Here is a 264,711-nt window from a genome sequence, read left to right as displayed (position 1 = left end):
CGCTTACTAAATGCAGTAAATCAGGTTACACATAGGTTCTTAATTGCTTCTATTATTATACTATTTATCTCCATAAATATAACGAAGTAGAAGTGAACTACTCTAGACCATGAAAATGTATGACTGAATCAAAATTTTTTTCTAATTTAACTTTGCTTGTTCTTTCATTTTCATAATCAGGATGAAATTTTTGCATTACTTCATGTCTGCATATTTTTAAAGAACTGATAAAAATTATTGGTTTATTTCCATATAGTTTGAGCAGCCTGTTTGCAAAAAAATTTCCTGAGAACTATATAAGGGGAAAGAAGTAAAAGTTAAGGGTAGACTTTGCTTCAGACCAGTAATTGGGGCAGATATTAGACAAACATAATCTGAAATTAAACATAAAATATTGGGATATTGGGTTTAGCATGAAGTGAATAACCTAATAACCTAGCCATTAAAAAGGAAGGAAGGAAGAAAAGAAGGAAGGAGGGGAGGGGGGAAGGAAGGAAGGAAGGAAAAAAGGAAGGGAGAAAGGAAGGAAGGAAGGAAGGAAGGAAGGAAGGAAGGAAGGAAGGAAGGAAGGAAAGATAAAATATTCTTGTGTACTAAAGAACTTCAAGTCAGTTACAGAGGTGAACCCAAGTCAATGTTGTCAAATAATTCCTAAATAGTTTCCAAATTGGTTCAATCCATTTAGTATCAAATAGGATAATCAACATTGTGTATCAATAATTTACTTTTAAATTATCAAAATGTAGGTGTGATCATCAAAGTGTTTGACAACCAGGATGACATGGACATGGGTACTTCTCTACACCTTAAAATGTGCTTTTCTATCTGTGCTCTGGTGGCTCACACCTGAAATCCTACTCAGAAAGCTGAAATGTGAGGATCATGGTTCAAATCTGTGAGACACCTATCTTCAATTAATCATCAAAAAGCTAGAAGTGGATCTGTGGCTCAAGTTGTAGAACGCTAGCAGTGAGTAAAAGTAGCTCAAAGATATGGCCTGGGCCCTGAGTTCAAGCCCCAGGACCAGCACAATAAATAAATAAGTGAATGAATGAATGAAGGGGTGTGCTTTGCTGATCCATTGAAAATGAAGCTTTGGAGGAAAGTGCATGGTCAACTGCATCCTTGAGTGACATAGATGATGTGTTATCTTCCAGAGAAGGAGCCATCCTCTCAAACTCATTCTCCACTTTTGAAAGACTCCTCAGAATTTTTAAAGTTATATGTTGATATTCTGGTTGTCAAAGCTATTCTTGAAAAAAGAGACAGAGAGAGATGTCATGGCATGGCCTGAAACAAATGTCTGTTTGTTTAGTCCCCACTGAGCTATCCCTGGTCTGATGAGACACCTAGAGGAGAGCAGAGGGCGGCCTGGTAAGTGCTGGCTTCCCAGACATGAGAACCTCACTGAACTTTTAGACTTCATTTCTTCCTGGAAACATTTAGGAAGTAGGACTGCTGTCCTTCCATGACAGGCCCCAGGGCATCTCTTGTTCCCCTACTGTTTGCAGGAAAAGAATAAGCCAGCATTGTGGCCATGAAGGGAACATAGAAAGCATGGTTCAGATGTGATCCAAGGATGAAGGAATTCAAAATGGGCCATAGAGGAGTGTTGAATGTGATGAATGGCCTTCTGAGATCAACTGCAGGAGTGGAAATGGTACTTCATTCCACTAACTTTTTTCTTGCATGTTTCCTAGGAAAAGAGACCAACCTGAGGCAGGTTGGACCCAGACAGATAAATGAATGAATGAATAAATAAATAAATAAATATCAATGAATGCATTATAGGGGTGGGCAGTGGTGGAGACTGAGAGGTCCTATCTAAATGCACACTCTTTAGGACTAACACCCTGATTTCCTCAGCTTCCAGAACTATCACCTGGCTGACGGCTCATAGAAAACCATTTCTCTCAAAAACTGCCCTAAGATTAAAGAAATTTCTTCTCCAGGTGATGCCAACTCCCCAGGAGAAACCCACACCCAGTGACTGGTCGATGTGCAGGGGTGCACAAATTATGTGTTCTTGTCATCATTTGGGACCACTCAGTCTCTCTATGCAATTAGTTGAGTCTGTTTTTACAGTTTAGTCACAGGTCAATTTTTCTTTTATTCCTTTTAGTCTTTTTTAATTTCCTTCTTTTTATTCTTATCATTCCACATAAGCCCTCAATATACAATTAAATTCCAGTTTTGGAATCTTTTTCCTAGGAAATATGCCCTACATTTCCTACCATTTCAAAATTGTATATAAAGGTACATGTGACATAAAATATGCATTCCTGGAATAAATGGTATATAATAGTGGTCATGGTACATAATGCTATATTTTTGAGTTGCCTACTTTTGCTTCCAATTCTTTCAGTATCTCCATGGTTTGTTTGGAATTTATTTGGGGGGGGCTCTTCATTGTTAGTTACACATTTGTTTAGAATCTAATCTCTTCCTGATTAACCCTGTTATTATTTCCAGTATCTTTTAAATGGCCTGAGCAATGAATCAACTGGTAACAGATCCCGCAGCAAACCTTTGAAAGACTGCATGTGCTGAGCCAGATTTTCCAGGAATTTTATTAAAATTGTAATCTGACCAACAGATGGAGCACAAAAAAGAAGCCTGTTTGCAAAAGTACGTAGGCCTCTCTATCAGTTAGAACCCTTTTAGCTCTGCAAAAAGTAGATATCTTGATTCAAACAAGCTTCTAGCTAGAAAGTCAAAGTGCACTTACAAGTAGAGTTTCTTTTTTTAAAATTTTTATTATCAAACTGATGTACAGAGAGGTTACAGTTTCATATATTAGGCATTGGATGCATTACTTGTACTGTTTGTTACCTCGTCCCTCATACCCCCTCCCCCCACCCCCTTTCCCTTTCCCCCCATGAGGTGTTCCATTCACTTAGACCAAACAGTTTTGCAAGTATTGCTTTTGTAGTTGTTTTTCTTTTTTTACCCCAAGTCTCTCAATTTTGGTATTCCCTTTCAATTTCCTAGTTCTAATACCAGTATACATGGTTTCCAATATACTCAATGTTACAGAGAAAGTGTAGGTACAACCACAGGAAGGTGATACAAGAACATCATCTATAATAGATGCTACAGATACACATGGTACGTTGAAAGTAATTACAACTGTGATATAACAATCATTTCCATAACATGGAGTTCATTTCACTTAGCATCATCTTATGTGTTCATAAGGGTATAACAAGCAGAGTTTCTTATCTTAACCACAGGGCATAGAAAGTGGCTTGAGTGACTATTTCCCCTGTTTTCAAGGACAATCCATAGTACATTCTAGATGAATAAGAAAGAATGTAGTTTGTTACATGCAGTGTGTATCTTGGGGCAATTGGGAATTAATTCTTCTATAGAATTTCGGGTGAGAAAGACTAATAATACCAAGATAATGTGAATTTCAGATCATTTTATAAAGGACACTATTGTGTGTGTGTGTGTGTGATTATTTTGAAGTGTTACTTTTCTCTATGTATAGCTTATCTCCGTACTGCTTTCCTCTTGATTGACAGATATGCACAAAAGCATCCAGAGACAGTTGATAGTTTTTCTCCTGACCACCATTTAACAAATGTCCTAAATTCTTTGATGCTCATTTTAAAACCATATGTCCTTCCTAGTTAACCTATGTAGCAAATAGATTTTCGCCAATCTGTGGGTACCCTGGAGCTGGGAGTAAAGTCAGCCTCATCTAATACTAAGCTGCACAAATGGGAAGGGAGAAAATTAGATTGAAGAAACACTCTGCAATGTGTTCTACATTCTTCTCTAGAATTAAGGTAAAACATTTCAGAAGTTAATCAGTTTCATGAGAGTGACAAATCCTAGGAGTTGCCCAAGTAGCATTCGATATCAATGAGCATAAGAAAATAAACACATTTCATGTTATGTAGAAACAAGATTATTTCCAGCATATGAATCCCCACCAAGTTAATTATTTTAATAATTAGTGCTTAATAACACTCCTTTCTGGGAAGCCCTTTTGTACCACCAAGAACTTCTCACAGTTGAACACAGAAGCAGCTTCATGAAATGGGAAAAAATACAATCTAAAGGTAGACCAAAGAGTGCCTCTATTGCATCTGAAAGATCTGGAGGCCTCAGACCCCACAAGCCTTCTCTCCTCACTCCACCAATGAGAAGATAACCAGGTCACTGTGAAACAGGGAGTCTTGCTCATTCTAGTCATTTTTCATTTAAGTTTCTTTTTTGTTTTTGTTTTTTGTTGGTTGTGGGTTTTGAACTCATGGCCTAGACATTGTCTCTGAGCTCTTTTGCTTAATGTTAGCGCTCTACCACTTTGAGCCACAGCTCCACTTCCAGTTTTCTGGTGATTAATCAGAGATAAGAGTCTCACAGACTTTCCTACTTGGGCTGGTTTTGAAACTCAGTCCCCAGATCTCAGCCTCCTGAGTAGCTAGGATTATAGGCATGATCCACCAGTGCCCGGCTTCATTTAAGTTTCTAAATCCAGATTAATTTTTATCAAGGGCTGAGGAACAAATATGGAGATTCTTTCAGGCCTACTTTAATCTTCAAAATATTGGTGCACCGTATATGTTAGGATATGATGTCTGTGTTTGCTTGTGTTAGTAAATAGAGATTTTTTTTCAAAAGGGTAGATCTCATAAAATGATATAAGAAAATGCAAGACCTCATTTCCAAACAAATGGTGGCTGAATATTTAGAAATGAAGGTATCACTAAGAGTCAGAAAAGCAATGACAAGCCGAATCATCCTTATTATAAATTTGTTACATGTCATATATGTAATTCACTATGACTGGTGCCTGGGCAGTCTCCCATGGCAGCTTTTTGAAGAAAGTGGAAAAACAATAGCTCTTTATTAGACTGTTGGGTAGAGTCACAGCTGATTAACCCAACACAATGCCTTAAGTGGCTACCTCCAAGGATGTCTGCTTCACTGGATCACAGGGTGCTCCTCTGATTCATTCATTCTGTGCAACATTTTCAATGAATGGCTTGTAGAAAGACACTCAACAGTTTTGTTTTCAATTGTTTCTCTCAAGGTAATGAGATCTTTTATCTATACCATGTGAATAAAAACACATTAGCTTCACAAGCATTGACATAACTTGTGACCAGGTACCATCTAGAATATTTATTTGTTCTATTTTGAAAGGTCCCCTTTTTAAATATATATATATATATATATATATATATATATATATTATAAACTGAATTACAGAGAGGTTACAGTTTCATACATTAGGCATTGGATACATTTCTTGTACTGTTTGTTACCTCGTCCCTCATTCCCCCCTCCCTCCTCCCCCTTTCCCTCCCCCACCAAGAGTTGTTCAGTTCATTTACATCAAACAGTTTTGCAAGTATTGCTTTTGTAGTTGTTTGTCTTTTTTTACCCTGTGTCTCTCGATTTTGGTATTCCCTTCCAATTTCCTAGTTCTAATACCAGTATACCCAGTTTCCAATATACTCAGATAAGATACAGAGATAGTGTAAGTACAACCACAGGAAGGTGATACAAGAAGATCATCAATAATAGAGGCTACAGTTACATATGGCACATTGGAAGTAGTTACAACTGTGATATAACAATCATTTCCATAACATGGAGTTCATTTCACTTAGCATTATCTTATGTGTTCATAGGTTATAGCTATTGGGCTCCTGTGATCCTCTGCTGTGACTTGCCTAAGTCTGTGCTAATTATTCCCTATAAGGGAGACCATAGAGTCCATGTTTCTTTGGGTCTGGCTCACTTCACTTAGTATAACTTTTTCCAAGTCCTTCCATTTCCTTACAAATGGGGCAATGCCATTCGTTCTGATAGAGGCATAAAATTCCATTGTGTATATGTACCACATTTTCCTGATCCATTTGTCCACTGAGGGGCATCTGGGTTGGTTCCAGATTCTAGCTATGACAAATTGTGCTGCGATGAACATTGTTGTGCTGGTGGCATTACTGTGATTTTGTTTGTGGTCTTTTGGATAGATACCCAAAAGTGGGGCTGCTGGGTCATAGGGGAGTTCTATGTTTAGCCTTCTGAGGAATCTCCATGCTGCTTGTCAGAGTGGCTGAACCAGTTTACATTCCCACCAACAATGAAGTAGGGTTCCCTTTTTGGCCACATCCCCTCCAACAGTTGTTATTGTTAGTTTTCTTGATATAGGACATTCTTACTGGGGTGAAATGGAATCTCAATGCTGTTTTGATTTGCATTTCTTTTATGGCCAGTGATGTAGAGCACTTTTTCATATGTCTCTTGGCCATTCTCATTTCCTCATCAGAAAAGTCTCTTTTTAAGTCTCTAGCTCACTTGATGAGGGGGCTATTGGTTCTTTGCGGTTTTGTTTTGGAGGAAGGTAATTTTTTTAGTTCTGCATGTATTTTAGATATGAGGCCTTTGTCCGTTGAATGGCCAGTAAAGGTCTTCTCCCAATCTGTGGGCTTTCTGTTTATCTTGCGAGCTATGTCCTTTGCCTTGCAGAAGCTCTGCAGTTTGATGCAGTCCCATTTGTCCAACCTTTCTTTGATTTGTAGCCTTTCTGAGTCTTTGTTAAGGAAGTTCCATCCTGTGCCAAGGAGCCCAAGTGTTTTAAAAAGTGGCTTAGAAAAACTTCAGCAAGAAAAGTGTGGATAGAATGATCTGGAAAATTGTCCTATGAAGGAGAGAAAAGGGGGAAAATGGTATTTAACTTGAGGGAAAAAGGAAGGATCAGGGAAGCTGTTTTCAGGTATTAGGAGAGGATGAGATTTTTCTTTATTTACAGGTGAGCAAAGGGTTGATGTTAAATGGAAGGTATAATGAACAGACTGAATGAGGCAGGAGGTTCCTAGTCACTAAGGAAGCTGGTGTTCTGGGAGTTTGTTGGATCGGCCCAGATGACTTCAAAGAGATACTCTTAGGTACCATGGCTTGAGAAACTTAATATAAACTTTAAAAGTATATCGCAATTATTTTTAAGTCAGACATTTGTAAACTTGACAAGGAGATTGTTTCTAATCAAAGTATTCACATATTAGAAGATACTCTCTAAAAATAGACTTATAGCTAGGCACCAGTGTCTCATACCTATAATCTTAGCTACTTAGGAGGTTGAAATCTGAGGATTGCAGTTCAAAGCTAACCTGGGCAAGAAAGTGAGAGTCTTATCTCAAATTAACCATCAAAAAAATCCAGAAGAGGAGTTATGCCTCAAGTGGTAGAACACTACTCTTGACCTTTCGAAAGCTCAGAGACAGCACCCAGGCCCTGAGTTCAAGCCCCAAGATGGGCACCAAAAAAAAAATAGATTTATGTCAGCCTGAGCTCATGGAGTATAGAGTAGGTTGGCACAAAGAGAACTTTCGAAGCGCCTAGACCAGGTGAATGCCTATCACATTTCATTATCAGTCACCAGGAAAACACTTTGCAGATGCCTGAAGATCACAAACCTTTTGTTTTTGGCGATTCAGTTATATCACTATTAATAGTTAAAATGAAGCAATTCCAGGACATGTAAACATAATACCAGCATCAGTATTCAGTCATAATACTTTATCATTTTATAATTCTTATCATTTATCATGAATTTTGATTGAAGTTCTCCTGAATCACAAATCATCATCCATATTCTTAAAATCCATTAATATGAACAAATAAATTCAAACATGGAGAGCAAAATGAATTTTGTAAGCTCATCAGGTCTGAAAATGTTTTCAAACTACCATTTAATAATGTCCTAAAAGATATTTCTAGGAATATATACATATATAGGTATGTATGTATATGTATATATATGCATATATATATATTCTTGGATTCATTGTTTTGAAAATCATAATCTTTACTGTTCTTATACAGTTATTATTGTAATAACCTGGGGGGGGGGGCGAGAAGCCCCACCCCATGTTGTCATCATTGCCACACCCAACTGTGGAGTGTAAGAGGGGATCCTGCTCCATGTTGATGGGACTGGACCCTCCCCCTCCCCCCCCCAGACTGCAGGCAGCTGGAAGGATATAAGAGGGCAGGATTTCCGGAAAAAGGAGAAGAGGCATGGAGAAAGCAAGGCACCAGGAGGTGCTTGTAGAGCTGAGCAGTGCCCTGGTTCCCCTCAGGCCTGAGAGGAGCCCGGGCCTGCGGACAGGAGAGCCGGAGCCCCGGGCCTCCAGGACTGAGGAGGCCTGAACTCCGGGCCTGCAGAGAATGGAGGCCTGAGTGGCCTAGCTCTGGGCTGGAAGAGAGCCAAGCCAAGGCCTTCAGAGCCAAGGCCTGCTGAGAACTAGAGGCCAGCGGAGAGCAGACAGAGGAGTAGAGCCAGGCGGGGAAGAGCCTGAGGCTTGTGGGAAAATCTGAAGCCTGGTGCCTGTCAGAGCCAGAGCAGACTCGGAGAGCAGAGCAGAAGCATAGAGCCCAGATGCCTGTGGAGAGCGGAGGCTTGAGGAGAGGGGGAGGTCTATGAAGAACAGAGGCCTGTGGAGAACAAGAGGCCTGCAGAGGCCTCTGGAAAGAAAGAAAGAAAAGAAACACGCCCCCTGAAGGCTGCAACTGCTCCTAGCTCTGGGGTAACCCCAGGCAAGGCAGTTGCAAACTGACTAATAAAACTCATTTGTCACCGTTAGTGCTAGGTGGATTTTCTCTCTCCCCAGGATACAACAATTATTAGTAAAAGAATTCATTTCATTCTGATTTCATGTATGTATGTGCACACATAAATATTTATTATTCATATATACATATTTCAATAATTGGCTGTTAATTAAATGAACCATGATGACTTAACAATAAGGGAAGCAATGCCAGGAAGAGATAATCAAAATATGACATACAGAAATACTTGTAGAGGCTACAGGGGGCCCAGCGGGGGTCCTTCCCTGAGAGTGAGCTCTCTGTCTGCTCCCTTTCGGCTGACTGGCTCACCTGTCAGGTCCAGTGCTGGTTAGGGATTCTGGCTCGGGAGCCATGCCAGGCAATGAGCATAACAGTCTGCACAGCTTCCCTTTGAGCTGTGCATCAGCCTGATATCTGGGGCCAGAATGGTGGCCGCCTCCTCCGGGCTTGGCTCTGTTCTCTCCTGGGTGCTTGCAGGTGGCTCTGGCTGGGAACCCTTGATGAAATGAGATCCCTGTTTCTGGGCCTGTAAAAGCCCAGTCCTGACCTTGAAGTGCTGCACTTTGGAGTTTTACAAGCCTTAATTATTTTTGTTGTTGTTGTTGTTATTGTTATTATCATCTGCCAATCCTTTTTTTCTCCTTGTACTTTCTTAAATTGGTTTTTAAATGTTTTTAAAAGTTGAATTAGGGGGCTGGGGATATGGCCTAATGGCAACAGTGCCTGCCTCCTATACATGAGGCCCTGGGTTCGATTCCCCAGCACCACATATACAGAAAACGGCCAGAAGTGGCACTGTGGCGCAAGTGGCAGAGTGCTAGCCTTGAGCAAAAGGAAGCCAGGGACAGTGCTCAGGCCCTGAGTCCAAGCCCCAGGACTGGCCAAAAAAAAAAAAAAAAGTTGAATTAGTTCCCCCCGCCCCCCTTGACTCCTCATGGAGGTCTCATTTGAGAAACATCTTAGCGCAACATCATGTGGCTATGATGAGGGTAGGACTTCCAACCCCAACAAAACAAGTTTCAAGAAGGATGTAGCAGTCCATCCCTGGTGGCTCACACCTGTCATCCTAGCTACTCAAGCTGAGATCTAAGGATTGTGGTTTGAAACCAGCCCAGGTATACAAATCTGCTTATTTCCAATTAGCCAGAAAAAGCCCAAAGTGGAGGTGTGGCTGAAGTGGTAGAGTGCCAGCCTTGAGTGAAAAAGCCAAGTGAGAGTGAGAGCCCTGAGCTCCAGTACCAGAATACACACACACACACACACACACACACAGAGCCGCTCTCACACACACACACTATCTCGCACACACACACAGAGGGAGAAAGATTTAAGGACATTATTAGATCTAAGGTACTTTGCCTATTTCGATGGATGGATAGATAGATAGATAGATAGATAGATAGATAGATAGATAGATAGAGATTTTAAGTTTCCTTTGTGTAATCTAGTGTAATCATGCTAATAAGGTGGCTTAGGGATCATAAAGTGGGATGCTGCTAGCTCATGCCTGCGATCTTAGTTGCTCAGGAGGCTGAGATTTGAGGATTGAGGTTCAAAGCCAGCCCATGAAGCAAAGAAATGCTTGTAGAGTTCTCAATAATTGTATTGGAATTTATTTGAATCTTGATTTCCCAAAATGGAAATAAAGAACAGGGAGAATGCTCAGCTCAAGTTTTATAAGAATTGGTGGGGGCTAGGGGAAGAGGCTTGAGTGTGTGGATTGCTAAACTTTTCCAGTATACAGTCTGGATATAGTTTATAAGAAATCTTATTTTCAAGTTAATATTTCAATAAAATTAAAGAGAACGAGAAGCCAGCTGTTGCTTCATCTTCTCTCTTTTTATCTCCTTTAATAGCTTCATGGTACATTTATTAGTTTCCTATTGCTGCTATAACAAATTACCACAGACTTAAGACAAAACATACACATATTCTTTTCTTGCAGTTCTGGAGGTCAGAGAATCTTTAAAAAAAACATTTTTCTATAAATTTTGTTTTGCTGTGTACATATTTTTAATGTAACTGAAATATTTTACCTCGGTGAGTATCTTCATCATCCTACTTCTAGGGCAATAGTAAAAATAAATCAAGCCTGGCAGTGGTGGCTCTTGCCTATAATCCTAGCTACTCAGGAGGCTGAGATCTGAGGATCACTGTTTGAAGACAGCCATGCAGGAATGAACATGAGGGAATTATCTCCAAGAAACTCCTCAGAAAACCTTCTAGAATTCCTAGAATCCTGGCTCCTCAAGAAGTCTGAGAGCTGAAGATTACAGTTCAAACCCAAACAGGGCCAAAAATCTGTGCGACTTTGGAGGATCCAGAAATTAGTGCTGTGACTCAAGTGGTAGAGCACTACCCTTGAATAAAAAACAGCCCAGGTACAAAACCCAGGCAGCCCCATGTCCAATCCCAGTTCAGCTCAAATTAAAAAGGGAAGGAAGGAATGAAAGAAGGCAGCTAGGAAGGAAAGGAGGGATGAAGCAAGAGAGGGAGAGGGCGGGAGCAAAGAAGGAAGGCAAGGGAGGGAAAGAAATACAAAGATAGAATTTCCAGAGGTCTTTGTGGGTGCTATAAAGTTAGGCTAGGAGTACTTATTAGATACTTTTCATGCTCAAGGCAGTGGAACATAGGTTAGAGAATCTTACAGGACTAAAACCAAAGCATAAGTAGGACTGATTTATTTGGAAAGCTGCAGATGCAAATCCATTTCTTACCTTTCCAAATTCCTAAGGTATGAACATTTAAAGCCAAATCATTTTTTAATTTGTTTTTATCAAACTGCTTTCTCCTTTTGTCTGACCTCCTCCCTTTCTTTTGTAAGAACTCTTGTGATTACATCAGGCCCACCTGGCTAATTCAGGATACTCTTCCTTGTCTCAAGATTCTGACCTCAATCACATGTGTGAAGCTCCTTTGAACACTCAGATCCTGGCAATTAAAATGCAGACTGGTTTGGGGAAAGGCCACATAGTTTAGTGTGCCACATTCACTAATGCATATTTTATTTTATTTATTTTGTAATTCTATGTTTGCTTTATTGGTGCTAATCTTGAGGCTGAACTCAGAGCCTAGACACTCCCCCTGAACCTTTGAGCTCAAGTCTAGCACTGTACCATTTGAGCCCCAGCTCCACTTCTGGCTTTTTTTTGTGGCTAACTGCAGATAGGAGTCTTACAAACTTTCCTGCCTGGGACTGGCTTCAAATTTCAATCCTCAGATCAGCCTCCTGAGCAGCTAAGATTACAAGTGTGAGCCATTGGTGACCAGTGATAATACACACTTAAAAACATACAACTCTAGATCATTTTGGGGGAGTAGGGAAGAACATGCTACTAATCAAACCATTCAGTCATTGCTTGTCAATATTAACTCTTGATTACTTTCTCTGTCTTGTCACTTAAATATCTATGCAATCTAGAGAAAGCATGGACTTAAAAAAGAAAAAAGAAGACAACAACAACAGCAGGTTCATTTCTATAACTGACCCTGTGTGGATTCATGCTGTCAAGTCAAAATGGGTTTGGGACTGTGTTAAAAGGAAGAATGTGGAATTTAATCTGGAGCCCAGCATTGGTCAGAAAGAGCACTTAGGCTATCTCCCCAATGATGTGTTCCTCCGGAGTGACAGGGTAAAGCCGCCTGTGAAAAGTGACACTGCAGTCATAGTTCTATGGCGTCCTCAGAGTCAGAGATAAGATCGAGAGAGATTATTATTTAAATATTTAAATTTCTTACTATATACTTTCCTTGTAAGAAAATTACAGGTTTCCATATAGTTTGCAGAAACCATTTCCATGTGCTTTTTACTCTGTTTTCACAAGAGTGCTTCTTGCAAAACTATAAGGCAACATTACATCCAGGATACGGATGGTGATACAGATAAGGACATTTTCATCACCAACAGAGTCCCCGGGTTGCTCTCTTGCAGCCATATCTGCTTCCCTCCCACATTCTTCACCCCTGGTGAACAGAGATCTTTTCTCCCATTTCCATAATTTTCCCATTTCAAGAGTGTAATATAAATGTTATAATATAGTCAATAATCTTCTGGTATTGGATTCATTCATACAACCTACTTATATTGGTCACCAGGTTGTTATACATATTCCTTGTTAGTTCTTTCTTTTAAATTGAGGAGTAGTATTCTATTACATGGATATGTCACTGTTTGTTTAATCACTTCTCTGTTGACAGATATATAGATTGTTTTTTTCTGTGGGCTATTCTAAATATTGCTCATATATTTCTGTGCAGGCTTCTGTGTGAACAGGTAAATATTCAGGAGTTCAATCTTTGGGTTTCATAGCAGCTACAGGTTTAGTGATTTAAGAAGTTATTTCCAAAGTATTTCCCAGTTGGAGGCCTCATTTCACATTCCTACCAGCGGAGCATGAGTAGTCTGGTTTCTCACAATTCTTATCAAAATGTGGTGTTTTCATTCATCTTTTGCCTTAGTTACTCTGATTGGTGAGCAATTTGCTAGTAACTCATTTGGGCCAGTAAGGCCATGTGAGGTGACAGCCTGCAGCGCGATGTGAGCCAATGTGAGAGACCAACCTCCCAGAGACAGGAGTCACTTCATCTCAGCTCCCAGGGGGCATCAAGACCCTCCTACTGGCTTCATGAGGCAAGCGGGACTCTGGATTGCTCTGGTACATGCGTACACACAGCTCTCTAGAGGCCAGTGGCCCCAATGGAACATTTTTCTCCCATGTTATCCTCCACCCCAATTCTTCTGCTGGGAAATCTGTGAGAAGTCAAGGATAGGTCTGGTGTAAAGAAAATCAAAACAAAATATCTATCTCCTTCATCCTGCACATGGACTTTCCCGCCTTATTACTTTCTCCCAGCTACACTGGAGAGCTTCCTGTGCAATGGTCAGAAGATTCTGGAGAAATCTCATGGTTTTCTTTCATTCCATATGTGGTAGCAGGAATGAAGGGGGAGCCGGGATCCCAGCAAAACTGAAGAACAAAACAGTGTGATTCCGGACAAACAGAATTAGTCCTGGCTGATTCCATTTTTCCCAAGTAAAAGTTAATGGTATCCTCACTAAGTGAAACTGTAAAGACCCAAAGAAACATGGACTATATGGTCTCCCTTATAGAGAATAATTAGCACAGGCTTAGGCAAGTCACAGCAGAGGATCACAGGAGCCCAATAGTTATACCCTTATGAACACATAAGATAATGTTAAGTGAAATGAACTCCATGTTATGGAAATGCTTGTTATATCACAGTTGTAACTACTTTCAATGTGCCATATGTAACTGTAGCCTCTATTATTGATGATCTTCTTGTATCACCTTCCTGTGGTTGTACCTACACTATCTCTGTATCTTATCTGAGTATATTGGAAACCAGGTATACTGGTATTAGAACTAGGAAATTGGAAGGGAATACCAAAATCGAGAGACACAGGGTAAAAAAAGGCAAACAACTACAAAAGCAATACTTACAAACTGTTTGGTGAAAATGAACTGAGCAACTGAACAACTCATGGGGGGGAGGGGGAAGGGAAAGGGGGAGGGGAGAGAGGGGAATGACGGATGGACGAGGTAACAAACAGTACAAGAAATGTATCCAATGCCTAATGTATGAAACTGTAACCTCTCTGTAATTCAGTTTGATAATAAAAAAATATATATAAATAAAAGAAATGAAGAATAAATAGATAAATAAATAAAATATATGTAGAACTCAAAAAAAGAAACATGGCAGAGAGTTTTAGCAGAAGAGCAGTGTTGCTCTAGAGCAGTGCAATATCAACTTGTGCTTGTTTTTAGCATAATTGATGTGAACCAAAGGCCAGAGAAGTGAGGTACTTTGAAAAGAATGATTAAAACTTGGATTGTGTTTTGTGTATGTATGTTTTTCCATTTTCATAGGAATTTATCAAGAAGCTCCTATTATGTGATCCAGTTTACATATGTGAAAACTGAGGTGTTATGTGGGTGAGTAACTTCCCAATAGAGAGACAGCAGGAGAAAGTTCTCAGAATTGAACATACAGTTTGGTTCTGGATCTCTCATTCTTAACCACCAGGAAATCTACCCTGAGTGGCTCTGGGCTCTCAGGAGACAAAGAAGCCTCCTAAGTGTAAAAATACACACACACGTGCACATACATGTTTATGTGTATGTGTGCATGCATGCGTGTGTGTGTGTGTGTGTGTGTGTGTGTGTGTGTGTACTGGAACTTGAACTCAGGGTTTCAATCTCTCTTGCTCAGCTTTCTTGTTCATAGTTGGCTATCAGTTGAGCTACATCTCCGGTTTTGTATGTCAAAACATTTGCTCAATCAGATGTTAGAAAGAGGAAAGTCAGAGGTAGGAAATGGGAAGACTGAACAAGCAATAAGATGTGCTAATGTCCAAGGCAAAAGGTGACTATGGCAAGACTGAGGTCTGGAAAGTAAAGTGGTACAGTTCACTTGGAGTACTGAATTGGGAGTATGCTGAGAGAGTAGAGCAAAAGTAGAGATAAGAAATAAGACCAGAGAACTTTCTAAACTTGGCCAAAGAAAATGTCATTTTGGAGATTAAGAGAAGCCAAAAATGAACCACAAAGCAAGGAGTGAGCTGTGAAGTTTTGCACTCTAGAAAAATTGCCTTGTTTGGAATCACTAGCAGAAAACCAGAGCCCAGGCTAATGAAAGGAGATAGAAGATGGAAAAGCAGCTAGGAGGTGGGCCTTCATTCAGTCAGAAACCATGAGGGTATAGATTAAGAGTTCAATGGAAGGGAGAGAAGGAACTTGACAAGAGATATTCAAGTGATAAAAAGGCTCTAATGAGTGGAGAGTGATGGGCCAGGGGTGTGGTGATGTAATGACATACATCAGTGCGTTTCATTCACACATAATGGTGCCACAAATTCATTTGGTAAAAGCAGGATAGGGCTAGGAGCTTGGGCTGGGATGGAGGAAAAATAGCATGAGAAGAATTCGGGATATAGTAAGTTCAATGTAACTACAGGACATCCAAAGAAACAATCCATTCAAAGACTGGCTAAGTGAGTCTGGGGGCTCAAGCGAGATGGGTGGGCTAGGTAAATAAAGTTTTAGTTCTTCAGTGGTATTTCAGTGTAAGGGGGGAGTGGTATATGCTAATTTTTACCATTTTCTTTAAATTCATTATCTCTGATAATGTTGCCAGTTGGCATCTTAATTTGGTTTGTTAATAGAGAGAGGCTAGGAGAGGGTTACAGTCTGCCCTCAGCCTAACTTTTCACTCTGCATTGCAGCTCATTCCAGGAGTAGCGGGCTGAGTCTATGGTTAGGAAAAAACAAACAACAACAACAAAAACCACTTGTAGAACCAGCTTCCTCTCATCCCTCTTGGTGGCAACCCCCTTGGTGTCCAGCTCAGGACCCTCCCTCAAGTCTGACTCTGGCCTGAGGGATCTTCTCTAAGTTGTAATTTTAATAATTGCAGCCTCTTCCTGTGTCATTTCAGCTCTGGTGGGAGAGTTCTTCCCTTGGAATGGGAGGAAAGGGATGAAGGTGAATGAAGAAGTTGTTAAGCTTGTGAATGGGGAAGTCCACTGAGACTTTGGGATGTGGAGGAGAAGGAGGATGAAGGCGAGGAGGGGGCTTGTAATCATCTCCAAAGATGATGAGAGTGAGGCAGGCCAAGGGAAGCCTAGGGGACAACACTTTGGGACAGGGGAGGGAAACTTGAATGTGAATTGGAGTGGCTCTGCCCACCCAGGTGACTGTGGCTGTCATTGGTGAGGGAGTAGCAGTTCTTGGTGGGGAATTAAAATCAGACAGTAGGATTAACCGAGACAAGGCATTGGCTAGATGCTCAAAGACACAGGGATTAGCAAGATCAACACAGGATTAACACAGCAGCTCATGGGACTACGTCAGACAAGAATGAAGGGACACCACAAGTGAAGAAACGAAAATCACACCAACTCAGGAACTTTTGAAATGTGCTTCTTCCACAGAGACTAGATCCAAGTTGGACTTTTATGAATAAAATCATCATAGCTCATTCTAATTTATAAATTACTTATGTCAAGAAGCTTATTGGTGTGTCTCAACTTCTTATTTATTCTAGGTAAAGAACTTTATTTGAAAAGCAGTACAATAAACAGCTTAGAAAATTCCAGAGCTCTTCAGATGTGAAGAAATCAGGGACATTATAATGATGTAAGATATTTGGAATATTAACTACTTTCACTTTTCTTAAGACTGACATCGAGTCTATAAGCACCTTAACTTAGACAAATAATGATGGTAATAAAACAGTGTGCCACTGGGAAAAATATGCTATATACCCTGGCTTTACACAATTTTCAATCATTTTCTTGTAAATGTATTTGGATAATGTTTTTCCTTCAGATACAACATAATTTCTAAAACTTGTACTCACTACACATCTATAAATCACTGTTTTCCTTTAATGCTGGCCTGCAGTGATTTATTTTTAGCAAATGTGCAGAACTCAGTTGGCATGCTTAACTGTGTTTTTACTTCCCTTGCACTAATGAGGCTTTGTCTAGGCAACAATGCATAAAAGACATTAAATTTGTAAATTAATTTATATATGTTCTTAGTTTATTTTACTTTACCATATGCTTAGTACATGGGCTGCTATTTTTGCATTATCCACAAGCAATTAAACATACATTGTTAATCTAGTTTCTACCTTTCCATAAGTACATTTCTAAGTACTTTCACATTTGTCTCTTCTACTTTGGCAATCTTGATTGTGAAATGTCCTTTATATCGTAAGTCATATAAGTCATATTTCAAAGGTCTTATGTAGACCCATCTTGTCACGGATGTGGAATTCATTCAAACCCTTCTTCCATCACAGGTATGTCTAAAAAGTGCCATGAAAAAAAAATGAGTTAAACGGAATGAGGTGGAGTTTGCTTTAATTCAGTGAGAGAATCACTTGAATCATAGGCAGAAAAACATGTGATGGGGAAATGGAGCCTAAATGATAAAATGCTAGAGGGTAAGTTAGGGGCAGTGGGATGGGGTGGGGGTAGGTGAAACTGTGTTCTGCCATGAGTCACAGCTTCTCCATCATGGTGAGTCTGCTCCCTCAGCAGGGACATGTTGCTAAACATCACTGAAAAGCTTCACAATCCACAGTCCAAAGAACCGACATAGTAGAAATGCACTACTGCCAGACTCATACAGGCTCAGCTTCTCAGCTACATACTAGTTTTGAACTCATCAGCTTAACTTTTCTTTGTTTCCTTGTCTAAAAATTAAAACATTTACCTTTGAGGCCCTCTGTGAGACACAAATGAGATTAGAGCTGTGAAGTGACACTAGAAAAGTTTGATGTATCCTGGCCTTCATCTGGCCTCACATTCAGGCCCACTCTCAAGTGACTATCAGGGGAGACATCAAATAAGATTTTTCTAGACCCTAAAGGGCAAGTGTCACAAACAGGCCATCTTCCTTCGAAGATTATAAACTTTATAAAGTTATATGTATATTATATTATAAACTTCCTTTGATTCTAAACTTTAAGATGCAGAACAATCACTGCTTTAAAGACTTGAGGCAAAACATATAAAGGAGAAAAAAATATATTGCCAAAGTTGCTTCCATCAAAGCAGAGCACAGCAGATGGCACCTTCAATTCCTATACCAAATGCCTTCTAGAGAAGTCCTGTCTGATCACACTGAATTTGGATGGAAAACAAAAAGGCTGAAAATGCAGACTCAGAATGAGGTTGGAATGATGAAGACAGTGTGAATGAATTTTGAAGAGCAATTTTTTTATTATGACAAAAGCTTGATTTTGATTCCTCTCCAAGCTCTAGCTTTGTGTGTCCATTTATCAGAACTCTCATAAACTTGTGGCTGTCCTGTTGGTTTAGAAGGCCCCATGGTCTCCTCCAAGCTGCTACTCTTTTCCTATGGTCTCAGCAGTATATGACAGATGATGACATTTTCCTACTGGGAACCAAGTTAGACTTGCAGGATGGTCTTACTGACTTCTCAGTCCATGTTTCTTTTCTTCTTTATAATCATCTCAAATCTCCTGTGAAGATCTTTGTTTCCCAGTAATTCTTGGCAGGTGATTTAGCATCTTTAGCCTGGACCTCTCTCCCTGCCATTGTCATTTCTGTCCCCTGGACAGCTTCACAGACTTAGACTCCTCAGAGTCCAAAAGTGTGGCCTTTGGTGTGGCTCATACTCCTCAGAGTCCAAAGGTTAGCTTTGTCTTTCCTCTTAACTCATTCTTCCAGGCTAATGGCATTACTACTCAGCTACATAGACTCAAAAGCTTAGCAGGGTTGTTTTTTTTTTTCCTCCGAAATGTAAGTAGTTGCTATATATTCTTAGTAGTCCATCTTTATAAAAACCTTCAAATCAACTCATTTAAATGTCCCCTTTGTGCCTTACCTCAGGTACTCATTGTCTTTCAATAGAACTGCTTCAACGACCTCTTAAAGATGGCCAGTTCCATCTCATCTTACACACTCTGCCAAAGTGCAGTTCTGATAAGCTTTCAACTCTTCATTGCATACTGAAGTTCCAACCAACCCCCATCCCATATCAAAGTTTTCAGGAATGAGTCCAATCTCCACTTGCTCCCTTGTAGCTCCTTTTATTACAATCCAAACCATTGGGGTTTTTTTTGAGGCTTGCTTGCTAGTCTGGCACTCTAGCACTTTTTTTTTTGTTTTTTTTTGTTTTTTGTTTTGTTTTGGCCAGTCCTGGGCCTTGGACTCAGGGCCTGAGCACTGTCCCTGGCTTCCCTTTTGCTCAAGGCTAGCACTCTGCCACTTGAGCCACAGCGCCACTTCTGGCCATTTTCTGTATATGTGGTGCTGGGGAATCGAACCCAGGGCCTCATGTATACGAGGCAAGCTCTCTCGCCACTAGGCCATATCCCCAGCCCATCACTCTAGCACTTATGCCACACTTCTTGTTTACTCTAGAGAGGGAGGGTCATGAACTTTTTTTTTTTTTTTTTTTTGCCTAACCTGGCCTTGAACAATGATTCTCCAGATCTCAGACTCCTAAATTGCTAGCATTATAATCATGAGCCAGTGATCTCCAGTGAAACTAACATTTTATTGAGCACTTATTAGGTTTTTAGGCACTTTGCAAACATTTGCATAGTATTCATTAATCCTCAGAAAATAAGCTGAGAAATGAGGAAGTTGTCTTACACAATGCAGATTAAATTGCCCAAGTATTATGGCTAATCAGTAGCACTGAAGGAATTTCAATCTGTACTCTTCAAGTAGACTCTGTGTTCTTGATTTTGTCTTCTGAAATTTTTTTCATGTGTAATTCTGTGATATCTTCCCATTTGATTTACATGCCAAACTCTTACTCATCTGCCACCTTTTCTTTGGGATTCTTTCATGATGTCCCCCAAATGATGATGTTTGTTCTTCTCCTGAATAGCCACTTGCTTGACATTTGGGACGAGCAGCTTTGTTACTGGATTTGAGGAGTGATTATCTTTGTCATATTTTTATTCCCTGTGTGAGTTCCAAATCTGGGTTCTTCTAGAGGCTCAATGTTAGAATGAGTTGTCTTTCAAAAAAACAGAGAAAATAATGCATGTCCCCTAAACAACAGCACAGATCCCTGTGTTAAACTACCTAAAATTTGCAGTGGTCTATCCTGCTACTGAAAAATTAAGTAGGACACAAACAAAGAAAAGGTGTCTTCCTAAACATCATCTTTGGATGTTTTATTCCTTGTCTAGATTGTATTTGAATCAGATAGTAGAGGCTTCATTAGATCACAAGCAGACAGTTACTGACCACTTGATTTATTTATCAATAATGATAGTAAGGGTATTGTTATACAACAGTGGAGAATTTAAATGGAACCAATAGGACCTAGCAATTCTATCCCCTGTGAAATACACACAAGCATATATATCCACACAAAAATTTGTGCAGCATTACTCAAAATAGTCAAGCCATGGAAGTAATGCAGATGTCCATTAACTGACAATAGATGAACCAAAGTAATACCGAATAGACATACAATGGAGTATTATTTGGCAATAAAAAGGAATTAAGTACTGACACATACTGATGCATACTGCATCAGGGATCAGCTGTGAAAATATTATGCTAAGTGAGGGGTGGAGGCGTGACTTAGCAGTAAAGTGCCTTCCTAGCAAGCTTGGGGCCCTAAATTCAAACTTCAGTACTGACAAAATATATACTAAGTGAAAGAAGCCACACACTAGAGTTCATATTGTATGATTCCACAATATCCAAAGCAGGCAAATGTATAAACACAGAAAGCAGATTAGTGATGGCCTAGGCCTTCAGGAGATGAGGGATAGGAAAAATGGAGAGTGACTGCTAATGGATATGAAAATATTCTAAAATTAATTGTGATGATACTTGCTCAATTTCAAGGGCATACTGAAAGCTACTGAACTGTACACTGTAAAAGATTGAACTCTGTGATGAAGAGGTGATTCTGGTCAAGAAGGATTATACACATAAAATGATATGCTGAACAGAACCTCCCTTGTACAACCCTTTGTATATATATATATATATATATATATATATTTTTTTTTTTTTTTTGGCCAGTCCTAGGCCGTGAACTCAGGGCCTGTGCACTATCCCTGGCTTCATTTTTTGCTCAAAGCTAGCACTCTGCCACTTGAGCCACAGCGCCACTTCTGGCCATTTTCTGTATATGTGGTGCTGAGGAATCGAACCCAGGGCCTCATGTATACGAGGCAAGCACTCTTGCCACTAGGCCATATTCCCAGCCCCTGTAGATAATTTTTAAAAAGTGAACTTGATTGTATGTGCACTATATCTCAATAAAGCTATTTAATGAATGCATTTATTATCTGTCATGGGGCTTGAACTCAGGACGTGGGCAATGTTACTGAGCTCTTTTGCTAGTGCTTAGGCTAGCACTCTACCGGTTTGAGCCACAAAGCCACTTCTGGTTTTCTGGTGCTTAATTGGAGAAAAGAGTCTCCTGGACGTTACTTTTGGGGCTGGCTTTGAACTACAATCCTTAGATCTCAGTCTCCTGAGGAGCTAGGATTACAGGTGTAAGCCACCAGTGCCTGGCTCAATAAAGTTATTTCAAAATGCAATCAGAATGGCTATCCAAAGATTATTATGGGATGGAGTCATGCTTGTCAAGGTCACACACGTTGTGAAAAGTTCTGTTTGAAGGAGGAAATACACTTGAATGGTCATCTACCAAATGTTCTCCTTCATGAATCAGGTGATCAAGAAACATAAAAGATAAATTGGAAAAGGCCTTACCCACTTTGCTCAGTCCCTGGGAAATAATACTTTTATCAGTTTAGATCAGTCAGGAAATACTTTTTCCAAAATATTTCTATCTCTTGAAAAGATAAAAATGAGTATGTTTATCCTTTGGCTAATGGGAAAGTTTTATTTTTAGCTTTGATATTAATTTTGAAAGGCACTTAATACAAATGAGCATTTTTCTCCCTGCTAGATATATGTGTTTTTTTAACACAAACAATTAAGGACTTATTTAAGTGCATTTAACAACTGGGCTGTACATGTAGGCTATAAAAAAGCAGTTGTGATGTTCATGACTGCTCTTCTCTGTGACCTGAGAGCTGGACCACAGCAACTCTGAGAGTGAATAACACGGGAAATAAATAAATAGGAAGAAAAGCGCTTATCTGCCAAAACACACAAAGTCTGGGGTGACCACACAGAAAGGAGTAGGAGCACACCCCCTTAGGATTTCTGACAAGTGGAATGAACCCTGGACACAAAGACAGCAATAAAGATAGTACATTCTCTTGAGCAGATGTGAACAATGAATTAAACCTCAACTCTCCATTTGGTTACTTTCCAGCTCTCCAGAGGGAAAAGCTAGGCCTGGGAAAGTGGGAGGTGTGTGTGGGCTTTGGCACTTGGACTGTTCTTCCTTGTGCCTCTTTAATCCTGTACACAGGAATAGGGCTTGTGCGCAGAAACCATCTTCTGACTTCAGAGATGCTGCAATAGTCTCTGCAAACAAGAGGGCTCTGCTTGGCCAACGTGCATCAAGAAGGAGAATTTTCTCACTCTTTAGTCATTTGTTTCTAACCATGGTTGAGCATCTCCTTCACTGAAGTTCTTTTTCATTACTTACAAACTTCATTTGATACTCCTGTATTTTGGGACACACTAGTCTTTTTAGACAGAATTTCCCTCTTTTTTTGTCCCGCGAAACTTCTACTTATCCTTTCAAACTCACCTTTTCTCCCCAGCCTCCTTCAGGAAAAATCAGTCCTTTCCACCTTGGTACTCCAAAAGTTAAACCAGTTTTAGCCCTTAAATGGCCCATGATTTACTCTCCCCAGGGAATGAGTGTCTCTAACACAAGGATTATATCTGATACTTTAAAATCTCCATCACTTAGCATAATAAGTGCTCTATAATAAGTACTTAATAAATGTGTGTTGAATTCCACTAGATGAGATCCTGAGATATGAGCTGAGAATATGAAGTTGAGCCAGCCAGGTTCTTGGTCTAGAAAGATCAACAAGAATGTGTGTGTGTGTGTGTGTGTGTGTGTGTGTGTATGTGCATGATGTGTCTTAGTAAAAATGATTAACCTGAATAGCTATAGCTGAATTACCAGCAGTCTCTAATGGGAATATTTTGGGCACAGAGCTGGAAGGTGGTATAAAAGCAAGTATGTTTTCATAAGTATGTGAGTGCATATGTTTATGTACGCACGTGTAAACCACATGCAACTGTGGATATGAGTGCATGTCTGTTTGTGTTCCTCTGCGTGAGTGCAAGTTCACATCTGTGTATAAGTGCATTGTATGTGTAGGTGTGTTTATGTCTTTGTGAGAGTGCATGTACAGGGGTTCATATATGTGTGCACATATACGTGTGAGTACATGTGTCCATGCATGTGCTCTGTGTGCATGCATGTGAGTGCCTTGTGTGCCTGTGTATTTGTGTCTATATGTGAATGCATTGTTACACATGTGTTCATGTGCTGTGTAAGCACATGTGAGCGAGTTCATATATGTGTGCATATGTGTGTGAGTACATATGTGGGCAATTGCCAGCCACCCTGGAGTGGATGAATTAGCATGCTAAGGCCCTCATAACAAAACACCACAGACAATTGGCTGGCTTAAACAACAGAAATGCATTGACCTTGATCTTCAGATCTAAGCAATGTTGACAGGGCCTCTTTAAACACAGTTAGATGGTGATTGGAACTGGCAAATGTGAAACCTGAATGCTAACACAGACTGTAGCACTTCTCAGCATTGCACTTGATGGAGAGACATGGCTTTGGGGCCATCTCACAGAATGACAAAGAAACATGTCTCCATCTATAATTCCTACACTGTTTTGTAGCACAGAGAAGGCTGTTGGAAACGCTCTTCTAGCCTTTGGTATAGCTATATTCTGGTTAGCAACACAGAACAGCAAACTAGGTTAGAACCCATGCATGAGGGTGAAGAGGGAGAAAGAGGCAACTCTGTACCTTCCTCACAAATATGGGAAGCCAAAGATGTCCATTCCTGGGATGACTGAAAGTTAGGGTGCTTGTAGCAGCCTAGAACTTGAGAAGTTCCATTTCAGAGAACAAAGACTCATCATACACTTCCCCATCTCTTGAAACCAGCAACATGGGAGTCATTTCCCCCAACAAACTATGTTTGAAGTTTAGTGATGTTCCTCTTTCATTTCTGAAGTCCTGGGGCTCCTATGCAAGATTGAATTTGGAATTTATAATCAGAAGGTTCAATCAAATGCCCTACTTTGGGACAGTTGAGTCAGAATCTCTGGGTGAGCCAAGAATTCTTTGATGTGGGTATGCCACTGACTTAGTGATTTCTTGGAAATGTAAGAGAGGCACCTCCAGTTCTACAGGTGTGTGGCTTTGCAGTTTCCTCAGCTGTACCTTGGGTGTGGCAAGACTCAGGGACCAAGCCACCAGGCCCAGTGTGGGAGTGTCAGGTTCCATCCACACAGCTCTGATTCACCCTCCAGGGATCTTACCATAATTCCATTCTAACTCTCTATTCTTTTGTTCTCTGAAGTCACAGCTTGAATCATTCCTCATTTTTTAAGTGCCAAAAAGTTTTAAATCTTGATATTTCTCAACATTGATGGTAGCCAGATTAGAAAAGAACTCTTGCTACCAGCTGCTGGGGTATAAATTGGCATGATTCTTTCCAGACAGCTCTGTACTAAGAAAATTCTATTTCCAGAAATGAACCCAAAGGAAAAATGAGCATTTCTGTCAAAGATTTGTACTTAGAATATTTATTACAGTCTTGTTTATGATTTGAGGCACAAGTTGTCAAATTCATGAAGTTTAAATGTTAGGCAGTCATTTAAGATTCTATTGTCACAAAAATGCCGAGTGGGCTAGAGAATGCACTAAATGTGCTAGCTTAAGTATGTCAGGTCCAGAGAGACAAAGGATGCATACATAGTTACCTTTATATGTGGAAGATAAATTTATCTTATAAACTTAGAAGTAAATATATTGGGTATGCAAGTGGATAGAAATGTGTTCACAGGAATACAGTAGATTCAAGGAAGAACTCAAATGATATAATTCCCTAGAAAGGCAAAGTCATAGTTCAGCAAAATAAAAACACCAGAAGAGGGTACTGGGAAGGAGTGAGCTGGGGTCAAAGGAAAAAGGGTAAGCAAATGACCAGGAGAAGAGAGCACGAATACAGTCAAGAATCTAATGTATAGCCTACAGAATTAAGAAGACAAGGAAAAGAGTAGTTAGGGGAGAGGTGGGTATATTCGTTAACTGCTTTGCTAATTGACAGCTCCTTTGTACAACTACTTAAAGATAATTTAAAATATTTATATGTAATGATGACTATGAATGGATTGAAAGAACAAGCTAGTAAGACTTAAAGCTTTCACAAGAAACAAAGAAAAACTCTTTCTATATGTATGTCAATTTTCAAAACATTCTATCCGAAGAGAAATATACTTGGTTGTCAGGGGCAGGGGTGAGGGGGAGGGCACAAACACTGAGCTGCTATCACCAAGATCTTCAGAAAAGTTTCATTATGTCACGTTTCTATTTTTTTTGAGCTGAGGACAGCTGGCTTGGGTAGTTCTAGAAGTACAATTTGGGCAAAGCTAGAAGGAGAGAGTTAGCAACCAAAAATTCAGCAGTTCTCATCAGCCTTGTTAAATTTTATTGGTAGTTAATTGGAGATAAGAGTCTTAAGAGCTTTCCTGCTCAGGCTTGTTTTAACCTCAATCTTCAGATCTCTGCCTACTGAGTAGCTAGAATTATAGATCTGAGCCACCGGCCCCCATCTTGTTTGATTTTGATTGGTCTCTTAGTCTCTTACAAAATAATAAACCTTTTTTGGTAGGCATAGAGTAGAAAATAATAAGAATTGCTAATAATAAATATGTCTATAAACAAATGAGACATTTTTCATTTAACTGGGTGATACTAGTAAGTTGTTTAAAGCTCAGATGTGATTCTTCAAAGCCAAGCTTTTAAAAAGTTGTCAACAGGATGTGAATCAGGCTGGCAGTGAACTTCCAAGTCTGTCTCTTAATTGTTAATTGGCTCTAAATTGTCATGCAATTAAAGGGAGTCCTGAGGTGCCACCTTCTCTTTACATTTTAATTTTCAGAATAAATTGGCATGAAAATCAGAGGCTCTAAGACCTGGGCTAGATTATCACAATTTAGAGACCTTACACTAGGTTAAATGATGCTTTAATATTTTTCTTTAATAACAACACCCTTGTTTTAAACAGAGCCTTGTGTACTTAACCAAAAACAGAAGCCTAGTATTCATTTGTCTCTATAGAGCCATCAGGTCAGAGATTCACATCAAAGGGCACTCTTCATGGGCTGGGAGTGAGGCCTAATAGTAGAGTGCTTGCCTAGCATCCATGAAGCCCTGGGTTTGATTCCTCAGCACCACATACACAGCAAAAGCTGGAAGTGGTGTTGTGGCTCAACTGGTAGAGCGTAAACCTTGAGCAAAAAGAAGTCAGGGACAGTGCTTAGGCCCTGAGTTCAAGCCCCAGGACTGGCTAAAAAGACAAAATCAAAGGGCACTTTTCACTTGAAATTTATACAATCTGACTTCTGGTTTTCAGAAGATGAAAAAACAAAACAAGGACCCTAGGTTTTGGGCAGCACAGCTAAGAGAACATTCTTTTCAAGCATTGTCCTGCGGACCACATTTGGTGTCCTCTACTCTGTTGGCTTTTCTTTGGTCACATGTCTATTTTTGATCTGGAGGATAGCGATTGAGGTTTTGAGGAAAGCTAACAGGCAAAGAGAAGTGGATGTCAAGAGCCCCAAATTGTTAACTTCCATGTCTAAGATCACCTGTGGCCGGGGAGTTCTAGGACCATCCCATTTTTGGACAATTCTTATAGAACTAGTCACACCCTTGGGCCTAATTTCCAGACTGGCTTTGCTGAAAGGGAACAGCATAACATGGAAGGCAAAACAAAACAAAACAAAAGAAATTAGGATAATAACAGTATCTTTGTGGATTCTTATTCATTAAAAGACCGGTTTTTAAAGTTATCTTTAAGTGTTGGGGATTCAGCTTGGCCTTGAAGGGGGAAGGGCGATGAGAGCGATCCCAAGATGCTGCCCTTCCCCCAGCCCTGGGGCAGTGTGGAAGTGAGCCACACCTATCTCCTTCTGGGTCCAGAACCAGAAGGGGTAGCTTTGAGACCATCCCCCACCTTGCACCAGCGAGCACTTATGCTCCCCTTTTGAGGGCTTTGCCCAGAGGGCAGTACTATGGGAAGTGACGTTAGCCCATGAGGGAGGTCCTTGGGAGCTGCTCTTGGATGGACAAGCTCACCAGCCTATCGCCAGCTCCTGCTCAATCCTCGTCATCATCACTATATTACTGTGCCCCTCCTTAATAAACCAGATTGCTCTCTGAAGCGTCTCCGAGATCCGTGTGTGCCTGGCTTCCTTGGTGGGTAAGAAGGGAGGAAAGAGGGATCTCGTTCTGCCACGTGCACCTTAGGCTTGCCCGTGTCCCTTCACTCCACCTTGACCACCCGCAGGTTGGGCGCCCAGGGGAGAGGGTGAAAAGGGGAGCACTGATAAGGGAGTAAGCTTAGCATCCCCACACCAGGGGAGGTAAATCTAGCCCGACATTTAAGTACTTGTACAAAGGAGTTTCAGTTCAACATATTAATTTATGCCTATCTTGATCAATATCACCCCTTTCATCCTTCTCCCTCATCAATCCCAACCCATTTGGTCTCATTTTTACATAAATATATTGAATATTTGGACTGTATTTGCCCACTAATCCTCTCTCCAAAGCCTGGTTTCAGTCAAATCTTGAATGAATCTGTGTGATCTTGATTGTGTTTCTAATTTACCTGAGGCTCAGTTTTCTCATCTGTAAAATATAACCAAAAGTATTTCATTGGGTTTTTGTTGAATTATTTTGTAGGGGGTGCTTATTATAGTGCCTGGCCTTAAGAAATGGTGGTTGGGACACACCATGCCTTGATGCCTTGTGTCTTGTGTTTCCCGGTTCTCCTCAGGTCACCATGGCATCCCACTTCAGCTCTCCAATCGAGTTGATCTGGTTTGTTGGTATTGTTTTTCTGCTTTGACTTTGCTACTGACATGGCTCAGTTTTCTAACAGTGTTAAGTATATTTGAGAGGCTGCAGGTCTTTGAGGCAGGAATCCACTTACAGATGCCAGCTCTCCAAGAAAGACTCCCAATTCTACCTCTCGAAATGTGGCTTCTCTGTTTCTCACCATACAACAATAGTAGAGGCTAAGAGTTTGGGATAAATATATCTTCGGAACTGGTTTGATCAGGGGGTGATCTTAACAACAAAAGACATATCATCTTTCAAAAACAAATGACTCATTGTGCTGCCTTTATAATTCCAAAATGAATTTCACAGAGAATATAATCTACCAGCCACACAGTTTAATGGGGGGGAAAAAGAAATGGTGGTTGAAATTATCATTTTAAAAGCAAATATAAAGCAAATATTCTCTCAAATGCTAATCATGGAAACTTATAAGGTCATATTTTATTAAAGTATAAAGACACAGGAAACACACACACACACACACACACACAAACACACACTTGGGTTCTAAACAACCAAATGCAAGAAACCAACAAGGTAAGTGATAAAAATTTCCTGGAGCTATCTGAGTCCACAGGTGAGCCATGGGGGTCTCATCCATGCAGGTAGCTAGGGTTTATGTTTGATAGCAGCTAGGCAACATGGCAGAAACATTACACATACTCATGATGAAGATTTACTCTGGCTTTTCTCTTTTTTTTAATTAAATTTTTATTGTCAAACTGAGGTACAGAGAGGTTACAGTTTCATACGTTAGGCATTGGATACATTTCTTGTACTGTTTGTTACCTCTTCCCCCTCTTCCCCCTTCCCCCTCCGCCTTTCCTTCCCCCCCCATGAGTTGTTCAGTTCATTTACACCAAACAGTTTTGTAAGTATTGCTTTTGTAGTCATTTGTCTTTTTTACCCTGTGTCTCTCGATTTTGGTATTCCCTTTCTATTTCCTAGTTCTAATACCCATATACACGGTTTCCAATGTACTCAGATAACATACAGAGATAGCAGGAAAATGTGGTACATATACACAATGGAATTTTATGCCTCTATCAAAAAGAATGACATTGCCCCCTTTGTAAGAAAATGGAAGGACTTGGAAATAATTATACTAAGTGAAGTGAGGTGACCCTAAGAAACATGGACTCTGTGGTCTCCCTCATAGGGAATAATTAGCACAGTTTTAGGCTAGTCACAGCAGAGGATCACAACAGCCCAATAGCCCTTATGAACACATAAGATGATGCTAAGTGAAATGAACTCCATGTTATGGAAACGACTGTTATATCACTGTTGTAATTACTTTCAACAAGCAATGTGAAACTGTAGCTTCTATTATTGATGATCCTCTTGTATCCCCCTCCTATAGCTGTATCTGCACTATCTGCACTCTGGCTTTTCTTTTTAACAGAAAAATTTTCTCCCTGGGGACTTGAACACAATAACACCACATTTCTGCAGAATTTACAATTATATTCTGTCTACCTTTGTATCTTTTAACAAGCTGGGGCAGTTGGTATGACTCAGGGGTACATGCTTGTGATGATGTAAATCCAAATGAGTTTCAGGCCAACATTGTGCACTGAAAATGATGAAATCAAGTGCTGTGGGCAGCAACTCTCTAAAGAAGAATTTTTATCAAAGAATGACTGAAGTCTGGGGAGAGAATTCCACTCACTTACTTCATCATGAGCACTTAATTAGGGATGGGAAATGGGGGAAGGAACTGTTTCTAATTCAGATTTACAAATTATCCTGGTGTGACCAGAGTTCTAGCCGAGGGAGGAAGGGAGCAGTTTCTGTGGGCTTCAGAACACTTCCTTCCTGTGGAAATTGCCAGTTGCAATGTTTCTCCTTACTTAACTACCAGCAACAAATGCCAGCTTCCAAAAAACTCAGCGTCAACCCTCCAGAAAACTCTCTCTCGTCTTAGAATTTCTAAAAATGACGCAACCAGGAGCATTTGGTGATCCCTGACCTAATTTTTTTTTCATTACCTTGCAGAGCCTTCTTGAGTTCCAGGATGAAACGGGTAATTCCATCCCTCAGAGATTGTACATTTGATGTTGGAAGATAAGACTTAAACACATGAAATCCTAAATCCAAGAAGAAAATCAGTTTGAAATGAAAGCTCATTCCTGTGGGTCATGGGCTTGGTGGGGTGAGAGAGCTGCTGGTAGTTTAAAAAAAAAAAGAGTACCTACTCTGCTCAGCTGGAGATTTCAATCAATGAGTTGATCCTCACTTAAAGGAACAGTGCTGGGCTCGGGTCACCTCCCCTGGCGCAGGGATTCAGGCTCTGCTATCCGCTAACAGCTCCCTTTCTCACCCTCTCCCCTGGTCACCCGACCCGCAGGTAAGGCCAGAGTGGAATGGGGGCTCAGGAAAGACCTCAGGTGCACACGGCCATACAAGATCGCTTTACCCGCCTCCTTACCTGTGATGAAGGCCAGGCGTACGCAGACCTTGGAGACGCTTCGAGAGCAAATCTGATTTAATAGGGAGGGGCTAAGGCTGATATAGTAGAAGGTGACAAGAGAAGGGGTCATCGACCAGAGAGCTGACGATAGGCTGGGAGCTTGTCATAGGACCCCCTCATGAGTTAACATCACTTGGATAGTGACACCCCAGGGGTGAAAAGCCTGCGGGAATGGGGGGCACATGGGCTGGTAAGAAAGTTGGGGGCTGGTTGCAAAGCCAGTTCTTCTGGTTCTGGACCCAGAGAATTGTGGCCTGCTTCCGCATTCCCCAGGGCTGGGGGAAGGGCGGCGTCTCGGGTGCGCTCTCCAATGCCCTTCCCCCTCAAGGCCAAGGCTGAACCCTAACATCTGCCCCTTTTACTTTTATTTTTTATCTTTTCTTTGATCAGCAGGAGGTGCCCTACTCGAGAGTGTGCCGTGTCTTAGGTTGCCCCCCCATAGGGAGTTGTATTCATCTTGGGCCACGCCCTAGCTCTTCAGGCTGACCTTCCTGCCGGGCTGGCAGGCCCGATGAGAGGACTCAGGGAGAGTGGGATTGGCACTTGAAAGAAAGCCCTGATGAATTTTCTCTCATGCCAGCAGACCTCAGTGAGCAGCAGGTCCTAATGGTCGAGTGACAAGCCTCATGGGGTTCCTAGGTGGCTCAAAGGCCAAAGGCCACTTGTTATCTAGACAGCTCTGGCCTATTGCTTACAATATAAGAGATCCATGTGTCTAGCACAGGGCAATGTAAACATAATGTAAATGGGAGCATAAAGCAGACATGAGCACAAGCAATTGTAATACAAGGCAAATGCAAATGAGTAACTGTAACACATAAGCAATTACAACACAGGCACAAAGCAATGGAGGGTCTCTTATCTGGCTTAGTCCATAGAAAATAGAGGAATCCTGGTCCATTCTGTTGTCACTCAAGGTAGTGCAGATGGCTCTCCCATCCCTCAATGGTGAGGTAGAGGCAGGTTCAGGTCCTGGCGATTTGGCAGCCAGGGTGCTGGTAACTTAACAATTGAGGTTAGTAAACACTTTATAGTAAACATTGCAGCAAAGTGCCAATCCCTTGCTTATTGGAAACATTTATCATAAAACATTAAGGTGTCCAAATCCTTTAGCTCCTATTTCCCTCCAATGGGGGCCCCTAAGATAAGCAGCAAAGGGGGGAGCAAAGGAAGGAACAACAGTGTGCAAAATTTCCCTTTGGTCCTTGTGCAAGGCTGTGGGCCACGCTGCCACAGCAAACATTACTCCAAAGGGTGCCAGGCAAGGTCCAGGGAAGAAACAGGGCCGACATTGGGTCCATCGCTGGTACAGGCAGGCTTTCCCGTTCCTCCATAGAAAATTCCACCATGGTCTTTGCTTTCCTGAGAGGAAACAAGGAGAGACATCCCTCAAGGGCAAGTGCCCTTGGGTGGTCATTCTGATGAACAATATTTTAAGTCTCTAGCTGGTATCCAGATTGGATTTGGTTCCCCAGTTGGGAAAATGCATGCGAAGCCCCTTTCCACACTGATAAGTGGGTCTGGGCCTCACCATGCCCCTATAAGGGGGTCCTTCCAATGGACTTCCACCTTTAAGTAGGGTGTTTGGCTTGACCAGTGTCTCTGGAAAGCCGACAGAGGTTGGTCCTTAGAGAAATTTAAAATATTTAATGTAAACATCGCTGTCCTCAGCTGGTCATGGGGGCTTCCCCCCCTTTTTGTTTTAATAATTGATCCTTCAGGGTCTTATTATGCCTCTCAATTATGGCCTGACCCTTTGGGTTGTATGGTATTCCAGTGGTATGTTTAATATTCCACATTTGGAAAAAGGCCTGTAAAGGCTTACTGGTGAAGCAAGGTCCATTATCTATTTTCACCTGTAAAGGGAGCCCTAGGATAGCAAAACATTGTAAGAAGTGGCTTTCAGCATGCTGTGCTCATTCCCCCGCATGCAGGGAGGCTCACACGCTCCAGAGCATGTGTCAATAGGCATAAATATATATTTTAGCCTTCCAAAAGGAGTGTAGTGGGGTTCATCAGTCTGCCAGATCACATTGGGCTTTAAGCCTCTTGGATTGACCCCAGGAGATTGCAGGGGAGGGACCTGCACGAAAGGCATACATGATTTGCAAGTCCTTATAATCTTTTTTAAGTCTTTTACAGGAATTGAAGGAAATCTCTGATGTAACCCTCTCCAATTTAAGTGAGTACACTCATGGAGTCCTTGGGCCATTTGAAGGTTTTGAGGTTGTACAATGGCCAGAGCTATAATGGTTCCATTAGTGGCCAGCTGGTCAGCCATACGATTACCATGTGCCAGGTCCCCAGGCAATCCTTGGTGTCCACGAAGGTGCTGTAAAAATATAGGCTCACCCCGCTCTTTTAACAGAGACCTGACTTGGATCATTAGAGGGGTGATTGGGTTTTCATCTAATTTAATGTATGAAAATACCAGGTTGGGTAGCAAATTAACCACATACAGACAATCAGAAAACAAGTTCATTGGCTGTTTGACATGGATCAGTGCCAGGGCGACTGCCTACAGTTCCTTAAACTGCGCAGATCCAGTGACTACTTCAAAGTAATGGGTGTTTTCTTTCCCACCGGCAGGGGGTGAGGCGGCGCATAGTACTACGGCAGCGCCGGTTCGTCCCCCATCTGTAAACACATTGGCAGCCTTGACAAGAGGCCTGGTAGAAAAAAGTACAGGAGGTGTCCATTGTAGCCTGGAAAATGAGGTCACCCACCTCGAGGTGCCATAGTGGCAATCTACCTTTCCCATAAAGCCCTCCAGGGCACTGGACACACATACATTATTCCTTCTGACCCATTCAAAATCTGACAACCGGTAGGGAATAGTTAGCACATCAGGATCTCGCCCATAATGTCTCAGGGAAGTATCCCTGCCCTTAATTACCAAGTCAGCTAGCTGATCTAGCTGGGAATAAACTCTGGGAGCTCCTCCCACTGAGGCGTGCACCCACTGAAGAGGCTCGCCTGACTGGGTAATAGCGGCTGAGGAAAGCTCAGACAGGGGAGGATCCAATGGCAAAGTGGGCACTCAGGCTTGTAGCGTGCCAGCTGTGCCATAGTTAGGGCCAATTGGATTTTGTGGAAGGCTGTTTGAAGTGATGGAGTTATTGTAATAACATCAGTGGGCGCTTTGCCCTTCAAAGAGTCATGGAGCGGAAGTAGCTCCTCTGTAGGCAGGTGAAGCCAGGGTCTTAGCCAATTAATCTCCCCAAACAGTCTTTGCATCTCTGCCAGAGTATAAGATGACTGGAAGGATAAGTGGGGCTTAAGGGGGCACACAGAGTCTAGTTTAAGCTCTGCCCCCAAGATCTTAAAGGGGTATACTTTCTGAACCTTGTCACTGGCTATACGCAGTCCTCCTCTTTGTAGGAGTGTTTGTACCTTGCTATAGGCCAAGTCTAGCACTTGAACATCTGCTGATCCAATAATAATGTCATCCATGTAAATGTATAAAATAATATCTGACTGGTTCTGAAGAGGTTGAAGAACTTGTGACACATAATGTTGGCAGAAGGCAGGACTATTAACCATGCCCTGAGGTAATACTAGCCACTCATACCTCTGGTCTGGCCCCTGGTAGTTAACCAAGGGCACAGAGAAAGCAAACTTCTCACAATCCTGGGGGTCAAGGGGAATGGAAAAGAAACAGTCCTTGATGTCAATTATAATAAAATTAAAATCCCGAGGAATAGAGGGGATCCATGGCAGCCCCCTTAAGGGGGTGCCTACGGGAACTATCCGCTCATTAATTTTCCTTAGGTCCTGTACCATCCTCCATTTACCTGAGGCCTTTTGTACAACAAATACAGGGCTGTTCCAAGGGCTCAGCGATGGTCTAATATGCCCAAGAGATAGTTGTTCTGATACTATTTCCTTTAACTTTTCTAATTTGTTTGAGGGAATAGGCCACTGTTCCACCCAAATCGGGGCGCCTGGGTGCCATTGAATGGCAGGGACAGTAGGAACAGTGGCCCTTAGGATTGGGGGTGAGGTCCTGTAGAAGAAACACAGCCTCCTGCCCCGAGGCCTCAGAGGGAGGCACTTTTTAGTAGCCACTAGGGCCACCTGACAGGTCCTGGCCTGTGATGACTGCAGCCTTAATCTTTCCCAAGATATCTCATCCCAACAGGTTATCTGGTGATTTTGTTATTATTAAGGGACGTACTATTCCCTTGCCACCATTCATATCATCCCAAGGAAGCCAGTCCCTGGTTGTTTCACTCTCAGCTGGGCCTCCCACCCCCGACATCTGGGGGCCGGGGATTAGGTCCCACCACGGAGGCACTAGTTCCTTCTTTAATATAGTCTGGTCTGCTCCGGTATCAGTTAAGACTTGGAACTTCTTCCCAGCTATGATAATTTCAGTGTTTGGCCTCATCTCCGGGACGATGGGGACTGCCCAGAGGGCCTTGGCCTCAGGCTGTTTATTGGGCCTGTCCCGGGATTGATCACCTCCTTTGGGTGACGGGGCTGGAGGGTGCCCCATTAGTCATTTAAAGGCCTTCCCTTAGCATCAAATCTGGACCTACACTCTCTTCGCCAATGAAATCCCTTTTGGCAGCGGGGGCAAAGTCTTTTGGGCACCTCCCTAGCCCTCCAGCTTGGGGACCATCCCCTCAGGGCGCCAGATCTTACAGGGCTAGATCTTACGGGGTTAGAGGGGCAGACCCTCTTAGTATGACCCCAACTGCTGCATATGTAACAGCGCTCCCTGCTTACCTCACCGGTGGGGGCAGGGGCAGGCTACTCAGTAAGCAGCGTGGTCAGCGGCTGCGCCTGGCAGGCTCGCGCGCTGATGCCCCGACAAGCATAGATCCAGCTGTCCACTGATCTCTCCTTTACTCCCGCACAAGCCAATCTGCATTCTGATGTCATCCCTTCCCACACCAGGGTCCTTAGAAATTGATTTGCCTGGGACCCATGAAACTGTCGGTGGAGACTGTCCCTCACTCAGCCAATGAAGGCAGCAAGGCTCTCATTGGTTTCTTGGATAGCTTTTATTGCTGGGGACTCTAGGGACCCTTCTCTCAAGCTGCGCCATGCGGCCAGTCCCACAGCCTGTACCTGCTCCCAGTAGGGGGCAGGGAAACATCCCGTTGGGGGCGGGTGGATCCAAACAGCATGCCAAAGGTTATGGGGATTGGCAGATCGGTGGCCTGATTTCTCTCTGCCTGAGCATAGCACTCATATCTGAAAAGGGAACACCACTCCTCATACATTGTTCTATCAAGCAGTGACCGGGCCAGGCTTCTCCACTCCTGAGTGGTAGAAAACCGGTGGGCCATGCCCTCGAGTAGGCTCTTCCCCCAACGGGTGTTTGGTCCCCCTCCCTCGAGAACTATTCTCCTGAATTCTCTGAAATCTTGTATCTCCTGGGGTCGCCACGAGGCTGAGATGGCTACCAGGTTGAGGTTTGCTGAGTTGTCTGAGTTAGGTGAATGCGTGCAGCCACTGGGCTGCTGCTGCCCCTCAGCTGGGCTCCTTGAATTTGCATATGTATGGAGCTGGGCCGGGCCTCCAGTGGGGGAGGGGCAGCGAGCCAGCAGCATTGCGAGTCTCTCGGGAGCCGCATCTGCATTGGGGTGCCGGGGATCAAGCTCGCGCTCGCCCCTGGGCCTCTCGGAGCGGGGTGTCGGGGCCCCCTCCGGACCAAAATTCCCTCCGGCCGTCCTCTCCTGAGTCCAGGGATTCTCCCCTGGGTCCGAGGAGAAGCAAGCCTTGAGGGTTTTAATAGCCTGTAGGGCCACGAGTGGGAGTTCTTCTCCCCATTCTGCCTCTTGTAACTCCCGCTCTAGTCAGTCCCAAGTTTCCCACGAGAGTGGGTTGGCCTCAGCGAATCACGGAACCCTGTGGGTCAATTCCTCCCAAATTCATATAGCACAGGGCTCCGAAATATTCATCCCCGCATTTTGGAGGATGAACTTTAGGATTTTAAGGGGCGAATTACTTCGCTTACTTTGAACTTGTCCCATCCTCTTTGTTGACCTGGGTGGGAGGACCGCGCGTCCCAGAGTTTCCACTCCAATTCCCTGAGGGTCTATTGGGAGCCGGACTTCCTCGCATGGGTTCTGCCAACCCACGTTGGGCGCCAAGTGCCGGGCTCGGGTTGCCTCCCCTGGCGCGGGGATTCAGGCTCTGCTATCCGCTAACAACTCCCTTTCTCACCCTCTCCCCTGGTCACCCGACCCGCAGGTAAGGCCAGAGTGGAATGGGGGGCTCAGGAAAGACCTCAGGTGCACGCGGCCATACAAGATCGCTTTACCCCCCTCCTTACCCGTGAAGAAAGCCAGGTGTATGCGGACCTCAGAGACCCTTCGAGAGCAAATCTGATTTAATAGGGAGGGGCTAAGGCTGATATGGTAGAAGGTGACGAGAGAAGGGGTCATCGTCCAGAGAGCTGACAATAGGCTGGGAGCTTGTCATAGGACTCCCTCATGAGCTAACATCACTTGGATAGCGACACCCCAGGGGTGAAAAGCCTGTGAGAATGGGGGGCACATGGGCTGGTAAGACATTTGGGGGCTGGTTGCAAAGCCAGTTCTTCTGGTTCTGGACCCAGAGAATTGTGGCCTGCTTCCACATTCCCCAGGGCTGGGGGGAAGGGCGGCATCTCAGGCACGCTCTCCAATGCCCTTCCCCCTCAAGGCCAAGGCTGAACCCCAACAGAACAGGGTCCAATTAGTCACCAGGCCATGTTTGAAAGGACACACACAATTTGTTGAAGTCATTTCAGATGCAGGAAATCCTGTGTTTATTACTCTAGGAAATACTATATGATATTGTGGATTTTTCCTCCCCTCTTGGAATGCCCTTTTGAATTGCAACTTGGCAAGAGAGTCACTGCTGATAAGAAGGATGTTGCTTAGGAAATGACAGTGATAGAGCTCTTACAACACAGACTGTCCCTCTTTTCTCTTCTCTTGGGTTCTCCAAGTTAGAGGAGAGAACTACTTCCCACAGGCAGCCCAGGCAGACCCAGGTCCATTCTGAGTCCTTGTCCCTGTGCTAATGCCTTTAGACAAGTGTTTTCATCTTACTAGGAACATCTTAAAGCAACAGGAGATGCATGCTTTGATACTGACTCCAGCCATGTGTTAACACCCAGAATGTCAATACCCCATTGCTGTATATAGCGTGCTGTTGATGTCTCCAGTCAAGTAAATGAGTGGGAAATAGGCATGCCTAAATCACTAGACTAAGTAAGCAACAATGCCTGAGGTGGTGATTAGGCTGCTCTCTCTAGTCAAAAGGTCAGGGGTTGAACATTGGGCTGGCCTTAACACAGCATGAACAAAGGTATGCAAGAGTATGTTTAATGGAGTGCCATCTCAACAGAAGATGGTGACGGGTACTTGAAGGTGAGTGGATGCTGAGCTTTCTAGAAACACCTCCAGCACTGTCCAACCACCAGAAGACTTGGAGTGTGATTGTCCTATCGGCTAGTACTAGACAGAGTAAGATTCCTCTTTCAAATCATGTTTGTTGGGAGATTGTGTTTGTTTTTGTTTTTGAATTTTTAAGTTAATCATTCATTCCCTTTTAGTCATTTCCCTTCCTCCTCCCTTCTCCCCCTCCTCTTCCTCCTCCCTTCTCCCCCCCTCTTCCTCCTCCTTCTTCTTCTCCTTCTCCTCCTTCCTTTCTCTTCCTTTCCCTCCCTTCCACCCTCCCTTCCTCCCTCTTTCCCTCCCTTCCTTCTTTCCTTTCTTTTCCTTCTCTCTTTCTGGTACTGGGGCTTCAACTCAAGGACCAGGCACTATCCCTTAATTTTCTTTAAAGCGGACACTATCATTTGAGCCATACTTCCAGACATAAACTTTCTGAGATTCTTAGAGCTCAGCCTCCTGAGTAGCTAGGATTATAGATGTGAACCACTGGCTCCTGGCTCATTTCTCTTTTAAAGAAATGAAGTCAATCAGGACACATGCTTGAAGTCAGATTGTTCTATATAGTGAGTTCTAGGCCAGCCTGAGCTATATGGCAATATACTGTTCTGCCTCAAAAGAAAAGAAAGTGATAAAAAAAAATACCTTTAGCTAGGAGCTTGTGTCTAGTGCCTGTAATCCCACCAACTCAGGAGGCTAAGATCTGAGGATGGATGCTCAAAGCCAGTCCAGGCAGGAAAGTCTGTGAGACTCTTATCTCCAATTAACCAGCAGAAAACTGGAAGTGGGGCTGTGGCTTAAAGTGGTAGAGCGTTAGCCTTGAGTTGAAGAGCTCAAGGACAGCACCCAGACCCTGAGTTCAAGTCCCACAACCAACCACCACCAACAAACCTTTGGTCTATGTTTTCTATGTGTACAATTGACTGTGTTCTATGTGTAATGGCTCTCTTTTTACATGCTATAAACATATCCATTGTTTTATAAGTTAAAATAGCCAAATTTAGGTTATAAAATAGAAGATCTTCAGTGAAATTACAATTTGAGGTAGATAAGAAATAATTTTTTAGCTTCAGTATGGTTCAAATATTTCATTGGGCATACTTAGACTAAAGAAATATTATTTTCTTTTTATCTGAAATTCAAATGTAACTAGGATCTTCAACTGACAACCTCATAAATGTGGACACAAAATTATTTTGGATTAACTTTCAGCCTAAAACATTTTTGGAGAATGGTACTCTCAATTGATTATAGTTTTTTTTTTTGTTGTTTAAACTCTTTTTTTAATTTTTTTTTTTTTTTTTTTTTTTTTTTTTTTTTTACTAAATCTTCTTCTTTCCTTTCTTTTTGGTGGTCATGGAGTTTGAACCCAGGGCCTGGGTACTGTCCCTGAGCTCTTTTGTTCAAGGCTAGCACTTTACCACTTGAGCCACAATGCCACTTCCTGTTTTTTGATAGTTAATTGGAGCTAAGAGTCACATAAACTTCCTTGCCCAGGATGGCTTTGAAGTGCGATCCCCAGATCTTAGCCTCCCAAGTAGCTAGGATTATAGGAGTGAGATTCTAGTGCCCAGCTAACTGTTACTCTTCCTGTGTATGTGTTGTTTTCCTTGAGGAAGAACCACACTTGAATGGTCTCAGATGGGGTGATTTTGCTGCTTGGTTGTCACAAGTTGGGCAAGGGGATGTTGATCTGACATCTAAGTGGCAGAGCCCAATTAGGCTACTAAAAACCTAGCCTTCACAATGAAGACTTATTCCACACGAAATGCTGTCCTTTGCTGCTAAGAATTCCTCCTATAAACATTTGAAGAATGGGGCTGGGGATATAGCCTAGTGGCAAGAGTGCCTGCCTCGGATACACGAGGCCCTAGGTTCGATTCCCCAGCACCACATATACAGAAAACGGCCAGAAGCGGCGCTGTGGCTCAAGTGGCAGAGTGCTAGCCTTGAGCGGGAAGAAGCCAGGGACCGTGCTCAGGCCCTGAGTCCAAGGCCCAGGACTGGCCAAAAAAAAAAATTTGAAGAATGAAATCCCTCTTTTAAATTCTACCTTTGTTTAAGTAAACATATTAAACCAACATCATCAATTATATTAGTCACATGTTTTCTTTCTTTCCATATTCAACCTATGATAGAAAGAGACTCACAGGTTGAGATCATTTAATTCTAAGTCAACAAATATTAACTGAGATTCTCTAGTATGTCAGATACTGTTCCAAATGCTGGGAAGGAATACTCAGGGAACAAAGAAAACATTTTGTACTTCATGTATCTTAAATGGAGTAGGATGAATGGGGTATGATCAGGAGACTAACAAATTGTATACAAAATATGTGGTAAATGTTATATGAAAATACTATCAGACAGAGACTAGAGTTTGATTCTGAGATGGACAGGAGTCGTGGTTATGAATTGGGTGATAGAAAGTTGTTACTGAGCATAGCCCATTAGAACTAAGACATGGAGGAGAAAGACAGAAAGTTTTATGATATCTAAGGGAATTATTTCAGGCAAAGGACATAGAGGTGCAACTCCAGAATGGGTCCATGCTTGGTAGAAGAGGTAAATAGTACCATGGGAGCCAAGGGAGATAGAGGGCAAGCGATGATCCCTCCCACCCCCACCCCCCCAAAAAAAAAGAAAGAAAAAAGAAAAGAAAAGAGAGAGCCAATGGTGCTGGGCCAGTGTCCAAATCATTAGGGTGGAGGATGTCACTGGGAGAACTGGGACATTCCTAAGTGAACTCAGAAGGCTCTGGAGAATTTAGGCAGAGGAACATGAATTCACGCATATTTAAAAAGCATTATGTTGCTGTTAGAGTAAGAATCAAGAGTCAGGTCCAAGATTAAAGAGGTCAGTTACAAGGCCACAGCAAATAGTCCAGAAAAGAGATGATGATACTTTGTCCAGGGTGGAGATATGAGAAAAGACCACCTTACTACAAATTCTGAAGGCAAGAATTCCTATAGGAGTGGATGTGGCTTATGTGAGAGGGGAAGGAGGGGGACTGGCTATTATTTTTGCTATAGTAAATCACAGAGTTTTAGGCAGTGGATCAGTTCAGTTCAGGATCAGTTCAGATCAGGATCAGTTCAGATCTACTAGACTTCCAAGAGGAGAGCTTGAGTAGGATGCTGGACACAAGATTCAGGAAGTCTAGAATTCAGATATCCAAGCTTATGAGCTATGTATCTGGATATCTATATCTATATCTATATCTGTATCTATCTATCTGTCTATCTATCTATCTATCTATCTATCTATCTATCTATCTATCTATCTATCTATCTATCCGGCACCTAACATCTATTTATCTGTCAATCATATGTCTATCATATCTATCTATCTATCTATCTATCTATCTATCTATCTATCATCACCATCTATCATCTATCAATCATCTATCATCTACCATCTATCATCTTTCTATCTATCATCTATTTACCATCTATCTGTCACCTATCTACACATACATATCTATTATTGAAAACCTCATATGTGTAATTTTAACTCTACTAAAACAAATTGGCAAATTAGAAACAAATCTTAGAATCTCTAATTTTTTAATTTAAAATTAGTCATGAATGGATATTATCCACTTATGTCCCATGAAAGGCGGGTTTGGAAACCAGGAGCTGAAAAATATTGTCTCTATAACAAGGGTGTGATGTCTGAGCTCTTGGGATGGGTAACAGGCAGAGTCAAAGCTACTTTTGGCCCCTTCCCCCTGGTTGGACTCCAGCTTCCTTTTCTTCTCACAGGAAGAAGGGAGAAGGCTTAGAGGGTTATTTTAAATTGCCTTAGGGTGTAATGGTTTAGATAGCTTGTTTTTACAAAGGGCATTTGTTTGAATAGTGACTAAGGGTTAGGTATTAATACATAAAGGCCATGAGAGGACACTTGCTTATATCTGTTGACATTTATTTGTCACTTATATTAGCTTCTTTCTCATCACTGTAACAACATGCCTGGGACACACAACTCAGGATTAAAGTGAGGCCAATGTGGCCTTATTGTTCTAAATGTTCAAATCCAAGGTGAGACAGATACACTGGTTTAGGCCTCTGGTGGCACACTGTGGCAGAAGAATGTGGTGGGGCAAACCCCTTATATGTCTAGCCAGGAAGGGAAGCAGGTGGGGGAGGCAAAGTCTAAAAATCCTTACAGGTAGGGTTCCTCAGTGGCCTAAGGACTTCCCACATGGCTCCCCCTCCTTTCCTCTTTCCATTAATGTATTATTTGGACTTTGAAAATTCTACTTGCTAGTGAGTATTAATTATACATATAATTTGGTTTCACTGTGACATTTTCATATATGATTATATTGTAATTTAGTCATATCTGCTCTCCTAACTGTATTCTCTACTTTCCCATTTCTCCAAACTCATGGCCCTCTTAGCTTTCTCATACAGTCTCTCTACTACGATTATGTCTTTTTTAAAAATTATAGTTTCCATACATGAGGGAAATTATGCAATAGTTGTCTTTCTGTGTCTTCTTCCTCCCCCTCCTCCTCTCTTCTTTTAGGAGTATTGTTGGTGGAACTTGGGGCTTCCTGCTTGCTAAGCAAGTCAGCCACATTCCCAGTCCTTTCTGCTCCATTTACTTTTTAGATAGGCTAAAATTTCCAGGGCTGGCCTTAAATGTAACCCCTTTATCTCTCTTTCTCTCTCTCTCTGAGTAGCTGGGATTACGGACATGCACCTACTAAAATCGATATTCTGATTGAGGAGAGAGGGAATCTCAATGAAGTATTTTACATTTGTATTTCCCTGATGGTCAAAGTGGTTGAACATTTTTCACTTTTTTGGCTATTTGTGTTGTGTAGAAGCATTATGATCATTTGCTTGCTTATTGATTGGGTTCTTTGCTCTCTGGCTGATTTTTTATTTATGGATTTATTTATTTATGGCTTTTTATTTTCTTTAGTTGTACAAAGGAGTTGTCATTCAACAAAGCAGTTTATGAATACAATGCATATTGATCAGTGCCATTCTTCCAACAATCTCCCTTCTTTTACTTTTTTACTTTTTGGTATATACAATGAATTCTTGACTGCATTTTCCCCTCTTCTCTCTTTTATCTGATTACCCCATTCCCCTTGACCCTCTTGCAAGTAACAGTTTCCTGGTGATTATTTTGTTGGGCTTTGACTTTGTTTAAGGAATTACATTTGAGTTCTTCCTAGAGTCTACCATATTTTAGTTAATACATTAACCACTTGCATACCGTACAATGTGTTTACTTAAAGATTTATAGGCAAATTCTAATTACAACATCTCTTTTTACTCTGTGGACATTTATTTTTTGTCAAATGGCTGGCAATTTTTTTCTTTTTTCCTCATTAAATATGTAAATTCATTAAGACATCTCTGCTTAAAAGCACATCAAACTCCAGGAGATGGTAAAATGGTCATACCTGTGTATGCTGGGATGTTTTGGTTACCAAAAGCATACTATGATATTTGCTGATATATTTGAACCTTTAAAACCAAGAAGGCTCACCAAAATAGGTAGGCATTTTAGTTTTTACCACTATACCTTTAATAAATAAATGCCTCACTTCTACTTGATTTTGATTTTCTTCAATGATACTAATTACTACCATGATAGATATTCATTTTGTGCCATTCATCCCTATATGCACACTAACACTGACACACACCAACACCCACACCCACACCCACACCCACACACTCCTTTCATGTTTACCTATTCATATTTCCCTAAATATTTTGTTTAGTTTTGTTCCTTACCACTTGTAAAGAGGAGTTTAATTCCTTTTTTAGATTATTAGGTGCATATGTATATATGCATGTGATACATACCCATTTTTCTGTAGAAATGGTTGGAAGCAAAGATTGTCTAAGTTTCTACATTTCTTACTAAACTGAGTAAGTTCCTTGAAGCAGCAACAGCTGACTTCATAGTTGAGTCAGGATGAATAGAAGATAAATCTGGTAACTTTTGTTGTGTCAAAAAGTTGCAAATTATTATTTTTTAATGGAGCATCTTATAACAACACAGAAGCATGCCCTCTTTACTGAAGCACTGCTCAGTATCCTCTCTGGGTATCCCCTCTTATCCTGAAAAAACAAATGAACAAAAAAACCCAACAGAAAATAGCATCCAAACTGATCAGACTTAGAACAAACTGTTACAGATGAAGAAGGATGAGACATTTACCACAAGAGGGATTGTAGGTTCCTGTTCCACACAGAAAGTCTCTACATGCCATAAGTGGGTGTAAATGAGACAAGAAGATAGTACTGAATATTAGTATTATAGAATTATTGCCTTTCATCCTTTCCTTAGAACAACAGATAGGGAAGCAGAGAGAAGAAATGCTTTATCCAAATGTCATGAAGAAATCATACTTAGGCATTCCTAAGGCATTCCTTCCTCTGAAAAACCAAAACATATTAAGGCTAAACAATAAAGGTATCCTTTGCTCAGGAGATCGAGGCAGGAAAAATTCTGGTTTGAGATCAGTCTGGTTACATAGTGGAGTCCAGCTTCCTGAGCTACATGGTGAGATGCTGTCTCAAAAACAACCATAGTGGGCTCGGAATGTAGCTTAGTGGTAGAGTGCTTGCCTAGCATGCATGAAGCCCTGGGTTCAATTCCTTAGCACCACATAAACAGAAAAAGCCAGAAGTGGTGCTGTGGCTCAAGAGGTAGAGTGCTAGCCTTGAGCAAAAAGAAGCCAGGAACAGTGCTCAGGCCCTAAGTTCAAGCCCTAGGACTGGCAAAACAAAGCAAAACAAAAACCAACCACAGCGAAACAAAACAAAACCATTGTGTCTGAAATTTCTGTGTGCGATTCTGAGTTCATGTTGTAAATGTAGTTGATTGCAGGAGATACTCATCAGGAAAGAGACCAAATAGATCTGATATTTCCTCACAAGGCAGATACAAAATTATTCTGACTGACAGGTACAATAGAAATTAAACTCTCATAAACAACTCTTTTCTCTAAGGGTTCCACACTTTCCCCAAGATGAAGAATTCATAGATTATAAAGTCATAGATTTTAATTACAAACTTAACAGGTTTGTGGACTTGAGTTCACATTATCAAGGCAGAATAGGGAACACAAACAAAAAACAATGTACAGACCACATGGAAAAACAAATTCTCAATAATGTGATAGTCCAGAAATGACCTGATGCAGGATGCCCTTGCCCCCTGATTTTAAATCTCTCTGCACAAAGTGCACTGATTCTCAAAGCTAGTGGTTATGGAACTAAATGATACCAGGAGGTTGTTAAGCCTTGGGAGTTCATAGTTTTGTGGTTTCTAACTTGATAGGAAACAGCTGATGTTATTTTTTTTTTAACTCTCAGGAAGTTTTCCCTTCTAGAACTTTGACTTTTTGAATAAGTGTCCAAACTTGTTAAATAAAGGTTATCAGTTCACCTCATATAAACTCACTGCAGGTTAAAGAATAGTGGACAAATTCTGGATGGGTTGCATACCTTTGCTGATAGAAGTGCATTTTCTTCACTGATGCCATACGGGGGTAACTGAAGACACGAAACTTAAGTGCAATAATCTGCAAGTTTCATACTTTTCCATATTTCTATCAATATATTAAGGTTAGTGGAGGATCTACATGGTTCTGTACATGGCTTTGCATTTAAATCTACAGACAATGGTGCATTCAGTTTATAGAATGGAATAAATATCTGTCTGACATGTATAAGAGTGTCTTCTCTGAATGTCAGCTGCAGAGAATAATTTTAGATGCTATGCAGTTATCAAGTGACTTGATGAAAACCAAGATGGTTAGTAATTTTAACAACATTCTAATTCCTGAGTCCATGACAAAGATGGAAAGGATTGGTATGTTTGGCTGTTTGGACAGTTTGTTTATAACTTGACCTCAAACTGGGTTGAGGGTTGTTAGGTAGCCAAAGTGTAGAACCAATGGGAAGCCCCTAAATTTCAGAGTGTCTATAAAACATAGATCTTGATCTGCCCATACTAATCTGTATCAAAATTATTTATTTTCTGATTGTCCTGGGGATTGATTGATCCATTGTTCTTCTTTTTTTTTTTGGCCAGTCCTGGGCCTTGGACTCAGGGCCTGAGCACTGTCCCTGGTTTCTTCCCGCTCAAGGCTAGCACTCTGCCACCTGAGCCACAGCGCCCCTTCTGGCCGTTTTCCATATATGTGGTGCTGGGGAATCGAACCGAGAGCTTCATGTGTAGGAGGCAAGCACTCTTGCCACTAGGCCATATTCCCAGCCCTGATCCATTGTTCTTACCCACAATGGGAAAGCATCCTTAACACCGACTTACAGTCCTAGGACTAAAACTTTATTTATTTATTCATTCATTTATTTATTTATTTTGTGCTGTGCCTGGAGCTTGAACTTGGGGCCTAGGCATTGTCCCTTAGCTCTTTTTGTTCAAGACTAGCACTGTAGTACTAATTGAGCCATGGCTCCACTTTGAGCTTTTTGGTAGTTAACAGGATTTAAGAGTCTAATGGGCTTTCCTGCCCTGGCTGGCTTTGAACCGTGATCACCAGACATCAGCCAACTGAGTAGCTAGTGTTACAAATGTGAGCTACTATTGCCTGGCTTTAAAACTTAATTTTAAGAAATAAAATGCTTCAAAATGAAAAAGATTCTTTTCTATACTCCCAGCTGAATACTTTTAGCAGTACCTCTACCATACATAACACAGAATTATAACAATTCAAACATAAACCAAAGTACAGAAAGAGGTGGTTTATCTTGGCTTGGACATAGTAAATGCTGAAAACAAAACCCTTCTAGATGTGTTTTGTACAAAGTATGTATTTAGTGATTTAGTGAACAATTTGCAATATTTAAATTCAATAATGGAATGAACAAACAAGTTTAATGATGCTATTTTAATAATTCATAGAAAGCACATATGTATACCCAATGAAGTCATCTTTATTGTATATTGCTATTTTCTTTTTTAAAAATGTACAGTCTCATAACACATCTGACTTTTTTTTTCTTGGTACTATACCAATAGTCTTGCACCTAAAGACTAAGTGGTTCTAATTATTAAGCTAAGAAGATACAAGACATATTACAAATTATAATGCATTTTCTTTTTGGCATTAATTTAAAACAAACAAACAAACAAAAACTTTAAAATACACACCCAAGAGAGAAAAGTAGCTACTTACACTAGCACCAGTCTAAAAAGTAGTTTATAATTTTTTTCCTCCAACAATGGCACATGGAATTACCTGCACACAGTTTTTACGAAAAGAAAGCAAAAGTGGAAATGGCAAAAGAGGCCTGCCAGGATGGCCATATCAAAATGAGGGTGATTTAAAAAGGGCAAGAGGGACATATGACACAAACTTGCTCCTTATGTGACTCTCTTTCCACTGCCCCATTCCTTACTCTGTAAGATAAAGTCATTTTCAAAATACAGTTCCAAAATGGAGCCATACCAAATTTCTCCTGCTATAAATAGAAAAGAATATACATAGAGGCACTTCAGTTCAGGAACAGAGAAAACCATCATTCTATCCCAGTCTTTCTCCTCTCCAAGTTTGTTTTTGAACCAAGTCTCCATCTGCACCTTGAGCAAGGTGAATTTGCAGACTCTGGTTAACTCAGGGTTTGAAGAGTAACACCTCTGCTTTGTATGTATAACTGCTTTATTTGCAAGAGTCCTTTACTTCTGTATAATGAATAGAAAGTCGCTAAGTTTGCAATGAGGGGAAACAAATGTAAAAATCACAGCTCTTGACAACTCTTAGAGCACGATTTCACAGCTTTCACACAGCGCAGATACTCTGCCATCTGCACCATGAATTAGAGTTTATACAAATGACTTCTAAATATGAAGATGCCTGTACAGCGCACACATGGATATTATCCTATTCATTCCTGAAAACCCCCATCAGAATGAAAGCTCCTTGGGTGCTAGGAACTCTTGTCTTGCTTACTACCGTAGCTCTACTGTACCTGGTACACAGTAGATTCTTAATAAATATGAGTTGACTGAGAAACTCAATTTAGTGAGTAACAATGTTCGAGTGCAACAGGAAAAACTATTGTCTCCACAGGAAACCCAACCACAACAGGATAGACGGAAAGAGAAGAGAAAAATGATAGCCCCATCCCCCAACTACAAATAAATAAAGCCAAAGGAAAAAAAAGTAACAGTCCTCTTTATATATCATATAATTTAAGGATAGTAGGAGTTGGTAGGTTAATGATAAGTATCTATATCTTTATTTTCTAATGTTCATTGTTTTCATTCATTTTTCCCTGAGAGCTTTATTTTATTTTTTTTGGACTGAAAATTTACAGGTAGCTTTATTGACACACAATTTAAAATGACAACATATAACAGCAAGCAAACCACTTCAATATTCTTTGAGATAAATAGATGTAGGCATCTCTGAGGACATGGTTGACACTTTGTGTACAATCTTGAGTGTCTTTCAGTCCAGCCCTGTATTTACAAAAGACGCAGCTGAAAATAGAAAATACAGAAAAACAAAAAACCAACCAAAAAGGCACCCCGTAAAAAAATCTTAATTAAAAAAAAATAATGTTTATCCCTTCAAGGAAACTTTCCTCTAAGTCTTGGGTGGGGAATTTTATTTTTAAGATCCGCATATCCATATTGTTAGAGCCAACAAACATATTATGGAAATCTTGTCCTATAACAAGGGTATGGATTACATTTAGAAAGTGTTTCTTTTTTAAAAAAATTATTTTTCCTTCCAAAAGCAATATAAAGAAATCATCAAGAGCACTTGGCAGAAAACTTGAAATTAGGGGGAACAAACTGATGTTCAAATTTTAAATATATAAAATAATTTTGATTGACATTCTACATAATACAAATCGTGTGCAAGATGTTCTCAATAAACACTGACAGACTATCCCCACATCTATGTCAGGAATTCTCAGCTTGTCCTGTTAATTTAATTAATATGATGCACCAAGCATCACACTGTCAGCCATTAAAAACCATTTTAAATCTATAATTTTCCAACTCCATTTCCATTGATAAAAGTAATTTCAAATTATACCAAGCTTGGGAAATCATAAAATATTTCACAAGCCTTTTTTTTTGTTGTTGCTGTTTTCTCCCTCTACCCCCATTTTTGTAAGGTAGGGAATGTCTGTTTATCTCTTTTACGAGATAGTATTGTGCTTCTGAACAAATTTAGTGTTCAGGGAAAGAAAATAAGCCATACTCAATATGAATGAATACATGAAAGATTTGTGAGAACATACATTAACATAAAAATTTTAACCATACATATAGGTCTCCAGACGACACTCAGACGTCTATATACATTTTAATATATATATATGTACACATACATTTACATCCACATCCACACACATTCACACGTTCACTCACAGGTGAGGGAAGAAATTGCCATGGTTTGGATTGCAAGGCAGTGTAATGAAACAGTCTAGTCACTTCAAAGGGTTGCTACTGAGCTTTCAAGAAAAGTATTTCAAGGAAAATTAAAAATTAAGTTTTGTGACTGGTCTTTCTCGGCTGCTGTCGGTCACCTGGTTGGAAATGCGTTTTCGGTTCCGTTTCAGTTTAGAAAGGTCTTTGTCAAACACTTCTCCAGAGCGTAAAGCTGAAACAAGGTCATCAAACTCCCCGCTTTCTTCACTGTTCTCTCTTGCTTTTCTCATTCTCCTTTCCCGTTCCCGTTGCTCTTTGAGCTGTGTATAGAAAAGGACCCTCTGAGAAAAGGATTAAAAGGCTGTGCTGGTCTTCCATGGAAATGACTTGTGAGAGTTACAATAATGATTAATTCATGCTAAACTATGTTCACTGGAGTTGCTAACCTCTTGCGATGACAGCAAAAAGGGGTAACTGGGCAGTGACCCCCACTGTCACTAGGTCAATCTGGTTATATTTTCATAGGGGGAAAAAAAATTGAGGCAATTCATGTTTAAGAGACAGAAGAAAGCTCTGGCCATTAAATAAACATGGTTTCTTCATGGTATAGAGAGATTAAAATGGTCATTAGGCTATGCTCCTCATACCAAAGGCTTAGCTTGTACCTATCATCCATGCCTGAAAATGCACATACATTTGAGAAAACTGTGACAATTCAGATGGGGGTGGGAGGGGAATTCTTAATTCTAGTGTCAGGAGATGACCATTTTGAAACTTTGCTGATTTATCCACTATTATTTATTTTCTCATTAATGTTTATTTTTTTGAACAAACTTTCACACAGAAATCAGTTTTATAAACTTTGATGAATAACTAAATATTCTAAGACATGTCTTTTAACAACCAAATAAGTCTCCTATTGTGAAGCTTTTCTATTAATTAGAACTTTTAGGTTGTTTTCAGATTGGTTATTATAAGAAGTTGCTGCTGACTTTGTGCAACTGTGGAATATTACTGTGGAATAATTTCTAAGATATGGAACTCTAGATTGAAGGTTGTGGGTATATCTTTCACGTCTTCAGAGATACACTGTCAAATTACCTAAGAGAAACATGATACTAATTTAAACTCACAGCAACATTCTAGAAAGCATGGCCATACCCTCCTTTTGTCAGCCCATCAGAGTACTGCCACTGGGGCTGGGGCTTTAGCTTAGTGGTCGGACATTTTGTCTATCATGCTAAGGCCTTTGGTTTAATTCCCAGAATTACCAAAAAAGAAAAACAAAAGCAGAACCAAAATCTTGGGGCCCAATCCAGAGGTAGAATTCCTCAGGTAACCTCTCTTACCTGTGCTTCCATGCGAGCTCGGCGCTCTTCTTCTTCCTTCTTCTTTCTCATGTTTTCATTCTCTTGTTTGGCTTCGGACACAGCTTGAAGAAACTGATCAAAAATGCCAAAGAACTCATCTGGCTGTATTTTGCCAGCCTCCTCCCCAAAGTGCTTCACTGCTTTAGTAAACTAGAAAAAAAAAAGATTTTAAGAAGTTCAATGTTCTATGAGAATTTGAACAGAAATCTTTATAGGACTAAAGCTCAAATAGAGTCAAATATAACTTGATGGATTTTACTGAGCCTATATTTATCTTCAGCTGCTGAAAACATGTATTAATCATTTCTAAAGTAAGAATTTTAATACTCTTCCATTTTTAAGACCATTTATTCCTGTCTACTTCATTTCCGCTTAACATCTATGATTACCTCCTATGGCTTTTTATTAACTAAACAATAATAAAAACAAGAAAGCAAAGTATCATACAGCAGAATACCCAACACACAAAAACTAATAGTGAACTCAGCAGGGATAGGAAACCTTGCACTTTTAACTTTTCTTTGAAGTAGGTTGACATCGTTTATTGGTGCCATATGGTAAATATCAAAAGCAAATGAGATTTAGTACTTCTTAGCTTCTTTTTTTTTTTTTTTTTTTGCCAGTCCTGGGCCTTGGACTCAGGGCCTGAGCACTGTCCCTGGCTTCTTTTTGCTCAAGGCTAGCACTCTGCCACTTGAGCCACAGCGCCACTTCTGGCCATTTTCTGTATATGTGGTGCTGGGGAATCGAACCCAGGGCCTCGTGTATATGAGGCAGGCACTCTTGCCACTAGGCCATATCCCCAGCCCCACTTCTTAGCTTCTTAACCATAAGGATTGTTCTATTTCTCAGGTCTACTTAGAAAACATTAAGTAGTTATGGAATCATTAGTGCAACCCCCAATATTTTTAAAAAAATTTTTTTTCAAATTTTTATTATCAAACGGATGTACAGAGAGGTTACAGTTTCATGCGTTAGGCATTGGATATATTACTTGTACTGTTTGTTACCTTGTCCCTCATACCCCCCTCCCCCCTCCCCCTTTCCATTTCCCCCCCTGAGGTGTTCAGTTCACTTACACCAAACAGTTTTGCAAGTATTGCTTTTGTAGTTGTTTGTCTTTTTTTACCCTGTGTCTCTCAATTTTGGTATTCCCTTCCAATTTCCTAGTTCCAATACCAGTATACACGGTTTCCAATATAGTCAGATAACATTACAGAGATAGTGTAGGTACAACCACAGGAAGGTGATACAAGAAGATCATCAATAATAGAAGCTACAGATACACATGGGATGTTGAAAGTAGTTACAACTGTGATATAACAATTGTCTCCATAACATGGAGTTCATTTCACTTAGCATCATTGTATGTGTTCATAAGGGTATAGCTATTGGGCCTTGTGGTGCTCTGCTATGACTTGCCTAAACCTGTACTAATTATTCCTAATAAGGGAGACCATAGAGTCCATGTTTCTTTGGGTCTGGCTCACTTCACTTAGTATAATTTTTTCCAAGTCTTTCCATTTCCTTACAAATGGGACAATGTCATTCTTTGTGATAGAGGCATAAAATTCCATTGTGTATATGTACCACATTTTCCTGATCCATTCATCTACTGAGGGGCATCTGGGTTGGTTCCAGATTCTCGCTATGACATATTGTGCTGCGATGAACATTGTTGTGCTGGTGGCATTACTGTGATTTTGTTTGTGGTCTTTTGGATAGATACCCAAAATTTTGACTGATTTTGTTTCTATGTCTCAGAAACCCTTTCAATGCTTACCTTCTTAAAACTGCCAAATGTAAAATATGAAGGTAGAATTTAAAAAAATATAAATGAAAACATAGTTAAGTATATAGCATATCTAATCGTGTGTGTGTGTGTGTGTGTGTGTGTGTGTGTGTGTGTGATGTATGTTAACCCTGGGGCTTGAACTCAGGACCTACATGATGTCTTTGAACTTCTTTGTTCAAGGCTGGTTCTCTACCACTTGAGCCACAGCTCCACTTTTCAGTAGTTAATTGGAGATAAGAATCTCATGGTCTTTCCTGCTCAGGCTGGCTTCTAACTGTGATGCTCAGTTTTCAGCCTCTTGAGTGGCTAGGATTACAGATGTGAGCCATGGTTGGCTCTCCCTCCCTGTCTCTGTCTCTGTCTCTCTGTCTCTCTCTGTCTCTCTCTGTTCTGTTTCTCCTGGGAAAATTGAAGGGAGGAGCTGGTTTGGGAGGGATGGAAAAAATTGTGAAAGAGGTGATGTCAATCAAGATACACTATACTAATATAATTAACAATAAAGTTCCCTTTCTGTTTTTAGTTTTCCTAGTAGTTATCAAGTCAAGATAGCATGCTTTCAACTGTACGTGACGACTACCTAAACAATGGTCAGTGTTGGTCAGGTAGTAGTCAGCATTAAGCTTCCTTCCTAATGCTGTTACTCCTCAACTATGCATCACTAGCATCAGCATCAACTACGTAACATTTTCCAGACTTATTTCCTTCATATTTAGACCATGACAAAGTCTTGCATTCCACTTCAACCCCATAACTTTGAATAGATTTTTATCTTTCTTACATTGCTTACATTTACTATGTGGTTAAGTTTTTCTGATAGTTCATTAGTACAACATACCTGAAAGAGTGTTTTCTATATTCATTAATAAAACAATTGTGAGCTAGTTGCCAGTGGCTCATATTTGTAATCCTAACTACTTGGAAGAATGAGAGAAAGGGGAGATTAAGGTTCAAGGCCAGCCTGGGAAGAAAAGTTTGTGAGCCTCTTCCTTAACCAATAGCTAGACAGAGGGGCACATGCTTGTCATTCTAGTTACTGTGGTAAGCTGAAATAGGTAGAACATAGCCCCTATCTCAAAAATAACCAGTGCAAGGCAGAGCTGGAGGTATTATTAGTTACAGAGCACCTGCCTACAAAATTAAGACCCTGAGCTCAGCTCTAGTTCCACCAAAAGAGAAAAAAAAAACTTTAGTTGTGTGTGTGTGTGTGTGTGTGTGTGCGTGTGAAGGATATTTTATAATTGCTATTTCATATTTTAAAGATTATGGTAAAAATTTACTGGTATTTTTCTCTTAATGTGGAGTTGTTCTCAATGCTGTACTTATTTGGAAATAGTCTTTTACCAAAGAGTTCTTTAAGGAAAAACAGAACATTTTTCACACACCACATTATAGTCTTGTAGCCTGCTGCATACTTTTATGAGCTAATTTCTAAAAGTTCTGGTATGAACAAAATAGCAATAAACAGTCTACAATTGAATTTCTAAAATATCCAAGTTCATGCACTTCATCCCAAATGATCTTTTTATCTAGGAATCCTAGTGATGATGAAGTCATGTATATTTTAGTCTTAGCAATCTGTTGAAAACTAGTGCCAGATTAAAGTTCCCATACGAAATATACAAAAAATAGGTTTTATACATGTCCATTTAAATGACAAGTAATGACTCAATGGAATCTTGTAACCATTGTTGAGTTACATAGTGAGGTAGTTATTGGGGGCGGGGTACTGGAGGCAAGGGAGACCTCTTCTTTGAAGGATGAGGGGGCCTACAAAAGACATGGATGGGAATTCAGGGTAAATGTGTGGACCATGGCTGTTGAAATCACTTGACTAGTGTTTCTTGTAGGATGTGAGAGGCTGGACCTCTAATGGCAGTCATTTGGACATATATTATCCTCTCATTTGTTTAGAAAGGCTGCAGAGGGAGTTTACTATTGAGATTAGCTAATGTTAACACAGTCTAAGTCTGACTTTAAACTGGTATGTACGCATAGTCTTACATGACTAACTCTGAACTATATCTGTAACTATAACTGAACAGGTGACACAGACAAAAATGATATCCATTACTCAGTTTTGGAAAAAGAGACAAGAAAAAGAACAGTGTGGTGGTAACTGAGAGATGGACATTGTGAAAGAATTCAGTGGGGTGGGGTACAGGCTTCATATTATTTATAAACAGAAGGGAAGAGAAGGAGAGAGAATGCTTGCAAATATGTGTGTGTGTATGTGTGTGTGTGTATATATATGAAAGAAGATGTAACAAAAGAAGAGGGTGTTTTAAAGTCTTAGTCATTAGACAACAAAAACTTTCCTCCACAGGAGAATGAAATTTTAAATAGCAAGATTTGCAAAAAAGAAATCTCTTATTAAAAAACAGGCTTATTAAAGAGGCTATGCATTAAAATGTAAGTCATTTTAAAACTCTTGCTGGAGATTCACAGAGCGCCTATTCTGACCCTAAGGCTTCTGTCTCAGTCAAGCATATTCCATATATGTTCTTATCACACTTTCTCCTGGCTTTCTAAACTACTAAAATCCCTCAAGAAGAACACTTCAGTCCAAAGTAATCAAAGGGAAACTTCATGATCTTGTTAACAGGTCAGTTAGATAGCAAGAGTGTTTTGATTAATCAGAGTCCTTTCATGTGTGAATATACAACTATGCTATAGAATAGAATATAGACTAGAATATAGAATAGCAATAGAATCTAGTAAACAATTATATGCAACTTTATTTCCTGACTAAGATATTTGGATTCCATTCCTGCCATTTCCCAAAGAGTATACCATTGGTTCCAAATGAAAAAAGACCACATAAAAGCCCAGCCTAGTCAAACAACACTACTGTCAGGGGCAAGTTACCAAGTCTTTAGCTTCTGCTAGAAGATCCTCAACATCAGAGAAGCTGAAGCTGGCAACGGTGATGAACTGGCTCACAACAGACACAAACTTATCTCCAGGCTGTGGGGGCTGAGTCTTCTGATACTCCAACTCCTGAAACACAATGGTTAATGGCAGCATAGGCTTCAAGTACAGACATACCTCGTCTCCTATTCCATATGCCTTGAATTGAATGCCCTCTCCATGCCAGAGCCATGCTCACATGTACAATATCTGAACATAGCAAGTCAACTAATTAGCTGAGTAAATATGATTTCTCATTCCAGCTTCTGAAGGTGAGTAAACTGGATTCAAAGTGTTTGTGAGTGAAAGACTTGGATGGTATATATTCTGATCTCAGAATTTTGGTGTCTTGATGCCCCTCCCACCAAGTTTATGTACATCCCAAGTCATGGCCTAGGCAGCAGGATTTTGACTACATTTGTGCAGCAGAGTCAACTATTCTTTTTCTTCTTGTCCATGCCAGTAGGTTTTTGTGATTAGTTAGGTGTTAGAATTTGTTTCTTATTGGTTTCTCATATTTTCCATTATGATTACACACAAATAATTCAAGTCAAAATTCAATCATTAGTTTCAACCATTGCCAATGTATTTTCTGACTTAACATTTAACAATGCCTCTCTGAGTGAAGCATTGCTATCTCCATGGTGCAGACATATATGAGGGCTAGAGGGATTGAGTTTCTTCACCTAAGACTTCTAGAAGCTAGTCAATGATAGAGGCAGAATTTGAACTCATGTCTTCCTGTCTCCATAATATCAGTAAAAACTACATAGTTGACCAACAGACTTCAACAGATCACCTCATTTTCTTCAGCACCTGCTTTAGCAGACATAACTAATGAGCAGAAGTATAGCAGTCACAGGCTATGGCTTCTGACCCAGGTCTGCTGATGACTTGTTTTTAAATCCATGGCAAATAAATCTGGCTTTCACGTCCTCACATTTGTAAAGGATATCAATATTCATATCACCATGAGAATCAAATGAAATAACACAAATGAAAACTCCTATTAATGATGTTGGCTCTGATGAGAAGAAATTGCTCCAGTTCTAACATTTATAAAATGAGTATTCGTGTGGTTTGGATGTAGGGATAGGAAAGTTATTGTGTAGGGATTCTTGAAAGTATCATTCCACAGTGTCACTTCTGGCTTTTTCTGAGAAGTTTACTGGAGTCAGGAGTCTTGTGTACCTTCCTGCCTGAGCTGGCTTCAAACTGTGATTTTCAGGTTTCAGCCTCCTGAGTAGCTAGGATTATAGGCATTAGTCACTGGTGCCAACCTTGCTTTTGTTTTTTTAAAGCTAGTACTAGGAATTGCACACATGGTTTGCATGCTCATGGCTAGTACTCTACCTTTTCACTAATTGATTGGAGATGGAATCTTTTGACTGTCTTATCTAGGCTGGCTTCGAACTGTGGACTTCTGGTTCTCAGACTCCTGAGTAGCTAGATTATAACCATGAGCCACTGACACCCAGCTTACAGTGATATATCTTGACATGCTAGCTGCTGGGGAACAGGGAGGGGGAACAAATATTTTTGTAGGCCTTTTCTGATGAAGAGCATGCATGATGCAGGAGCACTTTTTATGACCCAGCAAAACTATTCTTTAATAAACCAAAAATACAAGGTGTCCTAGAGGACGCCTAGAGGACTGAGGCTCCCAAGCCTCAGTCTGAGCTGACTCAGATGAGGGGGGTCAGAAAGTCCACTACTGGGCTTAGAGATGTCACAACCCCCATGCTAGTATGAAGAAAGCCATCTTTGGACAACAGGAGGTAACTGAGGTTACCAATCAAGCCTTGCCCAAAGTGCCCTGGTCCAGCCTGGCTTCAATGAGAGCTGTGGAAGAGCATTACAGGTGTTCTAGGTCTCTGGGTCCACTAAAGCCAGGAGAAAGAGAATTTATATAGTGACTTTCTCTCCTATCAGCCCAGTGTTCCAGGGGAAAAATAACCTTCATATGCTCCTAAATGTATAGCAAAAGACACTGGTATTTAAATTTCATTAGGAATATGTCTTTTAAGAATTCAACATGCTATATGGTATAGTTTTGTGATTAAAAAAGAAAAAAGAAGGGAGGGTCCCATGGTACTACTGATAGATGTTCTGTGGGGACAAGCTGCTTGAGAATCAGGCTCCTCCACCAAGCTCTCCTCTGTGCCTGCTAGATGCTTTTCATCCCTGGCCCTCCTCTCCCTGGGAGCAGCATTCCTGAAGTTCCCACAGGATACTGCATGGCACAGTTGTGTTTCATTACTCTGACTCCTCTCTGTGTCCTGATCAGGGGCCACCTCTTCCCCATGCATCTATGTTTACCCCAAGTTCTTCCCTCCAAGTTCTTCTCCAGAAGAGGTGTTGCCTCTAGTTCATGCTCGTCATTCCAAAACCTCCAGATAACCCCGAATCTTGCCTTTCCTCATGGCATCTCTGTAATCACTGTGCTTATTTTCACGTGGCCATGCTAAAGATCTGGATACTCTTGATTATTTCAAAATGGGAGGACAAGGATTCTGAATTATTGTGACCCACTCATCTTGAGCCTGTGTAGCCCAGTGCCTGCTAGTAAACTGTCCTCAAAAGACTGACTCAAAGGCAGCATAGAAATTCTAGTGCTGTAGTGAAAATAAAGCCATCATTAGTAGGTTCTAGACAGTGAGGAGGTTCTTGAGAACTAGGAAGCACCTCCTACTCACTGCAACAAGGCCTGACTCCCAGGGAAACTGGTGGCACTCCAGACCTAGCTCCCACTCTGGATGCAGTGACCCACCCATGATATTTGGCTGCCTGCAACTGAGTTGCCAGGCTAAACACAACATGCCTTTGCATGTTGGTTGTTGGGTTTTTGAATCAATAGATGTTTGACCACATGCCAAAATGATGAGTGACTCATGGGCTGGAAGTCACCAGCACTAGAGATAGTGAAAAGACTAGAAATTAGAATAGGAAGGCAATACTCACTGTCTCTACTGCTTTCAAGCCACTTCTCAAGGTATTTATTTCTTTGTCCAGCTCAGTCATGCTGTTGTAAATAGCAACATGTTAGTACATCAGCATATGACTTACAAGAATTAAATATATGATGGCTTTAAATAGTTCATGCTTGGAAATCTATATAGGTGCGTGTGTGCGTGTGTGTGTGTGTGTGTGTGTGTGTGTGTGTGTGTGTGTGTGTATGTGAGTCCCTGGGACTTAAACTTGGGGCCAAACTTTTTTGCTCAAGGCTACTGCTCTACCACTTCAGCTAAAGTTCTTCTTCCAGCTTTTTGGTTGTTAAAGAGGTAATCGGAGTCTCATGGACTTTCTTGTACAAGCTGGCTTCAAATGGCAATCCTCAGATCTCAGTCTCCTGAGTAGCTAGGAGTACAGGTGTGATCTACTGGCACCTGGCTGCCAGTTAGTTTCAAATGGTTAAAAAAAAAAAATGTCTCCCATGCTTAAAAACTGTGGCATTTTAAAGTCATGGAATTTAGGTTTAGAATTAGGTTTTTGTTTTCTGCAGTCAGGAGGCATATTTCCAGCTTAAAAAATAGAAGAGAAATGTCTCCCATATGTACAAGTATTTTATGTTTTAATCTCACACAAACTTCACTTCAGCAAATTACTATATATAGAAATAGATTTTGGAAGTGGAGTTGTGGTAGAGCACTAGCTTTGAGCATAAATAGGCTCAAGGACAGTGTGCAGGCCCTGAGTTCAAGCACCACAACTGACAAAAAACCCAAAAAACCAAAAGAAAAAATAGAAATAGATTTTGTATCCAACTTGGCTCTCTCTGATAGCATAAAAAAATGAGCTGATCTATAGTCACATTCACATTACAGACTAAAACTTAGTTCTCACAGATAGATCATAACATATAAGAAAGCTGGGTGCTAGTGGCCTATAATCCTAGCTACTCAGGATGCTGAGATTTGAGGATCACAGTTTGAAACCAGTCCTGCCAAGAAAGCCTGTGAGACTCTTATCTCCAATAAATCACTCAAAACCTGGAAGTGAAAGCTGTGGCTCAAAGTTGTAGAGCACTAGCCTTGAGTGAAAAAGCTCAGGGACAGTGCCCATGCCCAGGCCCTGAATTTAAGCCCCATGACTGATCGAGAGAGAGAGAGAAAGAAAAGGTAGGAAAGATAAGAGGGAGGGGGGGGAGGGAGGGAAGGAAGGAAGGAAGGAAGGAAGGAAGGAAAGAAGGAAGGAAGGAAGGAAGGAAGGAAGGCAGGCAGGAAGAAAAATAACAAAGAAACTCACCAGTACTTCAGTTACTTCATTCATTCATCTATCTATCTATCTATCTATCTATCTATCTATCTATCTATCTATCTATCTATCTATTATTAATGCTGGCACTGGCCTTGATCTCAAAGCCTGCGAACTGTCCCTTAGCCTTTTCACTCAAGTCTGGCACTGTACCAATGAAGCCACAGCTCCTCTTTTGGCTTTTTGATGTATAAATGGAAATATGAGTTTGATGGACTTTCCGGCCTGGCCTGGCTTTTCATTGTGATCCTCAGGTCTCAGCTGCCTGAATAGCTAAGACTAATTATAGGCATAAGCCACCTGTGCGTGGATACTTTAATTTCACATTTTTCATTGTAGACTTCTACCAAATTTGACAGAGGGAAACATTAGCTGCTCATCATACTTCTCACATTCTGCAATTCAATTACTGCAAAAAAGCTTACATACATATTCATAATACATTCATATACATAATATAAAGACATTGTCAAAAGGGGAGGAGAGGTGCAGCAAGGAAAAATGCTTGCTTCCTAGTCCTGAAATATAGTGTTAAGTCTGTGGTAAAAGTTTGGCAAGTTTCCATTTTATTTTTAGTTTCTTAATTTGCATAAGGACTGCTTTTCATTAAAGGGTTGCCTTGGTTTCAGGGAGAATGTGCACATGTGGTAATTATAAGCAACATCTTATATTTAAACCTTGTATTTATTTTCTTAACCATGTATCTTCACTTAACTCAGGGTGCTCCTTTCTACCTGTGTTTGATAGAATCACTTTTCAAAAGCATTAATAAGACCACTTTCCTTTCCTACTCTTAATAACTCAGTACACAATAGGTTTTACTAAAAGTTGTACATGGTAGCAAGAATTCTAAAGGAATACAAATACATTAAAAACCTTGTAACACATTTAAATGATTGAGATGTAATTTGCACTTTGTTTCATGTAACACCCAGAGGAAAACAAACCAAAAGACTCACTTTATGCACTGCACTTCATAAAATGCCAGCCAACCACCTCAATGGCTAACCTCTTGTTCAAGTGACCTGAAAAGCTCAAATGATTCACTGTGAGTACTTACTTTACTTTCGCTGCTTGGGGAATATCCCTCAATTCTTCATTTAGGTTGAGAACCTTGGGGTATTTATTTTCCACAATAGTGATAAGATAGTGCAAAAGGGTAATGTTCCTATAAATTAGAAGGGAAAAATATTCCACGTGAGTAATCTGAAAGCTCCTGACAAGCAGAACCAGGTGGAAGAGGAAAGGAGTGAGAGATGCTTAATCCCTTAAAGGAGAAGCTATTTTCAAATCTAAAAGTAGTTGCAATGCTTTTCAAATGTAAATTGCTTAAAATACTTTTCAATTTGAAGAAGCAACTTGCTGATGACAAGTATTGATAGTTCTTAAAAGTTTAATCCCAAGGGTGGGCAGAAAGCACAAGGTCCCATATTTCAGGTCTGGCCCTGGAATGGAGCCATAACTGTGCCAGTATGTATATGATGTGCTTGCAGCTGTGAATAAACTTCTAATTTTAGGAACACTTGAGCTCGTAACTTCATGACACTTTGCAGTTACAACAGTTGGCTATGCCAATCCCTCTCTGGTGGTGACAGTGCTGAACCCTGACTAACCTGGCTTGAAAAGTGGGGGTGTCTGATAATGCCATCAGGCAATGCTGTGTTAGTCTAGTCTTGTCACCATCTCAGCTGCAAAGTGTAATCACCTGGCCTCCAGATGCTTGCATTGCCCCTGAGATTCACTTAAGAGGAATGAGGTAGGGCAGGGGTGCTTGTTAAGACTTCCTGGTGACTCTGACATTCAGCCACAGGTTAACAACTACGAATCTAGTAAAGTTACCCAAATCAGAAGACATTTCCATAATTTAGAAAGTATGCTAATCTACAAGGTTAATACAAGACAAAAAAATTTCCTTTTTCTTCTTCTCATTAGAACATGATAGCCTAGCAAAGAAAAACCAGTGGGGAACAATTCTATGTATGTTCCTGTATTCAGCTCTATCCTTCCATTTTAAATTTTGCTATTCACAGAACCTATCTGTCCTGTCCATGTCTGACCTTAAAGGTAGAGAGAAGGAACAAAACACCAGCTATCATCATAAGAAATTGCTTCAAAGTGCCATTTTCTTCATTATTTTAGAGAAATGCTTTGTTGTTTAAAGAGAATTCCACTAACTTAACTATATGTGCCTTTCTTACTGTACAAAGGCTTAAAACCAGGTCAGCCACTACACATTTGTTTGCTATCCAAATAATACCTCATTTGGCTAAACACAAATTCTTGAAGAATGAACCAACTGAATGACACATAGTTGACTGGTCCTGTCCCTGGTGGTTACCAGGAACTTGCATCTTCCATGCTGAGTGAATGTCCCTTTGTGCCGACTGAGCCACCATTTATGCAGTTGGATTGAATGAGGGTTGAGTGAGTGATGAGTTATTGGCAAGGGACTTGGCTAGGCACTGCATTTATGCACATTTGAGGATTCGATATTCTCAGGCAGAAATAAAGACGGAAAAGAAAGCCATCAGAAATCAGATCAGATCTTTTTGGAAAAGCGTTAAAGGTCTGCAGTGAGCTCAATAAGTAGATAATCATGTGAATACCAGATTAACAGTACAGGGGGCAGGGCTGAAGATAAAGCTAAAGAGGATATCTTTTCTTTAAAATGGGGCTATTCTTTATATGCAAATAAGAGGCTGAAGTCCCCATTACAACCTCTAAATAAAATCCACTGTTGGCGAGTACAGCTATGAACTGACAAACAGAACAGGCATTATCTAACCTATGAGGCCAAATACTCTGCTTGTGACCTTAGAGGAGCTAACTGAGCTAGTTACTTGTCAGTGCCTCAGTTTCCTTCTGTGACATAGGTGATAAGAGATTTGGCTTGTGTCTTTCAGCTGCCGTGACAATCACATGTAGAGGTGCTCTATAAAAGTTCAAGGGCTTGTGTTAAAAGTATGATGGCAAACCTATGACACAGCTGCTGTGCATTGCTCTGCCACGGAGCAAAACTAACAGCTCAGCACACCGCTCATTTCTGCTAACCCTGCAGAAAATACAGGGTACACAGCCTGATTAGCTAGGAATAATTACAGTGAACTTCCAAAAGGAATTTAGGTGCAGAGACATTTGCCTTAGAAACAACTGTACAAGTTCCTTTGAAGCCTGAGGAAACATAGTTCTCAGGAAAACCAGGGTCAGCAAGCCTCATGATCTTACCTGTTAATGACATGGAGCCTAGCTCCATGTTGTATGCTTTCTAGGAATCATTTTAATGAGTCTTTGAGTGAATAGCTGAATACTAACTGCTAAATACAAGTATCTAGGTGTTAGTTCCAATGTGTGAAGAAAAAAGGAAACCTAAATACCCAGCGAGCTTAACACTGTGGCATCAGCTATCTGTTTTTCCTTGTCTTTAGAGCACAGTTCTCCACAGAAAGGAAGTGACTAGGAAGTTGTGAGGAGACGTCCAGAGAGCTGGTAGTGCACTAGTTTCTGACTTTGTTTATACAAGAGGGAGTTTAATTCGTCAAAATTTCTCAATCTGTACATTTATGGTTAATGCCTTCATTTTGGGATATTTTACTATAACAGCTTACTTTCTCTCTTCCTCCCACTCCCCAAAGAAAACTCCACAAAGGCAGGACCAATAAAAGAATACTTGAAGCAGATGGTATCCTTATGCATTTATAATGGGACTTTGTGGATAACTTCTGGTGATGGAGGAAAGAAGCGTCAATGTAGGAGAGTATTGAGACCAAGACATAAGTTCAAACTGGAGACTGCAATGTCATGGAGGCCGAGGAGGACCATGGGGGTGGTGGTGGTGGTGGAAATTCAAGCTCATATGAGCACTCAGATGCTTTAGATGTTGGAAGATCCCACACTTACTTGTCAATACTAGATTTTGTGTCTGCAATCTTGTTGAGGCTGGATATCTTGAATCCGTAGGCATTGCCTCTTTGGCCTTTATTCATGTAATTTCCAAATGCCAAAACCACCTCTAACAACTGTTTGAGAGCACCACTTCTAAATATTTCCTCTGAGCTGGAACGAATTGCTTAAAAGCAAAACACACAAAAACACTACTGTTATAACCAAAAATTTCAGTGAAACCCATCCTAAATCCAAGTATCTTACAGATACTGGAGATGTAAGAGTGGGTCATTAGACTTTCAAGGAGCACTTTCAAAACAGCAGAAGTAGATGCCTCTAGTTTAGGTATTTGTAGTGAAGATTTCATAGATGTTGGCAGATTCTTTTCCCTTCTCAGCCCTTTTCCAAGCTGACTCACGAACAGTAAGCATTTATGAATACACAGAATGGCAATTTCATTTCCAACATTCCTTTGCAAACACTCCCTTGCCTGGTGTATGTCAGATCAACAGGATTACTGATAGAGAGTCGGTCAAATTTATTACACGTTAGAGCTTGAAGGTCTATCAGGGATCAGAGATCAAGCACTCTGATTCTAGCCAACCTTCAGATCAGAGATCAAGCACTCTGATTGCAGTCAACATTCAATAGCTGTGTCCTTTGCTGGTTTCACCTACATCTCAAACATTCAAAAAATTAACAGCCTTAAGTTTATTCCTTGAAATATCTAGTCAGGCCTTGTTGTAAGAAAGCTAATTATAGGTTAAATGCTAGTAGCAGCCAAATCCATTCCTTAGCTACACCCATATGGTCAAAAGGCCAGCCTTGAAGAGTCCAGCCCAGGCCCGTGTCAGGTGCTGACCTTAAGTAAACATTCATCGGCATTTCAAAAAGATTTCAAGTAAAAACATCACCAAAGGGATCCTGTTTAGTCTGTGTACTTAGAACAAATTCCTACCCCAGCAATTAAGACAAACACCATTTCTAAGCTAGGCAGCTTGACTTTACCTTCTACTTTGGGCTTCACTTCTGCTACACGCTCTGCAAACTTCTTTTTGAAGTACAGTGATTGCAATCTTTGCTGATAATGATTAATTCTGTAAAAAGCAAGCATGGACTGATGAACATTCACTTACTATGGAAGCCCATTTTGGTCTGGCCTGCATGGGGTATTTTGGCATTTGCCCCAGAGCCCCTAGCAACCCCTAAATCATACAACTGCTGAAGAGAGAGCCAGTTTCTGTTGACTAAATCCCTCTTCCTTTCTTTCATGGGCCAGCAGATCTTGTGAACAGAGAGTTGAAAATGAATAAAGATGTAAACTCTGGCATCTGGCAAAACTGCAAAGATTTGTATCCAGCACCTTCTACGCACGTCATCCCCTCTTCCTTTCTGTCCCCAAATCTTCCTTTATCTGCAGTCAGCTCTCTGATTATTCCCTTCAGGGCTGGCGATCACTGCCTTCCTGACTGATTATAGAGAAAGTGGATACACGCTGGTCTTGTTGCTGGGGATTACAGTGGACATTCCCACCCAAGCTTCTGAAATCAATGCTTAAGCTGCATCTTGTGGCAAATGTCAGTTCAGCAGGACTCTAAAACTATCCCATGTAATCCAAATGACCTGAGTTTGCAGCCCAGGTGCTCCCCTGTGTCACATGGAAGATAATAACTGCCTCCCTAACATTCTTCCAGGCAGGGCTGACTGGTGGTTATGTGGGGAGGCACATATAAAGATTGAGACACTTAGGAAGTGACAGTTACTTCAGATGGCCATTTTCTGGTCTACATGGAAGACTACTGGGTATTCCTGTGAAAATTTCAAAGCCATTCTTTGTTCAACAGTAGTATACAGAATGTCAAGTTGTGAGGGGATGACAAAAAGTTAGTCTAGACACTGAGAGTGGAGAGGTAGAGACCTGTCCTTGGCTGCACTAGCAGGTCTTTGGCACCGAGGAAGGGAAAGCTCAGCCCTGAGGGTCATTTAGTTTGGGGACCACTGGTCCTTCTCTAATGAGAATCAATTCACTAGGCCTGGAATGACAAACAGGCTCAGCTCACATGCCAAATTCAATTAAGGAGCAGTGGCTGCCTCAGGGCTTTCTAGAGAAAGGTTGAAAAAGCCAGCCGAGCCTCTGTGAGACAGGTGCCACAATTGATTAATGATGTCTGTAGGTGTCACAATTTGACATGCAGACCCTGTCTGTTCAGTTATGAGGGCTCAAGGTTCACACTAACAGAGTCTGACTTTCACAAATATTTTTTCTTTTCTTTTTTTTTTCACTTTGTAGTACTGGGGTTTGAACTCAGGGCCTTAAGCTTACTAGGTTGGCACTCTACCACTTGAGCCATATCACCAGCCATATTTTATGCTAGTTATTTTTGAGATAAGAGTTTTGTGAACTTTTTCTACCTGAGCTGAACTTGAACCACGATTCTTCTGCTTCCAGCCAGCCAAATAGCTAGAATTACAGGCCGTGAGCCACCAGCGCCCACATGTCTTTCCTTCTATTTTACTAGCAACATGGGTGAAATCCTATCTCAAGAAATAAGAAATCAAAGTTGTGAGGAGAATGACAATGACTGGAACTAAAAAATGCTAAGACTTGACAAGGACAAAGCACATGAGACACAGAAGACAGCTGTGAAAAGGCCCTGACCTGGCTTACTGGTGACAGGAACTCACACAAAAAATGTAAGTTCGCAGTGCCTGGGCTTGTTCAGATTCTAGAATCTAGTGATACTTTAGGTTAAGATAAGTTAATTGGCTCAGCAATTTAACATGGACTTAAAGTTTAACTTCTTCTGTAAGTAAAGGGCATTTTGTATTTCTTTCTTTTCTTTCTTTGTTTTTTTTTTAGCATTTTTTAGTATTTTCAACTTACCGGCTCATTTCAAAGAGGAATCGATCTGCTTTGGCCATCCGATCCAATTCATGCTTGTGCTCCTCCAACAGGTCAATATCACTTTTTTCAGGAACAAATTTCAAAAGCTACCAGGTACACACAAATATAAAAAGTGAGGTTTTTAACTTACATCTTACAGTTTTTTGCTTTCCAGTTAGTTGTATAAGAATAAAATTTAACTTTAGTTTGTAAGATCAGCTTACAGATGACTAAGACAAAACAGAAATGATGAAATATTTATATTTTAACTAAAAAGTAGCTGTCCTATAGAACATTATTAGATGGACTCCAGAGATTCGAGCCTCTCAGTAGATGATAGTATGACTGAAGTTCAGAAAGATTAAGTAATTCACCCAGATTGCAAAGTGCATGTAATCAATCATCAGAAATAGAACCTAGGTATCTTTGATTCTTATCTCTATGCTCTTTGTCTATTACATCATGATGGAATAAAACAATTATTCTATTTATAGTTCATATTCAATTTGCTTTGCTTGCCTGTCCTTCCTCCTTCCCTCCCTCCCTCCCTCCCTCCTTCCCTCCCTCCCTTTCTTCCTACCATTCTTTCCCTCCTTCTTTTATTTCTTTCTTCCTTTCCTTTTACTTTTTTGGTTATCTTAATTATATCTCCTTACTGCTTCATATAATGTCAAATGAGAGGAATACAATGAGATATGATATTTTTTTATTCCACATCTTATTTCAGAGGAAGAAATTAGTCTGGGTCACAGAATATAAATATTTAAAGTTGAGAAAATACTTTTGTACTTTTGCATGTGTCTTCTTTCAAGATATATATATATATATATATTATGCACACACAGGGTTGTGTATGAATGCTATTTCTGGATTAAGTAACCTTGGATTTTTTCTAGACTATACTAACTCTTTGAACTCTGACAGCCTCTTTATAACTTGGTATATTGATGACACAAGCAGAGAAAGAGAATTGGAATTATAGGAAAGGAACTCTGAGAAATTATTGGGAAGTGTCATAGGTTGACAATATATTCTAGGCAGACTGTGCACAATGTGCCAGGTCAGAAACAGACCATACATTTATGCAGATGAAAGTCTGAATGTAATGTCAATCAGTGGGAGAGGGTAGGGTAGATAACAGCAGGGAGTGGCAATAGTTTTATAAGAAATTCAATGTTTATTTTGAGAACATTGGGATATGCCTTCCAATCTTATGTAGAGGAGTATGAGTTTGAATTTTAAATGATCATGTGTTTATGGACTATAGAGTCAGAAGGTATCAAAACTGATCAGGGGGTCATAAATTAAGACAGTTAGAATAGTGATCCAAGTGGGACAAAGGATGGTGGCTTGGGTTAAGTTGGAAGAGGGATGGGGCAGAAGTAGAATGAGTTTACTATTTGAAATAGTTGCAAGAGAACCAAGTAGAAATTCTAGTAGGCAGTTGAACAAATCTAGAGATTTATTTGGAAGGCAAAGTACTGGACATGGGTGTGAGTGAGATAAGCAGAATTGCTGAGAGAAAAAAGAAGCAGGGCTAGAGAGAACCGATATTCTAGGAACAAGGCCAAGAAGATGAGGGACCTTCAAAGGATGAAATGGAAGTACAGCCAAAGATTCCCATGCATCACAGGACCAAGGGAAGAATGTTTCAACATGGAGCATGTGGCCATTGGTGCCAAACACCACCAAGAAATCAAGAAAGATAAGGACTGCAAAGTGTCCCCTGGCTTTGGCAACAGGGAAGGTATATGTGTCTTCAGTGAGAACAGCTTTAGGGAGATGAGAGACTACAATGGACTGATAAAGAGTGGGCCAAGAAAGACAGTTCTAGTGTCAAGGATCCTTTTGCCATTTGCACAGCCACCATCTCCAACTAGTCTGTGTTAAAGCAAACACAATCATCTTTTAAAAAAAATTTATGTGCACTTGGTGAGGCTCAAGTACCTCTAAAAGGCAGTTGAGTAACAATGAGTGTGAATGGTTTCTAAAAAGGACAGGTCAACCCCTGGGAATAGGAGAAAGATATGCATCCCAAAGATGAGGAGTGTATGGATCTCATCTCAGATCTGAGCCCAGCAGCCAAAAGCAGCAGGACAGGAAGGAGGGAAGGAAAGTAGCCCACAGGCAAATCACACACAGGAGTAAAGAGAGTCTGGCGTCACACTTGCCTGGGAAGAGCGGTGCACAGAAGAGGAAAAACAGTGCAACAAGGAGGAAAAGAAAGAGAGTGGGAGCTGACTGTAGAGCGAGATGCTCACAGAATTATCAGGAGAGATCAGGTCAAAAATATCCTTCCTGGCCAGATTCTGCATCAGTAGACAAATTTTCTTACTTGTGTTTATTTGAAGTACATTCTATTTGCACTGCAAGCCCTTTTTGGCAAGATTTTGGAATCCTTTCCCTCAAGGAAGAATTTTGCTGGATGTGATTTCACAGTAAACAGATCTTGTGGAATGTTAAACATAGGACCTTGTCAACAGGGGCTAAAGACAAAAGGACTAAAGCAGCGTTACATAAAGCTCTCCACTTAGGGTTAGTGAAGAACTGGAAGGCAGGGTCACCTGGGAGTTGAGGAGGGCTGAGGGAGCTAGTGCCCCTCTCCTAGTATTATTCTACTTTCCTAGAATGCACTCTAGTTTTGGCTGGCTTATGCTGTGTCCTTTTTTTTTTTTTTTTGGCCTTTCCTGGGGCTTGGACTCGGCCTGAGCACCTTCCCTGGCTTCCTTTTGCTCAAGGCTAGCACTCTGCCACTTGAGCCACAGTGCCCCTTCTGGCCATTTTCTACATATGTGGTGCTGGGGAATTGAACCCAATGCTTCATGTATATGAGGCAAGCACTCTTGCCACTAGGCCATATCCTCAGCCCTTGGCTGGCTTATGGTGAGGAAGGGAAAAGCATATGGATAGTTTGAAACACTCTAAAAAAGATCTTAAAGTATTCATACACAGAGCATCCTGAGAGACTTGAAGACAGTGTCATGAACTATTTTGATAATTAAATCAAGCCTTTCAGGGACAGCAGGGAGAACTTTTCTACTAGTAAGTATGCAAGTCCTCACCCAGGACAACTCCAACCATAGGTCCACTTAGGGGGTGATGCTGCCCACCACTTAATTCCTCCCTACCCCAATGTTTGAGACCTACAGGGACATCAATGGGAAGCCTGGAAAATGGGCACATAGACAGAAAAGCACTATGCAGAGAAGCTTCACCACCCAGACCCATAAATACCCCCACATCTATGGTTTTGAAGCTAAGCATACATACAATGATGAAACCTGAGTCTAGCCTGGAATCATGGTTAATTGTGATCAATATCAACCTCAGTTGGACCTAGCTCTGATGGACCTCTTGACCTGAGTCACTAAAGTCTGACTCTGTCTCAAGGATGTGAGACAAAAAGATGGGATGACAGAGCATTCTGAGACTATTACCATAGTGTTCAGAAAAATTTAGGTCCCAAGCCAAGGGGGAGGAGAAAAGACAGGTGGCAAGCTCTGGAATATGTGCTAGTTCAACAACACTATTTTGGGGGACAACTGGAAAAAGTTGCTAAATAATTGGCATGGATGCAGTGCCTAAGCAGAAAGGTATAGAAATATTGCATGAATAGCAGTGGTGCTCAGTAGGCATTATGTTGAAAATGAGCACTGGTGGCTTGCTCCTTTAATCCCAGCTACTCAGGAAGCTGAGATCTGAGGATCACGGTTTGAAGCAAGCCTGGGTAGAAAAGTCCACAAGAATCTTATCGCCAATAAACGACTCAGAAAAAGCTGGAAGTGACACTTAGGATCAAGTGGTAGAGCATTAGTCTTGAACACAAAGAGGCTCAGGGACAGTATGTAGGCTGAGTTCAAGCCCCAGGACCACCCACCCAAACAAACAAAAAGAAAATGAACTATATAGCTTGTGCGTCAGGACAAGAAAAATAGAGAGAACAAAGGAAGAGGTGACATTGCCTCCACCCATGTACTCATTATCTGACCATCACCTTAATAATAACAATTAAAATAAAAACGAAATACTGCATGAAGACAGACCAGGTTATTAGATTAGACTGGCTGCTTGTCTATAGTACATAAATTATGTGTAGATACCACTTAGTAGCCCTGGAATTGAAATACTGCCATTTATGAAGAAGATGGTACCATACACAAACAGGGATCAGACTTGCCTTCCTCCCCCCAAATTGAGCAATCACCTAAGGACACATACAACTATTGATAAATTTGATGATTCTGGGGTTTCACAGTGTCTTTTGGGGACCAAAGACAGAAATTGTACTAAGAATTTAGCAATGAGTCAATTTATGCAATACAGTTTATAATCACCTAGTGTTGGTGAGATTCTCAACATTCCTGCAAAATGTAGATATTTCTAGTAACTCCAGCATATATACATATGTATATATATGTATATATATACATTATATATACATATATATGTATATATATTGTATATATATATGAGACATAGTCATTTAACTGCAGCTAGAGGAACAGAATCTGGCACTGTGGGTTCCCAGAATTTGGCTAATTTGTGGCCTGTCATCTTACTTAACATTTTGCGAAACAATGAGAGAATAAAATCATTGTTTCCTAAGGAGCAGCATGGAGCCTTGGCTCAATCTTTTCAATTCAGACATGTAGAAATTATTTATTAGCAACAACCAGATTTTCTTAATATCCTTCTCTTGTGAAATGTCAGCTGTCACTTGGGCTTTAAGAAACGTCTGGCAGCTCACCTGTTCCAACATATCTTTGGGCAGATCTTCCTGTTCGTCCATTGTTAGAATTGCCCGCTTGATTTCATCATTAGACAATTTCAACCTGGAGAAAGGATTTTTTTCGTCATTAACAATATTGGCATGAACATTAAAATTTTACATAACTCATTTTACTACTCTAGCTGCTGACTTTCAGGTATGGTCCTACTCAAAACTTTCAGTGAAAGCTTATTTCCTGACAATATAGGATTTGGGGCCTAAAAATAGGATTTTGAAAGTGCTTTAATATTCCTTTATGACTTTGTAATGCACTGCTAATGCAGAGAACAAGGCTGCTATGTTCTTTATTTTTTTTGCCAGTCCTGGGGCTTGAGCTCAGGGCCTGAGCACTGTCCTTGGCTTCTTTTTGCTCAAGGCTAGCACTCTGCCACTTGAGCCACAGCACCATTTCCAGCCTTTTCTATATATGTGGTGCTGAAGAATCGAACCCAGGGCTTCATGTATATGAGGCAAGCACTCTTGCCACTAGGCCATATTCCCAGCCCCAAGGCTGCTATGTTCTATCACTTAATTTCCTAAAGCAAGGGACTGGAAGATTAAAAATAAGATGTACGTAATTGTTTTCTTTTACACACAGTATCCATCAATTGCAAATTAGATGAGAAACATTAAATTCCTGGCCTGATTATTATTTAACGTTTGCTGTCAGGCTAAAATGCCCTTGGGAAGGTTAGAAACCACAAGTTACTGTTAAACAGTTTAACAATAGTTAATATACAAAATAAAATTCAGCTGCAGGCTCTCTCTTGTGATTGTCCATCCAATTTTTTTCCCCCCTCTCCAGTATCAGAGTTTGAACTTAGGGATTCACACTTGGTGTCATTCATATCACTCGAGCTAGACTTCCAACTTGTTTTTTGTTTTTTTGTTTTTGTTGTTGTTGTTGTTGCTTTGGTTTTTTTCTCATTACTGTTGTTACTCTAGAGATGGGACCTCATGGCCTTTTCTGTGTAGACTGCCTTTGAACAACAGTCTTCTGGATCTCAGCCTCCTGAGTAGCTAGGATTCTAGAAAGGAGCCATTGGTGACTGGCTCCAAAGGGTTTTTTAAACACAAACATTGCTTATCTAGTTAATATCTTAAAGGGTAGAATTTGTTAACAAATAAAAATACGTTTTGTTTGCCATAAATTTAAATGATTTATTCATTTAATTAAGGCCTGTTTAAGGTCAGAACAAGATAGTATTGACTGTAAAATATAAAGGTCATAAAATGAAAATGGACTTGTAAAATGTATTTTTATTAGTTACAACAATAATGGTAAAGGAAATGCTCTGAATCACATTTTCAGCTGTGACAACGAAATCTCTCTTTTATCTGTAAGTTATGCACACTTACTTTTTTTTTTTTTAATCTTTCTTCCTTACAACCTACCACCTTAATAATATGGCATATTAACATTACCCAGCCTGTTCTTCAGTCTATGCTCTTCAAGAAGAATCACACTTAGGACTTGGCATAAACACACAAATATAGAGCAAGAGGTCCACAAGTTGCATGCAGTGTTTGAAGGTAGGAACATTAATATCAGACAGGCTAGCCCTTAGATAATGGTAAGATTTTGACATTTATTGAACTTCAGTTTCCTTATGTGTAAAACAGGGACAATAATAACTATATAAAATACTGTGTGCATGTCTCCATCAGAAAGAATGACATTGCCCCATTCATAAGGAAATGGAAAGACCTTGAAAAAATTATATTAAGTGAAGTAAGTCAAACCCAAAGAAAAATAGGTTGCATGGTTTCCCTCATTTGTAAGAGCTAGAACATGGGGCTGGGGATATAGCCTAGTGGGAAGAGTGCCTGCCTCGGATACACGAGGCCCTAGGTTCGATTCCCCAGCACCACATATACAGAAAACGGCCAGAAGCGGCGCTGTGGCTCAAGTGACAGAGTGCTAGCCTTGAGCGGGAAGAAGCCAGGGACAGTGCTCAGGCCCTGAGTCCAAGGCCCAGGACTGGCAAAAAAAAAAACACAAAAAAACAAAACAAAACAAAAAAAACTAAACCAAGAGCTAGAACATGTCTATGATATTCTTAACAGGAGATCTCAACAACTCAATTGTTTAATACATAGGACCATATATAATGAAGTATATCAACATGAACTCCAAGATATGGAAACAAGAGGTTCTTATGTCCTGTACGTATTTTATTTTTTTCTTTCATTTCTCTTAATTTTCTCTACCTTATGTCTTGTATAAAAGATTATTCGATCAGGTGAAGCGAAAGGGAATCACAGAAACAGCAGGTCAAAGAATGGACTAATGGAACAATGACACTCACTTGACACTAGGTTGGATAGCAACCTTACAACTGGTGGGGAGGGAAGTAAGGAAGGCTAAATAGAAGAAAATGAAGGATCAAGTAACAGTGTTCAAAAACAAGTGTAATCATTACCTTACTTATATGTAACTTTAACCCCTCCATCACCTTTACAATAAAGATTAAAGAAAATATTGTGTGTATGTGTGTGTGCAGAGATTAAGTGAAAGATTCCACGTAAAGTGCTTAACAGAATTCCTGGCCATCAAGAGGGCCCAATAAACTGAACATAAAGAAAAGCAGTACTTTCATAACCTCAGTATTCATGTGCTGCTAACAAGTAATTATAAACACTGCTTAATATGGTTATGAACTCTTGGCAAGGTACTCAGACCCATCATCACACCAGACTCTTTCCCAGGTAGGACATTAGGACTGGGAGAATTAGAAGAAGCATCCTTATTTTCAAAGGTTGCATCTTTTCAAAGCACAGTTTCCACAAATCTTTGGGAGAATTGGGTGATCAGCAACATTCAGGACCTGGACTAGTGTTCTCTCATCTCAGCTGTGGTGTCATGATAACTCTAGGCTAGGTAGAGAGACTCTGGCCCTGGAAAATTATGATAGAGAATCTTCATAATTAAATGGAACAATTTAGCTAAGTTGGCCTGAGTAATATATACAACAGAAGGATAATGGTGTCCCAGCTTCTGAGATCAACTGTCCAGGCCCTAGGTATCCCTGGTCCAGGCTCTTGAGTCAATTTAAGTGCAATCACCTTGATGTAGTCACACAAGTCCAAGAAAGAAAAACACCTAGAATGATGGAAACTGCCACTAATGAAAACCAAACAGCTGTAGAGACACCTATGATCAACACAAGAAGAGTTCTGTTTATAAGAAAAAAAGTTGTTTTGTGTCCTTTTCACACCAAGGTGAAGAAACCAATTTATGGTGTATTTCTGCTGAGTTTTTCTGTTCTACAATTAAAAGAAAGGGAGTTGAAAATCAGAGAGACAACAATATCCCAAGTATCAGATTTGCCTTTCACTAGCTTCCCATATGGAATGTAGAACTCCTTGCTTTTGAAATTGTATATATTTATGTTCCTTAGTCCCCAGCGGCTGTCTGGACAAAACACCAGCTCTAATTCTTAACAGTTCTGGTTTCTCTTAATGTGACCCACAAAGAGACCAGAGACTTTAATGGATAGTACTTAAGAAAATCTACCTGTCAGCATAACGCCATGCACATGCCTGTTGGATTAGAAAAGAAACTCTACCTCAGAGGAAAGGACAAGGGTAACTCTCCCTACAGGGCCATTCTATAGGTTGCACAGTTCTTAGTATCATCTGTCATTCACAGAATGAACTTCTAATCTTTGTAATTTAAGGACCCTACCAATTTTAACCATGTAATTGCTTTTAAAGGTTGGCAGCACTATGGTGGTGTGCAGAAGGGTGACAACTTTTGAGACATCTACTTCAACTTTCTTTACAAAGCAGGAAGCAAACAGCCATCTTTTTAGCTCTATCATGCTCCACTCAAGCATTTAAAATATTTGCCAACGGAATTACAACATCCAGGTATTAATTAAAATAAGCTAAAGGTAGATGGTTAGACTAGCCTTAGCTCTGCCTCAATGGATTTAAGCCAAATCCCCTATTTTAACTTTTAGTTTATAACACCCAAGCTGCCATGTCAAGTAAGTATCTAAAAAAAAGGAAGGCAGAATGGATTTTAGATGGGCTCATCTTGCAATATAACCTGCTTCCAAGTTCCTTCTTTTCTTGTTTATTCCTTCCCTCCTCTCCTCCATCCCTTCTTTTTCTTTGGAAGGGAGAACTTTCAAAAGTTTGGTATATCTTCTGGGGAACAAAAATTCTGCATTTTAGATTGCTATATTCCACCTATATACAAACAGTAGAAAATGTTACTTGCTCTGTGAAAGGCCTGGTTCAAGAACTCATATTTATTAGGCAGAACTTCAAAAGATAACAAATAAAAGGCAAGTTCTTAATGGCTCCTGGAGCTCACTGTGTCCAAGTTTACAATAGGCATGGTCTTACTGCCATCAAGTTTCCCATTCAAACTCATGTCTTATATTCTGTCTGAGAGCTTAAAGTGAACTTGACTGTGCAAGCTATAAACATCCACTCACCAAGCATGAGGAAAGCTGACCGTTTGGCTTCCGATGAGGCCAAGACAGGCTCCCCTAACCAAAGAGTCCCATAACTTCTATAGTATGTGAGGAACAGCTTTAAAGGATACCAAACACTGTGGACTTACAAGGTTCATGAAAATACGGCCATATATTATTCATATTATTCATAAGTGGAATATACCACAGGCTTTCATCATGGTAGACTTTGGCATAATAAATGATTTCTGGTTAATAAGTCCCCCTACTCATCAAATAAGAAAGAAATTAACCTCTGAGAATGAAATAAGAGGAAAGAAGGAAGATAAAATTTGGAAAGGTCAAAAGTCTTAATATCACCTTTAGAACATTTATTCTTTGTCTCCAAGCACAAACTCAGATGCTAAATTCAATCAAGGTTTCTTCATTCCTGTCAGTTCTGTCCCTCATCAGGTCTCACTTCAACCAGAGAAAGATACTCCTATCTGATGGCGGTCCCTTTACTCAGTTCTTCACCCCTTCCATCTTATTCTGAAAACCCCAAACTAAACTTAGAACTAATTAAAAAAAACACATCTGAACAAACTGTACAGTTCCCTGATACATATCTCAGGATACACACATGTAAATAGCCAATAATCTGAGAAGCTACTGGGGATAGGTACCATGCCAGGGGTTTTGTATGAACAAGGCTAATTCCTCACAAGCCCCTACAGAACCTGTACTTTCATGGCCTTGTAAAAACCTAAAACATGCTAAGTTTCCCTCATTGCAACTGAAAAATGGAGAGATGCTACAACAGCAGGCATTGTGCAGCAGGCTTTATCAGTTGCTCCAAGCCTCCTTGGAGATGCCTTCCCTGTTACCTCTGGATTTGTCGTGGGGCTTGCTTGCCCTTGAAGGCCCACTTTCTCCAGCAAGCCCTATTGAAGCAGGTTTGCTCCAGAATGAGCTCACATGACTGAGGAACCCAATTAGCAGAGCACCCTGTCCTTCCAGTAAGACTACTGTAGTCCCTGAATTCTTCATGTGTCTTTGCATACACTATACTGCTCATTCTTTTTCAATTAGCCTTGAGCTTTTAGAGGTAGCAACACTGTGTTAGTTAGCTTTGCTTCCTTGTGACAAAGTACCTGACATAAAAAAAGCACCTTAAGAAAGGGTTGATTTATTTTTGGTTCATGGTTTCAGTTCTTGGTCAGTCACTTGATCCCATTGCCATGGTGAGGCACAACATCATGGTTCAGAGGACTAGCGGGCCAGACTGTTCACCTTACGGCAGCCAGGAAACAGAGAGACAGGAAGCAGCCAGAGACAAGGTATAATCTTTTTTTTTTTCCCCAGTTAAATATATTTCTTTAATATATTTATCTATTTTAAATTCTCTTGTTATTTTTTTTCCAGATTGATAAGTATCTTTATTACAATAAATGCTTCCCAAAACAGTGAAACATTTAACAACCAAACAACAGTTACAAGGTATAATCTTGAAAGGCACATCCTCCAATGACCTGCTTCCTCACCCATGCCCACCTTCTAATTCCCACCATCTATCAACAGTCCATTCAACTATGAATCCATCACTTCTAATCTATTGATTAGATAAAAGATTTCATGATTCAATCAGTTTCTAAAAGCCTCCTCTTTAAGCACTGTATTGGGACCAAGTCTTCAATACAGGAGCCTTTGAAGGACATTGCCTATCCAAATGACAAATTTTGGTATATCCTATGGCACCTAGTACAGTGAGAGGCAAAAAATAGTCCAAAATGATGACTAAGAAAAAAGCATTAAAACTTTCATATATCTTTTCCCTTTTGTATGTAGTAATTGTCTATGAAAACAGGAGAATGAAAGAACACTAATTAGCTAAAAAATTAATTAAAACACTAATTAAAATTAAGTCAGGTTGGATGTGCTGGTGTACGCCTATGAGTCTAGTTACCCCAGAGGTGGAGGTAGAAGGATTCTATTTTAGGACTAGCCCGGGAAAAGGTCCTTCCAAGACCTTACATGAAAACATAAGCTAAAAGGAAGTAGAAAGATGAAGGTTTTGGCTTAAGTGGTAGATCGCTTATCTAGCAAGCATGAAACTTTGAGTTCAATCTCTAGTAATGAAGATGAAATAAAATACATAAATCAACTTTCACATTTTCTACAGCACATTTAATTTGTTAGTATTTACTGTCCTAATGGAAATGTGGAACAACTGATCAACAAACAGAAAACTATGTGATACTGAATCTTCTGTGGGAGAGAGGGTTTAAACTCTCACATTTGGTCAACTGGAATTCAAAAGTTTTTTGTTATTTACCATACACCTTCCAATTGTGATTACTGCAGTCATACCTATTGATTAAATTGTATTTTAATAGACAATCTATCTGATGTCAACCAAGTCTTCAAAATTATCTCCCTGACAGTTTAGACAAATATAAATTTGATGACACTTTTGAGGCAACAAGGCAATTTACATACCACAAATATGAAATGTTTCCTTCTATGGTGGAATGCTAAATTTTCCATAAAAGAGTTTTAGCTGTATCTATAACTACTTTAATTACCCTGGCTGGCACTTAACATTGAGAAAAATCTGTCTATAAGGAACTAGGTCACAGTTTTAACTACATATAGATTTTAACACTATAGAAATTCAAATACTTCATTTCACCAAATTGTTTTAATGGCTCTCATCTAGACTTCAAAAGCACACAATACAGGAATTCTGAAATGTAAAAATTCCCCTAACCTTCATTATTTTTGAAATTAAGAATGTTATTTGTGGGGAATGGTGGTTGAGATCTGGGAATTGTGTTTGGAAGCCAGCTTGGACAGGAAAACTGAGTGGCCATTCAAGTTATTTGCAGTGGTGTCTTCTCAAGGCAGATAGATATTTTATCTAACCTATGCATGGTTCATGAAGCAAACCATGACAAGAAACAGTCAGGTGCAGGTGGTTCACACCTATAATCCAAGTTACTCAGGAGGCTGAGATCAGTGAATCGCAGTTTGAAGCCAGCTCAGGCACAAAAGTCCATGAAAATTTTATCTGCAATTAACCAGCAAAAAGCAGAAGTGGAGCTGTGGATGAAGCAGTAGAGTCCCAGCCTTGAGCAAGAAAAGCTAAGGGACAGTGCCCCATGCCCTAAAGTTTAAACCCTAGTACCAGCAATGGAATAAAAAAACCACACAAACAAAAACCCATCCCGCCCTCCCCCACCTCAAAAAAAGGAAAAAGAAATGCAAACTCTGTCCATTTACATAATAGTCTGTCCATTTACATAATTTCTAGCTAGAACAAAAATAAAATGTTAACAGAATAATATGTGTTGCTTTTTAAAATGCATTAAAACACAGGGATTTCACTATAGTTGCAGTATCTCTTTCATGAAAAGAAACATCTGTTCCTCAAAGTAAGAGCTATCTGGCCAAAAATCAGGCTTCCATGTTGAAAACAAAGTAGCAGCTTTGTGTTAAACAAAGCATAAGCCCTAGTAAGTAATGAGGACCACTATTTTTCATCTTTTCTGTCCCCAAAGGAGAGTCACATTATACCAACCTCAAAGCACATATAGCATTCCTTCTAGAACACTGAAGCTCATCTTTAAAGCTCCAATCTCAGCATTCTTTGCATCTTTACATACCTCATAAACCTTAGGTGGAAGTCCCTTTTAGAGAAAAGAAACTAGATATAGAAAAGCTACTTGAAAGGCCCAGAATGACCTGACAGCATTCTTGGAGCTACAATTAGATCCCTGGCTCTTTTCTTTTCAGGTTCCAAGTCTATGATGGCACACTAATTATGAGAAAGATTGAGAAAGAAACATGTCACTGAGGTTTGAGATTTGCATCAAAACCCCCCACAAAATTATATAAATTTGAAATATAAAAAATGACATTAGAGAGCAGAAAAAAAGAAGCATCAGGGCCAGGCACTGGTAGCTCACATGTATAATCCTAGCTATTCAGGAGGCTGAGATCTGAGGATCATGATTCAAAGCCAGATCAGGTAGGAAAGTCTGTCAGACTCTTACCTCCAATCAATTAATCACCAGAAAACTGAAAGTAAAGCTATGGCTCAAAGTGGTAGAACACTAGCCCTTAGCAAAAGAGCTCAGGAGCAGCATGCAGGCCCTGAGTTGAAGCCCTACAACCACCACCACCACCACCAAAGAAAAAGGCTAAAATATATCTGCAGCTAAGAAATGCAAAAGTAAAATCAAGTCTATTTTACAAGTTTGAGGAAGAAAACATCAACTTAATATACTCTACTTTGAAGATTATGGAAATGAAATTCCACAAGATTTGGCATCAAGCTCTGATACATTTCTAGAGGAAAATGACATCCAAAGTTGTACCTCAGCAGGCTAAAATTTAAATGAAATAACAAGCATGTGGTTTGGAGTCACATAAGAGAAAAATTGATCCGTTAGAAATGTTTATTCAGCATCAACAGTACCTTGACAGAAGGATGTTGCAATTCTGAGCTCTCCGGCCATCAATCACTGACAGCTCTTTGACTTTAAGTTTGGAACTCAGTGTGTCATCAATGGCATCTGCTTCTTTCTGTAAAGAGCACAAAAGAAATCCATCAAAGTCAAACAGGGACCCTCAGACTTGAGACATTTTCCTTCACTCACCCCCACACAGCACACACAATGTGCACATGCACACATACACATACACACACACACACACACACACACACACACACACACACACACACACAGATATAATAAGGAAAGCTGACCACCCACATTTGAGAAAACGATATTTGGAAGAACGAACTACTTCCAAGTGAAAATGCTAAGCATGAATAAATGATCAATAGTGATGCCATTCTTTTGTCCTTCTTTTGTCCCTGAAATCCCTATGGACAGCAGACAGAAGGACTGTCACCATGAATCAAGCTCAGTAGAAGTTTGCCATTACTGGTCTATTTTCAGGGCCTGTTCACCTCAGAACCATTTACATCACTGGCACTCAAGAAAGCTGAACAATAAAACCTCTCTGGTGACTTTTGTGCAAGCAGAAGTTCCCAAGGCTGATGCTACCTTTCATTACTCTGGAGTCTGACAATTCAATGCATTATTTCAGTTACTCTAACTGCATATTCTATTTGCATATTCAATCATGATGGCCAGCCATAATTATGAAACAGGCATAAAACAATCACAGACAAAATAGACTTTGAGTAACTTGTACAGCAGAGGTTCTGAAAGTTCAAGATAAAAACAGAAAAACTTCAATTTCATGAGTTTTCAGGTGACCTTTACAAAAATATGAGGAGATTAAAGAGGTCTGGAACTGTATAGTGGTTTAGAAAACAAAGGCAATATGGAATGTATACTATTAATTCCATGAGATCAAAGCCAAATAATTCTTGTGTTGAGATGGTAGACATTCCTGTAGATACTCCATTAAGAATCAAAACCCAAGGGGGAATTAGGCTTTTCATTGTACTATCTAAATACCAGTAACAGCATAATCAAGAAATTAGGCAAGAAGTTGTATTAAGCAAAGTTCAGGTAGTTTACTTACCTGCTTGGAGTTACTGTTCACAAAGAAATCCTACAGCCATGGCAGAGGCATGGGAAAGGCAAATCAGATACATGCAGTTCAGAAATCATAGCAACAAGTGAGAGAAAATCAAAGTAGCTAAGGAAGTCAGTGGCGCAGGTTGAGACATGATTTACGCCCTTCAGTCACCATGATGCTGGTGAGACTGGCTGAGCACAGATTGAAAAGCATCACACAAAACATTTTGGATAGAGAAAGGCAATGACATTTGTTGCACACAAGTTTTAAATGGTAGTGAGTAAAATTCAGAGACAAAAAGAGGTTAGAACTACCCAAGCTTGGAAAAGGAACAAAATCTCGTTGAAATAAGCACTGGGCTCCTATTTATTCAACCTGTTGATTAGTTATTTTTTTTTTTCCTTACCTACCTTGTCTTCCCACATTCCACTTACTGGGCCTTGCCTTCTCTGCTAACTCCTTCTACATTCTAGAGGTATACATCCAGTCAACATGTGGACTTACTTGATGTTGGAGTATGCCAATCACATTCATAAACATATGGAGACTACTATCATTGTCATGCACTTGGTAGAAATAAATTTCCTGTCTTCTTGTATTGTAAGGAAGGTTTTTAAAAAGTCAAGTGGAAGAAACTACATGAGTAGGTATAATGGGTAGGAATGAGGGAAAGGCAGACCGTGAATCAGGAGGCAGACTGTAGCTCACAGGCTGCACAACCATCAGTGGGTGGCCTTATCCTAACAACCTTGGATCTGTTCAAGAATATAAGGTCAATTGTGTTTTAGTGAAATAGCAGTTTTCAAGAAGGCTTGGAATGAAGAAGGGACAGAAAAAAAAACGTTGACACTTTGGACCTGAGGATTGTGGTTCAAAGCCAGCCCTAACAGGAAAGTCCATGAGACTCTTATCTCTAATTAACTACCAGAAAACCAGAAGTGATGCTGTGGCTCAAAGTGGTAGAGCACTAGCCTTGAGCAAAAAAGTTCAGAGATGGCACCCAGGTCCTGAGTTCAATGAACCCACTATCATCACCACTACCAAAGACTCCCCCGACCCCCCCGCACTAAAAAAAAAAAAGTGATAGCTTTCCTTGGATATTTTTGGCAAATGCTACAATGAGCTGCTTTGGTGTGCAAAACACTCCAGCAAAGTGTACAACTAGAATTTGCTCAGCACATTCCTTAAGATCTAACTGGTTTCTACGGCACCGTCAAGGGCAATTTTATGCAGATGAGCTGTTTTACATAATTCTTTGCTCTCTTTTCAAGACTGACACTTAAAAATAAGTTGATAACTACAATAAATTTTTCTTCCTCTCTGATACCAAATTTTCTTTTGTCCTTGTTAGAACTGTCAACTTTTTTACTCTGAAGATCCTAAGTCTCCTCCAAAAACCTGTTTCAAGCACAGAAAGGGCTTTGTGAAATGAACTCCATGAAGTAATCATAATCTATTTTTATCATTATGGTTTTGTTTCACAGAGAAAACTGTTACTTAAGTTTAGCTCCTGCTTATGACTTCCTCTGGCAACTCATTCTACATCTTACGTTCTATTGTCAGGAAATTTATTTCTAACACAGTAGTGAATGGAATCGAGCAGCTGCCATTTACTGGCTATGTACCTTGTGGCTCAGGTTCTCTATTTGTACAATGGGTTTAACAAATGGGTGATGATGGGATGGTTCATAGAAAACACGTTATACAGCACCTGACATATATTTGTGAGATCAATATTGGATGCTATCACAACTGTTTTATTTTTCAAATTGACAGTGAAATTCACTTATTCCCTTTTTGTTCTTTTCTCTGCTGAACTATAGACCCACTAGCTCATCAGGATCTTCCACACAAAATCATCAGGAGCAATAATAGCTAAATTAATAGCTAAGTAGTATATCTTTCCAAAGGTGAGGATGAGAAATGCTATGGGAAAGTATTGCACTGTTAATCTCAAGGTGCCACTTCTTTAAAGATCCAGTAATTAGCACATTACAAATAAAATTAAAAAAACCTATGAGAGGTGGTATGCTAGTAATGAACAAACTCTAAGCCTATTTCAAAGAAGATTCTTTCTTTCTTTTTATATATATATATATTTTATTATCAAACTGAATTACAGAGAGGTTACAGTTTCATACATTAGGCATTGGATACATTTCTTGTACTGTTTGTTACCTCGTCCCTCATTCCCCCCTCCCCCTCCCCCTTTCTGAAATCTAGAATTATTCACTCAAAGAATGGAGGGAAGGGCTGGCTAAGGTGATAAAGGCTGTGATTATAATTACATGGAGAAGCACAGGGGTAAGGAGGGCCCCAGGCAAAACCATGAGAGATTAGCTGACAACTGAAGCAAAAATGGCCAGGAAGCATGGTACAAGTGATAGAATGCCTGCCTAGGGATTGTGAGACCCTTTAAACCTCAGTACTGAAAAATAAAAATCAGGGGGAACTCAAATATAATACGAGTCAAGCACTCTTGCCACTAGGCCATATTCCCAGCCCCAACCAAATATAATAGAATTGCCTGTATTTGGCTCCACTTAACTAAATGTCTGATTTTCCAGATAATTTCTAGTGTAGGGCTTAGGACTTGGAACACAAAGTTGGTATTTTCAGTCTATTGAACCAGTACTAATAAACTGCTATAGAGTTTGACACACAAAAACTATGACTCAGCACTTCAAATATATGATCATCTTTACAGAAATGAGATCCTTCCATAAAGATGCACACACCAATATTTACACAAAGGCCTGCATTTTGTTAACTCTTACCATGAAACCCAGTTATACTTCAGCTCAAAGAGAATCACTCACTAGTCATACTTTTTCCTCCTGCTGTCATGTGCTTAGGCAAAGGACTAGGATTAGTGAATAAATTCTCCAATTTATACAAAATTTCAAGGTACTATTAGATATATAGAACAATGACAACTGTGAGAAGAAAAAGAAAAGAAAATTTGTTGACCACTTGTACAAAGTCAAAAGATACTGTAATTACTTTCAACATGCCATGTGAAAACATAGCTTCTATTGTTGGTGATCCTCTTGTATCCCCTTCCTATGGTTGTACCCACACTACCACTGTATCTTACCTGAGTACATTGGAAACTGTATATACTGGTATTAGAACTAGGAAAGTGAAAGGGAATATCAAAATCGAGAGACAAAGGATAAAAAAAAACAAATGACTACAAAAGCAATACTTGCAAAACTGTTTGGTGTAAACCAACTGAACAACTTATGGGGGAAAAGGGAAAGGGGAAGGGGGAGGGGAGAATGAGGGAGGAGGTAACAAACAGTACAAGAAATGTACCCAAAGTCTAACATATGAAACTGTAACATCTCTGTACATCACTTTGACAATAAATAAGAAAGAGAAAAAAACCCCCACAAAAACAAATGAAGTCTTAAAGACAAAAAAAAAAAATACTACTGAATGTTTTGAATGAACCCCAGAAATAACTCTCATACTACATATTAATAGTAGGGGTCAGATTCTAGAGCCCGAGACAGGAGTTTGCCTTGTTATAGGATCCTAAAAGAAGGGCTGTCCTCAGCAAAGGGCAAAAAGGAGGAAGGGACAGTGAGCTGTAAGATCCTGCTATAAAGGTGTGACTCCTTTTAGGTACATGTAGTATCACAAGCTCATTTTTATTTTTTTGCCAGTCCTGGGGCTCGAACTCAGGGCCTGAGCACTGTCCCTGGCTTCTTTTTGCTCAAGGCTAGCACTCTACCATTTGAGCCACAGTGCCACTTCTGGCTTTTTCTGTTTATGTGGTGCTGAGGAATCGAACCCAGGGCTTCATGTATACGAGGCAAGCACTTTACCAATAGGCCATATTCCCAGCCCTCACAAGCTCATTTCTCCTGTTCAATTTCATGGATAGGGAAAATGACTATAGCATGTCAGGATGGAATTTCTCATAAAACAGACATGAATATTTAAAAATTATATCTGGAATAATTCTGATATGGCAGGTGCTATATATTATGTATTAAAGTAAATCTTTGTGGCTGACCTAGAAATTATGTCTAATGTAGTTTCCATGAGGAAAAGGTCCTAAGATTCAAGAAACTGACTTTCAAGTAAGCTCTTGGAATATGAACAGGGGTATAACTACATGCTATTAAATTCTACTTCATGTAGTACATAATCTGCTAAGCACACTTTTGATATATGCAGTGAACAAAATTCAAATAGGAGTGGTTTTGTTTATACAACTGGAGTTAAAGAAAATCCTCTACAAAGTCCGGTGATGAAAAAAATGAATAAAACCAGGGATTAGGAACAACAACAACAACAAACCCGTAAGAATTATTCTGCTTCGTAGTCCTTATTGTGCTACCTGTTGGGCTAACAAATTCACACTATGCTGTATTTTAAAAAAATTATCTGCAATACAGGAATGATATCTTCTCACAGGATTAGGGTGACTATTAAGTAAGAAATTAGAGCTGTATGTTGGGGTTTACATTTATACTAATTGTAGTTACTTAGGAGACTGAGATCCAGAGGATGGCAATTTGAAGACAGCCTGTATAGAAAAGTCTAAGACTGCCTTAAAAACAAAAAGAAACAAAAAAAATCAGGGCTTGAAACATAGTTCTAGTGGTAGAGAGCCAGCCAAATAAGCAAGCAAAGTGACCATGAGGCCCGCCTATATAGAAAAATCTGAGACTGTCTTAAAAAAAAAGAAACAAAAAATAGTCAGGACTTAAAACATAGTTCTAGTGGTAGAGAGCCAGCCAAATAAGCAAGCAAAGTGACCATGAGGCCCTGAATTAAATCTTCAGTACTCCCCCCGCCACCCGCTTTAAAAAAAAAAAGTACAAAAGCTTTGTAAGAATGATAAGATTAGAAACTGAGTATATCACACTCAACAACAGAAATGTAATGAGTACTCAATCCTGATTCCTTGTAGTTCGTATTATAGTTATTTACAGATTTTTCGTTCCTGCTTTTTTGTGAGCATATGTAAAAATGGAATGCATTCAAATCTTTTGAAATACTTCATACACAAAGCATACAATATCTGATGGTTTTTATAGCCTAAACTGGCCTCAAATAGTGTAATCTGGTCTTGAACTTGCAATCCTCCTGCCTCAGCCTCCTGAGTGCTAGGATTATATAAGTGTGTGCTACCACACCTAACTAAATACTTGATTTTAATCAAGTATAAAATGTCAATTAATTTTAAAAATATAAAATCAGTGTTTATATATATGTATGTATATATATATATACGTGTATGTATGTATTGCCTAAGTGCCACTTTATTCATCTAAATTTACTTATTAGATATTTCTAAGCTATCTCAAAAATCTTAATCTGTGTAAGGTTCCCATTATATGCAAGTAACGCTATTCATGTTTTCCTTTGCCTCTGAAAAATTTATCTAGCCAAACAATCTGGAGGGAGGACAAGAAGAGACACCATGGGGGAAGAAAAGGCTCCCAGTATGCTTTTGGGATAAAGAAGAGGGAAGTTAAAATGTGGTGAAAATTATACAACACATTGCCAAGACAAATGGAAATGCAAAGGTCTCTCTGATGTTGCCACTAAGACATGAGGATCATTCGATGACAGGCATTCATTTCCTTCACTCTGTCCTACATGTTCCAATTAGAATGTCTCCATCTTTTGATTTTTCTGGCTCTCACCATTCAGTAAATTCAATAAAATGGCGCAGACTGCCTTCATTTGGAAAATATGCTAATGGTTTAAAACTTCTCATCTTCAATTCTTATACCAAAAGGGGAAACATGTTCGAATTACTCAAGCTGAGCAGGTGTGTTGAAACTTTTCTTCAGGAAATATTGCTGAAAATAGGGTCACAACATATTCTACTTACCCATTTACTTAGGGTTAAGTAAAATCAAAATGTTCTGGTCTAGCCTGCCTGGAATGACTACTGATTACTTAAACAGTGTTGGTTGCTAGGAGACATTTGCCCAATTGCTGGGCTTTCTGCAATCCTGTCTCCCACAGCTCTTGAGAACTGTCCACATATTCGTCCTAGAGCATTTTGGCAGCATCCTTCAGCACCTTCTGCTGAAAGCCAGTTAATTATGAGTCTTGTGAACTTGGGTCTTTCCAACCACCTGCCTTCACAATAAATGCAACCCACATGCCCAGGCTTGAATAGCATCAATTGCTGTTTTCTCTTTATTTAATATACTTCTCCAAGTTCCCAAAGCTTCATCTCAGACAATCAGCAATAGCAACTAAAACTGAAGTGGGAAGCAATGAGACATGGAATCAACTCAGAAGATGACTTGAATTACTAGATTTGCTTTAATGGCCTATGACTTTGTGTCAAAGTTCAGAAGATACTTTCTTGGCACAGCAGAGAGAAAAGACATGATGTAGCTAATAATGAGAACCTACAGGGTGAGGCTCTAAACACACCCTTTGTCCCCTTGAAGGTAAGGTATCTTTCCATAGGACAATGCCTTACCCTTTTCTTAATTTTTGTTGATTTGGTATGTATAACATTATACAATTTGCCTTTTTACTAATGCAGGGGTGTATATGTGGGCTTATGTGACCACAGCAGGCAATTATTGTTATTTTTGTATTTTCTTTCCCCCTTTTACAGCAAAATATTCCCTACAGCTGGGCACTGGTGGCTCACATTTGTAAATACTAGCTACTCAGGAGGCTGAATATTACAATTCAAAGTCAGCCCTGGCAGACAAATTTGTGTGTCTCTTATATCCAACTAGCAAAAGTCAAGTGGAGGTGTGGCTCAAGTGTTAGAGTGCCTGGAACAAAAAAGGTGAGCAAGAACACAAGGACCCGAGTTCAAGCCTTAGTTACCAGCATGCACACAAATTATTCCACAACTATTTTGGCTAAATAACACTACTCCCATTTCAGATACATCACTGACTAGCTTGAAAAAAAATCTTTCACTCTTGTTTCTACCAGCCTCAGTCCATCTTCTCCTACAGTGCTTAGCTTTTCTATTCTGAGATATTCTTTCTCAGGAAAACAAGCCAAGGAAACTCACTAGGAAGTTAGCTGCTTGTTAGGATACTCCACCCTGAACATGATTCATGCAGAAGGTTAAGAACCTTCCAAGACAGTCCAAGGGAAGCCCCCTGTACAGATGCCAGCGCTCGTGTTCTCCCATTTAAGATACAATACACTCACTTCAACATTTCTCTCCATTAATCAGGTTTAACAATCTTATTTCCCATACTCATAGACTATTTTTCCATTCCTAGGGCTCTAAGAGATTGGGCTTCACCCTTTCTTTGTTCTTTTGGACTCTGTACATATGGCCACCTTCCTGTGGCTTTTGGTCTATCCCTATTAACAAGTGCACACAGATGTGGCCACGCCTCACACAGTGATGTTGCCTATTTGGCCTCATCAGTGTAAATAGGTAGCAAGTACCCAATCACATATTCAGACCACCATTATGAAAGCTTTGTTCACTTCAGTAGTTTCTGTAGTTCTATTTGCTTCATTGTCATCTTCATTTTCAGTGAAGAGCCTATCATATTTATCACAAATGGTAGAATCTTCTCTTTAGATTCCGGTTATCTGCCAAATTATAGACATTCACCATCTTCATGCCTTTAAAAACTTTATTGACAGGTGCTAGAGGCTCATGCCTATAATCCTAGCTACTAAGGAGGGTGAGGTTGGAAGATCATGGTTTAAAGACAGCCTGGGCACAAAAATCCATGACTCTTATCTCCAATTAACTAGCAAAAAGCAAAAAGTAGAGTTGAGGCTAAGGGGTAGAGTACTAGCCTTGAACACAAAAGCTCAGGGATAAGCCTCGCAACCAACATAAAAAGAAAGGAAACAAACGTTTATCTATTCCAAAAGGCTTGCTTCTGATAGTAACTGCTTGATACGTATTTTTTCCAACTCAGATAAACCTAATGGCAGTATATATATGAGTTTTATATATAAATATATAATATCTATCTATCTGAGTTGTTTTATATAACTCACCTATTTTTTTCTTACTGATCTATATCCATTTGACTAGGGCAGTGATAAGAAGACAGAGCTCTTTACACCAATGGAGACATGGTAGGATGCTTTCTAATGAAGAGCTCCTATAGTTTCAACACATGGAGACATGGTAGGATGCTTCCTAACAAAGAGCTCCTACCGTTTCAACACATATACACTGACAGGAACATACCATGGATTACCAAAGAGCCAAGTATTAAAATGCCTGTCATGGGCTGGGAATATGGCCTAGTGGTAGAGTGCTTGCCTCATATACACAAAGCCCTAGGTGTGATTCCTCAGTATCACATATATAGAAAAAGCCGAAAGTGGTGCTGTGGCTCAAGTGGTAGAGTGCTAACCTTGAGCAAAAAGAAGCCGGGACAGTGCTTAGGTCTTCGTTCAAGCCCCAGAACTGCCCACCCTCCCCCCAAAAATGAGAGGGCAGATGGCCCAGGGATCATGCACAAAGATATGATTTATTTACTATTTTGATGTCTTGAGGACACATGTTGTTACCTGCTGTCTTTGGTAGGCAGAGAAAGTTCTTTCCAGGTCTTCAAGATCTAGAACTTTGAAGACTTTCGCATCATCAATTTCGGTCCATACTGTTCCTTCCAGTTTGCTCTAGAAACATCAAGTTAACAAGTCCTGTGGTTTATAGTTATACATAAAAAGAACAAGCATTTTTTTTAAAGTGCTGCTATTCTAAATTTTTCATTCTACAAGGCCCTCAAAGTGAGCTGGTCTCAAGCTATGCATCATTATTTCACAAGTCTTATCACTTAATATAAGAACTGGTGAGAATACTGAATCTACATGGCAATATGACATCATTTCCCCTTATGTAACTATACAATGAGCGGCTGCTGCTATCCATTGATCCATTAGTGAGCACAAAGGTCTTACCTCAGGCAGCTTAGACCAGTTGAAGGATTTCAGGGCATTTGTGGGCTGAGGAATGTTTTTCTTCTTGAGTGCCAGACCCACTGGAGCACCAGGAGGTGGCATGATCCCTCCTAAGGGAGGAGGTCCTGGGGGAGGAGGAGGACCACCAGGAGGAAGGGGTGGGGCTGGGGGAGGAAGCATTCCACTTGGCAGGGGAGGAGGGGGTGGAGGAAGAAGTGACCCAAGCCCAGAGGAAGGAAAGGGACCCCCTGGGGCTCCAGGTGATGGACCTCCTGGGATGGAAGCACAGACAGCTCTCTGAAAAGAGAAAAACAGGAAAAGAGAAGATTGATGGAAGAAAATTAATTGGATGCTTCTGAGAATCTGGGATTATTTTACTTAAAGTATAGGTTATAGAGAAATCCACACTTTAGAGAATGTAGATTTGTGAGGCAGGCATGCCAAATGGTCTTTTCAGGGCCGTTATGGATATGGTTTAGTCATCCCTCTGTATGTGACACTTAGAATGCTTGTGTGCCAAGCATTTACAGTTCTCACTTCTTCCACTATCATATAGTTTGGTTTCCATGAAGACATTTTCATGTTAACAGGTGAATGTAATTTGCTTTGCTCTTAGCACAAACAAGGTTGGTGTTAAATATCCCCTGGTCCACTTCCAGCCCAACCATTTCTGCTGTCAAACCTATATGATGGCAGACACAGTAGGTCATAAATACTGTTATCAATTGTGACATCTTGGATTTGTGTCTCACATCAGAAATTGTTTACTTAGGGGTGAGGGAGTGAGGCCTTGACAGCAGACAGTGGACAGAAGACCCAACAAATGGCTCTCACTCTGTTGAGCTCGTGGAGTTGTGCTGTGAGATCTGCCACTTGCTGTTTGACTTGCTTATGCTCAGTAGTCTCCTTTTCAAGTTTCTCTTTCATTTTATTTAAGGTCTGCATCATTTCTTCCTTCTCTTGAGTCTTGGCATCACATTCTCGCTCTTTCTTCTCCAATTTCTGTTGTAGCTCATTGTGCTCTACACAAGGAAACAAGTAGACATGGAAACAGGAGATGCCTCAAGGTTGAAATAGTTTTCTCTATAAAGTAAATCAAGGGCTAGGAATTTGGCTTAGTGGTAGAGTGCTTGCCTAGCATGCATGAAGCCCTGAGTTTGATTCCTTGGCACTACATACACAGAAAAAGCTGGAAGTGGCGCTGTGGCTCAAGAGGTAGAGTGCTAGACTTGAGCAAAAAGAAGCCAGGGACAGTGCTCAGGCCCTGAGTCCCAAGCCCCGGGACTGGCTAAATAAATAAATAAATAAATAAATAAATAAATAAATAAAGTAAATCAACTGAAGATGATGACAGATTGAAATTCTTCATTAGGAGTAAGAATCATGCATTCATGATCTCCACTAAAGGGCTAAACAGTGCTCATGCAGGGAAGGGACTTCAGATGAACAACTTCATTAATTATATTTTCTAAGGACCAAAGAGGGCACCCTCTAAGCCCTAAGTTCAAAAAATGAACAAAATCTTGAGCAACTACTCATGTAGGAAAATGGTGCCTATTTGGCAAAGTAATTCAGAACATTTTCTTAGAAATGGACAGTTTGTTCCACTAAGGAAAATGAACATTAACAGAACTTTTTCTCATACATTAGAAATGGGATGGAGAAAAGTCCAGTTTGGATGAGTTTGCTGACTTGTGTCCACAATCAGAAGGGCTGAAAGAGGAGGTCTCATGCTGTGAGGAAGCGCTGCTGGTAGGCCCAACATCCATCCCAATACTGAGTCATGTTTCTCAGTTACCCTTAGAAAGCTATCTTAAGTATTTTGTGCTTCCAGTGAGCAATTATTAACATTTGTGGAAGCAAATCTCAGTATTAAATATCTTAAGAGCAGTAGTGTGGATGAGCATGAGAATCAGAGTAATATGGGAGAAAAATATTTGCTCTCAACTGTGTTTTTAATGACTTCTCCAGTCCCACTATAGGGAATAGAGCATCAAATTTAGCAATTTATTCACTGTCAACAAATATAAGCTTGCTAACAGGAGTGATGAGCTTTGGAAACAGAAACAATGAAGTTTAGTCTGCAGATTTTTAATTTAAATATTTGACCCTAATTCCTATTCTTTTTATATTAATAAATCCACTAGGGATATAATCCACTGGGTCTGAGCTATACTGAGCTGGTCTCCATTTCTGAATTTGTTAACATACTTAAATTCTGCTTGTTTCTGACCTTTCTTCTTTGTTCACCCTATCATCACCCCAAATTAAGATTTATAGGGAGGAGTGATTAACCTTTTTTTTTTTTTAACCAGGCTTGGAGTTCAGGTAACTTCTAACTCATTCCTCTGACTCTACACTCCTCTGCCTCTCTGACTTCTACAGATCTATATTGAATTATTCCATTGCATTCCATTTTGCTTTTTTTGGTCTAGGACTCAAACATGATATCTGATGCTTTTGCTGGTGTTCTGCCACCTGAGCTATGCCTCTAACTCCCAAATTTGCTGCTTCTGTATCCATTCAATTCCTTATCCAACATTAAAAGCTGAGGAATGGGGGAGAATGAAAGGGGCTAAGGGAATAACAGAAAGGGTGAACTTGTTCAAAACACTCTATATGCATCTATGGAATTATCACAATAAAACTCCCTGTACTATTAAGATATGTTAATAATAATAACTATTTTAAAAATATGAGGAATATGCCTTCCTCTCCCAGGTCATTCAGCTTTACACATATCTAGTTGTGCCTCAGAATCATGTAAGAAGTCTTAACCAGCTCCCTTCAGAAATATACTCCAACGAATCTATTCTACAGGTCTGAGCAGGGCTTAGGAGCTGGTTTGCAAGCATTCCTTATGCAATCCAGATGTAATGCCAGGTTTGGAAAGCTCCAGCCTAAACACTCTCCATACAGGATGTCCATTCACTACCAGTCATTTACTACATATTTCACAAATACTTCCCAGGAGCAATGTACACCAAAGAGAATTATCCCATAAATAGTCTCCTGTTTTCATGCCCACAAAAGCTGTTTCCTTACAGCATCCACCTGTTGACTATTTGGCCAAAATGTGCCCTCTTGAATGTAAGTGCTAACTGAAATGTCCAAAAAAGAATTCATTTTATCTATAGTCTCTCTTTCCAATGTACTCATGACTTTACTTTAAACTACTCTGTCTCTCCCACCAGCCTAGAGATTTTCTGCTATAACACCTCACTCACCAGAATCCTGTAATGGTTACTATCAATAAATGTCTAACTAATCCATGCTGGTGTCATGGTAATATTCTTCTACTTGTCTTTGACTTAGAAGCTGATGTCCCACATATTCTCCTCAATATGCACACTCAAATCTCCATGCTGTAGAATGTGGTGCTAAAACATTGACCGTGTTCTCCTTAATCTCTTTTCCCTAAGTTTTAGTGAGGGTTTCTGTTCTTTCCATTGTGATTTCTGGAATTCATTTATCAAAATACACATTTAGCCTCACTTATATCAAAGGAATTAAGATACATATGAGAGAGACTTGTAATGGAATAATAGTTCACATTGGTTATTTTCCTATATCAGGCCCCTCTTTTCTGCTCCATGGCAAAGGACAAATCTGAGAGAAAAGGAAATGATTACGCATTTCTTGGATATTCTTTTCAGTGTTTAAATACCAAGATGAGGATGAGTGCTACTATATTTCAGTTAACCAGTGTGGTAAGAAAGTGTTGGCAGGGAATATGATTGGCTCACAGAATAGGCAAATTAAGGTGCTAATATTCTGAAGGAGGAAGAAGGCTATACATTTCTGTGACTGGCTGGTACTACAGGAACATAAATGTCACTGATATTGAGTATAATATCAAAGACACATTCAAATATTGACGAATTGCTGGCATGTTAATGTTTTACAACACACATCTCTGCAGTGGTCATTGACTTTCTGCATGCTTTCTCTTTTTTGACTGGTGCTAAATTAAGATCATGGAGAAAACTGGACTGCATAAATCAAACAGCCTGTTCTGCTCTTAAAATGTTGGAAAGCCCTAGAATCCTTTGTTCTATTTCTTAAGACCTGATGTTATTTACTGTTTTTTTTTTTGTTTTTTTTTTTTTGCCAGTCCTGGGCCTTGAACTCAGGGCCTGAGCATTGTCCCTGGCTTCTTTTTGCTCAAGGTTAGCACTCTACCACTTGAGCCACAGTGCCACTTCTGGCCATTTTCTATATTTGTGGTGCTGAGGAATCGAACCTAGGGCTTCATGTATACGAGGCAAGCATTCTTGCCACTAGGCCATATTCCCAGCCCCTTGATGTGATTTAAAGAGAAGTTATGGGGCAGAAGAACAGTTCAGCTGCTTGGTAATGTAGAAAATTGGAATTAACGAATACTGAACAGCAAATGTTACAAGTGTTTTTTCTTTTTTTTTCCACAATGATTATAATAAAAGGATAAAATAATTGGGACTCTGAATGACAAACTAAAATAGCTTAATTTTTTAAAGGCCAGTGAAAAAATGTCCACAACTCATCCAAAAAGAACGGCTGCTTGATGTTCATAAGTCAACAAGAAAAACTAGTGCAAATTTCTGAGAGGTACAAAGAGCAGGGCCATTCAATAACCAATCACAAAGAGTCTTGTCAGCGTGCCTGGTCGTTTACCTTTTCTCATTTTTTCTGCTTGTTCTTTCCACTGCTTAACTTCATTTTCGTTAACTAACCTAAAAAAATAGTTAAAGGAGATCTCATTACCCAAAACAAAAAAACAAAAACAACCATGAAAAAAATCCATGCTAGCTGCATGCTTGAGGCCCATTTAAACACAGATGCTACTTAGACATATTGCACATGCTTTTACAGAAACCCACATATGTGCAGTAGAACATGTCAGTTCTCCCAGATGTTATTTTGAAGTGGTATAAAGTATCTTGCATTATCATTATTATTTCATAAGCAATGAAAAAAGAGACTTACATTCGTACAACATTCTTAATGTTAAAGTTCTCCAAGGGTGTGGAATCAGGGTCTTGTCCTTTGTCATTCTGGATAACTATTTGCTGTATGATTCTATCTAGCAGTAGCCAGTACTGAACAGTGTTTCCACTCCTCTTGTCTAAAAAGGAAAAGCATGATAGAAAAAAGAATCTTCAAGTTGTTTGTAAACCAGGATGAATGTTTTTTCAACAATGGTCACCCTTTATAGTCACAGAACCTGAGAGATGTTTGTCATCTTGTACCAATACTTTCCAAAGTCACTTGCATTTTGACACATGATGATCACTTATTTGGTTTAGAGGCACTTTCTTCCTCTTTCTAAGTGCAATGTAAGGCATGTATTTATTTTTCAAATAAAAGTGAATTAGTTAACACTTGGGATCCATGATGTGTATCCAATCTACTCATGCCATTCCAAAGACAGAGCCCTTTGGAACAACGTTCCAACACTCAACCACACCTGTGTAGGGCACACTCACAAGGCATCTGGAGGCAGTGGTGCAGGATGGACATAAAGTGAGGGTAAGCTTCACTGTGCGTCAGCCTCTTCCTGGTCAGCTCAAACATCTGAGTTGCACTTTTTGTGTCTATGTGAACCTATTTTACAGAAAACACAAACCTAAGTCCAACATCCAAGTTCCTAAATTCCCCAATGTAAGGAGGGGAAATCCAAGGCAAACAGAAACTAATCCTGCCACTTAGGTAACTAAACAGAACTTTGACTTCACTCATGGGTTACATTGGTCCATGTCAACTCTACAACACACATTACTAGGGGAAAATTTATGAGCTAATGCAGCAAGTCAGCATAATTGTGAGAGTACATACCAGTTCAAATCTTTTGGCAAATTCTAGTTCATCTTCATTTCGGAGCATTTCAAAAAAATCTAAATGTCTAAAAGATAATTGAAAAAGAGTTACTAAAAGCAAAACATCCTAAAAACAAAACATATAAGATTCCAGACATTAATATGGACTTGCCTGAATATTTAGAGATAGCTCTAAAAGAAACAAATAATAGAATCGAATGTTGTTCTTTCTAAAGAAAAAAATGTACCATCTGAGTTAAATAAGATTGAAATAAGATGAAATTTTAAAACCTAAGGAGCTCAGCATATAGCATATAATTATTAAATGGCTAAATGATTTTCAAATCTAAAAGTAACCAAGTCTAGATTCTACTCATTGACTTCTATATAGAAAAACAAGCCCATATAACCACACTTGACTTGCGGCTCCATTCAAGATCATTTATCATTCAAATGTTTATTAACCACCCACTATATATTCTACAGTCTAGGGGTGATACAGTGATACTATAAAGTCAAGGATAACAGGGTAAAGGGAAGGGGAGTGAATCTACATAGGAATTAGAACAGCCTCTCTGCAGGGAACAAGGATATAAATAATCAGGACATCTGTGAAAGATCTTTTTTTTTTTTTTTTTTAACCAGTCCTGGGGCTTGAACTCAGGGCCTGAGCACTGACCATGGCTTCTTTTTGCTAAAGGATAGCACTCAACCTTTTGAACCACAGTGCCATTTCTGGCTTTCTGTATATATATGGTGTTAAGAAATCAAACCCAGTGCTTCATGTATGCAAGGCAAGCAGTCTAGCACTAGGCCATATTCCTAGCCCTGTGAAAGATCTTTTTGATGCTGAGGAAATACTAAGTGCCTAGGCTTGTAGGCCAGAGAACAGAAGACCATGCTGGGTACATGAATGAGGGAAAGGGATGGTAGGAGGATACAGATAGGCCTAATGCTAAACCCATGTTAAGTTCTCTATACAACACTTTGTTCCCTTCATCAACAAAATTCATGCAATAAGAACATAATTAGCTCAAGGAACATGCTGATATCAGCTCTTTAGGTTATAGCTATGTTACAAGCTGATATGTGATATGGCATGCCCCATACAAATGAAAAAAAATAACAGATTATCTCAAATTGATAACAATCTTACTTACCTATCTAATGTTGAATTTTCATGTTCCCGTAATTTGTCTATAACAGGTTGGATTCCTAACATAAGAAATTCATAGCGAAGATGAAGTCTAAAGTCCAAACTCTCCTAAAAGTAAAAGGATAATAAAAGATATGTTCACATTAAAAAAAATTACTTTCTCCCTTTTGTGGTGGTGGGAACTGAACCCAGGGCTTCATGAATGCTAACCTTGCTAGCCACATCCCTAACTCTTGTTTTTGAGATAGAATTTCACTAACTTTGACCATGCTAGCCTTGAACTCACTATCCTTCTTGGTTCTACCTCTCAAGTAGCTGGATTATAAACAGGGGCCACGAGGCCTAGCTTAAAGTATGGCTTAATGACACATTTTTAAAACTACAGTTTTCTTACCACTCCTGCGCCTTGGCTTAGCACTGCATTGATAAAGGACATGATGGCAGTCTTGAGACTCACTTCATCTCGATACCGTCCAGTGCTTTTGTCCAAGTCATTAATTAATGTCTGTCAGAGATATAAATACAAAAACAAAGGACAAATCATTACTAATCCTATCTACATCTTACATTTTTTATACTCAGAAATTAACTTTTAAAATCTTGTAATTAGTCAAAAATTATATTGATCCATGGAAGGTCACCTTTTTTCTTCTTATGGTTAGTACTAAAAAAAACTACTTTCAAGATTATTACATCATTTTATTTTTTTATTTTTATTTTTTGCCAGTCCTGGGCCTTGGACTCCGGGCCTGAGCACTGTCCCTGGCTTCTTTTTGTTTAAGGCTAGTACTCTACCACTTGAGCCACAGTGCCACTTCTGGCCATTTTCTATATATGTGGCGCTGGGGAATCAAGCCCAGGGCTTCATGTATATGAGGCAAGCACTCTTGCCACTAGGCCATATTCCCAGCCCTATTACATCATTTTATATACATGTTTATATATACATGTACACAAAACATAAAAGATTTTTGCTTTGTTTCTTCTGCTTACTTGTTACATTTGAGTAAAGATATAGTGGCATCAGCTCAGTATTCATATTTATCCTAAATCAAGGATGACAACCTGTAAAATGTTCAGGGAACACTGCATTTAGTGAATTCCATAGACATTTTATATAACATACAAGATGCAAGACTACATTTTTGAGCTTGTAAATCAAAGAGCCTGCATTGACCAATTGTAGAAAACATATTCTATTTTTGTTATTTATTTTTCCTGTGCCAGTTCTGGGGCTTGAATTGAGAGATTTGGTACTCTACTGTTGGAGATAAGGATCTCATGGACTTTCTGCCAAGGCTAGCCTTGAACTGCAGTCTTCAGATCTCAGCCTCAAGGGAATGTTGGAAATCACAGTGTGGGTTAATCACTACAGGAAGAAATCTCAAGTGACATGCTGAAAAAATGGCACCTCCTTATCTAGTGCTAAGGGTGGGGCATGTGAAGAAGGTGAAGAAGCACCCACCTGGAAGCGAGTTCTCTCACTGGCATACTTCTGGTAGTGCAGCATGGCCTGTAGAACTTTCTTGTGGCCCCCAGGAACCAGGCACACAGCGCCCAAGATTTCTAGCACAGCCACCTTTGTCTTAATGTTTTCTGTGCTTAGACTCTGAGCAATTACATTAATGCTTTCAGAATGAGCCAGGACGTGAGCCCGGCCTTGAGAGTTATTCATTAGTGCCTTTATACAGCCAATAAGAGAGGTATGTATTCGAGACTCAGAGGTCTCATAGTCCATGGTCTTCAGAAAGTTAAGAATACATGACAGGCCATCCAAGTCAATGAATCTGGTTACAAACCTGTCAAAAAGAGAAATGCATCCAATTTAAGTCCCTTTGTGGTTTTGCAGTAGCTCTTCAGGGCAGGAGAAGGGAAGACTTAGTTCCTGAAGTACTGAAAGGCTTACATTGATGAGGTATTTATGGTCCTGACTCGTCTATGACACAGTCAGTACTAAAAAGAACACTCCACTTGATCTCAACTGGTACAGGCAACTGATATAAACAGATCATATAATTATAATGGTCAGAACAAGAAATACCTATCTTGTCCTAGGTCAAAGTCATCTGCCGAGGTTGAGTTACAGTAGCCTCCAGTTCCTATGTACTTCTGCATTAGTCACTGACCCTTACCTCTATGAAGAGAAGTCAAAGAACATTCCTCAATTTGAAGATTTGTTCAGCAAATAATTATCTAAGGTTTCACAGTGAAACCCTTCTTTTTGGTATGGTGTATTAATGGACTTCCAACATATGAAACAGATAAAAGCAATACTTTATTACTCTAAATAGTTTCTGATAATATTTATAATGCTTACTATAAAGTCAGTGAGAATCATGCACAATGCACATGTGCATGTCAAAACCTTTGAAAAGAGATGACATGAGCTGTCTATTTGACTATACCATTAGCATTTTGAGTGCAGAACACACTGGAAAACACAGATCTAGTCAACATAAGCTAAAAGTACTTTTTCAACTGTAGTGTAGTTTTGATAAATCAATAGATTTTCCTTAATTAATTAAATAATAATTATTTTTTGCCAGTTGTGGGGCTTGAACTCAGGGCCTGGGCACTGTCCTTGAGCTCTTTTGCTCAAAGGCTAGTGCTCTATCACTTTAAGGTACAGCTTCACTTCTGGTTTTTGAATGGTTAGTTGGAGGTAAGAGTCTCATAGGGACTTTTCTGGCTGGCTTTGAACCATGATCTTCAGAACTCAGCCTTCTGAGTAACTAGGATTAGAGGGTGTAAGCCATCAGCTTGGCAACTTTTAATCAAAGAAAAGCAATCATTATTATTGAGTCACTCTACCTTATCATATGACTCAGATTTAGCCAAGCTCATAGAACCATTTGGCATAATTCATAGCACCTACACCAATGAACTCTGCCTGTGAGAACCTGAACATCTCACCAAATACTGGAGGCCCTAAAGAAAACTGAACTGGAGGAGACAATACTGTGGAAGTTGGTAACCAGAGAGGAGTCACTGCTGCCTGAAAAACACTGTCCTTTCATTAATTTTCTTGTCCTTTTATTTTTAATGAATCTTATTAACATACAATCCAACTGTGATAGAATTCATCCTTTTAATGGATATTCAAACACTGGTCAAAACTATTCAATTATCTTACTTATGTTAGATAGGCAAGTAAGATTGTTATCAATTTGAGATAGTCTGTGATTTTTTTTTTCCATTTGTATGGTACATGCCATATCTCACATGTCAGCTTGTAATATAGCTATAACCTGAAGAGCTGACATCAACATGTTCCTTTAGCTAATTATGTTCTTATTGTAAGAATACTATTCAATAATCTGATTATAGGTAATTTTTACTTTTTTGGCTGTTTTAGAACAATGCTGAGATGAACACAAGTCTCTTTGAGTATCATGTAATCAATATAATATCTTTGGATATGTGTAACCTTGGCTATATACCTAGGAGTAAATTGTTGGTAGACCACAGGACAAGACTATGTTTAACATTCTGAGAAGCTGAACATTCTGAGAAGCTGCCCAAATATTTTTCAAAATGGTCACACCATTTACCATTCCTAAGAGCAATGCACAAGGATTTCAACTTTTCCATAGTCTTTCTGTCACTTCCATTTCTCTTGTTTTGGTTATCCTAGTGGCTGCCAGCATGTATTTTAGTTGAAGACAATTAATATATTAGATGTCTAATGACCAAAAGTAGTTTATTCGTGGCTCAGCTGTGTGTTTTAAACTGAAAACTTCTGGGAAAGGTTTGATGATGTCAGAAAGAAAAAAAGGAGGAAAGAAAAGTATAGAAGAAAGAGAAAGATGCTACCCAGGGAGAAATTACCTCATTGGTTTTGTTCTTAATGCTGTTTTTAGACTCTCTATAGTTTTACTTCTTTCTTCTTCTTCTTCCTTCTCTAGAGCCAGCAGAGACTTTCTCTAAACAAAGAAAACAGATGTTTTATGTATGCAAATTCTTATTCTAGCCGTGCTAAGATTTGAACTCAGGCAGGATTGAGGTAGGAGCCAGCTCTTTAGCCCCTTTATGCATTAGTTATTTTCCAGATGGGGTTTCACATTTTTGTCCAGGGTTGTCTTCAATCATGAGCCTTCAATCACGGTATGTACCAACATGCCTGACCTTTACTTTCAAGTTCTATGTTTAAATTATTGAATAGGCATCCCACAGATTGGATGCTACTTTAACTTTTAATAGAAATAATCAATAAACCTATAGGATCAAGATTTGTTAAAAGTAAAAACAAAGAAATATCATCAAGAAATCTATAAAATTATTTGTCTTTACTGTAAGTCAGGCCTTTCAAATTTTAAATAATAGGAAGTGTCTAGAAATTTTAGTATAGATTAAGCTGCTCAAATTTTCACATAACTATTCTATTTCTAGACCTTAATGTAGATAGTACTATTTACATTTGATATGAGTTGAGAAAAACATTTTGACAATTAAAATGAACACTATCACACTATCAAAGGAAAAGGGCAGCAGTTTTCCCATGCTATTTCTCTCATTTCTCAGTTGAAAAGTATAATTGTGATCAAAGGGATTATATGACATCAAATTATGTTTTAAGAGGGACAATTAAATTGAACCTGACACTAAGATGGATACTTCTTTCAGAAGTGATGCAACATCATTTAGAAAACATGGAACATGGTGTGTGTGTGTGTGTGTGTGTGTGTGTGTGTGTGTGTGTGTGTATGTGTGTGTTCTGTGTGATTTTTCTTACCTAGGAAGAAGCTAAAGCTGTGCTTCTCAAAACTATAATGGTATATGAGAAACATGTCTGAAGCAAAGTCTTCCTCATATAATTAGTCTTCAAAATAGAAAGCTAAAGGGTAAAGTATGTAAATATTCTCCATTTTGTTTTTGCATTATGTATTGTTCTATGGGATAAAATTAAGTCACATTGTAGAATCTCATGGGTTCACTTGACCATTAAGAGTTTCAACTAAATTTTGATTTACTGTTCTCTTTTCATTTTATTTATTTTATGCTGAAATAAATTATTTCCCATTCATTGAAATATTAGGACTGCTCAGTAAATCATGAGTTCATAATTTACAAATTTAAGTAGCATTTAAAAATATTTCTGAACAGAACTTTAAGTTCTCAGTGTTATTTGCTGATATTTATATTTTAAATATGATATTGTATATTGCATTATTATCTTCATAAAAGTTGTATAAGAAAATGATTTATTTTTCATGATAGGTGTGGGAAAAAAAAAGAAAAAGAAAGACCTGAGGATCTTGTTGAAATGCAGGCTCTGAGGTGGTAGGTATGAGATGAGGCTAGAGAGGCTGCATTTCTGAAATTTCCTACATAATACTGATGCTGTGGGAACAAGGCTCTACATAAGCAGATCTCCACAGATATTATGAATGCAATAAGGTTTACAGTCTTTCACCCATCTCGCTCCATGATCATCTAGTTGTACTAAAGTATCCCCAGTCTTATGTCAGGAGCTTGTACCCTTGGAGCTCCTGGCCCTTTCTTTTATCATATTCCAAGCCATGCTTGTCTATTCATTCTGGTAAGGCTTGGTTGGAAAACAGAAAGAGGTTTAGAAAAAGGAATAGAAAAAAGAAAAGCTAAATTCTTAACTATCAGCTTCAATAATCAATTTCTCCATTGTTTCAAAACCACAAATAAGGGGCTGGGAATATGGCCTAGTGGCAAGAGTACTTGCCTCGTATACATGAAGCCCTGGGTTCGATTTCTCAGCACCACATATATAGAAAAAGCCGAAAGTGGTGCTGTGGCTCAAGTGGTAGAGTGCTAACCTTGAGCAAAAAAGAAGCCAGGGACAGTGCTCAGGCCCTGAGTCCAAGCCACAGGACTGGCCAAAACAAAACAAAACAAACAAACAAAACAAAACCACAAATCATCAAAAGGAAGTTTATTTTTTATGATCAATAATATCAGCATGAAGTAACTAAATGTTAATTAAAACTTATATTTGACCTCAAAATTCAAGGTAAGGCCCAAAGCAAATGAACGCTCCATTGGACCATGTAGAGCAAGCAACCAAAATAAAAACCTGTGGAGTCTTTTTTCCCCCCAAGCTTGTTTTTGTTTCTGCTAAAGGTGTCTTTCTTGTTGGTTATGTGTCTAGACAGCTGTCAGCCGAGGGCAGTATGGGAAGAAGCTGTGTGTGGAAATAGCTAATGAATTCCTCTGTAATGCTGAGATCCATCCCCTGTAAAATCCAGCACAAATCCAGCCAGGGATCTTAATCTCCATTGGCACAGTTGAACTCATAGGAGTTTTTACCAATCACTTTGAATCTGTAGCACAGTATCAGGCCTTTTATAAATATCACTCTTTGTTCCTAATCTTAATCTTATAAAATAATTCCCAAATTAAAATTAAAGACTACATTTTGTTTTTTACTGTGAGTCTCTAATACTAGACAAAGGTGTATTTATCCCTGTAGCAATTCTAGAGAAGACAGAACACCTGAATAATGGCAGAGTACACTAAGTTAGGAGATTCAGGAAATGCCACAAAAAATTAAATCTGAACTTCCTTATCTAATATAAAGACCATTACCTTTGCACTCTTTGTCTGTATGTGATATGATTAGATTAGAGCTAAAATTGTGTTTGTTGCTTGCAGAAAACAGAATATGTATGTAGATGAACCTAATGTTCTAATACATTTCAAAATCAAGTAATTTATATGAACTCTCAAGTTCCAAACCTAAAAAGAAGGTTTAACTTGAAACTTTTAGTAGCTAAGGGAGATATACCTACATTTATGAAGATAATCTCTATGCTAAGCAAAGAGTATGTAACTTGGCATATATAGGATAGACCTTTTGAGGACATGAGAAGTGGGTAAAAGACGAAGCACACACTGACAGAGGGCCTTCCAGTCAAAGCCACTAAAGGTACACACTGGAATGTGTTGGGAGGCACATGAATGTGGCTCAGAAATCACTCCTGGCTAGGAGTCAGAACTAAACAGCGTTTGAAAAATTTCCTTGGTGTGAAATGGATAAGCCAGGCCATTAGATGCACTGAGTAAACTTCACCTCACACCCTCCTGGAAAAAGCACAGAAATGCTGTGATGCTGAAGCTGTTTGACTGCCCCCCATCATTATAGTGTCTTTCACTCTTTAAAGCCATCAGGGTCCTTTAAGGAACAAAGCATTCTTGTTATGAGGCTTACATGAAGTAACTATGTTTGCTCCGAAAATGACTGGCTCCAAAGACTAGTAAGTGCAATGGTTCTCGAACTGGCCTGTTTATCAGACTCTTGAGACATTAAAGAAAATGGATGGCTGCCTTCCTTCAGGAAAATCCATCATGTCAGCTTGTGGGGAGAGAAGAATAGGGTCACTGGGCTTCTTTCATGTGCCAACAACTTTTAAAAACCAAGTGAGTGAGAGGCAAATTGGAAGTGGTCTTTGGCTCAGATGGACAGGTTTTAATTTTGTAATCAGATGACCACTTTCTAACTAGAAGGCCTTGAGCAAGGCAACCTTTTTAAAATAAATAAATAGCACCTTCTCTATTGATGTTGGTAAGGATTTGAAACAACATGTAAACTTCCCTTTGCACTACCTGTCACATGAGGCACATTCAATAAGCAGTGACTTCCAGTAACAGAGCAGGGACAACCTACCTCTTCAAACATTTCTTAAGGAGAGTCCAAGAGCCTAGCTGCTGGGCCAGGGAAGGATCTTAAAGAACTGAGCACCTTTCCCTTCCCCAGGGACAAAGTGTTAGGGGTTTCTGCTATGTGCTTCAGGGAATCCTCTTCAGTATAGATGTCAGTGAGATTAGCCAGAAATGTGTGAGAAGGTGAGAAAAACAGAAAACCTGGGGGTTTCTGGTGGTTTCAGGTATCCTCGGTTTCTTTACAAGTAAACAGGAGTTTTGAGGCCTGGCTGATTCAAAGTTAATGCTTTTTATCTTTGACCCTGAAAGATACAGACTCAGTCTTCAAAAAGAGTATTAGGAAGTTTGGTTAGGTGTTTGACACATAAAGGACAGCAAAATCACACAATTTAACAGCACTGGATGGTCTGGAGAAGGATTTTAGATTAGGAGCCAAAGACAATTAAAGTGTAGAACGTTCAAGAATGTAACAGAGTTGTCTAAGTAGCTAGCAGAAGGGAGGATCTTGAAGAAGGACCACAATGGCATATTACAGACCATGTATGTCAGGGACGAGCCAAGTCTATTCCAGATAAGGTGGCAAATAAGACACTGAAAGGCAAATTAATATAAGTATCTTAATATTTAACATTGGACTTCTCCATTTATAGCAGGGAATTTATTAACAGAGCTCATTAGACATCAGATAAGGTTGACTTAATTACCAAGAAAGGCAATCTGCCTGACAATTCTTTTTTTTTATTAATAGTCAAGAGTAAAAATTTACAGAACAGCTCTGACTGCAAGAAATGTTAAATGGCTCCAAATTATTATTATATGGGTAGATACACAGAAAATCTTTGGTGGTCCTCACAAATCTCACATTAACATAAATGCTGAGATCACTCTTTTTTTCATCCTTGGCATTGTGTATACTACATTGAATAAGTAAAGTTTGGTGATTGTTTTCTTTCCTTTTGACTAAAAATCCTTGAGGCAAAAGCTCACAGAATTTCTGCTCTAATGTATATAGCCCTGTTCATGTGTGACTAGCTGCATAACAGAAGAAGAGGCATCTTCAAGGAAAATTATAGAAGTCACTAAAAGCCAAGGCCTCTCAGTGTTTAGCAAAAGTGTGATGAATTACATGGTCTAGCAATTTTTAAAATTTCAGTACTAGCAAAATACTAGACAATTTAAAATGTTTGTTTAAGTGGTAAGAAATTTAACTTTCCCTAAGGATTCTGGAGAAGGCTTAAGAGAGAGGTAGAAAGAGGTGCTATGGAAGCATCAATTTGAATAGAACAGATTGGTTTTACAATATAAGTCTATCTGCTGAAGCACAGCTTTGGTAATTTCCGTCCTTCTTCTTTTTTTTTTTTTTTCTCTTCAAATCAATAGTAACAGGATTTAAGCTACCAGGTTTCAAAGAGGGTAACTTTATTGTTGTTCTTATTATTATAGCTGCGAGTTTCAATTGTGATCAATAGAGGTCCTGCTAGCTGCTTGGAATGGTAACATCACAGAGGTATCATGTGATCAGGATTCACAGTTTAGTGAATATACTTGAAATGTTAACTGAACCAAAGAGCTATGTACCAAAGTTTTCCCAGGGATATGTTGGCACTATTCTTGTTATGCCTTTTCATTAAACCACTTACTTCCTCCATGGAACCATTACCTATTTTAAGAAGAAGGAGCATTTTGGTCTCTTATTTAAAAAAAAAAAAATCAACAAGCCAGCAAGAATCCAAGTTTCCGGTAATAGAATGAATAGGATAAGTATAATAAAAGAATAATTTAAATGTTAAAAATAGTTTAAACTATTTTTAAATGATACTGACTTTTAGGATAGTGTTGCAAAACTCCAAATGACCAGTTATAGCAAGTTGATTACAAACCAGATTTCAGATTATGTTTCTTCTTACAACACTAAAGCCAATTATATTTTAGTGTATGTCAAGTTTATTTTAAACATAGTTTAAAAATCATTTTCCCTCTTATTTGTTCTTCCCTCAACACAAGGAGTGTAAAGGTAATGATGTTTGGTAGGTGTTCTTTATTGTGCAACTGTGTTCTTTGTACTGGATTTTAAACTATGTGTCATAGAACATAAATTATACCTACAGCAGCCATGGAATTTAGCTGATCAATGTAGAACTCAGGCCAGCTTGTTGCTCCCTTGTTTTCTTCCTGGTCCTAAAAAAGAAAGAAAAGGAAAAAATGACATATTGCCAAATGACCAGATGCAGCAGAACACCTGACCTCTGGAGCCACCAGACAGTGGCCTGCATAAACTACTAGGAGACATTAAAATAGGAGTTACTTATTTTTAAATGTTGGCTTTAAAATATTGGACCTTCCACTAAGCTAGGATGGTCTCCCCAATCCAATTTCCATATAAAGTGCTGAAGTCTCTGTTGTGAACTACCTCATAGTGTTGTTTTGTTTAGTTTTGTTTTTCCTGTAGGGACATAATGTAGAAAAGGAAACAATGCTGTGTCACATTGTGGATAGTTGCTGTAGTACAAATCCAGATGGAACTCATGAGAGAGGGAAACTTGCCTTAAAACTAACATAAGATTCAGACTGTTAACCAAACCTTTTCAGTTTATTCGGACTCCAGAAGACAATAAAAAATTTGACATAGTAGTTCACTTGATATGGCCAAAATTAAGTTACTGCTTCAGATGAGGAAGTAGTATAAAGCCACTCTGCTGTTTTGCTCAGTGTTGGAAGAAAATGTAGTGTATCTGAGCTGAGGAACTGACACCTAAGAAATTCAGAAAAACATTCCTGAGCCTATCTTGCATTCTATAAACCAGGGTTTCTGTGGATGGAGATTTGTGTGGACCTAAATTGAAACACAAGAAGGAAGAGAGGGAGGGAGGGAGGGAAGGAGAGAAGGAGGGTGGAAGGAAGGGAAGGAGGGAATGGAAATAGAAGGAAAACGAGAGAAGGGCTGGGATGTAGCTCAGTGGGTTTGATCCCCAGTACAAAAAAAGAAAAGAGAGAGAGACAGACAGACAGAGAGAGAGACAGAGACAGAGACAGAGAGAAAGAGAGAGAGGAGGGGGAGAGAGAGAAAACGGAAGGAAGAAGAGAAAAATCAGTTGGCTGCAGTTCCTAATGCACCAAAGCTTATCAAAAGATGTCTGCTGTGGTCAGGGATTTCTCTTGGTTTTTCACACCTATGTGGCTATCAGTCATTTGTGTGATCAAACAGGGCCCCATAGGAAAGTTTCAGCTGTTGTTTGATGATGGAGGAGTTACTACTTCAACTTTTTCCAATAGTTCATAGGTGAGCTCTCTTCATTGATGTGAAGTTAGCGCTTTCAGTTTTATTTGTATGTATCGACCAAATACTCTAAGCATGTCTAAGGATGTCTGTCCCAATACTATAAGAGAACTATTTTTTAACTAGTCACAACAAGAGGGCAAAATAACTATCACTTATGAGGCCTTCAACGTTGGCAGCAACTGATATGTGAACTCCGGTAATTGTGTGAATTTCATCTTGAGATGGTACCCGCCAGATGATGGGGACAAAGGTTACATCCCAGTAGCTTTGAAGTTGGACTGAATTACACTTCCACCATGCTAAAAAGTTTAGGAAATCTGATGAGGTCTTAGAACGGCCTTTGATTATAATTTAGCATGTTAATAAAATAGCTATGGTTGTAGTAGAAATGCTGAACTCTGCTTTCTTCTTAAAAGGGAACATTAAAATTAGCAAAATCCTGCTGTTACCAATGTATTTAACAAGCCAAAACCCACAGTGATATTCAATGGTATTTGAACCTATAAAATGAAATAGAAGGTGCCAGATCTTTCTATTCTCCCCAAGCTAGGGCAAAATTCCAAAACAAACAAAATGAGTCCCATGACAAGGTCCCACAAGAGCCTGTCTGTTGAAAGAGTAATAGTCCTGGTGACTGAACAGAGATCATTTGAGAAACTGAAGACTAGTATACAGAGAGCAAACTTTACACTTTGGAAAAGTTTGATTAATACAGATCAGGAATAGATACTTTCTAGTCAAAATGAGAAAAAGAAAACAAATTAGTTTTTTCCCCACATGCCTGTGCTGCGAAAAATCAAACACATTAATGTATGTGAAAGCTTCTTGCTGTCCTAGTTGCTATCACTTCGCTACTAGGAGGTATGAGATCCTCACAGTTCTTCATTTTGGCAATGGCATCTCTAACAGATCCTGTGTAGTCCTGAATCTTCCATACAGATGTGTGCTGTGCCAGCCAAGTCAAACTCACATCTTTGAGCCAACTCTTGCTTTTGTGTGGATGATAGAGTCTGCAGTTCTGCAGAGGCACAGGCCAGAAAGAAATATGAACCACCGAGTGTGAGTGAATGGGAGTGTGTGTGTGTGTGTGTGTGTGTGTGTGTGTGGTGGGTGGCATAAAGAGCACGGGACACTGAAACATGCCAAAGGAGAGACACTTTCTTAAGATGCATAATCTTGTAGAGGGTAACTGGGTCTCGTGTAACAGAAGCCTCTGTATTAGTTTTTGAGCCATGTACTTCAAGCAAGTGAGAAAAAAGAATATCCAAGATTGTGCAAATATCTGAATTGTAATGGAAGCACCCAGGTTGTATATAGCTTACTATGGGTCAAATACCATGTTAAATATCACACTCTTCCTTTAGTTTACCCTATGAGATAGGTATTGCTATTACACTATTTTTTTTTTTTGAAGAGCAAATCAACCATGAAAGGTTTGGCAAATTGCTGAAGATTAGACTGTTGAAAATTCAGAGCTGGTGGGACAGAATCAAGGCAATCTCTGTGCTAAGATTAAACCGCCACCATAATCACAAGCAGTATGTATTAAGTGTGAAGCTGGATTCTATTCTGAACCACTTCAATATAAGAGAACTCAAACATGGCAAGTGGCCAAACATGAGTTTACCTTTTCTAAACCCATTTTGCTATTTTTGCTACATTAAACACTTTACCCCAGGTTACCTCGAATCTCCCTTCTACAGATTCTTTCTTTGGAAGCCTCTTTGCCTCTGTCTTTATATAGCTGCACACAGGCAGCAGTTAAAAAAGCTGTTGTTCTTGTTACACACTTCAATCTAAAGGCTATCCATGTGGGGGTTTCTCAAGAATACTTGAAAGTTAGCTGTTAGCATTGAGTGGTTCTGGACGCTGGAATTGCAAACATATACCCCTTTAAATCATACACATCTAGTCCTATTTTTAGTTGCCTCTTTCGAATTCTATTAGAACTTTTCTCTAAGCAAGAACATTGACTTTATTCTATTCTTAAAGAAAGATTTATTTTTCCCTCCTTAAGATAGATTATTAACAGCACTGGGGATACAGCTTAAAAGGTAGAATGCTTCCCTAGTAAGCACAAGGCCTCGAGTTCAATCTTCAGTACAGGAAAAGGAAAAACAAAAAGGATTACCAGCAGCTATTGATGACACCTAGAAGAATATGTCTAATGAAAGTGGAGATTATTAGCAGCATTGAATGACATTTAGAACAGAGTGTCTCTAATAGCAATACAGATTATGAGCAATAGTTAAAGATCTTACAGAAAAGTTTAGCCTTTGTATTAAATGTTCTTTTTAGTTTACCTATAGAATGAATATTCTATATTCATATTTACATTAAAATCTAGTTTTGCTTCCTCTGGAAAAATGTTATAAATATTTATGAGTTTATCTTCTCCAGATCTATCAGATCATTAGAACTAAAATAAATATTTCACTAATTAAATTCTCCACTGACTTTTGACTGTTGAGAAGGTTTTCATATACCATTTCTTTTCAAAGAGCTGGCATGGTGAAAAGATTACTTATTAGAGAATTCCAGAATATATAATTCCAGTGTTTACTTTTTGATCAACTCTGCTGATATATATATCTTTGGGATCATTTTTCCTTCCCCCCCCCAACAAAGGGTTAGATTAGACAATTAGAAGATTCTATGTAACTCCAACAAGGAGATGTCAAGGGAAGCACTCTGTCTACTGTACTTAGATTGAGGACTTAGTTCCTAAAACCATTAGTTTTTATCAACTTATGTTGTTCAGTGATTCAGTTACAATATTAGTCAGTTTCAACAATCATTCCAAAAAGTCTTTCAATTGTCATCCCAATATTCATTATCCTATTATTTCCCTAATCCAATTTTTCTTGTTCCTTTGGAGGTTCACAGATATCTATAATGGACAAAATTTTCTGCTGGGTGAAATTTACCTCTGACACTTTGTCTTTGCTTTCCATTTTAAGGTCTCTCCCTATTTCCCAAAGTTGATCGAAGGGCCTTTACTTAAAAAAAAAAAAGGAATTTGTACAGTACATGAACTCTGTTTTTAATTTTTGTGGTATATTTTTATTCATCTATAATAATTTAGAAGGTAGAGAAAGTCTTTTGAACCTCTCTTCACTTCTAAATGACAACTTCTCATTTTAAACCTCTGGTCAATGATTAGTAAAAATTTCTAAGAGACCCTCCATCTTTTGAAGAAATGCACAAAGGTGTATTTGCTTTTCTCAGCATCACTTCACCCAGAAGGATCAATTCTGTTCGTTTTTCTTACTTCATATTCATTCTGACTGAGGCAAACATCACAATTCTATTGTGTATTTTTAAAATTTTTGGCCAGTCCCTGGGTCTTGAACTCAGGGCCTGAACACTATCCCTGGCTTCTTTTTGCTCAAGGCTAGCACTCTACCACCTGAGCCACAGCACCACTGCTGGCTTTTTCTATATATGTGGTGCTGAGGAATCAAACCTATGGCTTCATGTATGCGACACAAGCACTAGAACTCTACCACTTTGAGCCACAGTGCCACTTCTGGCTTTTTCTATATATATGGTGCTGAGGAATCAAACTCAGGGCTTAATGTATACGAGGCAAGCGCTCTTGCCACTAGGCCACATTTCCAGCCCCTCGATCCTGTATTTTAATCTCTTGCTTTACTGTAATCTCTACTACCTCAAATTGACCATTCCTCTTCTCTCACCATTAACATTCACTGCAATAACTAGTTACTAGGTATGTCACTTTTAGGAAGGTAAATTACATAACTACTTTGTGACTCAATTTTAGTTTCCTCATCTGTGACTCCTCCATGTACCACACCAAATAACTAAATATATTTCTCTACTAATTGAATTCTGTCAGTGGATTTTCTATTGGTAAAATATGCTCTAACTCCAGTATCAGGTATTTATACACACAAACTGTTATTTAGGACAAGATTCATCTATCCAAACCGTGGTAAAATTTTCTAAATTTCCATTTTAGCATATTTGGAAATTTGTATGATATATAATTTTGGGTAGCAGCTGAAGTCTTTCTTTCACATTAGGAGAACTCAAAGTGCAGTTATAAAATAAAAGTTTTAAAGAAAAAATAATTTCTTTAAAAAATTACTATAGAATCCTTTCTTTTTTTTTCAAATTTTTATTCTCAAACTGATGTACAGAGAGGTTACAGTTTCATACGTTAGGCATTGGATACATTTCTTGTACTGTTTGTTACCTTGTCCCTCATACTCCCCCTCCCCCCTCCCCCTTACCCTTTCCCCCCCTGAGGTGTTCAGTTCACTTACACCAAACAGTTTTGCAAGTATTGCTTTTGTAGTTGTTTGTCTTTTTTTTTTACGCTGTGTCTCTCAATTTTGGTATTCCCTTTCAATTTCCTAGTTCTAATACCAGTATACATGGTTTCCAATATAGTCAGACAAGATTACAGAGATAGTGTAGGTACAACCACAGGAAGGTGATACAAGAACATCATCAATAATAGAAGCTACAGATACACATGGGAGGTTGAAAGTAGTTACAACTCGGATATAACAATTGTTTCCATAACATGGAGTTCATTTCACTTAGCATCATCTTAGGTGCTCATAAGGGTATAGCTATTGGGCCTTGTGATGCTCTGCTATGAGTTGCCTAAACCTGTACTAATTATTCCCAATAAGGGAGACCATAGAGTCCATGTTTCTTTGGGTCTGCCTCACTTCACTTAGTATAATTTTTTCCAAGTCCTTCCATTTCCTTACAAATGGGACAATGTCATTCTTTCTTACAGAGGCAATTAGAGCTCAACTCAATCAGCCACCTCAGAAAATACTACAATTCATGGAGACTAAACAACACACTGCTGAACCATCAGAGGGTCATTGAAGAAATTAAAACAGAAATTCAAATGTTTATGGAATTCAACCAAGTTAAGGACACAAAGTACCATCTCCTTTGAGACACAGCAAAGGCAGTACTCAGAGGAAAATTTATATCTCTGAGTGCATACTTCAACAAACTGGAGAAACAGCAACTCAGTAATTTAAGGAAGCACCTTAATTTCCTTGAGAGAGAACAACAAGCCAAACCCCATGTCAATAGACGGAAGCAAATAATTAAAATCAAATCAGAATTAAATCAATTAGAGATGAAAAAACCATCGAAAGAATCAACAAAACAAAGAGTTGGTTCTTTGAAAAAATCAACAAGATAGACAGACCCCTGGCAAACCTGACCAAGAAACAAAGGCAGCAGACTGAAATAAACAAGATAAGAAATAAAACAGGTAACATCACCACAGAAATAACCGAAATTCAGAAAATAATAAGGGACTACTTTGCAAACCTTTATGCCAACAAATTCAAGAACTGGGAAGAAATGGATGATTTCCTAGAAAAAATTCATATCCCCAAACTCAAACATGAAGATTTAAACCTTCTAAACAGACTCATATCCAGTATTGAAATAGAAACGGCAATAAATGGTCTCCCATCCAAGAAAAGCCCAGGTCCAGACGGATTCACTGCAGAATTCTACAAGGCCTTCAAGACAGAACTCAAACCAATATTTCTCAAACTCTTCAATGAAATTGAAGGAGAATGTTCACTACCAGACTCATTCTATGAAGCCAGTATAACCCTCATCCCAAAACCAGGCAGAGACTCATCACGGAAAGAGGACTACAGACCGATTTCCCTGATCAACATAGACGCAAAAATTCTCAACAAAATTCTGGCCAATCGACTTCAACAGGTTATCAAAAAAATCATACACCACGATCAAACTGGTTTCATTCCAGGGATGCAAAGTTGGTTTAATATACGCAAGTCAATTAATGTAATCCACCACATCAACCCGAGCAAGGTAAAGAACCACATGGTTTTATCTCTGGATGTGGAAAGAGCGTTCGATAAAATCCAGCACCCATTTATGCTTAAAGCCCTGGAAAAACTGGGATTCCAGGGAACATTCCTGAATATAATCAAGGCAGTTTATGACAAACCAACAGCAAGCATAACTCTAAATGGTGAAAAACTAAAGCCATTCCCTTTAAAATGAGGAACAAGGCAGGGATGTCCACTCTCTCCCCTGCTCTTCAACATAGTACTAGAATTCCTAGCCAGAACAATTAGGCAAGAAGAAAATATAAAGGGGATCCAAATAGGAAAAGATGAAGTTAAACTTTCTCTCTTCGCAGATGACATGATCCTATACCAAAAGAATCCCATAGACTCTACCCCCAAACTACTAGCGCTGATCCAAAACTTTGGCAAAGTTGCAGGATATAAAATAAACCTTCAAAAATCAACGGCCTTTCTCTATGCTAACGACCCGAAGACCAAGGCTGAAATCAGGAAAGCAACTCCTTTTGCAATAGCCCCCCAAAACATAAAATACCTAGGAATAACCTTAACCAAAGAAGTGAAAGACCTCTTTGATGAGAACTTTAAAAGCTTGAAAAACGAAATTAAGTCAGAACTAAGGAAATGGAAAAACCCCCCATGCTCCTGGATTGGGAGGGTTAATATTATCAAAATGGCAATATTGCCAAAGGCTATCTACAAATTCAATGCAATACTCATTAATATCCCAACACCATTTTTTAATGAAATAGAGGAAGCAATCCAGAAATTCATATGGAACAATAAAAGACCTAGAATAGCAAAAACAATCCTAAGCAGAAAGAACAGTGCTGGAGGAATTACAATACCCAACTTCAAGCTGTATCATAAAGCTGTAGTAATAAAAACAGCTTGGTATTGGCACCGGAACAGGCCTGAAGACCAATGGAACAGAATTGAAGACCCAGAAATGAACCTACAGAACTATGCCTAGTTAATCTTTGATAAAGGAGCTAAAACAATAGTATGGAAGAAAGATAGCCTCTTTAACAAATGGTGCTGGCAAAACTGGCTCAACACATGCAACAAACTAAAACTAGATCCTCATATATCACCCTGCACCAAAATCAATTCCAAATGGATTAAAGACCTCGAAATCAAAACACACACCCTGAAAACACTAAAGGAAGGAGTAGGAGAAACACTTGGGCTCCTTGGCGCAGGACGGAACTTCCTTAACAAAGACCCAGAAAGGCTACAAATCAAAGAAAGGTTGGAAAATGGGACTGCATCAAACTGCAGAGCTTCTGCACGGCAAAGGACATAGCTCGCAAGATAAACAGAAAGCCCACACACTGGGAGAAGATCTTTACCAGCCATTCAACGGACAAAGGCCTCATATTTAAAATATATGCAGAACTAAAAAAATTACCCTCTTCCAAAACAAAACCGCAAAGAACCAATAGCCCCCTCATCAAGTGGGCTAAAGACTTACAAAGAGACTTCTCTGATGAGGAAATGAGAATGGCCAGGAGACATATGAAAAAATGCTCTACATCACAGGACATAAAAGAAATGCAAATCAAAACAACATTGAGATCCCATCTCACCCCAGTAAGAATGTCCTATATCAAGAAAACTAACAATAACAATTGTTGGAGGGGATGTGGCCAAAAGGGAACCCTACTTCATTGTTGGTGGGAATGTAAACTGGTTCAGCCACTCTGGCAAGCAGTATGGAGTTTCCTCAGAAGTCTAAATATAGAACTCCCCTATGACCCAGCAGCCCCACTTTTGGGGATCTATCCAAAAGACCACAAACAAAATCACAGTAATGCCACCAGCACAACAATGTTCATCGCAGCGCAATTTGTCATAGCGAGAATCTGGAACCAACCCAGATGCCCCTAAGTAGACGAATGGATCAGGAAAATGTGGTACATATACACAATTGAATTTTATGCCTCTATCAGATAGAATCCTTTCTTAAAGCATCATTTCCCAGTAATAATATGGAAGCACTCAGGCTTTGCAAAAGGTCAATCAATTGAAAGTAAATGTTCTGTCACAGGTTAAAGCAACATTTACTTAGTCAACAAAAACCCATAAATCTCCACGTATGCTGTAACATAGTACATGAATTCTTAGATAATACTTGTTAGGAATGAAAGGCACACTCTTTCACTGTCCCGATTAGCCAAAAAACAATCTTTCTGCAATGCATATAGCATTGTAATTTCAAAAACAGTAGAAATATGTTGGTTTCATGAAATGAATTTCATCGGCAGAAGGGTATGAGCCAAAGAAAATTTTATGCTGATACTTCCATTACAGGGAAAACACTAATGAATAACTAGTGAAAACTTGGCAAGTTTGCAAAAATGTTACTAGAAAATTTATGTTAGCTGAGTGCTGGTGGCTCACACCTATAATCCTAGCTACATAGGAGGCTGGGACCTGGACAATCGTGGTTTGAAGTCAGCCCAGTCAGAAAAGTCTATGAGACTTCATCTCTAATTAACCAAAAAATGCTGGAGTAGAGGTGTATCTCAAGTGGTAAAGCACCAGCTGTGAGAAAGAAAGCTAAACCAGATCATGAGGACCTGAGTTTAAATCCCAATACCAACACAAAAGAAAGAAAAAAAACAAAGAAAATTCACCTTAACTGTAACTATATAAGGAATCAAGAAATTCTATCCCTTGTTAATGAACAAAATGTCACCTATTGCGTTATAATTACTATCATTAAGTCTGGATTCTGTGGGTCCAGCCCCATACATTAATGAGTATAACAGAGGTTAAATAAATCTATTATACCCATAGCATTTTGTTTAGGTAGGTCTCCAAGTGTGGTTTCTAAAAAACAAAACAAAACAGCAACAAAAAATACCTCAAATGAATGAGGGGGAACAGATGGCAATGGCAGGACAGGATGAAAAGATATGGTATGGGAGGCTTTGCCAATAACTTCTGTTAATTCTGCCATACTGAAAATACTGCCAACAGCAACTTCTTAGAACATGACCTGGGGCCAGCACACCCTTTCTTTAAAGGACCAGACAGGTAATATTTTAGACTCTGCAGACCACACAGGCTGTTATCTAAATTCAGCTCTTTTGCATAATGTGAACACAGGCAGAATGACACTTAAGTGAATGGGTGTTACCATGTTTCAATACATTATCAAAACAGGTGACTGGCCAGATATAGCCTTTTGGCAGTAGTGTGTTAACCTGTGCACTAATGTGAGCTTGGCTTTCAAGACGATTAGAATACACAATCCTTGTGTGGTCACAAACTACATTCATGCTTTTTCCTCTTTCTAAAGCTACTCTACCTCTTGCAATCCTGGCCATAAATTAGAATTGGCATCAGTGTTTAGAATATGCCTGATCTTGGCTTTCTTTTTTCCCCTAGAGAAATAGTTCACTGCTTCCTGGATATAGTCTAAAACAACTGTTAAAAAACAGTACAGCACCAGTATGAATCCTTATATTGAAATGCATATATTTACTCCCAATTCTTTCTATCTTGCTTGCTCTTTCACAAAGAAGATTGTTTCCTTCATTTCTTTCAACACTTGCATTTCACCCTGAGCACTAGGCAAGAATTCTATCTTAAATCTGAAGCTTGCCCAAAGGCAGGCAATTGGCTTCAGGAAAGAATTTCTTTTTTTGTTTTGTTTTGTTTCAACTGATACCTGTGTTAGTTATCTTCTTTTTTTTTTTTTTTTTTCAAAATTTTATTATCAAACTGATGTACAGAGAGGTTACAGTTTCATATGTTAGGCATTGGATACATTTCTTGTACTGTTTGTTCCCTTGTTCCTCATACCCCCCTTCCTCCTCCCCCTTTCCCTTTCCCCCCATGAGGTGTTCAGTTCACTTACACCAAACAGTTTTGCAAGTATTGCTTTTGTAGTTGTTTGTCTTTTTTTACCCTGTGTCTCTCAATTTTGGTATTCCCTTTCAATTTCCTAGTTCTAATACCAGTATACATGGTTTCCAATATAGTCAGATAAGATTACAGAGATAGTGTAGGTACAACCACAGGAAGGTGATACAAGAACATCATCAATAATAGAAGCTACAGATACACATGGGACATTGAAAGTAGTTACAACTGGGATATAACACTCGTTTCCACAGCATGGAGTTCATTTCACTTAGCATCATCTTAGGTGTTCATAAGGGTATAGCTATTGGGCTCTTGTGATCCTCTGCTATGACTTGCCTAAACCTGTACTAATTATTCCCAATAAGGGAGACCATAGAGTCCATGTTTCTTTGGGTCTGCCTCACTTCACTTAGTATAATTTTTTCCAAGTCCTTCCATTTCCTTACAAATGGGGCAATGTCATTCTTTCTGATAGAGGCATAAAATTCCATTGTGTATATGTACCACATTTTCCTAATCCATTCATCTACTGAGGGGCATCTGGGTTGGTTCCAGATTCTCGCTATGACAAATTGCGCTGCGATGAACATTGCTGTGCTGGTGGCTTTACTGTGATTTTGTTTGTGGTCTTTTGGATAGATCCCCAAAAGTGGGGCTGCTGGGTCATAGGGGAGTTCTATATTTAGCCTTATGAGGAATCTCCATACTGCTTGCCAGAGTGGCTGAACCAGTTTACATTCCCACCAACAAAAAAGGGTTCCCTTTTTGGCCACATCCCCTTCATCAGTTGTTATTGTTAGTTTTCTTGATATAGGACATTCTTACTGGGGTGAGATGGGATCTCAATGTTGTTTTGATTTGCATTTCTTTTATGGCCAGTGATGTAGAGCACTTTTTCATATGTCTCTTGGCCATTCTCATTGCCTTATCAGAGAAGTCTCTTTGTAAATCTTTAGTCCACTTGATGAGGGGGCTATTGGTTCTTTGCGGTTTTGTTTTGGAGGAACGTAATTTTTTTAGTTCTGCATATATTTTAAATATGAGGCCTTTGTCCGTTGAATGGCTGGTAAAGATCTTCTCCCAGTGTGTGGGCTTTCTGTTTATCTTGCGAGCTATGTCCTTTGCCGTGCAGAAGCTCTGCAGTTTGAGGCAGTCCCATTTGTCCAACCTTTCTTTGATTTGTAGCCTCAGGAAAGAATTTCTATGCTGTTACATTTCTAGATACTCATGTGGTCACTGGGAATGCCACCGCTGGCTACATTTTTTTTGGCCAGTGCCACAATTATACATCAAGTGCAACTGTTACCAAAATCCGGTTGGGCCCCTACAAAGAAATAATTACAGAATAGAGGCTTCATCTGCCAGGAAATCCAGCATGTCTCCCTAAACCTCAGAATGTCAGTCATTCTTCCAGAAGATATACAGATGACTTGCAAAACACATGACTTCCTCATTTACCATTTGGAGTCACTGAAGCAAGAACAAACTTCCTCCATTTCCCCTCATATTATAAAATATTTCTATGTTTCCAGAGAAATGCACCACAGAATTATGTAGCTGGCCTTTGACCCTGCAGTTACTCGAATCCTAGTTTCCTCTCACATGAGTTCCTTATTTAAAAAAAAAAAATCAAGAGGCAATCACTCTGGAGAAGACTTCCAGAAGAAATCCACAGTCATTTGGAGCCAGCACTTTTGTGAATTGTTAGAGAATTCCCCTCATACTGAATTGACAGATGTCTCTGTAACTTCAAGCACTTGTTGGCTTTAGTTTTTCCCTTGGGAACTGCACAGTAGAAGTCTAATCTCTCCTATACACAACAACCCAGGAAATATTTAAGCAATTTGAGTGAAGTGATTATATGTTCTCTCCAAACCTTCTCCTTTCCAAGCCAAAAAATTCTCCTTTGGCTGTATAACACAGTTTATCTTCTTTAACTCATAAATAAAGCTCAAATTTTCCATAAATTCATCAGACTTGCATGTCTACTATTCACAGAGAGAACACCAACAAATGTCTCTAAGTTCCCAGAAATGGGCTCTCCTCACATATTTGTATCTATGATGTGCCACTTACAACAGATTTCTGAGACTAGAGGCTTTCTGACTAAAATCTTGCTCCAAGAGGAAACTGAAAAAGCTTTTACTTTCTTAAGAGTCCCCAACAATAAGACTTGGTACTTAGAATAAAAGAGATAGGTCATGTGAAGTGGAAGTGAATCCATATAGCCCTTGTTTTATTAAGTATCTGTTTTAATGAAGTTAGCTGTAAATTAGTAAAATTGATGTTCTTATAAGAACGAGGCGGTTTTATCTCTGAACAAAAAATCTTAAATTGGCTAGCAGGGAGTGGTTCGTGCCTGGAATCCCAGCTACTCAGGAGGCAGACATCAAGAAGATTGTGGTTGGAGGCTAATGTGGGCAAAAAGTTAACAAAAGAGCAACAATCTAAGTCTAGTGGCTTGCAACTGGGATCTCATCTGTGAAGGAGGAGGTAGGAAGGAGGATCACAGACTGATTCAAGCCCCAGGCAAAGGTGCAAGACCCTTCCTAGAAGTGGCAGAGAATCTACCTAGAAAGCAGGAGGGCCCAATTTCAAGCCTCAATCTTATAAAAACAAACAGAAAACAGCAGAACTGATCTAGGCTTATTATCTGCCAAGAAATTGTGGCACATCTAAGTTGCTTTAAAGTATTTCTCTTACTTCCAGATAATATTTTTGCTGCCTCTGCTCTTCTGTATATTCACTCTTTCATACATCAAAAGAATTTCTTCTGCGCATGAGAAGCCTGACATTCCTCTTCAATTCCAGAACTCTGCTCCTCCCTGTGGGGCGCACTGACTGGCCCCGCCTGTACACGCCCCGGAGGTGTATGGCTGTTGTGCCTTAGGAGTGAGGCCCTGAAGAGCCCCGCCTGCCTCAGCCCTTGGGGGCGTGCTTGCTTGCACCGCCTCCCAGAAGAGGGATCCGGTTAGCCCCGCCTGCCTTCTGGGTCGGGAACTGGAAAGGCGGCTCTAGCTGGCCACGCCTCCCAGCCTTAAGACCATTTGCAGCAAGATGGCTGCCGGCAGTAACCTGGGGGCGGTCCTGCTAGTACTTAGGCCACCCCTTAGGGAGGTCCCATGGCCTTCTGCCCTTGACTGACAGCTCGGACCGCCAATCATAGCCCCTGGCTAGGTATGTTACACCCTCCTCTTCCTGCCATTGCTCATACTTAAGATCCGCTCATACTTAAGATCCGGTCCGCACCATTAAACTGAGAGCAGTCTTGAACTTCTCCCGAGTAGTCTGATTGTCCAACTGCCGGCGAAACGTTGGGTTGGGCTGAGTGCGGTCGACTCGCGGCCCGTTACCTATTCTGGGTTCACCCTCAGCGGGGTGCACTTCCTTGCCTCTCCCGCTGGTTGGGAGAGCACCCGGGGTGCAGGGACCCCTGCACTCCCCATCTTCTGATCTATGCAGGTATTAAGTCTAGTGGAGCCTGCATAAAATGTCACATCTTCCCATACAGCATCCCACTGGCCTGTTAATATTCTTGAAGACCTTAGATCAACTAGAATGTGCTGCTACCTTTTTATTAATTCTCCGATTTAATATCCTATACGCTGATTAAAAAACATTTTAAGGCAAAAGAATAGTATAAACTCATGTCAAAGACTTGATAGAACTTATTAAATGAAGGCATTGGTAAGATGTTATATTTGGTTTAAAAGAGAAGCCATGTTACCATGCATTACAAATTTTGAAAGGAACTTACAAACAGATGCAAAACCAGTCAAGAGGTTATCCAAATACAATTTGTATTTCAGTGGATAAGAATCATATGGAATAGTATTGACTTGTTTGGGGTTTCTTTTTATTGTTTAAATAGGTATTTATAGATTTGTAAAGAAAATCAAAGCCAATAAAAGACAGAGCTAACTCTGAAGCAAGCTCGGGATACTAAGAGAAGGGCAGGCTATTAATTTTACTATCCTACCTGCCTGCTTTGCAGAATAAAAAACACATGAGCAGTTATTTCCTGGCTGAAGAAGACACATTCTTTAATGGTATAATATGGATGGTACATTGAATAACTAGTATTCTGACTGTCTTTTTACAGGTTCCTTACCTAAATGCTTAAACTAGCACAAGAACATCTCTCCCATTTTGACCACTTCACTCAATTCTTTTTCTGTTGCCTCATCTAGACTGTGTGGCAAGGTTTCTATCCATGCATCAGTCTCTAGTTGGAGATCACTGTGCTCCTGACCACTCTATACCGCTTGCTGAATGAAAGACTTGTCAAGGGCAGGATAGGGATTGAGTCTCTCTTTTTATCACACTCATAATCTACAATTATTCGAATCTAGTAAGTCACCTGTGTTCTTTTACTCATTCAGCCAATATTTATTGATCTCTACCATGGGCTTAGCACTGTTCTGGATGTTGCAATACTGGAACAACTAAGTTCCCTGCTTTCCTTATAAAGAATCCAGGAATGTGAGACATAAGCAAGTCCTAGTAGTCCTAGATTTCATGTTTCCAAACTTCTACTTGAGAGGTTCTTAAAAGACCACAAACAAGATCTGGCAAGGGGTGGGGGTGGGGGGTCAAAGTCTTTGTAAGTACTGCTATCAAGAGTTATACCTATTGATATACTTCATTATAATTGATTCTTCTGCATTCTTAGTAAGCCCCAGTGCTTACTGCTGTATCTTCTAACTTCAAAATAAAGATTGAATCCAATCAAATCTGAATTCCAGCAGTAAAATGCTTTGAAACAGTCCTTCAATAGCACAAATATGTTTTATTTCTATGTCTAAAATAAGAAATTATATATACTAGTAAAAGTCATTAAAAACTTTCCAACTTCTCTAAACAATATAGCACATGATAACTCAGTCTTAGGTCCTCAAAAAATCCCCTTTAAAAAAGCAACAAGTATAACACATAAGAGATCTACAAAGGGGACACAGAAAGGGAAAAAGAATGAGAGAGGGTAGATAATTTTGAGATACGCTGCAACTATAGATGAAAATAGCATATACAATATCAGTGAAGGCTATTACTGAACATAGGGGTTGAGGGGGAGGGGGAAGAAAAACAGGTCCTGTTTGTGGGGTGGGTACTAAGTGAGAGGGGGTTGGGCACAGGATGATGACAGAGCATGAATATCATCAAAATAGATTGTCAACATGTATGAAAATAGAACCATGAAACCTGTTGCAATTGTATTAGGTGTATGTGTGTGCGGGAAATAGGATGAAAGAGAGTAGATTGACTAGAATATTTTACATCTATGCATGAAAATATCACAATGAAATCCCACATGTATAACTAATGTATGTTAATAAAAATGGGGGAGGGGAAAGGAGGGAAGGGGAGAGAGAGGTAGGAAGAAGAAATCTAGTCACTCCCTGGGGAGCAGCAACAGTAACAAAGGGCAAGAGGATAACTATATATTTTTTTTGTCAGTCCTGGGGCTTGACTCAGTGCTTGGGCACTGTCCCTGAGATTTTGTTCTCAAGATAGCACTCTACTACTTTGAGCCACAGCCCCACTTCTGGTTTTCTGGTGGTTAATTTGAGATAAGAGTATCACAGACTTTCAACACAATCCTCAGATCTCAGCCTCCTGAGTAGCCAGGATTACAGGCCATGAGCCACCAGTGGGCATGATGATTACTACATCTTTGAAAGTTTCAGACAATCTTTCTTGAATAAGCCTGTACCGATCTGAAATCTTAAAGTCATCTGCAACCCCACTGAGAAACGCATTTAATGTGCTGATATATTTAAGAAACAGCCACAACTTTTTCCTAGAACTAATAGCAGAGACTTCACAGTCCCTTTTCAAAACTATACTTATACTTACTTTATTTTAATAAGTCATTTCTTTGGCAAAGCACTTCACAGCATGGAGTATGACTAAAGCCTGAAAATCTCAAATCAGTACAACTCCAACATCTGAAACCAATGTTAAATGACAATCTCCACCCCAATTTTCATGACAAAGACAAAGAAACATTCTCTAATATTATTTTCAAAAGTGATACAATCCTACCATCCCCAACAGGCAGATATTTTTCCTACTACTTCACAACACACAACACTGTGCAAGAGCAGGAAACAAATGGCTTTTCATTACTTACTGAGTGAAACGTTTGACCCACATGTCACCATGGAGTGGTGGTCTAGTACAATTTGGTCCAGTTGGGTTGTAAATTAACATGTTTGGACATACATCACTAAGCCCTTATGCAGCATGGAAATCTAATCAATGGTGTCAATGGCCTTTGCAGCCTCACATCTTGCAAGATTTGCTGCTACTAGACTAGCTTTTCAAAATGTCATAAAAGCAGATTTTGATGTTCTGAAACCTGCTCTTGGGAAAACAATCAAAGTGCATTTATGATTTGCAATATAAGGCGAGTTATAAGGAGCTCTAAGGAGAGGACCCTTTGGAAACAACAATTAAGCTAGGAAGAGAATTGGGAAAAACTATAAGCACATGAACGCATATTCCATTTGGGTAAGCATTCTCAGGATGACTGAAAATAAACTGGTTATACATAGTTAATTGTCCTCTAAGAGAGTCCTAACTGTATTCCTAGTTTAAGATACAACTGAGTCTACAGTATACTATAAAAAGCAAAAAGGAAAAACATAAATTAGAAGACATTACTTTATCAAAAGTCTATAAATGTGGGGAAATGGGGAGGTGCATTTTAAGAAATTGTGTAAGCCAAATGATTTTTTCTTCTCTACGGGTGCAAAAGAAAGGATAAAGGGCAAACCAATGCAACAGCGATACTCACAAGACAATATGTTGGAAATTAACTGTACAACTGGTGGGGGGGCTGGGGGAAGGGAAGGTGGGAGAGAAATGAGGGATGGGGTAACAAGTATACAAGAAATGTACTCACTACCTTACATATGTAACTGTAACCCCTCTGTACATCACCTTGATAATAAAATTAAATTTAAAAAAAGAAAAGATACTATCTTAAGTCTGCTCAAATCAAATGTTGCTCTGCACTGCACTCAATAATAGAATTTAACACACTATAATTTAAGGGTTGGTACTCACTCTTCAATAGATTGTCTACTATAACCCATTTCTAGTGCCACAAATTATCAGGTTCCTGAAAACCGTGAGGAATTTTGAGAACTCCAAATTAGAAGTATTAGTGACAAATTCTAACTTCCACTGGTAGTGCAAAGTTCCTACTTTCCAAGGAGGAGATAGATACTCTGTAGTACTCCAAAGTGAATGGATTCAGTGGAAGCAAGAGTGCTGGAGCTATTCGTGACAATAAAATATGAGTTTACACCAAAAAGATAAAGTGTGATTTTTTTTCCCCTTTCACTATCTTCCAAAGGGGACATTTCTGTGCATTGCTATCTTTCACAAATGTGTTTCCTGGATTTGATGAAGTCGGGGGGCGGGGGAGGGGGGCCTGGAGCAGTATGATTATGAAAGTAGGAGAGCAGAGACTGCTGAGAACCAGGAAATGCCCCAAGGGAAAATAAGTATAGAAAATGCTGCATAAGTCTGACTATAATATATGGCACCAGTGCCTTCAAGAACTGCTCAAATGATGTCAAATATTTGTTATATATGCCAAGTTCACCTATCATGTACAATAGAAGACACTGCTAATCAATTGCCACACTATTTTTTATTGAAGTCATTCGTCATGTCTGAATCTTTCTCAAAGTGCTCCAGGTTTTCAGTCCCACTTACTCAGAGTTGGAAATCAAGAAATATCCTTTTGTTTCTCTTCTGCAAACTATGCTTGGAGTTATTTGTAGCTCATCTAGCTAATTGGGACAGAAAAAACACACTCCTAAAGAATGGCAAAACAAGGAGTGAACACGGATCCAGTACATCTCCTGTTGTATGTGCTCTGGGGGAGGGTGGAGGTATTGAGGAAGGGGGGGTCCATTGGGTGATAGCTAGAATGGATAAATACTGTGGCTTTTCAGATATGAGATATAGTGGTTTCACTTTCTATCTGAGATGCAGTTTTCATTAAGACCATTTTCTCAGATTCCCCAATCAAACCACTCTGGGTTCAATGAAATCCCATACTCATCAGTTGTAGAATTTTGGGAATGAAATGGTTGGACCCATATGCTTTAATATGCACAGGCAATGGGCCTGAAGGCCCTTACACAGTTACATTTGGAATCTAAGTTCCACAAGAGCCTTGTTAATAAATAGCCAGGTCCTGGTGGCTCACATTTGTAATCCTAGCTATTCGGAAGGCTGAGATATGAGGATCACTGTTCAAAGCCAGCCTGGGCAGAAAAGTCTGTGAGACTCTTATTTCCAATTAACCACCAGAAAACCAGAGGTGGTGCTGTGGCTAAAGTGGTAGAGTGCTAGCCTTGAGACGAAGAGCTCAGGGACAGCACCCAGGCCCAGAGTTCAAGCCTCACGACCGACAATAAATAAATAAATAAATAAAAATAAACAAATAAATAAATAAATGGGGGGGGTATGACAAGGATGGAGGGACCTCCAGATAGTCATGAACTCCAAACTCTGCAAATGACACAACTGAATTTGCTCATGCCATAGTGAAGCACCAAGGTAAGCCCGAGTGAGAAGCACTGAGTGACAGCATACTGAGTGACAGCCGTGGGGTTGCTCTCTAGGTTCCAGGAGCATTAAGAGAACTTCACAGGACACTACATCCCTAGTACTCTCCACAACTCTCCATGAGCCAAGATTTCCAACTAATATACTGATATGCATTCACTTTCCTAAAAATTATTTTTTCTTACTTATTTTTTTGTTAATTGTTTGACCAATTACGAGTGAACACAAACACAAGGTCTCTCATGCTCTTTCAGCTTGGTGTTCTCTACAGGGAAAGCCAGACCTAAGTAAAAGGATGCTTTCACTGAAGTAGGAGGAAGCACAAAAGACAGTTGGTGTCTGTCTGCAGGACAGATGCATGTTCAATGTCTTTACAATGATGTAAAGCCCATTATTTACACACTGAAGTATCAACAACTTTCCAAATTCAGGAATTAACCTGTAGGATCTCAGGTTTTAGACAACAAGTGAAACTCTTCAATTCGAGTACTGAGAGACTCAAGGAATACAATGAGGAGGAAAGACTTTTAAAATGTTTATGAAGAGGTGGCTCAAGATGAAGATACTGGCTCTGATTAGAAGAGGAAGGGAATGCTATGGGCTTTCCAGCCACACTGTCTGCTGTTTGTGTACACATGCTGATTCTGCACCTGCTTGTGTTAGTCACCACCAGGGGGGAAGTGGCAAACAACTCAGGGGAACTTCCTGTGTTTGGTGATGGCACAGATGAGTCAAGAGCTTGCTAAAGATGGAAACACAATATTCCTGAGTTTGGAACTGAGAGTGCAAAGAGGTCTAGTGGGGAGGAAGAGCAAACCAGGATAGTTGCCTTTGTAGTTAAACCAAAAGAACCTAATCCTCAGTGAACTATCCATTTTTATGCATTTGTAATATTTTGTATTGTTATATAGCTAAGTGGGCATTTAGATGGAATGTTTTGCATTTTCTGAACTCTTTGAGTTTTTGTTTTGGATTTTGTTTTTAATAAGCACTTTCTATTCTAGTAGTTCTTATTTCAACTTGACTTGTGAGACATATGACGGAAACTGAAAAATTTTAATGATAGCTTCTCATACCAGAAATAGTCAAACTTATGTAATGTGACTGAACACAGACACAAGACACTAGGACTCTTCTCTCATGGGACCAAATCCTCACCCCCTAGGCTGCTGGTAACTAGTTCACTGCAGGTATAAATTATTATAACTACTTTGGAGAAGAATTAAATGTGAAATTGTTCACGTCAAACAACTCTGTAACTGCATGTCAAGATGCCTATCGTACATTAATGCTTGGGCATATGCAAAAGCATGTTTGTTGTAATACATTTTTTTTTTTTTTGCCAGTCCTGGGCCTTGGACTCAAGGCCTGAGCACTGTCCCTGGCTTCCTTTTTGCTCAAGGCTAGCACTACTGCCACAGCGCCACTTCTGGCCGTTTTCTGTATATGTGGTGCTGGGGAATCGAACCCAGGGCCTCATGTGGCAAGCTCTCTTGCCACTAGGCCATATCTCCAGCCCTGTTGTAATACATTTTTAAAATATTTGCTTCCTTATTCTCAAAGTGACATACAGAGGGGTAACAGTTTCATACATACGACAGTGAGTACATTTCTTGTTCAACTTGTTACCTACTCCCTCATTTTCCCCCACCTACTCCCACCTTTCCCTCTCCCCCTGATGAGTTGTACAGTTGGTTTACACCAAATGGTTTTGTAAGTATTGCTTTTGGACTCATTTGTCTTTTTATCCTTTGTCTCTCAATTCTGATATTCCCTTTCCCTTCCCTAGTTCTAATACACCTATATACATTATATAGGGTACTCAGATGAGATACTGTGAGAGCAGGGGTACGACCACAGGAAGGAAATACAAGAGAAACAACAACAACAAAAAGCTACAGTTTCACATTGCATGTTGAAAATAATTACAACAATGATATAACACTTGTTTCCATCACATGGAGTTCATTTCACTTAGCATCATCTTATGTGTTCATAACTATTGGGCTATTGTGATCTTCTGCTATGAAGCCTAAACCTGTACTAATTATTCCCTATGATGGAAACCATAGAGTCCATGTTTCTTTGGATCTGGCTCGCTTCACTTCCATTTCCTTACGAATGGAGCAATGACATTCTTTCTGATAGAGGCATAGAATTCCACTGTGTATATGTACCACATTTTACTGATCCACTCGTCTACTGGAGGACATCTGGGTTGGTTCCATATTTTAGCAATGACAAATTGTGCTGTGATGAACATTGTTGTGCTGGTGGCTTTAGTGTGTTCTTGCTTGTAATCTTTTGGGTAGATGCCCAAAAGTGGGGCTGCTGAGTTGTAGGGTAGCTCTATGTTTAGCCTTCTGAGGAACCCCCATACCACTTTCCAGAGTTGCTGAACAGGTTTTGTTGTAGTAAATTTTAAATAATAAAAAACTGAAAATAAGCATTGCCTAATATAGATGATAAAAACTTTGCATGCTCATAAAATGGAATGCTACATAGCAGTTACAATGAAGAACTACAATCTAATTGTTTATGGATATATGTATGTAGAGCAGCGGAAAATCCCACCTTCAAGACAGAGACTATCAGGTTTATTATATTATTACTTTTATTATTATTAATGCTAGGAGCTAAAATACAGGGCCTTTTGCATGCTACACAAGTACTCTATTAGTAAGCTATACCCTCAGCCATGGTTTGTTTGCTTACTAACTTATTGTTGTTGTTATAAAATCTGAGGTGAACATGGCACAATATTACCATGTGTACCATACATTGTAGTTTTCTCCACTGATTCTTGTGACACTGGAGATATTGCATGTATGAGGTAAGCACTTTAGCACTGAGGTAGATTCCAAGTCCTATAGTGTATTTGTAACTTGAAATTTTCATGACAAAAAAATTAAATAATCAACTGGGAAATAACAGCCTATCCTATGACTGGTGTGGAAAGTTATTAGAGGTTTATCAATTTTCTGTTCTTGGAAATTTTAGAGAATGCTAGTTGACAGAAATCCATAGTGTCTGCTCTGGTGACTAGGTTTAAGAGTTATAACAATAACAGCATTTGCAACTATGGTGAAACATTCTTTCATTATCTCCCCAGTAATGTTTTGTTAGCTTAACTTCAGACATGATTCAGCTCCAATGCATTCTTGAATTATATGCTGCAGTTTTGAACAAATTCTGTGGCAGAACAGAGCACTTATAAATTGGCTCGCTTTGACCTCATAAGTTATATATTTGTGAAAATTATCTAGCAAAATGGAACCTATTCCTGTTACACTCTATGAAGGGATTTTTACCCCCATCTCAAACAATTTTAGTATAGTAGGAAGGTTCTCATTTAAAAGTACTCATTAGTCCTCTTACTTCAAGACCAAAGGTATTCACTAACCATGTGTCACTTCAAGGCTGCAGATAGTGCAAGAATTTTAATATTATTTAAAAAATGCCACGACCTCTTGACATGCCTGCTTTCCAGGCTTGGCTTTTGTTAATATTGACCGTTGCTACCAAGGCAAAGCCCAACAAAGTGAGCTACTCCTTGGCCCAGACCTGGTCAGCAGAGCACTGAAACTGAGTTATGTGGCTGAGAGGAAGTAGTTTGACTCTTTATGGCCTCAGACTTTGCAGGCATAAACTTAGGGTGCACCTGAAATCAGGTTTGAGGACCCACCCAGAAGCCAATAGAATTTAGGTTATTCATCACTGCCCTAGTTCTTTTACCACAAACTGATCTTTATTTATTTTACCAATTTCTACAGTGAGTAGTAAGGATTTTTTTTGTCTCTTATCTACAAAAATCTTCCTACATAACCTCTGTCTCTAGGGAAATTCTCACTTCTGTTCTGAGGAGAAGTCACCACTACTCTTAGGTACATGGTGGCCATTATTATTGTTAACCATTTAGAGTAGCTAAAATTACAATCTCCCAAGTTCTCTGACAAATAAATATTATCTTAATTTTTACAACAACTCTATGAAATTGATCTAACTTCATGGAGAGAAAAAGAGAAATCAGACAGATTAACATGCTCCAGGTTCTTGAACCTGTCAATGAGGTCTTACACAAAGTTCAGCATAGTATCACATATACATTATGTGATTCGATACTGGGATTCTATTCTTGGGATAATCTATCCCAAGGGAAGATGCCACAGAACCAAAAAATAATATCCTTACCAAAGTCTGCAAAAGTTGCCCACAATAAGTTAGATTTAATTAATTTTTCCTAGCACAAGCAAATAGGACAAGATTGTTAAGTTTTGGTTTAATCCATGGGCACATTCACTGACTGCTTCTTCATTAATTTATGATGTGCACATTTTCTTTCCAGTATTCCAGTTTCCAGGTGTTCAATCAGAGCTCAGCATCATCACAGATTCTACAATGCAGGGATGAGAGATAGCTGGAATGACAGTATAGGTATGGATGGGAAGAAAAGCATACTCAAAATTGGGATAGTAAACAGAGGGGTTAAAGGAAAAGGAGACGGATAAATGTTCAAGACCACTCATATTATATTGAAATACATCTCTGGTTTAAGGACTATCAAAGGCACAGAGCCTTTGAATGAAAAACAGTATTTTATATGTCAAATCTAAAATCTGATGTCCATTTTTGATAGCACTGACTGGAATTTTCCAAAAGCTTAGCCCTTTATATTTTTTCCTAATAAGTCCTATGAATTGTGTTGAGTAATAATCAAATAAGGTCAACAGTTTGAGATTGCTGAAGCAACAGTAAAAAGGATAAAAACAAAACAAGAGGGAAAGGGTATAGTGAATATGAGTGTTGCTTGAATGTTGAACAGGAGTTAGTGTCTAGACAATAGGATGAAAGCATGATAGTTCCGTAGCATGATTGAAAGTGAAAGTGGTGGGAAGGGCCACTTCAATCATACCCCAACAGAGGGTCATCCATTCTTCTGTGCTCCAGAGGAATGTGTCTGCTGCCCCTGCTGTGGTGCTTATAACAACACTGGACAATCACTTTTTATTCTTCTCCTGCCAGAACCACTCACTCCAGGAAATTAAGACTTACTTGTTGAATCATCCTCAGAATTTAGGAGAAAGTCTTCCTAGAGAAAATATTCACACCACTTCCCCTTTACCAATTGTATCACTTCATTGAGTAGGATACCAGATACCTAGAAGCTGTTATTTCTTACTACTTCCATCAGGGATTATATATAAAGCCTCATCTCTCAATGCCAGGAAATACAGAGACATAGAATAGGAAGTTTTAGAGTCTGCAGAGTCTAGAGATGCCTGTGATGGGCTATATTTTGCCCTTGTATTCTTTAGACAGAGGGAGAAAGAGAGATGAATTTCATTTCCTCTTTCTCCTGTTCCCCTTCCTGTTTTCTTTCCTTCTCCCCTTCTTTAATTCCTGACTCCCTTCCCCCCACCTTTCTTTCTTTCTTTTCCAGTGCTAAGGATTGAACTCAAGGCCTCATACCTGCCTAGCAGGTCTTCTTTTGTTTCTTTGTTTTGTTTTACCAATTCTTTTGTTTTACTTTGTTTCTGAGATTCAATCTTACTACCTTTCCCTGGGTTGGCCTTGATCTCAAAATGATCATCCTGCTTCTGCCTCTGTAGTAACTGGGATTATAGGTATGTACTACTATGCCTGGCTTGGCAAATTTTATTTCTAATCATAGTTGCTTCTGCCAAGAACACAAACACAATTTTAACTCATCACCAGGTTGGTAATTCAATAGCAGAAACCAAACTGGTGTTTTTAAAGATGTCTAGAAATACGGCTGTCAATGTGACTTAAAGTGTTTGCCTAATATGCATGAAGCCCTAGGTTTTAGCCTCAGCACAGCATCACCTCCCTCTCCCCCACCAAAAACCCCATAAAATACTGAAGTCTATTTTCTCCCTTTACTGGCTTATTCTCCAAAATCTAGCCTCCCCTCCCCCCTCCCCCCAGGGCAGCTTTTCATCAGGATATTGGGATGGCTGAAGCATTAATGTCTCATCTCTAGCCTTATTTCCCAGATGGTTTGTTTGACAGATGAGTAGGAAACTGATGACTCCTTTGTGTTTAAATTCATTACTTTAGTATGTGTTCCTTTAAATCTTGTTTTGATCAAATCATTTGTTCCCAGTACTCATTATACCACCAAAAATAAAAACAGAATCATGAAAGGCTTTCCCAGATGGCATCAAACCTCCCCCTAACCTTTATTCTTCCATAGTTTAGTGGTATTGTTCCCCAAGCCATGAGCTCCAGACCTAATTTCACCACCTCCAAGAGATAGGCAATTAATTATTCCATACACCAGGAGGCTTCTACAAGCTTTGATATCACTTTATAATTACAGGTGGGCCCTAACTCTCCAGGAGCTGAATAAACTGCATCTCAATACAATTTTAATCTTCTTGTCTGTGTGATTAAAAAAAAGAACTCCTTTTTGCAGAGAGGTGTGGGGATTTGATCCAACTAGACTATACAAACCAAATAAAAGAAGCAAATAAAAATATGACCTGTATTTTCAAGCATTTTCCCTAGAGGCCTTTCAAATATATCTTACACACATGAGCACTTCGCAGAAATTACAACAGCTGACCTGTGGCCAGGATAGATAAGATTCTTGAATGATTTGATTAAAGCTAGAATCCAACATATACTCAGGATGAAAGTAGAAATTTACCTTTTCCAAAGTATCCCTCGAACATATAGAACTGTAACACAAGGAACCTAATGTTACTTACGTAAAAGCTCCAACTTTAGAGATTAGTAATAAGAGAAGTAAAATCAGGCAAAGTGTCAAATCGTGATCTTTGCCTCACACATCTGATGTCATTGTAGCTAACAGCATCTATAGCCCCATCCATTCCTTTGTAATCCAAAGAAAGGAGTAAAAGCATTTCTGGATACTTAAGGGATTGGTTAAGTGACAAAAGGAGCAGCAATTTAAAATGTCTTTCTGGAATTGCTATCACCAAAAATACAGTGTATACATTGCTCTACTTTCACCTCTATGAAGACCTATTCCTTACTTTTCTCAGGATTAAAAAATCATGTTAACAATAAACAAATGCAACATGGCCAGATGCCTTTCATGGTCAGATGGTTCATTGTTTTAGAAGCTTCAGTTTAAAATCCAAAAGATTGTTAACAGATGTAGTTTCTGACTGGAAACTGGGAAAAACCTCATTTAAACAAAAGATTATGTTGTGATTGGAAGTAAAAAGGGAATTACCTTTAAAGATAAGAACCACAAATATTTCCTATTTGAAAATACCTCCACAGCCCCACCAACAGGACCTTTTTTTAACTGTTCATAAAAGTCTTTAAAAATTTAAAATGGATTGCTATCTGTGACAAGCTAGGGCCAACCAACCAGGCCCCTAACTGTTAGATATTTGTTTGGACTTTCAACAAGGCCACAACATTCATCTCTGACTCTCTTCCAGATTACTCAATTAGGCCAAATTACAATTCATTTCTTTCTAATCACTGCGGCCCTAGAAATACTTGTGCTGCTTTCATTTGGCTCTGTAAATAAATTGTCAACCAGTGACTTAGAGAAGTTTCCCAAATGAACATAGAGTGATAAGCAGATAGCCACTGCTGGGACTCAAATCACTGTTGGATGGAAAACAGGCAGTTGGCTGAGCAAAGCTTGGCTTTGTGCTCAGGTCTCAGTCTTGATTGCTTCCACTTCTGTTCCCTTTTACACACAGAGCCCATTTGTCACCATCTCCTGTGGTCTGTCTCTGTTGGTGTCAGTGGGCCCTTAACTCTATGGCTTCACTATGTGGGAGAATGTCTATGATGCCCTGGGTTCTAATCTTGAAAAATGGAAATTTTTTAAGTCATGGGTGTAGCTTTCCCTCAGCTTGAGAAATATATGTGGTTTGACTTGATAGTGATAAGCCTGATCTGAAAAAGCCAAACAAATATGTTCCAAGGAAAATAATCTGTTCTTAGGATCAAGAATGGCCCCCAGAGAGCTCTATTCTGAGAGACATATCATCTGAAGAAGTAAATACCACATCCTTCTGCTAATAAGGTTTTTAAAAAATTTTCTTCCTCTTCATTTCATATTTCTTGAGTTATAGCAGTATCTAAAGAGTTCAGTTTCAGACCAAAGATATAGTATAGTTTTAACTGCCTGAGAAATTATAATCCAGAAAATTCTTAATTGAGGATTTTAAAGTGAGGCAGATATATAAACCCATGGGATGCCTCAAAGAATTGACATGGTTTCCCCACTCCGCTATGCCATTTCTAAGTCACATAAAGAATCCAAGCTGTAGGAAGGAAAGCTAGCAAAAAGTGCATTCCTTGATATTTGTGTAATCTGGCCAGGTTACTAGCAAGAAGGGCCATCTGTCATGCTGTGGGATTCTGCAGCCAGTGGCCACATCCACATCCATCCTCCATAAAATGCTGAGCCTATCATGTATACTTCAGATGGGGCTTCTGAGGGGATCTGATAGGCCTAGAAAATGAAAAACGAGCAGCAGCTGTGAGCCCGGGGTCATTGCTATCCTCCAGGGCTAGCCTTCTCTAATGTAAAGGGCAGTAGTTTCCATGATTAACTTTCAATTGCTATCAAGGGTGTAATAAAGTCTGGGAAAGAAGGAAACTTTCCCCTTTGCAAGCTGCCCCCATTTCCCTGCCTTTTCCCTTCCTTCAATGCATGTTCCCAGTCCCTACTTTGTACTATTTTCCTAATTCTGAGGAAAACATGATACTAGGATGAATCAAAACAATATATTTTGTGTACACAGCACTAGAAGAGTTTTCTTTCTTGGTCCCAGTGGCAGGCCTTTAAGGTGGCAGTGTGAAAGGTCCCTTACATCAAGGACAGCACTTGATACTTTTTATTTGCATTTCCTTCTCCCTATATTATGTGTTTGGGCCGATCTGATAGCAGCTTAGTCATCACCCTCTAGTAAGAGCCGATAGAACCAAACCTGAAACATAGCTTTACTTACTATAACTGCTCAGGGGGAAAATTACATATGTTTTTAATTTTTTGACAGTATATAGTACAACACTTCAGAAGTCCAGTCCTCAAAGAACCAGATGTTAGAGTTACAAATATGACTAATTAAGATGTGGTACCTCACACTAGAGGACTCATGTTGAACAGGAGAGAGAGACACACAGGCTACAGGCTCACTGATGTAGAGGGACTTCATGGAGTCATGGAAGGTGATCCTGGAGGATGGCATACCAATGACACACACAACAAAAATGGAGCAGAGGTGCTGAGAATCTGCTGTGTGGGCAAATGAAGGTCTCAAACTTTGCAATTTGTCAGAGGTACTAGTGGTTATAAGAAGATTTTGAATTGTTACTCATTTGTAATGGAAGTAGCCACTACCTGATAAAAAGAGGTAGCATTTCTCTTGGGTGCTAGCTCTATCTTTCCCACTTACTTACTCAGCTTGCTTCAAGTCTCTATTGGAACAGAAAAAAAGGTGGCCATTGGAAGAATTAAAAAGAAACTAAAATGGATATAAGAATAGCCTAAGAATCTACCATGGGCTTGAAAAGATGGCAGAGTAAACTTTATTTCAGGAGATGCAGTCCACAGAACAATGCCCAGTGCCATCAGTACTCAGGAGTAAGAGCATTTGGCAGCTCTTCTGCCTCCAATGTCCATTTTTGCCATCTCTTAAGGTAATGAAAATCTAGCATTAAGTTGTGAATAACTGCTCAAAGTGAAGACTTTTTTGAAGCAAGGTGCAATCACATTCCTAAGAGTGGAATATGAGGTAATGGTAGGTGGGTGTAGGAGAGTCTATACCTTTCTTCCCTTTTCTCTATCCTTAGTTAGGAATACAAAATGTCTGGAGAGCTACTTCAAACCATGAGGATAAGACCATACCTCAGAGATGGTGAAATATAAGGTGGCTAGAAGATAGTCACCAAAGGCTGTAAACCAAACACTCATCCAGACCCACCAGTTAAGTAAGAGGATGTCCTTTTTATCTTGTGTAAGCCAACTTTAGAGTCTCAGTCACCATTAAAAGGGCAAAGAAGCACAATGGTGTGTTGATAAAAACAATATTCAAGGAGTAAGCACTTTGAACCATGTAAAGCCAAGACCACACCATGACAAACTTAATCTGGTTTTTACATATTATGAGCTGTCCAAGTTTTCTGGTGGTAAAATTGGAGGACAAAGGAATTTTTTTTTTTTTTTTTTTTTTTTTTTTTTTTTTGCCAGTCCTGGGGCTTGGACTCAGGGCCTGAGCACTGTCCCTGCCTTCTTTTTGCTCAAGGCTAGCACTCTGCCACTTGAGCCACAGCGCCACTTCTGGCCGTTTTCTGCGTATGTGGTGCTGGGGAATTGAACCCAGAGCCTCATGCATACGAGGCAAGCACTCTTGCCACTAGGCCATATCCCCAGCCCAAAGGAAAAATTTAAATACCATCATTTCTTCGTTAAATATAATCACAATGACTATCTTACCTTTTTCTTACTACAGTATATTTGCCACTTTTTCTCAGCTGGAAGTGCAAACATGGCTTCCCTATGCTTGTCTGTGAGGTCAAGTTCATCCTGAGAAGAAAAGAAAATAATTAGTATTTCATAGGTTATTCTTATAAAGAATTTCATAAGTATCTTCAAAGTATAAAAACTCATATTTAAATGAACTTGAAAAAGATCAAAATGTCAGGTTTGTGCTATTACCATTAAGACAACACACTGAGCCAGGCATGGAGTATAAGGAAGATAGACAAAGCCCCAAAATGGTGGGAAACTGGACTCAGAATCATCTTGCCCAGAATCATCCTTAGTAAATATCAATGGCTGTGTTGGGTCTACTAAGCAGTAAAGGCTCTCATGCCATAGGCAATTAAAATCAATCATATTCAGATGATTCTCAGGCTGGTCCCTGGGGGATTTGGACATGATAAGAAAGGGAGCTTCTATAGGTTAGATTTTGCTTCCTGGCTATTAGGCAAGTGTTTTTGCTAATACAAGGTCTGGCTATGATAAGCTCCCTCATTACAGGTTCTACAATCATGAATTGGAACCCCCCAAATTATGAGCCAAACATACATAAACCTTTATTTGTTCATAAGTTAACTGTCTTAGGTATTTTGTTATTGTGACAAAAGGCTGACTAACACAGAAACAGAAACAAAGGCCATGCTGGGTACACTAGCAGATAATTGCCAGTTCAGCCAAAGATCAGGTTATACAAAGCCTTACCATGTGAAAGGTTTGGCATTATCACTTTGTAGATAGACTTAAATGTTCTCTTGCAACAGGTGAGTCAATGAAGTTTTGAGTAAACATAGGACATCGTCCTTGTCAAATTTTAGCTCCTAATGTTTCCTAAGTACTTTATTTGCAGGCATTATTCTCAGTTCTCATGGTGACCCTAAAAGGCCACTTACTTCATACTTATAGTAATAATAATCCTCATTTATGCTGAAGATTTCATAAATCTCTTGCCCAAGACCACATACCTGCTAAGTAATAAGGCTTGACTTTTAGCCCAGAGCGGACTCCAAAGTCCAGATGCATCAGTATTTAGAAACATTAAATTTATAGTGGTGAATAGCTTGGATCAGACACCAACAGGAGGCAATTTAAAGGCATTCATAACTAATGAATACCAATAATGTGAGAGTGAATAAAAAGTGCTTAGAGAAAGTTCTTGGCATTTAATAAGAACTCAATCTACAGTCAAAGTTGTTGGTATTGAGGATCTGGTACATTCTTTTGTACAGGGAAAGTTATCTAGTTGAGAGTTGTAGATCAGTGGGAGTAGGTAATACATAAAAGCTATAAATTAAGACATAATTAGGTTTCAATCCCTGAGGAGTATGATTTTTTTTCTCCTCCTTACCCCATACCCTCATGACTTTGTGCATTTCAACAGTTCTACCACACTCGTGGACATGCAGGCACTGCAGATTGGCTTCAGAGCCTAGATTCCTACCACTATAAGTCATCAAGTCTTATTACATCTTCCTTGAAATACCTCATGATTTCCCCTTTGCTTCATTCCCAGTGGATCCACCCTAACTCACTTAGGCCCCAATAACCTCTCCCTTGGCTTCTGACACAGCCTCCCACTGTTCTTTCTTGTTTTTCCAGTCCTTCCTATTCAGTACGGCTATGATTCTCTTAAAGCAGTCTTTCTCAAACTTGAGCTAGTATCAGAATCACCAGAAGAGCTCTTTCTTCCTCCCTCCCTCCCTTCGTCCCCCCCCCACTCTCTCTCGTCTCCAGGATGAACATGTCATATCTTGGCTCTTGCAAGAATTCACAACACCATCTAAACATGTAGCAATACCTAATATAGGTTAGCAAATGTACTGGTGTTATTTCTCTCATTTGAATACAAATCAGTTGCTATTTTCTTTTAAGAAAAAGGTAAGCAGCTGAGTTACTATAACAGATGCATGTGTGAGCATGAACACTCACGTACATTAATATCCTAACCATAAGAATCTATTGAAATTTCAGCAATAAACAGGGAAACAGCGAGGTATTTTATAGATAATTCAATTATAAGAGAATATGATTTGGGCATGCAACTATTATAAATGTTAAGCCATTATTATTTTCCTTCCTTTCTTCCTTTTAAATTTCCTGTAAGTTTCACCTACAGAAAAATGGGGGAAGTAAGGGTGACATAAATCACTTCTCAACAATCAGGTCAGTTAATCAAAGAGCTTAATAAAATGTTGCTTGGCTTGAGGAAATAAGTTTTCATTTGTGTGTGAGAGCAGCAGTGTTAATAGTGTATTCTTTACTACATTGTAACATAGCTTTTGCTAACTGAGCAGAGGTGTGAAGAAATTTGTGGTCCTAAAACCTAAAAATCTCACAGGCAAATATATTAGTAGTACTCAATTCTGCTCTTAAGGTAGATAATTTCTGCTTCTTCAGAGATGCAGAAACGAACAATTTTAAACTGAGAAAACACAGATCAACCAAGACTTCTAAGCAGATGGTTTCAGGCAAGAAGAGAAGGTTCACAGAATAAAACATTAAAAAAATGTTGTCTAGATATAATTTTGGATTACTCTAGGGAAATGGGAAAGAAATGCAGAGTAATAACTAGCAAATAATGAACAATTTCTGTGTTCCTAATAGTAACTAGAAAGCTTTAGATGGGTTAGTTTATTTTAATTCTTACAACTATCCTCCAAAGTGGTAATATTATCTCCCTCTTCCTGATTCAGTACCATGCTCAAGGCAACAGACCTAGTAAATAGAAGAGGAACCTAAGTCCAGAATGTCTTGTTACAGAGTTCATATTATTAGCCACAACATTTTTCATCTCCCAATTGACCAACAGGAAGGTAGAATCATGTCACAGATATAAGCATGAAATGGCATCTGCCAGCTGAGTGACTATTAATCAAGAGGACTGTTTTGTTGGCAGCCATTCCTGGGTTCCAAGTGTGGTTCTTCTTGATCATGTGATCATCTGAAGACAAAAATCATAATATATTCCTGATAGTTACCTCACAGATTCATTCTTGCAATAAAAAATCACTTTTGCTAAGTACACAGAAAACAATAAGCGATAGATACGGAACATAAAGGTATCTTCTTGTGAAAGCAGAAGAGAAATGAAATAATCCTTCTAATAGAAGGATGACTACACACTAAGCAGTTTTAAGAACCCACTTATGGGAAAGAAGAGATAGTGAAGGCTTTCCCAAGGAAGTGAAGCAAGAGCTTAAAGAGAAATGGGAAATAGAGGTAAGAAGCACCTGAGACAGTAAACACCAGGTGTAAAAGCCACTCTGAACATTGGTCTTTGTCTTCAGAGTAATCAAAGGTCACTTATGGTTTCCCAGCAAGAAGGGTGACATAGATTAAATTATGTAATAAATTTATAAGAATTATTACATAGTTTAGTTATATAAAATTATTACTTAATGTAATCTAAAGAGTGCCTTCATACAATGTCCAGGATATAATAAGACCCTTACTTCTCCATTCCTAAGGACTCTGCTCTGACTCATTCTGTTTTAATAATGTGTTGAATCAAGCATGCAAAAACTTGAGACCATCATAGTCTTAAGAATTCCATTAACACTTAACTCACTGTCTTATCCATTCATTCCAAGAACAGGGCCAGACATTATATAAAGAGTACAAAGATGAATAACACACATTGATTTCAAGGCATTTATAACCCTAGTTAGGAAAACAAGATGATAGAAGGCTTCAACAGCTCCTCTTTTTGCAGAAAGCCCAAATTCCACTGCAGTATGTGTGGAGTATCTGCTGACCTGCCTTACCTGCCCACTGCAACAAAAGTACTTTCTAGCACTCCTGATTACAAATTCTAAAACTTTGCATATGATGAGATCCTTTTTCAAAGAGACTTTGCATGATATCTAAGAGGGCAACATGATTCACTCAAGCTTTTCCAAGGAATCAACTACCCCCTCCAAGTTAACCAATCCTGACTTTCTCAGGATAAACATTTCTGTGCTTTACAGATTTATCATTTGACTACAGTTCCTTTTGTTTGCCAGTCCTGGGCCTTGGACTCAGGGTCTGAGCACTGTCTCTGGCTTCTTTTTGCTCAAGGCTAGCACTCTGCCACTTGAGCCACCGCGCCACTTCTGGCCATTTTCTATATGTGTGATGCTGGGGAATTGAACCCAGGGCTTCATGTATAGGAGGCAAGCACTCTTGGCATTAGGCCATATTCCCAGCCCCCTTTGACTACAGTTCTACAATAGCCTTACTCACTCTTATTATGTTCTGGTTCCCATAATTCAGTTTGTTCTTTAGCATCTTTACATTAATTATCTGTCCCCAAAATGTTATGACACAGAAGGCACACCAAAAGGAAAACAAAAACAAAGCAAAAAGCAACAAGGTAGGGGGGAAGGTACCAAAGCTGAGAGAATAGGGAGGGATGCTTTAAGATACAATGATAATAAATGATTTCTTCCTTTTTTTAAGGTAAAAAGTATATACAAAGCTTTAAGATACAATGATAATAAATGCTTTCTTCATTTTTAAGGTAAAAAGTATGTACAATGAAATATGAAAACTGAGAGTACCATTTTTGAGTTGGCAAAAGCATATGCTGAAAGTAGTTGTAGCATTCTATAGGAACTGATGGTACCATTTCACATTCCCATCAGGAAATATGGCATTTGCAGTAGTGCCACATTCTCATCGCATGGTGCCAGGACTTAAAAAAAATTACTTATTTATTGTCAAAGTGATGTACAGAGGGGTTACAGTTTCATGCATAAGGGAGTGGGTACATTTCTTGTACAATTTGTTACCTACTCCCTCATTTCCCCCCTCCACCCTACCCCTTTCTTTCTGCACCCCCCCCCAAGAGTTGTTCAGTTGGTTTACACCAAATGGTTTTTTTTGTTTGTTTGTTTTGTTTTTTTTTTTTGGCCAGTCCTGGGCCTTGGACTCAGGGCCTGAGCACTGTCCCTGGCTTCTTCCCGCTCAAGGCTAGCACTCTGCCACTTGAGCCACAGCGCCACTTCTGGCCGTTTTCTGTATATGTGGTGCTGGGGAATCGAACCTAGGGCCTCGTGTATCCGAGGCAGGCACTCTTGCCACTAGGCTATATCCCCAGCCCACCAAATGGTTTTGTAAGTATTGCTTTTGGAGTCATTTGTCTTTTTATCCTTTGTCTCTCAATTTTGATATTTCCTTTCCCTTCCCTAGTTCTAATACCAGTATATACAATATCTAGGGTTACTCAGATGAGAGACAGTGATAGTGTGGGAACAACCACAGGAAGGGGATATGGCCTAGTAGTAAAGTGCTCGTCTTATATGACTTTTTAATTTTAGTTATCCTAGTTTATCTGAAGTGCTACTTCAATGTAGTTTTCAATTGCCACTTCCTGATGAGGATTACTTTTGAATGTACTTTTATCTGTGTTTACTGGTTGTTGTTCATATGTGCTTTTTATCTGAAATATGACTATTTTTATTGAGCTGTACACATCCTTAGTCAGAGGCATATACTGAGAACGTATCTATTAGCCTGTGGCTTTCCTTTTCCTTTGATTAGCAATGTATTTTGATAATCAGAATTTTAATTGTTATTTTGTATTGTTATTATAAAGATGTTATATAGAATTGTCACAGTTATACAAGTTAGGTAATGAGTATATTTCTTTATAGACAGTGTCACCCTTTCCCTTGCTTTCTCTCAGTTTTTCCCTCCTGTTTCCACTCAAAGTCGTTTAATTCATTTTCAACATAGTGTCCATGAGTACCACTGCTACATTTGTTCAGTCTCTCCATTTCTGTGTCTTCCTTTACCTTTTTAAATTAAGACATAAAAAGGAACAAACAAGACCAGATTTTTAAAAAAATGATTAGTCTAACTTGTCAACATTTTTTCTAAAGTTCATTGATTTTAGGTCTTCTTAAAAATCTTTGAAAGATTGAAGATGTAGTTTAATCAAGCAGTATCTGTTTAGCATGCATAGCTCCCTAGGTTTGATCCCTGGCACTACAAAAATAAAACAAAAGGCAAAACAGAAAAAGAAGAGAAAAAGTGAAAGAAATAAAGAAAAAAGAAAAGAAACAATTGCAACTTTTTGAATATGAGTTTCTGTGGTTTCTTCTGGAAATTGTTTATGGTCTGCTTTCAAATCCCATGTTTGAATCTATAGATCACCTGGCACACCTCATTCCTGGATAACATAAAATATGTCTGTAGTTTTAAAACAGTTGGATTGATTTCATCTTCTCATCTCCAGAGAAGGGATATATATATATATATATATATATATATATATATATACATAAATAAAGCAAATTTATTGAAAAAGAAATTAGAAGGAACTACAAAACTAATTGAAAATCATTCTGACATGTTTATTTAAGCTTTAAAATTACTTTAATGTTTCAGGAGATTTTTCTTTTTGATAATTTAAATACTGAAAGAGGCAGTCGTGACAAGTACAAAAGTTCAGAGCACAAAATCTCAAATAATATCTTTTTATGTGATTTTTTTTTATGGGAAAGTAAACCTTACAGAGGTAGAAAGATCAGTGTGTAGAGGGGGGAAATGACTGCAAATGAGCCTGAGGATAGGAAGACCCAGGGATGTTCCAAAACTCTGGTGGTGATGGCCACACAACTGTATATAGTTATCAAAACCCAGGCTGTGTACCTACAATAGGTGGACTGTAGGTCATGGAAAGCATACCTCCATAAAGCTGTTAAAAAAGAAAAAAAAAATCAATGCTGCCTGTTGGAGCCCCTGGGAAGCAAAGTTAAAGAAAACACTGTGTACATAGGAAGGGAATAAAACTTGAGTTGAATGTCAGGCAAACCAAGGAGTTCTTTTAGAGGAGAAACTGGTCAGGAAAAAGTATGTTAAAAAGAGAAAGGAAAAAAATGTATCTTTTTAGAGCTGCTTTTGTTAGACAGCACAGTTCACCTCCATGAAATATCTTCATTCTTTCTTGGGAAAGTTCTGTAAGTTCAATTAGTGTGTATTCCACTAAAGCCCAAAGATAGGCAATGTTTCCCTCAAGGTCCTTTAATAATTAATTTAATAATTTAACAGTTGAATTAAGTGCAACATTAATATTTAACAAGACAGCCTTCAAAGCGTCCTTGTGTCTGCAGGGCTTGGGGTTTGGGGTTTGGATTTCTTCCTTGTGGTGGTGTCACAGAACTGTCCAGGCTCCTTAGTGCACTGACAGCCCAAGTTCCCACCAAGAATAACAAACAAGCAACATTAGCTGAGACCCAGGAAGCACCCTGGTCGATTGTGCATCTCAGATTTATATAGGCAAGCCCCTTGGCTTTGGTCACCAAATTTGTATTTGCCATAGAGGTGTTTTGTTTGTTGTTGTTTTGTTTTTGTTACACTAAGCAAGTGCTCTACTACTTGGGTCATTCCCCTAGCCTATTTTGCTCTGGTTATTTTGACTTAGGGTCTCACTTTTTACCCTATCTAGCCTGGACTATGATCCTACTATTTATGTTTCCTGTCATGTGTGGGATGACAGGAGTGCACCAGTGCGCTGTTTTTGGTCTGTTGTGATGGGGTATTATGAACCAACCTTTTTCCCTTGGTTTAACCTGGAACATTGATCCTCCTGACTTCAGCCTCTTGTATGGCTGGGATGACAAACGTGCATCACCATGCCCAGCTATCTGAATAGGTTTGAAAGTCAATTCAAGGAAAACGAGTTTAGCTAGTGAGAAAAGTAGAAATCCTTGCACTAAGCACGATTCTGTCCCAAGGAGGCTCAAATTTAGGAAAAATGAAAACTAACAGACAGAACACTAAAGGCCTTCTTCTTGAAAAAGATATTAAACTTTTACATATGTATGAAATATGTATCTTACATATAATAGCCTGAAGATGTGAAGAAAAAGGATCTCAGAGGAAAGCCCAGCTGTAGGAATTGCTTCCACAGGCTTTATTCCTAACACATCAGACTATTAAGCCTCACTTCTAAAAGATTTTAAACAAAGAAATCTCACCAGTCCTACACTGTAAACAAGCAGCTAACTACAGAGAAACCTATGTAAGTCAGAAAACAATTGGCACAGCGTAAATCAATCTAAGGAAATGTATTGAGGTGCTAGATAGAGCAAGGGAAAGACTTTTGAAATAATATACAATAAGGGTCTTGAAGGAGTAGAAAGGTTAATGGTTTGTAACCAAAAAACAACAAAAAAAAGCTTATTCCAGAGACTTTCAGCTAATTGAAATGAGACTTTTTATTATAAAAATTCTCCAAAGCAGTATTTAAAACATTTGTTCTGTAAAAATCTATCAAATCAACAGATTTCAATGAGTGAATAAGTAAGTTCTTGGCTAACCAGAGAAATCACTTCATTTAGGATTCTACTTCTAATACATAAACTGAGCACATGCAAGCAAATACATATTTAGACAAAGTGAGAAAGATATAAATAATACTAAGGAGAATGGAGAATAAATAGGGAGGGAGGAAAAGCTAAAGCAAACACTTTGAGGTGCTCAAAGACTCAGTTTTGTGCTTGTGGGTTTGTTGTTTGTTCTGTTTGTTTTGCTTTTTTAATAGTCCTTGACAAGCTAATCATCCATCTGAGTCTATGTGGAGTGCTCAGAGAAATTTCAACCTTTCTGTTACTCAAATAGTTCATGTTCCTCCTTCAAATTTGTCCACAGCAAATGGCCCAACTCACCTAGATTCATGCTACCCAACAGTTCCCCACAATACTCGCAGACAAAAACCCTCTGGCTGACCTCAAGGTTGGACCAATATCAGCAGTGTCTTCTTCCCACTTCCTGTCCCATAACTCAACAGTACCAGAAACAAGTTAAATCCCTGAATACAAATGACCAAACCACACAACAGAAGACATTGTGATAATTTCAACAGCAAGTGGCAAAGGGCAGACAAAAGCAGTTGGAAAACTGAAGGTAAGTGATACTTGGTAACCAAATAAAAATGAATATTACACTTTAATTAAATGTAGAGAAAATGTGCCATCAGGCTGCAATAATTCATTAGGATGATGAACACCTAGCCTCACCAAAGCAAATGACCACCACATCCTGAAATATGAATTGCCAACACAGTTCTTAAAATTTAACCACAATGACCCTGAGAACACTTTTATTTTCATGGTGGTGGTAGTTAGAATACTGAATGTTAAATAAGATTTTTGTCACTTTAAATAGAGATAGATTTGGTGAATTATTACCTGTAGCTGACCAGTCAGGACAGCCAGAAATGGAAAACAACCTACCACTGTAAGCACACACAGCACACACAGTACACTGCCGCCTAGAAGACTTCTGCCAACAATCTTAGTCATTACACAGAATCCCACGATGACTCATCACCACCTACAGAGTAATATTCTGTGTCTGATAGACATGTTTTCATGCTTCAAATAAAAATAAAAAGTGAGAAATCCTACAAGCAAAAGCTGACTAATAACATTTAGCTTCTTACTACCAATGTAATGCCTTATGCCATTTCTTTTCTTTCTCTTAATAACAGGCAAAGCAAATTATATTTTGTTTGCTGGACAGCCTGCAGCTAAACCTACAGTTTTCTTAATCAGTTTTTGTGATTCAACTACTAACTCATTAGAGTAACTTTAATTTTTAATGTAATCTGAATCACCAGCAGCTTCCTAGTCATCAAGAACAAACAACTCTTGTTCTAAATGTCTAAATCATTTCCTACCAAACCTTCAGTTTAGATCTATAATCTAGCACAACTTTAGTTGACAAAGTAGTGTTTTCCTAATTAAACAGAGAGACATTCTCTCCTGAGACACTGAACTAAGCTGTAAAGTGACAGGAATAAGGCACCTTAAAGCTCTATGAAAAACTGTGAAGCCATGGAACACAGGACTCCCTTCTCAAGGATATTACTACTGCTCTTCCAGCCTAAGCCCTTGCCATACCCTCAAGAGACTTTCCTGATAGATCATCTGAAACATCTATGTTTTAATTGGGTCAAAAAACAATCTAGCACAATGAGTTTCTTCTCACAGTGCAATTATGTATTTACTGCGTAATAGACAGTAGAGAATGCTTCTCAAAAGTCATCAAATGTACTCTTTTACTTTGCTACTCTGCATATGAGCCACTTGGTGCTCCCATTAGTAACAACATCATCCCAAGAATGGATAAAAATCAATGACAGCTGGCGGGGGGGGGGGGGGGGGGCGGTGTAAGCAGGGTGTTAGGGATCAGCCCAACCTATCATCATTACTTTGAAAATTATTCATAATACAAACTTGAAGGAGGGATTCATAGCACAAAGCTGTTGGAGGACTCAGCAATCATTAATTCAGACACACATGCACACATTCATGTGTTACGATGTACTCAAGATACAAGTACTTATTGATCACCTGTGAAGGACTAGGTACTGTTTGAAGACGTGGAAATCCTGAAAAGGATGGAAATACCAGACATAACACCTGAGCCATTTGATTCTCTGAAAGTGAAAATTTGCATACTCATAGTGGATTTGACATAATGAGTTTATTGGTAGAAGAATAAACTCAAGCTATTAAAAAGAAGGCAAGGGCTTTCTGATTCTTCTTATATTCAATAAATGCTGAACTCTTCTGAAAACAACCCATGCTATCCTAAGTTAGCTTTCAGTCATTTGATTAAATGTAGTTGCTAAGGATTGCAGTGTACAATAAAATAAATAGCCACCAGTTTTAGGATGTTTCCAATAAATTCATTTAAAACTGGACAAGAGGTGCTTGTTTCGGCAGCATATATACTAAAATTGGAACAATACAGAGAAGATTAGCATGGCCCCTGTGCAAGGATGACACACAAATTCATGAAGTCTTCCATATTTTTGAGAATTTTCAAACACTGAAAGTAGAAGATAAGTTTGAAGACATCATAACTAAATCACCTGTCCGAAAGTTTGTACATGAGAAGGAAATTATGGCAGAAGATGGCCAAGTGTTTCTTATGAAGTTACAGTCCCTTTTAGCAAAGCATCCACCAACTACAGCTGGAAGGCCTGTGGATGCATCACCAAGAGTCCCTGGTGGCTCCCCTTGAACATCAAATAGATCTGTGTCATCCAATGTTGCCAGTGTGTCACCTATCCCTGCCAGCTCAAAGAAAATCAATCCAAACATGAAAGCTGGAGCTTCCAGTGAGGCTGTTCTGACAAACTTCTTTGATAGCCTGCTGAGTAAAAAAAACTGGCTCTCCCGGGGGCCCTGGTGTTGGTGGCAGCAGCCCTGGGGCTGGAGGTGGAAGCAGCGCTCTACCACCATCTGCCAAAAAGTCAGGTCAGAAGTCTGTCTTATCAGACGCTCACGCAGCAGAACTAGACAGAACTACACGGAAACCAATCCTAGTTTCTCCTACAACATCCACATCTCCTACAAAAGGAGACACTTCTTGAAGATACCAAATAAAGCTATGTACTCAGTTTTCTGGGCTAACATAAACCTGCCTCTGCCTTTTCTTTAAAGATGGAATTAGGGAGCTGGAGTGCTTTACAGACAATTAAGTTTATGTCTGTCTTTTTTTTTAATGTGGCTATTTTTATAAAAGGATCTATACAACGAAACTTCATACATTGTGTGGAATTATTATTTGCATTGCCATTTTGCATAAGAAAGTAATTTGGGATTTTGAAAATGTTGAAATTTATAGGCCTGAAATAGAATCATGTGACCATATTCTAAAGGTTATATAAACCATACACAAGGGTTTGGAGAAGGGCAGAAAATATATAGCATGGGCATATGACTGACTTGAAAGTCCAAACTTGTTTTAGTTAAGATTATTAAAATCATTTTAAAAAATAATTGTGTGTTTTGCTGAAAAAAAAGAAAACGTGATCAATTGTCAGATTTTGCACACCAACATAAATGTACACACATATAGGGGAAATACCAAGAAAACTATCAGATAGTATGTGACAAATTAGTCATTGTCTTAATCAGTGAAGAATCATAAAAATATGATTTAGGATTATTGGTCAAGACATTTCTTTTATCTGCAAAGGAGAAAAGCACACAGCCTAAATGTGTAAAAGAAAAATGCAGAGGTTATAAAAATGTAAAGGGATAACAGCCTTTGGATTTGTCTATACATATGTGTATATATCTATATATAGATATATATGGCTCTGCCTTAATATACTCCTTTTTTGTTTGTGATTTTCAACTGTAATCAGTTAATAAAGTATTTATTCTCTGCAAAATAAATAAATAAAACTGGACAAGAGGAAAAAAATGGAACTTCGTGGGAGGTCAGGAAAAAATAACAACAAAAACAAAAAACAAAACAAAAGTTCTTCATTTATGAGCCAGAAAATCATAAGTAAAAGATGTAGCCATTGAGTTCCCATAACACTTCAGAGTCTGGGATTCCAAAGGAATTCTAGAAATGGAGCACTGAGTAAAGAGGAATCCAAACCCAGCAGATAAAAATCATTCAAAGATAATACAGAGCTGATATACACCATGTACTGGACATTTATCTCCATGCCACATTATTATTATTTTTTATTGTTAAAGTGATGTACAGAGGGGTTTCAGCTTCATACCTAAGACAGTGAGGGGGGGTTAAGTTATTATATATATTTCACATTATACATTTTGACATTCACAATGATGAAAATTGTCATTCTACTCTACATAGATTATGAAGTCTATGATCTTTAACAATACAAACACTTTCTCCATTGGGGTGATACGTACTTTACATTTCTTTGGTTTAGTAACATCTGTTGCCTCCTGCACTCATTCTATCCTTCCCAATCCCACCCATGAGATGCTTGATTCCCTTTCCTTGATGCCCAATGTAGCGATGGTTCCCCCTGCTATTTTATTGTTGTTGTTATTATTGTTACTATTTTCACACACTTTCTACTCATTCTGTGTCCTCTTTGCTTTTTACTATGTTTTGGTATCTTGAGACCTGTTTACTTTGCTCTATCCCTTTGAATTTTAATTCTAACACCCGCATATCAGGGAGACCATATGCCCTTTGTCTCTCTGTTCTTGGCTTGCCTCACTCAGCATGATTTGTTGTTGCTCCATCCATTTTCCAGCGAATGCCATTATTTTATCTTTTCTGGTACCAGTGTAAAATTCCATTTCATTCCACGGTTTTTGAATCCATTCATTTTCAATGGGACTTCTGGGTTATTTCCATATCTTGGCTATTGTAAATAGTGCAGCAATGAACATGGAGGTGCAGGTGTCTTTGTAATATTCTGGTTCCTGTTATTCAGGATAGATGCCTAGGAGTGGTATGGCTGAGTCGTAGGGTATTTTTATGTTTAGTTTTCTGAGAAACCTTCAGACTTTTTTCCAGAGTGGTTGTATTAGTTTGCATTCCCACCAGCAGTGTAGGAGGATTCTTCTTCCTCCACATCCCCACCAGCATTTGTTGTCTGAGTTCAAGATATAGTCCATTCTTATTGGGGTAAGGTGGTATCTTAGTGTTGTTTTTATTTGCATTTCCTTTATGGCCAGGGATGTTGATGTGCTTCTTTGCCATTTCTATTTCTTTTTCTGAGAAGTGTCTATTTAGTTCCTTTGCTCATTTAGCAATTGTTTTGTTAGGTTGGGAGGGGTTAGTTTCTTGAGCTCCCTTTAGATGACAGACAGTAGGCCTTTGTCTGTTGTCTTGCTGGTAAATATCTTTTCCCAGTTGGTTGGCTGTCTTTCTAATTTAGTAGCAATGTCTTTATCTGTGCAGAAACCTTTTATTTTAGTATAGTCCAATTTGTCTAGTCTCTCTCCAATCTGTTGAGCCCTTGGGACTCTGTCCAGGAAGTTCCTGCCTGTGCTGATAAGTTCTAGCGTTTCTCCTACTCTGTTCTGTAATATTTTCAGAGTTTCACGGCTGATGTTGAGGTCTTTAATCCATTTTGAGTTGATCTTAGTGCTTGGTGACAAGCTGGGGTCCACTTTTAGTTTTCTGCATATGGCTACCCAGTTCTCCCAGCACCAATAGTTGAAGAGGCTATACTTTTTGCATTGTATGTCTTTGGCTCCTTTGTCAAAAATTATTTGACTGTAAGTGTGTGGTTTTATTTCTGGGTCTTCCAATCTATTCCATTGGTCTTCAGGTCTATTTTTTTTTTTTTTGCCAATATCAAGCTGTTTTTGTTATTATGGCTCTATAGTAGCACTTAAAATCTGGTATTGTTATACCACCTGCATTGCTTCTTTTTGCCTAGAATTGCTTTGTTTATTCTAGATCTTTTATTGCTCCATATGAATTTTTGGATTGTTTTCTCTATTTCAGTGAAGAATATCATTGGGATTTTGATGGAGATTGCATTGAATTTGTATATCATTTTTGGCAGTATCCATGCCATGTATGTTTTACATCAGCAAGTGACAGTGTTCAGATGATTCCAAGACCATCAAGATATATTCTATGTGTAGTTAATTTGTGCCAACTACAGCTCTTTCTAACCATCATTAAAACACATTTGCAAAATTACACTTAAAAGTTTACTTAAACCATAGCTCTATTTTTAACATATATAAAGAGTGGGCAAGTCACTACACTAAACTGTCTGTACAATTTGTACCTGGGAGATTTAAGGACCAAGTTATATAATCAGATTTTAAGCTGTAGAAAATGCTTAGTAGGTACATCTCATTCAGGGTCTCTATAAAATTCATATAAATAGAATTCATTAGGACTAAGGGAATTCATAATCATTTTCTCAAAAGCATTAGTATTGGACTGTTCTTACAGTATTTCTATTTAAAAAGAAGATGTTGTTTCTCTCTTCTGTCCCCACTCACTTCATCTTCTTGAGACTTCAAGAAGCACTCAGAAATTAATAACTGGACTGATAACAAATCAATAACTGGACTGATAACAAAGGATCTAACATGAACTAAAAAAATTGTAGGAAAGGACTTGGAATGATCTTGATGCAATTAAAAAAAAACATATTTAAAGCTGAAAAAAATGGTTTTGCTTTAAACTTTAGTGGATCAAAAGACCAGAAGGAAACTTAGAAAGCCATTCTGAGCGTCTTACTGTTTTTAAGCAAATAGAATCTCAGCCAATACAAAGAAATGTGTAATGTCCATTGAAATGAAAATCTGCTGTCATCTCTACTTTGACTCTTAGAAGCAACACAATGTTATATTCAAAAGCACAACAGATACAGGCAAGCAAAACTACTGTACCAACATTAGTCCAGTGATCTGCGGTGGAAGTCAGTGACAGAACATTACCTAGCACACTTGTTTCTAGCTCAAAGCCCAGTGCACACATGGTTATATGTACAATGCATATGTACAAATGTGCATGCATGCATGCATACACACAAGCACACGTGCCCTCTCCCCCCCCCCCCAATTAGACTGTCTTACAAACCATCAGTTATTCTTAGGGCCCAAGTAATTTGGATTAAGTTCTGGGTTTGAGATCATTCTGTCACCTTTAAATTGTACATTGGTAGGAATTAAGGAATTTTAGCACTGCACACACTGAATCTCCTGTGTACATTCCCTCTTCCTTTTATGATATTTTGCATATTTTCATACTGCTTCAAGTATTTTCTATGAACTCATCAAGGTGGTTTGTCTCAAAATGCTACTGTGTCAAAAAACAACTACTCAATATTTTTTCTTCTCACAGGCAATTACTTATACCCTTTAGCGGAATTTTCTTTTGACCTCTGTCAAGTGAAAACAAGCCTCAGAAATAGACCAATCTGGGGCTGAGGATATGGCCTAGTGGCACGAGTGCTTGCCTTGCATACATGAGGCCCTGGGTTCGATTCCCCAGCACCACATATACAGAAAATGGCCAGAAGTGGCACTGTGGCTCAAGTGGCAGAGTGCTAGCCTTGAGCAAGAAGAAGGCAGGGACAGTGCTCAGGCCCTGAGTCCAAGCCCCAGGACTGGCCAAAAAAAAAAAAAAAAGAAATAGACCAATCTAAATATAAATCCCATTATTAGATTCTGATTTTTTTTGTTTCTAGTCAACTGAGTATTCTGAAACTATTCTAGATCAATCTTTGAAGTCTATATATAGTCTGATTTCCTCTGCTTAATTACTACTTTGCTTAATTTATACTCCAATTAGGAGGCAATTGGTTAAAACCATGAGTCCTTATAATCGGTTTTCTTTTTCTTCTATCAGCTTAAAATTAAGTGTTCCGGGCTGGGGATATGGCCTAGTGGCAAGAGTGCTTGCCTCGTATACATGAAGCCCTGGGTTCAATTCCCCAGCACCACATATACAGAAAATGGCCATACGTGGCGCTGTGGCTCAAGTAGTAGAGTGCTATCCTTGAGCAAAAAGAAGCCCTGAGTCCAAGCCCCAGGACTGTCAAAAAAAAAAGAAAAAAGAAAAAAGAAAAAAAGTGTTCCTTGTACCCAATTTTGTCATCTTTCTTGAAGACATAGAACTGAATAATTCCTGTAAGACATTTTCTATTCTTAGTCACAGTCTTAAAGGCAAGCTTTAAAAATAAAGTGATAAGACATGATGTAACTCTCCATTGATTCTAATGTTAATGGAAGAACTTTATTATTAAAGAGAGCTTAAAAATAGCGCTAGTAATAAAAGAAATTATGCTGACAGCCTATGAAAAGGGCGAGCAATTCTCATAACTAGTAGAGGAACAAAAATTCACAGTGGCAAACCTTGTGACAGACTTGAATTCCTATATTTCCTTTCATACTCAAGTGATTTTGGAATATATTGAGAAAAGAAGAGATTAATTGATATAAGTTCCCAAGTGAACTCATTTGGCATAGTGACTCTGAATTCATTTAAATCTGACTTATCAACTAAATTCTCTCATTCCTACTATCTTCATTTCTCAAAAGCCCTGTGCTGGTTCCTTGTGTTGAAAATGTGCTCCATACAATAAAGTTAGTCTGAAGCACATGTATTCACTTATGATTGTATTTTGAGAATACAAATGTTGTCCTTTCAGATGAGTAGATTTTCTACCATCATTAGCTTTCTACTGAGATTTGCACCTTTCTTTAGTAATTTTCAATAGAACAAATAAATAGAATTTTTGTGATCAGTAATGGACTTCTGAATATAACTCTTTAAAATATTTTCCATTTCCAAGACAGCAGAGCACTCTATATTACTCCCAAACACTAGAATTATTGGCTGAATAAATGGGAGACTAGGAATTTGATTAGAAGTCAGATTAACTAGAAAATAATGTGAAGTAAATTAGTAATATGCCACAAGTTAAAGGAGAGGATTGAAATGATATTCTAGTAAAACTTGTGAAAAAAGGTTAAAAAGGTGCTTCCCTAACAAAATGTACTGACTAAATGGCAATAAGTCACATTTGATAAGAAAGTACAAATGGCTACCTGTCTTTTCTCTTAGACCTACAGCTACAAATACCATCAAAGATTGTGTTTTATCACCTCAAGATCTGGAACAGACAGGCACTTAATACACACTCAGTCTGAAAAATCAATCAATAAATGACACATTGTTTGTTCTGTTATCGTTAATATTGAAATAGAAAAGTTACTTATCAAGGACAATTCCTAGTGTCACCTTGTGTAAATCTCTTGGTTGGGATCATCTAAGACGTTTAAATGCTTATAGAAAAGGATAAGTCTTGGATTAGTCATAATCTTTATTTATTTGTTTATTTATTTATTCATTCATTCATTGCCAGTCCTGGAGCTTGAATTCAGGGCCTGAGCACTTCTTTCTGCTCAAGGCTAGCACTCTACCTCTTGAGCCACAGTGCCACTTCTGGCTTTTTCTGTTTATGTGGTGCTGAGGAATCAAACCCAGGGCTTCATGCATGCTAGACAAGTGCCCTATAACACTCCCAGCCCTATATTGTTTATTTTGACTAAAAGACAAAGAGAAACATAAGAGAAAAGAAATGATTATTAAAGGATATCAAATATATGGCTATTCTACTACTCAGAAAGCTGAGATCTAAGGATCATGGCTCAAAGCCAACCTGGGCAACAATGTCTGAAAGACTCTTATCTCCAATTAACCAAAAAACAAAAAAAAACAAAACAACAACAACCAAAAAAAACTGGAAGTAGAGCCATGGCTCAAGTGGCAAAGCACTACCCTTGAGCACCAAAAGCTCAAAGACAGCACCAGGCCTAAAGTTCAAGCCCCAGGACCAGCATTTTTTAAAAAGATAATAATAAATAAATAAAAATATTACATATATACATATATTATATGGCTAGGAAATAATTAACTTAAAAGTTTTATTTGCAAATAACCCAAATAATTAAAAATTATTAGGAGGTTTAATTTTTGACAACTGATAAAAATATAATAACTAAATTATTCATTCTCATTCTTTAGGATGTGGAGAACGTCTTTAATAAAAGTATCTAAGTGACTAGGAACAAGTAATACCAAAAATGTTGAGAAACTAGAACCTTCTTACATTGGCTAGTAGAAACCAAGCATTTGATAGTTCCTTAAAAATTCAACACAGGGGGCTGGGGGTTTGGCCTAGTGGCAAGAGTGCTTGTCTCTTATACATGAGGCCCTGGGTTCAATTCCCTAGCACCACATATACAGAAAACGGCCAGAAGTGGCACTGTGGCTCAAGTGGCAGAGTGCTAGCCTTGAGCAAAAAGAAGCCAGGGACAGTGCTCAGGCCCTGAGTCCAAGCCCCAGGACTGGCAAAAAAAAAAAAAAATTCAACACAGTATTCTCTTAGGATTAGCAATTCTACTTCTAGCTATATATTCACAAGAATTGAAAATGTATTGATATACAAAAACTTGAATATGTATACTTATTGTTGCATTATTCATAATAGCCAAAATCTAACAAAATTCCAAATTTCCATCAGTGACAAATAGATTGAAATATTTGGTATAACCACACAATGAGCTGTTTATTGGACAAGAAAAATAAATGAATTACTGATACATCTATAATGGATGACTTTGAAACCATGATGCTAAGGAAAGAAGCTAGGCACAAATGATCATATATTGTATGATTCCATTTATATAAACTATTCAAAGAAGGCAAATTTTCAGAGTCAGAAAACAGGTTAATAGTTCCCAGAGGATGGCAGGGCTGAGAATGAATGGAGACTGGGGATTCACTGATATGAAAGTTGTATTTTAGGGTATTAAGAATGAATGTCCAAAAACTGATTTTGGCGATTGTTTCACAATTCTGTGAATACATTAGTAACCAATGAGTTGCACATTTTAAGTAGTTGAATTGTATGGCATGTGAATCATGTCTCAATAAAGCTGTTAGTGTAAAATTTAGGCAGAGTGTGGGTCTAAGCTCTCCAAAATCCACTATGTTCTCAGATTAAGCTAACTCTATTTCCCCTATAACAAAGAGTTGACTAGAGGGCTAAGGTACCCCTCACTCACCCCCATCATGTTCTTTAAAGATTCACATGACTACCTCTCCAGGTTTATATTATTTATGAAATGATTAGGTTGCAGTAGGCAATTTTAAAGGAAACACATTTGATATCACTTTTTTGTAATGTCATATGAGTGAGTCATCAGGCACAGCAAGGAAAATTAGCTTGTAACAATCAGCTATGATGAGGCACTTTCCAACAGACACAAGAATAAAGTGGCCTTCGAGTCAGTACCCATACTGGCTCATTCACAATGAGCAAATTAGCTTCTAAGTGAAGAAAAGCCTGAGATATTTGTTGATAAGTGCTGTGCCTCTGAAAGACCCAGATTCTGCCCTGTCTCTCTAGTCACATTTGGATGTAGGAAGTAGCTCATTTGTTAGGTACCAGCCTTTTTCTTTAAGAAATTATCTTCTTCAATCTTTACATCTCCACTATCAGAAAAATGGTATGATTCCTATTTTGCAGGCAAAAACGCAAATTCAAATTCAAACAGAATCTGTCTTGAGGAAAATTTCTGGCTAAGCTAGCAGCCAGAAGCATTGCTTGACTGTAGAGCCCAGGGACTCCCTGCCACTACCTGCTCTCTCATAGGAGGGCACAAGCACAATTGCTTTTGTGACTGGCTCAGGAGAACCGAGTGAACAGAAGCTCTCAGTGGCTTTGAGCCCACCTCTCTTACCCCAGGCCTCTTCCAGCAACTGGAAGGATTTGTGGTCCAAGTCCCTGAAGTCAGAAGTAGACAAAAATCCATCGTCACTCACCAGGACAGATACAAACCTCAAGATAATTTGTTTTCCAGTGGTTTTGGCTTAAAGTTCTGGTTTGGCATTGGTTTTTTAACAACTAACAGCTGTAGACAATTTTTGCACAGAATAGAGACATCAATAAAGCAGAGAGAGTGGAATTTTCTCCCTTCTGAATGTAGAACAATGGCTGTCTTCAGGTCATATGGGACTGCCACCACATAGGCTCTTGCCTAGATCTCATTTCAGGAGACTGACAGAACATGAAAGGGTTGTGGTGGATGTGGATGTATAGGACCCCAGCTCTGAACCCTGGTTCCATGACCAGTGATGTATTCAGCAAGAATCAACACCTATCTCCTTAGGTTGACTTCATTTTAAAGTACCTCAAGTGGAAAATAAAACCAACCCTGTAAATGCATCATTACTGTCATTCTTGACAGTCATGACAGTAGATGATTCACTGCCCCTCCCTGGGAGAGGGATATGTGCCCTCCACCCAGCTCAGTGACCTCAAGCATGGCATGTCACTTAGACTGCCAATCCCTACAGAAGGACGATACCTCTTTTACCATGTGATCTCAAGTATGGTTATGTGATCACAATTGACAGCTATTTACAAGCATAAGCTTGGAGTCTATTAGTCTGTCTTTCCTTTTACACAGAGATGGCAAAGATGATCACAGCTGACCCACAAAAATTGAAAAGCACTAGCATGAAATGAGCCTTTGCTGCTGGAACAACTGAGGTTTTGCTGCCACAGCATAAGCTATTCAGAGGTGACTGACATGGCCACTGACATGATCCACTCTGGTCTCAGACTCCTATGACAGATCATTTCCTTCAGAAAGTCTTCCCTGACCACATTCCTCAGCACTTCACCGTACACCCCACAAGACACATACACATATACACAATCTGTGAGATGTGTTATTTTGTGTTCATTCCTTTGGAAGCCTCAACTCTTCCTTATGATTCATCTCCTTCTATTATGAAACTGTCAGATCTGTGGGAATGTCTCTAGGTTTTTCTATTTGGAATTTCCTAGTACCTAGAACAGAGTTTGCATGGAGAAAAGAGAAAAAGCAAAGTCCTTAAATTGAAAATATTCAACACCATAGAATATGATACGGTCATAAGGCATCTCTTCTTTTTTCCCAACCAATTCTGATTGAAAATAGGCCCATGACTCCACTCGATGTACCAGAACACCTCAGCTTCATGGATTCTCTCATATTGGCTCTTCTTTTCGTTTTTAAAGTGAATTCTTGTCTGATACAGTTGGAATGACCTGGTCAGTTCTAATATTATACTTGGAGAATGGTAACACAGCCTACTTTCTTGACTCAAGAACCATGCAAAATGATAGTACTCTCTAATACATGATGAAAATCTAAATAGTTTGATTAGAATTAACTACAAATGTCAGCAAAGGGAGGATACAGAAACTATGTAACATTTATTGTGCACGTCTAAGAATCATAGACATTGACCCACTTCTACTATAGATTCTTCTCATTTAAATACTATATAAAACCAGAAAATGGGTTCAGAAAAACATAACATTTTTTCTGTGCTTATACAGATAAAGTTAGAAAAGTAATTCGAACTGAGGTCTCTCTAATCATTATGGTAGCAGCTTTTAAATAATACCACAGTGTCCTCTGAAGCAGAATGGAAAGAAACACCAGTTTGGGCACTGCCTGAGAAGTGAACTTGCAGAATCCATCAACATCACTTAATGAATGAGTATTACACTAAACACAACATCTCATTTGAGGATAGTACCCTCAAAAACATGATGATATCTATAAAAACCTTCCCACAATAGTCACTATTCCAATCCTATCATTAGGCTAAATAATGGTACTGTACTTATTAAGTAATAATATCTTTCACCAAAAGATCAAGGACTAGTTGGGAAGCATGACTAATTTTTTTAAAAACACATTCATACCATACACTGGGGAATCCTTGAAGGTTTGAAGTCAGTAAAGGAATTATTTATTTGTTAGTACAAGTACAGAATCAGAGTAGAATGTAGGAAATATTAGAAAGGGCAACTTAGGATAAAACACTGCATATTTGAAGACCTGAAGGTCTAAATCTTGCCCTCCACTTAAAGCATCAGCCAAGTATTAGCTATGTTAATGCCACCCTCTTCTCATGCCCCTTCTCCACAGGTTCAGTGCTGATAGCCTGAGGGTACAGACATAAAGGGTGGGTGAGAATCATTTCAGTGGAATAGGAAAAATCCATAGCAAACCAACCCTCTAACATCACTCTGCTTCTCCCTGCCTGAGGCCCCTTAAATGGCAACACAGAAATCTGGGACTCACCACAAGTTCACTGAACATGATATCCAGCTCCTCCACAGGGGGCATGGGTAATGCTGGCTCCATGGTTTGAAGAGCGAAGTTGCTATCATTTCTCAATCGATACGTGATTTCTGGGTGGTCATTATTTCGGAAACAGCAAAAGATGAATGAAATCCCCCGACCACCTCTCTTCCTCGGGGCCATGGCTGAATTCTGTCTACTTCTTGATCTGACTAAAGTCTGTGAAGAGAAGATAGGACACAATTAGGAGTGCAATAAACACAACTTATTGAAAAGTCAAATAAATTCAAGTAGGAGCCTATGCTGGTTATAATATGTAGACCATGCAGAAGACAGCCAAAAGGCTTGGAGTCCAGCCAGGAAGAGGGCCCATGTTCTTCATTTTACTTGTTACCTGTGTCTATGAGCAACTGCTAATAAGCAAACAATGCAACCCTAGCCACTTCACCTCACAATATATGCCCTAATCACATTGAACTACTGGTCATTCTTTGTATATCCCATTCTTTTCCTGACAATGTAGTTTTTTTCTTAGTACTGTCTTGCAAGAATAGCCATTTCAAGCCAGGTGCCACTGGCTCATGCTTCTAACCCTAGCTAGTCAGGAGGCTGAAATCTGAGAATTGCAGTTCAAAGGCAGCCTAAGTAGCAATGTCCTTAAGACCCTTATCTCCAATTAAACACCAAAAAGCCAGAAGTAGAGCTATTTTTTTGTTTTTTTTTTTTGAGATTAAGTAACTACATAAATTCCATAGTACACTTTTTAACCTTCACAATGATGAATATCGTCATTCTAATCTACAAAGCTTATGAACTCTACAAATATTAGCAATAAAACTATTTTTCCTAGATCTGGTGATGTGTACATTTCTTCCCCTTTTCTTAGTATCATCTGTTCAGAAGTTGAGCTGTTGCTCAAGTGGTAGAGCACTGGCTTGAGCACAAAAGGTCAGGGACAGTGCCCAGGCTTTGAGTTCAAGCCCCAGGATTGGCAACAACAACAACAACAAACAAACAAATAAATAAAGATATATATATATATATATACATACATATATAGCCACATATATGTATATATAGCCATATATATATATATATATGGCCATTTCTTCCTTACCTCCTAGGAGACCTCATTCATTATTTAAAAATTCAATTCCTATTTCTCCTTCACTTTCCCCAGGTGGAATTAACAAAACTACATGTTCACTAAGGTGTGTGTGTGTGTGTGTGTGTGTGTGTGTGTGTGTGTCCATTCCAACACATCCCATTCTAAATTATTTGTGCCTGACTTCTGTTAAACTGTGATAATTCAATGTGAGAGGAAGGGGCTATGCAACAAAGCACTTTGGTTTCTAATTTCCTTCACTATGCCAAGAAAAGAGAAGGCACCCTGGCAATGTTGATCCTGTTAAGTCATTTAAATTCATGACTAAGAGTTAGAAGGATCAAACAATTTCAAAAATTCACTGATAGGGAAACAGTTAAATAAACTATGAAATATCCACACAATAGAATATTATGCATTCATTAAAAAGAATCCATCCACTATGTCAATAAAAATGTTCAAGATGCCGTAATAGTATGTAGGCTATACTACAGGGTTTATTTCTTAAAGCAGATAGTTTATATTTATGAATTTAGATAAGATAGTATTAACAGGAGTAACAGCAAAAAGAAAAAAGGCTGGAGACAATTCTTTTCACTTTATACTCCTTTACATTTCTACCACAAGAATAAATTTCTTTAACGAATATAAAAGGATCTTTTTAAAGTTACAACAGTATTACAGATTTTGAAAATTTTTCCAAGTGAAGGCAAGTCAAAGAAGAATAATGTTCATAGTATAATGTTAGTATTGTTTTTTTAAACACTCTGGCTTTAAACAAAGAGAAAGAAAAGATGTTTACACATAAAATAAATAATGAAAGATTTGGAAAGATATGACAACAACACTAGGAGAAAAATAAGATTGAGAAAGGGCAAGAAAAGGAACACTCTCCATGTTATTGTTTGAATACTAGGCCTAAATTCACGAATAATTTTTGTGGACTTTTAATTTTTATTGTTATTATAAAGGTGATGTACAGAGGGCTTACAATTATATAAATTGGGTAAAGAGTACATTTCTTTTGGGGCAAGCTCACACCTAGATTTTTAATTTTTTTTAAAGGGACAAGGTTATAAAAAAAGAAGATGGAAAGAAAATTAGCCCTTCAAGGTGGAATGAGCAGAGGAGAAAACATGGTGGGGGGGGGGGCAAGAGTAGAAGCATGAATTCAGAAAGGAACACAAGGCAACAGACTAAACAGTGGAGTTGATAAGTCTCATAATCAATGAGGAGTCCTATTTAAAAGTAAGTTGCTCTGCTCTGTAGTTAGAAATGAAACAGCCAGGTGCCAGTTGATCATGCCGGTAATTTTAGCTTTTTAGGAGGCTGAGATCTGAGGAAGGAGGTTCAAGGTCAGCAAAAGCAGCTAAGTCCATGAGACCCAATTAAGGACCAACAACAACAACTATGGAAGTAGAGCTGTGGCTTGGGTGGTAGAGTGCTAGCCTTGAACAAAAAAGTTCAGGAACAGCAATTTTGGGACCCAATTTCAAGCGTTAGGACTGGCATGAATACAAGCACGCGCACACGGCAGGAATGGCTTGGTCTTGATGGCTATCCCTTGTATAGTTGTAGACAGGTGACCCTGCTGGAAAGGCAGTGGTGAGTGCTTAGTGCTGATAGCAAGACCCCTAGTTACTGTCACCATGCTGACAATTACTGACAAATCAGTGTGTCATAAGGAAAGGCCTACCAGAAAGGCAGAGGCCCACATCTATGCTTGAATAGATTTCAGGGCTAGTACACAGAAACAGAATCAGAGCTGTGCCATCTCCCAGGTGGAACTTATAGCCAATGGAAGAGGCTGGGGGAGATGTAGCAAGGCTGCTGTCTGTGATAAGAACAGAAGTTAAGGAGTCTTGGGCTCTGTCAGCTTTAGATCAGTTACCTGTTAGAAATGTCCAAGGCATGAAGGGCACTGACCATTGCTCCTGGCATTCAGCCAATGCCAATAGGCAACAGGAACAAGAAGGTGAGTTTCAGTAGGTGCTAGATGGGTTCTCTATCCAGCTTTGATTCCAGAAACTCTTGCTTTTATCTATACTGAGTACTGAACTATTAGGCATCAATCTTATTTCATAAAATACTCTTTTGGCTACTCATTGAAATTACAAAAATACAAAAATGACATCCCAGGATGCATGATGCTGATCCCTAGATCATGTCATGAAGATGCCTATGCAGATAACTGCTGACACACCACAGTGTGTGTCCTCAAAAACAGGGAAAACACCAGAGCACACATTTCCTGAAAGACAAGAAACAGCCCAGGGGCCTCCAATGCCTCCACAATCTGGCCTTTCTGTTTCCATTCAGCTCCCTTTGTATGAGTCACTGTGCTTCTCATTGTCCATGTTGACTCCTGCCTCGGCATAATTGTACACCAACAGTGTCCATGACTAGCTTGTTTGAGCCTATGCCTGTGGAGGGTTGAATCTTCCTTATCATGAAAGCCTGCACACATTCTCAGAAAGGCTATCCTCAATCACTCACTAGCAACAGTACCTGTGTGATGGTTCTCATAGCAGCTGCCGCTATTTGTAATTATTCTACTTGATCATTTCATGAAGGCAGGGGTCTTTGTTGCTCACTGCTGTGTCTCTGGCACATGATAGCATATGGGACATAGATACACATTTACTAAGTGCATACTGAACTTCACAATCTCATTTTGAAAGGGGTTATTAAAAGAGATAAAAGTTGAGGGTTGAGGAATTTTAAGTTTTACTCCCAAGATTATTTGGGGCTTGTAAAGAACATACATTCATCCAGTATTTATATACTTAAAACTAAAGGTAGAAACACAGAAGACAGACTGGGAGCAAATGTGTTGCTCAACAAGAGTGGTTACTTTGGGAGAGTTTTTGTCTATTGTTTCTGTCCCTAAGTTTTAAAGTAGAACTCACTCCATCAATATATGGCATCTTCTTAAACTCAGGTCTAAATTTGTCAATAATTTATTGGTTTAGTAATTAATATTACAGGTTAAAGTTCTCTAAGCATCTAGGGTTTGTAAATACTTCTGAAGTCAAGCGCACTGCTTGCTGAAGGAGAATGTGGTCTAAGAGTCAGCAACTGGAAATCTCTGGCATGGAAAGGGAGGGCAAGATTACGAACAGTTTCCACTCTGGAGTGCGTATGATGCATTAACTGCCTCTGATATGGGCTGAGACATACCATACTCCATACTTCTGATTCCTTTGGCAAATGTGTATCAATATATTGATGTATCACTTGATAATAGGTATACACCTATCACTATGATAGTATCAGAAATGGGACATTGAGAATTTGTAGTCTCATTAAGAGACAGTATACCAAAATCATTACACCAAAGGTAATATAATATTCCCTATCAATAAGTGTCAGGTAAACACACAGGAAGCACCTACAGGAGATTCTGGTACTAATCCCTGATGGCTAAGTGTTGGTAAAATACACAAAGCAGTGCATGAGGCAAAAGGAAAGACAAACACAAGCAAGAAGTAGGAGGGACATGCAGGACATAAGATATATATGGAATGATGCAGAATGAGCTGTATATCTCTATCTTCCCACAGCAGAACCCCAGACTTTCATCTCCTGCTCACACATAAGAGTACAATCAAACTATCTGGGAAATGAATAAAGAGAACAACAGCAAAGCTCTTGCATTTCGCAAGTTGTTTCACATAAACTCAAGTTATGTTAAAAACTAGTTGTATTATGGAGGCCAAGGAAATAATTTTAAATGTCAAAACCAGCCTAAAACATTTTCCAAGTCTTAAAAAGAAAATGTTAACAAGTCTATAAACAAAAGAATATGAAGGTAGCCAGGCACCAGTGGCTCACACCTATAATCTTAGCTATTCAGGAAGCTCAGATCTGGAAGAGTGTGGTTCAAAGCCAGTCTAGGCAGAAGAGTCTATGTGACTCCATCTTCAAAACAACCAGCAAAAAGCAGATGTGGTTTAAGTGGTACAGTGCCAGCCAAGCCAGCAAGTGAGAGGCCTTGAGTTCAAACTTGATTATCAGAAGGAAAAAAATGGTGGTGGGAGGGGGGCAGGATTGGCTAGTTTCTAAGATAGGCAGAAAGTTCCAAAGCCTACTGCATTTTTTTTCTTCTATTTATTGTCAAAGTGATGTTCAGAGAGGCTACAGTTTCATATGTTAGGCTTTGGGTACATTTCTTGTACTGTTTGGCATTTAAAAATCTAATTGCACTGGAATTGTTTAAGACAAACATTTTGCCTTTGACAGGCAGTTTGTATTTGAAAACCTTGGTAAAGCCCAAAGACAAATGTCTTATGCTAGCACCTCTGTGGGACAGCAATTACAAGACCTTTTATTAAACCCATTCTTTAACTACTGATGATAGCATAAAGGCTGAGATTCCCAACTAGCAACCACTAACTAATACATGAATTTGCAACTCCACCACTCAGAGCCTAGTCTCTCAAACACAGGCAAAAACAGGAAGCAAGAGCACTGGTCCCTTTAAAGAGTACTGACCTCTTAACAATGACAGCAGCTACTAGCAGCCAGCCCTCCTAACCTGTTCTGGCACTTCATTGATAATGAGTGGCCCCAAGCACATCACACCCATCACTTCTTTCCATTATCCTCATTTCACAGATGAGAGATACCACAGTGGAAGAGGGGCAGTAAGTAGGCAAAGAGAAGTTTGAAGGAGACTTTATTCCCTGGTAAAAGGGAGCTGTTCATGTGGAGAAGCCTGATTGGTTGGGAGGGGGCAGGCAGATTGGTGGATGGAGGTCAGGGAACCTGCTTGCTTAGTTGGACTGGAATCCATTCCACCCTCTCCAACCTCAGGGCCATGTTCAGCCTTCCCTTTACCTCACTCTGAATGACTTACAGCAGTTTCTTCTCCCTGACCCTTATTTCCCAGTCCAGGGGTTGGCAGAGTTTTCCTGTAAAGGGCCAAGCAGTAAACACTGTAGGCTTTGTAGGCCATTAGGCTTCTATTGCAAGTACTTAACATTGTCATTTTGCTATGAAAATAGTCGCAGATACCTGTAAACAAGGGTGTGCCCAGCTTCCAATAAAATTCTAATGTGGACACTGAAATATGAATTCCATATAACTTTTTCATGTCACTAAGCAATATCTTTAAATTTCACTTGCAAATCATTGAGTATGTGAAAACCCATTCATAATTCATACACCAAAAAATAAGGTGACATGCCCATGTGCACCTTCGGTTTACATGCAAGTCACCAACAGCTGCTCCACTCCATCATATTTGTCCATGTAATCGCTGAAGCTACTTTAAACAGCATGATCAGCAAGGGCCTCTCTTGATAAGTGAAATTTAGCCAATGGATAAAATAGAACCAACTCTGCCAAGTGTCAAGGAAAAGGATTCCAGGCAGAGGGCAGAGTGTGCACTCTGGACTGGAGCAAGAAGAGAAATGGCACATCAAGTCACAGACAGAACACCAGGAAGCTGGAGAGGGCAAGAACCCAAACTGGAAAGGCTAATACCAAGAGGTATCTACTTGATTTTCCAGCCCTCGTCTTCCAACATCCTGAACATTGCCCAAGCCTACGCTCCATACACCCAGCTATGCATACCTTCACAGTAATTGTACTTCTGAGCCCACACATAAGCCTAGGGCGTTTTCCTTCTCTATACTGCTTCTATGGGCCTTACATGTCCTAGGGTTGGGCACATAATTCTTGCCATTTAACTCTTACACCATGCACATACTAAGTGTATTTTTTCCATCTGTTTTCCCCATTAGACAATGGGATCCTAAAAGGAGAAACTAAATTTTATTCAGTTCCTAACACATAGTATATTCTCACATTTTAAATACTTGTTGAATGCAAAAGCATAAATGCCTAAGTGAGCAGATGGCTCTACCTCTGAATTCCAGGCATGTGACTTGGTGTTTTTCCCACAGTTTTTCACAACCACCAGAACACTGTCAGTAGCTCCACAGACACATTTATCCTTAGGATACTTTGCAGTTTCCTTAGAGCTAAACTAGCTGGTTTTTGCTTTATCAATTCATTTTTAAGTATGTTTCACTGACATAATCTTTCAGATATTTTCCCAATCTCTTACATCCAGTGAACACTTTGCTGGAGGAAGTACTCATTTATTCAATCGCCCTTGCCTGAGCTCCTCAATATGCCAGACATAAATGGTATATGCTGGAGAAACAGATAAAGAGCCATTTGGGGACAGGGGCTGGTCTTTCTCCTGTCTGATGAAGAGGGAATACATATTTCCTGAAACTAAGGGCTGGTATTTCCAAGTCTTTCTCCCTTTATAACCAGCTCAGCCTGAAGGAAAGTACTAATTTTGCCATGACAGCTGGGCCCTCAACCAGAACACTCTTCTAATCTCAGCTTCTGGCACTGGCACAGAGGAAGAAGACACCTCTGGGACATCCAAAATGCAGTCCATCTACCGCATTACAGATGACTACTGCTATGCTGTGCACAAGGAAGCAATTAAGAAGATACTTAAGATTCTGGAGCAGGTGCATTTTGCTTAGCAAGAAGAAGAAGGAGAAGGAGAAGGAGAAGAAGGAGAAGGAGAAGGAGAAGAAGGAGAAGGAGAAGGAGAAGGAGAAGGAGAAGGAGAAGAAGAAGAACAACAAGAACAAGAAGAAGAACAAGAACAAGAACAAGAACAAGAACAAGAACAAGAAGAAATAATTCAATCCATCTGTGGCCCAGCTCAAAGTCAGAGTCATTTGCATTGCTCTTTAACAAAACAAACAAGACTCTGAAGGCAGCACTAGTCAGAACACAAGGCCAAGTTTTAGAGAATGTAGATGATGATGATTAGAATGATAAAAAGAATATTAACAACCACCACAAGAAAGCATCTCAGAGGCCTCATAAAAAAACCTTCCTAGCATTTTTCCTTTGATGATGCCAACTCACAATGCATGCAATATGGAATATTTGTTTTCCATAGAACAAAACACAATCAGCATTTAACATATAGGGAAAATTTGAAGGTTGTGGTTGCAAAACAGATTCGTACTGACATATACAGCATTTTAATTGGTTCATCAGGGACTTCTGTCACACATTTATAAGCTGACTCTCCACACTGAGAGAGCTGATCACCTGCTAAACTACCAAGATTCCTCTAAATGGTTACAGAGGAAACAACAGGCTGGATATGCTGGGGAGAGGGAGGGAGGGAGCAAGAGACAGTGAGTCCTGCTATCCCACAACTTGAAAACGTTGAGTTTTCTGCATGTACTCACTCATGCAGTTGTCATATTTGCTGTCCCTCACTTCTATCATTTCAATCAAGACAGTCTTTCCCACTGAAATCTCCAGTAAAAAAAAAAAAAAAATCCTCCCACTAAAATATGGTCATTGTTACTATACTATATAAATGGTCTCTGGAATGTCTAAGACAATGGACTCCCATGTCACAGGCGTAACATTAGAGACAAAGGGGAAAATGTATGGCTTAAGAACAACTTTAGGAAGATAGAATGGGGACCCTTGGTTTTAGGAGCCATACCTATTGCTTTCTGGGCAATAGTATAGCTCAAATTGCACCATTTTCCAGAGTCCCAATATGCACTTTGGGTTCCAACAACACTATGCTAATCCAAAGTCTCCTACCAAGAAAAATGTGAGAGGGAAAAAAAATGCTTTGCTTCTTTCCCTGGCCTTCTCTCTCCTTTCTCACATTCCTCATGTCTGGTTTCATTTCTCAAGTACATCAGATGCCAAATGCTATGGAGTTTTAAGAAATCATGGAATACAGTCTAAAAGTTGCAGAAGAAATGTCTGAAAGAAAATTGTATTTTCCCCACAAGTTTCAACATCCTCTCTAGCAGGAAATGGAAGGGTGTTTCTCAGTAAGTGTATCCAGTGGGCACAGACAGCTCTTCCCACATGCTTGGTCCCAAAAGGATGTTCTAATAGGGCACTTTTGGAGTGACTTCTGGTAATCCACCCAGCAGTCAGTACTCTCAAGCCAGTAACAACTTTTCTGAGGCAAAAGGCAAATAATGAGAGCACCCTTCCTGCCTTCCCCATTGACAGGGAAACCACATTCAAGCATCCAAAAAAGTCTCTAGAATATTGAAACACTTCATACTCTGGTGACTTCTGGAAACCAAGGTGGGTGGGCTCAGGTAAGTAAAGTTGAAGGCCCAACTTATCCCCTTCTTCCCCCACTTTCTTCCTAGATGAGAAATGAAGGAGTCCACATGACCCCACAAAAATCCTCAGGCCATGCTGAAGTGGAGCTGTGGCTCAGGTAATGAGTGCTAGCTTTGAGCAAAAATAGCTCAGGGACAGCTCCCAGGCCCTGAGTTCAAGCCCCAAGACAGGCACAAAGACAACAAACAAACAAACAAACAAACAAAAAATACCTTAGGCCGGACTAGCCTTCAACCAGCACATAATTAACCATCTTTTGCCAAACCCAAGCCACAGACTCCTGCCAGAAACACTAACCCACCCAACATGCGAAGAGCAAACAAGGGCACTTCTAGATTTTCACCCTACAAAACTGGCAACAAACTGCTGTGTGTTGTGACTCAAGATTTTTTTTTCTTTTTTTTTGGCCAGTCCTGGGCCTTGAACTCAGGGCCTGAGCACTGTCCCTGGCTTCTTCTTGCTCAAGGCTAGCACTCTGCCACTTGAGCCACAGCGCCACTTCTGGCCTTTTCTGTATATGTGGTGCTGGGGAATCGAACCCAGGGCCTCATGTATACGAGGCAAGCTCTCTTGCCACTAGGCCATATCCTCAGCCCCTATGACTCAAGATTTTAACCACAGGGTTAGAGTATAAAGCCCTAAAGCCAATATAATACAGTCTCTAGTTAGGAAGCTGGTGCTGTTCATGTGACAGAAAACAGAGTCTGAAGTCAGGACATCTCATCTCGATCATCTGGGAAAAGAACCAAACCAAAAGTGTCACTGGAGTGTCCCACCAAAAAAAAATCCCAGCCTCAATACAAAGCTGTGCCATTCCAAGGTGGACCAGTTGCTAGTCTAGGAGTTAAGTCAACAAACAATTCTAAGCAGAAACCAAAAGAAATGCAAATCATTCTGCCCCTTTGGGCCCCTGTCTTCACTGCTTCTGTGGGATCCACTCCAAGTCTATATAAAAATACATTTAAGTGTGGGAGTTACAAGATCATTGCATACTACAATCCAAGGGCCAGCTCTGTCACATCAAAGCTCTCGCTTCTCCAGGATGCATGTAAAAGACTACGTTTTCTGAACCGCCTAGCAGCTCTTCTAAAAGGCTATAGGAGTAAGAGCATTAGGTAGTAGGTTGCATTATAACAGCAAACACCTATAAGCTTGTCCTCAGCTGGAATGACCGCCTAAAGTCAGTCTTCACAAACACCAGAGAATATGGCTGCTTGTTTAGGTACTAAAGCTTTATGAAAAGCCTTCGGGGTTACCCACACCAGAAATGTGCAATGATATTCAAAGTCACTGGCATTCTTTAACTTCTTTTTTTTTCTTTAACTTCCTTACAGTGGATGCCATTCAGGTAAATTAGGGAGAAAAGCAGCTGAACAGACATACTATACTTGGTTTCAGCAGCTCTTTTGCAGACAAATGTTCTAAGTCTACTATGAGTCAGAGAAGATAAGCTGCAACTTGTACCACCATAGACAGTACAGTGATATTAGGTTTCTCTCCCCCTCCCCTTCAAAAACAACAACAACTTCTCCCCTTGGAGAAGTAACTATTGCTACTGGCTCTCATGGCCCCAAACCAGACACAGTTCAGATTTTTTGTTTTTTTCCTGCTGATCCTGGGACTTGAACTCAGGGCCTGGACATTGTCCCTGAGCCTCTTGGTGCTCAAGGCTAGAGCTCTACCACTTGAGCCACAGCATCACATCTGGCTTTTTCTGAGTGGTTAATGGAGATGAGTCTCATGGACTTTTCTGCCCGAGCTGGCTTTGAACTGTGATCCTCAGACCTTAGCCTGCTGAGTAGCTAGAATTACAGGCATGAGCCACCAGTGCCCAGCTCAACCTTATTCTTTATCAAACATTATAACTATGGTTTCCCAAGACATTTTATTGGCTGTAAGTAGATATGGTCATTATTTCCACACTGGCTTCTGTGAAGAATGATGACTGCTGGCATACATGACTGAAAAGGAAAGAGAGATTTGTCCAAAGTGCTTTTTATCTTCATGTTAACTAAAAGTAAATTTTTTTGTTTGTTTTGGGTTTTTTTGCCAGTCATGGGCTTGCACTCAGGGCCTGAGCACTGCCCCTGGCTTCTTTTTGCTCAAGGCTAGCATTCTATCTCTTGAGCCACAGTGTTACTTCCGGATTTTTCTGTTCATGTGGTGCTGAGGAATCGAACCCAGGGTTTCGTGCATGGTAGGCAAGCATAAACTGTGGTGTGACAGCAGAAGATCACAAGAGCCCAATAGCTATGCCCTTATGAACACATAAGATGATGCTAAGTGAAATGAACTCCATGTTATGGAAATGAGTGTTATATCACTGTGGTTACTTTCAACATGCCATGTGAAACCATAGCTTCTTTTGTTGATGATCTTGTATTCCCTTCCTGTGGTTGTCCCTGCGCTATCGGTATCTCATGTAAGTACCCTGGATACTGTATATACTATATATAATTAGAACTAGGGAAGTGAAAGGGAATATCAAAATTGAGAGACAAAGGATGAAAAGACAAATGACTTCAAAAAGCAATACTTGCAAAACCATTTGGAGTAAACCAACTGAACAACTCATGGCAGGAGAGGGAGAGGAGGAGGGGAGAATGAGGGAGGAGGTAACAAATAGTACAAAAAATGTACCCATGGCCTAACGTATGAAACTGTAACCCCTCTGTATATCACTTCGACAATAAATAAGCAATTATTATTTAAAAAAAAACAACAACTTTGATGTGAGCGTCCAAATAGCCCACGCAATCCAAATACTTGCTTGAAAACTTTCAAAGGCCATACCCAATTTAGTTCCTGCAAGGATACTGACACTGGCAGTTCTGCTGTGATTCCTTTTTCATACTCTCCTCATCACTCAGCTCATCTACTAATTGTTTTACGTTCTAAGTCTAAAGGCATCTTCTTAGGACAGAATAATATTTGTGAATTGTTCACCAAGATAGGAAATGTACTGTAAACCCTCACTATAACAAGTGCAGGGCCACTGGCTTGCACACTTCTGCCTCAAAAAGTTCATTCAACCAACAATTTTAAAAGTTCAAGGTAATGCTAGAGATAACCTTGATGAAAAGATTTTAAAGAATGAAGCATGCTCCCAAGATATCAGACACCAGCTAACAGGCATATAACAATGTAACAAACCTTCGAACAATGTTTTATTTTAAATTCTCCACATCCCAAAATACAATTTATGGAGCATCTCCAGTCTACAAGATTATTATATCAGAAGTTCAAAAGGCTCACAGCCAGTTAAAAGAGTACATCTACTATTTTTTGGCTCCGTTTTAATTATAGCTCTATTGTGGGCTGAAAAATCCTAAGTATTTTACAAATATATCCCAAAATAATTTCCAAAACTTTACTTTCAGGTATCTTATTAAAAGTATACGTAATACATATTTAATAATTGAACACTAGTATGTGTTTGGCTGTAGTAACTTTAAAATTGGTTTCCAGAAATGGTCTCAGTCTGAAGTGTATGCTCCTGAGGCTCTACCTTTAAAAAGTAAAATATTTGGGGTTCTCTTATCAATAAATCACCACACTGCTTATAGAATGGAATGAAAGAAATGATTATTTGAACATAAAGAGATGGCCTTCAAGAAATTTTCAAAATAAAATTTGAATATTGATAATAGAAAATTTATATGCCCAGTTCAAATACTCACTGAAGATAGCTGGAAAGGAAGTCAATGGCTTTGTGAACTCCAAATGGCTAAGCAATATGCTAATATCAATCTCAATGAATAGTTAGTATTACTTTGGAGGGAGGAAGTCCATTAAAATAGTTTTTTTTTTCCTAAAATTGTTATGAACTGCTAGAATGTAACCACATGTTTCTCAGAGCACCACAGCAGATCTGAATGTCACTTCATCATTCAGAGCACATACATATGTGCCTCTCTAGCTTGTGCAAAACATCTAGGACACTAGAGATTTGTTCTGATACCTGTTATTGTTAGTAGGATTTGTCAGTTGAATTCCAAGTGACTTTTAGAAATCCCAGACAACCTAGGAAGAAGTAATCATACTACTGTGGGAGTAAAGAAGCCATGTGAAAGTAATCTGGTAAAAGGAAAAATATGAAAGGTATAGCTTTCTTCTTAATACCCACTTTAAAACAACCAAAATAACAAAATAAAAACAAAGCAGACCTAAGGTGGGGAAAGGGCAAAGGAAAGCTTTCTAAGCTAGTGGGCAGGTGCTCAAGGAGAGAAAAGCACACATCTTGAGTGGGTGAATTGGTGAACATATATCATTTCTTTCCATTAAACAAAGCTAACCATCAATAAAGAGAAATAAGTACCATTTACAAGAAAGAGAATGTTACTCTTTCCTCTGCATGGACTAAATATCCTTGGGAGGTTATTCACAGAGTTACAGAAACACTTCTGAAACTATAGGAGGCAAAGAGTAAGTGAAGAAAGTTTCACTGTATTTTAGTTACTGTAAGTAGGTTACTACACTCCTATTTTGGCCTGGATCAAGTATAAAGCAAAGGAAAAGGACTCACAGTCATCAAATGAAAAATGGAAAGGAAGCTGATATTATCTAATGTGCCCTCTCTACCCAACTCTTTAATTTTCTAAATAATTAGGTGTGAACACTAATTTCTTTATTGGGTAATCCAAGAAGACTAGACACTAAAGCGACTATTGCTCTTGCAAAATTTGTTCCAAATGAAATAACATAAAAAGCTCTGTTTTAAATTGTTATTTCTACTCCTTTATCAAGCCTGGAGTATTTGAACAAAGGTTGTTATTTATACTTAATTTTCAAAGGGATATTTGTAGGCAACCAAAAGTTAGCAGTGGCTAAATAAAGGAAGCATAAGTACAAAGGTGGTTAAACAATTTAAGGTAGTTCAAAGTAAAATATTCTAAACTTATATTAATAAGATATATATACTTGCAAATATATAAAATTTTTAATTGTCAGCTATACCTTAATGTTTAAAATAAGATATTATTTTACACATTCATTGGTTTTACTCAAAAGTTGAAGCTGTATAATAAACATTGTATATCGAGTTCAAACATGCAAATACCTAACATGATAAAATAATAGATACCAAGACATATTAAGAACAGATGTTTTCCAGGTACCAGTGGCTCATGCCTGTAATCATAACTACTCAGGAGGCTGAGATCTGAGGATTGTAGTTTGAGGCCAGCCTGGGGAAAAAAAGCCCATGAGGCTTTTATCTCCAATTAATTACAGAAAAACCTGGAAGTGGTACTGTAGCTCAAGTGATAGAGTGCTATCCTTGAGCAAAACTAGTTCAGGGACAGCATTCAGGCTCAAAGTTTGAGCCCCAGGACCAGCAAAAGAAAAGAAGAGTAGATGCTTCTAGGGTAGAATGATCAGGGAGACTGATATAAGGGGTTAACTAGGATACATGGTATACATATATAAAAATGTCACAATGAAATTCCTTTATGCAACTAATGTATGCTAATTTAAGTTTTAGATAAAAGAAAAAAAAAACAGAAGCTCCTTCTACAGAATGAAATGAAATGGAGAAAGAAAGAAACTTGATTTCTCCCAGTCCCTTTGGTTCTAAAGCATTTTAATCATGGGGTTGGGATTACATTTTTTTTCTTCTCAACTACTATTCAACTTTGGAATGTAGTAACAATCTCTGCTTAGTCTTTTCAAAAATTAATAACATTGAAGCTATGCATGGTAGCATACACTTATAATCCCAGTTATTCTGGAGGCAGAACAGAAGGATCTGAAGTTAGTGGCTATCCTGGGCAAAGCAAGCTAGAGACAAAAGCAAAGGAGCTGTGGGCATGGTTCTGAGTTCAATCTTTAGGACCATACAAATAAATATAATTAATAAATCCAAGCACAGTGGTGAAAGACTTATCTACTGAAAAACATTTCTTGAAATAATTTTAAAAGGTAGATGGACTAAATCATTAACTGGAGAGCTTAGCATTGTGAAGATGTCAATAATACCCAAATCAATCTATAAATTCAATGATGTCCCCATTAAAATCTCAATGACATTTTTTTTTTTTTTTTTGGCCAGTCGTGGTGGGCCTTGGACTCAGGGCCTGAGCACTGTCCCTGGCTTCTTCCCGCTCAAGGCTAGCACTCTGCCACTTAAGCCACAGCGCCGCTTCTGGCCGTTTTCTGTATATGTGGTGCTGGGGAATCGAACCTAGGGCCTCGTGTATCCGAGGCAGGCACTCTTGCCACTAGGCTATATCCCCAGCCCTCAATGACATTTTTTAAAGAATAAAAATACATCTATTCTAAAAGTCATGTGAAATTTCAAAGGAACCTGAGTAGCCTAAATAATATGGGGGAAAAAGTTGGAGGTCTTATACTTACTGGTTTCATAACAGTACCTCTTAGGTAAGAGGTAAACAATAAGTCCTTAAGATTTTCCACAGTTGAGGTTTATCTATCCTCTGACTGTGGTTTACAGGATGCCTTCATGTCTGAAATTTTCCATTTCACTGTTCAACAGTAAAACACTAGCATAAACAATGACTTTCTTTCTTTAAACTTGTAAACAATTCAGAAAGAGGAGAAAAGGAAAGGCTGTCAAACTATTAATGATGATTCTGAATCAGTATCATCACCCTAACTCATCACTATAGTAATTAAATGCTCACTTTAATCCAAACTTTATCATTTGAAATCTCAAGTCTTATTCTTCACAACAAAAGTAAATATATCTTTATAATGCCCATTGCCTTGTTAGCAGATCCAAACATTACATGCAAGACTAAAAAAAAATCTACTTAAAGGCTTGTTTTTTGGTTAGAAACTTTGACCCAATAGGAATGAACTCACTTCAGAGTTTCCAAGTCTTGCTCCCTATTGCTCCCTATTTCTAACATTATAGAAATGGAAGTAAATTGTATCCTGTCACACATAGGGTTAAAATCCATCTTTAAGTAAGTGCTCAAATTCAATAATGGAAATTATAAACTACAAAAGGGCACCAAATGAAAACATAATAGCTGGTTACAAAAGATAAAGGCAGAATAGGGTATGCTACTGGGAAAGATAAAGAAGGCTGAATACTGTCAAAATAGATTATTTGCAAATATGAAAAGATAAAGGTAAACACTGCTAACGAGTTTTCAAAGGATAAGAAAATTAATGCCACAAGAAAAGGTAGTCCATAATTAAAAGAGACCTCAAAATAGCAATTTTTTTAAATTGTCTCATATACATGAAGCCCTGGGTTCGATTCCCCAGCACCACATATATAGAAAAAAGCCAGAAGTGGCGCTGTGGCTCAAGTGGCAGAGTGCTAGCCTTGAGCAAAAAGAAGCCAGGAACAGTGCTCAAACCCTGAGTTCAAGCCCCAGGACTGGGAAACAAAACAAAACAAAACCAAAAAAAAAATAATATTCTGTACTTCAATCCACCTGATAGAGAAAAATGTTTAACTCTGACTCATTATTTCTTGATTTCTACATATATATTATCACAGTTTTTGCCTAGACTTCATCATTTTCCTCCTGAAAATATCAGTTACCTTATAGATGATAGTTTCCATTACACAAAAACAAATCACCCAGGTAGGTCTGTTTTCAGTAGGTCTTCCTCCTATGGAGAACAGTGACAAATGTTTGGGCTAACCTGACTACTGGCCACCAGAATTCTTCTACTTATACACACTGTCCCGCCTTACTAGGCAGTGTTGTCACATACAAACCACCCCTTTGTGGAAAATACGGAGGTTACAACAATACTTGCTCATTCTGGAAAAGTAACCGGAACAGATATGTCCACAGATACTACATCAACCCAAACACATGCATGCATATCAAACTGGTTTTTCTTCATACTTCATAGGCAGCCAAAATCCATCCACTGCCCACACATACATAAAGCCCAAATTTGTAATTCAATATATGTATAAAAAATTGAACATTTCTGTTCACTCATTCATTCAAGGACTTAATGAGCATGCATGCTCCCTCAATCTTGACATATAAGAGTGAACTAAACAGATGTGGACTTTGCCCTTACAGGGCCTAGTTTGATCACAGCTATATGAGCCCTTGGCTTCTCTAGACTCCAGATGTTCTCTGGCTTTGTGGGAAAAGAGATGGGGGGGGGGGGTAGATTTTCTCCTCAACTTCAACAGGCAAGAGTAACAATTCTTGCTTCAGGCAATTCACCTTACCAGGAACTTCCCTTGAATGTGGAGTACTGAGGGTAGGAAGCAGAAAGAAGGAGAGGGCAGTGGAATTTCAGACAAGACCCTAGCCATCTTCTTCCCTTTATGAAAGCTTAACTGGTATAGGAACTGCCATTCCACTGCATTTACTATTAGAGTGGGCAAAACATATGAAACAACTGTATTCAGTCACTGAATAAAAGCAGTGCAGGACCATGACACTGAGGCCAGCACAACTTACTACTCCCAGTGCTCATACAGGAAGAGGAAACTAAGTAAAGTGCAGAGGTCTTGCAGAGTTAAAAGGTCAGAGATAAAAGGTCAGAAAGGGAGCTCCCTTCCTGAGGGAAGCTCAAGAGGAGATATGTAGAGACCACCCTTAAATCACAGGCTAAATTGACTGATCTGCATGGACCTAGTGCTCACAAAGACTCCCATCCACCTGAGTAGAAAGATTTCGTAGTCCATAAAACATCAGAGGACTCCCTTACTCTGGGGTGAGGGGTGATTTCAAAAGGATTCCACTGATTCCAACTAACATAAGTATGTGTCCCATCACTCCTGTAAAGAAGTTTTTCACATGAAAAACATTGATAACAGAACACAGATCTATACAAAGCAGTGAAGAATGCTGGAATGGCTACTCTTCAGGTAATAAACATACCAGTACACATTGTGACTCAGAGTTTTCCTGGCCACCAACGTTTAAGCTATGATGACATTAACAGGGTCAGAAGCTCAAGCTCAAAGTAGCCCCCAACTCTTCTACTGTTTCCCTAAAGCTTCATCAGTCTCTAAGCTGTCTGAGATACTGTGTCCTCAGAAATAATATGCCTTGGGCTGGGGATATAGCCTAGTGGCAAGAGTGCCTGCCTCGGATACACGAGGCCCTAGGTTTGATTCCCCAGCACCACATATACAGAAAATGGCCAGAAGCGGCGCTGTGGCTCAAGTGGCAGAGTGCTAGCCTTGAGTGGGAAGAAGCCAGGGACAGTGCTCAGGCCCTGAGTCCAAGGCCCAGGACTGGCCAAAAAAAAAAAAAAAAAAAGAAATAATATGCCTTAAGACCAAGCACTGGTGGATCATGCCTGTAATCCAAGCTATTCAAGAAGCTGAGATCTGAAGACCATGGTTCAAAGCCAGCCTGTTCAAAAAGGCCAAGAGACTCTTTGTTTTTTTCCTTCTTTATTGTCAAAGTGGAGTACAGAGAGGTTACAATTTCATATGTAAGGCAAGTACATTTCTTATCCAACTTGTTACCTCCTCCCTCATGTTCCCCCTTTTCCCCCTCCCACTGCCCTTATCCCCCATGAGTTGTACAGTTGGTTAACACCAACTGGTTTTCTAGTATCGCTATTGCAATGGTTTGTCTTTTTATCCTTTGTGTCTCAATTTTGGTATATTCAATTAACTACCACAAAGAAAACAGAAATAAAGCTGCCAAGTGGTAGAGCTTCAGCCTTGGGCGAAAAAGCCAAAGACAATGCTCAGGCCCTGAGTTCAAGGCCTAGAACTGGCACACAAACATATACACACATATTACATACCCCCCCCACACACACACATCCGCGCATGCGCGCATACACAAAGAAAGGCTCTACATTAGAATCTAGAACTTCCAAATCTAGAATCAAAAATGAGGAAAATGAGGAGAAGAACAGCTCATCACTTCTACCTATTGCCAGACAAACTACCATTTCAATCTTTGAGAAGCTAAATAATACAATTAGGGAAACAGAGAAACTCCTTCAGTTTCCAATGTTTGAATTACTGCCAATGAAACAGAATTCTCCCTAGTCTATAATTACATAATTGAGAAAGAAAATGGTAGTGTACTGCGGACATTCCTTATACAGGAGAAACATAAAGAAATACATAGACAGCTTGTCTCTTTCACCCATTGTTTATATTACCATGCATAGCCAGTATGCTATCTACTACAAACCCCGAAACTCACAAAATTAAATAGCTCAAGCCTTACAAAACAGAGAATTTTAGTAAAGTTTCAAAAACCAAGGTTATCCTTTGGCTGATAGAGAACATGTTTAATCTTAAGAGAATCTGTGGTGGTTGCTCCAGAAATCATTGAAAAAGAAAATATTCCAGTTCTCCCAACATTTTTGTCAAAGACTTTGCAGAATTTTATAAAGTAAAAGGCTTCTGTAAATTTCATTGAGAACATGTTATGCAACATTAACTTGGAAAATACACACACAAACACACACACACATATATAATTTATATATAGAGAGATTATTTGCAGTGTTTCGTGGTTTCTATGTGTGTGTGTGTGAGAGAGAGAGAGAGACAGAGAGTCAGAGAGAAAGAAAGGATCTCTTGCAGTACACTGTGAGCCTCTATACAAGAACCTCTAAGATAAATAAGTAGATTGACTATCACTGCTAATTAGGGAGATTTTGGAAATAGTGCCATCCACTTTCTCAACAACAATTCACAGTCTGAAATTTTAATCAGACATCTCTAACTCTATCCCCAGCAACAGAAGGTAAGACTGTACAGTAAGTGTAGGAATACAGCAAGGACAGGGGAAGTGTGGTTACAGCAAATCAAGGGAAAAGTATCAAGAAACTGAAAAAGTCTACCATCAAACTTGCAAAATAAAGGGGCACAGGAGAGGTATCAAACCAGTTGAGGAAAGTAAAAAAATGAAAACAGGGGTATGGTGAATAACATTTAGTTAGTGCTCTGTTTCTGGCAAAGAATATACTAGCTACACTTCTTTGTTTTCTTATCTAGAAAATATGCATGACAAAGAAGAAACTGTCTTACTGAGTATTACTATCCTTTTGCTGGGCAAGGGTGTAACATGTAGACCTAGAGGTCCCCACTGGAGTAATAACCAATTGTCCTAATTATAGGTTGATCATTTTTAAGTATAGAAAATATAAGTAGTGAAGCCACAGTAGTAGAATATCACCTTATTTCACAACAATGTAACAGTATAGCTTTATAAGTACTTTTGTATGAACAGCATCATGTGACATTTACAATAACCCTGAGAGTGAAAAGCTACCAGCCATCAAATACTTGCTTTATTTGTACTTTATAACTTTATAGATAAGTAACTATTTTTGAGGCCCTGAGCTGCCCATACAGGGTCATCCAATTCTAAGCAGCATAGCAGAGGCATGAATCAGGTGGGTGTTTTCCCCAGTATTTGATACACAGCCATGCCATGACAGGGTAAGGCTTCTTCCTTGACAACTTGATGGAAGAAATATCATTTAAATTATGTTTGCAACAGATGAGTTTGGTATCATCAACACATTTGAATGCTTTAGATAACAGTACTTCCAAGAAGAGTCTAGAGCACAAAAATCACTCAAATGGAGTTACTGAAGTGTGTTATTGGGACAGTTACACTTCCACTAAGTCTTTTGTTCATCTAACTCCGGGGGTAAACTACATGTGAATTTGTCTTCTAAACGTCCAAAAAAGTTCACCAACAGCTCTTCTCATAGACTATGTGGTTCCTCATGTCAGGAGTGGTATGGTGTGGAAAGGAGGAGGAAAGTGCAGGGACCAGCAGCTTCACTGGCTACTAGGGAAGTTCAAATACATGATAGTGCCTTATGAAGAAAATAAAGACTGTGTCAATCTTGGTTCAACACATTTTATAAATTCGAATTTGCAAAAACATGTCCAATGGCATAAGTATCCTTGGGTTTATTCTCCCTTTAAAGGAAAAGAAAAGTATATAAGCCTCCATAATCTCAGATAACCCCATTCCTAAATTTAATGTTTACATAAATTATTCCACATTAGGTTAAGCTAAATCTGATGTTGGCTTGGCTTGGATAGTCAAGGATAGTCAAAATAAACTTTTTAACTTTTCATGCTCCTGGTATTTCCAATACTTGACCTGTTCATACTTTTTTATTCTCTAGAAGAGGTCTCTAAAATGTGATCTATCATCCTTGGGATGTCTCTTCTGGAATTTTTCTATCATGCTACAAATCATTTGCACTACACATCCTTTTCTAGCATAATAGGAATAAATATATTAACCCCAACTGCAAATCAAGTGAACTGAGCCTCAGGTTCAGGCAGCAACTCTTCAGCCATGTACCCTTTCAATATTCCAAAATGCACACATTAAAATTGGCTGACTCCATACCAGAGGTGGGCAAACTACAGCCCATGAGTTAAACAACAGTCTACTCCACAAAAATGCGTGTCACTGAATTTTACTGGACCTCAGTCAGGCCAAATGTATGAATATTGTTTGTAGTGTCTTTCAGAGTAGCTGCCACAGAGATCTTTTGGCCACCACACTATTTAGATAGCTTATAGAAAAAGTTTGCTGACCCCTGGTCTACATCTGGAACTTGAAACAAGAAGCTTCAGGATATTTTTTGCATGCTGGGAGTGGTGGGAGTGGGAGGAGAGTGGTGATTCCTTAAAAGATGCAAAGTCATGAAGGTGACATCTGGGAAGATGCCATGGGAAATGGATGATGACAAGCCAAAGTAAGCATTGTTCCAGCCAAAGATTAAAAGCTTGAGGATGTAGGCATGCTCAAAAGCAAAAGTGGCAAATGTACCTAAAGCATGATAGATAAGAGAAAGGGTCATTAGCTGGTATAGACAGTGACTCATGCTTGTAATTCTAACTACTTTAGAGGTCGAAATTAAGAAGAGCACAGTTCAAGGCTAAACCAGGAAAATAATTTTCAGGATGCCATTTCAACCCATAAGAAAAGTTGGACATGGAGGCATGTGCTTGATATGGCAGCTACCAAAAAAAGCATAAATAGGACCATGGCTCAGGCCAGACCAATCATCAATGTATAAATGTAAAAACCCTGTTTAAAAAATAAAGCAGGTGATGGAGGAGGTAACAAGTTGAACAAGAAATGTACTCACTGCCTTACATATGAATCTGTAACCCCTCTGTACCACACTTTGACAATAAAGAAAAAAGTTTAATAAAAAAAGATTTTTAAAAAGAAAAAAAATAAAGCAGGGACTGGGAATGTGGCTTAGTGGTAGAGTGCTTGCCTAGCATGGATGAAGCCCTGGGTTCAATTCCTCAGTACCACATGAACAGAAAAGGCCGGAAGTGGATCTGTGGCTCAAGTGGTACAGTGCTAGTCTTGAGCAAAAGAAATTAGGGACAGTGCCCAAGCCCTGAGTTTAAGCCCCAGGAGCGGCACAAAAAAATTAAAGCAAAAAGGGCTGGAGGCATGACTCAAGTAGTAAAGCAGCAGTCTAGCAGGCATAAGGCCCTGAATTCTGACCCCAGTATAATAGATGAGGGAAGGAGTCAGGGATCAAGAGGGAGTTGAAGCATGAGAGGAGGTAAATGGGAATAGCAAGAGTTAGACTATAAGAAATAACTGATGAGCAGAATCATCATTCAAATGATTCCTCATCTCTAGTTATTAAAATACTACTAGATAGAAAACTAATATTCTGCTATAACTTCTTTTCAATCTGCTAAAAAAGTACCTGAAGCTTCAAATGTCCAGTAGCTCAAGAAAGAACACTCTGTTAGAGACAGTTTCTGCTACAGGCAGTATCACACATACATAGACAGACAGACAGACAGACAGACAGACACACACACACACACACACACACACACACGACCCTGTTTCCCTTCCCCCAAAATGACTCAGTGTACATCTCACTGCAAAGAAATAAAGTGATCATTTAAAATGAAATTCTTTTTTAAGAAAGGGAATTTCCTGTTATTAAGCCTAATTAAGCCTATTTTCCTAAGTCTGCTAGATTATTCACTCAAGAAGTGAAGTCTGGCTCCACCTCTGTGCGCCAACTCAAGCTCTTTCAAAGCAGTTAGCTAGCTTGGATGAAAATCAGTGCTCCTCTAATGCCTGCAGAGATAGACCACATGGCTCAGTTGGCCATCTCCAAACTAAATGAAGAACTGTTTCAGGGTAGAGAATTTCAAGATGATAATGACTGGCTCTTTTGTTTCATGCCCTTTCCACTTTTTAGGGGATTTATGAAATCTAGAAAAATAACTTTCCATTTTTTAGATGCAAGAATAAAGGAACTCAAAGGCATTATGAAGAAAGACAAAAAGAGAGTTGCTCTGGTAAAATCAGGACTCTCAGTAAGCAGCTTAAAATTAGGAAGAATAATGATTAGTAGAGATCCTGGAAGTGAGACATTAGCTAGCCTTCACTAAAACAGAGCTTGAGTATGCAGAACAAGCACTGCTGTTGGTAGTAACAGACACAGAAACTTATAACCAGATTGTAACAGGCTATAGAAACAAATGTTGAAAAAGATGTTGAGATGCTGGCCCTATATATGCAGCAGCACAGTTGAAGAAATCCAATAAATACAGTTTTGTAAGAGAAATGACGTAAACCAGGTTCCTTCCCTTTAAAGTGAAGAAAAGTAGTTCAACTCATGCTGCAGCACACTTACGTTAAGTGCTAAATAAACCATATTTATCAAATGTAAATGCGTTCATCACATTACATGTTTTACTTCACTCCATCATCGTTACCTACCAAAGGCCCCACCTTAAATACTAGCACATTGAAATTAGTATTTCAACATATAAATTTTGAAGGGACACAAACATTCAGCCCACTGCAATGTTCTATGAACATGGTTTCTTAGACTTACTCAGTGTTGACTAATAATACAGGAGTAGCTAAAGTTTGTGAAACATGTACTACATTGTAGCCCCTGAGTTCTAATGGATTACCTCATCAAATTCTAACTAGAAGCCTATGGTGTGGTTTTTATTACTGACATTGTTTTACAATGAGAATTTGAAGCTCCAACTACACATGACCAAGGTTGCACAGTTAATAAACGGTGCAAGTGAAATTTGAAGACTGGCTGGCTCCAGAGCCAATCTTTTAACCACTAGTACCATTTCCTTTAAAGTAATAAATTTGTTTTTTAAATGTGGTTTCATAAATTGCCAAATAGCTGGACATTCTATTAACATAAGACTGTCATTCCCCTGCAGCAACAATTTGGTGTTCAGCTTTTTTTATAGTCAAACTGCTCCCTACTCTTTCTCAATATCAGTGCCAGGCCAGGCTCATTTGTCATGTTTCATCAATATTACTTACCTTTATTTCCATGGAGAAGAATAAAGACATATACCATGGATGTGTGATTTATATCAAAAGTAAAAGATGACTTAGATTGTAATTAAGTGGTAGAGTGCGTCCTTAGTACATGTAAGACCCAAGCAAAGTTCAATTTCCCATGAAAGAAAGAGGGACAGAGAGAGGATGGGAGGGAGGAAAGGGGAAGAAGGGAGGGAGAAAGGAAGGAGGGAAGAAGGAAGGAAAAACAAGGAGAGAAAGGAGGCAAATATAAAATGGTATATTACATGTTAATCCATTTTATTTAAACATTCCACAATGTTTTTAAATATATAAACATCACATTATACCCTATAAATACATACAACTATAATTTATTAATTTAAAATATTAATTTTAATGGAAACGATAAGACAGTAGTATGTATTTGTAGAAAAATGGGAGACATGTGGAAGTAAATACCTTTGTGCTGAACATGCAAAGAAGATGAGTGCTTCCCTTCCCATGCTTAATTACAACATGGGCCTGCTAGAAACATTTGAATTTGATTTGTCTAAACCTCTATATCATTTTAGTTTGCAAAAGAAATGTTGACAGCAAGTGTTGAGCTGTTCAATGACAAAAAAAAACAAACTTCTGACAGCAAAAATGATGGAGGTAATCCCACAGTCCATACAATAAAATGCTCTTAAATTCATATCACTTAGAAGTTTCTTGTGAATTTAATTAATATTACTGTTTGCTCTTTGTAATTCAAGTGTTTATTTGCTTGGATAGAAAGCCTTAGGCCCACTGAAGAAGAGACTCCATGTTATTACAATGTAATACACCACTGTCTCTAGGAATGATGAGTTGTGAAAAGGGATCTAAGACAGTTCTTTTCCTGGCTTCCAGTTATACCCTCTATTTCTCACCCCAATCTGACTTCCAAGGCTAAAGGGAGCCTAGCTTTTCTATGGTCACCAGGGGAGACTCATTTGTCCCCTTAGATACCTGCTCTTGCCATAAAGGGACCTAAATAGCATTTGTCAGGTAGTCTGTTTCATCTACATCTCAGCTGAAATTCTCTTTGTAAGAGAACAAGAGTTAATTAATGGTGGGTCTCGAATCTAAATTTATGCTCGTAGGACAATGTATACTAAATTTATTTTCCCTATCACTGTTTATTATGTCAGATATTTTACTACTGAATGGGTGGTAATAAAAGAGAAATTTAGGGCTGGGGATATGGCCTAGTGGCAAGAGTGCTTGCCTCGTATATATGAGGCCCTGGGTTCAATTCCCCAGCACCACATATACAGAAAATGGCCAGAAGTGGCGCTGTGGCTCAAGTGGCAGAGTGCTAGCCTTGAGCAAAAAGAAGCCAGGGACAGTGCTCAGGCCCTGAGTCCAAGCCCCAGGACTGGCCAAAAAAAAAAAAAAAAAAAAAAAAAAGAGAGAGAGAAATTTATTTTGCATTCATTTCAATGAAATACTCAGTGAACTGGTATTATAGAGAAAAATAATTGCCTGTCAGGATGGAAGCTATCGCCAGAGCCATGGTATCACTGAAAGGATCTCTGAGAGCTTGCTAAGAGGAGAGGCTATCCCACAGGGTACAGCTAAGACACCCCCCCCCCCCCGTTTAATTTCAACCAAGAACTGATCAGATTTTATGCAATCTTATTTACCATTACTGTATTTAGAACTGAGGATGATATTGTTGACCATGTCTTGGAGATAAACTAAGAACTCTTTCCATGGGATTGGTTTCAAAAAATGAGAGAATAAATATGTAAAAGGCCAGGACAGAGTACACGTAAATGTGAATCTTCTTTGCATGTCTTTTTTTTTTCTTGATTTTACACTTCATGTCCCTCCCCTTTAAGAACCATATGAACAAAGTGAGTTTCTAAATCAAGGATATTATAGACTTTTGAAGATGCCAGTAAGTCATGAAGACAGATGAATAAATATCTGGCTTTCAGTACTACTGAAGGTGAAGTTTAAAGTTAGAGGCTTGCATAATGAAGTTTTAGTTCCAGCCTATAGAGATACAACTCAAAACAAAAGCTAACTAACTGGCCTCAAGAAAATCCTCTGATTGTACCTGGAATAAAAAATACTGCAAAAAAACCCCAAACAAACAACAACAACAACAAAAAAAAAGTGTGTTCAATGAAGATGAGGAGTGTCTTTGGTAAACATACTAAATTAGTAACTTCTGGTTAACTGAAACAGCTTGGACAAAATGCCTTATATAAGTAAAGTACAACCTAAGAAGAATCTTCAAGGTCAGTCTATTCACTTTTTCTTTTGAAAATTTGAGAAGTAATTTTTTGGACTGAATTCCTACACTGACTCCAACAGAAATATGTTATATATAAAACATATAATTGAGTTGAACTTTAAGGAAACAGACAGATCTTCAGACAGACCAGTTTTTCCTGAAAGCAGATAAGTCTACCTTAGTTGGTATAAGGAAGTCTACTCTGCCTTAATCCTTTCTAAAAATAACCTAAAGCCAGTTTTGTATTGTTTCTTTCACTCACACCTTACAAACCCCTCTACAGCTACTTGCCCTGTGAGTGGGAGGCCAACTACTCAGGAGGTATAGGCTGGGCCAGGCAAAAAGTAGAGACCCTACCTGAAAAATAACTAAAGCAATAATGATAATCATGATGATGATGATGATATTGATAATGATGATGATGATGGGCTGGAGGGATGGCTTAAATGGTAAGGCACTGTAAGCACTGTAAGGACTGTAAGCACAAGAATGAATTCAAATCCCAGTACCTGTCTCTGTCTCTGTCTCTCTGTCTCTCTCTCTCTCTCTCACATACACATACACACACACACACACACACACACACACACACACACACATTGGATGCTATCCTCTTTATAAATGGTACAGAAGTCATTATACTAGATCTATAACTAAATTTGTTACTTTTGTATTTTGACTTGCTGGCTAATTAGAACTATAAATATTCATACATATTCTTCATATGAAAGGGATTCATTAAACTACTTATCTATTGTCTCCTAAACATAAAATGGAAAATTAAGGTGCTTGGAGCTGCAAGCAAAACGGAAACAGAATATTCCACAAATGGGCTGTCACACTAATAACCAAGAGAAATAGATCATGGAAACCAGAGGTAAGTTCAATACAACCTAACATTTTTTTTCCTGCCAGTCCTGGGGCTTCAACTCAAGGCCTGGGCACTGTCCCTGAGCTCCTTTTGCTCAAGGCTAGCACTCTATCACTTGAGCTACAGTGCCACTTCTGGCTTTTTCTGTTTATGTGGTACTGAGGAATCAAACCCAGGGCTTTATGCATGCTAGGCAAGCACTCTACCACTAAGTCACATTCCCATCCAGCAATCTAACCTTTTAATCTCCAACACTTTGGGAAAAGGCATCGCTAAAATATGGAACCAACCCAGATGTCCCTCAATAGATGAGTGGATCAAAAAATGTGGTACATATACACAATGGAATTCTATGCTTCCATCAGAAAGGATGGCATTGCCCCATTCATAAGGAAATGCAAAGACTTGGAAAAAAAAGTCATACTAAGTGAAGTGAGCCAGACCCAAAGAAGCATATTTATGGTTTCCCTCATTGGTAATAATTAATACACATCTAGTATAGCAGAAGATCACAATAGCTCAATAGCTGTGTACACATGAACACATAAGATGATGTTAAGCAAAATGAACTCCAAGTTATGGAAATAAGTGGTTTATCACTCTTGTTATTTTCAACAGACCATGTGAAACTATGCTTTTTTTCCTTTTGTCTTCCTTCCCTAGAGTTTTACCCCTGATGTCACTGTAACTGATTTTGGCACCTTGAGTATTGTATATCATTTATGGGAACTAGGCAAGGGAAGGGGAACATCAAAATGGAGAGACAAAGGGTAAAAGGAGAACCAATGCAACAGCAATACTGACAAGACTGTATGCTGTAAACCAACTGTACAATTCAGTGGGGAGAGGGGTATTAGGGAATAGGGAAGGTGGGATAAAAACGAAGGAGAAGGGAACAAGTCTGATAAGAAATGTACTCACTGCCTTACGTATGACACTTTAACCCCTTTGTACATAAATTTGACAATAAATTAATTAAATTTTTAAAGGCAGAAGGCTGAGGCAGGCAAAGAGGATAAATAGTTTATTTGGATTGTGAACTGACCTGTGTACTGAGAGAACTGGCTTCCAGGTGGTTCTAGTAAAGAGAAGAATATGGAAAAGCCATCAAACACAGTACACAAAGAGGACCCTGACCCTAGGAGGACATATTCTGAGTAATGAAACCCAAATTAGGAGTGCAATCTAAAAATAGCCTTCTGCTTCCTTTTAGTATTCATGTGTGGGAAGACAAAACCCAGTTAAGTGAATTTCCAGATTTATTCAAAAGCCAATTAATGTTCTGAATCATTTTCAATCAATAGTAAAAATACAATTTCCCCTTCCTTTATATTTTTTCCTCGTAAATTTTCAGGGAATAATACAAAACTGAAAAGTAGCTTTTCTAAATTTTATGAGAACCTGAAATATCTCTAGATAAAATATATTGATGTGTAACTTAGGCAATGGGAAGCCATTAGATTCAGACTTTTTTTTAGTGAAAACCACTGTATTTTTTTTTTCATACAGAAAGATGAACAGAGAGAATGATAAAATTTTAACATGGTGATAATATTTTCTTACCGTGCTACAAATTTAGAAGATTTCCATATCCCTGCCCAGGATTTTCCCCCAATACTTTGTTTAAAAAAAATTATATGTTGAAACACACTGTAATCCTAACATTTCTTCTAGTAACTAAATTAGAAGGTAAACTTTGCCAGGCACTGGTGGCTCATGCCTGTAATCCTAGTTACTCAGGAGACTAAGATCTGAGAATCGTGGTTCAAAGCCAGCCTGGGCAGGGAAAGTCTATGAGACACATCTCCAATTAACCACTAGAAAATCAGAAGTGTAGCTACATGATAAGAGTGCTAGCCTTGAGCAAAAGTGCTCACGGGCCTTGAGTTCAAGACTGAGAACTGACAAAAGGCAAAAATAAAGAAAAAGAAAGTAAACTTTGTTTCCTAGTAGCAAGATAGAAAGACAACCCATTTTTCACATTACTTAGGATCACACAACTACAATAGTAGTGAAAACAAATACATATATGCATTTATGTATACACTCATAATTTTTAAATATATGCCAAAAGATATCACTTTGTTTCAACACTCAGAATGGCAGCACATAATCATTAAAGAACAACAGTCTTCCTGCTCCCATTGCTGGCAGAGCTCAAAGGATGGTGTTAATGACTAGAGGTGAGAAATCAGAGTCCCACTATGATGGCCTAGCTTTGGAACATGGAGGACTTGTTCAGTAGTCTTCTACAATCCACCCTTTCCCTCAAAAAGAGACAAGTTTAGGCCTAGTCTAGGAGCTGGGGGCAGGAGTGGGGGAGTAAAGTGGAACAAAAGTTGATATTACAAATACACAGATGAGGGCTGAGAATGTGGCTTAGCGGTAGAGTGCTTCCCTAACATGCATGAAGGTCTGGGCTTGATTCCTCAGCACCACATAAACAGAAAAAGCCAGAAGTGGTGCTATGGCTCAAGTGGTAAAGTGCTAGCCTTGAACAAAAAGAAGCCAGGAACAACACTCAGGCCCTGAGCTCCAAGCCCTCAGGACTGGCCAAAAGCAAATCAAAACCACACACACACACACACACACACACACACACACACACACACACACACACACACACACACACACTAATACACAGATGAGACATAGAGAGAACCAAGCCTAAATCTGAACCATCCAATTTTTCTGATTGCTTTATATAGTATAGAATGATAGGTATTAGAACAAATTAGCCTTGCAAGTTCTACTCCTAATACCTGGCTATCCCAAACAAGTCCTTCAGGACCTTCAGACAAACAGATCTTGCAATCCCATAGCTGGCTATCTCAGTTAAACTGTGTAAGATAGCTAGATGACCTACATAGCTGGTCTATAAAGAAGAGCCTTAGACTGTTGCCTTCTTTTCCCTGAAAGCAAACTTTCAGGAGTAAGAACCAGAGGACAGAAAAGGAACAGGTTTATCACACCCTCCATGGTCACATGAGCCTATTTCTGTATAGCAGGTTACCTTTAAAAAGCATACCAATATTTGTAAGAAATATATAGAAGCTAAAATCAGAATATAAAAGAAGTACCTTAAAGATACATCGACTTTTCCAAAGAAATCATTTTAATTCAAAATGGTGGTTGGTTGCTCTACTGAAATTCTACAGGTCATTGCTAGGCACACTACTTAAAGCAGAAAAGCTGAAAAGGAAGCTGACACAAACACAGTCCCAGATAAGGCAAAGTAAAATAACTTCATATCCCTGGAGATACCATTTGCCCTCTAGCTCATGTGACTGAAGTTGGGTAATACCAGCTCTGCATAGCAATCCTTTAAAGTGATAACCATTTTATCTTATTCATGTATTTATTACAATAGGTTTTGACTAAGCATAGAAGAAAGAAGGAAGTAATGAAAAAGGAAGGAAGGGAGGGAGGGAGAGAGGGAAGAGATCTCAAATGCAAAAAAAAAAAACTAACTCCCATGCATACATGATGCAACTCAGTTACTGTGGAGAAGCTCAGTGAGTCCCATGTTATTGTCATCTGTGTTTAAATCGTGTGTGATCTGCTGGTTTCCTGCCCTTGATTTTGTGAAAATCTGCCTCCTCAGAAGCAAATGGTATCCAAAAAGCAAGAAAAGTGAGTGTGCTTAATTAAAGGGATAAAATGAAAAATTCAGATTTGTCGGAAAGTGTTGTATGGTTAGCAGAATCTGGGAGGCAGTACGGGAAAATGGAATTCAATATGCAATCTTCACTGAGCATTTGAAATTCTTCCTCAGCATCAGTCAATGGGACTCCAAGAGTATGCTGTATGGATGCTACTGAGTACCCATGGCCTATTCCCAGGTTCTACAGAAAAGTCTCTCATTGTATTTTCAGAGCAAATGTCTCTCAGTTGAATCATGATCCCTCCCTCTTTGACCTTTCTTTATTTATACTGCTCCTCTATTAGCAAAAGAGCAAAGAGGCTTAATCCATGCTGGTAAATAGACAACTTAAATTGTATCTCTAGTTCCAGAGAACTGAGAATCCTGCAGAAATATGTTGGACTTGCTTTGCTATCATTCTTTTTTTACAGATAATGGTACACACACTCACTCACACATCCTTTTCTAAAGCACTAAGTTTCCAAATCTCAAACTCATGGTCTGTCCTTGCTAGGACCATGCTACCAGTGGAGCTATGTCCTAGTCCTTCTGCCTTTTTAGTTTGTTTTTCAGGTAAGGTCTTATATTGTGGCCCAGGCTAGTCTCAAAGAGGTAGAAGTGGAAAGTTACAATCTGTATTTGTCCCCCGCCAAAACAGGCATGTGGATTCCTAGTCACCAAGGCAGTGGTACTAGAAGATGGAAATCTGTGAATGGTGATTATAGTGTCCTGATAAAATGCCCCCAGCTGTTGCCTTTCTTTCCTCTTCCACCATTGATGAAGTAAAAGGAGGCACCATTCTACGAACCATTCTAGGGCCTGGTTGACTTAATCTGATATCAAATCTGCTGGCACTTTGATCTTTTTCTTTCTCTTTTTTTTTTCTTTTTGGCCCATTGTGGTGCTTGAACTCAGGGCCTGTGCACTGTCCTACCTATTCTTTCCAAGTAGATGAGACAACAGGTGTGTTCCAACATATTGCTTAGCCTTTCACCTCCACTGCTTGCTCTCTTGGTTTCATAATCACTCTTTCTCTAACCTCATCAAGAATATGCTAAGATGGGCTGAGTAGACTCTTTTCCCGGAACTCTAAATCCTCAGAGCCATCTGTGCTTTCTAGCTTTCCTTATAGATACCAGAGCTACCCTATAGTCTTTAGACTACACCTTTGTTTAAACTTTGCTGTAACAAAAATATTTCTGAGGGCTGGGAATATGGCCTAGTGGCAAGAGTGCTTGCCTCCTGTACATGAAGCCCAGGGTTCGATTCCCCAGCACCACATATATAGAAAACGGCCAGAAGTGGTGCTGTGGCTCAAGTGGCAGAGTGCTAGCCTTGAGCAAAAAGAAGCCAGGGACAAGTGCTCAGGCCCTGAGTCCAAGGCCCAGGAATGGCAAAATATATATATATATATATATATATATATATATATATATATATATTTCTGATACAACAGCCAGTAAGAAAAAGAATACCAAATGGGTACTCAGTGTACTCCCCATGCTCTAACAGAAGTGCAAAACTATAGTTATCACAGACAACAGAAGATCAAGGAGGTATGGATGATTGCAATAACCCTCTAACAACTGGAATTCCTGATTCTGCCAAAAATACTCAAGAGGAAAATATCCTGAGCTCCAGACTCAAAGTATTGGAAAGTAATTAAAAACACCAAGTTGGCCATTTAATGTTTAGAAAATTATCACTAGGCAACTAAAGTACATCTTAAGCATGTATATTACCTTTCACTCCTTGCCATTAATGTTCTTAGTTCCCCAGTGCTATGATTGAGTTTCATGACACCTCAATAAGAGGGTTCACTGAGTATAAATATAATCCACAGATGTATACAGGCAATGCAGTTACTATTTGTAACAGCAAGAATTTCATAGTTTATAGCACTGTGCAAGGTGATGATTCTCTATACTACTTTTCCTTTGATATTCATGGTCCCTTGCTAGGAAGTCAGAAAAAATAGATGGTTTAACATTGATTTACGAAGGAGGAAAATGAATCAAACATTGCCAAGCATCAGACCTAGCAGTAACAAAGCTGCCCCAAGCACAGGCTCAACTCAAGATCTCTGCTGTCAAATCCAGCCCTACATTGTATCGCCCCCACTCAAAGCAGAGCACTCACCAGCTAACAAAAGTAGATAAACAAACTGGTAGAGTTGGAGTAGGGTAGACAAGAAGCTAAAGGAAAGAAATAGGAAAAAGCCAAGATCTATTTTCATTAGCAAGGAAAAACCTATTTCAACAGTGCGGAGTCACTAACCGCATTCACTTTTGGCTTCAGAAGGAAAGCAATTAGTTAGCATCAATGGACCCATCATAAATGTTTTAGAATGTTCAGCCTAATACAACAAATTTCCTTAGACTGAGTAGTTTTTAAACAAAAATTTATTTCTTACAGTTCTAGATGCTGAGATCAAGATCAAGGTGCCAGGGGATGGGAATATGGCCTAATGGTAGAGTGCTTGCCTCATATACATGATTTGGTCTAGAGATAACTAATCAGCCAAGAAGATGGTAGGGTAACAGGACAATACTTACCATAGCGTGCCACCAATCTTCCCAGAGGGCTGGGCCAAACACTGGTTAATTGCTATAGAGTACATTTTTCCAGCCCTTAGAAAAAGATTTATGAGAGACAAAAGGGAGGCTTAGAGAAAAGGAGGGGGGAGTCAAGAGGGAAATAGTGAAGGGGAGGCAGGGAGGGAAGAAGGAAGAGCAAGAGGGAGGGAGGGAGGGAAGGAGGGAGAGAAAGAAGGAAAGAAGGAGAGAGGGAGAGAGAGAAGGAGAAAAGGAGAGAAGGAGGGAAGGAGGGAGGGAGAGAGGGAGGGAGGAAGGGAGGGAGGGAGGAAGGGAGGGAGGGAGGAAGGGAGGGAGGGAGGGAGGGAGGGAGGGAGGGAGGGAGGGAGGGAGGGAGGGAGGGAGGGAGGGAGGGAAAAGATTAAACAACCTACACAACAAACCATACCTACATGGTTTCTGAAAATAGACTGGTGATGAGGCAGGCAGAGGGGATATTAAAGGTATTTTTAGCATCACACCTTAGTTATAGAATAGGCCTAAGTTTGGAAAGATATGAGTTCAACATAGACACTATCACTACCAAACACCAACATTAGAATGAGCACAAGTATGTATTCCCTATCCACTAAGAGTTATTCAAGTTAATAGAAATGAAAGAAAGAACACTGATATAGACAAGACTCTTTCTTGTCTATAATTGTCACTTCTCTGCGACTTTACTAGAAACTTCCTTGAGCACTAGCAGGTTACATGTCCATATCATATGGTGTACATAAAGTTTTAGATACCAAAAGCATCAATAATATTGTAGTTGTGGAGCTTTGTGTCCAATTATATTTCATTAGCATACATTAGTTGTACAAGGGGGAGGGAAGGAGGGGTTCCTTTGTGACATTTCTGATCAAATTCACCCTATCATTATTCTTTTCCCCTCCCCCCTTCTAGAACAATTTCAACAGGTTTGATTGCTATGCAAATAAATTACTTTCACCATATTAATCCTCACCATACTTGCTCTCCCTCTCCTGCTGATATCCATCCCACACCCCAACAGAGGCTGTTTCTTTTCTTGTCATTCATCTTTTTAAAGTGGATATTAATTGTAACAAAAGGGTCCACCATGGTATGTCAGATGTGCATATATTCTAATTTAATTAGGATAGCCCTCTCTATTACTTTCTCTTTCCCTTCCACTCCAACCCCTTATTGATAATAAGTTTCATTGAGATTCCTTATGCCATCTTCACACATAATTATTTTTTTATATTACTCACCTTCCATTCTTCTTTTTCCCTCCCCACTCCTCATCACTCCACTAAACAGTCACATAGTTAGAATCATGTTTAGGTTTAGTTTTTACAAATTACAAAATAAGGTAGTTGGAAGTCTTTTGAAATTTATGTTCAATCTTTTGCTTATAAAGTGGTAACATAAAGTTAGTTTATAATTATCTAGACTTAAAAATCTCCAAAGCAGGGCTGGGAATATGGCCTAGTGGTTAAAGTGCTCGCCTTGTATACATGAAGTTTGATTCCTCAGCACCACATATACAGAAAAAGCCGGAAATGGCGCTGTGGCTCAAGTGGTAGAGTGCTAAGTCTACATCATATGAAACATGATCATACATAAATGCACTACAAAGGAAAAGGCTAATAGTGATATTCTAATCTTAGCATCATTTTAATTTACTTTCATCACATTCTTGAATATATAATTGGAAGTACCAGTTCTAATGGAAAGTAATGGTAGCTTATGTTATGAGATACTCCTCTATTTACAATGAGGTTACATATCAATAAATCTATCTTCAGTCAAAAGTCTCATAAATAAAAATGCATTTAATACCCTAATAAAATCAATAACAAAGTGAAAACAAACATAAACTGACTCATTATAAGTCTATGATCACTTTTTCCTGCTTCAGAGTATTTAGCTTATATTTGAATACAGAAACAAGTCTCACTACTGAGTATCCACAACCCTTAAAAAATAAAGAAAATACAGCAAGGTGACATTATCCAGTGAAAACTGGAACAAAAAAGCATGTGCATTGCCTATTCTCATTCTATGCTAGGAAGAGATAGCACCAGGTACCTAAACTCACCTAGGCAAAACTTTTGTTTTCCTGATTAATGTCTTGCTTATATCTTCCACAGCAGAAAAAAAAATGTCTATAGTACAGTAGAACTTTCTGTGATGACAGAAATATTCTATCCTTCCAGTGTCCAGCATAGTTAAGTAACAAGCAGCCCACCAAGTGATGAAATAATACCTGGAAGCTGGCTAGTTTGGTAAAAAAAAAGAACTGAATAGAGCTCAATTTTAATTGGCTTTCATGTAAATACCATAATGGACAGCACAGAACATGTCTGATTTGAAAGAAGACTTCTACTAACTCCTGTTACAAACTACACTGATACTATTATGAGTCTATCAAAAGTGAAAATGTTAATAAGAAAAATGTTAAGGAATATTTTCTGTCATACAATAACAATCAAAGTACTCCAATTGAAAGTGGTTGTACAAGCATAACAGTGACTTGCCCTTGATGTGTTCTAAATTTTTGCCACCCTGTGAAGTCAGTCTGTTACATACAGGGAGCTGGCTCTGAGCTTGTCATGGGAAACAAGGCTCTGATTCTACTATGGTCTATAACATTAAAAAGGCCCTGGAATCCAACTCACAGCCACTGCCCTGAGAACCAACCTTCTTCACAGTTTTCTTCGCCCAAGATCAAGCCAAACACAATGCAAGATGGACAAATACGTGTCATATATCTATTCTAAGAAATTAAAAGCTCCTATAATTCCTATTTGGGAGAGTTTGGGAAGGAAATATCAACTTTCAGTTGAGTCAATGCATGACTGTGCCAAAATATACAAGTCAAAAAATAGATATTTATATAGGTATCTACTATATAATTCAATTATGTATAGTTCAATTGAAGTCATTAAGCCAAGTGCACTAATTACTGAAATCACACAATAGGTTAGCCAATGTAAAACATCAAGTCAAAATTAGTATTTATATTGTAAATATTTATAATTCATTTGTTTATAGTTGCAATTGAAGTCATTAAGCTAAATGCATTAATTACTACTGAAATCACACATAGGTTAGCCAATGCAAAACATCAAGATTTTTTGTTTGTTTTATGCTGATTCTAGCACTTGAACTCAGAACCTGCATGCTGTCCCTGAGCTTTTGTGCTCAAGGCTAGTAGTGCTCTACTACTTGAACCAAAGTTTAACTTTTAGCATTTGGTGGTTAATTGGAGATGAATCTCACAAACTTTATTGCCTGGGCTGGCTTTGAATTTTGATCTTCAGATCTTAGCCTCCTGAGTAGCTAGGATTACAGATGTGAGCCACCAGCACCCAGCAAAGCATCAAGTTATATTAATAGCATTCCAATATTTCATGGAAGTATAAAATGGACCCTTGAAATTGATGCATTTAAAATCAGTTTTCTTTTGCCTATTCTATAAAATAGCAGGTGTAATAAAGGAGTAGATAATCCACATGAGTGTAAATAACAGGAAGCTGTCTAAACCTATCACACACACATACACACACACATACACACACATCCCAAACCTCATTTAATGGAAGCAAGTTACAGATAAAGCAGAACATTCAAAGAATGTGTCTGAGATGACCATCCCTTAATGCAGTGAAACTAGAAACCGAGATCCTCACTTGATTTGAGGAGGAGGAGTCTGGGAGAAGGATTCTGGAAATTCGGTGGAGATTGGGAATTAAGGAAAAAGGAGTCAAAACAGAAAAGGCAGGGATTGGACAACACTCACCTTCCAGACCCTACCTATTTAGCAAAGCCTACCCATGAGAAGAGTAGCAGGCTCACACCAGGTATGTGAGGCACAAAGGAGAAAACCTGGACAGAATCCACCCTTGCAAACAAACCCATCATTTACAATGTCCTGCTCTGCAAGAAGAAAAATGGAGGTAAATGCAAGAGAGGCTGTCAAAAGAACTTTCTTGATTAGTGTCATTTTGGTAGTAGTAGTAGCAGTAGTAGTAGTAGTAATAATAATAATACAATCAAGATGCTTACTGTCAATGTGACCAAAAGTAACCACTATGACTAGGTGACAATAAGACTTAAAACATCTACATATCAGAACATTTATTGGTGTTCTTCTTCCTAGTCTAGCCCAACCCCCACCCCTAGCGAGCCTCCTTCCCAGGTCTGCTACATAGAGCAAAAGAGTCATGAATTTCATGTCTGGCTGGTGTACTAGGACATTTCCAGGACCTGTTGACTAGCTTGTTTACCACCATGGTAGATTTTGAGAGGCCTTGTTATCCTGAGCTCCAACAGGGTAAAAAGGCAAATCCCTCTGCCCGGTGTAGGCCTTTAACAAGCCTGCAGTGGCTGCTGCTTACAAGACATGTTTTGAGGCTGGCCTGCCAAGAGCCTATGCCAGCTGACCAGCATCCAGCCACCATTTCTTTCCCAAACACCCACTGAACAGACCTTGATTCAGCTCTCAGGTTATGCTCTGGTGGAGAACAGCTTAGGGGAAGCATTAAGAGAGTGATTTTAGAGAGATGATTCTGGGCCCATATCAAATCCATGTTCCCATGGAATTGTTAATAACTCAGGATCCTGTATGTTTGTTTGAATCTCTATGTCTAACAAAGGAAAAGACATATTTCTTATATCTTTTTTTTTCTCCAGGGAGAAAAAAGGGCAGGAAAGTAAAATTCCTGGTAATGTCATATCCAATCAAGCAGGAAGGTTTGTAGGTTTGGGGCTGAAAGGTTTCCAAATGCAGCTCAGCCAATCGGAAAATAATTTATTTGATTTTCATTTGTTCATTTCCTCCAAAACTATCATTCAGCACTCTGCTCCCTTACCCACCAAGATGAGAAAAGATTTCACAAGCACAACAACAAAAATACAACTTAGGAGTTTAAAAATACCTGAGATGTAAAGAAATTACAATCTTTTATCATTTCTTATAGCAATATAAAATGGTGCAGTAAACCATAGGAAACAGTTTGGCAGTTTCCCAAATGTTAAACATATAGTCTCCATATGACCAAGCCATTCCATACTTAAGTAGGTACGTACCCAAGGAAAGTAAAAACATATGTTCACATAAAAACATATACATAAATGGTGATAGCAGCATTGTTCATAAGCTCCAAGGGGTAGAAAAACAAACAAAATGTAGTGTATCCATAAAATGGAATATTATTTGACACTAAAAAATAAAGTATTAATATACTCCGTGACATGAATGAGTCTTTGAAAATACATTGTATTAAATGAAAAACTCGGTCACAGAAGATTATGTATTGTTTGACCCCAAACTGGCCAGCCCAATTTAGACCAAACACATATTACATGGCAAGAAATGAGGTTGAGGCTGGCTGTGGTAGCTAATGGCTGTAATCCTGTAATCCCAGCACTCAGGGATCAGAAGTCAGAAAGATCATGGTTTTAGGACAGTCCAGGCAAAAAGTTACTGAGATTTCATCTCAATCAATAAGCCAGGAATGGTGATATGTGCCGGTGATCCCAGTGACACAGGAAGCCACAGCTAGGAGGGTCATAAGCCAAGACTAGATGTATAAATAAATGCCAGACGATAGCTGATAAATGACTAAAATATAAATGGGGTTGGAGACACAGCTCAGGCTAGAGCACCTGCCTACCAAGCTCAAGGTCCCGAGTTCAAATTCCAATACTGCCCCCCCCCTCAAAAAAAGAACAAATGCTTTGCTTTGCTACAATTAACAGAAAAACATCTCTCTAAGTGACCTTACTGAGTGGTAAGGAACAAAAAGGCTTGTCATGGGATTTCCATAGCAGCCAACATTGCCTGGCTCGTCCAACGGAAAAAGAATCCAAACAGGAAACATTTAACATCCCATATTATTCCAAAGGAACTTAACTAACAGACATAGGAAAGGGGAAGCTATGCCAAGCATGAGGCGAAGATCTAACACAGCATTCTCTGAAAGCTGTAGAAGACATCTGCTCACATTATCCTGGGTCACTTATAGCCCCAATCTTCATAGGTAAACTCAAGTAGACAAGGTTTCACAGCAATATTTGGCAGAAAAAGTAGCCAAAAATACATAGAAGTATTCCATGATACTAGCAGAAAAAAATAGCTTAAAGTAAATTAACTATCATAGTAAGACTGATATGTTGATGGCATGTTGATTTAATAATACTTCTGCTGAGAAATGAGCCTTGAAGCTCTGATAGCAAAATTTGGGAAAGAGGTGAGAGATTGGCTTGGACACTTCTTAAAAATGGGACAAAGCAAAGTCCTAAACATTAAAGAGAAGGCATATAGGTGGTTAATTAAAAAGGGGAACTCTTCTGACTGTGGTATACGCTATTATATTAAAAGAAAATTAAATTAAAAATAGTGATAATAAGCTTCACATCCCCCAATAAATAATGAGAGATCACATTCAACCAAAATTAACATGTATAAATGTGTATATCCACTAACCCTCTAATTGAAGAGGGAAATAAGATTTGAGTCCCCTCGTATTAAAAAGTAAATAATTTTTCTTCCCATATTAAGTGTGTGCTGTGCTCACAGCTGGAGCTGGTGTCAGTTTACATCCTCCTTTGGTCTGAAGAAGGCAGCAGGTAGGACAAAGAGTGGCGGCCTGCAAGTCCTTGGATAATCAAGGACTCCCTTATCCTAGCTTCAGAGTTAATAGAGTAACACACAAAATGTTCAGGCATTGAATTTAATCATGTGTAAGATAACAGGGTGGAAATTACCATTCATTTTTGTTATTTCCTTTTTCTCTATGTGCTGTGAAATCCTTTATGCACCTGTGATGTCATGAATCTATGAGCCTATGTCAAATTGGATTAAAAGAATTCCTTTGATGGCTCCACTGGAACCTTGAGACTCCACAGCACCCAGCATGAAAACAAAAACTTCATTCAACTATGGAATTTTAACTGATACCAATGGGAAATGAAGACTACATAGTAAAGAGTAATGACCTCTAGTTTCTATTGAGATGTAGTGAAAGAAGCAGAAGAAATATTAGAAGGGGTCCTCACATACATATGAATATTTATTTTCCCAAATGCATGTATATAATGTAATTAACAAAATTGGAAATCACTTTTAAGTGTTACCCATTTCATGGTCAAATAGGAATCTCTAATTTTCTTTTTGTAATTCAGAAGAAATCACCACACTCTAGAAGACTGGGAGGGTTTGCTAGAAAGAAACAAAATTCCAGTTGAATTAAACAATGTAAGTTGATCTCTTAAAGAATGTTAATGATAGTCTTTTTCTTTTTTTTAAAGATTCTACTATATCCATGCCAAACGACTTAGATTCCAGAACTGCTAGCTGTGACTCAGAATGTGCTTTGAGGACGCTGAGGCTATGTCCAAGCTGGGTGGGAAAGAATGTCACATTTGATAAGCAGTGTCAGCAATGGGTGTGCAGGGAGTAGGAATTGGGAGAAGAGCCATATGTATTAGGATTTGACAGGCCAGGCTATGTCAGACAACCATGTAGGATGTGAGGATTCATGGAGACCTGAATTCTAACCTCCATTCTACCATTACTCTACTCTGGAGTTTTCTATGCAACATAAGCTGGAATATATGATTCAAAACATTGACCCTCTAACTTCTATTGAATCTCTTGACAACTGATAATATAAAAGTTTTATGTTTAATACTATTAAAAAACAAATCTCTCACTTTGAAAGAGTTTATGCTTCCCAATCAGAGGACTATACAAAACTGAATTATAGTTTTATTACTCTAGCATATACTTTCTCATTTGCTATTAAGCCTGGGTATTAAATATTCCTTCAATAGGACAAAACAATGTGCATGTGTGAACCTCAGTAAACACAGCCAAATCACACCTATCAATCTTAAACAAGAAAAATTATGACGTTATATTTTAGAAACTGGGTGTCAAAGCTCAATTCATTCAGATTCTCCTTTTAAAAACTGAAGCTTATTCTTTTCTTGATGATCCTCTTGTATCCCCTTCCTGTGGCTGTCCCCGCACTATCACTGTATCTCATCTGAGTACACTGGGTACTGTATATACTGGTATTAGAACTAGGGAAGTGAAAGGGAATATCAAAATCGACAGACAAAGAATAAAAAGACAAATGACTCCAAAAGCAATACTTGCAAAACCATTTGGTGTAAACCAACTGAACAACTCATGGAGAGGGAGGGAAAGGGGGAGGGTGGAGAGGGGAATGAGGGAGGAGGTAACAAATAGTACAAGAAATGCACCCATGGCCTAACGTATAAAATTGTAACAACCCCTCTGTAAATCACATTGACAATAAATAACTAATTATTATTATTTTAGAAAAACACCTAAAAAATAAAAACTGAAGCTTATATACATTAAGTTACAAAATGTGAATTCATCAGTCATATATGCTACCTAAAATTTTCATAATAAATAACAGAGACTGGTTAAATCAGATATTGACAAAGAAGTGTTCTATATTTATTAAATTGAGAAATCCATAACATAAGCTTATATTACCAATGTAATATAAATTCTCTTTCCTGATAATTAGATCATTTTGTTGTTCTACCTCCTTTTTCTTCCCAATAATTGTAGTTCCTTGGAGAACTACTACTACATTTATCACTAATGAAAAAAAATTGAATATTTTTAATCTAGAAGTTTACCCACCATGGTGGGGGTGTTGGGAGAAGTAGAAAATGATTGTTAAAATCATTACTCCATTTCATATTAAAGCTATTTCACAAGCTTTTGCCACTGCAGGTCAATAAAACACAGAAAGTTAAGACAGAACAATTTGTGGTCTATTCTACAGTAGTGATAATGTTTCCTCACAGGAGTGGCTGGTCTGATTTTTTTCACACTTAGCATTCTTGGAAATTTCACATCTACCATCACTTTACAGAGCCTAGTGTCCTGGATCTGACTTGCAACTAGGCACTAAGGAATAGCTAGAAAGAAGTATCCATTTTCACAGGCTAGGAAGAAGATAAATTGATATTTCAGGAGGATGTAAACATGACTTTCTCCTCAGATCTTTGTCCTCATTACAGAGAATACTTTGTAGCAACCACTGTTCCACTGGGTCAAACCACATCTCCCAAACAAGAGCACAGAGACCTACCTACTAATATCTACATTCCAGAATGTTACAGGGCATGTGTGTTGTTGCTGTTGTTGCTGTTGTTGTTACTCTTTAAATAGAAATGGAGACAGAATTTCAAAACAGACTCACAGAAAATAAAATCTGAAGAGAACTATAATAATGAATAAGCTGTCTTCCCTTCCCTATATGAGCTGAAAAATGCTGTACAACATTCTAATTCAGACATTCCTGAACCACCTAAAATTAGAGGATGATTTATTTCTGTTTAAAGTTAAAACAAATCTAAAGCATTTAAGGTAAAAGAAACCCTCCTTTTCCCCTGATATTGACTAATGATTCATTGACAAGAAGCTGATCAGACTCAGATGACAGCATTTTATAAAAGTAGGTGCTGTACAGGGAATGTTCCAAGTATTTTAGTGAAGCATTTGAGTTTTACAGCACCATTTGTAAACAAAATGGATCAGGGATAACATTTCTTTTATCACATAAGCCATTGCAATATAAACTCCTCCCTCTCTCCTCATAATATTTGGATTATTTCATTGTTCTTCCTCCTTGCTCTTCCAAACAAGTTTAGCCTGATGGAAAAACCACATATCATTTCCCAACTCTCTCTGCCTGCAGGAAAGCCTTCCTTGTCAGAGTCTAACCATAACAGAAAACCCTAAAGAGTAAGAAACCACTAACACAAACTCCAGGAAATGCAAGCCAGTGATAAAATGACAGAAGCTAGTCTGAAGTTTTCCTGCAAATAATGAGGCAAGAACAAGCTAAGATAACTAATTATGCAGGATTGTAGCCAGAGAACCTTAGAGGGAAATATGCTAAGTCATTTTACTTTTATCTAGAGAGACCTCCTAAGTATTATTCCAGTGGGTTTCCTGAATGTTCACTGTATTTATGAAAAGCTGCTAATGAACATTGTATGCTCAGTTTAAATCATTAAAATTTAAATGGATACATGGACAGAAATGGTCTAAGGAGAAGAGTTCTGCTTGACAAAAATTTTAAATGCAAATTAAAAATAAAATGTGCTAGCAATTGCCAGTTCAACCGCATGTGAGTAAAAGAAAGTAACATTTTCACCATATGCACTGGAAACCTAAAGAGGATTCTACACCCCGCCCATCATGAATATTAACAGACAGGACCTTTCTGGAGGATATTTTGGCAGTGCTTACCCAAAAATGTCAAAATTGCACACCTTTTAAACCCTTTACTTCATTGCTAAGACTATATTCTGACAAAATAATCTAGATCTTTAAAAAAGCAATCAAAATCATTTTAATAGAAAGTATTAGAAAAACAATTGCCCTCTGCCTAGAATAAAAAGGGAAATAGAGTCTTCTAAGAAATTTATTACAAGTTTTAATAGCATTTTCATGTGATTTTTGTGCTTATAACATTGAATTGAGAGAAGTATTCAAAGAGTCTGGGTAATAGGTAATCAAAACAATTCTTAAAACTTCCTAAAATTTTTCTCTATGTTTCTACATACTTTCCTATTTTTTCACTTTTTCCCATAGTAGGCCCATACTAACTTTATAACTGAAATAGTTTAATTATCTTAGTTTCGCCTTGAAAATTCCCCATGCTAGGCAAAGAATTATTTCTCATAGAAAAGGATATTGTCAGGAATTTTTTTAAAAGGAAGAATGGGGTAATTGCTACATATCCTGTTAAGGGAGAGTTAACTGAAGTCTAATAGACCAAGGGATTCTCTTTGACACTGACTCTGTGTGTGTGTGTGTGTGTGTGTGTGTGTGTGTGTGTGTGTGTGTGTGTGTGTGTGTCTGTATGTGTATATAGCACTCTACTTGAGAAGTAGCTCCACTTCTGGCTTTTTGGTGGCTAATTGGAGAAAAAACTCCTGGACTTTCCTGCCCCAGCTGACTTCAAACCAAGAACCTTGGATCTTAGCCTCCTGAGTAGCTAGGATTCCAAGTGCAAGATTCCACCTGTATCTGGTGATGCTGCCTTTTTTGTTTTTAACTAGGCCAGGGGCATCAAAGTGAGTTTAAGAGAGTAGCAGACATTTTCAGTATGTTTGTGAGTTCAAAACTAATTTCATAATAACATTAAGCTGTTATTCACCATTTTCACTTTTTTTTTTGTTGGTTGTGGGGTTTAAAGTCAGGACCTGGGCATTGTCCTTGAGGCTCTTTGTGCTTAAGCTAGCCTTAAGCTATCACATGAGCCATAGAGCCACTTCGAGTTTTCTGGTGGCTCACTGGAGATAACAGTCTCTCATGGGGACTTTTCCCCAGCTGGCTTTGAACCAGGATCCTCAGATCTCAGCCTCTGAGTAATTAGGACTACAAGCGTGGGACACCAGAGCCTGGCTACCATTTTCACTTTGATTCATTCAACAAATAAGCAAACATTTCCAGAAGCTTCAGTACTCACAATGAAACCATCAATCAATGACAATATGAAACAGGTTTCATAACTGGTATTTCATTATTGGTTTCTTAGTCAAATAAGTGGCTAGTTTTAAAGTTCATCAATCTGATTTCTAATATGACATATTATACAACTCTCTTTGAATTCTTTTTTTTTTTTTTTCCTGTCCTGGGGCTTGAACTCAGGGCCTAGGCAATGACCCTGAGACTCTTTGTACTCAAGGCTAGTGCTCTACCATTTGAGCCACAGAGCCTCTTCCAGCTTTTTCTGAGTATTTTATTGGAGATAAAAGTATCATGGGGGCTGGGGATATAGCCTAGTGGCAAGAGTGCCTGCCTTGGATACACGAGGCCCTAGGTTCGATTCCCCAGCACCACATATACAGAAAACGGCCAGAAGCGGCGCTGTGGCTCAAGTGGCAGAGTGCTAGCCTTGAGCGGGAAGAAGCCAGGGACAGTGCTCAGGCCCTGAGTCCAAGGCCCAGGACTGGCCAAAAAAAAAAAAAGTATCATGGGCTTTTCTGCCTGGGCTGGCTATGAGCCACGATCCTCAGATCTTAGCCCCCCTAAGTTGCTAGGATTACAGGCATGAGCCACCGATGCCCAGCAAAGTCTTCAACTTTTATGAGTCAAAGACTACTTATTAAAGCTTTTGAAAAGTTTGAGAACCTGATGAACCAAACTACTTCACAGCTCTACAGAGTTTAGAACTGACTTGCAAAAAACACAGGGGTAATAGAGTAACTCCTGACCAAAGCAGACCAAACAAATTTTGCCTGGTAACAATCCAACTAGTCTCCTTGTCTGACAAGTGCATGATACTTTATTGCCATGTAAGATAGTAATCAAGTCCCATAAACCAACATATTTATTTCAGCATTTCAGATAGAGATAGGTGATAGATGGATAAGCAGATGTATCTTGTTCTTCAAATTCTTCTGAGAAATGGCCAGACCTATTATTTGTTCCCTCATTATTCATTTAGTTAAATAAAATTGTTGGTCTGTGCTTTATAATTTTGGAAATCTCATTTTTAAACTCTTAAAAAAAACTTTTGATGGGATTGGTACTAAGGTTTGAAGTCAGGGTCTTACACTTGATAAGCAGGCATTTTATCACTCCAGTCCTTTTTGTGCAGGTCATCATTGGAAGTGTCTCACTTCCTGTCGAGGTACACACCTGGACTATATAACCCACTTATTTTTGGCACATGTCACAACACCTAGCTTCTTCTGTCAAGATGAAATATCTCAGACTTTTCTTCCTAGGCCTGACCTGGAACTTCAGTCCTCCTGATATCACCCTTCCATGAAGTGAGGATGGCAGGCTTGTGCAATCACATCCAGGTACCAATTACAAAAGGGTCTTAAAGTCTTCACACAGGTTGGCCTTAAACAATAGTCCTCCCATTCTCAGCCTCTCCAATAGCTATGATTATAAGTATAAGCCACTAGTGCCCAACTGAATTCTTTTTTGTTCCCCTAGTGCCAGTATTGGGGTTTGAACTTAGGGCCTCATGATCTCACTAGGCACTCATGACTGGTACTCTACCACTTGAGCCATACCTCCACTTCCCCAGCTGAATTCTTTAGTGTCAGCTAAGTAGAAATAGAATGGATTCTGTGTAGAAGCCATAACATTGACAAAAATGAAAGAGGACTAATTAAATAATGAAATTATGTTTTTAAAAAAACTGTAAGCTGTGCTAAGTGAGTATGAATTGAACACAACAAACCCAGCCCAGCCTCTACTTTCACTCCTAGTTCTCCTATTCAATTTATTATTTTCATCTAAATGCATCTAGAAATAATACAAACTGAATTGTCAAATTTCAAGAAGTGAAACTTGACTTTCAATAGACACTCCTGTATTTATTGTGAGACTTTTATAAGTTGAGAAGACTAAGTTGAAAGGCATCAAATATATTTCACCTACCAAGCACTATAGCTTAGCATATATTACAACATAGAGGCTCCATTGCTTCCTCTTGAGATAGTGTGTCTGCTTTGGGAACAAGGCTTCACTTTCTACTCAGCACTGCCACAGAGTATCAAACTATGTATCACTAGCCTAGTAGAAGTTGTTTTAAAAAAAAAAAAAAGTAAATCAAACTGTGGTCACATTAGGATTCTTTTCATTGGTTTTTCTTTTTTTAATTTTTTAACCAGTGTCTAAGCAGTTTGATCTAATGATGTAGTTATTAGCAGCTTGTAAATGTCAGCTATTTATTGGAGTAAGTGTGAAATAAGTGTTGGCATCTTATTTTATGGATAAAATATCTGAGCTACAAAAATGATGAGTGGATTATCCAATTATATACACATAATTATCATTATATCACATTAAAAGGGCTTGGGGGTAGGGAAATCTCTTCAGGTTCTCCATCTCTATATAGTGTTGAACACATCTAAAACTACTTCTCTTGTGGGTCACCAATGATTCATGACTATATTCCTAGCAACTCAGGAGGCTGAGATCTGAGGTTTATGGTTCCAAGCTAGCTTGGGCAGGGAAGTTCTTTACATTCTTATCTCCAATTAACCACAAAAAGAAAAAGAAAAAAGAAAAATAATAAAATTGGAGCTGGGACTCAAGTGGTAGAACACAAGTCTTGAGTGAAAAAAGTTAGGGGACAGTGCCTAGACCCTGAGTTCAAGCTCCAGTACCAGAACACATGCACACATACACACAGAATCAAGTCCCTCTCCCTATCTTTCAAGTTAGACCTTGAGCATAGGTATCCACACTCTTGAGGGTACTCTACAAACTCAGACACTCAGAAATTGATGTTTCTCTTTTGAATTACTGATTATATTTTCTTTTTTTCAATTGTGGAGCTTGGACTTTAGGGCCTAGGTGCTGTCCCTGAGCCTCTTTGTTCTCAAAGCTAGCACTCTACTACTTGAGCCACAGTACCACTTTCTGGGTTTTGTTTTTTTTTTTTTGGCCAGTCCTGGGCCTTGAACTCAGGGCCTGAGCACTGTCCCTGGCTTCTTCCCGCTCAAGGCTAGCACTCTGCCACTTGAGCCACAGCGCCGCTTCTGGCCGTTTTCTGTATATGTGGTGCTGGGGAATCAAACCTAGGGCCTCATGTATCCGAGGCAGGCACTCTTGCCACTAGGCCATATCCCCAGCCCACTTTCTGGGTTTTGAGTGGTTAACTGGAAATAAGAGTCTCACAGGAACTTTTCTTCCCCTGCTGGCTTTGAACCATGATCTTCAGATATCAGCCTCCTGAATAGCTAGGATTACAGGTGCCACCAGGACAGCTACTGATTATATTTTTATATGGTGATAATATAAGCATTTTCTAAAGTCTACAATGTTTCATTAGAAACCCAGCTTTTAAATATTCCTAATTATATGTACAACATTGTTTATATATGAAGCATAATTTCAATTTGTCACAAAGTAACTAATGTAACTGTTCTAAAGTGCAATGTGTTCTAAGAGTTCTTTCCCCAAGCTGCCTATGGGCCAAATCTAGCCCCGTTTACCAACTGTCATACCCAGCTGTGTACAGACTGGATAGGGCACTTTTGTCCTGCCAGGGCAGAGTTAAACAGTTGCCAAGGACAGCATAGCCAGGAAGCCTGAAATATTTACTAGCTGGTCCTGTGCAGGAGAAGTTTCCATCCTCCACTCTAAGTTATTATCCCTTACTTATCACAAGCCAGGGTTAGCTTTTCTTCCAAAGATGAAATTTAACTACTCTCTTCTTCCAACAATTAAGCTACTCACTAGAAACCAGAAATGTTGCACTTTTAAAAATCGAATACTCTTATGCCTAGGATTTAGAATATGAATCATGTCCTTCGAAAACAAAGAACATATCTTTGGAAAGCCTAAAAATGCAAAATAACTAGTAAAGTCCCATTCAATTTTAGATGCTTATTTTCCAAAACTCAAAAATGAAGTACTTTTCTGCTTAACAATTTTTTCAGCTGGGCACCAGTGGCTCACACCTGTAATCCTAGCTACTCGGGAGGCTGAAATTTGAAGATCACAGTTCCAAGTCAGCTCCAGCAAGGAACTCTGTCTTATCTCCAATTAATCTTCAAAAAGCCAGAAGTGGTAGAGCATTATCCTTGAACAAAAAGGTCACTCAAGGTCCCAAGTTCAAACCTAGAATAGGCACAAAAAGAAAAAGAAAAAATTCAAGGACAGAAGATCTAATCAACAAAAACACAGAGTTCAAAGATCTGAGCAAATCCAAATATGTGTATATGCATGCATGCATGCATGTATGTTATGTATGTATGTATGATTGATTTTGTGTTCTAGAGAAAACAGTCGCAATGAAGTGCCAATGTGGACATGGAATGTGGATGGCCTCTAAAAGCTAAGAGCAGTCCTTAGCCTACCTACAAAGGTCTTGGCTCTTTACCTCAAGGCAGTAAATTGCCAACAACCAGTGAGTTGTAGAGTTCCTAAGTCCCCACATAAGAACAGCAGCTTTTGGCTTGGAGTTTGGATTTTGGATTTACAGAGAGGCTGAGCAGAGAATTCACCCAGAATACCCAGAATTCTGATGGGCTGAGTTTGTGGTAAGTTATTATGCAGCAATAAAACTAAATATACTTAGATATCATCTTTAAATAACACTATAGTATCTCAATACCTACTTTTTTGCATGTGGGTATCTAATCCCACTGGCACCAAATGAGTACTTACACATTCAGCAATACAACTTTTAAGGCAGTGCTTCACAAAGGATCTTGAATCCAAATGTGAGAAACTTTTAGCTACATAATGCTTGAAAATAAAATATTTCTTATCCAACACACACAGCTTTATAGGAAAGAGTTCATACTTGAACACTTTTTATAGAGTAAATATTTTGGTAGCACAAAAACCCTGGAAAACAATCAAATGGAACAAGACAAAGCCAAATGCAACCAAGATTGCAGTGTATCATTATATCAAGTATAAAAGAAAACTTTTAGACTCTAGTATCCCAGTGCATGATTAGAAGATATAAGGAAAATATGGGCCAGGTCCCATCACAATAGTAATTTCTTGTATTTCCATGTCAGTACTAGATCTTGAACTCATGGTATGGGCACTGTCCCCTAACTTGTTCACTAAAGACTGGCACTCTACCATTTGAGCCACAGTTCTACATGCAGCTCTTTGGTGGTTAATTGGAGATAACAGCCTCACAAACTTTCCTGGTATGGCTGGCTTCAAGTAGCAATCCTTAGACTTCAGCATCCTTGAGTAGCTAGGATTACAGGTGTGAGTCACTAGCACCTGGCCCTAAAATTTCTTTATAACAAATTCTCTGTATTTCAAGTAATATTTTTAAATGACAACTATTTTTGTCATGTTCTGTATCTGCTTAGAGAAAAATAAAGATGTACATAAAATAACTAATGAAAAAAATAATATCTCTCAGGAATAAAAAAAATCCCTTTCTGAGGCTCTACTTAGTCTGATGCTTTTTAGCCTTTTTAAAAAATAACTTTATTGTGATTATATTATATAAATGTCTCCATATAAGCAGCAATCCTTATAACCAGCAATCCTTAGTATATTCACAAAGTATGAAACTATAGCCAGAACATTTTCATCAGCCCCCCCCCAAGAAGTCTCATATTCTGTATTTTTTCTCTGATACTAATAATTGAACCAGGGATTTGAGCATGCTCAGCAAGTACTCTCTACAACTTGCTCCACCATTGTAGTCCATACTCTTTTTTCCTTTAACTTTCTTTGTTTTTTTTTTTTTTTTTGCCAGTCCTGGGCCTTGGACTCAGGGCCTGAGCACTGTCCCTGGCTTCTTTCCGCTCAAGGCTAGCACTCTGCCACTTGAGCCACAGCGCCGCTTCTGGCCGTTTTCTGTGTATGTGGTGCTGGGGAATCGAACCTAGGGCCTCGTGTATCCGAGGCAGGCACTCTTGCCACTAGGCTATATCCCCAGCCCTTTAACTTTCTTTTTGACACAGGGTCTTGCCACACTCTTTGCCTAGGCCAGCCTCAAACTTTTGATCATCCTGTATCTGCTCCCCGATTATCTAAGATTACTGGAGTGCTCACCACTTTGCACTTATTTGTCTTTTTTAACTGTCATTCTTTTTCCTTCAGTAGCATGGCAGATTTACAAATTTCTTGAAACTTGTTTCTAAAACCTTGGCCATTCAAGTCTGAAAACTAGCAGTGAAAGAAGAAGAAAAAAATAGAACTAAGGGGTAGACAATTTAACCATAAACATAATAGTGAGGGAAGTAAAACTGATCAGGGAAATTATACCATTTTTCTTTTGTCTTTCTTCCCCATGGTTTTACCCCTGATGTCACTGTAACTGAATTTGGTACCTTGGATATTGTGTATACATGTACTGGAACTAGGGAAGGGAAAGGGAATACCAAAATTGAGAGACAAAGGATAAAAAGACAAACCAATGCAACAGTAACACTTATAAAACTATATGGTGTAAACCAACTGTACAACTCATGGGGTGGGGGGTAAGTGGTGGGAGGCGGGGGAAAAACGAGGGAGGTGGTAACAAGTTGGGTAAGAAATGTGCTCACTGCCTTTGTATGAAACTATAACCCCTCTGTACATAACTTCAACAATAAAGAAGTAAAAGGAAAAAAAACTGATCAGGAGATTTATATTTTCTCCTACAACTGATGGTGTAAAAATTCCTTTGTAAAGATGGAGATGCTCCAAAAAAGCAAAACATGAAAACCACTTGCAATAGAAGTGGAAAGCCATTCATTGAGGAGTCGCCTTTCTATTGCACAAATAATCTGCTTATTTCAGATACCAAAGAAAGATGATCTGAGCTTCAATTAAGTAGAACAAGACATCTGTATTCCCAAGGAAAAAGAGGTAAATAATGTTTTATGTTCTGTAAGTACATAAAACAGTATTCTGAAATGTCCACACCCAAAAATCAGGCAAATGAACAAATGAATGACATTTAGGGTGTTGCTTCCATGCATTGTGATATATTCCATAATCAATTTGTGTGTTTTTCCTAAAAACAGTCACTTCATTGCTTCTGCTATACTTGCTGGAAATTTGAGCTTGAAATTCTAGCTATCGTAGGCCAAGCATGGTGGCCCCCACCATGATACTAAGGAGGCAGAGGCAGGCGAATTCTGTTCTGAAGTTCGTGCAGGCAAAAGCTATCTTAAAAACAAACTATGACTGGGTGCATGGCTCAAGTGGTAGAACACCTGCTTGGCAAACACAAGGCCCTGAGTTCAATCTCTAGTTCCAGCAGAGAGAAAAGGGGGAAAGAGAAGAAGAGAGGGAATGAGGGGAAAGGAAGGGATGGGAAGGAAGGAGGGAAGGAGAGGCAAAAAGGCTAGGGGTGTGGCACCTGCCCTGCCTAGCAAGCACAAAGTTCTGAGTTCAGTGTCCAGTAAGTAAGTAAGTAAATAAATAAGGGATCTTGTTCTATTCTCCTCTTTTGGTTATTACTACTCTAAGCCAAAATCAAGATTCTCCACGGAAATTTGTGGTGTTAGTGACACCTGGCACAGATCCGGGAAAGGAACAGCAATAAATCCCATTCCACCTTTACAAAGCCAAGGAAAACCTGACAGAGAGCTCACATCAGAGAATTAGCTGTGCAGTGACCTACATTCTTTTCTGCAAAAAGACTAAGAGACTTCTCTTTGCTTTCTATCCCAAGGAAGACCACAGCATTGAGAATTGGGAAATTTTCTTGTTTTTTTCTTTTAAATTGCAGATTAAAATGTACATGGATTACTCCTAGAGAAATATCTTCGGGAAAGAGTAACTTAGAAAATATCATAAAACTTCAAGCTGACTGGAAACATTGGATCCAGTGGATTGGTCCGCACTATCTCATATCTATAAGATCTTTTCACAAGTTCAAAATTCAGAAATAAATAAATATTCACACAAAATGGGTGAAATAAAACAAAAGTGAACATCTAACCAACCATCACACAGTTGCAACGATATCCAAGATCTTTTGGTCTTCCCATAATTTCAGTTCTCTGGAATGTCAGAATCACATTGGAGGAGGGGTAAGAATTCTGATGAGGCCCCAGCATACCAAATCAGCATCCCTAGGCACTTCTTTCTTAAATATACCATGGAAAATTCTGATATCCATCCAGTATGGGAAGCCAGAAGAGCACATAGAGCAGCCAGGGAAAGATGGTGGAACCCCTCAAGACCCCATTTCTCCTTCTGAGAAGAAATTTTGGTTTATATTTTAATCAAAGCTGCTTCCCAAAGCATTGTCTTTGTGCTAGTTGTTTCAGAGAAAAAAAGAACTTGGATTGGTTAATTAAAACGTTAAAACATTTTCAATTTGTATACTGAATAAGTTTGATTATTGCCAAAGCTCAAGTTTTACTAGCAAGTTTAAAAGACATTTTTGTTTGGGAAAGGAAAAAATTAAAATGGAACATCATGCTGTTAATCATTTTCAGAATTCTTCCCACAGTGCTGACCTGAGATAAGCTGTCATTCTGAAAGCATATTGCCTTTTTAATTTTTTTTAAAGCCTTTGGGCCTTTGGCAATAATGACAGAGTTGGACTTTCCTTTCCCTGAAGGAGGCCTCAGCCTCCTTACCCAGAGATAACATCACTGACCTACCAACCCAGATCATGGGCTTCAAAGCTGTTTACCCACTAGCTCTGGTGGGCCTACCCCGACTCAGCATCAGAGTCTCACACAATCCCATTGTGACCAAGGACATGTCCTTAAAATGGGGCTGGCCTCCCAGGCTGTGTTCATGGAAGAATGAAGAACTGACCCCAAAGGGTCTAATCTACTGACCTTTACTTTGCTCTAACCAACTGCCCAAATAAAAACAGCAGGGTAGTTCAGTTTCCCAAATGAAATCCAGTTTATCCCAAGACATGCAAGTCTGGTTTAATGTTTAAAGTTCTCAGGCCATCTAAAATCTGTCACCTGGCTCTCAAGCAAGGCAACATTGTCCCTAGGAAATGTTTGGCAATGCCTGGTGGAGTTTGAGGGTTGCTACAAATTCGGGGGAAGGGAGAGCTACTGGCATCTAGAGGACAGAAGCCACTGAGGCTGCTAAACATCCTACAGTATACAACACAGCACCACACAACAGAATTATCTGCTGCCAAGTTTCAATTGTGCTGAAGTTGAGAAACCCAGGAATAGAGAACAAGAATGGGTCAGGCTGCCAGAGCCCTGCTGGATAAACCTTTGCAGAGACTTTCATCCTATTTCATTTGGTTTAAAATAAGAATCATGCACTCAATGCCTTCAAAGACCAAAAAAGTAGACATATCACATAAGCTAAGTGGCTGCGCATGTGGCACAGGGTGTGGTGAGATCTGTGACAAATCAGTATAAATGTTCACTAAAATCATTCTATTTAAAATAAAAATAACAGTATGAGGGCCAAACAAAACCTGTCTGGGCCATATTCAGCATGTGGTGATCACAACTAGCGATGAAACTCTTAAGAATTTATCAACTTTAAACAGAATGGAATAACTACCAGAAGACATTGACTAGCTTCATCTCTTATATCCTGTGTAATGTTATGAGTTGTTCAGTTAAGAAAAGATTGGGTATCAGACCTTGGAGGCTTAGCTCCAGCTGAGATCAGGGTTTGGGGTTGATTGTGCCATGGGCCAAGTTTGGAAAATCTGAATGAGGAAGATAATTTTCTCCACTGATCTTCCATTTAGAGAAAACCAATGGACAGGACATTAACACTGCAGAAAGTCATGTAGGTGTGGTACTTTCATTATTTTAACATGATGCTACACTTCTAAATTTTTAGCTTTTACTCAGAAGATGGCTTATACGGTGTATGCTTACTTTGCTTTGCAGGTAAGCAAAAAAGAATACACAAGTAAAAAAGGAATCACCAAAATTAGCCAAATCTAAACCTAAAATTAACTGATTTTTTTTTCTCTGTACCTGCCCATAGGTGATGAGATTCCATTGAAGATATCAAACACTCATGGCTAAACTCTTTCCCCACCATAAGTTATAGACAGATGCTAAGTGTGGCTTTACTAGTTTTATTTCCTCGGCGGAGGGGGGGGGGGGGGAATGACTAACATGTTTGCCTGAAAAGATCTCTTTGGATGGAGTAGGGATATAAAATAGAGCATCTACCTAGCAGGTATGAGTGTTTGCATTCAATCCCAACATGACAAAGGGAAAAGAAATTTCCTTTCTAACCAACAAAATCATGTAAGGCAGGTTAAGTACCCTGGCCCTCATTTCAGATCTGGCTATGGACAAGAAAGCCAAATCAGCAAATGGAAACATAAGGAAGAAGTCCCAATAGTAATCCTGTGTGTATGCATGCTTTCCATTGGAGGAATTTTTGGCCTGAAGAGATAGTATAAACAAAGGCAACTCTGAGAGAAACAAGCGATAAGATAAATGAAGCCCAATAACTACCTCTGTCCTCCCCTCCACATATTTCTCTCAATTTCTTGCATCAGAAAAATATCCTGAGCCTGGGAGAAATAACACATGAGGTGTAAAATCTCTGCTAGCACTCAATTCCTTGTTCTAAGTTGAAATGCTAATGAGAAGTTCTTCTTTCTAACCAGTGATTGTGGCTCCTTGAATCTGGAACCTGGCTGATAATGCCACCGGAGGATAGATAGGGTGATCTGCCCCCTGGGGAGTCCCTGAGAGCATAACTAACAAACTGCTACTCAGGAAGTAGAGTGGGGTGGGGTATGGATAAAGGGTCATTTCAGTCACAGCCAGAGAAGAAATGGAGTCAAATGAAACATTATTTATATGTGGTTTTCTTTTCTTTTTAAGCAACTCATTAAGGAGAAAAAGAAAAGCAGTTTCTTGCCACAGTTCCTAGAACTCCTTCAGTTAGAAGTGGTACTCACTCATAGATGCTCAAGCCCTAAATGAGTCCTAATAGTTTTTCTAGTGCAACTGAGTCACTATTCTTGATAGCAAAAATGCAAAAGTAAAAAGCAACCTTGTTCATTTAAACTTGTGAAAACAAACTGTAGTCAGTCTCAGCCACTGGCTGAAATTCCAAGCATTTATCTGTTCTTTACCCTTCTGACTTCCAGTTCAAATTACTACTGGTGCTTAGCAATGGAAGGGGGGAGGAGTCTAATGCAAACATGACCACCACAGAAACATGACTGGAGAAAAACAGAAATATTTTGTTGTTTCTTTTATCACCATCACCCAAATCAAATACAGCAATAGGCACTAATATTGGATTGAACACAACAGCATTTTTGCAATTTTAAAATGCAAAACATATAAATGGTTTTATAAAATATCTAAATGATTGCCTTGAACAGAACTGTACAACATTTTCTGTATCTACAATTTCACCATCCTTCAAGAGTAGAGAATTCAAGAAGATCCTTCTAAGTGGTTTAAGTTACCTACTTCCTTTCCTTTCGTTTCTCACAATAAGCTTTGTAATAAATTCTGAAGACTTCAGAGAGGACCTAAACTAACTTTCCTGTTTCAGAACATCAGGTTGTAACTTAACTTGTGTCTAGACATCTCATTGCATATGAAAAAAAATACAATTAAGCCTAGGTACATATGAACAATCTATCTCATTTGGTGAATAACACTGATCACCATTCTCAAGTCTGAGCTTTACAAGAAAGTCAAGCCAAAATATACAGCTAGAAAGAAGAAAGATGAAGAGTACAGGCACTGGAAATGTTTTAGAAAGCTGTCCCTAATTCTAACCAATTATTTGAAATAGGACAATTATCAGGAGTATATAATTCCTTGGCCAGCCAATGGCAAAGCCTTGCCTCTCGTTTATGGGGTCTGGAGAAACTAAGAAACTTAGTAGTTCGTTTATGATACTTTTTGCCCCCACCTGTAATTGCTATGCAGTACTGACATATCCACAATGTACTAACTAGTCCTTTTTGAAAGCCAGAAATATAATGAGCTAGATAATAGGTACGTAAGTAAGTAGGTAGATAGATGATAGGTAGATAGACAGATGCATACATATGTACATATACATTACATACACATAAATCTGACTAAGATTAAAAATGCAATTTTGGACTCCAAAACAGAGTAAAGCTATCCTAGGCTCTTGATCAGGTTTGTAAGTCACTAATAAATCAATCCTAACAAATTAGGCGGAATATAAGAGCCCATCCCATTAAAAAAACAACAACAACAAAACAACAAAAAAGATGGTCATCTGTATTACCCCAACAATGCCCAAAGCTAGAATCTAGGCTACCTAGTTTTATGAGTCTAAATTCAAAAAGTCTATCAAAGCTGGGCAATGTTTGCCAGCTGCACTGCAGGTATTTTCTTCAGAAATGAAAAGAACAAAGACCAGTTTAATAGGTGACCCTAATTGTGTTCCTGGCAGAAATACAGGTAACTTTCAACTCCAATCCTAGTGCAATTTATAGAACAGAATGAGTTCAGGTTACTGTTAAAGGTGAATGACATACTTAGGAAGTATAACAATATGAATGGGAAAATAAAAACAACTTCTGAAATCAATGTCTATCTGTTGAATGAATATTAGGTTTAAGTAGCCTAATGACTAAAAAGCTTTTTATTTACATTTCCCTTCCTGGCAATATTCCATTAAGCCATAGATTTCCTATTATATCCCTAATTTACCCAGTTTCTGTTTTACCCAATTGTCATCACCAAATACTGTCCAAGAGGCATAACATCCAGTTTTATGCCAAATAAAAGATCTATGGTAAGTGAAGAAATCACACCAACACTATTGAACTTGCTTCCCTACTCTTCCACATTTAATTCACAATGGTAGCCATGGGCTAAAAAGAATTATAATTGTTGATTTGGCACCAAATTTGCTGCACTGTAATAAAAAGTTTCTTTTCGGAGGCCAAAAGAAAAGAAGGTCATTTTAATATCTAAAGATATCCAGTATCAGATTACATTCTTATTGCTCAAATTTTTATTATTTTCTTTCAAAAGAACTTTTACAACTTATGTGAAAAGGAAGAAAAATAGATATTGTAGGTCCTTAACTCTTATACAGGCTTCTGTAACACATAATTGTCAACCCAGTTTAAAAAAAAAAAAAGGATATCAACAAATAGGGTCTACAGCAGGACATAAAGATGAAATATAAGGGCATTTCCTTGTTTCAATAGGTTGAATAATATCTTCTGCATAGCAAAAAGAAGCAGTTCAAAAGTTTCATCACTCAAAAAAATTTTTAACCGCATACAATATTTTTCTTCTAGAAAAGCAGACTCTTAAGAACTCATTAAGAGGCAATTTTATCCTCAATCAACCCAGCACATAATGAGCCAGCACTGCCTCAGGATTGAGAGATGCAAAGGAAGGAGTGGGTCCCCCAAGACAAACTGGGGCGAAATTATAACACACAGGAGAACCCAAGGCCAGGCAAAAGTGTGGTGTGGACAGTATTAGACTACCTGAATCCCAGACTGTGTGACCTCAGTCTCCCCTATTTCTTCATTTCTGTAAAATGGTGATAATATGTGACCCCCACAGCTGTGTAAGGAACCAATGACATAGCCCAGGTAATATAGCAGAAAAGGCTTGACATGAGGTAAACACTTCACCTATGCTATAAAAACCACATTAACTCTCCCTTGATCCTGTGATCAGGGGAAGAACCCTAAGGAGGAAGCTGAGGCAGGAAGGTCTGGTAACTCTAGCACCTGAGCTAGATCTGAAAGCAAAAGAATTCAGTCAGGAGTGCAGATTGCCGAAGAGAGGAGCCACTGCCATAGGAAGTCAAGAGAGAGGTAAAAGCCAGCAGTGTTTCACTATCAGTGAGGAAACTAAGCTTCACCAGACCTTGGGGTATATTTACTTACCCCAGATTAACTGTGTTTGGAGAGTTGAGAGGCTTCTGTACACATGTTGCTACATTCCTAGGATTTGATCATCAAGTCATTACTAGACACTAAATTCAAACTCTGAAATCAGCTCTGATCTCTTCTCCTGGAAAAGACACATGAAAACAAAGAGGCAGACTTTTTTTCCTACAGAAAGAGCCTGCTGGAGTAGATCACCAAAATCAACTTGCTTCTCATCTTCATCTTCCATTTCACTGGGAGTATGAATAAGGTGGTCCCTCGAGTACAGTGGGATACTGATGAGGTAGTCACTCAGGAAGGGAGTGCAGGATAAAACAGATCCAACCTTCATTCAACTTGGGCCACAGTAAGTAACACAGCTACATAAAAGTGTGCACTTGCTAAATAAACATAACTCCATAACTGCCTGCCTCAGCATGCTCTGCCAATCAGACTTACTTCCATCCACACACCACAACATGTTCTGAAATAGTACCTGTGCAAGCAGTTGCCGCTAAACTTCTGAGCTGTCAAAGAAACCACTAAAAACAGATGTATTTAATACAAATCTTAACTTAGAAGATTTCTTCCATTACCAATTTAGAAATTGTTAATACCAGAGTAAGTGACAATAGTTCACATTGTTCACTCAAAGAGAAAAAATCACTTTCATTTTTTCTGAAACCTCCTATAAAGACAAGTTTGCTAGCCAAAGCTGGTACATTTGCTTTATTTCATTATAGTGTGTGTGTATACATACACACACATGTGCATAAACACTTGAACTTGGGCTTGCACATTATCCTTTAGGGTTTTCACTCAAGACTAATGAGTGCCCTGCCACTTGAGCAACAGCTCCGCTTCTGGCTTTTTGCCGCATAATGGGAGAAAAGCGTCTCATGGACATCCCTGCCCCAGATGGCTTCACTTCAAATCAGTCTTCAACATTCAGCATCCTAAGTAGCTAGGATTACAAGCATGAGCTATGAGCACCAGTCCCTATTTACTGCACAATAGACTTAAACAACAGAGCACACCTCAAAAACAGGGGGAGCCCCACAGAAGTGACCAGCTCCATTGATTCTTTCTTGAACCAAACACTTACTGCCCTCAGTAGTACCAAACTTTGTCAGAAAAGTTTGTTTTCTTTATCCAATAGTGTAACTTTTATAGAATTTTCACACAAGAACTCAAAATCCTCAAGCCAAATCTATAAACAAAATACACAGAAGATGAAACACTTTCAGTCTTCATCATTTTGTTTGTAAACACAGTTAATTGTTCTAAGAAACACAGTACAAACTAAAAGTTGCCTTTTAAACAAAAGCAGCTCAAATAAACCACACACAGAGACACTTATTCCTAACACCCAGCAAAGAAAGCCAGGATTCAAATTCCACCAAAGAATGTGCTCCCCTCACTGTGATACCTCCTCCCTAATTATACTTCTGAAACCTCACAGAAACTTCGATGTTACATATATTAGACAAATGCTCTACTCTCCATTCAGCTAGCCTAGAGCAACTGATCCTGTTGGTAGAATAACTGCCTTACATGAGAGGATTATTCTGACACGAATGGTGGCCTGGTAAAAACCCTTAGTATCTCTCCCTAGTCCCCCGTCATACACCTTCTAGGAAAGTTATCTAGGTCAAGGAGGGCAAAATAAATAGAAATCTAGATGTGTCTGGTTTGGAGTAATAAGTTAAAAATCAAATAATGTTAATCTATGTGGGTGGATATAAAAATAAATAACTATAAACTGATTTCAAACACCTGCAAGGCCTTTGAGTATTGGTTTATGCCAAGAGTGAAAACACTTGATAGAAAGCCCAAGGAGAATATTAAAAAATAGATAACATAACTATCAGAGGCAAGACCTTGGGCATCCTATCAGTTCTATACTTAATATCTGTTAAACAATTAAAGCCCCTACAAATGGACAAACACTACTCTAAATGCTACAAAGACAGAAAACATAAAACAAAGACCCTGCCCTCAAAGAATTTATAATCTAGTAGGGAAGACAAACATTTTTCCTTTGATGATCAGTTCTAGGACAAAAATTCAAAGGATGAAACAATTTCTGGCCTTACTTCCTCATAGGGATACAATACGTACTTAAGATGATGAGATCAATTAGCTGGTACAAAGCATTTCCCAAGCACTTATGCACATGAATGCACATGCACATACACACAGACAGACACACACACTCCCTGTGTGAGATAATGCACTTGATAAAATGCAAGAAAGGAAACTGTATAATTTAATTACACTTAATGTAATCAAGTTGCAAACTCATCAAGAATTTCCAGATTCCCAAACCTAAATAATTCTAAAACTAAAGTATATTTAGAAGTCCAGAGAGTGGAATAACAGTAGTAGTAATATAAAGTTAAAGACAGTATTGTAAATAGTAATAGTAATGCCTTGCCCACTTTGACACACTGCCACCAAGAACCAGGCTATATTGTGAAACAAGCAACCCTCAGAAATATTAATCCAATGCTACAATGGGAGACAGCTCAGAACTCTGTTTAAACCCTTATCCCCAGATTACTTTTAGGAAAATAGGCAAACAATGAACCAAGTCTTTTTTCCGAGGCACAAAATTTTATACTTACAATCCACTTTAGGAGCTCCCTCTGCCCCCTCCCCATGTTACCAAGGAAACAGAGGCCCCAGAGGTAATGGATCATCTAGGCTGGCATTCTGATATTATGAAAACCACAAGAGATAGCAGTAACTTACCACATCTAGAAAAGGCACATAGGGCAAATTGGGAATCTTTTCTGGGATCCAGGGAGCTCACTTTATACAGTCTACTGCTAGTTTCATTTTAAGGAAGCAGACTAAGTTACTAGGTTACTGGGGGGAGAGGGAGAGGTGATGCCCAATGCAGGAAAAGGGAAAGGAGCTGTTTTCAATTGTAATTGTCGAGACTGCCTCGGGAACAAAGCTCCAAACAATTAGTTTTGGGAAGGGAGATGGAGATATGAGGTGTTGGCAAAGTGAGAGTGAGAAGCATCCAAGAGCTGGGTCCAAGCTTTTTACAGGAAGACCTGGAGCTGTGAAAGGGGTGAGGTGGAGAGAGCAGCTGGGCCCAGGGAAAACATTTGACCACATCTACCGGCCACGCCCTCCCAGCTGCTAGCAGACCCAGGACGAATCGAAACAGCAGTGAGAGCAGTTACGATTCCGAAGGCAGGAGTCGCCTTGGAAACCGGATTCGTCTTGCAGGCAAACTCGCCTACAATTCACTGGGTCGTGCTCAATCTCAAGAAACTACCAGTTCAATGGGAGCAAAACGGTCACGGGTTACATTTGCTCTCGATGTTCTCTCTAAGGTTGCAGACGGGGGAGGGGAAACGCAGTACAGGAATCCATTCCAAAGCGGGCTAAACTATTGGGGGGGGGGGGAGGGAGGGGAGGAACGGAACACCCCTAAATCCAAACTGTAAGCAACCTGAGACGTTAACAGTGTTGGATGAATAAGTGAGTAAACGAAAGAATGAAGGTACTAGAAAAAGGAAATGAAAATCTTGAGGACTTGAAGAGTAGTCAGTTCGGCCTTGAGTATGTCTCCTCCAGTCAGAGGGCAAGCTGATCGCGAACCTTTGGGCACCGGCTGGGTAAACCCGATTATCCAGCTCTCCTGCCCCACAGCGAATCTTAATAGATTATCCGACACATACACACACACACACACACCCCTTCTTTAGAGGCAATCGGGCTTGTGCTTCGCCCCAGGCCAGATGCCCTTTGGCAAGCGAGCAATTGTGTACAGGAAAGACTGAGATGCGCCCGACCTACGGAGAAGGACGCGAGGCTGGAGCGCAGCCTCCCCTCGCCGCCGCCGGCCAGGTCTCCCTCACTCCCCCAGCAAAGCTGGATGTCTCTCTTCCCTCTAGAAACATGAAGCTCGGATTCTGCCTGAATTACTGCCACTCCCTCCCTTCCAAGTGGGGCTGGCCTCAAGAGTGTCAGGGATGGCGGGACTTAGCTCGGACGTGGTCGGGGACACGCGTCCCTCCTTCCCCCGTCGCCGCCCCCGGGTCTGGCCTCTCGGAACCACCCATCCAGGAGGGGTTCCCGACCGCAGTGTCAGAGCCTACAGCCCCCCGCCGAGGCTACGACGGGATCCCCTGTCCCAGGCCCCAGACCAAGGGAGACAGCCACGAGCGGGGCGGCGAGGGGTCACGGGCCGGCACCCCCTGCGGTCCCCGAGCCTCGGGTAGAAAGGAGGGAGGGACCCGGGTTCTCTGAGGCGCCTTCCGCGGGACTTCCCTCGTTTGATGCCGCGCTTCAGCCATTTTCCAAACCCTAGCTTGGCAGTTGGGAGCTGTCTCGGTGCCCGCTCCCATTCAGACCCAACCTGAAGGACGGGTTTTGTCTTTACCTACTGGCCCCGGAGCTCCGGGGGAGGCAGAGGGAGGGCGCGCCGCGAATCCCGAGCCGGGCCCGAAGAGGAGCACGCCCACCCCCGAGCCACCGCGTGGTGCCAACCTAATGAATGAGCGAGGCGGGCGAGAACGGCGAGTCACCCCCTTACCTGAGCAGCCCCTGCATGCTGCAAAGGCGGCACTGGACTCCGGGTACAATGGGACCCGATTAAACAGTTTCCTTCGCAGCCGCTCGTAGGTTACTAACTCGCAGGTGACATCACCCTCTCCTTGCCTGATAGGATACAAAGCAGCGCCCACTGCGCATGGACTCCCAGGCCGGGCCTGCAGGCTTCTGGGAGTTGTATTCCAGATCCCACCGGTGACGCCTCACATAGCCTTACTACCTGAGTTCATGTGAACTACATTTCCCGACATCGCCTTCTTCTACTCTGTCCGGCCCCCTAGCCCCGCCCCCGAGGGGACCCGCCCTCACGCCTTGCAGTGCCAGAGGTGGTTGTTCAGAAGCTGGGCTGCGGACAGCCAAGGGAGGGGTGCCCTGCGGTCGTGCCCTCGGACTTGACCTTTATCCCGCCCGGAACGCGGGCTGCAGGTCTACGAGGGGTCCCGGGATCTAGCACTCTGTCTCGGTTTTTCTGCCCAGTCCTACTCTCTTGGCCCCAGCTAGAAAGGATCGATTGAGCTTTTCTCTGCCTTGACTCTGCAAAGCAGCTAATTCATGGGACCCGCAGGACTCCCAGGGTTCTGGCTTAAATGCGATCGTGGTATTTCCCCCCAGGAGCCCTCCCCCCCCTGGGGGGGGGGGATAGACCTTGTCAGCTGCGAAACGAATCCCCGTGCACCCCACTTGGTTCATTTAATATTTTCCTTTTCCCTTTCTGCACTTAAAGAGAGACCCCGTGACCCAGAAGAACGCGGGAAACAGCTTCAGTGGGCTGAGCTGTCAGAATAACCAGAGGGTGTCACTTAAAAAAAAAAAAAAAAAAAAAAAGTAGTGTAATTGACTGGAGAGACAGTCGCCGCAAAGCTCCTTCAGGAAGCCTGCTGCTGCTGCTGCTGCTGCTGCTGCTGCTGCTGCTGCTGCTGCTGCTGCTGCTGCTACTGCTGCTATAAAACCATTGCGCGGCCATGCTTTTTTTCATAATACACTGAAATGTTTATTTAAAGGTAAGCAAAAGGTGTATAGCAGAACTCTGGCCCTTTACAGAGATTTTATTTTTAATGGATGCAAGATTTTTTATCATTATACAACAAATATTAGAGATTATTATCTTTTAAAAAGGCATTGGCAGCAAATCTCCAGTTTTCTTTGTACGTGAAAAACAAATCAGTGAATTTAAAATTGTAAAATGATCGTGCTATTTGGTGTGTCAATCAGAAGGTTCAGCTCAAACACTCATTTTCACTAGCAAAATCTCTGTAAGGAACGAAAGTTGACAAATCCAATCAGCTCTCCACCTGATTTCATGCTGCAACACAGGTTCAAATGAAAAAAAATGTTGAAATAGTTCATCTTTGGGAATGGGAAAAATGGGGATTTTTTGAATTTCTTTTTTTTTTCTGAGATGTTTTTATGCCGAATTCTGGTTTTCTTTTAACAAATGTGTTCTTTGTAAACTGGACCTATTGTACTTCACTGAAGGAGGATAACTGTGAATGTTGCTCTTCCGACTGCTGCTGTTTCAAATATTATCTTAAATGGAGAACAGACAATGCAAATGTTCCTTCAGCCGTCAGATCAAGGGTACACAGTGATACTCCAGCTAGTGGGTAGGCTTAATGTGATGCACAGTTCATTGTGGGGAAACTTGACCTGGGATGATTCTAAAGACTACCAATTTTATAACTGTTCAAAGCTTTTAGATGGAAATATAGTAAGTCAGCCTGAAATTTATTGCATCAGTGAATTGAATCCTGCCACTCTGTAAGGCAGGATTTATCCTTGTAGCTAAATATATGGTATTGAGGCACAGTTTGAGGAGTATTTTATAGACAGAATGACCTTGCAGCAAGTTCTCTTAGCATTTCAGCAACAAAGAGAAAGTTATGGTCTACCTAAAGAAAAAAAAATCCATTCGAACAGTGTGTGCCATGTGACAAAATTCCACATAGAAAGAACAGCATGCACAGTAGACTATAAGCACAGAAATGTGCGTGTGAGCTCTTCTTTATATCTAATAAATGTAAATATAGATAGTAGGTAGAAAGGACAATGTTTCAAAATGGTATTGTGGCATTTTTGTTGTTGTTGCTTTTTCTGTATGTATTGATGGATTTGAACTGATCCCTGAACCATTTCTTTGGTAACCAAGGGAAACAAAGATGGCTCCTTAGCAAAAGAAATGCAGACTACAGACCTGGAATCAGAGGAAGCTTAAATACTTCTATGAGACAGAAAAGAATTCCGACTCTCTGTATGTGTTGTTTTGAGTCTCTCTCTCTCTCTCTCCCTCTCCCTCTCTCTCTCTCTCTCTCTTTCTGTCGCACACACACACACATGCACGTACACACACAATATATGAGTCACACACATAAACTCATTTATTTTTACACATTCATTGTAAAGCTGTGGTTAATTCCTTTTAGGTAACTGAGTAGTCTCAGAAACTGTAAAACACATACACACACACGCACACACACTCACACAGAGTCTAGCTTAATTTATATGCTCAGTCAAAAGGGTTTCTTTACTGTGTTTTTCCCCCTTTCCTTTTCGAACAACTGCTGCTGTTCTTATAAATGGCCCTGCCTCATCCACTAATCATGGTCTAATTAATAAATTAGAAAACTGTGGGACTGTTGAGAAAGGACCCTCTGTATAACTGGAGGGAGGAGCAGAGGCTCCTTAATGAGCACTTTCCTAACCTTCTCAGAATAATCTTTCTCAGTTCTGATTACAAAGTTTTACTCTAGATATTGAGTTTTTTTAGACTATTTATCTATTAACCTATTTGTTTACTTTACAGAAAATGCAGTTTTGTAGTCCAGACTGGTCTTAAAATTATTCTGCCTCAGCCTCCTGTGTGCTAGAATGACAGGAGTGTGTCACCACACCTGATGGTTTCTGGGTTTAAGCAAAGGAGGAAATAAGATATCAACAGTGAGAATAAGTTTGTATCTTTACATTTGTTTGCCTAACAACTTGGTGTTTCTCAACAATTAAGGATATATGTCAAACCTAGATTGGGCATGGTATTATTTTGCCATTTGAGGTTTTTTGTGTTTATTTGATGATGCTGGTAGCAGTGATGGTGATGGTGATAGTGGTGGTCTTGGTAGTATGTGTGTATATGTGTGTGTTGGTACTGGGGCTTGAGCTCAGGGCCTTTCACTCTTGTTTGGCTGTTTTGCTCAAGGCTGGTACTCTATCGTTTGAGCCACACTTCCACTGTGGGGGTTTTTTCTGGCTGATTGGATATGAGTTTCTCAGATTTATGTGCCAAGGTGACTTTGAACCTTGGTTGTTAGATCTCAGCCTTCTGAGTGGCTATGATTTCAGGCATGAGCCATCAATGACCAGTGTTTTAACTTTTTTCTTTTCTTTTTGGTCGGTTGTGGGGCTTGATCTCAGGACGTGGGCACTGTCCCTGAACCTCTTTGTGCTCAAAGCTACCACTTGAGCCACAGTGACACTTCCATTTTTTGAGTGGTTAATTAAAGATAAGAGTCTCATGGGGACTCTTCTGCCCCAGCTGGCTTTGAACCATGATCCTTAGATTTCAGCCTCCTGAGTAGCTAGGATTACAGGCATGAGCCACAGAGGCCCAGCTGTTTCAACCATTTTGAGCCATCCTACATTGCTTAAAAGTGTTAGTTATTCGCTTTGAACATCAGTTTCCATATTTATAAAATGAGGCCCACAAAAATACTCCACAAAGTTTTAAGGACTATATTAGATGATGCATGTAAAAACACTTCAGAGAGGGAGGATTAGACAGACTGAATATGATCAAGTAGTTCACATGTGTAAAAATAGAATATGAAAGCTGGTAAAATTCTTTTGGAAAGGAGAAAGCAGGATAGGTTGGTGGATATAATTGATACGCTGTATATATGTGTGGGAATGTTACACTGGGAAAGGATATGATTGATACATTGTATGTATGTTGTGGGAATGTTACCCCATAAGACTGAGAAATGCAAAAGAAAAAAGAAAACAGCCATAACAACAATAAAACTTTTCGATTGGAAAGGAACTAAAGACTTCTTAGTTTTTGTTTATAACTTAAAATTTTTCCATAATGATTATGTCAGATATGTCAGACATAAGTTGGGTGCTGCTGTTCACACCAGGTACTCAGGAGGCTAAGGTCTGAGGATGTTCAGGGACATCCATGAGACTCTTATCTCCAATAAACTACTCAGAAAAAGCCTGAAGTGGCATTGTGGCTCAAGTGGTAGAGTGCTAGCCTTGAACAAAAGCTCAGGGATAATGCCCAATGCCTAGGCTCTGAGTTCAAGCCCCAGGACCCCTACCCCCCAGAAAAGAAAAAGAAATGTCAGGCCTAACTGTGAAACCAAGGCAATAAAAACTCGTTGGAAGTGCTCTGTATGCTTGCACAATCCTTACAGTAGATATGTTAAGGCAGGGGAATCACAAGTTAAAGATCAACTGCATAGCAAGTTCATGGCTACACTTCATAGTAAGACTGGGTCTCTAAAAAGTAAACCTAATTAACTAAATTCTTTTCTTTAATAAGAGGCTATTAGGAATTATATCTCGTGTGTGTTACCTTAAACTAATTTGTAAATACTTAGAATGCTTCCTATTTTCTTGGTGCAACACTAAAATTCTCATATCTTAAATTCTTTTAGGGACAGACAACAAAAAATTCCTATGGCTCATTTATGCAAAACAATGTATTTAGTGGAATATATTGGGAAGGTTAAACCAACTAAAACTCAGGAAGAACAGGAATCAGCTCTGGGCCCCCAAAGCAATGTTTTTTGGTTTTGTTTTTTTAAGAATTGTCTAGTCGCCATCAGTCTCTTGCCTTTTAGTTGCAAATTTCAGAGTTCCTAAGAGAAACTAATGACCCCTGTATGCTCAGGGCTCCTATCTACTGGTATGTTTCTTGACATGTAACAGCTCCTTAGTACAGCATTGATAACACCTGAACTACATATGCTTAGGTCCCACCTATGGACCATCTAGAAAGGACCCTTTGTTCTTTCTGTCAGTCCTGGGATTTGAACCAAGGACGTTTTCCTTGGTAGATTAGCACTCTACCTCTAAGCTATGTTTTGAACCCTTGGAAAAAACCCTTTAAAGATGGATTACAGAATTTATATATCAGCAAGTCCTCCAGTTGGTCCTGACTCATGTGGAAGTTTTCAAGTGCCTGGCCAGTAGCAAAGATCACAAGATGGTGTCATTCAGATATGATCACTCAGGACTTATCTCTGAAAGGGTCTTTCCTCAAGGGAAAAAAAAGCATTATAATCCTTGCAGTGACCTCAATTGGTGTTGAGCAAAGCTCACACCTGTCAGGATCTGTAGGGTAAAATTTGGTCTTTCCTGTGAGAGAGAGTACTTTGTGCTCTGTGCCAATTATTTAATTTAGCCTCAAAAATATCATTTTACTAGATTTAATTGAGAACTAAAAAACACTGGAGGAAAATATAATGGAAATGAATCTGACTGTAATGGAAGAACAGTTGTAGTAGCACCATCAGTTGCCTTTCTTATGTAAGATTCTACACTGTTCCGAAATTTCTTTGGCTGGGAGAAATCTTTATTTTTCTCCTAATGAAAAACAATGATGTTCTAGCAAATATTTGAAATAAAGACTGCATATATATGAACAGATTATTTTATGTATTGTGATATGCAAGTATTTTTCTAATTATAATACTTATTCATATTCTGTATAGGGAATTCAGAAATATGGTTACTTAAGCTTTCAAAATTCTACAAATCTCAGAGAAATATTTCTCCCCTTATTTTCTTCGTTGAATTGATCATAATTAGCATTTTAACTCCTACATAGTATTTTATTGTTTGAAGATAACAATTTTTAAAATTAGCACCCTCTATAGAAGTTATCTCCCTCCTTCCTTTCTTTCCTCCCTCTCTTCTTCCTTCCCTCCCTCCCTCTCTTCCTCCCTCCCTTTCTCCCTTCTCCTTTCCTCCCTCCTTCCTTTTCTTTCTTTCTTTCCTTCCTTTTTCTGTGACAGTCCTGGGACTTGAACTCAGGACCTGGGTACTATCTCTGTCAAGCAGTAGGCTAGCATTCTACCACTTGAGCCACAGCTTCACTTCTAGTACTTGTTGAGTAATTTATTGGAAATAAGAGTCTCATGAACTGTCCTGCTTTGACTGGCATTGAACCAAGATCCTCAGATCTTAGCCTCCTTCCTGAGTATCTACTATGACAGGCAAGAGGCTCCAGCATCCAGATAGAACAAGTTATTTCTAATGTATTGGCATTATCAATAACTGGGATGAATGCATTGGTTCAGCTTTTGTGTCCATTTTGTATCCAATTATGTCTTTAGAAGCTGAAATACAGGACAAGATCATATACATGCTTTTAAAATCACTTGCCAAATTACCCAGATTCTTGTTTTTATTACTAACAGATGCTATAGTTGCTATGTCATATTAGCTATAGTTGCTGGATCTAGTGTCTTCTCCGACACTGAATCATGTCCTGAAAATAACTTAAATTAAGACAGACTCTAATCATGTCAATGAGGTGGGCGAGTGGACAATCAGAAATGAATGAGCCAAGGAAAGAGCAGAATGTGTGTTATCCATGGTTAACTGGCCTTCTAGGACATGCTAGGTAAATTAGTTTACTAGGACTTTTTAAATAAGCACCACAGAATATTCTAATCTCACAGTTCTGGAGACTCAAAGTCCCAAATCAATCCCTGTTGGCAGAATTAGTTCATTTTGAGGGCTCTAGGAGAAAGATATGTTCCCAGCCTCTCTCCTGGGCTTATTTCTGGCCTTGGCTCTCAAAGTCTTACCACATCATCTTCCTTCTGTATATATCTGTCTATCTCTGTGACCAAGCTTAAGCTTTTTATAAAGACTCTGGTTGTATTGAACCCATCCTTTTCTCCTTTTTCTTCAACTCAGGCCTCACCGTCTTGCTTGACTTATTCACTCAAAGCTGGTGCTCTACCGCTTGAGCCATGCCTCCATTTCCAGCATTTTTCTTGGTTTACTGGAGGTAAGAGTCTCATAGACTTTTCTTCCCCAGGCAGGCTCCAAATGCAATCCTGTGATCCTGGGATCAGGACTTTAGCCAATACATCTGGAAGAAGAAGGGATATATTTCAACCTGTAACACTCAATAAACCCACATAAGGGAAAACTGGCTTTCTTGACCTCTGACCAGCATAGTATAATAACACAGATATTGGAGTAGTTTAACATTTGATGATGAAATAAAGATAGGATAAAAAAAACTGAACATAGAAAAGTAAAACTTCAGGAATAACAGAATCTCAACACAGAACATCTAAATTCTACAGAAGCCTTGAAGCTGTTTGGGGGTTTGGAGCCTATAGTCTTACTTACAGCTACCTGGTCCTGTCATTCTTGGTCAGGAAGTCCCAAATGAACTCTAGTGAGCTTTTATTGGTTTTAAAAAAAATCCCCTAGAAGTACATTACAGACAAATCACCCCAGGTTAGTTTTCAAAATATCTACTCCCAAAGGTGTGATATAATCTTTCATTTTTTTAAGCATCCGATCTTTGCATGGACTCTTTAACCCTAAAATGGACAGCCCATGGACAGCAAAACTTTGTGAGTTAAAGATGCTGGGTCTTCAGTGGAGAGAAAGAGTTCTCTTTGCTTTTTTTGGTAATTCTCTTTGCTGGGAATTATCTTGGCAGATGCATTGGCCTTTGTGGCAGAAACATTGCAGTGTGTAAGATTTATATAGGAGCTTGTTTCACAGTGGGTTGGATTGTGTTAGAATTTAGGCACTGGACTTGAAGATTAGGGATGACTTTGGTCCTGTATTACATGAGAACCTTGTGATGCGGAATTTCTCATAGAAAGCCATACTTCAATCCAATGTGGTATGCCATATTATCTTTGCAAGAGTATTTTCTCTTCACCAAACAGTGATGGTAATCTCTGCCCTAGGGTTGTTGGTGCCCTCTCTCTGGGTATCAAGCTCTTAAAATAATATTTTGGATTGTCAGAATAGCCACTCAACAAAATAGGAAGGAGAATCATTGGAACGCTTCATTATGGCTCTGCTTTCCTGAAAGTGACAGATTTTCTCCTCCGAGATTTATATAATTGTTTTAGAAAATTATCTTCACTTAAACCTACACATAGTTAAAGCAAGCAAAATATAACCTCATTACTTCTCACACGTGATTCTGAATAACAAGATCATCTCCATCTTGACTTTTACATGGAAGTTAATTGAATTTGAAGCTAAACCATTTCTGGCTATAAGCCCATGAGAATTTGCAAGTCCAGTAGCTTTCAATAAGGTCCACACTAAAATGGGAATTTCCGAAGAAACCTCACATCTCAGAGATGAACTGGGGATTTTGAGAAAGTGTGTGTTTTCCATTCACTAGTGGCAGATCCTTATAGCCATTGTTTCCAGAGGACTTTTTGAAATGCATGCCCTGCCTAAGGTGAAGTTAAGTGTCTCCTTCCAGCTCAGGGTGGATGGATTAGTTAGTGGGTTTCTGCATTTCCATATCATTCATTGCCTCATGAAAACTCTAGTCAGATGTCAGGAATTTGGGGAATCAGCTGTTAAGAGTTAATGTGAAAAAAGTAAAACAAATAACTGGGCGTCGTAATACATGCCTGTAATCCCAGCTCTTTGGGGGAATAGAAGCAGAAGGATATCAAAGTTAGCATGGGCTACAGAGCAAGACCCTCTCTCAAAAAAAATCCAAACCAGCTTTGGTGATAGAGCTCAGTTGAAGAGTGCTTACCTTGCATGTACAAAGCCCTGAGTTTGATCTCCAGTACTATAATAATAATATCCCTGAACTTGGTCCCTAACACTATAAAAATAATAGTTAATAATAACAAAGTTACATATATTACAAAATTAATACTCAAAATCTCATCATTTGATCATTGTGACTACATCTTGCTATTATCTATGATCTTAAAGTTCCTTCTGAATCTAAAATGGTGAAAACAGAATGTCAGATATGTACATTTTCCCAACTGTGCACACATTGACATTGAATTAGTAGTTCAACATAATCATGGCAGGATCATGTTGTTGCCTTGCATTTGTAAGGAAGAGAATAAGCCTGGACTTTTGTGCAATGCTCTTTTACTCTTGTGACTTCATTCTGCTACTGGAGCCTGGGAACGAAGAGTGCAAGCCAGTGTGGGGATGGAGGAAAGGGTGGCAGTAGATTATGTGATGGGAAGAGTTAAGACCTTTATTAGATTAAAAAAAAAAACCTGGGGCTGGGGATATGGCCTAGTGGCAAGAGAGCCTGCCTCGTATACATGAGGCCCTGGGTTCGATTCCCCAGCACCACATATACAGAAAACGGCCAGAAGTGGCGCTGTGGCTCAAGTGGCAGAGTGCTAGCCTTGAGCAAAAGGAAGCCAGGGACAGTGCTCAGGCCCTGAGTCCAAGGCCCAGGACTGGCAAAAAAAAAAACCCCAAAAAAACCCCAAAACCTGTGTTTCCCTTCACACAGGAAAGAACATAGTAATAGAATGGTGGGAGGAAATGATTTTAAGACAGGAAGAAAAGGAAATCAGCTTGGGGCTATTGTACATATATGTAAGATGGAATGTAGAATGAATTCTGAAATAACTATGCTATCACTGAGTTCAAGACCTACAGCTACTTATAACAGAAGCCCACATGATATATTTAAAAATATTTTAATGAGTTTGCAAAATACTGATAATAAGAGGTGTTTTGTTTGTTTGTTTTTTGCCAGTCCTGGGCCTTCAACTCAGGGCCAGAGCACTGTCTCTGGCTTCACTTGAGCCACAGGGCCACTACTGGTCATTTTCTATATATGTAGTGCTGGGGAATTAAACTCAGGGCTTCATGTATACGAGGCAAGCACTCCTGCCACTAGGCCATAGTCCAAGCCGATAAGAGGTTTTTAAAAATTAAATAATGTGTTTATTTGGGAGTATAGGGTATTCATCTCAAGGATAATGATGACTTTACTAGAAGTGTAAGGTTCTTAGAAGAATGTAAATTCAGCTATTCATCTAAGCAAATGTATATGCACACAGTACATTGATATAATTTATTATATTGACATAATATAATCAACTTCAATATAATTATATTGATATAATCCAATCAATATATATGTGTATCCCAAATTCATTTTGTGCCTATTTCCTCTGTTTGCATTATAGAATAATTCTTTCCCTTATAAAAGATTGATGGTATAAATGGTGATCAAGTTTCCCAGCTAAGCAAAAAAAACAAATGCGTCCCCAAAGAGACTGAGCCCTAGTACTGATGTTGTTAGCCTGAGGTGCAAGTGGCTGGGGGCAGGTGTGATCTTTGTAGGGATGAGATGCAAGTGAGAGCAGCACACACACCTTTCCCTTCACCTAAGACAGTAGGTGATGTCCTAGGAAAGCCTGAAGCAGGTAAGCTTTCTCCTTAATCATTCCCATCAAGATTTTTCCCTCTTGCTTTCTCATCAGCTGGTGTTCCCTCTCTATCTAGGTCCCTCATTCCCTCCTGGTACTCATCAGCTGGAACTCCTGAAGCACCCAAGTTCAAACAATTGTTTGCTTCCTCTTTCCTCAGATCACCACCCATCCATCCATTTTTTTCCAACACAGCTCATCTCTGGTGTCACAGAACAAGTTTACAACAATGGGTGAATGACAAATACCTGACCAATTTATTTTTACTTTTTAGGGATTTTGTAAACACAGATTACATATAATGGACATTCTATTGTGAATTTAAAGAAATCCACACAGAGTTCTGCCAATATTAAACCACATCTCTTCAAGATAGCCTTACAAAAAATTTTAACTATTTCATTTTCCTCTGTTGCTTTTTTCCTCCATTTCCTTTGTAATATTAGTGTTTTGGTTACTGATTTCTAAGAGCTCATGTGTGATTAAGTGTGTTAACATTTAGTTATGCAATGCAAACAAAATACTATCTTCTTTTTTTTCAGTTATGGGGCTTGAAACGCATGGCCTTGGTGCTGTCCTTGAGCTTTTTGCTCAAGGCTAGTAGTGTTGTACCACTTTGAGCCACAGCTCCACTTCTGGTTTTTAGGTGATTAATTGGAGATAACAGTCTATGGCCTTTCCTGCTCAAGCTGGCTTGGAATCTCAACCCTCTGATCTGAGCCTCCTGAATAGATAGCATTACAGGTATGAGCCACCAGCTGAAATACCATCTTCTTATCCCTGCTATATTTTACTATGGTACTTATGTTTGGATTGGCAGAAATTATATATTATAATTGTGTTCTGTTTTATGGGAAAAAGTCCACAAAACGGAGTAAGAATTTTTAGAGAAAAGAATACCCAGGTGGACAGGAATGAGAGAATTCCCCCAGAGGCCACTTTTAGTGCATCGCCTAATCCTTCAAAAAGTATTTGTGATTTTCACAAACTCTTTCATTTGACCCACATATTTTTCCTGAACTGGTCAAAGTTGGATTTTGGCTAGTCCTTATTCTGATAACCACCCACTGGTACAAGCAGCCCAAGAAAAACAAATGTCTCGAGGTTAAACAATTTGTAACCTTTTTTTTTCAGATTTGTAAACAGGGGTTCTTGTGAGAGAGCTGTGAACTTTCCAGCAATAAAAGGAGAACACTGTGAAGTGAGCCGTGTGTGACACACATGTATGCTTACACATGCTCTTGATCATTGTGTAAGATGGGCCCAATTTGTAATAAGTTACACAAACTCACAACAAGCTCTAGCTTCATCAGCCTCTGGACCATGTCTAAGTTGTAAAATCTATATTCACATCTGAAAGTCTTTCTTCCCAGGGACCCTGTCTAAACCCAGGTCTTCCAGATGTGATTACTGAATATATATCTTATGTACAGTTCTAAGTATTCCTCTTTCACCTTGAAAATATTTCCCTAAATTCTACAAAATATATACTCATTCCCTTGAGCTTTCTACAAAACAGGCGTTTTTGAGTGATTGAATTGTCCCTAAAGTAACTGTTAACAGTTAAACAGAACACTATTGCCATCCCCAAGTGAGCCTTCCTTATTAGTAATAAATGTTCATCAATTAGTGGTAATTGTAACCAAGTGCAATGGTTTGCATCTGGAGGAGTACAAAGCTCAAACAAGCATGGCCAAGAGATCAAAGGGACATATTACCTATAGCAGCTGAAGAAAGTGCTGGAGTTATTAAAAAAAAAAAGTCCTCCTGGGAAGCCTGAAAACTCTATTTGAAGAGTCCATACATATTTATATGGGGAAGCTCTTTGAGGATTGCAACATTTTTGAGCATGCTTAATTCAAGACACATGTTACTGAGCATGTTCACTATAAGGTCATGGTTCAGGATGGAAAGATTGTGGGCAGGAATACCTTTGGATATGTTTAACTTCTGCAGGAAAGATGCAGAATAGAAGTAATTACGGGTAAGTTTAACTTAAAGATCATAAAGATCCAGGACCAAACTGTTTCTGAGAACACTTAGTTTCTTTTCCTAAAATGTTTTTAGGTACAGACAAAGGAAAGGACTCTCTAAGATACATTAATATTCAAAGTTTGCCACTAAGGGTGCCTGCCTCACTTAGCTGCTAAGAAGTTCATCTTAAACATGAGCACTAATGAAAAAAACCACAATTTCTTGTTGAGCAATCTACAGGTGTAATTGACAGAAGAGATAGAAGGGTAGTCTGAGGACAGGCTTGAGAGAAAAATTCCCAAGACTCCATCTCAACTCATAGGGTAAGCACAAGCACCTGCCAGGAGGCTGAGATTAGGAAAACTGCAGATCCGGGCTTCTCCATCTCAGTGGAGGAAAGCTGCACACAGTGATGGGAACCTGTGATCCTAGCAACCTGAAACCTAAAGTGGGAGGATATTGGTCCAGGTATATACTAGGGGAGAAAGTGAGATCCTGCCCTAAAAACAGCTGGTAGAAATGGTTGGATGCATGGTTCAATATGGACAGCCTCAACACAGCAAATGTGAGGTTCTGAGTTAAAACCCAAGGGCTGACAAGCAGAAACGAATGAATGGAAAGAAAGAAGGAAAGAGGAAGGAAAGAAGGAAGGAAGGAAGGAAGGAAGGAGAAAGGAAGGATGGAAGGAAAGAAAGGAAGGAAGGAAAGAAGGAAGGAACGAACAAAGGAAGGAAGGAAGGAAGGAGAAAGGAAGGATGGAAGGAAAGAAAGGAAGGAAGGAAGGAAAGAAGGAAGGAAGGAAGGAACGAAGGAAGGAAGGAAGGAAGGAGAAAGGAAGGATGGAAGGAAAGAAAGGAAGGAAGGAAAGAAGGAAGGAACGAACAAAGGAAGGAAGGAAGGAAGGAGAAAGGAAGGATGGAAGGAAAGAAAGGAAGGAAGGAAGGAAAGAAGGAAGGAAGGAAGGAACGAAGGAAGGAAGGAAGGAGAAAGGAAGGATGGAAGGAAAGAAAGGAAGGAAGGAAGGAAAGAAGGAAGGAAGGAAGGAACGAAGGAAGGAAGGAAGGAAAGGAGGATGAAAAAGACAGTACTGATGGAAATCATTGTGGATCTATGATGCAATCTAACACATTTCCGTCACTTCCCAGCATACACCTCTTTTATGGTTTCCTACAGTCTACAGGACAAAGTCCAGACTCCTTGGCATGAAACATAAGTCTTTTGTGCTCTTATCCTGAGCTGTTCCCTCCAGACTCACACTTCACACTTCAGCCAACTACCCAGCTTTTTGCCACAGGAGTCTGACATGTTTGCATTTTGTCAACAGGCTCTGTGTGCTGTGCCTCTGGACAGACAGGCAGAAGACTGGACAGTAGAAGAGAGAAAAAAAATCTGTATATTTTCCTTGGCTGTTTGCCTTCATACTTTTTCAGTGGTGTTCTTTTACTTAAAGTCCTACAGTTTAGAAGCTCCCCCATTAGACAGCTGAGAACAATGAGTCCTAAAGGCCTTCTGCTGTGTTGTTAATCCAGACAAGCTGCCCTGTCCCTTCAGGGTAACCATCTTCATCACATTGTCTAGGATAATTCCCTTTGGAAGATTCTTTGTCTTGCTGAAACTTGGTCCGAATTAGATCCTCATTTCATTTCCCATTCTCCTTTCCCACTAACTCTTTTCTAGGCAGAGGCTGGCCATGTACAATTCCCTAGTTTTGCCTGTTGCTGGGAAAGCCCTTTCATCTTTCTCTATGTGAAATGCTGCCCTTTATTCTTTAATGTATCTATCAAATATAATTTTCTTCACAAAGCATTTACTCTTCTCATTCAGGTTTACTCTGTGCTTCTAGGACTTTACACATACACACACACACACACACACACACAGAAAGAGAAAAAGTGTTGAGATATATTTCACAAGCCTTTAAATCTACACATTTAAAATGGCTTTTAGTATATTCCTAGATTTATACAACTATCACCAATAATACACTATGTGAAGCTATCTGATGTTCCTCATTGGTTTAGTGTGATGGCTTCAAGGGTCATTCCTGTTGTTGCATGTAGCAATTCTTCATATATACTTCAATGTGTTTATCCACTCATCAGTTGATATACATGTGGATTCTTCTTACTTTTTCAGCTATTATGAACAACTTTGTTATTAGTATTTGTGTACCAGTTTTCATTTAGGCATGTTTACACACACACACACACACACACACACACACACACATCTTGGAGTAGAATTTCTGGGTCAAATAATAATTGATATGTTTAATTCTGGGAGTGGTGCCCAACTGTTTGCTGAAGTATTTCCACATTTCCATATCCTGCCTGAAAGTTGTTACTGTCTTCTTTTAAATGTCTAGTTATCCTATCTTGGGAGATCTCAGTTTAGCCTTGATTTGCCTAATGATTTAAGTGATTAAGCATCTTTTCATGTGCTTATTGGTCATTGTATGCCTTCTTTGGAAAAAATGTCTATTTAAGAGATAAATGTATATCTACATACATGTACATTTATGCAGAGATCCCTTGTCGGATTTATATGATTTGAAATTACTTATTCCCATTGTATGGATTATGTTTTCACTTCCTTGCTGATGTCCTTTTGAAGCACCAAGATTTATTTATTTGGGGCCCTGGGCTTTGAACTCAGAACCTCGTGCTTGCTGGGCAAGCACTCTTCTTGTGTATCCTTACCCCATGCCAGTTCTTTTGCTTTATTCTTCAGATCTGATCTTGTGTTTTTTGCTCAGGCCAGGATCTTCCTACTAAGGTCTTTGGAGTAACTGAGATTATAGGTATGAACTACCACACACGTTTGATTTTGATAAAACCCAACTTTCCTGTTTTTTGTTGTGCTTTTGGTGTTGTCTCTTAAAAAACCTTCTGCTTGACCAGAGGTTTAGTCGTCTATTATGGCTTCCACATTAGAGTATTACAAATGGGGATGGCTTAAACAACAGATATTTATTTTTTCACAATTCTAGAGGCTGTAAGTTCAAGGTCAAGGTTGCAGCCCAGCTGGTCTTTGGTGAGGCCTCCTTTTCTGGCAGTTGGGGGGCTGCCAACTAATCCTGTCCTTACCTGTCCTTTTCATGTTGTGTGTGCCTATGTGTGTGTGTGCACTCAGAAAGATATCACTGTGTCTCTTCCTCTTATAAAGACAACAGTCCTAACAGACTAGTGCCCCACCCTGTGATCTCATTTAATTTTAATTACTTCCTTAAATGCCCCAACTTCACATTCAGTTTGTGGGAAGAGCTTCCATATATGAATTTTAGGAGGATCATAATTCAATCTAAAATACAAAGTAATCAATAGTTAGTCCCAAACCTTTGACCCATTTTCAGTTAATTTTTGCATAGGTGTAAAATAAAAGCCCAACTTCATTCTTTTGCATGTGAGTGAAGTTGTTCCAGACTGTTTATTTCTTGAATTTTTGTGACATTCTTGTTAAAGATCAATTGGAAGCCAGGCACCAGTGACCCATATCTGTAATCTGAGGATCCAGATTGAAACCAGCCCAGGAAGAAAAACTGGAAAGATTCTATCTCTGATTAATCAGGAAAAACAAAAAAGCAGGAAATGGTATGGTTCAAGTGGCCTGGCAGGAACAAGGCCCTGAGCACACCATTCAAATCTCAACACACACACACACACACACACACACACACACACACACACACACACACCAATTGAACAAAGTTGAGGAGTTCTAAGACTTCCATATATAATGTTATTGTTAGGCCTCCTTCTGATTATGGAGATAGAGCATACTGCTCAACACGAAACAGCTACATATATTTATATTTAAATAAGTTAATTTTTTCACAACATAAGTGATATCTGTGGAAAATACATTATTAGTCATCAACAAGAAATAGTTTATTAGAACAAAAAAATAAGAGGAATTCTAATGATGGAATCACAGATAGATGTGTTTTAATGGATCAGTTAAGGGAAGGAAGTATCTTTAGTATTTGGTTTAAATTTGTTTCCTCTGGTGTTGTATTCTTAAAAGATTCCTTAAATAGAACATAAGAAATAGAGCTGAATAAAACTTCATCTACGTAATCATTTTGGCAAGGGTCTAGCCTGTTTACCCGCTGTTAAGCAGGTGAAATGAGGAAGACATAAATCAGAAAGTTATTAGAGGAGCTTTGGCTATTCAATTAAATGGGATTGTTGGTACTAAGAAACAATACTTGGTCATTTATCTAAGTGAAATGGGTGTAATGGCTAATTTTTTTTTTTTTTTGTCAGCTGTGGGGCTCAATTGCAGGGCCTGAGTGCTATTTGAGCATCTTTGTGCTCAAGGCTAGTGCTCTACTATTTGAGCCATAGCACTACTTCTGGTTTTTGAATGGTTAATTGGAAATAAGAGTTTCACAGGTACTTTTCTGCCCAGGCTAGCTTCAAACTGTGATGCTGAGATCTCAGACTCCTGAAGAGCTAGGATTGCAGACATGAGCCACTGGTGCCTGCCATGATGGCTAACTTTTATAAACTAACTTGCCTGGATCATAGGGTACCCAGATGTTTGCTTAAATACTTCCATAAATGTATCTTTGAGGGTATTTCTAGATGGGATTCAATATTTGAATCATTAGACTGAGTAAGACAGTTTACTTGCCCAATGTAGGTGAACCTCATCTCATCCATTAGATAGCTAAGTAGAGCTATATAAGGTAAGGAGAGCTCATTCTCTCTGCCTGACAATTTCTAAACAGGAACACATTTGATCTTTTCCTCTCCTCATCCTGGAGCTTATACCATGTGGTATAAATTTTCAAATCCTTGAGTTTGGACTGCAACTTTCCCACTGGCATTCCAGTGTACAGATTTCTTATCATGGGACCTCTCAGCTTCTAGAACCATGTGAGTGAATTCCATATAATACATCTTATTCTATATGGGTGTATATTGTCTGTATGCTCTATTGTTCAATTATAAACACAAAAATAAAGAATCATCTCAGCAAGGCAAAATTTACTTTTGCATAGAAGGGGGCACCATCAGCCCCAAATCTGGCAAGCAAGCGCAGAGAGCAGGCAGTCTGCACACCTATTTATCTCTAACACAGCAGGCCCCGCCCCTCTGCTCAGACTGGTTGAGCTCAGGTTCACAATCTGCCCATGATTGGCTAGTTTGAATAGGGTAAAATGTATTTACAAGTAGTGACTCTGAAATAAGATGAACAGTTCACAAGTAATCTCAAAATATACCCACACCCTCTGCTTTTTCTCTTAAACAGTCTGGGGGCATGTCATAGTTCCACCTTGAAAAGAAACCAGTTTAGGACAAAAACCTTACATTTTATAAGTCCTTTCTTATCCCAGGTAAGTCCTTCTTTTCCTTAAGAAAAGCCAAGCCACCAAAGAAGGAACTTTTAAGCAAAACACTTTGATAGAAAAGACAGCTTTTCTCATAGTTCTATTTCTCTGAAGATCCCTGACAGAGTAAATAACAAATTTAAAAATAAACATAGAAGCTGGGTGCTGGTGGCTCACCCCTGCACTCTTAGCTACTCAGGAGGCTGAGATCTGAGAATCATGGTTCAAAGCCAGCCTGGACAGGAAAAGTTCCCAAGACTCTTATCTCCAATAAACTACTCAGGGAAAACAAAACAAAACAACAACAACAAAAAAAAAAAAACCCCACCCAAAACAGAAGTGGTGCTGTAGCTCAGCACATTGATGCTCAGGGATATTGCTCAGGTCCTGAGTTCAAGCCCCAGGCACAACAAAAAATTAAAATAAATAAAGATAGTAATATTATTTTAAAAACCATAGTTCGATTGTAGAAGTAAACATGAATAAGATTTCAACACATCTTAAACCTCTTTTTTTTAATTATGTGAAGCATTAGGAACAGAATTAATTTTTATCATACAATTTTGCATACTCACAGTACAGGAATCAAACACTTTTCCTCTCTAGACTGAAAAATAGGATTTTTGGTCATCTTTCATTGTTCCCAGCAACTCCTAGCCCATAAGAGTCATGAGTTGTCTCCTTGTCACCTTTCTCAGGTGCTAGAAATAATTCCCATCTGGAGAAATTTACAGAGAAGTGAATATCTGTACCACAGTAATAGGCTTCAATTTTTTTCCAAAAGTAGTGTTATTTTTATCTTCTTAGTTTTTCTGTATATCAATTATCCTGGCTTTGTTTTCAAGACTTTAATTTCCAGAGCCTCTTTCACCCCCACTGGTCCCTTTCCTCTTCTCAACTAGTTCCCTCTAAACTTTTGTGTTAAGAAATATAGCAATCCTACATATGAAAGAAAATATATGGCATTTGTGCCTCTAAGTCTGACTTATTTTGCTTAAACATAATTTTTGGTTCCATCTCTTTTCCTCCAGGTAACATAATTTCATTTTTATTTATGGCTGAATATTACTCCAGTGTGTTGTTTTGTGTGTATATGTGTGTGTGTGCATGTGTTCATTAAAAAATCAAGTATAAGTTTTCTGTTCTTTTTTCTTTTGTTTATCTTCCCTATGGTTTAGCCACTGTTGTCATTGTATTTGATTTTGGTACCCTGGGTATTGTATATATGTCTTTCTGAATCAGGGAAGGGAAGGGCAATATCAAAATGGTTAGGCAAAGGGTAAAAAGTGAACCAATGCAACAGCGATACTTACAAGACAATATTTAGTAAACCAACTGTACAACTTGAGGGGAGGAGGTGGGGGGAACCGGGGGAGGAGGGAAGGTGGGAGGGAAATGAGGGAGGAGGTAACAAGTTTGACAAGAAATGTACTCACTGCCTACATATGTAACTATAACCCCTCTGTACATCACCTTGACAATAAAAAAATTTTAAAAAGAATTTTCTGGTGGAGTATTTAGGGTCCTTAATGTGTAAGATCATATCATCTGTAAATAAGGATGATTTGACCTCTTCTGTTCCTATTTTTATTCTTTTCCTCTATCTTGTCATATTATTCTGGCTGAGAATTTAAGAATAATATTGAATAAGAGTGGATACCCTTGTCTCTACTGACTTTTTATGTTGGCTGTGGGTTTGTCAAATGTAGCCTTTATTAAGTTGAGGTACATTCCTTCTATTCCTATTTTCTTCAGGGCTTTTATCATGAGGGATTGGTTTTTTGAGTGTGTATGTGTTGGTAATGTGACTTGAAATCAGGGACTTTCACTCTCCCTGAGTTGTCTTGCTCAAGGCTCGTAGTACCATTTGAAGATGTTACCAGTTCCACCTTTTTTTGCTAGTTATTTGAATATAAGAGTCTCATAGATCTGTCTGGTGAGGCTGACTTGGAACAGTAATCCTCAAGATCTCAGCATTCATTTTCTCTTTGTTATTGTCAAAGTGAACTATGGAGAGGTTACAGTTTCATATGTAACACAGTGAGCACATTTCTTGTTTAACTTGTTACCTCCACCCTCGCTTTTCCCCTACCTCCCCTCTCCCCCTTTCCTTCTCCCTCTTATGAGTTGTACAGTTGGTTTACATCAAATGGTTTTGTAAGTATTGCTTTTGGAATTGTTTGTCTTTTTATCCTTTGTCTCTTGATTTTGGTATTCTCTTTCCCTTCCCTAATTCTAATACATGTATATACAGTATCCAAGGTACTATGATCAGATACAGTGATAGTGGGGGTGAAACCACAGGAAGGTAATACAAGAGAAAAACAAAAGATACTGTTTCACATGGCATGTTGAAAATAATTACAACAATGATATAACACTTGTTTCCATAACATGGAGTTCATTTCACTTAGCATCATCTTATGTGTTCATAAGGGCATAGACATTGGGCTATTGTGATCTTCTGCTATGACTAGCCAAAACATGTACTTATTATTCCCTATGAGGGAAACCATACAGTCCTTGTTTCTTTGGGTCTGGCTCACTTAGTATAATTTTTTCCAAGTCCTTCCATTTCCTTATGAATGGAGCGATGTCATTCTTTCTGATAGAGGCATAGAATTCCATTGTGTATATGTGCCACATTTTCCTGATCCACTCATCTATTTAGGGGCATCTGGGTTGGTTCCATGTTTTTAGCAATGACAAATTGTGCTGTGATGAAAATTGTTGTGCTGGTGGCTTTAGTCTGGTCTTGCTTGTAATCTTTTGGGTAAATGCCCTAAAGTGGGGCTGCTGGAGGACTTCAGCTTTCTGCATAGTTAGACTACAAGTATGAGCAGTGATGCCCAGTGCTAGTTGTGAAAGCATGTTGAATTTGGTCAAAGACCATTTCTATATCCCTTGAGATGCCTATGTGAGTTTTGTCCTTTGTTCTACTTATGTGGTGAATTATGGTTTTGAATTTGTGAATTTTGAACCATTCTTTATTTTTTGCAATGAGACCAATTAGATTGTGGTTTGCTGTGATATTTCCACATATCATGGTTCGTCCCCACGTTTTGTGGAAACCCTCCACAACAAAGAGAATATTCTGCAAGTGAATGTATTGATAATCAAAAGAATGGCCTTTGCTATTTTATGCAGGCTTAAAACAGAGAAGTAAATGAAAAGGGACTGAGATTAATGAGGGAGAGATGCCCATACTGACTACCCTTCTATACTCTTTGTTTAGAATGCCATTCTACTTTTGTACATAGGTTTTCAAAACAGCCAGGCAAGCAGCCTTACTAATTCACTTGGAGCTGAGATCCCTGAATCGGTCCATTTCCACCAGAGTGCATGTCTGAACAACTTCGGGAACAGTACCTTCTAAATAGTCAACTTTGTAATTACCAGCACAATTTTTAGCTATTGCAAACAACATCACATACCTCATCTTTGATTAAGGCTACATTAAGTGACATCTGTCCTTTTGTGTTAAGAAATCACATTATACATTTTGTCAGCTACTTGATCAAAAATATGGCAGATGAGGTCGACACTATCACTTTCCTGTGTCTTACAGAGGCACTGATGAGGGAATTAAATTAATAAATAAACTTTGCATATCTAAATGTCATAAGCAGCACTTCAAACATATATATATATTCATATATATATATGTATATGTATATATATATATAAAAGTTCTAGAACTACTTTTTATCCAAGCCATTTCTCCATTCAGTACTGTGAGAAAACTCATCTAAAGATATGATTGAACAGATGTACAATTGCGTATGGGTCATAATTTTTTGAAACCTATTTTTAATCACTAGGTCATAGGATTTAGGTCCAAGTTAATTTGAACAAGTCTAGGATTGAGCGCAGTTAAAGTCTTTTACTTTTTTTTTTTTTAGCAAAGCAGTGTTATGCATTTTCTCACATCTAATTAATGAATCATTATAGTAGTTTTCTCAAACCATTAATCATTTAACCTTTCCCTCAGCCATGAGACAGGGTTTTATTTTTGTGCTTCTCAAAGAGTGTTCTTTTGATAGAGTAAATAACATCTCAAGAGTATTCCTTCTCTTTTCAATTTGTGGCTTTAATCCACCGTAATGCATTCTGATTTCATAAAGAAAGGAACTGGGCTAAAAGCAAGTACTATTAATGTAATACTTCCTTCGGGCACATTTGCCAAGCAAAATGTTAGACTTCCTTTTTAAAGCAATTCTTAAGTTATTAGATTGTTGTTCAGTTAATGTTATATGTAAATAAAATATATTGCCCAAGGTAACATACCCTGCAAGATAGGATTATATGTAGTCTTCCAAAATGTATATTTTATGGCATGTCCTTTTCTTGTTTGGAAGATGGCCTACTTATTCTCAGTTAATGCTGGGAAAGTGAGCTGTCAGCATTTAGGCAAGTCTTAAATATAATTTTTCACTGTCCCTTATGTCACCTTTCCCCTTTATGTTGGAGAAACCTAAATGCCCCAAATGAAAGATACTATTTACACTTCTTTATTTGGATGTGCACATGTCTGCTATAAAATAAATGAATTAAACTGTTTAAAAATCCATCTAAGGGCTGGGGATATGGCCTAGTGGCAAGAGTGCTTGCCTCGTATACTTGAAGCCCTGGGTTCGATTCCCCAGCACCACATATACAGAAAATGGCCAGAAGTGGCGCTGTGACTCAAGTGGCAGAGTGCTAGCCTTGAGCAAAGAGAGGCCAGGGACAGTGCTCAGGCCCTGAGTCTAAGGCCCAGGACTGGCAAAAAAAAAAAAAAAAAAAAAAAAAAATCCGTCTAAGGAAGCAGTAATACTCACTAGACACATGTTGAAAATGAACTATACAACTTGGGATGGGGAAAGGGAAAAACTGGGAGAAAATGAAGGAAGAGGTGATACTGTTCAAAAAGAAATATACTCATTACCTGACATAGGGAACTGTAACCCCTCTGTACATCACCTTTACAGTAACAATAAAATGGGAAAACTTTTTAAATCCATCTCAATTTTTTGCAAGTGTTCAAAAATGAATATTACCATCTAGTCCTTCTCCTCCCTTGTTCCCTTCCTCTTTCTTTGCTTAGAAATCAATACTTGAGAGAAAAACAAAAACCACCATCTGTCCTTTCTCAGTCTAGCAGTGGAAGCCACTCCTTTTGCAGCCAAAACTGTGGCCAGGCAACAAAGCGTCTGACTCCATTTCTACTTCTGAAGAGGGCTGGAAAAGCACTGATCACACAATATAACAGCTGTTGGAGGCTAGCCTCTTTCTTTCCCAGCAGAACACAGAGGGAGCTGAGGTTCCTTATCTGAACCATACATTTTGTTTTCTAAAGAAGCAGGTAGCCTTCCAGTCCACACAGATCTTCTTTGACCCCATGAACACTGGCCTGTCCACCTCCAAACTGTGCACTCATCCCTGGAGGGTGGAGGGTGAAATATTATGCAAGAAGAGGAAGGGAAAGATTAGACATGGAACAAAGCCATTTGAGAGGTGTCACATCAGCCTAGGACTTTGATTTTGTGTGTTGGAGGCTTAAATGCTGGTTAGTAGAGCTACCATGTGCAACAGATACAACAGAAGCACGCAGTGGCTTTTTATGCAGAATTGTATATCATATCTTTTTTTGTTTTTTCTTGCACTGAATGTCAAGTCAAGGATATCTACTTTAATTAATGGTTAAATTGATGCTGAAAATGAGCCATAATTAGGCACCTGACAATGACCATTTCTAAACCCCGAATAAGATTTCTGCTTGATATCGAATGTGGATGACATAGAGCTAATCAGGAAGAGAGTTTCAGAGACCTATTTTAAGCATATTAACATTGTTACTCCTTCAGCTGTAAATGTACAATGTTACGTTTATTAATTTAGAGAAACAATTCCGTTAGAAGATTAGATAAGTAATTTTTTCTTGCATAGATACTGCAAAGGTTCAAGAGCACAAACTGGAGAGTCACATGGAGAAACTATGAAGATTCTTTGTAAAAGCTGAAGAACATCTTGCACCACTTTAGTTCTTTATTTTGGAATGAACTTTCTCTTTGGTAGCCTATGCGTGTTCTAAACAGCCATTACAACTATTTAACTTCCTTTTCACTGAATTATCCAGCTCTATGACCAGAGGCCATACTGTTTTAAAACTTTCCTTTTGTAAAGCTTACACTGCAAAACAGAGCAATACGGATGCTTCAAGAAAAGCCCTCAACTTTAGCAGAGAAGCAAAACAGCATCTCTGCCCCTGATGGAAATGATTACCAGTGTCAGAGTTCCCACAGAGAAGCTGCTTTTCATGATGTATAGAAAAGTTTCCAGAACATAATCTAATAATAGCAAAATAAATAGAAATACTAAATAAATACTCCAATTCACCCAAAGCTTCTATCACTAGTGGAAATCTAGGGTGCTAAGAGTGTGTAAGCTTTTCTTGTGATTGTGCATGTAAAAGGTATCCACTAGATCTGAGTGATACCATATCAAGGTATGGCATGTCACACAGAAAGAGTGATATTTAGAAAAGGGATATGGGATGGGTGCCCCTAGCTCATGCCTTAATCCTAGCTGCTCAAGAGGCTGAGATCTGAGGATCCTGGTTCAAAGCCAGTCCAGGCAGAAAAGTCCATGAGATTCTTATCTCCAATAAACTATGAAGAAAAAGCTAGAAGTGACTCTGTGGCTCAAGTTGTAGTGTGCTAGCCTTGAACAAAAAGAAGCTAAAAGACAGCATCAAGACCAAAGTTCAAGACCCATAGCTAGCAAAATGGAAAAGAAAAGGAATATGAGTTTCCTAAGGTTAACTTTCACTGAGAATGTTTATTACAAATGCAACATCCCTAAATGCAGCTGGTGTTTAGTCTTAAACTCTCTCTCTCTCTCTCTCTCTCTCTCTCTCTCTCTCTCTTTCTCTCTCTCTCTCACACACACACACACACACACACACACACACACACACACACCAGTACTGAGGTTTGAACTCAGGGTTTCCTAATCTTCTTTGGCATTTTTACTCAAGGCTGATGCAACTTGTTTTTGCTGGTTAATTGGAGATAAGAGTGTCTTGGCTTTGATTTGTCAGGCAAATTTTGATTCTGAGAATCCAACCATAATCTTCATATCTCAGCCTCCTGAATAGCTAGGACTGCAAGCATGAGCCACCAGCACTCAGATTTCTGCCTCTTCTAACATTGTGCCTCTTCTAGCTGTCTCTTTTCACTGTAAAACCTTAATGTGCTTCCTTTATATCACTTAGCCCAGTGTGAGGAATCAGAAAGTAATTATTTTTCCCAATAACTTTTAAAATATGTGTAAATAATTTATTTTCATGACAGAATCATTGAATAAAGAAAAAGAATAAAATCAACAATAATTCTATCACCTGCATTTTAGTCCAAGCTTTTTTAGATATTTTCTTTGGTATATTCTTACTTCGTGATCAATATTAGTTTAATGATGTACTTAAGCTAAGCAATTTATGACATGCTATAATTTATGATATGTAGTTATCATATACGACATAAAAGCACTTTCCTGTTGGATGCTGGTGGCTCATGTCTGTAACCATGCTACTCGGGAAGCTGAATTGGATCTGATGATTGTAGTTCAAAGCCAGCCTAGGTAGGAAAGTCTATGAGACTCTTATCTTCAGCTAGCCACCAGAAAACCAGAAGTAGAGCTGTGGCTCAAAGCAGTAGAGAGCTAGCCTTGAGTGAAAAGGCTCAGAGACAGTACCCAGGCACTCAGTTCAAGACAGATGACCAACAAAAAGAAAGCAAAAGGTGCTTTGATCTGAAGGATACCCTACCCTCATTGTGGCTATCTGCTGAAAGCGACCTTACATTTGCAGTCATTTCTACAATTTTAAACTTGGCAAGTAAGGCTCTAGTCATCAGGGAGAAAGGAGATATGAATTGAGAGTTCTGACTAAATGAAAAGATTTTTTCCATTACTGTAAGGGTCCAACTCTATTCCTTGAGGAAAATATAGAATAGAAATATTCTTTGAATGCCAAAGTGACAGAAAATTCTATTCCTAGAAAGGAACAAATCATGGGGAATAAACTGTGAAGGTCAGATGGTTTTCTGTGAAGCCACATGGAGAAAGCAAACCCCTGATGATAGAATGACATCAGCCCTGAAATTCAAACATTTGAGAGACACCATGAATCCTTCTAGGAACTGCAAATCTCCTTGATGATTCTGCCAGCAGTGTTTTGGAGATGTTTACAGTAAAACTGTAACCTAAGACTTGCCTTTCAGGAAAAAGAATAACTGGTAACCTGATTTCAGAAAGCGTTCTTCAAGGAGCTTTTCAAATAGGAAGCAAATAGGATGATTTCTTCCTCTTCACCCCCCACCCCACCCCCAGTAAATGGAAGGAGGTGGGATTCTGTTTCTGTGGACCAGGTACTACCATCCTCTTGCTTCCTTTCAATAGCTTCATGATCGATGCATTACTATCCCCATTTAATAGAAATGAAAAACTGAAAGTAGGAGAACCAAAGCCTTACCTTCAATTACATAGTTGACTAGTAGCATACTAAATTTGGACATTGTTCTATAAAATGTATATTTTTCTAATAACATTTTTTTTTTTTTTTTGCCAGTCCTGGGCCTTGGACTCAGGGCCTGAGCACTGTCCCTGGCTTCTTCCCGCTCAAGGCTAGCACTCTGCCACTTGAGCCACAGCGCCGCTTCTGGCCGTTTTCTGTATATGTGGTGCTGGGGAATCGAACCTAGGGCCTCGTGTATCCGAGGCAGGCACTCTTGCCACTAGGCTATATCCCCAGCCCTCTAATAACATTTTTCATGTTTTAAAAATCATTTCGATAGACTGGGCACTGGTCACTCATGCTTGTAATCCCAGCTACTGGGGAGACATAGATTGGAATGCTCTTGGTTCATGGATAACCCAGGCAAAGACCCTAATCTCAACCAATAGCTTGGCCTGATAGTATGTAACCTGGTATCCCAGCTATAGTAGAAAGTACAAATCAGCAGATCATAGTGCAGGCTAGCCCAGGGAAAAACTGAGACTCTATCTTAAAAGTAACCAGAGCAAGCTCTGCGTCAATGGCTCCTGCCTGTAATCCTAACTACTCAGGAGGCTCAGGTCTGAGGATCACAGTTCAAAGCTAGCCTGGGTAGAAATGTCTATAATACTCTTATGTCCAATTAACCACAAAAACCTGGAAGTGGAGCTGTGGCTCAAATTGCTAGAGTGCTAACCTTGAGCAAAAGAAGCTCAGGGATGGTGCTCAGGCCCCTTGTTCAAGCCTCAGGACTGGCATACAAAAAAAATGTACCTAGAACACAAAGGGATAGAGGCTTGATTTGAGGAGTCGAGTGCCTGCTTAGCAAGGGCAGTGCCTCAAGGTCAAACCCCAGTATTGAAAAAACTCTTCTCTTAGAATTGTCTTATCCAGATAGGAGAAATTCTCTTTACTATAAGTCACATGCCTTGACAAGCTTGGCAAAAGCAACTTTGTGAATTTGAATTGTACCCTTTGTCAGGGTGGCAATGCTGAACATATGAGCATGAGATCATCTTAAGTTTGAATAATGCTAAATCCTCCAGGGACCCCAAACTAGGGCTCATCCACCTGTGTAATTTGGAATGGACACTCGTGGTAGAGCTTTTCAAGTGGGGGCTGTTGAAGGTCATCTTTGTTTCTCAGCTGAGACAAAGATGGTTGATGTAGAGGGTTGTCTTCACTAACTCTGTAAAGACACAAGGCCTTTATTTTTCAACTTTCAATTCCAAGAAAGGCTTGGAGACAGCTACAGGCTGAGGGAAGCACTTATAAAACTCGGATGAGAAAGATTATCAAACTGGTCTGTTCTGCTTACTGTCTACCATGATGGGAGTTTCTCAAAGCCAGAAAGGAGGAAAGAAAGAAATGCTATTGAATAACAGTTAAATAGTATTTCAGTGATTTATTCCTAATATTTAGTTAAGAAATTATAGCCTTGATAATAATAGTAGCAGTAATAAATAAAAGCAATAATAGGGGACTGGGGATATGGCCTAGTGGCAAGAGTGCTTGCCTCATATACATGAGGCCCTGGGTTCAATTCCCCAGCACCACATATATAGAAAATGGCCAGAAGTGGCGCGTGGCTCAAGTGGCAGAGTGCTAGCCTTGAGCAAAAGGAAGCCAGGGACAGTGTTCAGGCCCTGAGTCCAAACCCTAAGACTGGCCAAAAAAAAAAAAAAAAAAAAAAAAGCAATGATAGCACTCAGTTTTATTGAGCTCACACCATGTGCAGGTGGTCTCTCAGCATTTTATACACATTCTGATAGTAACTAGAGTACTGCAATTTATCATTGGCATGACCCACCTAACGTTTCCATAGTCCTTCCAAGTTACATCAATTCTTTAAAAGACCACCACCAATCAACAGACCAGCCACATTTTGGAGACTCGAGCTACTTCACACTTCTTATTGACTGGCTATAAACTGAAGGAATTCTCTCCTATTTTTATAATATATGAGAATGACTCATAAAATTGAGAAAAGTCCCTTCTCAACACGTATATAGATATAGTATACGGATATAGTAGCATATACCTACTACCCCAAGCTACATAGGAGGCTGAGATTGTAAGGAGTATGGCTGTAAGCCAGCCCAGGAAGAACAATCTGTGAGGCTCCAGCTCCACAAAAAGGAAGCTGGATGCAGGGCATGCTCCTATGATCTCAAAAGTAGGCAGATTGTAGTGCAGGTACACATCTGATCGTACCTCACTGGAGGGGGTTAAAAATAAAACCAGTATAGAGGCAGGAACAGAAGTTTCACACTAGAACAGACTCTAAGTTCAAACCCAACTATCCTCCCCCTCTAACACACTCTATCAGATATTAGAGATGAAAGAAAAAGAAGGCAAATTACTTAAGAAAGTTCTGAGAAACATACACTTCCACACACAATTTGCTGACATCTAATTGGGTGTACTTTTAATAAAACAACTAGAAAATATATATGAAAAGTTCAAGATGGGACCAGGGATATGGCTCAAATGGTAGAACACTTGCCTAGCAAGTGCATGGTCCTGGGTTCAAACCCCACTACCACAGCAGTGAAAAAGGCCAGAATATTCCTATCCTTTTTTTAAAAAAGACTTTAATACCCAAATTTTATTTATGTTTTTATTTCTAAGAGAATTGGGGTTGGAACTTAGCGCCTCATGCTTGTTAGGCAGGCACTCTAGTGCTTAAGCCATACCTTAAGCCCTGTAACTTTATTTCAATTATATAACCAGGTAAAAAGATTCATATCTGGGGCTGGGAATATGGCTTGTCTCCCATACATGAAGCCCTGGGTTCAATTCCCCAGCACCACATATATAGAAAATGGCCAGAAGTGGCACTGTGGCTCAAGTAGTAGAGTGCTATCCTTGAGCAAAAAGAAGCCAGGGACAGTGCTCAGGCCCTGAGTCCAAGGCCCAGGACTGGCAAAAAAAAAAAAAAAGATTCATATTTGAGGCAGGGTCTCACTAGATAGGCTAAGCTAGCTTCAAACTTGCAGCAAGCCATCCTAATGCTAGGATTACAGATGTGCATCACCAAGCCTGAATTGAAAAATATGTAATACAACTTATTTTTGATTGCAAAAAGTTGAAAATAAACTAAATGTACAAAAGTATGGGGTTGATTACACAAATATGACATCCACTCTATAGAATGCGAGCCACAAAAACCCACAGACTTTTCCCCTTTCATTTCAATTTTGCTGTGCATTCCTTTTTTTTTTTTCTGTGATGAAATGCAAGACAGGAAAGAAGCTAAGTGTTTCTTGAAAATTTACCCATGTTCTAAGTTACCTCTGGGTGGTCTCCAGCAAAGACTGAAAAGAATTCTTTATTGGCAGTTTGTTATTCCAGCCTCAATGGTATAAAGCATGCTACAAGTGATTTCTCACTCTCATTTCTATAGTCAAAGGGATTAGAACATTGAAGGGAAAGAAGAAGCATAAATAATTAGGGAAAAGCCAAGCTATAAGTCATTGACAAGACCTTAAAGGAAATTCAACTCTAGTTTCTTAGTCCCAAACTGAAGTCCCTCCACCCCACTCAGCGCTATTGTTCAAGCCCATTTGCCTGTCACATGCTCTCTCATCAGTTGGACTTCAGTCTTTGCACAATTGGAACACGAATCAAAAGTTGTTTTTTTCTTCTTCTGTTTCCACTGCTGCTATTGAAGTCTTCTCCTCAAAGACCACCAAACGAAATGTCTTTTCAACTTTAAAGAGCTCTTCTGAGGCTTTGTAACTGTGGGTCGTTTCCAGCTGAGCTTCATGTAGCCATTCTATTCCAAGTCCACATTAATGTTAACTTTGTTTGCCTGTGAATATTGACCCATGATACATTATTATTTACCCTGGACATTTAAATTTTTTGCAGTAACTAGATACTTCTAGATAGCATTATCTGACCAGTTGCTACAACTAGCAATTATAAAGCAAGGACTTGTTTTTGTTTTAATCTGAACAGCACTACCCTCTCACATTGGTGAAACAATGCAGTAAACATATTCTGAGATCAGTTTGTCATCTATTAATTTTGTATGCTGGTCCTGGAGTTTGAATTCATAGCCTGGGTAATGTTTTTGAGTCTTTTTCTCAAGGCTAGCACTCTACCATTTGAGCCACAGCTCCATTTTCCGCTCTTTTGGTGCTTAATTAGAGATAAGAGTCTCACAAAATTTCCTGTCTGGGCTGGCTTTGAACTATGATCCTCAGATCTCAGCCACCTGAGTAGCTAGAATTATAGGCATGAGCCACCAGCACCTGGGTATAAATCTTTTGAAGCATGAAACATATAAAGTGACATTATTATAAGCAATGTGGGTGCATTGTATGTGACTTTCAATTATATGCATTTAAAATAGTATAAATAAAGATTTCCTTAATGCAAAAACACTTGAGATAATGGACTCTTCATATTAAAACTTTCAACATCTATTAACTGACGATCCCTCATTTTAGGACTTTGTATTTATTTATTTTCTTGTTTTTTGTCTTTTTTCTTTTAGGGCTTTGAATTTAAATAATAAAATTAGGTAAAACAATGCTATGTTGTGGATATAGCTAAACATATAGCTCTAAATTGATAGCTGCACCAAACACTCACCCTAAGTCTTTTAATAGCCATAATAAGACTCCAACAACCTTTTTTTTTCCATTTGAAAGTAGATCATGTGCAATCCCAGAGGACCAGGTAATGTGGGAGCCACCTTATCATTGAAAATGACATTGAATCAAAAGTGACATTGACTTCCATTTCTTAATTTATACGGTGCTAATAGCTTTTTAATGGCTAAACCCGAAGATCTACATTATATCCCCTTTCATTTGGTGTCCCTGCACAGTTTTTTCCTTGAAACCATTTATTTTGCCTCTCCCATGTTTTCTCCTTCTTTGAATCTTACCCCTTAAGTGCTGGCATTTTACAGCACCCCAGCTATTGGCAATTTTCTCTTCTTGCTCTCTAAATCATCTCTAGGAGATTTCACCTGTTCCCTTGACTTTGAACCCTAATATGGTAATGTGGCCCATGACTATATTTAGCCCTGAACAATTAACTGAATGATCCTAGGCAACAAAACTGCATTCATTATTTTCCAACCTTTCCCAGCTATGTTGTCTTTCCATGCTCCTTCTTTCATCAATGGCATCACTCAGACTGCAAGCTCAAATACCCAAGTTCAATTTCAGTCATTCCTTTTCCTTCACCCCTCATTATCCAGTGTCTGGTCTATTCTTATTAATTATATTATGAAAATATAGAATGTGCTTCCTCTTCTCCACCTCCACTGTCAGTGTATCAGTAGTGTCCTCAAGTCTCACTCTGACTACTATAATATATCCTAAATACTGTTCCTGGTACCACAGCCTCTTCTAGAAAGTAGTTCATCCCCCTTTCCACTTCCAGAACTTTCTATTAAACAAATTTGATCACTCTTTAAAATTTCCATTGGATTAGGCACTGGTGGCTCATGTCTGTAATCTTAACTACTCCGGAGGCAGAGCTCAGGATGATCATGGTTTAAGGCCACCCTAGACAAAGTTCACAAAACCCTATGTCATCCAATTACAGGACATGGTAGCCTGTGCCTGTCATCCACCTACAGCAGGAAGCATAACAAGGAGGATCAGAATTCAGGATGGCATGGACAAAAAGCTATCTTAAAAATAACTAGGAGAAAAGGAGCATTTATCAAAGCTAGCAAAAGGAAGCCATGAGTTCAAACCTCTGTAAAACACACACACACACACACACACACACACATCTTCCATTGGCTCCTTGATCAATAGAAATATCTCAGGTAGACAATAGATTTATTTATAGAAAGTTAATATTACACAATGATTTAGGATTCATTTTCTGAGTCGGACATAGCTTGGCCCAAAAGTATTTTGTTTATCATCTCAATGACCTTGAACAATCTTTCTAAGCTTTAAGTTAGACAGCTATAAAAATGGAATAAAAAGAGTTCCTACTTTATAAGATATTGTGAGTGCTAAGTGGGTAATGTATGTAAGGAATTTAGTATAGTGTCTGAGTTATGCTAAGTGCCTTGTAAATGGCAGCTAGAATAGTTATTATTCCACTCTCTGATGTAGGAGGTTTGGTTATTTTATTTAGATCTTTTCATGGATCACAATACAATTAAGATCAAACACTGCAATCTGCCATTATTTCTCCTTTACTTTGTGTCTCTAATGATTATGTATAACATTTTTCTGAATCTTATCTATTGGCAGGAGTTTTGTGTTATATAGTTTGTCTCAAACAAGATGATTTCATTACTGTTGTTCATTTTCCTGATGCCTTAAAACACATTTAGCTAATAAATCAGATTTATGGATTGCTCCTTCCCCAGCCCATGGCCATGTTTTAAGAAGGAATATTTATACAAATGGTCTATTTTATTTCCATAGATAAATAGATGATAGGTACATAGAGACAATGAAGGGGGTAAGGTGGAGAGAATTCAGTCAATAATTCATTGTATATACCAAAAAATAAGAAAAGTAATGGAAAAGGTAGGTTGAAGGGAGATGAAATTGTTGAAGGGGTGACACAATTGAAGATGTATTGTATTCATGAACTGCTTTGTTAAGTGACATCTCCTTTCTACAAATACTAAAGTTATTTTTAAAGACCAGTTAAAAGGCATTAGATAAAGAAAAATGTAACTATACTATAAGGCAACCATGCTGGAAGTATTTCTGAGAACTTCCAGGAGATTATATTAAATGTAAACATATTTGTCTATTACCTTAAAATCAAGTCAGTCAAATCCGTTATTAATTGATTGCAACTCTCGGAATTCATCCCAGCATCTTACCCATGCCAGGCAAATTCTCTACCAATTGAGCCATGCTTCCAACCCCTTTTTGTTTTGATTTTTGAAATAGGGTGCCACTACCTTTGTCTAGGCCAGTCTTAAACTCATGATCCTTCTGCCTCTGCCTCTAGGATGAGAGGCACACAGTACCACACTCAGCTTCAAATTCCTAGCAGATTTTATTTGTGAAGCAACATTCATAAAAACCAGCTGAGATTTTTTTCAAAGTTCCTCTTTCCCTGTAATATACAACTTATTGCAACTAAAAAAAGCAGGAAAACCAGGCTGGGAATATGGCTTAGTGGTAGAGTGCTTGCCTAGATGCATGAAACCCTGGGCTCAATTCCTCAGTACCACATAAACAGAAAAAGCCAAAAGTGGCACTGTGGCTCAAGTGGTAGAGTGCTAGCCTTGAGCAAAAGAAGTTTAGGGGCAATACTGAGGCCCTGAGTTCAAGCCCCAAGACTGGCAATTAAAAAAAAAAAGCAGGTAAATCTTAGAGCTGGTAAAACTTATAGCATACCTTCCTGATTAGGGAAAAACAGGCCAATATACCATACCAATTTATACCACAATTTCCCCCAAATTGATTGAATTGGAAATTATGAAGAAGAAAATAAAAACGTTGGAAAAAGCTTCATTTATATCACATGTTTGATTTATCACACAAATAGATCATGGTTATTTACAGAGGAGAGAAAAATTAGAATTTCTGTCTATTATGTAGACTTTTTTTGTACTCTTAACAGTCATTATTGAGAAGCAAGTTTCTGCTCCAATTCTCTTTGGTTTGCAGATCTAGTTTATCAACTTGGCAGTTCCATTATTCTTTGGGGTGAGAGAAGAGGTGGGAAGGGAAGTTGTAGCAAGCTTTGCCTTACAAAGGGCTTTTTGAAGGCATACCTTGAATTGTGGTCTCTAGTGAAACAACACAGGAGTGTGGGAAGAGGTGCTAGATCTCATTCTCTCCTTATTGGTGGAATGCTGGGCAAACTACTTCTCTTCTCTTAGATCTGCCATTTTGTCTATACTATCTGCAAGACTTTGATGCTTGCTTTCCTGAAGCCATTCTTTAAAACATCTTTTCAGAAAAATTCTTCTTTAATTTTAACACATTTTTCTCCTCCATTTACTCTATTCCTCATTCCATCCTTTCTCCTCTTCATTTTTTTCTTCTGTCTTCTTCCTTCCTCTTCCTTTTTGTTGCTTTTCCCCCCCTCATTGTTCTCATGTTGATCTCTTTGCCATGTTGCTGAGAGGCAAACTTTGTTTGCTGTGCATGCTCCTGATTAGTACAGTACAGACTTGTGATTATACTACACAGTCAACCTACAGAGCTTTTAGCTGACACACTGCCAAACAAAATAAGTTCCAGAAGTAAAAGATAACTTCTCAATAAATGAGATGCATATAAAGCTGCCATAACTATGATTGCATGCATTCCCACTCTGTCTTTTCACTCACAATTTGAGCTTATCTCTACAAGGGTGAACAAGATCAGAAATGTTTACATATTTGCCTATAACTTTCAAAAGAGCTTTGCTATTTCTTCGATAATTACAAGCATTTGTTAAGAATCCATCTCATTTTTCTCTATTCTCAAGCAAATTTCTTATAGATAGCTCTGTAGTCATTAACCATTTCAAGTAGAGTATAGAATCTAGAGTCTCCAGAGCTATAGATCATCACCTGAACAGAATTTTCAAACCTCTGGGCACCACTCTGCGTTTTCTAGCCCTATGTTACTTTGACCTCCTTTTTGATGCTTTGAGATTGTCATCTCCACATGCAAATCCTCCATGATTCTTTGTTTCCATTGGGGGAAAGATTTCTTAAGGTATTTGTAGGCCAATAATATTTCATTTTCAATAAAAAAATTTGTCCATGAGATATTATGAGGCATCCAGAGTTTAACACAATCTTTTAATGAAATAAGCTTAGAATTAAAAAAATAACAGGTCTACACAGTCTTAAGACACCATCAGATCTACCTCTCTACTATTTAGAAATTGAATATTAGATGATTCATTTGTTTCTACCATACCTGAACAGCATACAGTTTAGTACAAAGTGATGTTCAAACTACATTAAGATAAGATGAGCTCTGGCCAGGAAGAAAGCCATGTACTTTACGTAAAAGGAAATGGATGTTGGGGGTAGGTAAGCATAGATCACAAGTTTTAAGCAACAAGTTTCCCCAGGGCAGACTGGAATTCCAGTGGTTCATCATCCTGTCAGAACCAAGGGGCTGAGAGAAATGGGCTCCAGATTTTTTCCACTTCAGCTGAAGCCTGCAGCTGCTAGTCACAATTCAAATGAGAACCATTAGTACTCCCGTTTTCTCTCGCATCAATTATTATTTAGGAAAGAAGACTAATGATTATTGATTACTGAATTATAGCTTGAAAAGGAACAGGCATTCTGTGAAGATACTAATTTTATTTTGTGTATAGAAAAAACAAGACCATCCTGGGAGCAGTGGTGCCAATACCTCCTAAGAGGAAGAGAAGCCACTAGCCATGTGAGACCAGTCAAGGGAATTTGATTGTTTAAGAAAGATCTCAGGGTCAGCCCATGACTATTTGATAGGGTCTCTGGTACCTAAAGCTGAGGTCCTTTAATGTCTTTCTTCTGCTTTTACCATCTGCCTAAGCTTGTGTTTTTTGGAGTTAATTTATTTCACATGTTAGACCTGGAACAAGCTTTAGAGATCATTAAGCCTTGTGATGCATTTCTTTCTTTTTAGCTTGAATTTAGGACCTAGACACTATCTTTTAGTTTTTGTGTTTAAGGATGGAGCTCTACCATTTGAGCCACACCTCTGCTTCTGGCTTTTTGGTGGGGGTGGGGTTGTTAATTGGGGTTTTCCTGCCTGGGCTGGTTTCCAAACATAATTCTCAGATCTCAGCCTCCTGAGGAATAGCTAGGGTTACAGAGGGGAGCCACTGGCACTTGGCTCTGATGGTATATTTAGTGTGCTTGTAGGTGCTGAGGACTACTAAGGTGAACATGTCACCCCACTAGGTATAGGAATGTGAATGGCTGGGAAGGGCTGAATTTGAGAATACCATACACATACACACCCTACACGGATCCACAGGATCCACTTGACCTTGGGGGGGATGGAATTGCACAATTTTGCCATTAGTAAGCCTGTAACTCCCTTATTTTATAGAAGGAGAAATTTGAATCCACCCGAGTAACATGTCAAAGCTGCAAATAAAATCTGGGTCTCCATCTTCCAGCCAGTGTGTGTGTGTGTGTGTGTGTGTGTGTGTGTGTGTGTGTGTGTGATGTGTGTGTAAATGCATTCCCACATGTACTAGACACAGTGAGAATGGGCTTGGGAGGTAGCTCAGTGGTAGAATACTTGTCTCATATGCATAAGAACCTGGGGTCTGTCCCAAGCACAGAAATAAAAGACAGCCTTAAGAACATATTATTACCAAGAAATGCCAATCACTTGCTGTACTTGAGGTACAAGCTTCACAGAGGAAGCAGGGGAGAGAAAGTGATACAAGAAGGTTTGGAGATGGAAGCACTTGCTTGCCTATGAGATATCCTCTAAGTTTGGATTCAGTCTTAGGAAAAAAATAGCAACTAACCAAATTTGGGAGATGGAGCCCTAGATTCCAATGCAAAAACTTGTTCCTGAGAGAATGAAGGAGTGGGTGGAGCTGTTCCTTCAGTGTTTTCAACCTCCTAGCATGTGCTGAACAAAGTCACAGTAAAGCCAGGCCTAGTTGCTCTCTGCTCTCCACCAGATTTGCTCCTACTTGTTTTCCAGGGCCAGCCCAATCCCTTCTATGAAAGTTTAAGTCTCCCTTCAAGGGAGATACTGATGGGCTTTCTCCCTTGTTGATAGAGCTGAGCAGGAAGGCTAGGAGATCCTAGCCAATATTCTTAAAGTTAGAAGCAGATAATTTCAATAGTTTATTGTGGTAAAATAGAAAATCAATCTAAACAGCTATTCGCCAGAGTTTAAAAAATTCTCCTAAAATCATTTTATAAGACCTTCATTATTCACGGCCTTTTTGTCTCCATCCTAAAGGAATGTTCTCTTTTCAGGAATAGTTTTATTTACTCTAAGGAGAATTGCAAAAGCAAATTTACAGGTAAGTTGCCCAGGAGGAGTTGTGTAAGAAAGGCATTGTTCTGCCTCTTCATAAGTGTTGCTCTCTTGCACTTGGTCTGATAAGAAAGAGTAGCTCCTGATGAAGTGACAGGAGGTCCTGGGCTGCTCAGCTGTCAGCAGGGGACACTATTTTCACTGCTCAAGGCATGTTCATCTCTTTGTTCTACATCCAGTGTGGGAATGTGCTGTGGATGATGAGGCAAGTACTGTGGGTAATTTCATGTAACACAGTGGTCTCAGGAAACTTCAATGTTTGATGAATATCAAAGAAATGTATAAGCATTTCTGGACTATCCTTTGTAAGCAAACACAGCTTAATAGGAGATTACAGTGTTGGGGATTTAGTTTGGCCTTAAGGGGGGAGGGGTGACAGAGCTCCCAAGACGCTGCCCTTCCCCTAGCCCTGGGTCAGTGTGGGAGCTAGCCACTCCCACCTTCCGGCCTCAACCGGAAGAGAAGCAAGCGGTCCCGCCTCTGGGCTCAGCCACATGTCTAATGGCGAAGGCCGGCCCTTGGGGGATTGTGGTTCCCACCCACAGAGGAAGTTTCATGACATCACCTGATGGGCAGCCCAGCTCAGCTAATCAGTTAGTCACCCCAAGTTCCTCCTCTTCCGCCTTTGTCAGCATAAGAAATTCTTCTGCCTGCCCTCTGGAGGCTGAGGTGCATGGACCATCGAATCGTCTCCCCAATGTCTCTCTCTCCGCTGTTCCACATGTAAGTGGACTGGGGAGGGGGGGCCTTGGCAACTTTCTCCTCAACTTAGCGCAATCCACTAGAACACACTTTGCCTTCTGCAGGCGAGAGACAAAGCCGAGTGCTCTTTCACAGTTTAGAATTCAGGCATCTCCCCTGGAGAAGTGGGGAGAGGGGTCCCAGAGATCCCAACATTACAGGTTATAAGAAAATACAGCTTTATAGGAGATTACAGGTGAGAATTAAAATATGCCCAATGAAAATATACTCCAAGCCTTCAAGACTTGATATTAGTACCCTTTCTACATAGGATGTGTCAGTTGGAATTTCCTCAATGACAATCACCTTGCACTTGCTCATGGTCATTAAAATTCCATGTCCATGGGGCTGGGGATATAGCCTAGTGGCAAGAGTGCCTGCCTCGAATACACGAGGCCCTAGGTTTGATTCCCCAGCACCACATATACAGAAAAAGGCCAGAAGCGGCGCTGTGGCTCAAGTGGCAGAGTGCTAGCCTTGAGCGGGAAAAAGCCAGGGACAGTGCTCAGGCCCTGAGTCCAAGGCCCATGACTGGCCAAAAAAAAAAAAAAAAATTCCATGTCCATTATCTCTAAGTTCTGTCATCTCCATCAACCTCAGCTAGATGATCGGCACACCCTACCAAGACTATCCTGTAGCTCAGCTCAGGCATTTGAGTGAAGTATCCTGTCCTTTGGTTTTACTTAGAAACTTTAGTGTTTTTCCCTCCCAGGGTCTATGAACCTGGGCCTTAAATGTCAGTATAAATGATAGAATGGCTAGATAATTAAAAAAAATTACCAAGAAGGAAAGGTATAAAATAAGATCCTCCCCCTCCCCCCCACATGTGTCTGATTGATGAACTTTTGGGTTTATTTTTACAAAAGCACTTCTCAAGCCTCACCTAACATTCCATCTCTCAGAGCTTAATGTATGGGAGTTGGGGACATGAGAGCTCTGACTACCATCCTCTTCCTCCATCCTTTGGAGTTTGAGTCATCAAGAATCAGCTTTGTGAGGTATCACTGGTGCATATATTTCAGTCTATGTGGATATGACTAATAAAAAATCTGAAGGGAAGGGGTAGGGAGTTTGGGAGGAGGGAAGGAGGGAAGGAGGGAGAAAAATGAGGGAGGAGTAACAAGTTTGATAAGAAATGTACTCGCTGCCTTACATATGAAACTGTACAGAGGTACATCACTTTGACAATAAATAAATAAATAAAATTTTAAAGAAACAAAAAATCTGAAGGGAGTGTAAAGTATGTATATTATGTGTTGAAAAGTTATTGGAAATGCCTGGCTGTTTTACTGCTAGGAATGGTCATTCATTTTTCTCCTCTATAATACTATTCAGCTTCATCCTGGACTAATTCAAATAGGAAGCTGACATGATGTCTATCCACCAAAAATCACTTTAATCTCCAAGTTCCATGAGACACTCATATAATTTACTTTTCTGGGATGAAGCTTGTAGCAACTCAAGTGCTTCCAAATTTATTTTTATTTTTTAATTAAATTTTATTGATAAGGTGATGAACAGTGGGGTACAGTTACATAATAAGGTAGTGAGTACATTTATTGTCATATTTGTTACACCCTCCCTCATTTTTTATTCCCTTCCTTAGTTCAGATAAGCATATATACAATATCCAGTATACCAAAATCATATACAGTAACCATATGGGGTACTCCATAGGAAATTCACCTAGTATATTAACATAATGACAACAATAAATTCTCCTGTTTCCTTCTCTTGGAGTTCATTTTGCTTATCCGCATCTTATATAAGCATATGTACATAGCTGTTGAGCTATTGTGATCCTCTGATAGGTCTATCCTAAACTTTTAATGTTTATTTAGTAATTGTTTGGTTTTAGATGCATAATGTAAAGTCGCTGACCCAAACATGTGGATATACCATTTGAAAAGAAGTTTGGTATTTTACAGACCTGTTCTCTACTATTCTCCCCACCTCACCCACCTAACAATCATATATCAAACATGCACCTTTGTTCTCCATGTTATAGGCTTGTCTTGCTCAACATTATTTGTTCAAGATCTGACCATTTCCCTGCGAATGCCATTATTTTATTATTTCCAATTGCTATGCAGTATTCCATTGTGTACAGGTACCACATTTTTTGGACCCATTCATCTGTAGTGGGGCATCTGGATTGTTTCCATACTTTGGCTATTGTGAATTGTGCAGTGATAAACATGGATGTACAGATGTCTTTATGGTATCCTGAGACCGGTTGTTCAGGATAGGGTGTAGGGTATGTCTATGCTGAGTTTTTTGAGGAACCTCCATACTGTTCTCCTGAGTGGCTGTACTAGTTTGCACTCCCACCAACAATGGAGAAGGGTTCCTCTTTCTCTGCATCCCCTCCAGCATTTGTTGTTGCCTGAGTTCAGAGTATAGGCCATTCTAACTGGGGTGAGGTGGTATCTCAGGGTTGTTTTTATTTGCATTTCCTTTACTGCCAGGGAAGTCGAACATTTCCTCATATGTGTCTTTGCCATTTTTTTCTTCTCCTGTGAAGTCTCTCTTTAGCTCCTTTGCCCATTTAATAATTGGTTTACTGGGTTTGGAGGGGTTAGTTTCTTGAGTTCTCTGTAGATGATGGATATTAGGCCTTTGTCTGTTGCTGTGCTGGTGAAGATCCTTTCCCATATGGTTGGCTGTCTTTCTAGTTTAGTGGCTATGTCCTTAGCTGTGCAGAAACTTTTTATTTTGTAGTAGTCCCATTTGTGGAGTGTCTCCCCTGTCTGTCTCTGCCTCTGGGAAGTTTCAGGAAGTTCAGGAAGTTTCTGCCTATCGCTAAAAGTTCTAGTGTCTCTCCTATTCTGTCCTTCAGTAGTTTCAGTGTTTCATATCTAATGTTGAGGTCTTTAATCCATTTTGAGTTGATCTTGGGGCATGGTGATAGGCTAGGGTCCACTTTGAGTTTTCTACATGTGGCTGCCCAGTTTTCCCAGCACCAGTAGTTGAAGAGGCTATGTTTTTTTCATAGTATGTCCTTAGCTCCCTTGTCAAATATCAGCTGACTGTAAATATGTGGATTTATTTCCTGGTCTTCTATCCTATTCCATTGATCTTCAGGTCTGTTTTTATGCCAGTACCAGGCTATTTTCGTTACAATGGCTCTATAATATAGCTTGAAGTCTGGTATTGTGATACCTCCTGCACTGCTTCTTTTGTCTAGAATTGCTTTGGCTATTCTAGGTCTTTTGTTGTTCCATATTAATTTTTGTTTTTTTTTTTTCTCTTTCAGTGAAGAATGTAGCTGGCATGTTGATGGGGATTGCATTGAATTCGTATAAAAATTTGGGAAATATGTCCATTTTCACTATATTGATTCTGCCTAGTCATGAGCATGGGAGGTCTTTCCGTCTCCTGGTGTCCTCTTTGATTTCTCTTTTTAGATTTTTATAATTCTCATTAAATAGGTCATTCACGTCTTTAGTTAGGTTAATCCCTAGGTATTTTTTTCTTTTTTTAGCTATTGCAAATGGTATTGTTTCCATAATTTCTTTCCTTTTCTGCTTGTAAATTGCTGGTGTACAGAAAAGCTGCTGATTTTTTTTTTTTTTTGGCCAGTCCTGGGGCTTGGACTCAGGGCCTGAGCACTGTCCCTGGCTTCCTTTTACTCAAGGCTAGCACTCTGCCACTTGAGTCATAGCGCCACTTCTGGCCATTTTCTATATATGTGGTGCTGGGGAATTGAACCCAGGGCCTCATGTATATGGGGCAAGCACTCTTGCCACTAGGCCATATCCCCAGCCCAAAAGCTGCTGATTTTTGTGGATTGATTTTGTAACTGCTACTTTACCAAAATGGTTTATTAGGTCTAGGAGTTTGGGGAATGAGTGTTTTTGTTC

The 264,711-nt window shown here is 39.2% G+C and overlaps 1 protein-coding gene, 1 long non-coding RNA gene and 1 other non-coding gene across 8 annotated transcripts; 2 read left to right on the top strand and 1 right to left on the bottom strand.

Annotated features, from left to right (window-relative positions):
- Nucleotides 1-46,908: 46,908 nt before the first annotated feature.
- Daam1 (dishevelled associated activator of morphogenesis 1) lies at nucleotides 46,909-231,702 on the bottom strand. Of its 6 annotated transcripts, none has more exons than XM_048362823.1 (26): nucleotides 231,691-231,702; nucleotides 218,342-220,050; nucleotides 159,211-159,429; nucleotides 136,763-136,852; nucleotides 106,825-106,896; nucleotides 100,915-101,009; nucleotides 98,552-98,885; nucleotides 97,481-97,591; nucleotides 97,091-97,194; nucleotides 95,950-96,016; nucleotides 95,601-95,718; nucleotides 95,101-95,239; nucleotides 94,789-94,847; nucleotides 90,970-91,157; nucleotides 90,136-90,432; nucleotides 89,746-89,853; nucleotides 80,168-80,274; nucleotides 71,261-71,345; nucleotides 66,514-66,620; nucleotides 64,638-64,726; nucleotides 63,645-63,813; nucleotides 60,808-60,915; nucleotides 58,455-58,515; nucleotides 55,452-55,583; nucleotides 50,771-50,941; nucleotides 46,909-49,741 (listed from the first exon to the last, which is right to left on the bottom strand). In XM_048362823.1, the coding sequence occupies exons 3-26, from the start codon at nucleotides 159,391-159,393 to the stop codon at nucleotides 49,532-49,534; spliced, it is 3,204 nt and encodes a 1,067-aa protein (XP_048218780.1). In that variant the 5' UTR covers nucleotides 159,394-159,429; nucleotides 218,342-220,050; nucleotides 231,691-231,702; the 3' UTR covers nucleotides 46,909-49,531. The 6 variants fall into 6 exon arrangements, with proteins under 6 accessions (XP_048218780.1, XP_048218781.1, XP_048218782.1 ...); XM_048362824.1 differs by lacking the exon at nucleotides 231,691-231,702 and adding an exon at nucleotides 222,879-222,988 and having other exon boundaries at nucleotides 218,342-218,468; XM_048362825.1 differs by lacking the exon at nucleotides 231,691-231,702 and adding an exon at nucleotides 222,726-222,850 and having other exon boundaries at nucleotides 218,342-218,468.
- Nucleotides 147,507-147,613, top strand: LOC125363738. The gene has a single exon (XR_007213319.1). It is a non-coding gene; the product is annotated as a U6 spliceosomal RNA (small nuclear RNA).
- On the top strand, nucleotides 152,723-153,662 carry LOC125363531. The gene is made up of 2 exons (XR_007213241.1): nucleotides 152,723-152,916; nucleotides 153,130-153,662. It is a non-coding gene; the product is annotated as an uncharacterized LOC125363531 (long non-coding RNA).
- Nucleotides 231,703-264,711: the final 33,009 nt, after the last annotated feature.

The sequence above is a fragment of the Perognathus longimembris genome, chromosome 14 (assembly GCF_023159225.1).
Source record: "Perognathus longimembris pacificus isolate PPM17 chromosome 14, ASM2315922v1, whole genome shotgun sequence".
Classification (NCBI taxonomy): Eukaryota; Metazoa; Chordata; class Mammalia; order Rodentia; family Heteromyidae; genus Perognathus; species Perognathus longimembris.
The sequence above is the reverse complement of the archived record's forward strand: the minus strand, read 5'-3'. Positions and strand labels throughout refer to the sequence as shown.

Excerpts from the sequence above, each read along its gene's own strand:
- Daam1 (XM_048362823.1), bottom strand. The coding sequence starts at position 159,393 with ATGGCCCCGAGGAAGAGAGGTGGTCGGGGGATTTCATTCATCTTTTGC. Across the intron at positions 106,897-136,762 it reads TATACTGTAGTAAGAAAAAG|GACCAGGAAGAAAACAAGGG; the intron begins GTAAGATAGTCA and ends TTTCTTTTTTAG. Across the intron at positions 63,814-64,637 it reads AGTGAAGCCCAAAGTAGAAG|CAATTCGTTCCAGCTCAGAG; the intron begins GTAAAGTCAAGC and ends TTTGCTTTTAAG.